General features: G+C 41.1%; 1 protein-coding gene and 1 pseudogene across 4 annotated transcripts; one reads left to right on the plus strand and one right to left on the minus strand.

Moving 5' to 3' along the window:
* Positions 1-57,453: 57,453 nt before the first annotated feature.
* On the minus strand, positions 57,454-192,131 carry NR5A2 (nuclear receptor subfamily 5 group A member 2). Of its 4 annotated transcripts, XM_087857441.1 has the most exons (8): positions 191,823-192,131; positions 180,270-180,407; positions 176,122-176,240; positions 174,440-174,581; positions 171,258-171,904; positions 117,641-117,760; positions 108,141-108,288; positions 57,454-60,799 (listed from the first exon to the last, which is right to left on the minus strand). In XM_087857441.1, the coding sequence occupies exons 1-8, from the start codon at positions 191,884-191,886 to the stop codon at positions 60,552-60,554; spliced, it is 1,626 nt and encodes a 541-aa protein (XP_087713567.1). In that variant the 5' UTR covers positions 191,887-192,131; the 3' UTR covers positions 57,454-60,551. The 4 variants fall into 4 exon arrangements, with proteins under 4 accessions (XP_087713567.1, XP_087713570.1, XP_087713574.1 ...); XM_087857444.1 differs by lacking the exon at positions 180,270-180,407 and having other exon boundaries at positions 191,823-192,130; XM_087857448.1 differs by lacking the exons at positions 180,270-180,407; positions 191,823-192,131 and adding an exon at positions 177,273-177,413.
* Positions 192,132-247,645: 55,514 nt separating this feature from the next.
* LOC123785649 (keratin, type II cytoskeletal 8 pseudogene) lies at positions 247,646-249,192 on the plus strand (annotated as a pseudogene).
* Positions 249,193-288,358: the final 39,166 nt, after the last annotated feature.

Here is a 288,358-nt window from a genome sequence, read left to right on the forward strand (position 1 = left end):
TGTGCCACCCAGGCGCCCCCAGAATTTTAAGTTTTAATGAATGGATGAAGAAGATGTGGTATTTATATATACAATGGAAGACTACTCAGCCATCAAGAGAAGAAATCTTGTCAATTTACAATGATGTGGATAGAACTAGAGGGTATTCGGCGTTATGGGATCGAGCCCCACATCAGGCTCCTCCGCTATGAGCCTGCTTCTTCCTCTCCCACTCCCCTTGCTTGTGTTCCCTCTCTCACTGGCTGTCTCTATCTCTGTCAAATAAATAAATAAAATCTTTAAAAAAAAAAAAAAGAACTAGAGGGTATTATGCTAAGTGAAATAAGCCAGTCAGAGAAAGACAAATATATGATTTCACTCCTCTGTGGAATTTAAGAAACAAAACAGAGGAGCATAGGGGAAGGGAAGTTAAAATAAGACAAAATCAGAGAGGGAGACAAACCATAAGAGACTCAACTACAGGAAACAAACAGGGTTGCTGGAGGGGAAGTGGGTGGAGGGATGCGGTAACTGGGGGATGGGCATTAAGGAGGGCACTTGATGTAATGAGCACTGGGTGTTATATGCAACCGATGAATCCCTAAATTCTACCTCTGAAACTAATAACACACTACATGTTGATTAAATTAAATATAAATTAAAAATTAAAAAAATTAAAGTTAAAAAAACTGGTAACTCGAGTCTGTTATTGAAAAACTTGCAAGTGTGGTTCAGAACAACTTGAGTATATGAATCTACATTTTCATCTTTAAGTTTTATGAAACCTAAATACATACTCATCCTTTCTGATGAAAATTTATAGTTCAAATCAAGACAGGCTGTGAGTGTAAAATACACCATAGACTTTCAAGACTTAGTATAAAAAATCATAAAATATTTCATGAATAATTTTTAATATAAATCCCATGTTGAAATAATATTTTGGATTAAATAAAATACAGTGGAAAATTTCATCTGTTACTTTTGGCCTATTTTTTTTAATGTGACTATAAGAAAATTTAAAATTGTGTGTGGCTGGTGTATTTCTGTTGGACATTGTGACTCCAGAATTCAAGGCACCATGATGGACGAGATGACTTATCTGTTATTTGTACATCTGTCTGTTAGTGAAAGGGACTGAATTACTTATTGGAAATGTGGCTGGAATGTGACCGACATTTTGAAGGGGCCCACTAGCTCTGCTTCTCCTGGGCCATCCAGTCTAAGTCAGACATTGTCTCTACATGGTGAGGAATTTTTTTTTGCTAAATCTATGACATGAATGAGAGACAAAAATATAAGCTGGGAGATACATTTCACAGTGGAGGCAAAGGTGGATATCGATTGATCTGTTTTTGAGGAGAAATTTTGTGGGAGAATTTAGATTTCCATATTCATCACTGTTCAGGACAGTTTGTATTTTGGGCAGTTTTTGTACTCGGGCCTGAGATTGACCAGGCCCCCAGGGAATCTCAAAATTCTGAGTGTAAAAAGCCTTTCTTTGTTGAAAAGAAAAAGAGGCTCAGGACATTTTTATAAATGCTGACATTAAGTAAGCGCAAATTATATGCAAGTAGAATTCCTCCGGGCGTGTAATATTGACTAGAGTTAAAACAGCTTTGGTAATATCGCTACTTTAATTGGTACTTGCGAGGGTCAAACTGAGGTACTTATGAATAAGAACACAGCTGGTGTGAACTTCTAAAACTTTCTGCATTAATCCACAAAAATTCTTTTTTTGTCCCATCTGGCGCAGAACCCTACATGGGGTGGAACCTGAAGGGATGGGGGACGAGGGATGAGGGGTGGGGGTGGCTAGAGTCTGCTGCTGTCTGCTTGAGTTTTTAGTATTGTCGCTGGGATAACAATTGATGGGAAAAGCTCTGTCCTGATGGTCCCAGTGGAAGCGTGATAACTATAAGCCAAAGGAAAAATTTAGAGGAAAGGAAATTACAACACTTAGGAGTCGTCTAGGTGTTCCCTGACATCACTAATCATTCATTTGGCCTCCTTATGGTTCTTCTCATTAAAAGAAACTGTGAAGGAGAGTGAAACAGGACTTGACCATCAGATAAGCGAAGAACCATTTATGATGAATGGTAGCTCTTTGTGGAAAGTGCTTTATGTTACAGTTTTAAACTTACTTCACTGAGGATTTCAAGCTCACAACATACACTTTATCCATGTGCTTCAGCCTTTTTTGCTCCTCAATTCACCTGGCCCCTTGGGGGTAACGGAGGTCACTCTGAGAAATAGATTATTGACTCGTACTAAAATATTACTACCAGAAATGGTCAGGCTGGGTCAGTTCCAGTGAAATAAAACTGGTTGGAAGAGTTTTCACAAACACAAAACTTAAACAATGTTAATGTGTTCCCCAATTACTAATAAGCAAATGTCTTCGGCAAAGAAATGGTTTTCTTCAATTTACCATGCTTCTGTGCAAGTCGTGACCTCCTTTCTTTCTTCCTGGTAATAAGAAAGTCTACCTACAAAGGCACTGGCTTTCCTTAAGGAGGCAGAGGACCGGAAGGGCTGGCTTGAGCCTTGGCTGGTAGCTGTAGACGATGCCAAGTTTTGCATTTTCTGTGGGCAGAGGAAGAAGAACCACGGAACTTGTTCTGTAACCCAGTGCTCTAAAGCTGAGCTCAGAGCGGGTAGTTTGCGTAGTTTTCGACTGTGCGTGTACCCTTGCAGCCTTCCTCAATCAACAACAGTGGGTCTACCAGCATCTCCTGGTCTCCAAAATGAAGTGTGTGCCACTGTGGGCATACAAAAGGAAAATGCGACCTTCCTTTTCTATTTTTATCTCATTTCCCTTGTATCTTTTTTTTTTTTTTTTTTGGCATGTTTTATACTATACCTAACATAGTAGCAAAGGTTCACCATCCCTTATCCACATCCCTGATGTCCAGAAAGCTCTCTAATCCAGAAGTTGTTTTGTAATTCCTTCGGTGACTAGCCTGAACTGACCTGAATTGAGAGATGGCTATTTACAGCTCTTATCCAGCACAACGAGCTCGAGTCATCAGAAAACCAGACATTCTCTGCCGAAGTCTTGATGTGTTCCACCGTGGGGTGCTGCCTTAGACCCTCCATAGGGAATGTTGCATAATGTATGGTGTATGTACTTTCTTACCTTGGCAAAATTAGAAAAATTCAGAAGCGCATTTGGTTCGGAGGATTTTTGGAGGAGGATTTTGGAGGAGGATTTTGGAGGAGGCTGGGAGGCCCCAGCCTGTAGTTGTATATAATTTATAGATGAATAAATATATGTAAGTTGAGGGTTTAGGCTGAAAAGTTTTTTCCTGATAAAAGCTTGTGACCTTGGATCTTGGAAGCCACCGCATCAGGCCATAGTGACTCTGACATTGACCTCGTCAGGATGTGGGCCTCCTAACTCATGGGGCAGGTCAGGACAGGTTTCACATGGGGAGATTTTTACTGAGCAATTCTGATCACCCTGTTGGGTTAAAGACAGGTAGGATGAAGGACAGATGTGATGTACAAAACAAAGACGAAAAGAATAAAAGGTTCTATGTATCTTTGTAAGAAAAGTCTCATGGCCTAGAGCCCGATTAGGCATTTTTTAGGATGGGGAACTCATGGCGGAATTCTAGAAATTAATATTTATTTTTTAGCCATGTAAAATGTCTTTTTTTGATCATTAAAATTTAAAAATCATGTTTTAGGGGTGTCTGGCTGGCTCAATCAGTAGAGTACGTGACTCTTGATCTCAGGGTCCTGAGTTCAAGCCTAAGCTGGGGGGAGAGGTTACTTAAAAAAATTTTTTTAAATAAATAAAAATCATGTTTTAAAAAAATGATTGTTTGACAATGAATGGAAGTGGTTATTCATATATTAAATATGAGAAAGAGGGAGACGGTGGAGAGAACTGTAGGTCTGAAAACTATGAATTAAGTACAGATTTCCAGTCTCTTAACTGACATGATGTCATGATGAAATCACAACAAGAATCCAATGATTGAAAAAAAGCGTGAACAAGGGGTACAGCAAACCCAAAACATTTTAAATGAGCTTCCCTCAGCTTTTTCATAAGTCATCACAATATTTATTTTATACTCAGTGCCCTAAGAAGTAAACTTGGTCCATTCTTAAGGATTTTGCCAGTAAACTTTTGCGTTTGCCATGATGCCAAAGGTGTGAAGGTCTAACATCCTTTCTGCTAAGCGCCTTGGACATCTGTCTTGGTATTTACTCCACAGCAGCAGAACGGCCCATGCAGCATTTGCTCCTGAGTTTTTCGGTCGACTCTGGGGACACCGAGTGTCACTCTGACTCCAGTAAGTAATGCCAGTGGTACAGGTAGATGGATCTGACAGGCCCGAGGACTAACAGCGTCTCAGCCGCCTCTCTCCAATGAAGGCTATACATCAGCGCTCGGAATCTGCCGGAGCCGAAGAGGGTGACAAGGGAATAACATCCCTTTCTCTTCCATCGACAGGGGTAATAACTCCTCACTCCCTAGGGACAGATTGTAAAAGCCAATAGCCAGGAGCTGTGAAGCAGGGAGGGTGGAAGAATTGAAAATTAAAGAGGGAGTGGAAATTTTGCGTAAGGCTTTAGCGAGATGGAATAAACCATCAAACGTCAGTCTTTTAATTGCCTCGTTGTTGACACGGGGGTTTACGGATGTGCGCGTGTGGATTGCTTAATTATTTTAAGGTGATTATTAGAATCATGTACGTTCCATAACTGTGGGTGTATGCTTTATGTATATGTTTTACCAGTGAGGGCTATAACACGCTGATACTTCGTATCTGGCTGTTTTTGAAGTCATTGTTGAAAAGTCTATTGACAGTATATGTTTAAGGGTCTATCGACAATATATTTTAAAATATCTCTATGAAGAAGGACGCCTGGTGCATTAGCGCTCAAAATGTGTGCTCTGATGTCTTTATCGCCTCCTGCATACCTGTGTATTTATCGCAACGGAACATGAGAATATTCAGTTTCTGGGTAGCACGTACGATATTTTTCAACAGCTAATAAGAATTTCCGTTTTCGAGTAGCCTTCAAAAGGACTTAAACGCCGCGTGGGCATAGTCCGCTAATGGCAAGCCATGGTAAGGAGACAGTTCTTAAGGTCCGTAGTTTTAACGAGAGCTTCGCATTCATGGCCCCACACCAACAAATGAGTTCTGGGGGCTCAAATGTGGCTTTGAATGAAACGTAGCACAAAGAAAGATTTAACTTCTTAGAAAATTATGCCACTTGGAAGCAGATGCCTCTGAAAGCCTCCGGCTTTATAGGAAACTCCCGTATTTAGTTTTTAAACTAGGACTGGTGTTTAGTTAAATCTCCTGCAGACTCAGTTCACTGAAGGTGACAGAAGTACTCACTCGAGCTCAATGAGAACTAGAGGCGACAGTAAATTTTTCAGGCAGCGACAGGAGATCTTGTTATAGGAGTCAGAACGGGGGTCAGGGCAGAGCCTGTTGATGATTGAGGAAAAGAGAAGTAAATTCATTCTGCTGCAGGCACTTTGTCAAGTGCCAGTAGCTTACCATTGAGAACTAGTCACCCGTTCTAGTCTTATGGCCCTAGAGGTCACTCATTTGGTATAAATCATAGCACCGCAAAGGCGCAGCAACCCTATTGCCACTCGGGATGAAATAAAAAAGAGGAATGCTGCTTTCGGAATGGAAATGACTGCGAATATCCCACCACATGTTGCTGTTTAATGCAATATGTGGTTAGATATCGATCTGCCGAATCAAGTCATTAAAATGTGCAGTTTTTGTTTATTGGAATGAAGCAATTAAATGGTTCAGTTATGCCAGACCTTACCTTTTCTGATGAAAACTATTGATTTCTTGCCACAGCTTTATAAGCGACAATGTTTTTGATTACTCTTGACAAACCTCCTTGGAGTGTTAATTAAAATCGTACCAGATGAGCAGGTGTGGGAGATCATTAGATCGCCCGGATCACACGTCTACACTTCATATTCTGCAGCCTTGCATAATGAATAGGGCACAAGAGGGGAAAAACAATATCTTCATCAGCAGAATTAGCATCTTCACTTTTTAAAAAACTAGGTGACATTCCATGTTATAGTACAGATGCTTTGGAATTATTGGCTCCCTCTTACCACTACATTTTATCAAAATTTGCTTCTTATGTTTTGCTTTAATTTTTTCAGTATCTAATGAGTTGCTGTTTTTGTTTCCGAGGTAGCAAATACTTAAACACATATTTACACAGAAAATTGAGGAATCAAATAAGGCTCTTGCAGTGCTTATGCAGATGAAGTCATGAATATTAATATGATTCCATTTAACACTTTAGAAATCCCCTCAGTAAGATATCTTCGACATGATTTTAAGAAATATTTTACTACTTGTTTTTGGGACCCACATGAAATATGATTATTTAAGAATGTGCTCTCTTGAAGACTACAGTCTGTTAATTTACAATTGTTGTTATAACATTGTTATATTTTAAAAATTCAAAAAAAAATGATAATTTATAAAACCGAGGCAAATAATATTCACGGTTTTTAGAAACAAATGATCTTTACATTAATGCTATTTGTTACAAAGCTTGATTTAATTATTGTTATTTCATCACTATAGGCATGGAGGTAGAGTTTCATTTTTGTTGTAATGCACAGAATTTAAGTCATTGAAATTAGATTTCAAATACTCTGTGATCTGGCATCTATATATATATAGCAAGGCAGCTTGTATTTCCCAGATTCTTAGGCCCCGAAAAGAACTTTAAAAGGTCATCTAATCCAATCCCTTGCTGCCAAAGTAGCTGTTTAAAAATGCACTATTTTTCATTAGTCTGGAATTTTAAAAAGGATTAATGAATTTATAAATGTATTATTTAAAATGTTCTGATCATGTATAACTAACTGGAGCTAACTGTTAGACTTTGAAATGATGTGGGGTTTTTTTGCCTTTTATTATTTATTTATTTATTTATTTATTTATATATTTTTCCTTTTTAAATCTCAACTCTCATCATAAAATGTTTCAGGGTTTACCAAGTGCTTTTCTGTTTATATTTTTTCATTTCATTAACAACCAAGTTTTATATCTCAGGAAAATGTTTTATAATTTTTTTAATAAACTTCGGCTCAGTTTCCTCAACTGACTTAATAATATTTATATGCTCTGATTCTTTGAAGCTATGTTGTTGTTTCATAGCCTCTGTTATGGATAGCTTCTGGAAAACATAAATAAACCCTAAGCTACTCTTTGTATTTTGTAGAAGAAGGGAAATATGAAGTTCATATAAGAGCTTCAATATAGTTCATTAGGACTAAAAATCAACCCACTATTTCTAACAAGTCCTACAAACAGTAACTATAGTAACCATTTAAGCAAAATATTATCAATAATAAACATAGAATAGCTTTGCAGGATCTTAGCGTTCTAATGTTAGAAAATATATCTGCTTATTTCTGCATAATAAACCACCCCCAAACTTAGTGGACTCAAACAAAGAAATTATTGGTTTTGTTCATGAATCTTCAGTTTGGGAGGGGTGCTTCATCTGCTGGGGCAGCTGTCCCAGGAGCTAGGGGCTCTGCTTTCAAGATGGCTCACTCAGACGGTTTGTGAGTTGGTACTAGTTGTCATGTAAGGAACTCAACTGGGGCTGCGGGCCAGAGGCTTCTCCATGTGGGCCTCCCCGTAGCTGGCCTGGATAACCTTCCAGCATGGTAGCTGGGTTCCGAGAGCAATCATCCTGAGAGAATAAGGCAGAAGTACAAGGCATTTGAAAATTCTAGCCTTAGAAGTCACACAGCATCACTTCTGCCCTACTCTTGGTCGAGGCTGTCATAAAGGTCTGCTTAGGTTCAAGAGAGGTTTGCTTAGGTTCCCTCGAAGGGAAGAGCATCAGCAGTGTCCAAAGAGCTGGTGGATTGAGAGATGTGGCCCTCTGTGGATGATACAGTTTGCCACAGAAACCACTTGTTTGATCTCTTTTTATGACAGATATTACTTTGAATGTGGTTTAATTTGAGAGATAAAAAGTGAATGGAAAATCCAACAAGATTCGAACAATTCATCTGCAGTTATTCTTTAAACTATAAACTTTAAGTTGTGTTTTATTTCAGAGAAAAGGGTATAAAGAAGGATAATTTTTTAAAAAATATTTATTTATTTATTTATTTGTTTATTTATTTATTTATTTATTTTAGAGAGAGAGAGTAGTGGGGGAGGTACAGAGGGAGAGAGAGAGGGATAGAGAGAAGCTCAAGCAGACTCTGTGCTGAGTGTGGAGCCCTACACGGGGCTCAGTGTCATGACCCCAAGATCATGACCTGAACTGAAAGCAAGAGTTTGGATACTCAACCGAAGAAGCCACCCCGGCACTCTTAAGAGGGATACTTTTTAATGAGATGTGAAAGGACTTGAAATCTATAATCTCTAGTGTAAGACACAATGGGAAGTCAAACCCATGGATTAAAAAATAATAATAACAAATAATAACAATTGTTTAGTTATCACCTGCCTCACCATCCTTTGAAAATCAGTTAAGTTCTGATGAAAAGGAGCCTCACTGTTTCAGAAAATTCTAGCCAGTTGGTCAGTTCTCATTGCTGCTGTTGCACATTGTTTCCTTAGGAGCTCATAGTGGCATTTGCTGCGGCAATCACATTAGATGTTTGCTGAAAGCTGAGACTGCTGTGTTGTAGGATTATGTATTTGCGATATTCAAGTTCTCTCCTTCATTCAGTGAATACTTCCTGTGCTTTCAAAACGTGCCAGGCACTGTTCTAGGCACTTCAAGGTTTTTTTTTTTCCCTCAGACTGTTACTTGTGATGTACACCATTATGTAAGTATAAATATTATTTAACCGATGTAATATATTTCTCTGTGATCCTTTCTTTTGAACTATCCAAAAGAGTTTCTTTTTGTTTAATTTGTAATCATGAAAAGAATTAGGAGGTAAAGGCAATTTTTAGAAGCTATTAGAAAGTTTATCTTGCTCTTGGTGCACAATTAAACCATAAGTGGAACTTAAATGTTTGGTATAAATTGTTCAATGAAACATAGGGATCTCTGTCCAAAAAAATAATGTGTTTCGCCATTTATTAATGCATTTTTAAAAACACTGTTGTGGGTCCTTATTTTTCAATATAACAACCTCCTTTTTTTTTTTTTTTTTTAAGATTTTATTTATTTATTTGGCAGAGATAGACACAGCCAGCGAGAGAGGGAACACAAGCAGGGGGAGTGGGAGAGGAAGAAGCAGGCTCATAGCGGAGGAGCCTGATGCGGGGCTCGATCCCAGAACGCCGGGATCATGCCCTGAGCCAAAGGCAGACGCCCAATGACTGAGCCACCCAGGCGCCCCTCCTTTTTTTTTTTTTTAAAGATTTTATTTATTCATTTGACAGAGAGAGAGACAGCCAGGGAGAGAGGGAACACAAGCAGGGGGAGTGGGAGAAGAAGAAGCAGGCTCCCAGTGGAGGAGCCTGATGTGGGGCTCAATCCCATAACTCCAGGATCACTCCCTGAGCCGAAGGCAGACGCTTAACGACTGAGCCACCCAGGCGCCCCAATATAACAACCTCCTATAATCAACTTTTCAGAACAGATTTTCGAATGATCATTTTCCAACCACCGTTTGTTGAAATACATTACCTTGTGGCAGGCATCCTTGCACCTTTAATCCTTAGACGAAACTCAGGCTGGTGTATTATCTCCCCATTTCACAGGTTAGTCTCTCTCTGCTCATCAGCTCTTCCTTTGCCACAGGCTTTTTTCTACCTCTATCACCCCACCGGAGATAAAGAAGGAAGGTGCAACCTCTGTGGAACTTGCTAGAACCACAAGTTACCTAGATCATGTGTCCAGGGTTATACAAATCGTAGATTTCACCTATGCATAAGATTTCCGCCCCTCATTGCTACTGTTCATTGAGATCTGGCAGTACTCCACCCAGGAGAGGGTATCAACGAACAGTCGAAGATCAAGTCACCCCATAGACATTATCTAGTTTCTGTGCCATCTGCGGTGAAGTGAAATTCCATTTATCAAGCCGTTTTTAAACTGACACAGGACAGACAACAACAAGGACAGTATTTTTATCTCTGGCACTCCCGACTCCACTGCCCCCGCACCCTCCACTTTGGCCCAGGCGGCACTGCCAGCCGGGGGTGTGGCTGGCTCCAGGAGGGCAAATTTAGCATCTCACAGATGTTCCAGTAAAGCCAGACTGGCTGGTAAGGGAGCCAGGGCAGATTTCTAAGCCCTTCCTTTGCTCGGCAGGGCACCCGCCATGCTTGTGTCAATTTCATACATTGTCAAGTTGACTTGTTCCGTTCTCTCTTTTTAGAGGGGCACCTGCGACGTCAGGATGGACACGAGCTCTGCACGAGAAGGGAGAGCACCGTGGCCTAGGCAGGTGGAGGAGAACATGCTTTTAAGGGATAATCTCTTCTTTTCAGAACCCTGGCCACCCTGTGTTTATCGGCGAGGTTTTCTTCGGTGTTTTAATGGCTTGTTTGTCTGACATATTGTATATTAAACAAGCAAACCCCGGTTCTCCTAGGATCTGCGGGGCTCTTTATTCTCTCCTCCATATTGAAAATCATTGCTGTCAGCCCGTGCTCTCCAAGCTGCCTGGAAGAACTTTGGCATAGTTTCCCTAACCTTTCAAACAGTAAAAGCAAAACTCTCCTTTGATAAAAAAGCCGGAGGACTTTGGCACGTAGCCATTAAGGATGCAGGCGACCCGGCTGCGATCTGACAGAATATTCCACAAAACACTCCAAAGTTCTCTCTAAGGTCCCCAGAGTGGGACGAGGCACTTTACTTGTACTTAACATATATCAACTGTCACCGGCGGCAGTCAGTGTTGAACCGAACACAATGGAACATCCAGATGGTCTAAACAAAGCGAACAAATGTTCACTGCTATTAAAAGCTGTTTACATCAACTTCCAGGATTTCATGTAGTGAAGTTTATATTGTGTCACCGTGGAGGTGCTCGGCTCGGTCCGCGGCGAAGACCGGCCTTTTAGAAACGCCTGTTGCTCGTGCTGTCTGCACCTAGCGGAAAGTGAAGTTGGAGGCTATGTTAGGAAATTGAATAATGTCAAGCAGTCATGCAATTTCAGACGTTTTCAGTGACTTGCCCCCAATTCTGTTTTATTGATCGTCTAGTGCAGCCTCGGCCCCAGGTCCAATAAACACAAAGCAGACCCTCTTCTCTGGTGGGAGTGTGTCATGGATGGATGGATGGGTGCCCGCTATCTGCCTCTGCAGACAGGGCCTCTGAGCCTTGTTGGCTCCTCGCTGGGGATGTTTATGCAGTGAATGGTCTTGTTTTCTTCCTCTGAGATGCTGTGATATCAGGTCCTGTCTTATTGGGGACTAATATACATGAGTGAGAAACCTACACTTTTCTGTCTTCTTCCTTTGACCTCTTTATGGCATCTCCTCTACAAATTCCAGACACACTGCCCACATTGTTGAACGATTTGTTGTGTTGCCATTAATAGTACTAATATGAAGCGTGTCCAGCTTATTTCTCATTAAAGAAGAATCTAGAAAAACTGTCCCTGTATTTAGGTTTGTTAATTGCTACCAATTTCTCTTGTCATGACATACCTAAAAAATAAGTAAATACTAAAAACATACTATTTATTAATTTGCCTAAAAATTCAAAGTATAGAAAGAACAAAAAAACCCTCCCACGTGCAAGCTCAACAATTAATTGAAGTAATCATTTTTATAGAAGTAGATCATTGTAACATAATTTTATGTCGTGTTTAGGTTCAATTTTATACCTTTAAAAAATAATTATACGTCATTTGTGGTGTCATCTCTAAGTTACTGTGCCTCAAAATTTTTTTTTTAAGATTTTATTTATTTATTTGACAGAGAGAGACAGCCAGCGAGAGAGGGAACACAAGCAGGGGGAGTGGGAGAGGAAGAAGCAGGCTCCTAGCCGAGGAGCCCGATGTGGGACTCGATCCCCAAACACCGGGATCACGCCCTGAGCCGACGGCAGACGCTTAAGGATTGCGCCACCCAGGCGCCCCAATGCCTCAAATTTCCTGATGTATTTTTAAAGATGAGTGAGCTCATAAATGATTACACTCAAGTGTTGAAGAAAATAGGACTTGTTGGCCTATTTCCTTCAGAAATTAAGATCAAGATACGCTTCAAACGATGTCACATGGCATGACACAGAACTGAATTTTACTGACGGCATGCAACGGCCTCAAAGAAAGATTGATATGGGGCCATTATGGACACAGGAAAGCTGGGTTCACCTCTGCTGTATATATATTGGAGTTCGAAGATCATTTTCTCGGCCGTGGGTACGTATGGTATCTTTCGTGGATGTCTGGGAGCGACTGCATAGGATTTTGAAAAATATGGATCATACTGATGTGAAAATAAAATGTGACAAAATCAGAGCTCAGCTTTGCCAAGGGTCAAGCGCTATGCCCACTTTGAACGAGCCATTCCGGGCCTGCCTGTCAGTCCAAAGGCGAGCTGCGCCGTTTCCTGTTTATGCCTGCGCAGAGTTCCACATCCGGGAGCTTGCCTCCAGCCGCAGGTTTTTCCGCACACCCCAGGAGATCTTTTCCTTAAAATGGCTCATTATTTATCATTTAAGTAAGCCATTGGAATTTTGTTAATTCCTGTTTTACTTAGCACATGCAAAATGCTATCATTATGTAGGAGAAGGTAATGTTAACTTATAACTGTTACCCAGAGTACTAATTAAGTGACCTTTGCAAAACAAACCTGGTCAGGGAGTCTATGAAATAGAAAAGATGGGTGCCAAGTGTATTACCTTCCAGGCCAGAGGTTAACAACAATTAAAACCTGCCTAGTTACTTGAAGAAGTTCTGGCACTTCATCGTTACTAACCTGGTCAACATTTAGAGATCTTGTTAGCTTCAGCCAAATACTGAATTAGCTGAAGTTTACTTCGCGTCCTCCTCATTGGTTTTGCTTCCTTCTACTCCACCCCCCACCCCCCACCCCACCCCCACCCCACCCCCACCCCACCCCTATCCCTCATCAGCTCCTCGAGCGTGACGATAAACTGGTTCACACTCCAGTATAAACGACAGTTTGCTTAATAGTCTGCCTTTCCTAGGGCTATTTGTATTTTAAAGTAAAATAAAATTCTAAGCTATGGAATTGTAGGCTTCAGGTCACTTGGTGGGAGAGATATTTCTGGGGGCGCCCAGAAACTTCCCCTGGAATCATGTCAGCTGAAACATTGTTTCTCCACAGTCAGATCTAGGTTGTATTCTCTTGTATTTATTAAATAGTGTGGTATACTTTTTTTAAAAAAACTCAAATTTAGGTACAAAGCTTAGACTTCTGTACTAAGAAGTCTATTTTTTCCTCCATTAATTTGGAGAACTTATTTCTTAATTCTACCACGACAGAAAGGACATCTTATTTTCATTTTCTTAACTTATTCCTCCTAAAACACACTATTCTTTCCAACATTTTTTTAATGTCATAAAACCACTTTTATGAATTTTATATTGTTTTAAATTTTATTGACTTTTGAAGAAGTCTCTGTCTTTCAGCAAAAAAGTTAAATGCCATCGAGTTTCCAAATTTCCCCTGTTGATTTACACCTCTCAACAGGCCGTAGGTGTCCTGGGCATCAAATGTCACTCAGGTATTTGGGGAGTAAAAGCATAAAATGTGTCAAATGAATGGAGGTAGCTCTTATTGAAAAGCTGACAAAAATGAACATTCTGGTTGAAGATTATTTCTTATTAATGCTTTTGATCTTATAACATTTGTAGTAGTTATTTGTAGTTTCCACCTTAATTATACACTAAGAGGAATAAGTTTGTGTTATAGTAATTGATGGAGAAATCTTTCAGCACATTGCACTCTGATTTATAAAAGAGCACAAGATTAAAGCTGGGAAGATTGGATTAATCTGACACTCGGTTTCCCTATAACATACCTGATATATGGTGTGATACCAGTAAACATGTAATAAAAAGTCAAGGGAGTATATCCCGGTGTAATTTAAAAAAAAAAAAAAACCAAAGACTTCGTGGCTTTGGAAAGAATTAAAAATACAGCACTTACTTATCTGATTAGGGCTGAAACACATCCAAATCTAAATGTAAGATTTTACAGGATTGAAAAGCTTGTCGCTGAAATATTATTGCACATTGTCGTGGATTTTACTGGGCCCTGGGAACATAGTAATCAAAATCTTGAGATCTGTAAGGGGTCTTCTGGTTCTAACATTGTCTGATTGGGTTACTTTCTCAAATTTCTTCCGCCTCATCTTTAGATATACAGTCTCTTTCCATGAGTCCTTCTTGGACCAAGTTTTCCCCATTATCAACAGCTTGAAACGATTTTTATTTACAATACTGGACAATCCTGCCTACCTATGCTGCCCTTTTTTTTCTTAATGAAAATTTTCATGAATTGTTTCAGTTCTGTCTCATATGGTCAATTGATGAAAAGGCAGTAAAAATGCAGGATCTAAGCAACTGCTTCACAATCAGCCATATTTATAAACAGAGCTTCATAAAAATAGGGCATGATATTCCGTTGGCCATAGAATGACTAAACACTTAAATCCTTGGAGAATCGTGCTCTCTTTGTGTGACGCATCAGCGCACATGTTTTATCTATCACTGAAAGAACATCCCATTTAAGGCTTTTCCCCATGGTAATCAAGGTTAAAGTCAGAGAAAAATTATATTCCCTTCAGCGGGGACATCACGATGAGCTGAATAGTTTTAGAAGAGCAACTTACTGGGTCAATTCCTTTCTATGATAATATCACTTTAACTAAATTTGACTTTCCTGATTCACCACCAGAATGTTTGTTGACTCTTTTCTTGAGAAAATCTTGACGTCTAATAACTTTTGCATGGAGGCAGGAGTCTACTATTTCTTTTATTATTATACGTTGTCTTTTCTCAGTTGCCTGTTATAAAGATTGTTATAAGGTTCAGTTGGTTCAGTACTCACAGTTTCAACAGACTTTTAGTAATTTACTAAGGTGTTAGAAGCTGTAAAGTAATTTTAGCCTTCAGAGGTCAGTTTTTAAGAATGGTCAGTTCTCCTATTCTTGCTGGTAATATTGGGCACTCTTTGTCCTTTGGATAGCCACAAATGTGATAAATTCATTCAGTCCACAAGTGTTTATTTAGACCCATTCTTTGCCATTCACTAAGGATATGGTGGAGTAAGTCACAGTTTAGGGAGCCCAGTGTTTCATAAGGGATGCAAAAAACATTCACGTTATAGTGTGAAAAGCAAGATGAGCAAGAAAGAAAGGGCTGGCCTTCTGTATCTGGAAAAGTCAGGGAGAAAGTGAAACTTGGCGGTCTCAGGGTATGAATAGGAGTTGGTCATCTGGGTGTGCACAATATGGAACGAAAATTCCTGGTGGAGGGAATAGCCTATAAAATGTATGAAGGTGAGAGGGCAATTTAAGGAGCTAACCACGGTACATGTGGGAGAGGAGGGAGAAAAGGATAAACTCTGACACCGTAAGGATCTACACGCTCCCCCCTCAAAAAAAATTGTGACCACATACTCCTCTCTACTAAAGTCCTTCTGGGACTCCATCAGTCACCTTCAGAATAAGGCCCCGCTACTCTATATGACAGAAGCCCAACTTTCTTGTCAGTCACGGCCTTATTCAGCCGCCATTTTCTGAGCACTATGTATGTGCAAAATGATGGATTTTGGTTTTTTTCCACATAAAATGCTGGTCAAACATATGGATTCACAGACTTCTTACAAAAATATCTACCTCGAGAATTCAAGTGCCTGGGTGGCTCAGTTGGTTAAGTATCTGCCTTCAGTTTGGGTCATGGTCCCAGGGTTCCAGGATCGAGTCCCAGGTCAGGCTCCCTGCTGGGTGGGGTGTCTGCTCCTCCCTCTCACCCTGCCCCTCCCCTGGCTTGTACGCTCTCGCTCACTCTTTCTTTCTCATATAAATAAATAAAATATTTAAAAAAAAAAGAATTCTTGTATCTGGCAAATTGAGTTTGGTTTCTGTTATGATTGAAAATATGATAACAAATGACAAGAGACACTGAAACCCACACACCATCCTTCTTTTGCCAATGGTTTGTCTCTCCCCTTTGACTTTAAGGGCTGTCATGACCTCTCTGAGGAAAGAACAGCTGCACTGAAAAGAAGAATGCCAAACAAGTCCACCAACAGGTAATCATCTTCCTAAGTACTCTAAAGTTGGCTGAAGGCAAAGTCTCCGAAGAAATCAGAGTTAATAAGATGCAAGAGATCCTAAGTAATGGGCCTCTTCCTACCTCAGGAGTGCTGAGGAGTAGTGCTTAGGAACACATATTGGTGGCAGACAGACTTAGGTTCAAGCCCCCTTGGGCCACTGACTAAGCACGAAGCCTTGCTACATACTTAATCTCAGTGAGCCTTAGTCTCCTCACCCGTCAACCATGGTACTCATCGGAGTACGTGACTCACAGGGGGACTGGGAAGTCTGCATGAGAACTTCACAGGGAACGCAGCATGGAGCAAGGGCTCCGCAAATGCTCATTATCATTAGCACATGACCTAACAAGATTTAGATGGCTGTAGAGTGAGAGGATGGTAAGGTCGAGTTTGAACACACTGAGTCAGAAGAACACAGAGGGCAGCCACGTGGAGGTGTCCTGTAAGTGGCTGGATACACAGGTCCGGGGCTCAGGGGAGAGGGCTTCCTGGAGGGTGAAGCAGAGTGGGATGAGGCGATCTCTGACACTAGTTCCTGCTCCGGTCTCGAGTTGGGCTTGAGGTTTTCTTTTAAAAATTTCTGGAACCTTGGGGAGTAAGCAGAAGAAGAGAATGGATGGCATTGCTGGTGGGCAACGTGAGGAGAGACCATCTGGCATTTCTTTAAACATATGAATCCTGATAAAAGGCCTGCATGGGAGGTGGTGGGTGAGGAGGTCCGGAACACCTGTATCTGAACTCCTAAGGGGGGCATGTCGCTCAGACACCAGGACAGCTCTTTTCCCTTCTTGGCACGGCTGTACAGGCCTGTCTCTTTCTCTCGAGCTCCTCAGCTGCTTGGGCATGTCGGCGTCCTGGGTTCTCTGCAGTCCAGACACTGATGTGTCTTTCTGGGGCAAAGCCAATGAGAACAACAGCAGCAACAACAACAACAAGACAAATGATTAAAAACTCACTCTTTTTTGTGTTCCTTCCAGGCTGCTTTTCAAAAGGCTGCAATTCTTGAAATGCCCTATTTTAGAAAAATATGAGAATTTCCTATCTATTGCACCTTAGCTTATAAAATGAGAACTTCTTGCAGTTCAAGTATCTCTCATCAGATTTGGGGATAAATAGACGTCTCCACTCACCACTGACAACTGTGTGAGGAACAGCCCCATGATATGATGGAACTCCATTGATTTTTCATAAAAGTTTAATAAGATGATACAGGTCAAAAGCTTTGCAAAGTTTGCTATAAATTTTAGTGAGGAACTGAGCAAGATGTAATTGGATAAGAAAATGGGAATGAAACTTGTATCGTGCAGCGGAGATAATGGGAGAATAATGAGAACGAATCCCCGCTTCACCATTCGTGTGGCATTTTCCTAAATAGACAGCTGACCCTCTAGTCAACCCCTTAGCACTGAGGGCTGAATATATTCTGTGAGCTGTTAGTTATTTGAATGCCCTTTAAGTTGATCCGATACATTTTAGGAATGCAGGTAAGATAACGAGCAATCAGGACACTTTGCATCTGCCTCCATTTCCAGGTTGCATGTTGGGTTCTGTTGTTTAATAACAAAATACAGGATAGTGTAGATTATCTTTTTTTGAAAATCAGCTGCTCAATTTCCAGTAATTTATGTAATATTGATTTACTTTAAATGTTCTAAATGAATGCAAATTTATTTCATTTTTATGTGAGACGCTATCTCTTTCTTAAATGATGGCTCTGCCTTTTCACTTTCATAATGTATTTTCATTTAAGATTTTCGAAGTCTGTTTTCTTGCAGTAGCTTTGGAAATGATACCAACCCCAGCAGCAGCATCATCACCATCATCATTATTATTAAAAAGTGATGATCTCTTTAAAGACCTTTGGATTGTATCTGCCATTGATTTAAATTTTCTTGCTCAACAGTGCACACTCCATCTAATCAATCTGTTTATAATCAATTGAACATCATGGAATATCACACACAAACTAATGATATTCCTTACCACTGTGTTTCTGAAGAGGCACAGAAAAGATAGACTTTAACATTACAGTTAATTCCATGTGAGTTCATTTGCCTTATTACTTTCTCAATTGCCGCATGAATTTTCTCTTTCCCTTGTTGACGAAATTTAGGATAGAATTAGATGGATGATTTTAGAATCTTTTCTCTGATATGCACAAAGCAGCTAGTTCCCATTCTGGTTGAAGAGACCTAGACCTAAATGAGACCAAGAGGGAAAAATGATGCAGGCAAAAACATTTTCAGAAAGCAGCCTTATAATTTAGGATACCAGTAAATTACTAGGAAGTTGTGCAACCACTATTTAATGGACACGAACTAATTATAGCCCAAGAGTGGTGAGTCTCATCCTGCGGATATACAATATAATTCCTTTTAGAGAAGCAATAACATGTTGTTAAGACCATGCCATATTAGCTTATAGACCCAAAATTTCAAAGAGATTTCTTAAAAGGGGGCATGGCAAAGAACCAGCATGTAGCAATCTGAGCCTTGGACTTTGAACTATTCTTTGGTAACTCTTTTGTAAATGGATCCACATAACAAAAATTCTGAGCCACAATTCTCTACTCTGTGACATTTGTATCTCTGTAACAACCACTTTTATTTATTAATGACAATAACAATGACAATAGCCAACAATTACTGAACCTTCACTTATTGTTTAGTGCTTTGTATACCGTAGCTCATTTAGCCCTGCCAATAATTCTAAGATAATATTAGTCCATTATTTTATAACACATGGAAAAACGGTAGCCCAGAGAGGTTAAGGAACTTGCCCAAGTTCACAGAGTTAATGAGTGGAGGAACCTGGTTTCAAACCTAGGTTGGCCTGTGCAGTATTATTTGTCTTCGTCTGGGATGGCTAATTGTGCCGTTACTAGTTTGGGGGCTCCGTGTGACTACGATTTCCCCTGTACCTTGTCGCTTTCAAGGGTATCGCATGTTCCTGGAAGGACAGAGGCAGATGCCTCCTAAGCTCTACAAGGAATGTGTTTTGTGCCTTGTATCAAAGATTGTCCTGAGAGCAGGGGTTTTATACCAATGAGTCTGCTGAGTGCTGCTCCTGGGGTTTAGAACCCACAGATGATCCTGGGGTTCCTGCTGTCTCCCTAGTGGGAGGCATATTTACTCAGATGTCAGGTTTCTGCCTCATTACATCCAGGAAATGCCTGGGATACCAATATCTGAACTTGCTTGTTGATTCCAGACATTGTGGTTAAAATTCAAGTCCCTTTGGGTCTTCTAAGAACTCAGCATCTTGTCTGTAGCTCTTTTTGCCAAGAACTTCTTGCCTATTCTAGACTCTGATCCTCTTTAGAAGTTGGAATGTCTTCATGCCAACTTGGCACACTCTTGGGTCTTTATGTGCTCGGGTACAGGTACAAGATCCTTTCTCCAAGGAGTGCTCCCCTTTCGCCAGGCCAGCCCCTGAACCATCATCACCTGTACACGTGCTGAGTGTCACCTAGAATTTGTTTCTTCCTTTCAGAGTGTCATGCCCTCGTATACTCCAGGGTGACGCGGCTGCACAAAGAATACGAAGTGAATGATGCTGGTCTCGCTAAGTAGCGTGTGAGCCTAGTGGTTTTTATGGTTGATTTGGAAGCATTTTCTGAATATTTTCATGATGATTTTTGACTTAGATCAAAGAACTTTTAGATCTTTTAAACATTTGCTCATTCACTCATTCATTCATTCATTCATTCATTCATTCATTCATTCAGCATTCACTGCATGCCAGTGAAGTTTTAGGCTCTGAGGATACAGCTACAAATAAGATGGATAAGGTTTCCACTCTCCCTGGGCTTACTTTTTTTTAAAATAATTTTTTATGTTGTTTATTTATTTTTTGAGAGAGAGAGAGAGTGAGCGAGCAGGAGCAGAGAGGCAGAAGGAGAGGAGAGAGAGAACCCTAAGCAAGCTCCACGCTCAGCTCAGTGCCGAGCCCGGAGCCCAATGCAGGGCTTGATCTCATGACCCTGAGATCGTGACCTGAGCTGAAACCAGGAGTCAGATGCTTAACCAACTAGCCATTCAGGCACCCCAATGGGCTTATGCTCTGATGGTGGGAGAGTGGCCAAATAAACAAAAAGAGAATTAAAATATCAGGTTAATAATATGAACTATAGGGTGCCTAGGTGCCTCAGTTGTTAAGTATCTGCCTTTGGCTCAGGTCATGATCGCAGGGTCCTGGGATCGAGCCCCGCATCGGGTTCCCTGCTCAGCGGGAAGCCTGCTTTTCCCTCTCCCACTCCCCCTGCTTGAGTTCCCTCTCTCGCTGGCTGTCTGTCAAATAAATAAATAAAATCTTAAGAAAAAAATAATACGAACTATGAGGAGAAATATAACAGGTAAAATGATTCTAAATGTTAGGTAATTCATTTAGCCTGAGTGACTAGGGGAGGCCACTCTGAAGAGACGACCTTCTGGCTGAGATATGAATGACAAGTAGCATCTAACCACATGATCTGGAGGAGGGAATTTTAGGCAGGAAAGAGCCAAGCCGTGGAGAGACGGCAATGGACTGGAATGTGGTGGACGAGAGGAAGCAACTTTTAATGAACATTCAGCTTTCTGTGCAGGAAGATAGCCTCACCACTCTTCCTTGTACATACTAAAATACGTAGACATGCAGGGTTCATATTCACTTACTCATTCCACAAAGGTGTAGTGAGTACATCTACCGTGTGCCAAGCACTGTTAGGTGCTGGGTGTTTAGTGATGAAAAAGATGGAGCTCCTGTCCTGGTCTTTGGGAGGGAGCTTGAGAAGAAAACAGATATTTACAACACAGTGTGATACGTGGTATGGTAAGGGGAGGTGCAGCCGGCAGTGGGAACATAGAGGAAACGCATCTATCCTAATAAAGGGCTAGGCCATCAGAAGAGGCTTCATGGGGTAAATGAAGCTTAATTTGAGATTCGAGGTACAAGTTGTAATCGGCCAGTCCAGGGATGGAAAGGGAGTCACTTAAGCAAGGGTCAGGAGTCACAGGAGAATGAGGCTTGTTTGGACTTTGCACATTGCATTGTGGATGGAGCAAATAATGAGGAGGGGAGTGGGTTTTGCAAGATGTGCCAAATGTACGTGATAAAGCAATGCATGAATACATTTTTAAAAAGTGAGGTGTAACTGACATATAACATATCAGCTTCAAGTAGGCAACATAATGACTTGACATTTGTATATATTGCAAAATGATCAATGCCAAAAGTCTAGTTAATATCCATCACCGTATGCAAATGCAGGAATACATTTTTAAATTTCAGGAACAATATAATATAATGTTATGAAAGATTAAAGAACATAAAGAGGAAAGAAATTTAAAGTCTGTCGTTTTCGGAACAAAACCTTTATTCTGGGGTAATTCTTGTATCCAAATGATAATTTTATATGTTCAAATTCTCTTTATAGCAGAACTCAGGATTCAGAAAGGAGGGTCTGCTTTCTTTTCTTGCTTGATCCCGGCATTTACTTTTGCAGCACATAGACAGGTAAAGCATGTGTCCCTTGTTTTCAGTAACTGATACAAGCACTTTTATAAACAAGTTATCTTGGTAACAAAGGATATAACACCAGCAGGAAGGAAGGTCAAAAAGAGACTAGCATTACTGGGGGAAACATATAACGCCTGACCACATTTTTTTTTTTCCTGGGGAGAAATGTTTTGCCTCAGAAAAGGGTCACGTGGCTATCACTTTGTTCCATTCAACATATGCGCTGAAGCTGGGATTTCGGAAGTACCGAGTTCTATTGTTTGTATCTGTCCAACACACGATCACTGGAAAGTGAGAAAGGAAAGGAATCTGTTCATTGTATGTGGAGCAAAAATGCTACATCCTGACCCTGACGGGAAGCTTAGCTTCTGTGTTGTTCTTGTTAAGCATTTGAGTGCATTTGAATACTCTGAGGGAAGAAGACACACGTTCAGCGTGCTTAATGGAATTAGATGCAGGGAAACCACTTCGCTGTGTGGTCTTGCTAGACTGGTAAACCATGGTATTTAACCTTCTAGTAATATATGACATACTTTAGTTGAGTGGCTGGCAGAATCTTTTCCCAGATGTCGTCTCATAAGGAATGCTTTACACATTTGAAAGATGAATGCTTTGCATCGAATGTGCCTTTTCTTATATCATAAAAATTCAGTTGATTCTCAAGGGTTCTCTGGATGGTTTGGGGAAAAGTTTGAAGAATTAATGAAGAGTCTCCTTTGGACAAGTGTGAGCAACTTTTGCTTACCTGAAGCAATTATTAATTTGTGTATATATATACAGCAGGCTGTATAATTACGTTTCTTAATACGAATTCTGATAAAGTCATTGATTTCTGTAATTTTTTTTTTTGAAGAATCCAGACAAAAATTACCAAGGATTTTGTAGTTGTTATTTGTGTGTGTTTCAAACTGGGTGCAGATTTGGGGCACCTGGGTGGCTCAGTCGGTTAAGTGTCTGCCTTCAACTTGGGTCGTGATCCCAGGGTCCTGGGATTGAGCCCCACATCGGGCTCTGTGCTCAGCAGAGAAGTCTGCTTTTCCTTCTCCTTCTGCCCCTCTCCTGCTGGTGTTCTCTCTTTCTCTCCCAAATAAATAAATAAAATCTTTTTTAAAAAATCAAATTGTGTGCAGTTTCTCTTTATGGTAAAGAAATTGCATATATCTTTCTCCATATAACTATAAATAAATCTAACTATATAGAAAAAGAAAACTGTTACTGTACCAATTCTACTTAAAACTTTAGAAGAAATGATTACTGTATCATAGTGAAAAGAGAGGCACAAAAGTTTTATTTTGTCCCCTGATTAAAGGACTTGCAGCAGAGCTCCCTTCCTCTTTGCAAATGACCAGTATAGGTTGTCCATAAAGTCAGGAAACAGGCAAATACACATAATGGCATTGAGAATATCTTCAGTCTTTACAAAGGATCGAATAATACTGTATTTTCCACCTTTCTGGAACTCTGCATCAATCAGCTGCTTTGTGGAGGTTTGTGCAAGGCAAGCCCATAATAGCATGTTGCAGGCCTGATCCTCTGCCCCAAGAGCTCTGAGGTCCCACCCTCCCCACCACTCCCAACCCGGCCCAGAGCAGATTCAGATGGCCTCAAAGGGCGTTCTTTCTGAAGCTCCTGAAGTTGAAGTTATTGGACATCTCTTAGAAAGGGCAAGTGATAATACAAAGTAGCAGATGACAAAAGCGAATGGATAGTCAGTATCAGGGGAAAATCACCGCAGCTGCGGGAGGTCAGGAAGGCTTCCTGGAGGAGGTGGGACTTGGGCTTGGCTTTTAAAGGAGCCTCAGGACTTGGACCAACTGCACAAGATGAAGGGGTTGCCATGCTGGGCAGAGGGGGACTTACCACTATCTGAGTGCCACAGGATATAATAATGAACCCCTCCCAGAATGCCCTGGGAATTGCTCAGCACTTTACGTGCCTCATTTGCAAAACCAGGGATCGGGCTCTAACCTCTGAGGTCCCTGGCAGCTTTGTGGTTATTTGTGGTTTATTAGCATCCAGGCTCCCTTTCTCTAGAACAAACTACAGAAACATTTGGTCCAATTTTTGTTCAGCGCAATCTTATCACAAATCTCACATTTCTGAGTGGCGGATCTCTGTCATTCTTCCCTTTTCCGGTGTGAAACTTCTTGTCTCTTCTCCAGGCTTTTTCTTTCTCCATCTGCTGATTGAGACTAAACTGATCATTTAGCACATGGCAGGAAGCGGCGGGTGCTGAGTCATCCTTTCTGGCCTAATCTATTCTCACACAGCTGGCTCCCTCGCAGTCCTTCAACCTAGATGAAGAGAGAAAGGGGGAAAGAGCATTCAGATCCCAAGTAAGGCGCTCGAAATGAGAGAAGGCTTTCCTGCCCGAGAGGTGCTGTGAGGGGTCTGGCGTGACAGATTTCAGCCAATGCTGTGGAAAGGGGACAGCTCTCCTCAGCAGACATCTGCGTGTTGCCGAGTAGGTGACTGGATGCTTCTAGATTTCACAACATGCCAAACACTAAGTGTATAGAAGTGTATTTGAGGAATTTTAAAACTATGTCCCCATGTCTGTCCAGAACTGAGTTACCACCTCTCTACATGACATCGATTCTGGAATTTCTTAAGAACCGAATTTTCTTTTCTTTTCTTTTCTTTTTTTAAAGATTTTATTTATTTATTTGACAGAGATAGAGACAGCCAGCGAGAGAGGGAACACAAGCAGGGGGAGTGGGAGAGGAAGAAGCAGGCTCCCAGCGGAGGAGCCTGACGTGGGGCTCGATCCCTTAACGCCGGGATCACGCCCTGAGCCAAAGGCAGACACTTAACGACTGACCACCCAGGCGCCCCCAGAACTGAATTTCCAATGTTGAATTCCAGGGGCTGTGGTTATCAGAATATCAGGGTCTCCTTAAGAAGGTCTGCTTTGGGGTCAGCTCTTGGGCTCCAGCGTCTTATTCTCCCACTTGGTGTGTGTTCACATAGTAAGTGCATGTTTCCTCTTCAGACCAATCCCAAGTGAGTAGAACTCTTGTTAGATAGTTGAGATTTGCCATGAGGCTCTGGATTACAAGATTTTCCTTGTTAATGATACAGTGATTGTTGCAACTGGCACACTCGCACTCCTCTCATTTCTTTGCCAGTCTCATTGTGCTAAAAATAGTGAAGACTGGCAAGGCTGCCAGGTGGAAGATTTGAGATTTAAATTTCAATCCCTCTGACACGTTGGAACCCTCTCATGGAGAACCTATATCTTATATACAACAACAACAACACACACCCACACCCACCCACCCACCCACACACACACACACACACACACCAAGGAGGAGGAGAAGGCAGAGATGCAGGCAGTTCAGACATCATGTTCAAGAAAGCGAACTTGCCCATCTGTTTACTGAAGGACAACAAAGTGCCCAGGGTTCTAGGATTCTTTGGAAAGTTGGGTGGAAAACGCTTGAATGACCATTAGGAAACAAACAAACAAACAAAAAAACACAAAAAAAACAAAAAACCACTCTACAAGTGTTTAATTGTAACATTAAATTGGAGATCCCTGGAAAACTTACAGAATTGTACATTCAGCAATATTATTTTTTATGAGATTTGGATAAGGCAGTTTAAAATTAACTTAGGAGTAGGGTGTATAGTAAACAGTGGAAGAAGGACACCCAAGGAAACATCTTGAGGCTTATCAGGAGAACTTGCTTCCTCGCATTTCCTTTAAACACATATTTTATTGTGGAAACTTAAAAAAATCGTATTTACTGAGAATAAGTTTAAAAAATACAAAACTTATCTTGATCTTTCTAGCTGTTGCTATGGTTTTGAGTAATACATCATTAAAGCCATGGCACTCCAATGATGTATTAAAGTTATATATCATAACAATGCCACGGCTTTGATGATATATTAATGTAATACATCGTTAAGGCGCCATTGGCCCCATGATGTATGACTCAAAACACTACCAATTGGTTAGATCAACACACAGGGACCTGTGTGTTAGGGACAGGAGAATGGCAAATGATTTTGGACCAAAACACAATTGAACTTCTCAGAGATGTCTCACCCACAAAAGCAGTTCTGTAAGATTGGATAGGCTTCAAAGGCTCACTCAAGAGTGGTGGGGTTGAATTGCAAGTGAAGGGCAACAAAGACATCTGCTCTGACTACATTAGAAACCTGTGCCTGGGGCCAAGTTTTCACATGGGGGAAGAGGAACATGCCTATGTTTTGCCTAGCAACAAGCCATGTGCTTTTGTTGCATAATCTCATTTAATCCCTGCTGAAATGCTATAAGATATTATTAACTTGATTTCAGAGATCAGGAAACTGAGGTTAAAGAAGTAAAACGAGGTCACCTAGCTAGGAGGTGGCTGGGCCACGATGTGGGTCCATGTCTGCCTAACTCTGGAGCTGCGTTGGGTAGGTTCATTCTGGTTTTGTGCTCCCAGTTTAGGGGAATTATTTTTTTCTATTTCTAAAAGGAAATTAGAGAATGAGCTCTCTTTCCGTCTTCACCTTTCACCCTCCTTACCCTCCAGCCCCTGGTCTATACAATTTCGAGAGAAGGCATTTGGAAAACAGATCTGGAAAGGCTTAGGCAAGGCTAGGTATGCATTTGGCAGCTGTCTTTTTTTCTCAGGGTCCTGCCAAATGCCTGATCCATGGTTGAGGGAGGAACGGCCCTGGGAGAGTGGCTCTGCTAGTGACCAAAATCTTGGCTTCACCCCTTCGTTCTACTCAACAGCCTCCTCCCCGGCTTCCATGTTTCCCCTCTTGCTCCTGCCACAAATCCATCCTTTACACAGTAGCCCGAGTGGTTATTTACAAATGTAAATCCTATCATGTCAGCATTTTAACTTTCTTCTCTTCAGAGGCTTCCCTCTGCTTTCAGAATAAAACCTGAACTCATTGCCCTGGCCACCAAAGCCTTGATTCTTGGGGGGCTGCACTGATCTTCTTTCTCTCCTTGGATGGGCTTGGTGCTGTCTTAGGGTTTTTGCCTGAATCGATGATCTTAACCAGCTTGGCATGGCTGATTCTCTCTTGTCAGCTGCCACTTAGATGCCACCTTCTCGGAGAGGCTGTCCCAGATCACTCGGTTACCCTTCACTGCATTTCCCTGCTGTACTTGTCTTATTACACCCCAGTATTTGTTTACCCCAGTATTTGATGGTTTGTTGTCTCCCTCCGGGAACCCCCCAGTGGAGAAAGCCTGGACCTTGTTTCTTGTGTTCCTGACTGTAACCCCAGAGCCTAGGACAGAGCTTGGCATAGAAGAAGTGTTCAATAACAATGACTAAAACCAAAGACTGTATTTTATTGATGGATTGACCAATAGTGAAGACAACTATTGGGTGAGAAGGTTCAAAGATGAAGTGTTAAGAGCTAAAGGAAAAAGAAGTAGATCATAACAACACATAAAGGGCTTGAGAAAGACTGTTGAAACAACCCAGGTAAACTAAGAAATGGGCCATCTCTACAGGAGTTAGGAGAGAAAGCTGGGCTAGTACTCAGTGAATGACAAGGCAGATCTTCCACCAAGTGCAGTGCTTCCTCTGCGCATGGTCCGTCCCATGCTTCCAGGAGGGGAGTGTCACAGTGTCACGTGGGATGACATTTCACTGTGTGCAGTTGGTCATGTACTTGTGCAGAATTTGGAAAAGTGAGAAATTTTAACTGCAACCGCTCTCACACTTCTCATGTTGGGTGATGTTGGAGTAGCTGTAGATATTTCACATTCATAAGACTCAGGGGCATTTTATATTTGTATGTTTACATGTTTTTCTTAAATAACATCCCCTAAATTGTATTCGCTTCAGGCTCCCAAAACTTAGACCCACCTCTGGTTGACAGTATGTGATAGAAAAGTTAGAAGGGGGAAAAAGAGTATGGTTGGATTCTGGTACCTTGATCAGTCCAGATGGTAGAAAAATAATTAATGTCACACAACCCTTTCATTTGACAATGGAAAGGAATTGTTCCTTGTAATTCATTATAACTATTTCTTGTTAGAGAAAGAGCTCAGAGCCTGTGAAAAAATGAGAAGTTTCTGGAACTTTCTTCCCCTTTACGAGTCATTTGTTCCTTGTCCTATTTTCTTGGGGTCTTGTAAAGCAATTGACTTTTAATCTCGGGTACATTAGCTCACATAAGATGTTATTGATATAGTATATTACACTTCCCAGAGGTATTTGTGGTTAGAGCAATCTTCAAGGGATGACATTAGAAGGGGAATGCAAGAAGCAGTCAGACAGCCCTCAAATTAAGGTAGGTCCTGACTGAACTGGCTCTTAATTAATAAATTAACTAATTGAGCCAATATTTGCTGAGTGTCTTCCATGAGATGACACTGCCTTAGAATAAAAAGGTGACTCAGACAACCCCTTTCTCTTCATTTTGTTACATGTCACCATGTTGATGTGTGTCCTGGACTCTTCCATAAACTTGACAGTCAATAAGACCTGAAATAATGAGAACTTCAAGACTGTGTTCTTTCTTTTGGTTAAGTTTTAAAACATTTTCCCCATATTTCAAATAAAGTTCATTTGATTTATCTCACAACAAGACACTCACTTTTCCCTACACAATATCCAATCTTTTAATTTGTACTTACAATAGCCTGGTTTGTCACAGAAATTCTCTGTGTATTGCTGATGTGATGTAAAAATGTCCATGTTAAGAGGGATTAGTTATACATGGTGACACATAACAAATGACCCCAAAACTTGGTAGTTTGAAATAATAGTGAACATTTGTTATCTCATACAGTTTCTGTGGATCAGGAACATGGGGGAGGCTGAGGTCCTGGCTCAAATTCTCTGAAGGAATTGAAGTCAAGATGTCGGTTGGGCTACAGTAGGTGAAGGCTTGACTGGGGCTGGAGGAGCTGCTTCTAAGGGGACACACTCACATGGTTGGCAAGTCAGGGCTGGCTGTTGTCAGGTGGCCTCAGTCCTTGGTCACATGGACCGCTGTAAGGAGGGGTTGGTGTGTCCTTACAACACGACAGCTGGTTTCCCTCAAAGTGAATGGCCCAAAAGAACAAGGGGTAGCTGCAGTGTTTTTACAATTTAGCCTTGGAAGCCATATTTCTTCATTTCTACCAAGTATTTCTACAATAACCTACTGGTTGCACAGTCCAGCCCTATCAATGTGGGAGGAGACCAGAGACTCTCTGGAGCAGGAAGGCCCAGGGGCAAGAATCACTGGGGGCCATCTTGGAAATCGGTAGCTATACAAGGTGGGAGATATAACATGTACACATATACCCATGCATGAAAAGTGTAATTAGACAACTTACATACTTTTCTTTAAAAATTAAGTTTTTAAGGATGCCTGGGTGGCTCAGTCAGTTAAGTGTCTGCCTTCAGCTCAGGTCATGATCCCGGGGTCCTGGGATGGAGTCCCACATTCGACTCTTTGCTCAGCAGGGAGTCTGCTTCTCCCTCTGCCTGCCATTCCCCCTGCTTGTGCTCTCTCTCTCTCTCTGTCAAATAAATAAATTTTAAAAAATTATGTTTTTAGGAGACACTTCAATTTCCAAATTCAGTACTGGTCATGTTTAAATGGTCATGTTTTACATGTCATTCACAATTGTTGCAAGATGTAGGGAAAGAGCTTGACATTATTGTAAAATAAGGCAGGGTTGCAAAATTCTAGTGTGCTTTGAAAAACCTAGCCGGCCTTAATTAACAATGAATAGTAATTGCTTGTAATTAAACAATATATACAAGTAGAATTCAGTTTGGTAAACTAAATGGTTAATCATTTGTGCTTAATGAGGGAACTATTTAGGAGCTCAGAGATTGTGGAGGTAAAGACATTTCATGATTTCTGAAGAGATAAAGCATTAACTCATGGAAATAGAAGCAAGACCACAAGAAAATTGGCAAAAGAATTGTATCTCATGGTTGGTTGCTAAGTGAATTATACAGATAATAGATGCTAGAGGGGTTCATAGAAGGAAAGGATTTCTGTAGGAGAGAAGGCTGGGAGGTTCTATGGAAGTGATGGGTTTTGAATTGTGTCTCACAGGACTGAAGAGGGGTAATCAATTCAAGGAGTTATTAATCACCTACTACTTTATACATTATATGTTTATATTTTATCTAGCATCAAGCTAGAATAATAGAAAATGATTTCTGCCTTCAATCTAATAGTGATATAAATAAAAGTAGAGGAAGGTTTCTAGAAGATGGAATAGTAGAAACTACCATACAAGGGGGCACTGATGGAGCCAGTTTGCTGGGAAGGGGCAATTTTGCGAGTAATAAAGAGTCCAGAAAGTGGACGGCTATGGGGCTTCTAGATTTTTTTTTTTTTTATCCTGCAGACACTAAGGAATCATTCAAATAAGATGAATACATGTGCTCTTTTTCGTGTTCTCACCACCTCCGCCCATCATTCTAAGCCCACATTTTATCTTTGGAGAGAAATTACGTGATGGATTCCAGGTCTGCCTGATTCCAAATCCCATGTGTTCAGGTGAGATTGTTCTGGGAAGAGGCGGTACAGGACGGACTGGAAGAAGGACAAACCGACAACAGAGAGCGAGGGCAACACTGCTAGCTAGGGAAAGAGCAGTGGATTCCGAGCAGATGTGTAGAGAATCCAGGGAAACATAACTTTGAACTCCATAGCACTTTCTAATAACCTGAATCAAGACACAGTTGCCACCAAGACACAATGTTCCTTGCAGGCTGCCCTCGACAGCATTTCATCATTGCCCTGGGTGGCAGAGTTTTTCCAGCAGTTATTGGTCATATACCACCAGAGCCCATGGGGCTGCCACCAAGACCAGGGTTGGCCTTGCATAAACGTCACGGAGCAAGAGGAACCACTGAATATGGTCAGCCAGTGCTATTTTTCTTTTGGGATTTCCAGTTCCTTCATTTTGTACCTGCCTTTGAATTTATTCAGTCCAAAAAGTCTAACACTGAACCACAAAGCCTGCAGCCTCTGCGTCCCCAGGTGCTCTGCACGTCTTGACAGCCAGACACAGTCAGGGGCGCTGCTCTAAGCCATCGCTGCTACGGGTCACAGCCAGCCTGTCACTCTGCGGGTGAAGTGATGGGAAGCGTGTTCAGAGCTCACAGACGCCTCTTTGCCATTCTCTTTGATCCATGCACACTGCCTGCAAGGTGTCTCGTTGTCACTGTCACTTGCTGTTTCGGGCCTTGTTGATGGCTCTGAGTCCGTGGTGGGTGTGGCAAGGGAGACTGGTGTCTCCTCAGGGTGGGTCCCAGGCAGAGCCCTCTAGTTTCCCAAGGCTTGTGAACAGTTGGAGGAGTGGAAGGGCAGAGAGAGAGAGAGCGAGGAGCTGGCCCAGGTGCCCCAGCCGCACTGGCCCTGGTCTCGATGAACGAATGTGCTGAGCAGTGTGTCACGGAGCCGGTCACTGGCCGGTCAGTGTGTCACGGAGCCAGGCATGTGATCTGACGCCTGTAAGGAGACAAATATGGACATCTTCCAACGGTCTCTGACATCTCCTCCTCCAGTCGCATTTCTGGGATGGCTGTGTTTGTAAATGGGTTAGAAATTCCCCTGGAGTGATGAACAGTTCTGAATACCTTGTTTTGGAGGCAATGCGACTGATGCGTGCCCAGCTATAGAATATCCACGTCCTGTACGGCGGATTCCTGTCTAGTAAGAGACCTGTTAGTGAGCAGTGACCATGAAAGGGCATCTGAGTTTGTATCCCTGGACGCATATTTGCTGTGTGTCTAAGAGATGTGGAACAGCTCTTAAAACTAAGAACGGGAAAAGAAACCTTGAGCAGACAAGCCATTTGCACTTGTTTAAATTTCTAGACCCTTGAAGCTACTGAAGTCGTTTAAGAATTTACTAACAAGGGGCGCCTGGGTGGTACAGCGGTTAGGCGTCTGCCTTCGGCTCAGGGCGTGATCCCGGCGTTCTGGGATCGAGCCCCACGTCAGGCTCCTCTGCTGTGAGCCTGCTTCTTCCTCTCCCACTCCCCCTGCTTGTGTTCCCTCCCTCACTGGCTGTCTCTATTTCTGTCAAATAAATAAATAAAAATCTTAAAAAAAAAAAAAAGAATTTACTAACAAATTTTTTAAAATGAAGAACAAGGGAAATAAAAGAAAAAATAAATGGGGCTGAGCACTTAGAAGATTTCTATCATCCTTAGAATGCCTGCCCTATTCTAGTAAATATGAAAAAAAAATCAAGTGTTTGTTTGTTTGGGTTTCTTTTTGTATACATTTCTCTCTCTTTTTTTTTTAAGATTTTATTTATTCATTCGACAGAGAGAGAGACAGCCAGTGAGAGAGGGAACACAAGCAGGGGGAGTGGGAGAGGGAGAAGCAGACTCCCAGGGGAGGAGCCTGACGTGGGGCTCGATCCCAGGACTCCGGGATCACGCCCTGAGCCGCCGAAGGCAGACGCTCAACAGCTGAGCCACCCAGGCGCTCCACATTTCTCTTTTTTTAAGATTTTATTTTATTTATTTGAGAGAGAGACAGAGAGCACGAGCAGGGGGAAGGGCAGAGGGAGAAGCAGACTCCCCACTAAACAGGGAGCCCTACTTGGGGCTCGATCCCAGGACCCCAGGATTATGACCTGAGCTGAAAGCAGATGCTCAACTGACTGAACCTCCCAGGCACCCCAAAAATCAAGTGTTTGAAAAACAGATTTTAGCAAGGGTCTATGTGGTTCTGCTGTAGAGGTCGGACCTTGATCTTTTGGGCTTTTTTTTTTTTTATTTTTTTTTTTTTTTTAAGATTTTATTTATTTATGTGACAGAGAGACAGCCAGCGAGAGAGGGAACACAGCAGGGGGAGTGGGAGAGGAAGAAGCAGGCTCCCAACGGAGGAGCCTGATGTGGGACTCGATCCCGGAACGCCAGGATCACGCCCTGAGCTGAAGGCAGACGCTTTAATGACTGCGCTACCCCGGCGCCCCCCCCCCTTTTTTTTTTTTTAAATTTTTTAAAGATCTCTCCATTTTTTCAAGATGGGGGCAAGACAAATAGAGACAGCGAAAGAGTGAGATTGAGTGAGTGGGGGCTGGGAAGAGGTAGAGGGATGGAGAGAATCCTGAAGGGGACTCCATGCTGAGCACCAAGCACGAGTTCCACCTGGATCCCAGGACCCTGAGACCAGACCTGAGCCAAAATCAAGAGTCAGTCACTCAGCCAACTGAACCATCCAGGCGTCCCAATCTTTTGGGTTTTGCAAAGTTGCCATATGGTGAAGGGTTGGGGCTTGGGAATCTGTGGTTTCAAGTCTTCCATCTCGAAGTCTTACCCACTGAAGAGTCCCAAAATGCAAGAAAAGAATGGGCACAAAAACTTTTTTATATTTTACATAGAACCACGCTGGGGTATTGAAATTAGAGTGATTGCCTCACGCAGCAGAAATGTCACTGAGTTTCTACTCCCAGCAGGCATCCCCGCTGCTGGGCCTAGGCTTGCGAAGGCTGTGTGGGCACGGCCAGCTGTGGGGGAGAGTCCCAAGGTGCTTCTAGCCGCCGGGACTTTGGGTGGAAACTGATAGAAGCCTAACTCAAATCAATACAAGGAAGAATGGGATGTATTAGCTCATGGAAAGTCTAAGATAACAGAAAAGCAATTGAAAAGGCTTCTGCCTGGCTGGGCCAGGTGCTCCGTGTCCACAGGAACCTGTCTTTCATCGCATAGGTTCTGATTTCCTCTGTTTTTGTTTCATTTTCAGGCAAATGTCTACCCAGGAGGTGGCAGCGATGGCCACAGCAGTTAGAGACATTTGTTCCAGTAGCTCTGCATTCAGACAGGGAAGGGGTGCCTCTCCAAGAGTCCTAGCGGAAGTTCTGGGGAATGCTCTCGTGGTGCGTGCTTGGCCCAGGGAAGCAATCAGGACAGCTCTGTGTGCTTTGGCCAGGCCAGGGTCAACGCCTGCACTTGGAACTGGAGGCGAAGGGCCGGTTCCCCAACCTGAAACACATGGACTGAGGGGTGGAAGGAGAGTGGTCCCCTACAGCGCAAAATGAGTCCTGTTACCAAAGAAGGGGAGAGGGATACTGGGCAGGCAAAAATAACAGTTGTGCACCAGAGTCCTCTTGTCCACGAGTCCTATAATCTCTACGCCTGCAGCCAAGGTGCAGACTGGCCTCTGGGCACCATCTTCCAGGCCTCAGTCTACACACTCACTCCGTGACGCTTCTTCCCGACAGTTTCTCAAGGCTGTTTCTTGTTTTAAGTAGTTTGTTTTTTCGTTTAAATTATAAACGTAAATGATCATGATAAAAAAAATTATAAAATGGAAAGAAAGATCTCTCCCTCATCCCCTAACCACCAACCCCTCGTCCCTAAGGTGACCCAAACTGTACAGCGTTCTAGAAAATGTCTAGAAAATAAATATACAAATATCTAATTTTTCTTTTTTTAAAACATTATATGTTATTTATATATAATGCATATGATTTTCTAACTTGCTTTTTCACTTAATAAAATTCTTAACATCTTTCCATTTCAGCACACAGATATTTTTTAGAGGTGCATAATATCCCATAAAATAGATGCACTGAGAATGATCGATTTAACCATCTTCCTGTTAATGTGTCCTTACGTTACATTCATGGTTGTATTTCAAGAAATTCTGTCATGAACAGTCCTGTACACATAGTTGAGTGTACTTTTGCAAGTACATATGTAACCTAAATCCTTAGAAGTGAAATTGTTTGCTCAATGAGTATGTGCATGTAACTTTGGATAGATATTAACAAAGTGACTTCTGAGAAGAAAGCTTTCATTCATACCAACAGCATTAAGGGTGCCAGTTTCCTGACACTCAGTCACCACTGGGTATCAAAATATTTCATCTTTGCTAATCTGACGAGTGAAAAGGTGTACCATTGTTTTTATTTGCATCTTAAAATTAGAAATGAAGTTGAGCATCTTTTAATGTTTAGCCATTTCTATTTAATTTCTGTGAATTTAAAATCCGTTCTTTCTACACTCCTGAAAATATTAGCGGTTTTAGATTACTTCATTGTGTATTTTCTCCTTTTATCGCTCACTTAATCCTGGTCCTGTAATATGATACATGTAGATTCACTATTCATTGAGTTCCAGAATGTTAGAGCTGGCAAAACTCCTGAGATCACTCAATGATACAGTCTCGTTTACAGATGAGGAAACTGAGGTCTAGAGAGGCAAAATTCGATATCCAAAATTAGAGACCGGGTCAACACCAGAACACTTTCTGTCTGACGTATTACTTAGGTGTTTATTCTGCTGCTGACTACGTTGAGAGGTCAGTCATAGAAATTTAAACAGCTCCTTGTAATCTGTTAATATCCTGAAAAGTTTCTTATGACTGTAACCAGCAACCCAATGAGCCAGCTTCTCCATCCAATTTTTCAACTACTGGTGTATTTTGTCACCATTTGGCAGTCTGGAGACTGGCTAGCTGTGGACTGTATTCAACCGCCACTGAAGCTTGGCCCTGAAACTGTGCGTGTCAGTGACTAGCTCAGGGAATGGGAGCTCCTTACGCCCAGTCAACACCAACTCAAGACAAATCAAGTGAGAAAAATCAATAGTCTCACTCCTGCCTTCTCTTATAGTTTTCATGAATCGTTTAATATAATGAAATAGTCACAGAAACAGAACATTCTAAAATTCTGTAATGTGTTCTCCTCTTTGTAGAGCCATCCCAAATTCCTCATGAAACTATACCCACTTAATTTCCAGCTTGGATTTAAAATTTACCTTTTCTTCTATTCCTTTTGAGACTTTTAAATAATTCCTAAAATCTGAGTTTATCATTAGGAGAATTTAAAGATGAGACTTTAACCTAAGAATCCCTGAGTACGTAGATCCCAGCCTTCACTGTTCCCACTATACCACCTTGGGTTTTTTCCCTAAAGAGATAAAACTTTTTATTATCCGTATAATTTAGATACATCTTGGTCTTCTCTTCTTAAACTAACTTTTTTAAATTTAAAGAACTTATAATCTACCAGCTGTAAAGTTATTGATATAATTTTCCAATGGATGGAAGAGACATGATTTTGAAGAAAAGAATGGAACAAGACAAAAACAATTGGCAATTTGATACTTAAGCTACATATTTCCAAGTCGTCCATATTAGGAAGCAAAAAAAAAAAAAAGTGAAATTCAAATATAGAAATAAGAAATAGGGGCGCCTGGGTGGCACAGCGGTTAAGCGTCTGCCATCGGCTCAGGGCGTGATCCCGGCGTTCTGGGATCGAGCCCCACATCAGGCTCCTCCGCTATGAGCCTGCTTCTTCCTCTCCCACTCCCCCTGCTTGTGTTCCCTCTCTCGCTGGCTGTCTCTCTCTCTGTCAAATAAATAAATAAATCTTTAAAAAAAAAAAAAGAAATAAAATGTGTGTATTTTAAATACTATAATTAATAGAAAACCCTTCAATATGTAGTCTCAAAATTTTTTTTTCAGCCAAATGTGCAGCTCAACTGTGGTTCAGCTGGGAATGTGTACCGAGGGGCTTAAGTGCACTATTTCTGTTTTTTGAAAGAGTTGTTTTATTTTTTTCTCCTTTTTTTATTTCCAGGTTATGTTCAGCTAATTATTGAAATGCTGAACATTCTGTCCTAATACTTGAAATTTCTTGACTTCTGTGTAGGCAAAGGGAAGCATAATGGATCCAAGGGAAATTCTCCCGGCCCTCTTTTATTGACCTTCTCTCCAAGTACATTCATAAGAAATTGCATTTAAATAAATTGAATTGTACCTTTGGCTTCAGCTAAATGCAATTGGGAACTAGCTTTTTTAAATACTAATAAAAATGTTCTTGCTTTCAGAAGTTAGCTTTCTATGGAAATAGTGGCAAATATGGGATATTTTTAATACGTATTCAAGAAAACTGGTTTCAGATGAAAAAGCTGAGGCTGAGGCTGGATGAAACAAGGGGTCCAGCACCGCTATCTTACGGACGGAGCGACAAAGACTAAAGAACTGGCCTGGGAATTGTGGTAATGAAGAATGTGTCTGCCTACCAAAATACTTAAGAAAAAGTTGTAGAAATATTCCTTTTAGTTACTCTTCCCTCACCCCAAAAAATTACCCGGTGGCCAGATTTATTAGGACCCTGACAACTGAGACCTATCACTGACTAAAGACATGGGGATACCCTAAATACCAATAACTCTGATTACCAAACAATGAATAAGGGTAAAGCCAGAAGGGAATTAGGTACTGTCCGGTAAGTCAAGGCAAACTAGGTGTTAGGGAGGGGTGCCAGGGGACCCTCACTAAGGGAAATGTTTGCTCTTTTCTCTTTTGCAAGCTTTCTTTTCTTTTTTAAAGATAGGGGTACAGTGGCAGAGTACTATTATTTAACTGGAAGTGTATACAAAAGTTTGTTCTTAAATGATTTTTTGATCAATAATTATCCATTTAAAAAGTATACCATTGTAAAATTAAAAACTGGTGTGTCACGGTGTATATACGGTGATGGTGAGACGAACCAGGCTGAGACTGACCACGGGTGCTGTCGCAGTGGCCCCAGTTAGCATGGTGTGGAATCAAAAGTGACAGTCAACAGCGATTTTGGGGCACCTGGGTGGCTCAGTCGGTTAAGTGGCTGACTCTTGATCTCCGTTCAGGTCTTGACCTCAGGGCTGGGAGTTCAAGCCCTGCCTTGGGCTCCAGGCCGGGCATGGAGACTACTTAACACCTGCCCCCCCCAACACACACACAAAGTGATTTTGCATTTTTTTCTGATCTCAAAGCTTATTCTTAACCACGACTCGTGTGTATGTGTGGGGTGTGTGTGTGTGTGTGTGTGTGCGCAAAACTACTTAGGAAGTTGAAGCAAGGGGTGTTTATACACATCTATAATCATCAAGGAAAGTTTAGTAAAGAGGTTAGATATAAGGAGAGCCTTGAAATATGGACAGGCTTTTTTTTCAATTTGAATTGTAATTATTGTTTTAAAACTTAATATTTTTCTTATAAAAATAATACATGTTCTCTACAGAAAAATTAGAGAGAATTTAATAATAAAAAGAAAAAAAAACCCACCTAGAATTGTGCAGCCAAGAGACATCTCCTTTTAACAACTTGATGTATATCTTTTAAAACCTAATTTCCTGGGGCGCCTGGGTAGCTCAGTCCGTTAAGCATCTGCCTTGGGCCCAGGTCATGATCCCAGGGTCCTGGGATCGAGTCCTGGTATTAAGCCCCACATCGGGCTTCCTGCTCAGTGGGGGAGCCTGCTTCTCCCTCTCCCTCTGCGTGATGCTCTGCCTTCTTGTGCTCTCTCTCTCTCTCTGTGTCAAATAAATAAATAAACAAAAACTTAAAGATAAATAAATAAAACCTAATTTCCTTTTTCTAGCTAGATTGGCGGGTAGATAAATGGAGAGAGAGAGAAGAATGAGCATGACTGTATCAGGCTACTGGTGTGTTCTTTTTGTTTGTTTGCTTAGTCAACATGACATTGTGGAAGTAGTTCACAGATTTTGGTGGGTGGAGAGGGCAGAGGTATTTTCAGCAGAGTCATGGTTTAACAGGATCATGGGTCCAGAAAGGATTGTAAGATCCGACTCATAAGTAGTTGTGCACTTTAGGCTCACATTTAGGGTGAGGAGGGGTGTTGGAGCCAGATTTGCAGGGCCTGAAACTATCAGACTAAAGAGTATGAAATCTATTTGGTAAAAAAGGTAAAACCATTAAGCCATTTTTTGATCATTCTAAAGCTCTGCTTTAGAAAGGTTAATTTGGGGATCATATACTAGGTGGACAGGGAATGAGGAGATTTGAAGGTTAAAGCTTGTTAGAGGACTACTCCAGGGAAGAGGAATTGGGAACAAAGACCTTATGGCGACAGTAGGAAGACAAGAGAAGAGCCACGGAAGAGGAAGAATTAATGGGGTAGCTGGGTAACTGACTCGTGTGTATGGTAAGGAAGGAAAAAAATCAAAGATGGATGAGGGTGAGGGCTGCCAGTGGTGGGGTGTCAGTAATCATGGAGACATGGGAGGAAGAGCTGACCCTAGGAGCAAAATGATTACATGTCAACTTTGGGAGGTCAGTGGGACATCCAAGGTAGAGGTGTCTGTCAGGCAATCACATATGTGAATGTGTGGCAAAATGGCACATGTCTCTCAGTTACCCATAAAAAGCTCCTCAAAGCCAAGGGTGGGCAATGCATTAAAACCATTAGTTTGAGTCTTCCATTTTTGTTGAGCTTCCTAAAAAGTCGTCTCTTGCGAAGCATCACTGCCATCCACACAATCCGTTTAATGCTAGTGACCATGGGTCATATTTAACTGAGCTCTGCAGTCACACATGGTTTTAGACCACAACTGTTAGATTATAATTTCATTCTGAGATTCCTTTCTTAGAATAAGTTGATTAATTTTGTTCTTTTTGAAGATAGCAGAATGACTGCATCTCAATCGTAAACCTACATGAGAAGGAAATGACATCTTTTGAACAGAAAGGGAGTATGAAGAATAACTTAGTCTGGTTTGAGAGCCAGATGGTCCGCATTTGGGAATGATCATGTCCACTTCTCACTCTTCCTATTACAACATACCTCAGCTAACTGTTTATGAAAATGACAAGAATCTTATTCCAAGTCATTAAAAAGATTTCATGCTATGAACCCAATGTTCAATGAACCATTGTAAGATTTAAGAACATATTGGTGTCAACCAGGAAGATTACATTAACTCTTTTAAAGCCTTTGTATTTGAATTAGCTGATGACAAGCTGTAAAATGCTTTCATGATATCTTGGAAAGATGATTCCTCTTACGGTTTTGTTTTCAGGGACATCGGCTGTGTGTACTTCACCTAAAGACTGAACCCCTGCATCTAGAGCCCAGATTTAGACCTTCTGAGGATTCTTAAGACCCAACCTTATATCCCAGAAGTTTCTTGATTCTGTCCATCTTCACATTTTCCCTTTGCTACTGCTCTCTGATTCAATTCAATCTCCTTGACGCTTCTTGACCTAGACTATTGGAATAATTTAACCGGACTCTCTGCCTCTAGTCTCATCTCCAATCCCTCCTCCTTGCTGGCAGCATGATCTTTCTAAAGCACAGCTCTGAATATGACACTTCCCTACTTAAAAACCTTTCAACATTATTTATAATAGCTAAGATATGGAAGCAACCTCAGTGCCCATTGATAGATGAACGGATAAAGAAGATGTAGTGTATATACACAACGGAATATTACTCAGCCATAAAAATGAATAAGATTTTTGTCATTCAAGACAACATGGATGGACATAGAGGGCATTATGCTAAGTGAAAAAGCCATTCAGAGAAAGACAAGTACCATCTGACTTCTTATATGTGGAATCTAGGGGCACCTGGGTGGCTCAGTCAGTTAAGTGTTCGACTCTTGATCTCAGCTCAGGTCTTAATCTCAGCATTGTGAGTTTGGACCCTGTGTTGGGCTCCACACTGGGTGGGAAGCCTACTTAAAAATAAACACACACACACACAAACAGACTAACAACAACAACAAAACGGACTCGTACATACAGAGAACAAACTGGTGGGTGCCAAAAGGGAGAAGGCAGAGGATGGGCAAAATAGGTGAAGGGGATTAAGAGGTACAAACTCCTACTTATAAAATAAATGTGGTACAGATAGGAATGAAAAAGTACAGCATAGGAAACAGAGTAAAAAATATTGCAATAATTTTCTGTGGTGACAGATGATAACTACACTTATTGCGATGAGCATTTTGTAAAGTATAAAATTGTTGAATCACTGTATATACCTGAAACAAATGTAACATGTATGGCAACTGTATTTCAACTAAGAAAAAAAACCCAAAAAACCTCAAAAACCTTTTCAACACTGGCATTGTTTACAGAGGAGAATGCGAGCCCCTTAGCATCCCAGAACAAAACCTGATACACCCCGTCTTTACTGCCTCATCTGCAATCACTCCCTCCGACATTGTCCACACTTGTCATACCTCCATGCCTTTGCACGCACGAGTTCTGTGTTGGTTAATATCTTCTGCTTGGCAAACTCCTATTCATTCCTCAATGCCCAGTTTGTATGTTCTCTCTGTGTCTTCTTTCTCTCTTTATCTTTCCATGCTGGCTGAATAAATTCCTCTCTCATCTTTAGTCACTTCATTAGCATGCACATCATGTGGTATATGGCTTAGTTATTACATGTCTTTTTCTCTGGCTAGAATGGGAACTTCCCAAGGGTAGGAGCTGTATTATACGTATCCCTTCACCTTTTCAGGAAACATAAAATAAGGGTTTGTTTTTTTTTAAGTATTCTGAGTCAATTTCAATCTCTAGTTTGGAGTTTGTTACTTATAAGCCAAATTGAATGGAAAAGAGAGGAGTTCTGTTTAACAGTGAGCACATATATTTATAACTCTCATCTTTCTGTAATAAAACTGATATTTTATAGAATATTTGGAAAATGGAATGTAATAAAATTTTCTTTTTCTCAATTTACTGTTACCTCCAAAGCCTCTCCTCCCTCAACATTCCTTTTAACTTTGTTCTTCAAAATGTTATAAAACATATTGGTACCATTTCATATCTTGTTAAATATAGCATAGTGAGAGTAATTCAGTCTTTCTGCAGTGATTGGGAATGGTGATGAGTCAAGAATCTTTAAAATGTTGCTCTGTCTTGCTCTGGTAATCTCTGGTAATCTAAGGAATCAACTTTAAATACAGGAAAACATCTTTGCTGAGAAATGCACCAAGTTTGCGCTGAGATCTGCAGCTGTCTTGGAGACGCGTCACATAGCTCTCCGTTCAACAGAGAGCTTGTCGAAAGAAGGGTCGTGGGCTGACAGCCTGCAGCTGCTACACCTTGGGGTCCAACATAACGTTCACAGCAGGGCCGCTCTCTCTGCAGACGGCTCAACCTCGTGACCCAGCTGAGACCTTCTCAGAGCAGACGCGACACTGCAGTTTGAGGGCATTCTTATCCAGTTCTTCCTTCCCTCTGTTCTTCCACTGGTGTCAGACCCTTGTTTTGCTCAAAAGGCTTTTCCGGATTATGCCTGCATCTCTCCCCTTGATCCCTCACAGAAGTTCCCCTGGTAAAGCTCCTGCATTTCTGAATCCGTCTTGGCATCTGCCTCCCCAAGGCTCTGAAGCAGCAGGACCTCTAGAAGGGGAATAGAGGTCACCTAAGGCAAGATGGAAGACAGAGACGTTCAGGCCGAGTGGCTAGGACGGCACATTCAAGGGGAGATGCCAGTGTGTTTGGAGGGTAATCATGGTGTGGGATGACCCGGAAGGGGAGGCAGGGGCTTTTCCTTTCAATAAAACCCACTAGAGGGAGCACCTGGGTGGCTCAGCTGTTAAGCGTCTGCTTTCGGCTCAGGTCATGATCCCAGGGTTCTGGGATTGAGCCCCGCATCAGGCTCCCTGCTCCCTGCTCGGCGGGAGGCCTGCTTCTCCCTCTCATGCTCTGCTTGCTTGTGTTCCCTCTCTCGCTATCTCTCTCTGTCAAATCAATAAATAAAATCTTTAAAAAAAAAATAAAACCCGCTAAAGGATTTTAATCAGAGAGGATGATCAGCTTTGCGTTTTGAAAAGATTATTCTGGCATCTTTGTAGCAAAGGACACAATTTGGAAGAGTCTAAATGAGAGTTGGTGGTAGTTCACATTGGGCTGGTGGGGAGACGAAGATGTATAGCCACCTTTGAGAAATAATTATGACAATGTTGGTGATGAATCAGAAATAAGGAGATGAGGGAGAGGAAGCATACATGCTTTATCAAGTTTTGGCTGCTGTGACCAGATGGATGGACGTGCCAGACATTGAGCTTGGGAACTCTTGATGGGAACTGAGTGTAGAGGGAGGACGGTGTCCATTGGATTTGTACACACTGAGTGTGAGATGCCCAAGAGCGAACACCCAAGAAGGGAGGCGAGTAAGCATTCAGAACAAGGCCAGGTGGGTGAGAGACAGGTGCGCGGGTGGCAGGTGCTTACAGCTGTGGCCGTGGTTGCAGAAGCCTGTGATTAGGACCCAGAGTCTGTCTCCGTGAAGGCCGAGGAGTGGTTGAGATGTCAGAAGACGACTGCATCCCCTCCACTAAGGGGGCTGTGGCAGAACTGGAGGACGAGTCTCAGAGGGACGCAGGTTTTGTCCTGGTATCTTCCTTGATGTCTTTGCATGGTTCAGCAATAGCATGGATGAGTAAGATCTGAAAGTGGCAATGAGGAGCAGCAGGGTAACCTTCCTCCCAACACAGGTACACGGAGTGTGGGACATACAAACACGCATGTGCGCCTGCATGCACACGAAAAGATTTATTTTAAGAAATTGCTCCAATTGTAGGGGCTGCAAATCTGAAATTTGTAGAGGGGGCTGGGAGTCTGGGAACTCAGGCAAGCGTTGATACAACGGTCTTGAGGCAGAGTTTCTTCTTTTTCCCGGGAACCTTAGTTTTTGCTGTTAAGGTCTTTCAATGGAGTGAAGGAAGCCCACCGTATTATTAAGGATAATCTCTTTACTTCGAGTCAGCCGATGGTGGATGTTCACCACAGCAACACCTGGATCAGTGTTTAGTTAAGTAACTGGGAGCTACAGCTGAGCCAGGTGGACACGTAAAACTGACCCTCGCAAAGACGGGAAACCACGGGAAGGGCGGAGTCCTGGAGGTTTCAAAGACCAACGAGAGGAAGGAGTGTCCTGCTAAGTCTGAAGACTCAGGGAGTGTGCTGGTTAGGGACTGGCCTTTCTAGAAGGTCTAGAAGAAGGATTTGTGAACTCAGAGAAGACTGTGGGCTGAGAACGAAAAGGACATACTGCAGAGCGTCCTATGACTCTGGAGGAACAAGGGTGACGGAGGCTCCCCTCTTCTTCCTCATACCCACAGGGGGGCGGGAGTCCAGCTTGGCTCCTCTGAGATCTGGTCTGTCTTCACGGACCCCTTCTCTGGATGGAGGGAAGTAGAATACGTTGGGCATGGCGGTGGCATAATGCCCTGTGCTGGGCCACCCTTACCTCCCACTGTTCTAGTAATTTCTACGGGGCTCTGCTCTTATATTTCTGTAATACTTATTTCCTAGCGCAGACGGCTGTGTTTTTATAGTGGCTTTCTAAATTGTTTGTTAACTATTGCCAACTATGCTATGATTCAGAAAGGAAATGGCTTTCGGGAGCCGGGTAGCCAATCAGTGTAAGCAGGAACTGCCACCTGTGGGAAAACATAAGTAAAATTTGCCAATATTTTTGGTGGCATGAATATACTTGTGCTTTGAAAGCACAGACTTGTTCAGGAGTGGATATTTACCCAATAATGTCTCAAGAACTGTCAGAGCCACGAATAGGGAACTAAAAACTACTAGCATTATGTGATTTGATACATGTTTCTTGTCTTTGGACCTCAGTTTTCTTCCCTGTAAACTGGATAGAAGATTTCAGCTTCCTGAGTTATCCCAGATTATGATGAGAAGCAGGTCAAATGAACAGATAACATTAATTTGTTAGGAGTTAAGACACCCGGCTGATGGAGACTGTTGTTATAACCTTGGGATTTTTTATCATTCTCCTTATTTACAGAAAATCTAACTGCAACTTGGAATTTTTTTTTTAAGATTTTTTAAATTTATTCAACAGAGATAGAGACAGCCAGCGAGAGAGGGAACACAAGCAGGGGGAGTGGGAGAGGAAGAAGCAGGCTCACAGAGGAGGAGCCTGATGTGGGGCTCGATCCCGTAACGCCGGGATCACGCCCTGAGCCGAAGGCAGACGCTTAACCGCTGTGCCACCCGGGCGCCCTGCAACTTGGAATTTTAACGTGGCCTCAACACAAGGGAAAACAGTACGCTTGGGGGCAGTGCTTGGGTCTTTACATATTACATTTAATATTAAATATTTAATTAAATATTAAAAATAGCTTATTGTTGACTTGCCTCTGTCTGATTTCTTAATCAGTGTAATGTTTATTTAGACTTTCTCTCCACAGTCTGGGTCTCACCCTGTTGGATGAAAGCCCAGGGTGGCCAGGCTTTTTGACACGAGGGCCACACAGTGGTTTCTGATTGAGCCTCTGGGCCTCCCCCTCCCAAGGCTGCGCCTGCCGGCCGCAGACAAATTGCACCGCCTCGGGATATTGACCGTTTGTCTGCCGGTTCATTTTATTCTCTCCTCGCGAGCAGGGGCCGCATTTGTCTCTCTTTCACTTCCAATTTGGGAGGCAGATTTCAGTCTTGGAAATCGGAATTCTTTGCCCTCACATTCATCGCATTGAAAACTCACAGGAATTCAAATGGTGACAGACGTGTCAATACGGTTTCACTGGCGCACGGTTCGCTGACTTGTTGGCCCCCTTTAGCGGATGTGGCTGCGCTCACACCACAGCGAGCCCCACGGGGCCCTACCTGCCGCGACCTGGTCACCCGCAGGGTCACGTCGTGGCTACACGGCGTTACGAAGAAGGCAGGCTAAAAAGATGCCGTTTTACATCACCTCGAATCTTATTCATCCATTTGGAAGTTGTGGTTTTTAGGGCAGAGATTATTTTGAATTTTACCTTCCCAGTTTTACAGGGCAAATTAATTGTGCTAGCTTAAAAATTTTTGTCTTTGGAGATTAAACTCTTTACAAGCACTAGGTAGACGACTGTTTGCAGATCACCGATATGTTAATTGTGCTTCATAGCCTTTACTGTGTAAACTGTTCAGGCTGTCAAGTTCATAAAACGGAGTGTTTGCTTAAAAATGTGTACATTTCAAGTCCCGAGTTAGAAGGAAGCTGCCAGGGTTTCAGTGGTTCCTAGAGCACCTGCACCACCTCCCCGGCCCTGCGGCCCCCCGCCGTCCCAAGGCTTGAGGCTAGGGCGGTCTCTTCAATATGCAAACCTGATTCTCTTTGAATACCCTTCATCACCTTCAGGCTCCTCCAGCCTTCCGGTCCTCCTTGCTGCCCACCTTCTGTCTCATTTTCCACCCTCCCCCACAGGCACTTGAGTTCCAGTCACGCCGAACAATTTGCAATTACAGAGGGATTTATGAGCTATCAGGGCTGTGTCTGTGCCCTGCACTTCCTTCCATCAGGAACGTCTTTCCCCGCTGTGTCCTCTTCCTTCTGTGAATTTCAAGACGAAACTCACATGTCTCATCCCCCACCCCCTCATGCCCCACCCTTCCTCTGGGTCCTTAGAGGGCCTATGTATCACTGCACCCAAGCCAGCTGTAATTGCTTATTTATCTAGTTTCTCCCTATCAGACCGGAAGATTCCTCTCAAGTGGGACTGGTTTCCCTCTCTGAACCCCAGCATCTAATGCACTGTGTGATCCTTTAGAAGCACTCAATAAATATTTCTTGAATAAGTCATTCCCATCTATTTCCTACACTTGTTCTAAAGAGGACATCTTCTAGTTAATTTACTCTTAGCCTCGTTTCTTAGTTTATAGGTCTCCACTCCCCGAAGTGTGATCCCAGGACAGCAGCAGCTGCACCAGCTGGTGGCTTGTAGAAATGCAGAGTGTCAGCCCCATCCCAGACCTGAGAATTGGAATCTGCATTTTCGGAAGATCTCCAGGTGACTATTTGCACCTTGAGGTTTGAAAAGTACTGCCAGGGACAACTGAAAGTAATGTAACTTTGTTTCTTTTAAAATACCTCTGGCGTTTAGATTTTTAACCCTTTATCTGAAATAACAGTAGACTATTCTAAGCTGTTTTGTAAAAGTCTTTACTAAAACTTATGTGCTAAATTTAGGAGTAATTTTTAATGAAAAATATAAATTATCATTGACATTTGATATTGTTGGAGATACAAGAAATTTCTGTCTGTAAAAAGGACATGAGACCACACGAATGAGTCAAGTATGGCTAATAAATTAAGTTTCCTTGTTAGGAGAGGCATAAGGAAGACCGCTGGTTGGAAAAGGAGGCTAGAAAATTGGTCTTGAAATTTTATCTGTATGACAACATATTCTTTTGCTTAGATTATATTACCAAGTTAACATGTAATTTTTCTAAAGATACATTTATCCACATTTTATAAAAGATTGAGGAAATGCCAGTTGTTCATAACAAGGAATGAGTTAACTTCCTTACTTTTTTTTTTTTTTTTTTTTTTTTTTTGGTAAAACCTCACATCCGATCCACCAGCAAATCCTCTAGGCATTACCTTTGGAAGGTATCCAGGCCCTGACCCCGTCTCACCACTCTTCCCAACATTGATCTTTTTTTTTTTTTTTTAAAGTAACGTGGGGCGTGAACTCATGACCCCACCCCCCAAAACAAGAGTCACGTGCTTTACCGGCTGAACCAGCCAGGCGCCCCTTCCCAGTACTGTGCTAATCCAAGGACCTTCATCTCTTGCCTGAATTATTACAAGAGCATCCTATCGTCTTCCTACTCCACTCTAGCCCCCAATGGTCTGTTCTCCACTCTGTTGTCAGATCATAAAGTAATGGCATGTCTCACAATTTACGTGTGATGAATTGATATTAAATTTGAAGAAATCGGGTATTTCTCACCTGGACTCCCAGGTCAAAGAGCGACCAAAGAACATAGTTACTTACATAAGAACGATGTTGTTTGTGATGTAATAAACACAAGGGCTCACGAAGCTAATGGCATCTGTATCTTAAGTGCGAGGTTATTGCCCGCTTTAACTTTCAAACAATGTGAACATTCATTGTGAATTAGTAGACAATAAGAAATCAAGTAGGTTTTCATGTTTTGAGTGGTAATGGCTTTCCAAATCATTTTCTAAGTCATATTTTCTTTATCCTGGAAAATCAAGAATCTGTTGACACTGAAATTATCAGTGAGAGGACAATTTTTGATTGTTGGATTCTCTCTGAAAGCAGTTATAAGAAAAGTGAAGAGAAAGATTTTCGTACAAATCAGGACATGTATTCTTTTTTCAAGGGGAAAGATAGACCATTAATACTGCTTTTCAAATTGTGTTTTCAAAGATATGTTAATCCTAAGAAAAGCAATTAAATATTTGACTCAATCCAAGAAATGTTTACTGAGCACCTACTGTGAGTAGGTTTCAACTTAAAAGAAGCTAAAGCTGTGAGCAGGCCTGGGTCCCTGGTGGAAAGCTTGGCCACCCAAAGCTTCATGATAGAAGGAACATGGGACATTCAGCAGACTTTTCATTCCTTTTTAATGCATTAGAGCCATGTGATGGCACATTACACTTGGGGGACTGTGTTTTGTTTATGCTGGGAGATTTGTGACCGATCTTTGTAAGCTTTGTTTTCTCTCTGAGAGCACAGCAATTCACTAGAAAGGAAGGAAAGAGGGAGGAAGGAAAGATCACTGCCTTTGGGCATCTGAGCCAGGACCTGGATCACTGCTCTCTTTTAAGCCCCTGTCCAGGGGTGGATAAATCGCCTATGTATTTACTCTCCCCTGCTCGAGAAAGTACATGTCTAGAATTGTCCACGCAAAGATGTAGAACAAGATTCAGCAGCCTGGGGACAAAGTAGTAGCTGGTTTGGGGAGCACGGTAATCTGATTTAAGCGTAGTTGGCAACAGTGGGAAGGGAGGATGGGTAGTGGGGAGAAGGGAGAGCCTTCCTTGCTGCCCTCTCCCTCCCATCACCCTCCGTATCTGGGAGCTGATGGTTTCTCTTAGATGTCCCCAGATATACAAGTGACAGGTGTGCTCCTCACCCCATGTTTGCAAAGCCACTGTCCTTCCCTTCCCCCACATCCACGCTCCTAATGGTGCGGGGGGGGGGGGCTGAAAAAAGCCCTGATACCTGGGCCCGTGAAGTCATAGACGCCTGTGTAGGCACTGGTGGGATGACAGGAGCTCTTTCGCATCCCTGACCCCTCGAAAAATCCCTGACGGAGACAGAAGGGAGACAACGTGCCTTTATTCTGCTTGGAGAGCTCAGAAGCAAACATACAGTATTAATAACGAGTATTTTACTCACTGATTACAAGATAAGCAGGCTTTGAGTTTCCCTATTCCTCTGTAATTATAATGAATTGTGTTCAAACATAAAAACCTCTGTAGCCCCAATTTTTGCCGAAGTCCCCTCCTTAAGATTAAAACAGTGCTTACCCACCGTTGTGCTTTGGATCCTTCTCGTATCTTCACATCTGTTAGGAGGCTTTGTTGCGTATCAGATTATATTTGGGAAAGTTTTCCGCAGTGCTTCAAAAACAGGAAATTGGCATCTTTGTGGATCATAAATCAAAGTTGGATGGAAACCCCCTTCTTTTGACTCGCATAGTGCCAGCTAAGCTCTTGCTGCATCTCGTGAAAATAAACGCAGGAAGTTCTGAGGATGCTTCTGCAGAGCTAAAAAAATTACATATATCTAAAATCACTTGATATCAACTCCCAACACATGGATACCTTATTTGGCCATAATTTTCCACAGAATGAGGTAAGACACCAACAGCTTTAATATTAGGAAAAAGAATGACACTTCTTATTGTTACTTGGTTGATCCTAGATGACATGTTTTTTCTCTATTCAGTGTCATGGCCTCATCCCGCCTCCTTTTTCCCCCCCACCTCTTTTTTCCAAATCCCTCCATGTTTTGAGCTCGTACTTTTTGTCCCTTCCAGGTCGTTGTCTTCTGGTCTCTGATCTGCCCTGTGGATCTCCCTTGGCTGAAGTTCCCACTTCTCATGTGTCCGTAGGCCCCTATTCAGCCTCTTACACCTTTGTAAGTGGCATCCACATTTCAGTGTGGCCCCTTCCATAAAATTCTCCTCTACTAGTAACATTTCAGGCACCGATATGGCTGGATAAGGTGTCTGCACTGTAGTGTTGAAAATAAGCCAGATCCTCCTTTGACTTCCCTTTACGTTAAAATGAAACGAAGCAAAAGGAAACAAAGAGAAAATAAGGATGAGAAGCAGAAACCACTGAGCTACTTTCATTTTTCTGCTTGGTTATGCCAAAGTGATATTATTTTTATTTTATTTTATTTTATTTTATTTTATTTTATTTTATTTTATTTTATTTTATTTTATTTTATTTTATGTAGGACCACACCCAGTGTGGAGCCCAACGTGGGACTTGAACTCACAACCCTGATGTTGAGACCTGAGCTGAGATCAAGAGTCCAATGCTTGAGCCACCCAGCTGCCTCCCAAAGCGATTGTTTTTAAAGATGTGAAATAATCTTATGATAACGGTGTGTTTCCTTGCCTTTTCTTTATATATGCATTTCACCTGAAGTAGAGAAAAGGGAGATGTGTCGCGAAGAGTCAAGCAGCCGGTGATGAAATGAAGAAGTAGACACAAAGTTTGACCATCCCACTCTTCCACGGTCTGTTTCATAGGTTCTGGACGCACTACCTGGCTCTGTGGTGAAATCCCTGGGCTTTGTGTTCAGATGGAGCTGGGTTGGCGTCCCGGCCTGGCCACGACCGGCTGTGTGGCCTCAGGAAATGCTCAGTATTTAACCTACAACACCATGCTCGTGCCCACGTTGTAGGGTTGTGGTATGATTAAAAGGAGACAATTTAACTACTAAGGGCTCAGCCCTTTAAAGGGTGCGATACTCTTTGTCTTCCTTGTCCCTATTTTCACAAATGACCCTGGGTATTGGGTGGGTGGAAGAGTCCCCCATGTTCTGTGTGTCTGGCCCATGTCAAGAGACTCGAGGACTCCCCTTTCTCCTGCAGGGGGTCACACCACTTTCAGGCTCCTTTAAGGGAGGTGGGGGGTGGTGAGCGAGCTCTGGCCAGGCATTGCCCAGGGAGCTGGGCTTGAATCCAGGCCACACAATGGTCATAGGAACATTTGACACTCAAATATACAAGGCCACAAGGCAGGAGCCGAGGGGAAATAAAACCTGTTACAGCAACACTCAGGGGCACCGTAACACGTGTTTCCACACTTATTTATAGAAGCTCGTTCTACCCCCACAGCAGAGAGCTTTGGCTAGTCCTAATTTGTTTCTGAGGCAAATCCTTGGGACAAGTTTTTTGTTTTTTTGTTTTTGTCTTCTTTTTTCTTTCTTTCTTTTTGTGGGGGGAGGGGCAGACGGAGAGGAAGAGAGAGAATCTTAAGAAGGCTCCACGCATTGAACTAGAGAGTATTACACTAAGGGAAATAAGTCAGAGAAAAACAATTATCCTATGATTTCACTCCTATGTGAATTTAAGAAGCAAAACAGAGGAGCATAGGGGGTGGGAGGGAAAAATAAAACAAGATGAAATCAGAGAGGGAGACAAACCATCAGAGACTCTTGATCATAGGAAACAAAGTGAGGGTTGATGGAGGGGAAGGGGTGGGGCGGTGGGGTAACTGGATGATGGACATTAAGGAGGGCAGGTGAAGTGACGAGCACTGGGTGTTATGCGGAACCGATGCATCACTGAACTCTAACTCTGAAACTAATACTACGGTGTATGTTAATTCATTGAAGTTAAATTTAAAAAAAATAATAATTTTTTTAAAAAGTCAGCATGGAGCCTGACACAGGGCTCTGTCTCACGACCCTGAGATCATGAGCTGAGCAGAAACCAAGAGTCAGCCACTTAACTGACTGGGCCACCCAGGCACCCCAAGATTTTTTTTTTCTTTGCAGTTCTTTTTTTTTTTTTTTAATTCAATTTAGTTAACACGATTTTTTTTAAAAATAGTGCGTACTTTTGTAACTGGACCAGTGGCAGTGGGGGGTGAGTAGAAATGACAAGCACAAAATGTTTTCTCTTCATAAACATTACTGCTTTGGATTCACACAGTCCTCCAAAATGAATGCACAGAGGAGGTTTTTCAAATAATTTCGTGATAATACAAATAGGGAAACTACTAGTCAAACCGGGGTATGAGAAAATTAGGGTAGCTCTTAAAGTTACAACATGGTCAGGACTAATATTTGGGCAAGGGTGGTGATTAGGCTGATGTTTTCTGTCAAGATGGTGCACAAATAAATGTTGTCACCCCAAATTCTCATTTATGTGAGACTTGCAGAATTTTGGGGTTGAGGATGTTCCCAGGGCATTGGGTGGTTGACACCTGTGTGAGCTGTCCGTGGTTAGAACCCAGCCTGTTCAGGCTCTTGTTGAGGTAAAGAAAAACGTTTGTGATTTTGGTGCTATAATTTAAAAAAAATGTGTTTGTCACCATTGTTTCTTTTGAATTCTAAAGAGAATGCTCATTGAATGAAATACATGTAGGTCCTGCAGGATGCCTTGGTTCATGCTTTCAGGAAGGCACTGTAGCTAAGTGGTTCAAAGCGTGGGGTTTGCACTCAAACAGAACTGTTTGAACCCTTGCTCTATCACTTCTAGCTTTAGGACTTTGGGCAAGTGATTGAACTTCTGTAAGTTTCAGTTCCTTTAGTCCTAAGAGGGTTGTCTTGACAATTAAATGAAATCTTTTTTTTTTTTTTTATTACAGTCAATGTTAAGCTTTTGAAACAAGAAGACCCCAAATACAGTGGTTTAGACAAGAGCAGTTTGTTTCTCTCTTAGCTAAGTCTGGTCAGTGGACACTACTCACCAGGTCACCAAGGGATTCAGGTACTTCCACCTTTTTGCTCCTCAGTCCCCTGGGCGTCAGCATGGCTGCCACATCTGGGGTTCAGCTGGGGAAGGGGCTAAGAACCAAATTCCAGGTAAAATGGATTGTCTCTAAAATCAGAGAAAACTGAGAAGTTGCTCTTACCATTTCTGCTCACATTCCGTTGTCACTGACACATCTTACTCACATGGTCACACCTAGTTACAAAAAAGGGTGGAAAATCTTCAACTGGTTACCCATGTGTCCAGGGAAAAAAGGAGGCTGGGTTTTGGGGAGACAAGATAGCTATCAAGTCTGTCATACTATGTAGCACATAAACACAGGTTGCTGTTTCCATGAATTATTTCTCATATGTGTTCTTTATTTTTTTTTTAAAGATTTATTTATCTGAGAGGACATGCACCTGCAAGCGAGTGGGGGAAGGGGCAGAGGGAGAGGAAGAGAGAGGGAGAGAAGCAGACTCCCTGCTGAGTGTGGAGCCCGACGTGGGGCTCAGTCTCACCACCCCGAGATCATGACCTGAGCCCAAATCAAGATTCAGACACTTAACTGAATGACCCACCCGGGCCCCCCTAATATGTGTTCTTTAAATGCATTTCCTTAACTAGATCATTGCCTGGAACATAGTAGAGGCTCAGCTAATATTTTTCAGGTAAGAAATACTGGATTAATAAACAAATTGTTGGGGTGCCTGGGTGGCACAGCAGTTAAGCGTCTGCCTTCAGCTCAGGGCGTGATCCCGGCATTATGGGATCGAGCCCCACATCAGGCTCCTCCGCTATGAGCCTGCTTCTTCCTCTCCCACTCCCCCTGCTTGTGTTCCCTCTCTCGCTGGCTGTCTCTATCTCTGTTGAATAAATAAATAAAATCTTTAAAAAAAAAAACAAATTGTTGGGAGGGGGTGGGGGGATGGCATAACTGAGTGATGGACATTGAGGAGGGCATGGGATGTAATGAGCACTGGGTATTATATAAGACTGACGAATCACTGACTTCTACCTCTGAAACTAATAATACATTATATGTTAATTAATTGATTTAAATAAAAATAATTGTTTTCTCCTTCAGTGAAGATATTTTTATGGATCTCCTGGTTTTTTTTAGTGTAACTCTTTAATTTGCTCTCTTTTGTCAGATGGTAGGGAGAGCTGTAAGGATGGGAGGGGACAGCAAGTACCAGCAACTACATGAGGATTACCTCATCTAGCCAAAGGGCATCTTTTTTTAAATTAAATTTTATTTTTGTTAAAAGATTTTATTTATTTATTTGACAGAGACAGCCAGAGAGAGAGGGAACACAAGCAGGCCGAGTGGGAGAGGAAGAAGCAGGCTCCTAGCGGAGGAGCCTGATGTGGGGCTCGATCCTAGGACGCCGGGATCACGCCCTGAGCTGAAGGCAGAGGCTAAACGACTGAGCCAGCCAGGCGCCCCTTAGCCAAAGGGCATCTTGCCTCTCACAGAGGAGGTACACGGAGGGCAACCAGCACCCCCACCGCCATGCTCTGCCTCCCGCTACGCAGCAGATGTGGGAGAAGCAGTTTTGGATGCGTGGCTAGAATTTTTCAAAAAGTGGACACTTTCTTTTTTGGAGCATTAACTACTACCCGATGTAAGGATGAGCTGGTGTAACATGTTTGGCAGGCTGTGATTTCTCTCTTGCATCATCTATAAACACCAAAATGAGCTTTGTAAATTCATCTCTTAGACATTTGGGTCTGTGGAATTGGCGGGATCTTGCCTGTCAGTATCTCATCACGCTAGCAGACTTCAAAGACACAAGCACATTTTTTCCTGGAGGGAAGAAGTGAGGAAAAAGATCCTTCCTGAAGTTTTGGACCCGTCTGTTTGGATGGCCATGCTGGAATGTTGAACTGTCGGTTCTGGAGGGCCACTAACTTTGACTGGCCATCCCCTGGAGAAGAATCAGGTCCCCAGCATTGTTGTCAACTCCAGCTTTAAGTGGAACGGTTTCTGCGAAATCACCAGCCTCTAAGGGAATTGCTTTCATTTCTGGATTTTTGGAAAGCTTTGATCGTAGACATTGTTTTCCTTCACATTGTGCTGGACTCTTTCTCTTGGTGATATCTACCTATTTTACTATCATCAGTTTCTGCTCCCTGGTGCCACAAAGCACCATTCCGCTCCCTTCTGCAGTTCTTTCTTTGGGGGGTGTGCAGAGAGGCTGAGCGCCTTGTATCAGTAAAGCAACGCCATTCTCACTGCCTACTTCTTCGGATTAACCCCATGCTCAGGATGGGAGCTGCGGTGCCATCACACATGTGAGCCCTCCCTGAAGGAAACATGAAACTCGCTTGTGATATTGGGTTTGGAGTGGGTGAGCAAGCTGGCTGAGCACTGGATGATCTAAGTCTTGGCCCCACTAAAATGGCCAAAGTCAAGAAGACTGGGGAGCGATGTCCTTATTCTTCTGTGAAGATCATGCGTTGTGCTTGTTCTATCCGCCAGCACTGGGCCAGTGGCTTAGAGCTGTTCCAGACACTGCCCTTGCCCTACCCTCACAGGGGCAACCCTGGCAGAGAAACACAGTGAGACCAGAATATGATTCACATCAGAGGCTGGGGGCCTAGAAATGGGATCTTTTGACTTTGATGGGGGCTTGTATGGGATGGGGCAGCTAGGAAGATTTCTCCAAGTCTAGTCTCAGCTTGCCGAGCCACTGGGGAACGTGCCTAGAAGCTGAGAGGCAGGAAAGAGCAGGTTATGTTCAGGGTGGCAAGCAGCTCAGTGTGGTTGGTATGTTTGAGGAGTGGAGTCTGGGAAGGCAGGCAGATGCTGTGTCCTAAAAGGTCTGAGGTGTGAGGTCTAGGGGGGAAGGTTGGAACTTTTTCCTGAAGATACTAAGCATCAGAGGACTGGAAGTGAAGGAGTGGCGCGGTCAGCTCTGGGGTAGGAAGACTGCGCAGGCAGCCGTAGTGAGTGAGGCTTGGAGTGGGTTGAGACTGATGGCAGGAGATCAGCCCAGAGGCTACTGAATAATTTTAGGCAAGAAATGCTAAGGGCCTCATCTAAAGCTGTAGGGAAGGAGAGGAGAGGACAATTTGAGAGAATTATGGAAAGTAATGGGCAGGACTTGGATACTGAGGTAATGTGGGGGTTAGTGAGAGGGTGCATGAAGAAAAGCAGAGGTGGCCCAAGGTTGTGGGGAATCTGGAGGGGCTTCGAGTCTTGTGGCTAAAGTGCTGGAAGCTCTGACCCAGTCAGAGCTCACTGGGCTGGGCTTCTTCCTGAGAGGCGGGGCCAACAGAGCTGGCCAAGGAGAAGGGGCTTCTGTGGGATCAGGCGAGACAGGAGTGTTGTGGTCTGTGGCCCATAAAGTTCAAGAATTAGACACAAATCAGGTATTGACACATTGTCTCCTTTTGGCCCTTTCTGACTGACGTGGTCCTCAGCACAGTTTCAGATCTAGTGTCCCAGGGTCTCTGGCCTGGCAGCCGTAATACCTCCTGGGCAGCCTGGGGTCTGAAGGACACTGGTCTCAGCTCAGGAGTGGGGTGTGGACGGCCCAGCACGCTGGGGTCTAGTGCTTTCCTGGTTGGTTAGTGTCAAACTCATATTGGGGACACTCAGTGATTAGTGTAATTACACTTCTTTTTGCCTCTTTTTCTCTTTTCTAGCAACAATTACATATGTGATGTTTCATAGACCGGTTCTTAAGTTTTTCTACGAACAAACCACAATTACTGCCTGATAGCAGTCACCAAATTATTAACTCCTAACCTAACATAAACCAAATGCCTATGTGAAGCAGTTAAAGTATTGCAAGAATATTTATTTTGAGTGACTAAACTATACACTTCCTGTTCAGTGTTAAGGAAAATTGGTCTTTATTATTCCAGGGAAATGTCAAGATCGCTAAGTATCGTAGCATTTTGACCTGTGTTATGTTGAGCAAAGTCTCCACATGTTTCTCATAAAAATATACATCAGAGATGGTTTCAAACTGAACGTCAAACTTGGTTAAAGGTACAAACCTCTTCAAAGTTATTGGGAATATCAGATGTAACAATCAAGCGCACATCAGCGTGAGCCACGTTTTTCTTACGGGCTCTATCATGCTAATGGATTTAGCAACTTTGTGAGCGTCATTCTAGGTGATGGAGTGAGGCCTCTGCTCTCATCAGAATGACCTCTGCTGGCTGCTGGGTTAGGCTTTGGAGAAACTCCGTCTCCACCAAATTTTTAAGAAATGGGTAAAACCACTTATAAAAACATTTGAAAAATTGATGTTCTGTACATTGCTGGACCTATGTGACGACCTGGGTTATACATATGTAAGAATGTATCTAGCTGCACGCTTTTCTGCAAGTTCTAGTTCAATTAAATATGAATACATATTTTCATAGTCCATGGAATGTCAGCAAGAATTTTTTTTCAAATCAAGTTCTTCCTGGTAAGAGGCTGACGGGGGAGCTGTGTTTTGTAGGCCACTGTTCAGTTGCTTAAAAACCTTAGTCCCATCATCTACTGGACCCTAAGTGCAGTGTTTTGAATCTGATTCCTTGGAATCTTTTTGAAGGACGCTAAGAAAAATCAGTGCCTTCTTGGCAAAGAGGTGATGATTCCTGCTTATCTGGGGAAGGCAGAGGCGGGGCGAAAGGAGAGAGTTTTCCCTGGATCACAATGTTTCGTAAGCATATTGTTTTGTGGCTCTTGCGTTATTTTGTAATAGAGGTAATTATTAATTTCCAACATGGATTTTGTGCGCTATTTCCTTGCTTTAAAAATCTCCAAAAGCTCAAGGGTACGGAAAAGGGCAAATTTCTAGGACATAGACATGCTACCTTTAAGGGTTAAACTCCAGAAAACGAAGAGGCTTCTACACTTCTAGGTTACTGATATTTGTATGCTTAGCAGTGATTTGATGCCTCATTTTATCTAATATCTTTTCCTTTTGAAGCAAATTCTAGGTGTCACTCTGGTCTAGAAACACTGTGGAGCCAAACTGCCCTGGGTTCAAATCCCTACTCCTTCATTGTCTTGTCTCTCACTCTGAACAAGAAACTTTACGAGGGACACAGTAATACCAAATGGAGCAGTTCTGGAGATCACTTGAATTACCAAGGCACCTGGTAAAGTTATTAGGGTACAGGGTAGATAAAAAGTTAAAGACAGTTTAAGATTTTTCTGCCAATCAGTTCTAACAGTAAATAAGATAGAATGCTTTATTTCATGTGTAGAGATAGGATGCACAGATCGTTTAATGCTTCGAGTATCCAACCAAGGACAAGACTACACCAGGTAATATCTAGAGAGGGGAAAGTTACCTACTCGTGCGGAAATCTTTTCACTCCGTTCCTAGTCAAGCATCTTAATTATTTAGAAGCTTTACTAGCTAATAGAATGAGGACAGCATAAAAACTTTTAAAAATTATCAGGCTGGGCATATCAATATTTATTGAAATACTGAAAAAAAAATCCATTTTGTCGAGAAATTCCTGGCAAGAACTGACATGACAATATGTATTTCACTGATACAGTAAGAAAACGCCAACAAGTAACCGACTTCACACTCTAAACATTGCATGGATTCAGGTCCAAGGTAGCTGCAGATCTGTAATACAAATGTTCAGACATTACAGATTGTCTGTTTACAAACATAGACCAACCATAATAAACCACGCTAAGCCAAAAACGTTTATATTTGAGTCTGCTTTTACTAATAAATCCTGTAATTGATAAGGCGGTCGCTAAGGAAATGTCTCGTGACAGACTGGTTAACAATGAGCACTCGAGAAATTTCATTTGCCAACTCTGGATGGACCACAGACGTCGGCTGTGGTGCCTTCTTGTTCATCAACTTCTGTTCTCGACGTCCATCACCAGGAGTGTGGATGTAACTCTCCGTGTTGCCCGTCTTTCTAACTGGACTTAGGATGGAATTTGCTAGGTTAACAACGTATCAGTAATTGACATTTCTTAGGTTTAATTTTCAGTGGAGAGTACTATTTAAAATAAGAAAACATGGACTTTCAGAATCAATGTATTTTGGGGTTTCTTTTGCAATGTTAATGACCCTCCAAATAACTACCCCACTAACCTCAGAATTGCTGCCACCCATGTTCCACATACAGGATGCAACCATTTCAGTAACGGCTGACAACGCCCATTCCTCTCCACGTGTCTTCTGGCCAACCTGGTTTTTAAGTGGGGAGAGTAAGGATGCTGCCGGGTCTATTTCATGCTTTGGACATTGACTCTGATCAGCTGTTTTTCATTGTCCTTTGATCCATGATTACAGGTGACTGAGACTTTGGACGAGGAGCTGTGGACACTCGGCTTAGCGAATGTGTACCCTTCATGTGGACGAATATTAGAGGTGATTAAAAAAATAATAAAATAATCCTTTTTGTACACACAGAAGTAGTAACTAATATCTTTGGTATACAACTTACAACGCTTGTAAAGGAAACCAGGGAATACTCCACCCTTGTTAAATTTACTCAGAAACAGAGGAAACTACAAGTCACATAATTTACAATAGATATTAAATAAACTACAGGAAGAATTATGAAGATTTACAGACATTTAATCAAGTGAATGATTTTAATTCATTAGACCCTTCTCTGTTCCTGAACTATGTTCTGCTAACTTGAAGACACGCTACAGTAAACACATATATTTGGTTTCTTCGGTCTTGGCTGTATCTTATACAAAGGTGAAACCAAGGAACAATAAATTAGCATCATAATTGTCTACAGTTGAAACTATGATATACAATATAAATAAACTATTCAAAAGCCTGAAACATTTATGAAAAAATTAAGGGACTAGGAGATACTTTTAGTTTTTACAGTTTTTACAAGTGATTGTGCCGCTGATAATCTCAAAAAAATCAAAGTCTAGATGAGATTCCCATTGTTGATTTTAGTGTCTCACGACATACAATAATTAAGTACTGTTAAAAATAATTACCAATCAGAAAAATAACATTAAGGAAATTACTGCTTTAGCTATTTTGTAATATCGCAGTTTCCCTCCCCGCCCCCCCAGGACCTAAAGAATGTAAACACTATCTTTTATTTGACTTGAAAAGTATTAATACTTTATTTTAAACAAACGTTGATCCACATGTGCACAGCTACCTCTCAGGATTGTGAAATAAGGCAAGATGTCCATACCTGTGGCATTACATGTCAATAACACTGCGATCGTTGTTGGGAGAGTTTGTTTTGCAATTCTTTGTCCTTCAATATTTGTTCTAGAGCAGACTTTGGTCTATGACTCAGAAAGGTCAGTATCACTCTCTTCCTTTCCCTTTTGGGGAAGATTGGAGTTGCTTTAGTATCTTTCCAGTCCCTATGTAAGGATCACTGCTGCCGTTCTAGGCTTAGGGGATGTTCAATTGCAACAAGCAGGAGACTTGGGGCAATTTATTAGCTCACCCTTTTCTTTCTTTTTGCATAGCTTAACATGCTTCGGTTTTATTTTAAACTACTTAGCACTGTGACTATTTGACATCCCAGTAAAATATGTTTCAGGTTTTATTTGTAAATGAACTACAAACTTTGATGGTTCAGAAGATGGATGTACCCTAAACAAGCCTTTTGGTAAGAAGCTGTTATGAAATTCGACAACGCCAAAGCCACATTTCAGTAACAGTAGCAGAAATAAGGTCTAGCTTGCTTTAGCTATGGAGCATTTGCTTTAAGTCTGTAGTCCTTTCCCTTAATATTAATTAATGCTTATATAAGATCAGAAGAGGGATACTGCCTGCTTTTTTTTTTTTAACATGAACACATGACAAAACAAACCAGAACATATTTAAAATGGCAAGCTAACATATTATAGACTGTTCTTATTAGCTGTTTGCAGGTCTAAGACACAGACATTCAAAATTAGGCTTTTCATGATTTGGTGGAGCTACTAGTGGGTGTGGCTGAGCACAAGTCCGTAAGGACAGATTCCGTGATCACAGGACACAAGGTGCTGGGTCCTTGAGAGGAAGAGGGAAGGGCTATTACAGGTGCAGCCGATGGATTCCTTTGAGTTGTTTTAGTTCAGCTTTACCATGGAGGCATTCTGTAAGCTCAAATCCCCTGCTGTATAAGCCTAATTAATAACACAGATCAGTTCCTAAATTTCTTCACAGCAGAGATCAGTTTAAATATACAAGAATTGTTCCATCCGTTTTTACTCCAATATGGTGTTGGTCTCCATCCGTGAGTTCAATCCACTCCGTTACAATGTCTTTTATATGGAATCCTTCGGGGATGTGAAGCCTTTGATTCACAGTTTGCAATACAAATACCCTGATACATCATTTATTTGCTATTAAGTATTTGATTATTATGCCTTTTTAAACTCAATATCTTTAACCCAAGTTTTCAATTAGTGTTGCTTGGAGCAGTTCAGAGTTTTTTTTTTTTTTCTTTCTTTCTTCCTATTGTTTTTTCCGCCCACCAATCTCTTTTTGTTTTGAAAGAAGAGCTTCTAGGGGTTGTAACCTAAGCTCTTTTTGCATGCAACATTTCAATAAGGAGGTTATTATAGGGCACATCCCCGTTCAGGTGCTTATAGTAGAGGTATTCTTCAGCCTGCATGCTGATGGCCCGGATTTCGGGTAGTCGGAGAAGTAGCTGCCCAAACTTCTCTGTTTGCTGTGGGTAGTTGCACATCGTATAGTCCAGCAGGGCGGCATTGACTTGTTCCTGGACACCTTCTACCAGCTGGAAGTTCTCAAGGTTTTTGACATCTGGATTAAAAAAAAAAAAGTCACGCTATTTTAATGGCATTTTAATTCCTGTTTACTACAGCAGTGTGTTCAATTAATGGATGTATTTTCCTCCTGACATAAAGCATACTTTATATACTGCTGAATATTCAGTAAGCCCCACTCACCAAGCTTCCTGGGAAAAGGATCACAAAAGAGCTTTAGAAGAATGTCTTGTTGAAATTCTGCATATACCTCAAATCAATTAGACACCAATGGATTTTGAGCAAGGTCAACTCTTTTCTATCTTACAAAAGGAAAGGTTTGAGGATTCCTAAAGTAGAGGGATCATAATATATTGCCAGCAAATGAGTCCCTAGAGAAAGACCTATCTTAACCCAGTATATTACACAATTCACATAATTCTGTATTAATTTTTCTGACCCAAGGTGAAATCTGTGTCCAGGGTATGATGTAGTTAATTCTAATAAAAAGTGACAGGGTTCTTGTTTCTGTTTGACATTTTCTAAATGATTCTGAAAGCCTTTGACTTGTCTAGCCTATGCTAATGAACCATCTGGTACACTCCAGTGACTGCCAACAGAATATTCGCTACTGGGAACTCTCTAAAATATATATCTCAGTGACTAATGATCTTTATCAAATGAAAGGCTTGTCCTTTAGGCAGAATACGCGCCCGGATGGCCGGTGCCCTTTAACCTGAATGTGGTTTCAAAGTCTGATACTTTCCTTTCCTTTTTTTTCCCCCCTGGTCCTGGGTCACTCATACAGAGAAGATGGACATGGGCAATTCACGCAGCCTAACTCCTGGCGATCATCCCGTTGTTTTAAGGCATCTGCCCTAGAGGTCCTTATAAATATTGAATAAGGGAGAAACATAGAGTAAAAAAGAAAAAAAAAAAGACAGACTGACTGACATACAAATACACACACAGACAATGAACAAGGGAAAATGGTTATGTTGGAATTTCTCTTCTGGAGTTTATTTACGTTAACTACAACTTTTATATAATGTGTATATAGAAGTCTCTGGAAAAAAGAGAGAGATATGTGTGTTTACATACATCCATGCTAAGAAAGTAAACAGATGCAGCACCCCTCCAGCCCTGTTTTATTTTCTAATTGGACAAAAATAAATAAGAATGATTCTGAAGAAAACCACATAATACTATGATTAAAAGGTGAAATGTACTAAACTCAGTTACTGGTTACCATGGTAACTCATACCCAGTACTTCTGGCACTGAACTTGGCTGTTAAACTTAGCATGTACATATGTGCTCGTCCATTCTGGTGTCTCTAAATCCTCTTAAAATAAGGTTACTTACTTGCCTTGGGGGGTGGGAGATGGGCAGAATGGGTGAAGGGTTGTGGGAGATACAGGCTGCCAGTTATGGAATGACTAAGCCACGGAAATAAAGGGCACAGCAGAGGAAATATGGTCAGTGATGATGTACTAGCATTGCGTGGTGAGAGCTGGCAGCTGCACGTGTGGCGTGCTCAGCATAGCATACAGAGAAGTACAATCACTATGTTGCATACCTGAAACCAATGAAACATTGTGTCAACTCTACTCAAATAAAAAAGTAAAAACAAACAAAAACAAAACAAAAAGCAAAAAAAGGTTACTTTACATTTGCTTTTAAAATGTGTCTGGGATGATTTTAGTGTTTATATTCTGAGCCGTAACTTCACCTTAAACATGCTTCCCCCTCCCTGTCCCCCAACTCTCTGCCCCAAATTAAAAACAGTGAGGAATTAGTACTGAAATAGGTACATAGTGTGAGCACTGGATACCACATCTACTTCAAAGTGAGATGGGAGAATAAAAAAATGTGATTATTTATTAGTGAGATGTACCAACAGACAAGAGCTACACTATTAGGACCTGTGGCTTCTGGCGGCAGGCAAGTTGTTGCCATTTTATGTCGGTCCTACTTTACAGCTAATAAAACATTTTCCATCTGATTTAAAATATTTTAAAAATTATCTTAAATTATTTAAAAATACTGATACACTTAGTTACATTTGGTTCAAAATTACAAAATGTCAACAAGTGGAAATACCACTGATATGCTCTAGCTGGGCAGGGGACAGAAGAGTTTGCATTCGTGTTAGCTTTGTCCCCTGCAGCGCACTTTCTCCTTTCAAGGGCTCACATTCCGGTTATGTGTATGGGTCCTTCATAAAGGATAACGGCAGAGAGCAAATATCATTTAAAAAGAGTTCATCTGAATTTTGGCACATTTCTTGGTGCTTTTTCTTTTTACCCTTCATCCAACTTAGAGGACACAGAATTCACCTTTCTCTTTTACATGACTAGAAAGTTCAAAAAGAAAACAAGCCACTTTTAGTGTTATAGTGATCGAAACACAATTATAGAAAAACAACTGAAATGAGCATGATTTTATGCTACAATGAAAGATATTCTCACAGGCAAGAAAAGCTAACAAGAGTCATAGAGATTAATAGGGAGGATGTAGGAATTTGCACAGCATAAAAATGTAAGATAAATGAATAATGGTCTTTTTAGAAAGTTGTTTTTGAAACTTTCTTTTTTTGATAAATGTATTTTTTGAGAACTAGGTTCTACCTTCTGTGATAAATTATGCCACTCTGTTAAGAAAAACAAGATCTATTAAAAAAATAAAACGAAGGCTAGATGATTAGTCTTGGTTTATGTGTTTACTATTATCACAGAATGATCATTTAAAGTCTTCAGATTAGCATGTGCTGGGCAATTTCTATAAATACTGGTCCCAACTGGTACCTTTCTCCCAAAAGTTTAAAAATATATGCCATTTTCCTTCTGAAGGAAAATATACAGGTTTCCCATACTTTGGCCATATACATAATTTTTCTCTAAAGTTCATCAAAATTGAATTCACATGACACTATTAATTTTCCCATTAAGCCATTTCTAAGAATTTCTCATTTAACCTAACAAAAGTTATGCTGCTAATCGCCTCAAAGATACTTACTGAATGTGTATTTTGTTTCTGTGCCTATGGAGACAATTTGGAATTTGGTATCAACGATCCTGATACTTAAGCTATATAAGGTTAAAAAAAGAAAGAACAAGATTTTTATTGAATTACTCTCATCTACTGACCAAGTAGTTCCTGGACCACTGCTCTGCTGCTTGACTCTACTTTCAGCTATAAATTCCTCTCACGGCATTTTGCACTGCGCTGGTAACTGTCCGTTTCCCTAGTAGACTGTAAGCAACTAGGTGTGGGGACTCCGTATTAGTCAAAGCACCCCCACAGAATTCTCCAATTAATGTTTCCTTTATATTATTGATGTATTTGTCCAAGATTGATATCACTGTGACATTACCTATTACATGCAACTATTAGGTATCTTATAAGCCAATTTCCTTTCTTTTTCTAATTTGAAACTGACTTTCAAAAATTGATTTATACAACAGATTTCTCCCTGAAATAAAATATTTAAAATGTGACAGTGTTTTCTATCTAAAGAATCCTCTGTGAATCCTGTGGTCTGAATAGTTAAGTCTTAATTTACATGTTTTGCCAATGAGGATTTTCACTGGTCAGTTTTGCTTTAAGGGAAATGTACCCATGCCCCCATTTGGATCTGGAATAGGGTCCCTGAGCCCCTACATTTCTTGCATCTCTGGCCTGAGAAGCAGACCATAGTTTCTCTGCTATGGTCAAGATGGTTCACAAGGACCTAAAGGCAACAGAAAAGGTAAGCGCCAAAATACAGATGACACCACCTCTCAGAAGACTCAGAATTTTCTCTTTTCTGTAGTTCATTTTATTTACTTTTAAGGAAGAGTCCAGAAACTTAAGTGTGCTCCCACAATACTCATGGAATTTTTTTTTAAAGATTTTATTTATTTATTTATTTATTGAGAGAGAGAGAGAGAGAGAGAGAGAGAGAGAAAGTGGGGGGATGGGCAGAAGGAGAGGGAGGGAGAGAATCTCAAGCAGACTCTGTTCTGAGCACGGGTCCCAACTTGGGAAGGGATCTCACAACTCTGAGATCATGACCTGAACCAAAATCAAGCGTCGGATGCTTAACCGACTCAGTCACCCAGGCGCCCCATGGAATTCATGTCCTTTTGTGAAAATTCACATGTGAAATACATTTAAAATCGTAAGCATTTTCTCTGGGATATTCCTCCTGTAAATCAAGCCCTATTCCACATTAAGTAATGAATGGGAGCTGGCATACTTGGGAGCCTAAACCCATCTAAACAGGAATCTAACATCAAAACTTCATCAATGAACTGATATTAAATTACAGGAGAAAACAAAATCTGGTAAAATTATTGCATATTCTGGAGTCCTCAGAAATAATATGTTTTTGAGATTTGCTGTTCAGTTCCCATATACATACCACTGGACCATATTTGGATTTTAGAAAAAGACTCAGCTGGAAGAGGGAAGATTGACAGGAGACCAAAATTCCCACCAGTTGTTCTGTGGTGTCTTATGATGGATCTCAAAGTCTCCTGCGTTTGGCCCTCTATGTTCCTCTTTGAAATTTATAGAAGCTTCATTTTAATACAATTTAAAAATACAAGTTAATGAACTCTATCATTGCAAATCCAGAGTTAGAAATTGCAGGTAAACAGGCAGAGGCATCCCCAACCCTTTCTCTACAGCCTTTAAATTTTGATGACTGGCGAAAGCATTTTATGCTTCTCCTCTAAGTATCAATCTCTTATCATCTGTTCTACTTTATTCACTCGGGGACTAATTACCAACTTTTTATATGAAGCAGCATTACGATAAGCTCACAGTGGCATGCTCGGATTTTTTCCATCCTTATTGGAAAGTAAACCCTTAGGTCTTCTTGAATATATTACAGTACTGGCTTCTCAGTCATACACAACACCCAGACTCTCTCTGAAGATGAAGATCCTGATTTCTGCCTCTCCGGTACCTGCCACATGGCACACGCCTGTAAACCTTCCCGTTCAGCACTTTCTTCAGTGATGGGTCCTTTGCTGAGCAAGGGGGCTGGGGGCTCAAAATGGAGTGTGCTGTCTTTTGTTGAGAAGATAATTTTATATCTTTGTTAATTTTCCACATGTGGGAAAACAATTGTATCTTGCCCTTTAAGAGAGATGAAAGTGGGAAAAAGAGGTACCATTTTGCACCTAGAGAACACTTCTTTTCCTTGAGGGTTTTGGAAGGGTGGCAATCTGTAAACTGGTGCACAATGAGTCCTCAGAAGACCCTTTCCTTTAATAAACCAGAAACGGAGAAAGAATTTTCTGTAAGGAATTAATTTTTAAAATTATTTTTTAGAGGGCTATCTTTAAATAATTTATATACATAATTTTGTAGGAATTTTCAGAGCAACCTGCTAGTTCTTTTCGTATGAGTTCACTTAATAAAGAGTGAGGGCTGTTTAGTGGTTGGAAATGGGAGGACAGAATATTTTTAGCGCTGATGTCTAAGATTAAATTCTATCTTGTTTCCAGCAAAACTTCAAACTCAAGATTTTACATTCATCGCTGTTAAGACCCCTACAAAAATGTGTTTGTGTGTGTATGCTTATTAACCCAAGAGCTATTTTTAGCAACTAGAATATACAATTTGGTGCCTTCATATGCAAATTACTAACAAGAAAAACGCAACTCTTTGGCAAGAGCTGTGTGTAAAAATGTGGACAAATAGCGTATACATTATTTATGTACATAGAAATAACAAGCCCTTACAACTACTGACGCTTTGTAACTTACAAGGCACTGTAACATGCATTATTTATTATTTTACACTCTTATGTATGTGCAATATGAATTCACTCATTCATTCATTCATTCATTCAATCATCCATCCATTCACTCATTCAGTTGGACAGTCTTATGCCAGGTATTAAAGACACAGGAATAAAACACAGTCTCTGTGTCGTCTATTTAATATTACAGAGATAAGCAGTGGCTGTCTTGGGCACACACAGGATCAGCAGCTTAACTTTCATGCAGAAAGAAAGCAGAGGGGCAAGAGGAGAATAGGCCAGGAAGTTTAAGACTGAAGGACATCACATGTCAGAAAGAGTCTGGATTTTGGTCTGAAAGCAATACAGAAGCACTGAAAGATTTTAAGAAGGAAAGAGTCAGCTCTCTGGTTTAGAAAGAGCCCTGTGCCAGAAGTGAGGAGAAGGGACTGGTAGACGAGGGAGGGGAAGGAGGGAACAGTTTCATGGGAACAGTCTCACCACCCAGTCAGGAGGGTGCTGTAGGAAGAGGTAAGAAGTACAGTGGGCCATGGTGGCGGGGGTGGGGTGGGGTGCGTGTGGACTTGAAAGGCATCAAGATGGCTGGCTCAACAGGGCTTGTTGGCCCTGTGTTAATCGAGAGTGGGAGAGAGTGAAGGTCCTGGATGACTTCTGGGTGTCTGTCAAGGGAGGAAGGTGGTGGCTATCTTTTTGGCAAGAGGCAGAAAAGCGTATTTGAGAGGTCAGGATTCAGTAAGTCTAGGTATAGCCATGTTGGATTTAAGGAGCCTGTGAACACTCAGTAGATACAGAGGAAATGACAGGAAATAAAGGTCCAGACCTCAGCAGAGAGGCCTGGATGGTGGTCTGTATTTGGGACTCATCAGTGGGCCAGTGTTGGGTGAAACCCCTGGGGTCAGTGAGAATGTTTAGAGAGGGAAGGGGCCTAGCGGTGGGATTCTAGAGCATGTCACTATTTGGGGCCTCAAGTTTTCCTCATCTGGGAACTTAAGGTTGGACTTGGTCTCTATCGTCACTCACAGCCCTAACAGTCTGACTGGATGCTTATGAACTCAAGTATGGAAAGGAAGATACTGGACTGTCAACAAACAGGTACCACCAGTACTCTGCAATCACCCCATTAGCCTATCACTGGCTTTTCTGTTTAACTGTCTGGAAAGTAAGTCAATTCTCCAAGATGGTTTTTGGCCTGAATTACAAATCATTTCAAACTTTGTTTAGTATATAGCTATGATTTGATACAATGTGCCCTAGGAGAAGTGGCACTAAATTCATTTACATTAAAGTAGCTCTCTCCTTGACAAGGAAACCATGTAGCTTTGGCACGAACAGACAAAGCTTGCAGAAGTTTCCAAGCTAGCTCCTGCGTCCTCACGTCTGGCAACTTTTCCCTTAGGGCACACAATATGGAATCCAATGCAAATGGCATCACTGAAATACTTCGAACAAAACAATATTCCAAGAGTTTACATATAGTTTCTTCTCAGAAGAAAGGGGAAAACCTTTATCATAGTCTAACTCAGAAACACTATCTGTTGGCCTTACTCCTCTCCAGACACACTGGTCTTCTTGCTGTTCAACACACCAAGCCTTTCCTTCTGCCTTAGGACCTCTGCACTTGAGCTCCCTCATTCTGCATGTTCTTCCCCTATTGTGTAGGACTTCACTTCAGCCTCAGCTCAAATAACACCTACTCAAAGCCTTTGCTCACCACCCTTTCTACAAAAGCTCTGCTTCACTACCAAATCATTCTCTGTGCCCTCACTCTGCCTGATTTTCTTTAAAATATATGTCATGTATCAAACAGATATCTGTATACCCATATCTGCTCCTAGCAGCATTGGTCACAGTAGCCAAAAGGTAGAAGCAATGTCAGGGGCTGCTGACTGATGCATGGATGTCCTCTGGAGCCAGACAGCCTGGTACAACTCAGGGTCTGCGTCTCAGTAGCTGAGCAGGTAGGGTTACGTGACCCCTATAAAGCTGTTTCTTTATCTGGAGAAGGAAGATAATAATACCTTCCCAATAAAAGTCTTCACAGTATTAAATGAGAAAACATGTAAAAAATCCTTTGCACATTGACTAGCGCTTGGAAATGTTAGCTTCTCCCTCCCTGGGTCTGGCTTACTCTGAGATCTTAAGAAAGCTATTCAATTTCTAAGTCTTAATTTCAAAATACCTATAATACCTTCTCAAGAAAGCATCCGTTAAAAGTTAGCCTTCTCTAGAATCCCACCACGAGGCCACGAGGCCCCGACCCCCCGTGAGCAGATCAACAAAATGTGGTCTACACCTCCAATGGAATATTACGCGGTCTTAAAAAGGAGGGAAATTGTGCTAGTGAAATAGGCCAGTTACAAAAAGAAGAAGTCCATGATTCCACTTGTATGAGGTACCCAGAGTAGGAAATTCATAGACAGAAAGAAGGATGGTGATTGCCAGGGCCTGGGGGGAGAAGGAAATGGGGGTCGTCATTGCATGTAAGTATGGAGTTTGAGTTTTGCAAGATGAAAAGAGTTCTGGAGATGGGTTGGACAAGAATGTAAATGTACTGAGCACTCCTGAACTGCGCACTTACAAGTTATTAAGATAATACATTTTATGTCATGTGCATTCTATCTACCACAATTAGAAATGTAAAGATGTAATGTATAGGTAGGTTTTTAGACATGATATAATGAACCCTTGTGAATCCACCACTCTGAAGAAACAAATAGAACACCGAACAGAGCCCTTCAGGCTCCTTGTGTGTTCCTTCTGTGAACTAAATCCTGACGCCTCAGAATGACCACTACCCCCATTTTGTGGCTACTCTTCCCTATATCCCTGAACTACATATTCTTACTGTTGCTTATTGGACATTATGCATTTATTTGTCCAATTTTTGAAATTGCCTGCTACCTTCACCAGAATGAGAGCTGTGAAAGAAGGGACTTGGTCTAATTTGCAGCTGCATCTTAGCACCTAGGTCAGTGCTCAGCACAGAGAAGATCCTTAATATAGTGGCCCCCCCATGCGTGGCTTGGCCTTCCGTGGTTTCAGCTACAGGTAGTCAACCGTGGTCTGGAAGCAGATGACCCTTCTCCTGATGTATCATCAGAAGGTCACAGTGTCTACACCACTCACCTCACTTCACCTCACCACATAGGCTTTTTATCATCTCACATCATCACAACAAGAAGGGTGATTACAGTATGACAAGGTATTTTGAGAGAGAGGAAAACCACATTCACGTAACTTTTATTACAGTATATTCTTATAATTGTTCCATTTTATTATTAGCTATTATTATTTATCTCTTACTGTGCCTAATTTAGAAATGAAACGTTACCATAGGTATGCATTTATAGAAAAAATGTAGCATATATATATATATATAAAGGGTTCTGTACTATCCACAGTTTGAAGCATGACTAGGGGGCTTGGAACATTTCCTCCATGGAGCAGGGGGTGGGGGGACCACTCTAAATATGTGAGGAATGAACAAATAAATTTCTCGATTAAACATTGCTTTGCCCTAAACCAAAACCTTTTCTTTCTTTCTTTTTTTTTTTTTTTTTTGCCTTTGACACACTACTATTCTTCCATATCAAATTCACGGCAGACTTTATTTTTGTTTCGTGCAGAACTATTTCATAACAGTAAGCAAAAAGCACGAAGTCCATTATGTATTGTGTTTTCTTGGGAAAGGTTCAAAAGGGAATTTTGGCTGGGTGCTCTGACTGTAGTGCCAAGCCTGCCTGTTTTTCCTGAATCATGTGGACCTTTCTATGTGCAGAACATTCTCCTTTGCCATGTTCTACACATTTACCAGCTCACTCATGACCCATGAGCAGCTACAGCTGCTTAATGGACATCTCTTCCCCAATGGCTAGTGGGTATCTCAAACTCACAGTGTCTAAAACTGAGCTCAGTCTCTCCATGTTTCTGAGCCTACGCCTTCTCCTGCTTTCCCTATACCAATTATTGGAGCAGGATCTGTCAGGACTCCATACAGACATCACTGCCTCCAGGAAGCCTCCCCTGAGCAGTCTCTGTGGATCGTACAGCATATCCCATTTGCCCATCACATAGGTCATGGGGTATTACATGGTTATCTGACTGTCAATTCTGAGAACAGGGATAAATCTACCTGTTAACGGTTACCCTTCCTTCCCCAGGCCTAGCACAGCGCCTGGACAAAGCAGGAGACGATTTCACACTGGACGAGTGAAAGAATGTACTTTCACACTAATTCATACATCGATCTTCCCCTTGCTTGTACCTGAAAGATCTTCCAAATATTTCCAATCCTATCTTTCCTGTCAAGCTTTTCTTGATCTTCCAGTCACCAGTCTGTACCCTGTCTCCCCTACTAGGTTATGTTCCCTCGAAAGGCAATGATCTTGTCTTATGTTTACTTCCCACACAGTGCAAATACAGCACCACATACACACAAGACACCCAATACGTGTACTATTAAACTTGCTCATCTGAATTAAGCGCCCATGAATATAAAGCATATGCAAATCAATTCCCTAAGAATATACTGAGCATCTTTTATGTGCCAATAGTCCCAGCTATTAAACTCCTTTTTTTTTTTTAAAGATTTTATTTATTTATTTGACAGAGATAGAGACAGCCAGCGAGAGAGGGAACACAAGCAGGGGGAGTGGGAGAGGAAGAAGCAGGCTCATAGCGGAGGAGCCTGATGTGGGGCTCGATCCCAGAACGCTGGGATCACGCCCTGAGCCGAAGGCAGACGCTTAACCGCTGTGCCACCCAGGCGCCCCCCCAGCTATTAAACTCCTAAGTAGTTTTAAAGTTCCTCACCTTGTTAAATTCATAACCAATTTCAAACATCACAGTAGAACACATTTTCCATAATTTATCTCTAGAAAAAGTATAATTTGATTCAAAATGGAAGAAAGGGAGTTCAGTGAATTAGCAGAAGGGAAAACACTTGGTTTGTCTGATGTTATGAAGCGGTAATCTGTGTACATGGAGGAAAAATCTATTTTGAGGCTGTCCTGTGTTAAGGGGCCTGACACAGAGGCCGCACATTTTCCTTCGATGTATAAATTTGCGGTTTGTTTTCCAAAAGTCTTGGGGATAAAAGTGAGGAAGGAAGGCTCTGCTAAAGAATTATTTTAAAAACATGAATTAAAATAGATCCTATGTTTCATCTACCTCTCCACACCCGATGATAGCAAAACCCACATTCAAATGCTTGGAGAATGAAAGGCAAAAATGAGGTCTCCGGCTGGGAACTGGCTGAGTATTTTGAGGCAGGAAGACAAAATTTAAAGGGGCCTGCAAGGAGGCCATTTTCTGGTTTCCCCCTCAATTTCAAATAAAGCTGTGTGTCAAAACAGACCCAATACTAAGGACAAATACAAACAGTGTTTGATAACAGGTAGCTTTTCAAGTGCACGTGACACTCAAAATTGCAGCTGCCCCCGTCGGCCAGCCTTGGAAGTCAGAGTCCTTATCTTGTTTTAAGACCATCTGTCCCCTCAGAATATGAAATGTCCACATTCATAAAAAGCAGCCCTTCCTGAGAGAAAAAGCTCCTCACTCCATTCTTGTAGTCACATCCTAAAACAGTTTTGGATTCATAAGTTTGCATTTGATTTCCATTCAGGAACTTTTGCGGTTTTTGCAAAGTTTTCGTCTTCTCTTAGAATAAGATATGGGGTTCAGTTTGTTCAGGTGGTAAGTCAAGACTATGAATAAACCAACGTTATCATATGAAAGAGAATTAAACAGGCAGATCCAAGTGGGGATATATTAAGCCAAATTTAAGCTCCAGTTGTTGAATTTAGCCTGTACTAGATGTCTGGTTTGCCTCGGGATAAATTCAGCTTTCCAGCTAATCGAATGAGGAAAACCGCCTCAGGTATGATAAAATTTACAAGAGAACGCTGTCGAACAGTTCTTGTTAAAAATATTAGCTTAAAGGCATTCTTATCGTCTTTGGGATGAAGACTGTATTTGCATTTAATTATTTGATTTCAAACTTTTATGAACTTGGATCAAATATTAGCTTAGCCAATTAAAATATTATTCTGTGGGAGTGTGGCTAAGAGCCCAATTCAGTTCGACGTACCTAGCTTTGGTAGTAATCTACAACTTTCTTACTGACTTCCGGAGAGATTATTTCTAAGAGGTAAAAAAGGTAACATTTAAGAATTTACATGCACATTTAGTGAACAAGGTACTATATTCAAAATAAATAGTTGAAGCCTTTCTCTGCATTATAGCATTAGTCCAGAAGAAAAAAGATATAATCGTCTAGGTATTTCCACTCATACAATCAATACTCCTTCATAATTCAGCATTTGAAATAAATCCTTTTCTTTAAAACCACTCCTGGTAGTCCACGGGCCACAGTGCAGTTGCATTGCCAGAAGCAGCTTTGTGTTCGGCTTTGTTCCCCACAGAAGGCTGGGTAGAGCCTGCTGTTTCTATCCTCCAGGTCTTAGAGGGTAGCAAGGGATATACCGCTCATGCAGAAAAGGGACAGGAATGAGAAGGGAAGAGAGCGCCATGGGGGAAAGGTTTACATGAAATGAAAAAGCAGCAGAACACTCTTTAAAAATCTTTTCTAAGTGGAATTGTTGAGAAAAGGCATTCAAAAATCTCTATACCAAATAATCAGTTTGTTTCATTTAGCTTGTATTACTCATACCTCAATGTCCATTGGGCATTGGGCAGGACACTTCATATCTTTTGACGAACTTAGTCTTCTGGCCCTAAGGCTATGACATAGTAGGACTGTCTAGTGCCAGAAAGACACAGATGTGGTCATCTCTGTCCTGCTGTGCTCCCTATCCCCAATCCCCCGGGTACTGTGACCCTTTGCGGGGGTGGGGTGGGGGGAGACACATCTTTGCAATGAGTTGCCTCCAATTCCTCCTATAGACTCGCGCCAGGTATGATTAGATATGAATGAAGTCAAACAATCGGAGAACCACTGCCTCCCTGGGTCTAATCCCACTCATTTCAACAGAACTTTGAAACCAGGATGTGAATATAATACACTTGTCATTTTAAAGAGTAAGTATTGATTATTTTAAAAGAATGAAACACGTTATGGTCAAGTCAATACAAGGATGTATGCAGGGTATGAAGTTCTGCCTCCCAGGCAGCAAGAAATACAGAATCTGGAAAACATTGCCACACTGTTCTGCGGTGTTCACTGTTGTTCACTAATTCAGACTCAGCAACTTGAACTCTGACGCAAATTCACACACTGCAGTTAGGCTTTATTTTTGATAGGGAGTTTACAGATGCCTTTCTGTTTCATGCTCTGAGTATCTAACTCAAGAGAAATTCTGTCTAAAACCAGCAGCAGAAGCAGAAATTCAGGAAATTAAGATTATTACTGATGTGTTGTTTATTTTAAAATCCAAGTTTTTAACGTTTAAGACCTTCTATAAGGTCTATATAAATGTAGGCTTATTGTATATTACAACTTCTGAGAATAAAATATGTGCTCAGTCCTTTGAACTTTTATCAAAACCCTGTCATCTATTTTACGTAATTTCTTCCAACACTCTGGCAGGTCTGGCATTAGCCTTCCTGAGAGAGACACACAATGAATTAGTGATAAAATTCGGAGCAAGACTAGGTATTTTAATGTTACATCTGACGTTCCCACCCTCCTTTTATTGCAGCACACTGTATCAACTACACTACTTTGGAGAAACCATTGGGTTGAGGTCATTAAAATTGCATTTCTTTAAGTACATGTTAAATTCTGCTTTTTTTTTTTTTTTGCCAAGTTGAATGATTCTGAATTAGTGAGGTTTACTGTGTTCTGTTTCCACTTGTACTAAACTGTAATATCACAATCATTACAATCCTTGTAGCATTCTGCCCATATGAGAACCGTTGTTTATATACCCCTGTTCTACATATCCAAGACTACTCTTCAAGACCTAGATACACTTGTTACTTATTACATCATTTCCCTTGGCTTATTAATATCCTGCTTAGTAAAATCAGAAGTTGAAGGGGGGAAAATCATTCAGATGACCAATACTTATTCTGAATTATTGGGACTATAAAAAGAAAAGAGAGGTCTTTGGGGTGAAGAACTAAGACTGAAGGGAAACTGACGACCTAACAAGCTCATTAAAACCATATATATATATCAATTTGGGGGACATATATTAATAATTCATCCAATTGCTCAGGGATATGTATTTGTATGTGAAAGACAGAAAATCCATAATACCCATTTGTTTTGTATTTGTTTAACCATGTGGCAGAGAAAATAACCGGAAAGATTAATCTAAGAACTTTCAAGAGCTTCAAACATTTTGCAAAGGAAGCTATCTTTTTTTTTTTTTTTTGAAGTGCTAAGACAGGTGGTAATGATACTAAACTATCTGATATCTGATCATACTTGTTTAGAAAATGCTATGCTCAATGCTAAGCCCTGTATAGGAAAGGAATGATGCTCTCACAGCTGCATTATAGCCAACTCTTGATTATTGAGGGGAATTATTGATCCTTGCATTTCCACAGCTGGGAAAAATGAAAAGAAGTGATTTTAGATCTGTGAATACTGTGCTAGCCAACTGACCTTGGAAAGAGGAAACTGCTCTAAGTCTCAGTTTCCTCATCTTTTAAAATGTATTGGGGGTGCGGTGGGGTTGGGGACATGTCTCCAAAGGCAAGGGAAACAAAAGCAAAAATGAACTACTAGGACTTCATCAGGATGAAAAGCTTTTGCACAAAGGAAACAGTCAACATACCTAAAAGGGAACTATGGAAGAAGATATTTGTAAGTGACTTACCAGATAAAGGGTGAGTATCCAAAATCTATAAAGAACTTATCAGATTCAACACCCAGGAAACAAAAAATCCAGTCAAGAAATGGGCAGAAGACATGAACAGAAATTTCTCACAGAAGACATACAAATGGCCAAAAGGCAAATGAAAAAATTCTCAACATCACTCGGCATCAGGGAAGTACAAATCAAAACCACAATGAGATTCCACCTCACACTAGTGAGAATGGCAACAGATGTTGGCGAGGATGCAGAGAAAGGGGACCCCTCTTACACTGTTGGTGGGAACGCAAGCTGGTGCAGCCACTCTGGAAAACACTATGGAGGTTCCTCAAAAGGTTAAAAATAGAACTACACTACGACCCAATAATTGCACTACTAGGTATTTATCCAAAGGATACAAACATAGTCATTCAAAGGGGCACTTGCACCCCAATGTTTCTAGCAGCAATGTCCTCAATAGCCAAAATATCAAAAGAGCCCAGAATTCCATCAACAGATGAATGGGTAAAGAAGATACGGTGTGTATGTATGTGTGTGTGTGTGTGTTATCTATAATGGAATATTACTCAGCCATCATAAAGAATGAAATCTTCCCATTTGCAATGACGTGGATGGAACTAGAGGGTATTATGCTAAGCGAAATAAGTCAGAGAAAGACAAATACCAAATGATTTCACTGATCTGTGGAATTTAAGAAACAAAACTGATGATCATAGGGGAAGGAAAAATAAAATAAGATGAAAACAGGAAGGCAAACCAATAAGAGGCTCTTAACTCTAGGAAACAAACTGGGGGCTGCTGGAGGGGAGGGGGGTGGGAGGATGGGGTCACTGGCAGATGGGCATTAAGGAGGACGGACACTTGATGTAATAAGCCCTGGGTGTTATATGCAACTGATGAATCACTAAATTCTACCCCTGAAACTAACCATACACTGTACGTTAACTAAATTGAATTTAAATAAAAAATTAAAAAAAAAGAAAAGAGGTTTTAAGCTAAAAAAAAAAAAAAAAAAAGCATTTTACCAGTAATTGCCATGAAGTAGGGCAGTGTGCCTGGCTCATAAAATACCGTAAGTTATTTCATCTTCCTACAGTGATGACTTTGCTGAACATGAAGTGTTTCCGCCCACCCAGTGCTGTTCTAAAGGAAAGCTCAGATATGGTTGTTCCTGAGCCCAAGGCCTCTGCCAGCTTATGCAGACAGTGGCTCTGGTCTAAGACATCAGGAACAGTGTTAATACTCGAAGCTGTTCTGAGGAATTCCGTGTGCTTCCCCAGAGGGAGCGCTCAGGTCCACTGACGTTCCTCCGGCTCAGGGAGCCACTCCCACGCCTCCTAAGGTGCTCTCTGTAGAATTTGCCCTGGAGGACCATTACTGTCTCCTGGGGATTTTCAAATTTAAGTATCTTCGCGTGAGCCTCAGGATGGCTCAGTGAGCAGACCCACATCAGGTTCCAGGACAGCCCCGAACCACTCATACATTTCCAAATTGCAATTGGTATTTAATTAAACAGCTGTCATCTTGTGAAGTAGAGGATTTTTAAAAAATGTTGAAAACTTGATTTTTGGATTATCTGTGGATTCAGTGTTGTCCTTAAGCCTCCATTAACAGAGAAAACCGGGGATAATGTTTTAAGTTTCAACACAGTGAAATAAGCAAATTGGCAATGCCCAGTCAGTGATGACTTTTGAACCATTTCTATGGGAGGTTCTCCCACAAGCAAACCATGGTGTAGTTCCTTTTTGGTTGTGAAGAAACAAAGGGGCTTCCATTTCCCAAATTTTAAAATAAATATTTCTGCAAAGCATTAAACACAACTTTAAAAAAATGATTCTTGACATGCTTGATTGTCTTTCTCCTGGTCTATTGCATAATTAATAATAAGTGAAAATAATATCTTGAGGTTCATTTTAAACTCTATGAATGTCATCTGGATATAGAAATACTTCTTTTAAAGATGCATAAATCTCAGACTGCGTGAGGTGAAACAACTGTTTATCTTTTCTAACACTCCTTCAAAGCAAACAAATCCCTCACCATCCACCTGATACGTAATCAAGAACAGTCCTTACTTTTCTGATTAAATCCAAAGTCATGGTGGAAAGCCAGTTAGTTGGACATGCAAAAATATGCATTCTCATTCAACAGCTGTCTAAGCATTTTTAGTTTGTGAATTATAGGACTTTTATTATTTATTATTGATGGCTAAACTAACTAATAATAATAATAATGTCAGCAATGAACTTTGGGTTTTTTTGGTGGGTTTTTTTGTTTTTTGGTTTTTGTTTTTTTTTAAAGTAAACTCTATGCCCATTGTGGGGTTTGAACTCATGACCTGGAAATCAAGAGTGTCAGGTCTACTGGCTGAGCCAGCCAGGTGCCCCAGCAATTAACATTTTTTAAGCATCTATCTGCGTTAGTGCCATCTCATTTACTACCTAAGATAACCCAGTGGGGTTGATACTGCTCTTATCATTATTCCCAGTTCTGTGCTGGTTGGTGGCAGAATTGGAGACTGGATTAGAATCCAGTCAGATCCACTGGATTCTAAAGTTGTGCCCTCCACGCCTGTTAGTTACAATGGGCTTTTTGACTACATTTTTGGTGGGAGTGGAGGTGAGGGAGAAAGCTCACAAGCTGCATTTCCATCCTGAGTCTTGGCTCCAGAGTTGTGAACACAGATATTTTTCTCAAGCCCTATCTACGAAGAAGGTCCCTCTGAGACGCACACGGATGTGGAGAAACACGGATGGGCCAGCAGAATGAAACATCTTTTTAAACTTCTGAAAAAGCTTCTAATGACTCAGACAGATGCCAAAAATGTGAGGGTACGGGTAAGATTAGAGAACAACCCAAGCTGGGCAACAGTGTATGAACAAAGCAGCTTCCCAATGACATGTCCACGACTATGTCTACGACCCTTCCTAAATGTTTTGCTGGAATTCCTGTGATGTCTTTAATGATCAACTTATCTATTTCCAAGTGGTAGACAGACCCCTCCAGCTCTTCAGTGTCACCCATTGCTTTGTGGTGACACATGGGGGCCAATGTTTATTACTATTAGTTAAAGCAATGCAAGGCCAGGAAGTTCCCTCTGACTCCACAAGGCTTTCCTTGTTGAGGACTGGAGGCAGTTAAGAGAGGGCCTCTGCCTGAATACAGACCTGTCCCTTTCCTGAATATGTCCAGTAAGCAGACCAGCCACCAGTGAGTGGGAAGTCTGGCCCAGGAAATACCACCACCTGGGAGGCTGGTCACAGAACACTGGGTCCCACACGTACAGCTTCAGGACTGCTGAGACCAATCTGAAGGGAACATATGCTGGGGAGCTGAAGGAGGCAAGAGCAGACAGGGAACCCCTGTGAATGCAAAGATATTTCTAGAATAATGTAGTGGAAGGTATAAATACACTTGTGAAACATATAAAAGTATCCAAAATTATTTTTTCTTTGATAATTTGCATAAATAATGTGCAAGAATTCAACTGGATCCTAGGATGATACTTACGCCAGTGCAATTCTAGAATAGTTTGACTCCTGAACTTCTTTTATTTTTTCTTAATTAGGAAGCTTATATGAATATCATTATAGAATGAAATAACTCTAATCACAGTTGCCTTTTGCTTAGTGTGTATTTGATTTTCTACTACTAATCAACCTTTCCCTCTTTCCTTTCTTCCTCCCTCCTTCCCTCCCTTCATTTTTCTTTTTTTCTACTCTATCCTTTTCTTTTATTTCTTCCTACATCACTACCTCTTTCTTACTACCTTCTCAATTCCTGATTAAAAGGTATTCATTCCCCATATCTCTTTAGAGAACATACTAACATGCAGGACATGTGTAGCTAAGTCTGACCAGCAACCTCTTTGGTGGGGAGCCGTATGAGATGATGGCAAATTTGCTGTCATTCTGGATTTCCCCATTCATTTGACCCTACAGGGCTTAGGATGGCTGGGTTGGAAAGCCCCCTACTGTGCGTAATATCCTGCTCTGGGTTTTCCTGCTGGAGTTCCCACTCTCTGTCTGTGGAGCAGCAGGGCAGCCCTGGGCCGCTGCAATATTCACAGAGCGAACATTCTCCTCGGCAGCTCAGGGAAAGCACCAGGTCATTTGTATTAAGGTTCAATATGTCATGAAAGGATTTCTTTTTAACTATGCAAGACAAAGTATGTGGAAAGAATGCACTTTTGCTGCCAGATGATAGAATTATTAAAAAGAACATGAGTGAGACATGCAGGGAAGTGTTAGCGTGGTTCACAGAGATTCTGTAATCATGCCTGGCTGAAAACCATCCAAGTGATATTCCATTATTCTTAGACCTCCAATTATAGTTAGGACAACCACATCTAGGTTTAAAAAAAGAAGAAAAGAAAAGAAAAACTGCATGTAAATAATACGTAAAACATCAACCCGGAAAGTGGCAAAAGAAATAAATGAAAGCAAGAATATAATTAGAGATTGGCATGATATGAATTATCTTTACAGTTGTAAGCATCGGGGACATTGGCAACTAAAAAGGCTAACCTCGTGGATGTAACTGGTATCTGATTAACTGGAGAAAGGCGGACCTCTCTCTGAGGCAGTGGTACAGAAGGAGAGAGCGAGCCTGCTGCTAGTTTTGCAGTGTCCTCTGGCTAACTAATCTTTTCACAATCCTTATGGAGCAAAGCTTTCTGAACATCAAACACTGAATGGAGTGCCCATAGCCGAATGACAGTCATTCTTTTGTCGGAATGTCAAAGAAAAATTAAAAATCCTTACATCATTTCTGGTTGCATGAAAACACGGAAGGAAAAACATTTTTTAAATTGGGAAAAATAGGAAAGAAAATGGGATATTTGAGAAGTTCATCATTGAAATATTCCTCCCTTTCTCTCCTCAAAACAAATAAACCCAAGGAAATCAAACCACTTGCTCTGATTCGTCAGTATTTTTAAATGGTTTGGGGAGGTATGTCTGCTGTTCGGGGTTTTTGTTTCTTTGTTTAATACTGCTGTGATATTTCCAAAAATATTTTGTAGTTCGTTAAGACTCTTGTATGAATGCAAAAATTATCAAGGCCCAAGTTTCTACTTTTTTGCTAAATATATCATGTCTGAAGATAATTTTTTTTAAGATTTTATTTTTTTTTTATTTATTCAACAGAGATAGAGACAGCCAGCGAGAGAGGGAACACAAGCAGGGGGAGTGGGAGAGGAAGAAGCAGGCCCATAGCGGAAGAGCCTGATGTGGGTCTCGATCCTAGAACGCCGGGATCACGCCCTGAGCCGAAGCAGATGCTTAACCGCTGTGCCACCCAGGTGCCCCTGAAGTTAATTTTTGTAACTGGGGTTTGGAATTGGATTGTAATAGTGGGCTATGAGAAACCTCTACGCAGATCATCACTGTCAGTAAGTAATGGATGCGTTACACATGTGCCCGGATACATGTCTCTGCACATATACCTCAAGACTGGGAATTCAACGGGATTTACGATCTCACAAGGTTCGGATTCAGACTTGTTAGGATCTGCGTTGGCAATCTCCTCTTGGTGTCGCCCAAATTGATGCTGAAATGCTAGACAAGTCCTGAGGCCTTGACAGCCCCCAGACTACCAGCTCAAAGTTGTTTTTCAGCGTTCTTGATTTACATGCACTAATTGGTAGCTAATGTGCTCCCAAAGGCAGGTAAGTATTTGTTGCTTTAAAATCTGGTTTTTTTCCTTCAACGTGTGCTTTGAAAGAGAATTAAATTTTGGAAACCCGTGTGTCTAGGACTCCTGACTCTGATTAAGACTTTGGCAATATTACTGTACCTTCACGTGGCTTCTAGCATCCTCCTTGCCTGGCCGGGTGGGGAGCGCAGGACGACTGCGCCGTTCCCTTCGGCAGTGCTGACTTTCTGCGTGCAGAGTCAATCTAGTAAATATTAAGCCGGAACTTACTCCCGCTTCCAGATGACCTTAAGAAGGCAATTGTAAGACAGAACACATGCAAACTGCACCTATATGGTGGGCTTTCGGCAATGCTGCTTTCATTCTGAAACATGACTGTGCCCCTTGTCCGTGCTCGGTGACGGCTGCCCTAGGCTCTGTGCTCTTCTGTTTTGCATATAGTCATATTTTTTAAATTCCCTACAGTTGATCTGTCGAATTCTACACTTTTTTATTTAGTCTGGAAAGAGCCAGTCACGTGCTGTGCACCTTCCACGGCGAGCATCTAACAAGGTGTGCTCTTGCAGCCCGGGCTCTTTACTTGATGTACACAGTAATGAAAGCTCCCTATTGATTTTTCTGTAGCTGCTTGTAACTATTATAGTTGATACATCAATAGAAAAGGAAAGCACAATGTTTCATGGGAGGCAGAAAATCAGAGAATACATGATGCTCTGACAGTAAATCATGGTATAATCTTAGGAGTTGATAGATGGTTACTGCTAACTTGAAACCCATGGCTTTCCTTAAAAAGACTGTCCTATAATCGCCCGATATGTCCTAACAGACTGACTGCCCAGAATAGTGCTAACAGACACAAGACAATGTTTCATCTTCTAAAGAAGCCTCTTTTTTTTTTTTTTTTCTGGTGGTGGGGTGGGGATGAGTGGGGACACTCAGCTAGGTGGTTTGCAGTCAGGAAGACCATTTTCCCTTTTCCCTCTTTCTAGAGCTGAAATGTCACAGACTCTAAGAAAGCTCAGAGCGTAGCTCATTTCTGAGAACAGCAAACAACAGGGGGAAAAACAAGCTACCATTAATTCTTAACTCCCAAGGGCCTGGAATGAAAGAGAGAACTCTAGTGGAACGTGGGCGTTGGTAGTAAGAGTATTTTAGTTATGGGGTCAGAAAAGCAAAGTAGGCTGGGAGGACTCGCACCCCAGCCGTGTCTGCCTCCTACAAAGTTACCAGGAGTCTAGGACTCATGTGTGATGCTCTTATGTGATTGAAGGCATGCTTGAAAAATGTTTCAGGCACCAGGAATGCTTGCATTCTGCCTTTACAAAGCCTTTTAAAAAATCTTAAATCAATAATTAAAATTGGTGTGATGTCCTGTGATCTCTCTCTCCCTCTCCTCCCACCCTCCGCCATCTTTACTGAACATTTCCCCACATTTATATACACAGGGTTAACTCTGAAACAAGTATACCCATGCCATACTTTTAGTGTTTAAGCCATTTTACGAGCATCTTATAATCTGTCCATTAATTACTGGAGTTTTGAGCATTGTTGGAGGCTCCCCTCCCCCATTAGATGTATTAATTATTTAACAAGGAGCCATATTTTTAAGTGGTACTGATAATCATTTAGAGTTTTACTGCTATAAACATAGAGGCATTAAATATAAATGATACTTACTAGTGTCCAGGATTGTTTTTGTCTTTACACCAGACTGATGCTATGAGAACAAGCTAATGATGGATAAATTGATTTATCTATTAACTCTTTGTATGAATAACACAACTTCATATATTTCCTCCACTAAGTATCTACCAAGGATGACAAAATATGGGTTAGGTTCTCAGTTTTCCAATTGATTTTGGTTCCCTTTTAGGTATCATTCCGGGGACTGAATGAATTGGGGTAACAAAATGTATGTGAGAGAGTTGTTCTTCAAATTGCTCAACATCACTTCTAATCAATGAATATTCCATCCATCCATCCATCCATCCATCCATCTGACCATCCTGTGCTGCCTGAACACCTCTTGTGAGCCAAGTTTTGGGGTTATGGATTTTAAACAAATGGTGCAAACCCCGGTATCAATAATCACAACAAGGCAATTGCTACATGGAGGTAAGTATGAAAATGGCAGACAGAAGTCAAGCAGGCATCTTCAAAGAGGCAACATTTAGACAGGCCCCAAGTGCTCAATTAGAGTCCCCAGGTAGAAAAAGGACAAGTTACATAGGCAGGGATAACTATCGTACAGTTAGCGTCACACTAAGTATAGCTGCGATGTAAAAGCAACACCCAACGGGCTTCCCATCAACGAGGGGCTCATGGTAGGGGCACACACACGCCAGCACATGTGATTTTCTCAATCTGCACCATTACCTTGCTGTAACTGGCCTCGGGTGCTACTCATGACAGCTGCCAGGGGCCTCTGAGCATGGGCCTTTCCCTAGTAGAAAGGTCCTTCCCCCCTAGACTTATACCCTCCATGGCACTTGCCGGTGTGCCGAGGGAGGGGATGCCCAGATGTGAACACATAGCTAAGGGTTGCTGCAGAATGCCAGTGACTCAGGACTGACAGACTAACTTAAGGGGTCATAATCAGAAAGGAGGAGGCTCTTAGCTTCAGCACCGCTTATGTAATTCCAAGAGCCTGGAAGGGCAAGCCTAGCCACGCAGGAGCCAGTGCTGAAGACACACAGTTAAATCAGAGTCCTCACGGGCAGCCAGAGTGGGAATCACCCACACTAGTTACTACAACCCACTCTCATCCGCCATGGTTGCTTTTTTGAATGAGTGCAGATGTTCAGCACCTAGAAGTGCCAGGCAGACTGTCTATACGCATGCTACGTACCAAGATTTGGGCCAGAAGCTAGAGACGAACACATGAGGGAGAATCGTCTCCAACCTTTGAGTATAGAAGATGCACAAAGGATCCCTTTCACTTTTTCTTGTACCTGAAGATAAACTTTTATTCCATTTCTGTAGATTATTTATTGAGGTAATAAAATGTATTAAAAAGGGGGACAATTACTCATACAGAAACAGTGATTTTAATAAATGTTATTAGGTTTTTATTTTTTAAAATCATTGGAGTTTTTGGCTCAACTTTACAGCTCGTGTGTTTTCTCTATTTTTGATTCAGACCCTTCCCCTTATTGATCAGCGCTTCCCTGGTTTTTTTCCAACTCCACAGTACTGCTTTCTCTTCCCATTTTTGAAAGTTTTTTTTTAACTAGTGTGATTAATAACTAGTAATTAACCAACTTTCCATTTTTTATATCCAATCAAAACATATAACAGCCAATCAGACTTCGATTCAGCACGAGACAACTACTGATAGGTATACTGACTTGTTACAGTCAAGTAAAAACTAAAGAAAGTTTGGGTTCTTTAGCATCTGCAGCCTTACTGTAGACATATGTGCAATTTTAAATGAATTTTTGCAAGTATTAATAATATTTTGGGTAGGTTGGTCACTAATTTTTGAGTTCCAGCCCCAATTTGAGAACCATGATTCTCAGAGATCTACCAGCAATTTGCATCTAGTAGCAATTTAATAAATATTCCCAACTTAATTTTATTTGATATGTCAAAGCCATAAAGATCTTTTTTAATGATTAAAACATTACATCTTAAATATATCATAAGTTGCCTCAGAAGAGCTCTCGTACTCACTAGGCCGGAGATAAAGAATGGCAGGTGGTTTCAAATGATACCTACTGATGGCCATTTATACAGACTATTAAAATCACAGCTGTATCATGTTAAAGGAAACAAACATACAACATGGTCCCATGCTTGCCTTCAGAGAATATTTCCTCAAGTAGTCTCAATTAAGCAATCCAGAGCAACAGCACACACTGTGGAGGGATTTCAGAAAGCCAAACTATTCTTTTTCCTTATTTATATGTGGAGTGCTGTAGATAGCTCATACTGACTTTGAAGAATTCTCTGTATACCAGTGCAAACCTCACAGATGTATTTCTGTAAGTAAATTAAGAATCAAGAAATTTATTGTTAATATTCAACAACCTTGCTATGCCTGAGTGACTCAATCAGGTAAGCATCTGACTCTTGATTTCAACTCTTGATGTCAGCTCATATCATTATCTCAGGGTTGTGAGATCGAGCCCTGAGCTGGGCTCTGTGCTGGATGTGGAGCCTGCTTAAGATTCTCTCTCTGCCCTCCCCATCCTCTCTCTCAAAAAGAAAAAAAAAATCAGAAACCTTATTAATATTCAGTAATCTAAGATCTTAAATTGAGTAAATTTACAATTTTATTTCATTTATATTTTTATTGTGTTTATTTCAGTGAGAGGTTATGTGTGTGTGGTTACATATAGTATACTCAATAAATTATTGAAAAATAAAATTATATTTGATAATGATCTTTAGTAAAACTTACAGTCATTTATGCAGTATATTTATCTCATAAATCAATGTGTTTTGAAAGTTCAAATTTCTGAAAGCAGGGTAGACATCCATGTATGTATGATAAACTGTGTTCTCTTAGTACATGAATTTTTCCTTTATGTTAAGGCCCTTCTTGCAGTCACTTCAATTACTTGGGGCATCAAGTCACCCAGAAACCTGTAATGGGAGGACCTAATGTGATAAGATCTAAGTTTTTAGAGGGAACTGAAATTCACATTTTATACTGCTTCTCTTAAATTAAAAGTTAGATCATCTTCTTAAAAAAAAAAAGTCCAAATTTTATGAATTGGTCACCAGTTTAAGACATTTACCTAGGTTAGTATTTTTCAAAGTTTCTTAGAATACCTGTTTCAGACTCACCTGAGAAGTTGTTAAAATAGTGCCATTACTCAGTAAATTCTCCCTCCCTCCAACACGCACACACCCCAGATGACTTTAATGCGCAATCTAAGTTTAGGAATTACTTTTAAAACCTAACATGCTTGAGAATCACCTAAAGAGATGGTTAAAATGCAGATTCTTGGGCCCCATTGGTAGATATTCCTATTTAGTAGGTCTGAAAGAGGTCCCTGGAATCTGCTCTTTTCGTAAGGACCCAGAGGATGCCACTGCAGGTGGTCCACGAACAGTGGCCAAAAGGGCTCGCGTTATAGTAACAGAAACAGCATTTACACAAGTCCTAGGTATGGGAAATGTGTGTCACAAAGCGGGATAGTGGCTAGAACCTGGGCTATGGAGGGAACCAGCCTGGACAGTCCCTTCTACCATACCCTAGGTGACCCTATGGAACCTACTCCAGTTCAATTTCCTCAGCTTTAAAGTGAGCCGATGTTCCCTCCTACCGTAATTACTGAAGGAATCACATGTGACAGCAATGTAACTCAAGTGTGCATTGGGCAGCATCTGACACACAGTAGTTTCTGAAGACATATTACTTTAACACAACTTTACGTCTTTGAGACTGGGTAAGATATTTTATAATGGTATTTTAGATTTATGGCGAATGCTCAGTAGACCTTGAAAAACACAAAGGGGTAATAGGAGAGAAAAATTCTTTCCCAAATAGGGAGTTGGGAAAGTCTCCCAGGGAGAAAAGAAAGGGTGTGTCAGAGCTTCAAAGGTTGGGGAAAGCTCTGAATGACATTTCTAGAAAAGGGGAAGAGTAAGATAGTAAGATGCAACACAGCTTCTAGGAACATCCAAGTGTCCAGCTTGCTGGGGAAAACAGCGTGCTGAGGAGAGAGGAGAAGACAGTGGGACATGACCTGGAAAGGCAGGCCGGAGTCTCACTGTCTAGGGCTTCAATATGAGATCTTGGCTGGTATGTCCTTTGTATGTGTGTGGGCATGCGTGTGCGCTCGTGTGTGCAGTGGAGGTGGTAGGAGGAGGATTGTGGGCTTGCCAGGATCTTTGGAAAGAGAAGAGATCTGTTGGACTTCAGTCAAGATGTCTCAGCGAGTTCACATTTTGGTGTACCCTCTCTGTTTCAAAAATATCAGTGAGAAAATGATCACAGTCAGGCCCCTAAAGAGTATCAACATCTGTGTCAGAAACAGAAGAGAAATGGAGAGCAGTGGCCAGGGCTGAAAGTGTGAGCAGGAGCTGGAGTCAGCTTCTGGAGGGTGATGGGGAAAAAAGGGTGTGCCTCAGGCAACCAGAAGTAGGACCGGCTTGAAGTCAGGCCATGGGGCAGGGTCACTGCAGGCATTCTGTTCTTCTGCTGCTCTTGTAAAGGGAGGCTACAAAAGAGAGAGAGAGAGGGAGGGAGAGGGAGAGAAACTATTCCTAATCTACTGCCTGAGCTATGGATTTTGGCAAGCTATAGAACTAGGGAGGGGGCTGGGCAAAAATATATCCCTGCACTGGAACTGAGGCAGGTCACCTGCTGTCGCTCTGATCTATCTGCAGAATCACCACAGGGAAGAGCCATAAATGCCGTTATAAAGGCCTGGCTTTGAACTTGGAACCTGGTAGTGTTAGATGGGAGCAAATACAGAAACGCTGAACAAAGAGAAGTGAGAGCAAAAGCAAGAAAAGAGAAAGACACAGAAACAATAACAGCCACCAAAAATTTCACTCAAAGCAAGTCTGCAAATCATTACATGAAAAACCATCAAAATGTATTTTGCTAAGGAGGAAGGCAACAGAACAATTAAAACATCCATTTACTCCAAAAGAAATCGTGTCTATGGAAGATCAGATGCAAACTTCAAAATTAGTCTGCTCGGAATGTTCAAGAGATAAATAGGGGCATCTGGCTGGCTCAGTTAGTAGAGTGTGGGACTCTAAATCTCTGGGTTGTAAGTTCAAGCCCCATGTTGGGTGTACAGATTATTTAAAAATAAAATCTTAAAAAAAATAATTTCAAAGGACAAATAAAAGGACACTATTCATTAAAAAAGAAAAATAAATTATGTGACAACATATGCAAAAATTAAACAGTAATACGTACATATGGAAAATAACCCATTAGAAATCTTTAAAACAAAACAATACTTATTCATATAAAAAACTTAATTGATGGGATATATGCTAGGCTAGGTATTGAAGAGTGAATTGGAAGATTTTTTTTTTTCTTTTTAAGGTAGGCCGCACACCCAACGTGGGGTTTGAACTCACAACCCTGAGATCAAGAGTCACATGTTATACCAACTGAGTCAGCAAAATGCCCCCAGAAGATGTTATTAACACAAAGAGCAACACAATAAGATGAGGGTGATAGGGTGGGAGGCATAAAAAAGGGCATCACAGAAGACAAACTGAGAGGCTCCAACATGTCTAATAGGAGTTAGCAGAGTGGTTTACACAGAATATATGAAAAGAGAATAACATAATTTTCCAGTATCCTCCAATAAGATGTGCACTTCTGGAATAAATCTATACTTAGACGGCTTGTAGTGAAAGTATAAGATATCAGCAATGAAGAGAAAAGCCTCAAAGTCATAGGGAAGATAGACATCCACAGACCTCTCAAGGGTTAAGATACTGTCAACCTGAAGTTTTATATCCAACTAAACTACCATTCAAGATGAGGCAAAATTGTAATAATTTTCATACAAATAAACAATGGTTTAGCAGTGAACAGATCAAACTCACCTCTTAAAAAACTGATTATTAACATGCACTTGTCATACTGCTGAACAAATGCATTCTTGGGCACTGACCCCAGAGAAATGAAAACTTACATTCACACAAAAACCTGTACACCATCTTCATAGAACACATTCACACAAAAACCTGTACACCATCTTCATAGAACCTTTATTTGTAATAGCCCCAAACTAGAAACAACCCAAAAATCCTTCAACAGATGAAGAGTTAAACAAACTGTAGGACATCTGTACCATGGAATACAATACAGCCATAAAAAGTAGTGGACTATTGATATACCCATGGATGGATCTCAAGGGAATATTGTTGAGTGAAAAGCACCAGTTCCAAAAGGTTACAAGCTGTATAATTATATTTATACAATGTTCTTGAAATATCAAAATTCCAGGGATGGAGAACAAATTAGAGATTGCCAGGGGTTTAGAAAGGAGAAGAAGCCTGGTGTGGCTATGAAGATATAGTGCCAAGGAGTCTTCTGGTGATAGAAAAATTCTGTATCCTAACTGTGTTGGTAGCTATACGAATCTATTCATGTGATAAAATTGCAAGAACCACACACAAACATAAACACACAAATGAGTGCATATAAACCTGGTGTTATAAGCAAACTGAGTAATGAGTAAGCTCTATGGACGTTGGTTATCATTTTCCTGATTTCTATATTAACTATAGTTATACAAGACATTACCACTGGGGAAACTGGATGAAAGCAATGTGGGACCTCCTTGTACAACTTTTCTTTTTTTGCAACTTGCTTTAAGTCTACAATGATGTCAAAATTAGAAATTAAAAAGAAATTACAGGGGCGCCTGGGTGGCACAGCGGTTAAGCGTCTGCCTTCGGCTCAGGGCATGATCCCGGCGTTCTGGGATCGAGCCCCACATCAGGCTCCTCCGCTATGAGCCTGCTTCTTCCTCTCCCACTCCCCCTGCTTGTGTTCCCTCTCTCGCTGGCTGTCTCTATCTCTGTTAAATAAATAAATAAAATCTTTAAAAAAAAAAAAAAGAAAGAAATTACAGACTGGATAAAAAAAAAAAACAACCCAAAGTCTAGTCATATGCTGCTTATAGGAAACCCACAACAAACACAAAAAACTCTACTGAATCAAGTGAACAACTGAAAATAAAAGAGATCAGGAAAAAAAATGCCAATATTAATTTCAAAAATCTGTTAACTCTTAATTTCAAAGCAGATTTTAAGATAAGAGAATTAAAAGGAAAAAAAAGAGACACTATAGTAATGTAAGAAATAATCTACCAAGAAGATATTCCATAATCAAGAATAATGTAAGTAAATAAAACTTGGAACCTAACAGAGATTGTATCTTTTAGTACATATGCCACATTTATGAAAATTAACTAAAGATAACATCACAAAGGAAGCTCTAACATGATTATTTCAAAGAAACAATAATATGCACAGCCTTATAATGCAATTAATATAGAATCCAAAAAAGAAGATAGTTAACTGCCCATTTGTTTAGAAAATTTAAAACCCACTTAAAAAAACATCACAACAGAGATCATAGAATATTTAGAATTGAATATAGGGTCACCAGATAGGGTTGTTCACCTTGTGAACCACACACTTCTAAGGGATGACTGACAAGAGACTATGATGTTCGTGGTGTTCCCTAGAGTTTTGTAGAGTGATACGCATAACCCTGCAGCAGCACTGCCATGTCACAGAAAGCTTCCCACATAAAAACTTCTGCAGATACTGTTATGGCGGTGCCACGTGGCAACTGTTGAACACTAAATGCTTTCATGAAAAATAACTGAAATGTGTGACTGAAAATAGACTCACAGAATCTTCAACTCAAGAAGCTAGAATAAGAACAGCAAAGTGATAACACCATTTACTGAAATCAAAGACAAAGAAAAAAGCTAAGGATCACTGAGGTTAAAAGCTTTTTATTTAAAAAGAAGGCTAATAAAACAGACAAAACTTTCATAGTAAGTTGTGAGAATTTAGAAGAATTCACATTAAAAATTGGAGTAAGGCAAGAGTGCTTGTTATCACTGCTTCAAGTCAATACTGTCTAGTCAATAAAATAAGACAGGGAAAGGAAATGAGAAAGAAAAAAGATAAATCTGTATTTGCAGACTGTGATTATCTATATAGAAGGCCCAAGGTAAACTGGTTCAAATGAGAGACTTCAGCAGGTGTGTTAAACACAAGTTCAATATACATATTTAGGGATGCCTGGGTGGCTCAGTCGGTAAAGCACCTGCCTTCGGCTCAGGTCATGAACCCAGGGTCTTGGGTTCCTCACTGGGCTCCCTGCTCAGCGGGGAGCCTGCTTCTCCCTCTCCCTCTGCCTGCCACTCCCCACTGCTTGTGGCCTCTTACTCATGCTCACCCCCCAAATAAATAAAATCTTTTAAAAATATATATTAAAATAATCAGTTATATGTGTATTAACCAAGTAGAAACTGTAATCGAAAAAGTTTGCACTCACAGTAACAAATTCTATAGAGTAACAAGAATAAATCAATAACAAACGATACCTCTGGGAGAAAATGACAAGGTACTATTGAAGAAGCTATACCAAAGTACACATGACTAAAGAAAGACAAACTATGGGGCGCCTGGGTGGCACAGCGGTTAAGCGTCTGCCTTCGGCTCAGGGCGTGATCCCGGCGTTACGGGATCGAGCCCCACATCAGGCTCCTCTGCTAGGGGCCTGCTTCTTCCTCTCCCACTCCCCCTGCTTGTGTTCCCTCTCTCGCTGGCTGTCTCTATCTCTGTCAAATAAATAGATAAAATCTTAAACAAACAAAAAAAGACAAACTATGTTCATGGATAGGAAGAACTCAATTCTATGAAGATAATAATGCTCCCCAAACTAATCTCTAAATATGATGTAATTCTAATGAAATCTCATTTAGGTTCTTTCTAGAATTATAGCAAGCCTAAAGTTCATACGGAAAAGCAAAAGCACAAAAATTTTAAGACTCTTTTGAAATACAAAGTGGAGCTACTCCTCAACCCAGAAATCAAGATTTATAATAAGAATACTTAAAACAAGTGGAATTAGCACTGTGATAATCAAATAGACAAATGGAACAAAACAAACAGTCCAAGAAGAGACCCACACATATACAGATCTTGAGTATATAAGAAATGTGGCATTACAAGTTGGTACAGCCACTCTGGAAAACAGTGTGGAGGTCCCTTAAAAAGTTAAAATTTGAGCTACCCTATGATCCAGCCATTGCACTACTGGGTGTTTACCCCAAAGATACAGACGTAGTAAAGAGAAGGGCCATATGCACCCCAATGTTCATAGCAGCAATGTCCACAATAGCTAAATCTTGGAAGGAGCCGAGATGCCCTTCAACAGATGACTGGATTAAGAAGTTGTGGTCCATATATACAATGGAATATTACTCAGCTATCAGAAAGAACGAGTTCTCAACATTTGCTACAACATGGACGGCACTGGAGGAGATAATGCTAAGTGAAATAAGTCAAGCAGAGAAAGACAACTACCATATGATTTCTCTCACCTATGGAACATAAGAACCAGGATGATCGGTAGGGGAAGAAAGGGATAAAGAAAGGGGGGGGTAATCAGAAGGGGGAATGAAACATGAGAGACTATGGACTATGAGAAACAAACTGAGGGCCTCGGGGTGGTGGGGGAATGGGATAGGCCGGTGATGGGTAGTAAGGAGGGCATGTATTGCATGGTGCACTGGGTGTTATACGCAACTAATGAATCATCGAGCCTTACATCGGAAACCGGGGATGTACTGTATGGTGACTAACATAATATAATAAAAAATCATTATAAATAAAAAAATATATATATATATACAAAAATGAAAAAAAAAAGAAATGTGGCATTAAAAATAGTGGGAAAGACAAGCTAGTCAATAAACTGTGTTGGGACAAGTGACTACCTGTGAGGAAAATAAGACAAAATAAAATAAAGACCAGATCTCTACCTCATATTATACACAGAAATAAATTCTGGGCACATTAAACATCTAAATTTGAAAAGCAAGGTTTTAATATATTTGAAAAAAAAGCTACAGGAGGATGTATTTTATGATCTCAAAGATAAGGAAGGATTCCTTAAAGAAGCTATAAATGTAGAACAAGTAAGTCCCAGGATACAACATACAGAGTGATAACTATAGTTAATAATGCTGTATTGTATATTTGAAAACTGCTAAGAGAGTAGATCTTGAAAGTTCTCATTATAAGAAAAAAATTGTAACTATGTATGGTGATGGATGTTGAGGGGACTTACTGTGGTGATCGTTTTGCAATATATACAGATATCAAACCATTATGTTGTGCACCTGAAACTAACACAATTATCTCAATTTAAAAAGGCCGCAAAAGGCAACAAATGAACAGGAAAATATTGATAAATGTGGCTACTTCTGTGATAGAAAAGATACATAAGTAAAATGTTAAGCGTTAAGCATCTGTCTTCAGCTTAGGTAATGATCCCAGCGTCCTAGGATCAAGCCTCACATTGGGCTCTCTGCTCAGAAAGGGGTCTGCTTCTCCATCTGCCCCTCCTCCCCTTGTGTGTGCACGCACGCGCACACACTCACTCTCTCTCCCTCTCAAATAAATAAATAAAATATTTAAAAATAAATAAATAAATGAAATGAAAAGCATGTTATCTTTTCTATCTAGCTACTTATCTATTGAAGAGGTCCCTTCAAATCAAGAAGGAAAGACATACATCCCCATGGGCAAAGGACATGAATAGGTACTTCGGAGAAACAAGAAAAATCCTAATTTCACTGGTAATTGGAAGGCAAATTAAGACAGAATAATGACAAATTTAATTATAGTTTCGGTGATGATATTGGGAGCTCTCAGTTACTGGGAACAGGAATGTAATTTGGTACAGCCACTTTGGAGAACAATTTGGCTATTTCTAGAATTGAAAAGAATTGCCCAGAAATGTATGTACACGAAGACATGTAGAAAAATGTTCCCTCATCGTTGTTTATAATAAATATCCATCCACTGGAGAATGAATCAATAAACTGTGGGGTTCATCATCTAACAAAATACTATGGATCAGTGAAAATGATGATGGTCCGGGCTCTGGATTTCTTAAGGATTTCAGAGCTACATGAATCAAAATAGAAATCTGGCAAACATAACATGGAGCAAAAAAGGTAAATTAAGATGTCTTTCAATCCTAAAAAGCCTTATTCTTATGTAAGGTAAGTTTCTGCAGCTACCTCTTTGAAAGAGGAAGTCCCTTGAAGTTATAATTAGAAATGATACTGTTACAGTATTCATGGACCTCAATCCCTTTTGATATGGGTCATCCTGGAGAAATGCCAGCACATGTGGTTATGCCATTTGTGCTACAATTTCTTGTGGCAAGGACTAACAATAACTTCTTAAATAATTTGAAAAGAAATTGCTAATACTAAAACTCTATCTTGACCATTGAGTATCAAGAACATACTGAAGATTACATGCTGAAACTTTTATTTTGGTATTCTTATAATACTTAAAAACATGCACAAATTCATTTTTCAATTTGTTCTGTTTCCTGTTCTTTCACTGTACTAAGCCTAGTCCTTTGAGTTTGAAGCTAGCAGTATTAAAAAATGGAGAATCTGTTAATAATCCAGGCTAAGAATCTCTGATAAATTATCAGATTCTGTTCACAATAAAGATTTGTAAGAAGATAGGAATTTAGATACCAGATGCTTATTCACATTGAAAAGAAAATCTGCACAGAGTCAGCATGAAAGATAAGTACACTATAATTTCAACAGTGCGTCTGACTTTGCAGTGATAAAGCTTGCAATCCCATTCCTAAAACTGGGAAATAGAAAGCGGCCCTGGGTGGAACCACACTTGGCAGTCTCGAGTGGGATGCTGGGGAGGGGGCACTGCTAACCATTAAGAGACTTTCAAGAAAGATCGAGAAGGATCAGATTTCCTCCCGATTTCTAACAGGTCTACTTAGAATGGGTTGTCCTCACCATAAATGACAAGCATTTGTACAGGGCTTTATGGTTTACAGACTTAGTCATTTCATCGAAAAAGCAGCAGTGATTAGTGGAGAATATCTGGACTTTGGAGTCTGAAGTATGTGAGTCTCTGTTCTACTACTTTCTAGCTGAGGGATTTCGTGTAGGTGTTTGACTTCTCTGTTCTCAGAGAAGGCGAGTAAAATAGAACGGCTAACTGCTTGCCTGAGGTTTGTGCTGTGAAGATAAGAAACAACACGTATAAGATGCTTTGCTCATAGAAGACAGTGAGAGGTAGGTAGCTATTAAAATGGAACACACTAATTAAGCGAGTATTACACTGATTTGTTTTTAAGTATTGCTTTTCATATAAACTATATTCCAGGCTTGGTGCTCAGTGCTGGGAATACAGAATGAAAACAGACTGGCATTCTGGTCGTGGGGCATACAAAACAATTAACGAAATAACCTAAGGGGAGATCTGTGTTAAGAAGCGACAGGAATTTAGAGGAAGAAGAGTGAGTCTGTCTGTGAAGACTTCTCAGAGAAGGTTATCTTCAACTGAGACTTGAAATACGCACCTCACACAAACAGTCTGCAAGACAGATACAGGTGTCCACATTTTATGGCCAAAGCAGCTGAAGCACGTAGTAGGACTTGTACGTGATTATGAACCAGGGATGCTGCCGACATAGGCCAAGCCCTGCCCACGCCTCTTATTCTGCTTCTAGGTGGCAGAGCCCAGAACTCTGCATCGAACTGTAAGCATGATTTAAAACACACAAAGTTCACATTTCAGTCTTTACTTCTTCTCCTATCTCCTTAGTCCCTTGAGTTTGAAGCTAGTAATATGAAGGAGCAGAGAATCTGCTATTATAATTATTATTATATAATTACTATTGCTAATTATTATTAATAAGGCATCTTATTATTTTGCTAAAAGTGTGTTAAATAGAGTAGGAATTTAATTTCTCTCAAAGTTTTCAGTTCTCAAATTCCAACAATTTCCTTGGAAAGATTAAGTTACCCAGGACTTTAGTTGCAAAAGAAGTAGTTAGCTCCTCTATGTGAAATCTTCCGTTTTGTATGTTTGAAGTCATAATTTCTATTTAACCATTAGATTTAGACACTATGTTTTAGTCTGAAATAAAAATTTCAGTCTTTTAAGGTTAAGTTAACTATAGAACATTTACAATTCCAGAAAATTAGAGGGAAAAAGTTGAGGAATTTCCTGGCGTAATCATTTTCCAGGGAGCAGGTGCCCACCTGGACACTCCACTTTGTCAGTCACCATTATCTAGGGCCGCACCAGCCTAGAAAGAGGACTAATTACTTATTTGACTTTGGTTTGATCACGGATTTATGGTAGATGAAATAAAAGGAAGTGGCTCGAGTTTGCTTCCTCTGACATATTTCAAGATATCAAAGGTAATAATGGCTCCTTTGGTTAGTAGATCAAAGATTTTCAACAATGGCTTGGTACTGAATTAATACAGCAGTTACTGCTGACATGAGGAAGCTCTTTTTCACATAATCTCTACACAGAAGATTATAACTGAGAAGAGGCATTTTCTAATACAGGACCCTCACTTACAGGACTTTAGATGATGTAAATACAGATGCTCTGAATAATAATAATAATTTATTGGGGCACCTGGGTGGCACAGCGGTTAAGCGTATGCCTTTGGCTCAGGGCGTGATCCTGGTGTTGTGGGATCGAGCCCCACATCAGGCTCCTCCGCTATGAGCCTGCTTCTTCCTCTCCCACTCCCCCTGCTTGTGTTCCCTCTCTCGCTGGCTGTCTCTATCTCTGTTGAATAAATAAATAAAATCTTAAAAAAATAATAATAATAATTTATTGATACCGTGTGTCCTATGTGGTGCTAAGTTTTACACAGTGATTACTGCATCTAACCTCTCCCAACAACCTTTAGGTAGACCATTATTTCAAGGTTACCAATGGGAACACTGAGGTGATTTAAGCTGCCTAAGGATGCAAATGGAAAAAGGAAAGCTAAGTTCAAGCCCGAGGTCTTTACCACTAAGCCATACCACCTCAGTAGTAGGAACCTAGTTCTGAATGCCTCCCCTTTTCCTCCCTTGCTACTTTATGTATTATTCTTCCAGACCCAAACCCTAAGCCTTTCTTTCCTGTGTGGTACGGAGTGACAAGTCCGGAATTAGAAAATCTGGCTTGAAGCACGGGCTCAGACTCCTACCTACTCCTTGGGCATGTGAGCCAAGTTCTGAATCTAATCATGTTCCATAAAATCACTATAACTTTTAATATTATATGTCAAAACTGCTTTCTAAATAAAACAATTCGCTCATAAATCAGAGAATGGCGGTTGCAGGGGGAGAGGGATGGAAAGTCATTGTTTAGTGCATGCAGTTTCAATGCTGGAGACGGATGACGGTGATGGCTGCAAAACAATGCGAATGTACTTCATGCCACTGAATCGTACACTTAAAAATGGCTGAAATGGTGTGTTTTGGGTTACATATATTTAAAAATTAATGAAAAAAATCTGTACCTTATAAAAAGAAGTCCTACATAGCTAATAATACTGGTACAATAGTCATTTTTCTCTTAGGACAAATAGTAGAGAGAAAGGATTATTTCAGGTTCACTATAGATTCTTATTTCTTATTCCTATTTATTCCAAGACAGGAATACACAACTAGAATGTGGCCGCGCCCCACAGGGATTAGGCAGAGCTGTCCAGGTTGGGGTCAGCTTTGTCACCCAAGTCACAACACTGACCTTTATGGATGGCACAGAGCTCCACACCCCCCAGTGAAGCTGGGAGAATCAAAAGTGTGAGCAACTGTGGACCAGACGTCTGGCGCTCAGTTCAAGTTCAAGGCGTTCAGACACAGCACACACAACAGAGCCCTGATGCAATGAAAGGTAATGCGCATGCTTTGCTCTTCTGGGAAATGATTTTTATGCATCACAAATGATAACATGTTTAAGATTTAGTTAAAAAGGATGCCCCCCAAACGATATCTAATTTTGAAAATAATGCAAAAGTGGTATTTCAGTATTAATATTTCGGTATTAAAATCCACGTCTGTGCTCCTTTCCTGTGTGGAGTCTAAAATGTTCAGCATTAAGCCCCGACTCTGCGTGACCGTACACGAGTTACTCAATGTCTGTTTAGTCTCAATTTCCTCATCAGAAGTGAGATGTGGTTAGACACATGGCAGCTTCTTTTCTATGGTACAATTCTAGGATGTGGTGTCCGTTCAGGGCTGACGCCAAAGTTTCTGTCAAAAACCTGTGTAGTCCAGGGTGTGGGGGTTCGGTACGGTATCCCTACTGTGGCTCCCGGTGACCCCATGCACAGTGTCCCAACTCTTCTCCTGCCCCCATCACTGTCAGATTTGTGTAACATGAGGATTGAGAAGGGTTTTGTTTTTTTCTAAGTGTTTTCTTTATGTCTACAGTCAACATGGGGCTTGAACTTAAATCCCCGAGGTCAAGTGTCCCACGCTGTACTGACTGAGCCACCCATGTGCCGTAAGAAAGGCTTTTTCATTGACAAAATGGGAGGGATGAGACTAATGCGTGTGTGGAGCATTGGTTCAATGGAAAGAGGGAGCAGAACAGAAAGGAAGAGAAGCAGTGGCCAGGGCATCACTCAGCGGTACAATGGTGCGTTGTGTTTTAGACTCTCCACTTGATGCACTACACCTTTCTCACAAGTGTCCCCTGGGTCTGAAGTGTGGTTCTGTACCATATCGAGGAGTTGCCTTCTCTTTGGAAAGACTGTATGTTGCCCATTCATATACTGGCTCGTACGCTGGCTTTGCCCATAGTAGACACTCAATATATATATTGTAGAATTCACTATTTCCAACTGACAAAAGACCTTTAAACTTCCTACGTGTTCATGGTTCCTGGTCTGAACTGGTCTGCTTGGAATTTAACCCTCTTAACCAAACATGGCCAGAACTTAAGATTGGACTCATTGGATTGTAGCCGTAAGCTAGAAAGAAGGTTTAACGGATTCCTTACAAGTGAGCCACTGAGGGACTGCATTCTAGAAAAACACCCTGAGGCCCTGGGGTGTCCAGTTCACTAGCATGTAGCATCTGAGCGGACCGCATTAAACAGCTAGCCTCTTCTCAGTGTGGACAAGTATAGACACTTCATTCTGCAATTTTAACGGAGCGGTTGGCATTGCAGAAGCAGGGACAGGAGTCCACCACAGCAGTCAGCACTCACACCATTCTCCCCGTTGGCTAGTCCCCGTTTGCCAGGCCAATACATCTCTGAAAAATTATCTCACTAAACAGCAGTAGTTAGCAAAATGACAACATTATTAGTATTAACAACTAAAAAATAATAAATATTTTTAAGCATAAGCTATCCAGAAATATGCCTAAATAAATGCTATTTAGGCAATTATATTCTTGTGCCAGCACATAACAAATGATAATCACTTCTTCCATGGCTGTAAATACGTATTGATTAAGTTCAAACTTAGAACTCCAAAATGAATTATATCTGGTCATTGCTAAACTGCTTTGCTCACTGAAAGAAAAAAAAAATCCACACAACACCTATTATACTGCATTTAATTAAGACAAGCATCAACTTTATGTGCCATTATTTGCTTCTGCCAAATCTCTATGGTGTAGATATTGAACGGTGGCATCCCTTGAATGCTAATCAATCTTCTCTGAATTTCAAATGATTACATAAATTTTAGGAAATGCTTATTTGCCGGCATCACCCTCAGCTGCTTATGTATCAGCGAGGCATGAGTATGAAGATATGCAGTTATCTGACAAGTGTGTAGTGAGTGTTTTTCTAAATTAGAATATCACATATGAAGGGTAAAAGCCGAGGCTGAATGCTAATTTGAAGAACAACCCTGGGATACCTCTTTTGCCTCCCTGGCTTCACGAGGAACAATTCCACCAATGCACTGGGGTGAAGATGCAAGAGGAATGCGCTTCCTCGCTAGGCGGGCCCGTCAGCGAGCGTGCGTGTAAGCGCATGTGTGAGCGTGCCCACACGCACGTGTGTAGGAACAGGGGTCTGAAGCACGCGAGGTGGGTGTTTGATCATATTTACAGGAAGGCTATCAGAGAGCAAATACCGTGACCACTCTAGCAAGGACATTTACCACCGAACGGGAAGACTGGTTGTTGCTGTCTGAAGACCATCTCTCGCGCAGACACCATGTGAACAGAATCTTAGGGTATGCGTACTGTTGCCATTTGTTTCAAAACAGAATTAATATTCAGACGTACATTGTGATACACACTAATATACATGGGTACGAGTTTTCCACCCTTCAGAAGTTTTTCTGATACTTCTGGAGGGAGGCAGTCAACGAAGGAATGGGAACAGGCACTCCTATTTCACTTTTCTAGGTTAGCGGTAGGTCTGCGTTACAGCAAACCACACCTGTGCCCTCGTTCTCTATTTATCCAGTGAATAGTCCATTTTGCTTTAGGCGCTGCAAACACAGAGTTTAATCAATGTGATCAAATTTCTCTGCTGGATTTGGAAACCTCTTTTATTAACTGGATTTAATGTTGCTAAAAAGCAAAAGGCAAATTCATTTTTCCCTCTGCTTCTGTTGCTTTGCTTAGAATTGTGCTTTCTTCTGCCACCCCCACCCCCTACACAAACAGGGACACTTAGTCTGATGGGAAAAACCTCAGATCCAACAAGCTCTTGGGCCCGTGGAGAACTGGGCAAAAAAATGTACCCTTTTTCTTTTTGCAACACCTTACATTCCCCTCTCCCACAGTGTGTTCTAGGACGTCTCCAGACTACTCTGGAAGCACTGAGGGGAGGGAGCACCTGGACGCCAACCGTGCCCCCATGCACAGTCCCTCTAGGGCTTTGCAGCTCAGGAAGGGTGGGTGCAGGAGTCCAGAGCACAGCCCAAGCCAGGACAACTTTTCTTTCACAGGTGATCCTGCAAACTATTTCTTCTGCATGGGAGGTGGGATTTTGTAAAATCTCATCGTGATTTATGCTGCAAAGCCACACTAACATCTGGACTTGGGTTTGAGGGTGGAACTGCAGTTCAAGCAACCGGTTTTCACTCCCCTCTGCATGACTAGGATAGCCTTCCCAGGGGCAGCAAAGAACCAAGCAGATGGGATGAGGAGGGTACGCGTGGGGCAGGCTTTTCTCAGCACAGGACTGGACACACCAGCCTTGGTGGCAGCTTCATAATAGTCTTTCTCACTGAGCAAAAAAGCAAGGAATCTTCCCTCCAGGGGTCCTGACTGAACTGCCATGCTTTCTGGGCCATGCTAACACAGAAACTTCTCTATGCCACACATCATAACTGCATGCTAAATATTCCTACAGGTCCTGGTTGTCTCTTATTAAGTGAGATGTAAGATCAATAGTTGCTCTGCAATGCTTTGCCCATGTAGAAAGCCTTCATTTTTCCCACGAAGTATATACGCATGCCAGTCCTCACAGTGATGAGAGTTCCCACGGGACTGCTTGTGATCAAGTCGTAAGCTCTGCACAGAGGTGCTGACTTGGGCTTGGGTCACATGAAGGCGATCTCCCTGTTGGCATTTTGCTTTACCAACTGCTCTGCAGGGGGCTTTTCAATTTTTTAAAAAAGGTTTATTTCTTTATTTGAGAGTTGGGGGGAGGGGAGAGGGAGAGAGACTCTTAAGCAGACTCCGCGCTGAGCACAGAGCCCCACACTGGCTTGACCTCATGACACCAAGATCACGACTTGGCCAGGTTGACACTGAAAGCCAAAAGGAGTAATGATATTCTTAGGAAAGGGAAAGCAAGGGATAGATCTTTATTTAAATAGCAAAGCAGAATTACTAGTAAAAGTTAAAATAAAGCAAAGAATACTTATTATATGAAAAAACTAAGCCTACTGGAAAGCTAATCGCTGAAAATAAATTTCCTCACCTAGAGACTAAGCATTTTCCAGCTAGTAAACATGGTGCGGTTTTTATTTACTATTAACAATGTCAACATCATAAAGCACGAGCAGAGTTATGGTGGGGCCCTTCGGCAGAGTGGAAAGTTCTACCTGAAGACAGAATTTCCTAATTCTCTCCACCAAGGAGCTTTATCTCCTGAACCTGATAGACCCTTTTGGTTCCTCTACTCTACTCTACTCTAGAGAATGACCACCAACGGGGAAGAGGGTGATCATCAAGATACTTTCATTCATTTTCTCCTTTTAACGTTACCAGGAGCTCAAATAAATGATACAATAGACGAATAAGTAATAAAGGCTTATGATCATTTAACTTTCCTAAAGTCCTGCAAATAATACAAAGAAAATGCCGAACCTCTAGGCAACAATAAACTATAAGGAGGAATTCTTTGGAGAGGGAGGTACCAAGGTTATGAGGCAAACCTATAAGGTATGTAGAAATGCTTTCTACAAACTTCCCGAAGCCCTGAAACCCAGAGTTCACATTGTCATGAGACAAACAGAGAAAAAAAAAACCAGCTTATGATATATTTAGAAGCCAAGCGAAGGAAAGTTTTATAATTAGTTAGTATATTCAATGCAGATTGGAAATTCCTATAAAGCAGTTCCCTGCTTGGTTTTCTTTTTCTTCCATATTCCTCAGGTAATTGTCCTAATTCCCTACATCATTTTGTCCATATAGAAAGTGACTTAGTATGCATGTATTTTAAAAATATTGGTTGATGAGTTCCAATGTCTCTGAAGAAGACAATGTGCTGTAGCAGAGAAAACACAGCCTAGCATTTGGGATGTTAGTTCTAGACCTGGCTCTGGCCTAAAACGTTGGATAAATTACCTAGTTTTTGTAACTACCAAATGAGAGAGAGACGATCTCTTGGGTCCTTGTTTCTGTAAGTGATTTACCCACCTGAAGACGTTTTATTAACACTACTGGAGAAAAGCATTCCTGCCACTTCCTTTTATGGTATCAGACACTCTGAGTGTCTCAATTCAAACAGAACCTAAATACCGATCATCAGTACTTAATTCCATTCATTATTTCATTCACAAAGGAAGACTCTATTTAGTCTCTATTTTTCTTACAAGAATCCCTTTCATAATGTGAAGATACAGCCTTACTTTCTAAAGTAAAGATGACACATTCTCTAATATGTATCCATAGGATCTATTTGCTAGCCTCTGTTTCAAATTTTGTGCCTGTATTTTTGTTATTGTTGTTGTTACTTATTTTTCCAGTTCCCATTATTTTTTTTTTAACTTAGAAGTTGGAAGGAAAAGCCTTCTTTCATTCATGAATGCAATAAATATTTCTTAAAAACTTATATATGTCAGGTGGTATGCTAGGAGCAAAACAGATAGACTTCCTGTGTTCATGGACATTCTAGTTTATTAATCTGATAGATAAAAAGCCTTTGCTTCGCTGAAAGTACTAGAACAACCGTAGAGCACTCTGTTTTTTTTTATTGTAAGCCTTAGATATTTAAAGTAGCCACGACAGACACAGGGAAAAATTGCTTTCTTCATTTTCTCCTTCCAAATCATGATTTCAAAGGTCTTTTTAGGACTGAAAACATTATTCATCCATTTTCAAAACCCTTTCCAATTTGCGGGTCAAGTCACAAACACACTGTTTCATCCTAAGACATTTCACCAATTGCTTGTATGGTAATTTACACTAGAGATAATGTGTAACTCTTTTAAAGTAAAGGAGTTGTGGTCTGACATTAACGAATGCCTGAACCAAACCCGGAGAGGATCCAACTCTGCAGTCAGCTTTGCTCTTGACCTACGCCCACTGCACAGTCAGTGCTTCTCTACCGAGAAGGCTCAGGTGGCAGTTCGGGGGAGGGCATCCAATGAGCAGTAACTCCACCAGGTGAGCCATACCCCAAGGCAACCACAACCCATCTTCCCTCCGCCTGCCTCCTTGAGGATGACTCTTGCCTGGGATGTGTGTCATTCAAAATTTAGAAATTTGGTGTGAAGCAAAGAGCTACCATGATGAACAAAGATATGATGTTGTCCAGCCGTTTTAGCGTAGACAGGATTGCGTCAATATCAAGGAGGAGTTGTACAACGTTCCTCAACTACTGTTAATTAACATGGGCTGAAAGCCTCCAGCCTTGCATTTGCTTGGAACAGACATGCATTTATCACCTAGTGTTAGCCACGAATATTCTTTCTAGTCTTTCTGCAAGTTAGCTTTCCCAAAGAGCTAATACATGAACATCTCCCCTTCTACACTGGGAGAATGCAAACTGATAACAGAAATAATTTAACTTTGAGGAGGTACCAGTTAGACATCTCTGAAGAAACTAGTCTCAGAAAACTAATCTGTACATCGGAATCCGGGGATGTACTGTATGGTGACTAACACAATATAATAAAAAATCATTAAAAAAAAAAAAAAGAAAAGAAAACTAATCTGAACTTGAGATACGACAATCTCCTATTCCACGTCACAAACCACTTTGGTAAAGGCTTCGTTTTGAATTTAAAATTAAGTAAATCCATGTATGTCTCTTTTTCACCAGTAATATTTTGTTAAGTCTGTACTGTGTACCAGGCAACGTCCTGGAGACCTGGGATACAGAGAAAAGTGAAGGACAATTTCTCACCCCAACTGAAACCCAGTCTAGAGCACTGTCTGCACAGAAGCAGTGCAAAGCAGAGCAGAATCTTCCACGCTTTCCAGTGCACCTAGAGAGCCCACACCTGGAGCAAATATTAGCTACTTTTTAGGCTGGGAAAATCCCCCTCAAAGAGAGTAACAATCTCTTTAACTCAACTGAACAGTGCTTTGAGAAACACTGACTGGGCAAAGAAGAGAATAATTTACAACAAATCAAGGGAATTCATTAGGGGAAATAAGATGCAATATGCCTCTAGTACTTTCTCTTCCACCTGGGATGTATCAGGAGTCCAGCAGCATCTAGCCACTGAGTCTTGAGGCTAAGAAAATTCAAAGGCCAGAGTAACATCTTAGTTGGCACATTCTGATTACTCGTTGCTTTGAGCACTTAAGCCACACGAATATTCCAGATGGGCCTGAACACGTAAAAACACTATTCTGGATTCTGGAGTCAGAAACCAGGTGACTGCTTCCCAGCATCTGTCTTCAAGTTTGTGGGAATTCTGCTCATCCTTGGAACACATGCAATAATGACATTATTTGAGGGCCATGATTCCACATACTTCTGCTATGACATTTCTTTCTGCATTGCTGGTGACAGAGAGCAATTTCCTTTCATCAGTCACTTTGATTCCTTTTTAGAAGGTGGGAGTACAAACCAATAGAGAAATATCAAAAATTTTATTTTATCTTCTCTTGGGTCATCAGTTTTAAAGAGCCAATGTAGAGTATCCTGTTCTGCCTAGTTATCAATGGGCTCAAATTATGTTACCTCATAGTTTGGAAAATTTTTTAAAAATTATTTTTATATATATATATATATATAAATTTAACAGGATTTTAAGACAACAGTACTAGCAGACTGGGCCCCCAGAACCCACTATATTATATACAGAAATATTCTGAGAGAGGAGACATTTTTTATCCTTACTTCTTTTTTCAACAAGCTTAACTAATTGATGTCTGTTCCTGGATACAATTTGAGGGAGAAAAAAAAAAATCAAGCAGTGGAATGGGAAATTTTTAGTCAACCATACATTTAAATTAGTCCTGTCATTAGCTTTTCATAGAAGTCAGGAATCAGCTTTAGTGAAGAATGACTTTTAGGAAGAGGAGGATTTCTACCAGAATTTGATTCGGCTCAACTAATCAGCTACTGCTCCTCTAGAATTTCCTATTCTGGTTCAAGCACCCAGAAACCTGAGACTCAGGCGGGCCTTCATCCTCCTAACTCTGTCACATGGTTTCATCCTATACCTTGTTCATGTCAGCACATTCCTATCTCCATGGAGTGTTAGAACCACCTCTGAACATGAAGTTTCCAGCCTTGATTGTCTCCAGCCCACTTTCCACATCACTACCAGAAAATCATATCAACTTCCATTAACCACACCTCACCCCCTTTTTAAAAAGAATCCAGCTACACTTCCTAATTGCCTACAGAATGAAGATCCCAGCGCCTACTTGTGTTTACCACCGTATCCCCAGTGCCTACCTCAGCACCTGACATGGAGAAGTGCTCCGTAAGCACTTGTTGAATGCCTTAAGACCCTCTATGACCAGCCTCTTGTGCACCCCTCCGGCCATAACTGAGGCTTTCCTCAAGCCACATGGATCTCCCACCAGCTCTTGAACTCGTCTTGCTCTTTCTTGCCTTCACGCTTTTGCACCGGCCATTCCTCTGGCTCAGAATGCTGTACCTGCCAGGGCTCTCATCCTCCTCTCTCACCAGCTCCATGTGGTAAACACAGTTTCATCTCCCACCAAGAGAACACTGCTGCAGTCCTCTCTCAACGCAGCCCCTGACCTATGAACAGTCCACAAAGTCTTCATTTTCCTCCAGGATCAGAGAGGCTGAAGGCTGGGCTGGGATCAGAACATACTGTTTTTCAGACTTGGAAGGGGAGGGGTGTGCAACGCTTGCGAGGGTTTGAGACAGGAAAGAAGGTACCACCGATTCTTTACTTGGGCTCAGCTTTCAAGGGTGGCTCTGCTATGATTTCATTCCCACCACAGGCAAACAGGTGTTCGGTGACTGGCTTGGGTCGCTAAAAGTTAACTATCCACATACCTCAATAAAGCTGCCCCCCAAAATATTATTTATGGTTTCTCCGGGGAAATATTTTCTGTATGCAAATTGGAAACTACCTGAATGTTATGCCAATTACCTACCGTCTTCTTGCTTCTTTAAAAATAAGCTATTAAAAAATTCTAACTAACTAGTAGTAGTACTAGTACTAGTACTCTTGCCGAAAACGTATTTACCCCTGATGTTCTGAGAATCATCCTTTTTTTTTTCCCTTAAACAACAAACAGATTTAGTGGAGTTTTAAGGGCCACTGAGTTAGTTATTCAGTGGCCCCCAGGCTCCTGACACGGTCAACACACTCAAGTAAGAGAGTGTGTGGTTGAGGTTCTGGGAAATACACGGCCCAATGGTCCAGGATGATCATTTGTGAGGTTCAAAGATTGAAAGCACTTCAGAACCACCACCCCAGCCCCTACTTCCCTAGGATTGGCAGAGAACATAATAATTTTGAAAAATGATGAAGGGAAGGTAAAAGTGAGGAAAACGAAACATGGCCCATGGTTAATGTCTACATCTTCAAATGTAATGCAGCTATTCAACTAATTTAAAATACCATTGAAGTGAGATGACTCTCTTTAAATATTTTATCACTAAGATGCTGGAAGATTCCTTACACATACATTACCACTTTTTCCATTTAATTACTGATCAAATGTGCTAGTTGAAAAGACTTAAGATCTTGCCATACACCAGAATGATTTGTGAGATTCGAGCAAGCAGGCCTGTGTTATCTTCCTCTTGATTTTCTAAAAGCTGCTCATGGGTAAAAGATGCCGACTTACTTGAATAGAAGTTTCCTATTTATAGTGGTTAATACAGAAACCACACAGGATCCAGTCCTGGCATTGTAAACCTTTGAACACTACATCTATGAAATTCTGTTGTCTTTTTAAATTTTCAGTAACATTTCTCTTTGCTATATTTATCACATTTTCCAAAATATGAAAACATTCTTTTTATTTTAAATGTTGACTACATGTGAAAAATTAACTCTGGTTCTATTACTTCAAACTATCCCTTTATTAGCAACAGTTGTGCGTCGCTGTCAAGAGGAATTTTAAAGCGAAAGTACCAGATTTGGAGAGTAGACACATCTGTTTTACTTTGCAGTTTGTTTTATTGTTTTATTTCTTAGGCTATGAATTCACAACTATCTTATAACTGAAGACTAAAGAAAAAACATATGTTGGTAAATCTGATTTCTGCATTTTTTTTGTTCAGGGGAAGTTGCCTCCCTCAGCTATCTGCCAATAAGTAATAAATGGACTTGGCAAAAAGTTTATTTAAGTTGGCTTTATTAAGCCAACAAAATACAGAAATCAAGTACGGGACAGGCAGAAAAATCTGTTCCTTTGAAGTCAATAAAAATCCATCTCCTTAATCCTTTTTTTATTCCAAGCAGTGGTGATTTTTCTCAACTGACTCACTGAGAACCTTGATTTAGCCAATCTGTCTTGCTTAGTTATCTTTCTTCTCCAAAGCTTTCCTAAAGAAGCATCCTTTCCCCTTGACAACCATCATCTTTTATACTTGCATAGTGATGCCTCTGGTTATAAACATTCTCTGGTTAATCCTGATCGAGATTTAAGAAACAGGTTTTTAATTACTATCCATATTTTACACTAAAAACAGCAGTAGCTTGCAAGCCCTAACAAAAGACACACAGAAATGATCAACGGCAGAAGGATGGCTACAATTTGATACCATACATCTTTCCTGAGCGATCTCCATTCAGCCTTCTGACACAGCCTTATCTGGCTGCTGCCTACTATTACGTCCATTATGGGAGAAACTTCAGGACTCTAGTCTAATAACTCCTTTTCCATGCCCCAACCCATCTACTCACAGGCGAAGAGTCATGCAGAAATATATTCGTAAGAATATATTCACGTTTGACGATGTCGTGATTTGAGAAGGAGGGCATTATCTTGGTAGAACAAAAGCAATGTACTGACCTCGAGACACTCAAGAGTTTGGCATCCTCTAATAACATCTGGTTACACAGAGTATGAGAAAAGCATTCCTTACCTAAACTAAAGAGCACCAAGAATTTCAGACACACAAACTCTCGTTGATCAAACTGTAGAGAGCGAAGCTTTGCCACTAACTCTTGTGCATGACTCATGAGATTGTTGAGGGTGGCCCCGGCTTGGGATGCTATTACGGAATAGTCCACCTGCAACACAGAATCAGTTTTAATGACTGTCAGAATCAGAAACAAACAAACAAAAAGAATCAGAAATAAATATTTTATTTGAAACTTTTAGAAATTGTGGGTAAAATCAGACGGCATTACAGATTTGTAACAGAAGGGACAGTCCCCACGAAAATAGTCTGAGATGTGCTATGATTCTGAGATGCAATTATTCCGATAAATCTAATCATGTCGATAAGCTTTGTACGAAACAGATTTTGGCTACCCAAATTTCACCTTCATCTTTTCTCTATTGGGAAGTTACATTATCACATAGGGTTAAAATTTTTAACTGTCACAAATAAATTTAAAGGAAACTATCCTATCCATAAAACGGGAATCCAGAACAGCACGCTATGTGCACGATGGCGTTAACTACTGCATGAGGAAAGTGAAGGCAGAGAAATGTTTCCATTTTTATTTTCTTAAGAGACTATAGTTTAAAGCAGTCATTGTCCAAGAATGCAGGCTTGTAGGTGAAGAAAAAAATCGCACTGAGATTATTCTTTAGGAGGTTGCTTCCTAAAAAGCAACAGCTACTATTTTCATTCATATGATTATTAATACATTTCTCTCTAAAGACAGCAATGATCTTATTAAGAAGAATGATTTCTTGATATACAAAACATAACCAAAAAGGCTTATTTTCTTCTTCATTAAAAAAAAAAGGTGCTGTGATGCACGGATCTTAGATTATTCGTGGGGACATAAAAAGTTCAGCTTCTAATAATAAGTTAAGATGTTGGGATGGCTGTCAATGATGGTACTGGCTTTGCTGCTGCAATTACAGCATAATGGGAAAGCCCAGTTGGTACCTGAAGCTCCCATCCTTTTTGTACTGGAGAGCTCTCAGGCAACCAGATACTCTTTTAGGTGCATTTAATATTTGCTGCAGCAGCAAATTTGTCTGGGAGGCAAGTCCTCATCTGCCACTCACCCGGAGCAGACTGTATTAAATTTTTATATTTATTGACATTTCATTACCATAATTGACTGCACTTGCTTCTCTAGGAGAAGGCACAGGGCTGCCTCCGAAGCAGGAGAACTAGTCCCTCGAGTAGAATTTGCAATTAAAAACAAGGCAGAATGGATTTTTTTTTTATTGTGTAAATATGATGAGTTGAATTTTCAGCTTTAACTAGAGAATACTGGGTGTACAGAAACCTTTTTTCGAGAGTGAGAAAAATTAGGAGTCAGTGGAAAGACGACCCCCAAAGGTGTCAATCAGTTTCTATAGAGTCAACTATGCATGAAAAAGGCACAGTTAATGTGTGTTCTAGGTCTGCTCTTGTATCAAGCACAGCACTGTCCTCCCTGCTTTGTCCATGTGCTGGCATCTGTCCACTAAATTTAAACATCAAGCGTTCTAAGAACTCCTTTGGTTTCTGTTTCCGAATGTGTGAAAGAAAGGGCCAGGATCCAGGCAACCTGAACCCTGAGCCGGAAGCAGAGAGGACAGACAGATGAACACTGTGGAATGCATTATGATGGTCTGCGACGCCCCCAAAGGGATGTCTCCACTACCATTTTGCCAGTCCTCTTACTCCAGGGAAGTTCTTCTTCCTTAGAAGTGGTGCCTGAGCTCTCAATTCTTTAGCAACTATACATGGTCTCACTACTCCCAGATAACAACAGAAATCCTACGGAGACAAACAGGATAGGTGAGTGAATGACAGCAGGAAGGCCCTGTGGGGTCACAGAGGTGGAAGAAAACTGGGACAAGATAGGAGATCTGGGTCAGACACGGCCACTTACAAGGGAAGCATCTTGGGCAAGTCACATGGAGTCTCCATCCCTTGGTGCCCTGATCTTTAAATAAAGCAGTTAAACTAGAGGATAACAAGGTGCCTCCCATTTCTGTGATTATCAGGAAATGAGAGTACTTGGGATAATACCACCGATTTAAGCTTGGAATCAGTTGCTGAATGCACTGCAGCTGGAGGTTAGTATGTACGCAGCACATTTTAATCAAAATCACGAGTGAAGCCTTCAACCAGGAAAGTGCACTAAAATAAACCACATATATGTTGGTATTAATTAATTTTTCTAGTACAAAGTTAACTGAGTTGTGATATGTGTACAGTTCTACCAAGTCTGCAAGAAGTTCCAACATTAGACTCATGCTTGAAAATGTAGTACCTTATTAACCAGAACCTCCTTTTTTATTTTTTATTTATTTTTACTTATTTTTTATTTATTTATTTAATTTTTAAGATTTTATTTATTTATTTGAGAGAGAGAGAGAGAGACAGGCAGCGAGAGAGGGAACACAAGCAGGGGGAGTGGGAGAGGAAGAAGCAGGCTCCCAGCAGAGGAGCCTGATGTGGGGCTCGATCCCATGACGCCGGGATCACGCCCTGAGCTGAAGGCAGATGCTTAACAACTGCGCAGTTCTAACAGGTGTGTAATACTAAGTTCAAGTCCTAGAACTTTAAACTTGAAAGTATAGTACACTATGCCTGAAAGGAACTGAAATTGTTTCGGAAGATTCTATTTAGCGAGAGACCTCTAGTGCGATGAACTCCAGGAAATCAATTGGCATACCAACAACTTTATAGCTATACATTTATTTACATGCTAATTTGAAAGCTCAAACATGCTTATTAAATGGGAGCTCCGATAACGTTTCGTTCAAGGATAATTTATCAAATGGCACGGCTCTGAAGGAGGATCGGTGATTTATTCCTGCAACAGCACACAGATCCGCAACTTCCGTACATTTTATTACAAACATAATTATATTTTCATTGTCGAATGCGGAGTTTGTGCTCATTTCAGGAGCAGCTGGCCTTGTCTTTTATGTACTTAGTAAAATTAATTTATTGCTCTCTTACATGTAATCTTTGTGCCATTAAATTCAAGGCAGATATTGAAGAAATACTATAAGCTGATGTCCCCTTTGGATAAATTTCACTCATCATGAAGGTAGAAACAGTTTTAGCTAAATTGCTTTTAGTTCTAATAACTGAAATTTTTGATGACTTGTACATTGTAAGATGCCTGTCATTTTAATATGATACACAATAATAGAAGATAATGAATAAGTTGCCAGTAGACCTTTCCCTTAGGATGATGTTACAGTGGCTGTTAATTAGCACAGTATGCAAATACTAACAGCGGTCCCACTTCGAAGTATTCTATTGTTATTTTATAGATTATATAAGTATATATACACACAGATGTTTTATGTGCATGTATTTTTAAAATACTGGATAGAAACGGATTTTGTCGTAATTCTACGATGTTAAAAATATAGAATTGATTTGATAATCCTGATGTTACTGATAATATTAATTATTAATAATATTACTGATAATCAATTATTTTTTGCTTAGCAAGATTATTTAACAGACGCTCATACAGATGTCTGATTAAAAGACATAATGAATGCATGATAGCTGACCTTAGGTTTAAGTAAGAAATTTGGTGTGAATCACCAAATCCTCATTTCAATACTAGGTAGTAGTGCCCAGGGCTTTCTTTGCAGTGGGATTGTTTCAATTACTCTAGTTCTCAATGAACTTTAAAGGGACTCAATTCTGCAAATAACTATTTAGCAAACATAAATGTGCTAGGCACCATGCTAGCCATGGGACTTTTGAGAAAAGTTGTGCTATTTTATCTAACTTTCTTCTCTCTCTTCAAGCTCCAAGTAGCAGTTCCCTGGAGATTCCCGTCATTTAAAAAAATTCAGTGTAGTCTTTTTCTTCCTTCTCTGTTGTAATTAATGCATCACATTATTTACCATGAGCTGCGTTCAGGAGGAAAATGCCAGAATACTGGGCCAAGGAGTACCTGGGGCCTTGCATTCCTTAGCTTGTCTAGCAGAGTTGCTAGAAAGCATAGTGTAAACCCTACATGCATGCTCAAGTTGACACAAAATTGCTGCCTGGGTCGCCTTCGTGTCAGGACTATAGTCCCGATATTATAGACTGAGGCATATTTAATATTACTATTTATTAATCTTACAATACTCACAATAAACATTTTCATTTATTCTAGAAAAAATCATCACGGGGCAGTTGAGAAAATTCTATAAGCAAATCTGGAATTTTTTTTTTTAAGATTTAATTTATTTATTTGACAGAGAGAGCACGTGAGAGAGCGCACAAGCAGGGGGAGTGGCAGGCAGAGAGGGAGGGAGAAGCAGGCTCCCCACTGAGTAAAGAGCCTGGATGATGCAGGGGCTCAATCCCAGGGTCCTGGGATCATGACCTGAACTGAAGGCAGATGCTTAACCAACTTAGCCACTCAGATGCCCCAAACCTGGAAATTTCTAACGAATGATCTGGGAGTACCGTATTTCTTCTGGTTGAGGCTGAAAAGGTGATGGACTTAAGTTAGTTGAAGTTTAGTTAGTTTAGTTAAAGTTTTATCCAGAAATTCTTTGTCACTGCTCCGCTAACCCTGGGAGGATTTGCAGGTGTCTGTCTCAACCTACAAAGGAGTTTGGTCAAACACTGTCACTTTAGAAATAAGGCACTTCCTTCTAGACGCTTCAAATGCCCATCTGACTCCCTTTGCACTTCCTCCTCTGAACCTTCCTCCCATCTGTGTCACGCGGCTTACCTGTGAAAGTGCACAGTGCAAAGCACTATGCAAGGCTCAGTCGTCACCGTCATTAGACGATCACACCTCGAATCACCACTGAGTGCAGGACTGTGTCTAATGGCTCTGCCCCTCCCCCCACATCTTTGATTTTCCTTCAATTATTAGGCTTTCAGAAATGTTTTTAAATTAAGTGAATCAAGCTGTTTTTCCTGTAGGCGAGTGATACGCATTTACACGCTTCTTTGAAAGAATGCGGTTTTTTTCACCATGATAGCAACATCATGACTCGAGGCTTCTATCATTGTTTCAAAGTTCACATTCTGCACAAATCTGTGGTAGTAGGTCAATGTGTTTTGGTGTCAGAGGAATTATTTCCTTTAAGAAAGTAACAAAACCCTGCATTTAGGAAGAAAACTCAACAGAAACTGTTGATTTAGGGTGGTGGCATTATGGACGACCATTTTACTTCTTTCTAGCATTTTCTTAATGCTGAAATAATTTTGTAAGGGTAAGTAATAATCACGTTAAAATACTTCTGATGATTTGAATTTATTTTTTACAATGTGTTTACAATGCCACACCAAAAAAATTATGAATAAATAAAACAAAACCATTTATGTATTTGGGCTCAACAGAGAAGAAATGAATGCCTTGCTTGGAAGTCCCACGGCAGCTGTCACGCACAGAAATTATACACGAAGACCCAACTGAAAGCCTGTGGTGACTGCAAGCTCTGAAGCATCTGTGAGGCATTCAGAAAAGCAGTACAGTATGTTGGTTAAGAACACAAACTTCGGGATGCCTGGGTGGCTCGGCTCATTATCGGACTTTGGATTTCGGCTCAGGTCATGATCTCAGGGTCATGAGATCGAGCCCTGTGTCAGGCTCTGTGCTCAGCATGGAGTCTGCTTGTCCCTCTCCTTCTGCTCTTTCCCTCACTCACTCTCTTCTCTAAAATAAATAAATAAAATGTTAAAAGAAAATTTAAAAAAAGAACACAAACATTGGCACCAGCCTGCCTAGATGGGAACATTTTACTGCTTTTATTAGTTGTGTTTTGACCTTGCATCAACTACTTTCTCTCTGTCTCAGTTCCTCATCTGTAAAATGGGGGTGATATTAATAATAAGTACTTTCTTCATAGGGCTGTTGAATTCATGTCGGCTTCACCTTAGCTTAGTTTTGATAGATTCTGATTTTCATGTCCGCACTTTACAGAACTATTTCTTGTAACTCCTCCTGCAATTCTCTGAGGTAGATTCCCCTACAATCCCCACGGGATAGGCAAGGACACTGAAACCTGAACAGTAAGGGGAGCTGCCCAAGATGGCATAGCTAGTAAGTTTTGGAAAAGGAACTGGAACACAGGTCAGTTCGATTCTAAACTAAGACTAATGTGTGTAACATACGCACACACACACACCATTTTCATACCAGAGAGCAAGCAGCCTGTACTAGTAATAAAAATATACTCTACCCGTAGTTTGTTGTTAGACTATATACTAAAAAAGAGGAAGTTCCCTCTCTCTCTTTTTGCTTTCTTCAACTACCTCCATACACTTTCCTTTTAAAAATCATGTTCTCCCTGGGGGCGCCTGGGTGACACAGCGGGTTGGGCATCCGATTCTTGGTTTCAGCTCAGATCATGATCTTGGAGTCCTGAGACCCATCCCCGAGTCCAGCTCCACGCTCAGTACAGAGTCTGCTTGTCTCTCTCCCTTTGCTCCTCTCCCTACTCTCTCTCTCGAATAAATAAATAAAATGTTAAAAAAAAAAAAAATGATTTCCCCTTCCAGAATATTGCTCTACTCTTACACTTCATATAGTCCCTCCTTTCAGCATTGCTTTAACAATCTTCCTAAAATTAGCATACTCCAAATAATTTATTATTGTTATTGTTTTAACAAAAAAATCTAAGTTTCCCCACACTTGCAGTCAGGGAGGTATTTATACTTCACATTTTCACTTATCTTCCTGCATCTCAGGGTGGGAAGCAGTCCATGCCTACTGCAGTGAAAAGCAACTTATTAACGTTGGACCAGTGTTGGTGTCTCAGCCCCACGACAGAAGACTGGATGGTGTAAGAAGGTATAGGTGAGCTATGGGAAACATGGTGGGGGTGCACACTCGGGGTGCTGAGTCCAAGTTAACTTGGTTAGGTCACGACAGGGCGCTTCTACTCTGGTACCACAGCTAATATTTACCATGCACCTAACATGCTCAGCACTACATAGGTGCCGTGGAGATGTAAAAATATGTCTATGACTCCACATTAAAATATCTTTCTCATTCTGTTGGCGAGGTCACATGCTTTGCAAAGGGCTTCCTTCGTAGCACTTCTTCTGCTTTTATTTAAGAAATTGCAGGATGGGGCACCTGGGTGGCTCAGGGGGTTAAGCTTTCAACTCTTGATTCAGGCTCAGGTCATGATCCCAGGATCGGGAGATCAAGCCTGCTTAAGATTGTCTCCCTCCCTCCCCCTTCCCAAAAAGAAAGAAAGAAAAGAAAAAAGAAAGAAATCGCAGGAGCATCTCTCTACTTGCTAGATGGAATGCTACCCAATTCATGAATCACTTAATAAAGCCAATTAGATCCCTAAAAAATAATAATAATAAAATAAGAAATTGCAGGAAGCCCAGAGATAGATTCAGAATGTTTTGTCTAGCCTATTCCACAACAGAAAATACAAGGTTTGTTCCACAATTTTCATAAATAAGAATATCTGGTTATAATGAATCATTACTAGGTTTTTCATTGGATTGGATGCAAAGGGGTAGGGGAGGGGTTTGACAGAAAGGTGACTCACTTGACAGGGGCGGAGGAGGGAGCTAGAAGATCTGGGCAGCAGAAGAGGTGAGAGGGGAGAGCTAGCTCTCTCCACCAGGGAGTTCTATATTCTGTTGTGATGGCAAAACATGAAGTAGCAGTAATTGATACTAAAGATGATAAATACCATCTATTTCTGACTGTTCTTGGTTTTGAAAATCAGAGAGACAAGAAATGCACTTTCTCTACTTTTTAAATGGTAATTACCTTTACCCGGGGACAGCACTTAAGGCAAAATGAAATGTGAAATAAGGAGTATTTCTAAAGAGCAAGAATGGAAGTGCTCTGAGAAAGAATGGCACAAGCCATTTGATTTCTGAAACTCAGAAGGAAATGAAATCAAATTAATTTGTGGGCTGAGGCTCCTTCTAATGCAGTTCCTAGTTAGGTAGGGCTAGGGGGGAGGGGGGGAGTGGGGGGGGAGCCGGGGGGGGGGGGAGCGAGGCTTGGGACGCATACCCAGTGATTAGACTCTGGAAATGGGTACATTTCCTCCAAAGACTTGGGTCACTGGACAAAAATGCTGAACAAAAATTTGAAAGTATAGGAAGTTAAGCCCATGAGACTTTATTTTCTCGTCTGGAAGGCTTTTCTCATGAGATGTACAGAAAGCAGGGACCAGATAGTGATGGAGATGGTTGAATTGATCCAATTTGCAAAAACTCTGAAATAGAGCTTGCCTTTAATTTGACTGGGAAAATGTGATTTATTAATAATACAGCAAATGGTGTGGAGACAGCCTTTCATTTTCAAATATGCACTGCTGTGGTTTCACAGCACATAAACATTTATGGCTGGATGTAAAAGATCACGGGGCCCGAGTACTGAAGTATGGAAGCATTGCTGAACGCTGCCGCGATGCCTGAATAGGAATGACCCAGTGGACTTAGGGAATCATTATGTTCCATGCATTTATTTTAATAACACATCAGTTATTGAATGAAGGCTAAGAACAGGGAGGGACATGCCAAAATCCTATAAAGTTGGACTTAGGTCCATTGAGTACTTTCGCTTCCCCAGATATCCGTGAAGCCAACACCGATCTCTCCTCCTTCAAGTCTTTGCTAAAACATCACCTTCTCCTTAAGACCAAACCAACTACTCTTACTGAACACAGCCATCCTTGGGTCAGGATGCAACCTACCCCCGTAGATGTGTGCAGGTCCCCCCTTTGCACAGCACGTTCTTTTTTTTCTTTTCATCTTTTATTCACCAGCACTTTGACCTCTAATACATTATACATTTCTTATATCTAGGTTTGTTATAAGATGATTCTTTATGGTCAGCTTCTCCCTGCTACAATGGTAAGCGTCACGAGGACAGGGTCTCTGTGTTGTGCACTAACGCACGCCAAGGCCCTAGAATACTGGCTGGCACAGTGTTGGACGTTCCATAAATATCTACTGACTAACCAAATATCTATTCAGAAAGGAGTAAGAACTAACAGTCATTTTTTCTATTTTCCTTTTGAATGATGGCTGGCTCTTGAAAACTGGAACTTCTGTCCCTTATGCCAAATATTTAGTTTACATATGATATTTGAATCAGTCTCTTCCACCACCATGATGCACAACAGTAAGGATTCCACAATGTACAAGCTTCTTTTTTAATAGCTGACAAAACAAGTGTGGTTAGATTGATGCAGAAACTCGAGGAAAAGCTGCTGGGTGTTCATCATTAATTCTGATTTAGCAGCTGTTTTGACCCTTCAAAGCACAACTTTCAATCCCAGCAGAGTAAAAGCAGCAGAATGTTTGTGATTATGTTTTGCTTTTACAAGTTTAACCGTAATCATCGGTGTAGGAACAGAGTGCACCAAGTCAGCTTTTCTAAATTATTTGCAGCCCATCTTTCCCTTTCAAAGCACCAGAGTGCTTCTGACCTAGTTAAATTCCTGCCATTCTGAACATGCTTAATAAAAAGACGTTTTTGGGGGGCGGGGGGTCTCTATACTCACTTGTTGCCCAGTAACCAGGAAGATGGATCCTTCCTTTCCGTGTACCACTTGTCGGTAAATGTGGTCGAGAATTAAGAGCTCACTCCAGCAATTCTGAAGCAGCTTCATTTGGTCATCAACCTACAAAAGAAATAGAGAAAAAATATGACATTGTTATTCACTACATTTTTTGTTTTACCATAATTTTCTACGTAAGAGGACTCGCTATAAGCTAGAAGTCTCCGCCAATGGTCGCCATGGTGCAAATGCTCCGAATTTACATCGCTGCTCCTGAAAATCATTACCTTCATTTGGACAAATACTTTTTAGGCCACATATGAATACTTAAGAGGAGTATTCATAATCAGTGAGCTGCTAGGAAAAGGCCCTCCATTAGATCGCTCTGTCTAGTGTTAACAGAGCTACTACATTTGCTTGTGGGAGGTCCAGGCGCCTCACACTGTCCTCAGCAGACCCCATCAGAATGACCCCAAATAGCCTGTGCTTATGTATCTAGAGTTTAATGCATTGACCCAAAGCTACTAGTACACAGATGTGAGCAAGCTGCCAAACTGAGAAGATTTATAGAGGGGGCGCCTGGGTGGCACAGCGGTTAAGCGTCTGCCTTCGGCTCAGGGCGTGATCCCGGCGTTCTGGGATCGAGCCCCACATCAGGCTCCTCTGCTATGAGCCTGCTTCTTCCTCTCCCACTCCCCCTGCTTGTGTTCCCTCTCTCGCTGGCTGGCTATCTCTGCCAAATAAATAAATAAAATCTTTAAAAAAAAAAGAAGATTTATAGAAAAGACAATTAGCGTGCCAGCACAAACGACTTTGGAAGATAGGGACACACCGCCATTATCTGTCATCAGTGTTAACTCCAAGTCCAAACTGTGCTAGACTTGGAACAGAGCGATGGTCCCGAGGCTAATCCACATTTGCTTTTTGATTTGGACGATTTTCCCACCAACTCTCTAAACCACAGTCTCCATAACTGGAAAATGAACCAAGAACATTACCTCCCTCACAGGACTGCCGTGAGGGTTAAAATGAAATGCGCTGTGTCACAGTGGGCATTTTATTCTTATATCGTCTTGTCCTCCGGGGACTACACTCTTCAGTGACAAAGCCATACTTATTTCACGTACAGTTCACATACCCACGGTCTGAGTGTGGAGAGCGTACTGATCCATGGCTGTGGCTACTTGTAACAGCGTGCTCTTCATTTTGTAATGGATACCAGCCAAAGACCCCGGTTTTTCCAAATGCGGTGGCCATATTTAGACATGTAACACCTTGAAGTGAGCCAAACTGGCATCATTATATTCAATTTACAGATGAGAAAATAGGACTCCGAGAAGTAAAGTGGTATGCCTAAAACATTCTCTTTCTCTCTCTCAAGCTCTAGGCTGTCTCCAAATTACATCAGGAGGTGCGAGAATTTTCCAAATGAAATCAATTTGACTTACTTTGAACAAATTCGTTTTTAAGTGGCCATTCAATGGAATTGTGAATAGCTGGCTGATTCTTAGGAAGTTTCCACTCATACATTCATTAGTACTGATAGGAGCTTAGGACTAACTTTATTTTCATGAGGCCAGGACATAGTGAATGTAGTCAAGGGAGCACTGAACTCAGAAGGATTCAAGACTCAGTTCTATACTTTCCAGTGGTGAGAGCTGAGTCAAACCACTTAATTCTCTAAGACTTATTTTCTCACCTAAAAATACATGAGACAGTTTTTGTGAGGATGAAATAAGATAGTGGATGAGAAATCCCCTTCGTAAAGTGTAAAACAATACACAAATGAAGAAACAACAGAGGGCCCACCCTTGATGGACCGCACTGATTCTGTGGAGAAGGAGAAAAGCAGTAGTATTGAAACCACACAAAACTACAATCAGGCTCCGTGATCAGGAACACACACCCCCAAACATCTGGACCAGAAATACTTTGAACTAGTTAGTCTATTCTGACCAAAAGAATTTCATTCATGGGTGCCTCAGTTGGTGATCTCATGGGTTGTGGGATGGAGCCCCGAGTCAGACTGCATGCTCCGTGGGAGTCTGCTTGAAGATTCTCTCCCTCAGTCCCTTCCCCAACTCTCTCTCTGTCTCTCTAAAATAAACGAAGGGGGCCTCGGTGGCTCAGCTCATTTAAGCGTCTGCCTTTGGCTCACGTCATGATCCCCGGGTCCTGGGATCGAGCCCCGTGTCGGGCTCCCTGCTCAGCAGGGAGTCTGCTTCTCCTACTCCCTCTGCCTCTGCCTCTACCCCACGCTTGTGCTCTCTCTCTAAATAAATACATAAAATCTTTAAAAATTAATTAATTAATCTTTAAAAAAAAAAGAATTTCATTCATAAAGTAAACAGGTACTTTTAAGAGCTGATTATTTGGCAGCAATGAGTACGAGACCTGGGATATAATGGTGAGCATGACAAATGCAGCCCCCACCTTGTGAAAATGACTCTCATGGGGGACAATGTTCACCCAAACCCGACCTAGTGGTTTAGTGACAGGAGGAGGTCATGTCTTCCCTAAGGAGAATCCCTGTGTTGTGCGGTTTTGTGAGTCAGGCTTTGGGCGGCTGCTGATGTATGTTCACCTGAATGCTCTCCACAAACTGCTGTCACAAGAAGCTGTGGCCAAATGTCCCCAAAACCTACATGTTGTAGCATGCAGGGCACATTCCAGGAACTGCCTCTCCAGATGCTGGGGTGATTTCAAAACAAAGCATACTTTGCTCTCCTGGGTTCTATTATGTTCTTATTTCAGCAAAAACACGACCAGCATCTTATTTCAAATTTATCAGACTGTGATGACAATTTGATTCCACTGTACGTTTTTTGGGTTTGGGGGAGGGTGTGTGTCAGAGAAACAGAGCTAGGAAGCTTCAGTTATTTATCACTCTTTTCATGGAAACCTAAAATACTCCGCTCTGAGACTGTCTCCCCAGAAACAATTATTATACATGGTCATGCTGCAAATAATTTCAAAATGGGTGGGGAAATACAGACTCCTCAAAGTACCCTTATCTTCGCATTTTGGAAAGATGAAAGAGCCGAGAGATTATGTGCTGGCCACACAGAAGGAGAAAAGGAGAGTGAAAATTAAAAGCAGCGTAAGTTTGGGAGCTATGTCATTAAGGGTTTCTCCTCTTCATTTGCATATGATGGTCCCTTATTTTCATCTATTAACAGGACAGAAATACTACGGTAACAGTTTTCCAGCATCAAGCCATGTTCTAATCGTAAGACAGGATCTGACTTCTCCTGGCCTTCTTTTCTTTTGGGACGTTGAGACACACTTCCAAACAAAGACGTATTTTTGTCTCATGTTCAGAAAAAGAATGGGGTGTATCCTTTTCAGATTTTACGCCTAACTGTATATGGCAGGAGGGAGTGCCGGCCGATTACCAAGGAAGAAATGAAGGTTTTGCTTTCACGCATCCTCTGGAAGTTTCTTACTAAGGGGCTGGATATTTTTTTTTTTTTTAAGATTTTTTTTATTTATTTATTTGACAGAGATAGAGACAGCCAGCGAGAGAGGGAACACAAGCAGGGGGAGTGGGAGAGGAAGAAGCAGGCTCATAGCAGAGGAGCCTGATGTGGGGCTCGATCCCATAACACTGGGATCACGCCCTGAGCCGAAGGCAGATGCTTAACCGCTATGCCACCCAGGCACCCCAAGGGGCTGGATATTTTTTCATCCCCACTTCTGCCCACTGCTGCCTATGTCCAGAGGCAGTTAAGAAGATAGACAGGTTTTTAAAATCTGCGTATTTCCTGGTTTCTCTTCTGCCTCAGAAATTACAAGAATAGGTGAACATGTCTATTTCCCATAATTAGCACTTCACTTTTGGTTTTATATTTTGTACTGTGCATGTCATCATTTCTTCCTTTGTGTCTGACATAGGATCTTTGTTGTCGTCTCCCTGTTTTTGCAAAGTACTGCAATTGCTTGTTCATCTGTCTGCCCTCCTTGAGGACTGGGGTGCACCCTTCAGCAGTAGCTCCCACAGTGAAAACCACAGCACCCGGCAAAAAAAAAAAAAAGAAAGAAAGAAAAAGAAAAGAAAAGAAAAGAAAAGAAAAGAAAAGAAAAGAAAAGAAAAGAAAAAAAGATGCATTTTATAAATGCTTGTTAAGAGAAAAAACAAATGACTGAATTGCCTTCCCCTCTGCAAGGTTTCTGCTTTTTCACCTGTGTATCTTTTGTACCTAGCCCAAAAGATAAGCAAACAAGTCCTTCCATGTTTGTGGAATAAAGCATCATCTTTACCCACAATGAGCACCCCAGGAACACACATCTGACCCTTCCCACGTGTGCTGGCACGTCTGGACCCACGGCTGGCCCTTCATAGTAAAGGCTTCTTGACGGATTGTAATTTTAACACTCCTCCGGAGCAACTGATTCTTGTTTTAACACTCTCTGAGGGGGCTTTCCATGCCAACATTCCATTTCATTATTTTCCATAATTGATTATGTAATATTTCATGTTATCTTGAAATTGGTGAGTAAGCAGCTTCACGGTGCTTTGGGTGACAAAGTTCTTATGCAGCTCTATGAATAAAAGCACGGGGTAAATTCGATGACCGACTTGTTCCTTATCTCCAGATAAGAAAAACTGGCAATTTTGAAGATTATGTTTTCTTTGGAAAACGGAGTTATAGATGACACAGGGTGGAGGGCGGGGGGAAGAGGAGAAAAATAATCCACTGCTTTTGAGTCAGTTCTCCAGGTATTAATGCTGTCAATAAACAATTTGGGGTGCCATCTGGGGAGCCCAGAAGGGGGACTGAATGAGTGCAATTTCCATTGCATATCAAAACCTCTCGCTAGTTAGCCATACCACCTCATATAATCCTGTGTTATCAGCTGTACTAAAAGGAAGGACTTATCTCAGAAACCTAGTTACTCATCACAGAAACTATTTATACTGACGTTACGCGAGTGTGTAAAGGAATACAAGCCACATATTGTTAATGAAGCACACTTCCCACACCCCAGAATGTTAATCATTAGAGACGCGTGCTTTCTCATAAGAACAGTGAATTTGGGCAAACAATTAGAAAAAGAAAAATGTGTAGAACTTTCTCAAGCCTGCACTTCACTTATCAAAACCTTTCTGTTGCCCTCTCCCCTTTACCTTTTAAGAGTCTGGCAACTACACTGTGATTTCACTTTCCCTCTTGCAGGTGGATCTGAAAACTGACATCACGAATGACTGTGGTTAAACTTTAAGATAGTTTAAGGAACACATTCTACTGACATGGACTGGTCATTTAGAAGTAGACGTGAACCCATTTCTTATTTCTGATCATTAAGTCTGGTGTTCTAGGCCTTTGTTAGAAACTTGGCAGGGGGGGAACAGAGGTGACTAGGACAGGATCCCTCCCTCTGAGAAACTCACAGTCCAAGGAAAGGAGACAGAAGTATAAACCTGCTGTTATAATCCCATGAGTAGAGGAAGGTGAGGAGCACTTTACCCTACTTCACCTCCCAGGGGGTCAGGGAAGCTTCCGAGAAGAGGGCCCTTAAATACAGGACTTAATCTTGTAGAATCACTCACTGAACTCAGTAGCTCCTGGTAAAACAGCTCTTGGAACAAAGTATTTAAAAACGATGTGAGGATTCTTTGCAATCATTACAAATAAAGACCAGCTATTATTTCATTCTTTTTTTCTTTCTGGCAAAAAAAAAAAAAAATCCCTCAAAACGGACGTCCGTTTTTTTTAGTCTTCCTTTTGTGACTTTGGTGGCATTTATAAAAGCGTATTCCGAAGCAGGGAGAGAAAAATCAAAACCAAGTCAAATCAAAAGCAACTCTGCACATCTGAGTGAGAACACACTCTGGGCAAGCCAGACACACAACTACTTTAATCCTTCACTGTTTTTATAAAGAACGCTGCTGAGTATCTGCAGCCTCTGTCATAAACTGCTACAAAGTCCAAGAAAAAATGATTTCACATTAACCATGATTAAACAAGCACTAAAAACAATACTGTACGAGAGAACTAACAGCCAGTAAAACTCCCCTGTCAATGGTGGCAATACCCCAGAGATTTATGACCAGGAGTTCTCCCCTGCTCGGAGATCGCTGCGGTCCCTCCAGGGCACTTTCTCGTTGGGCCGCTGCTGCTTCGTAACAGGAAGACAGCCTGTCAACATGGCCCCAGGGAACTGAACTCTCCTGGCCCCTTTCTGTGTTTCTCTAGGGAGCAACGAAGGATTGTTTTCTCCCCCTGCGAGCTAACTGCTCAGGTGATGGAAGCAGGAGGCAGAGGGGTTTCACTGTATGGTATCTGCCCCTTCTTTCCATTCCACCAACCCCTTCCCGTTATACCCATTTCACCTTCCATCTGGGTCATGCCCAACAGCCCACAGAATCTAGGATCTCAGTAAGTCTACCTGCTTCTCCCTTTTGTTCTAATTCAACATATACACAGTCACCAGGAATATTTCTTTCAAAAAGGGAGGAACACATAGACACAAACCTCTGGACATGAACCTCTTCCAAATTCTCTAGATTTCCCTTCTGAGATGTCTACCGAAGCAGACCTCCCTAACTAGTGTACGCTGGGAACAGTCACTGACCAACGTGCCTGCTGATCCTCCAGCCTAGGGAGGCCTGGGGTCACCAGAAAATGAGGAAGTAAAGAGAGGTAAAGGGCTGCCACACAGCTCATAGCCTTCATCTCCAGGGAAGTGGGGCCACCTCAGCCCTACCCCACCTCCTCATAATTAGGTGCCAAGTGAAGAGTGGAGTGTGGCTGGGAAACGAGTAAGATAGCTGTCAGCACAGGGAGAAGACAGAAAATAAAACAGACTGGCCTCTACTTCTTGAACACTTAATCCAGAGTCACTCAGCGGGGCAGCCAGAGGCCCCAAACCAAGGAACCTCAAAGAGAACCACTCTGTAAGCCAGGGTCCAACAGCAGCCACTCACAGCCATGATGAGTCATCAGGAACAGACTCAACAAATCTGCTATTTAAGAGGTCGGAGAATGGTGTGATTTGTGTTAGAGGTCTTCTGTCAAAGATCATTAAATTTCTTGGGGCACCTGGGTGGCTCAGTCAGTTAAGCGTCCACCTTTGGCTTAGGTCATGATCCCAGGGTCCTGGGATCAAGTTCCTCATGGGCTCCTTGCTCAGCAGGGAGCCTGCTTCTCCCTCTACTACTCCCCCTGCTTGTGCTCTCTCTCCTCTGACAAATAAATAAAATCGTAAAAAAATTTTTAAATTTCTCTCGAAGTCTAACATGTCCAAAGGTAAGTTTCATTTGTCCAGAACATTCATATGCCTGGTGCATCTGCAGGGATGTCACATGAAGCATTATTTTTTTAAAGATTTTATTTATTTATTTGAGAGAGACAGAGAGGTTGGGGGGGAGGGCGCCTGGGTGCCTCAGTCAGTTAAGCATCTGCATTCGGCTCAGGTGATGATCCCAGGTCCTAGAAGTCCTACATCAGGCTCCCTGCTCAGCAGGGAGTCTGCTTCTCCCTCTCCCTCTGCTCCTACCCCCGCTCATTCTCTCTGTCTCAAATAAATAAATAAAATCTTTAAAAATTAAAGAGAGAGAGAGGGACGCCTGGGTGGCTCTGGCTGAGCGTCTGCCTTTGACTCGGGTCAGGATCTCAGGGTCCTGGGATCGAGTTCCATGTTGGGCTCTCTGCTCAGTGGGGAGTCTGCTTCTCCCTCTCCCTCTGCCGCTCCCCCTGCTTTTGCTCTCTGTTGAACAAATAAATAAAATCTTTAAAAAATAAAATAAAAATAAGAGAGAGAGAGAGGGAGGGAGAGGCTGAAAGAGAGCACGAGCCAGGGGAAAGGCAGAGGGAAACGGACCAGCAGACTCCCTACTGAGCAGGAAGCTGGACTGGGGCTCAATCCCAGGACCCTGAGATCATGCCCCGAGCTGAAGTCAGATGCTTCACAGACTGAGCCACTCTCACACCCACATGTAGTATTATTTTCTACAAAGATGTGCTAATATCGATGTGAGTTTTTTTCATTTATATAAATGCGAGGTAATTACATACATGGGAGACATCTTTGAGGTTTGGAGATAATACTGCACAGAGTATGTACGTTATAAATATCACTTGAATTATGTTGTATCATGACAACATAATGGAATTCAGCCAATTTCTTTCGCACAGAATAGTAGCTATAGTCTCAGAATTTGTCAAACCAAAGGACAAAATTTTCCCAGCTTTTATCCCTCCTGATTTTTAAGATTTTATTTATTTATTTATTTATTTATTTATTTATTTATTTATTTATTTAATTTGTTTGTTTGAGAGACAGAGACAGCATGAGCAGGGAGAGGGGAAGAGGGGGAGGGAGCGGGACAGAATTCCAAGCAGACTCCCCACTGACCATGGAGCCCCACTTGGGGCTCAAGTCCACAACCCAGAGATCAGGACCTGAGCTGAAACCAAGAGTCAGATGTTCAACAGACTAAGCCACCCAGGGACCCCTTTCACCCCACACTTCAAAAAGCTTCTTGTTGAAATATCAATTACTTACAAGCTAACAGTAAGTTCATCATATTTGGGGGGCAAAGAGGAATGTGCACACAGCAATGCCAGTAGTCTTTCCTGTTCCAGTTCTCAAATACATCCACATATAATTTATGTGATCTGATTAAGGCGGACACAAAACGGTAATGAGACAATTTTTCCTTTTGGCTTACGGAATACAATCACATTCCACTGCTTTGAAGTCAAAGCATGTCCATATGTAAAGAGATGGGGGAAAGGGAGTTTCTGCCACTCACAGAAAGTTACCTCCGTCGATACTTCCCCTAAGAGTTGCTTTGACATGACGACTCAGCATGATGGAGTGGTTCCTCCGTGCAGTTGTGGACTTGTGCAAAGTAAAGAAGACAGGCATTAGAACAGCTATGCACTCCATGGCCAGCTCAGCCCCAGGTTTTGTGTGACGGGTATTACAAAGGATGGTATGCATGAGGGCAGGATTACCCCAGGAGTCACTTCTCTTGTCAGACTATGGACATATCCCAGTCAACAATAAATAAAACAACATATAGCTGGGTGTTACTGAGACCTGAATGAATTTAAGACCTTATCCTTAAGGAACTTACAAACGGAATGAACAAACAAGACAAATTAGCCAAGTAATTAGCATATAAGGTAGCGAATAAAGTGGAACCAATAATTTGAAAATGAATACATATATATTTATATATATAAATACTATGTGTGTGTCTGAGATAGATATAGAAGTTATATGTATAACTCAACTTATTATATTTATTTATTATAGAGTTATTTTATAGACATGTATAAAATGCCATATCCTTAAAATATCTGAAGCACTTTATATGTACACATAATAAAAGATGAATGGAATAAATGAGAAAATGGAGATCCAAGGAAAATAAAAGTAGGATAACAAGCTGAAGAAAAGACTAGGCTCAGTCCCGAAAATCAGCTTCATAAAGTTTGTTTCAGTTACTGGAAATGGGCCACACCTTGGTTCCTTGCAGGCAGAACACCATTACTAACATGATTTGTAGTACGCATGAAATAACATCAGTTACTTGCAAAACAGCCTATCTTGGTATTGGACTCCTGAGAGAAATTTCTCCGGGAGTTTTCCAAGGAGGATTCAAGACAATGCAGTAAGCGAGGCTCCAACCACATGCTCAAGTACACACAGTATTTAGCTTCACAGAGGTTGTTCCTTTTAAAGCCAATGGCAATGGTAAGAGGCCACAAGATAATCTGGTCCTGGAGCACAAATTTCTGATGGTCTGTTTTCCAAAGATAAACTGAGACAATCCAGAAATGGAGAGAATGTATATATTTTAGGCCCCTTCATTAATAGCAGAATTCAGAACCATGAGACACTGTAAAGGAAATATATGGGCTTTGCAGCTCGGAAACATGGGTCCCTATCTTGGCGCTCTCGCCATGTAACTTTGGGCAAAGAATTCGAACTCCTTAAACGTCAGCGGCTCTCACAGCCGTTATTTTTGTTAAATGATATAAATGTAAATGTGCCTAGCTCAGCGACTGGCACATGGCAGACACCCAAATAATGCTAGTTAAACCTCACGCTAAATGCAAAAAAGACGGCAAAATACAGGAGACGCAAACTCAAGTACAAAGGAACAAATTTCAGGTGATGGAAAAGGCTGATGAAAGAGAAAAGAAAAATATTTTAAGGCAGACTGATGTGAAATATTTTCCAGTGCTTTCTCTTGCTGGGTATTGTTCCATTTATGATCACTATCTGTTTCCTGTTCTCTTAGTTTAGAAATCTCTTCTGTATAATTAAGGCAATGTTACTCACATGTCCGACCAGGCAGATATTATTCAAGCAATGAAGACAAAACCCTTGAAGGATGAATATATTTTCTGTTAGCTGGGCTGGAATGTCCAGAAAGCATTTGTGAATATGATTATCATTTTCAGAATATTTGTATTCTTGGGGCGCCTGGGTAGCGCAGTCGTTAAGCGTCTGCCTTCGGCTCAGGGCGTGATCCCGGCGTTGTGGGATCAAGCCCCACATCAGGCTCCTCCGCTATGAGCCTGCTTCTTCCTCTCCCACTCCCCCTGCTTGTGTTCCCTCTCTCGCTGGCTGTCTCTGTCAAATAAATAAATAAAATCTTAAAAAAAAAAAAAAGATATTCGTAGTCTTCATCTTCTAGACCCTGCCTTGAAGGCAACAATACCAGCAGCCACAGGACTCCAGGTGTGCAGTAGGTCCATTATCTGGACATCAGTGACTAAGACATAAATTAAGGAATGTTCTGGCTGCCGTACAACTTGTGAAATGGGCACACAGCTGAAGTCCTTGGAATACCAGTGTGGAGAAGAAAGGGAGAAGCTGAGGGTATTCTAGTGAGCATGCTCTGTGACCCTTAAGGTCTTAATGGAACTTCGTCCTTCGCAGACTGCATTTCAAAGCCAGAAAGAGAGTTGTCAGAGACTACAATGTCCTTGGGTCCTTTTTGGCTGGCTGTTTCAATCAGGCAGTTGGCCAAAGAAAGGAGAAAAGAACCCAAGTGGCCTAAATATCACTCACCAAAAATACAACTGAAATTAGGGCAGAGGCAAAGCAGAGGTCCCTAAGGACCACCCAGTGATGGCAATTCACCGGGCACAAAGTCTCCTGGGAGAACTCCTCTACCCAGCTCCCCAGAGACACGTGGACAACCTACTCTCATCCTATACACTTTATATTCTCTCATCAGGTCACAGAGCTAAGTGTAAGGTCAATCCATGCCTTCAGAGATACTCAGAAAGAGATTCACAGAAAGTGGTAGCAATTGAGGAAAGAGCTCCCGGAGTCAAGGGGTCAGCCCCAAGTGTGGGATGGTTATTTCTAGGTAACCCAAACAATTTCTGCTTTGTGAAAAACCTCTCAATAGTGTATACTGGAGATATTCATTCCAGTGCTCCAAACTCAGCCTGTTAATAAGAACGCTAATAGGCTTTTTTTTTTTTTTTTTTTTTTTTAGAGAGAGGGAGTGAGAGCGTGCAAGCACACAAGCGGAAAGGGCAGAAGGAGAGGGGGAGAGAGAATTATTTATTTGACAGAGATAGAGACAGCCAGAGAGAGAGGGAACACAAGCAGGGGGAGTGGGAGAGGAAGAAACATTCCTATCTAATTTCCTGTCTGGGGCACTATGAATGGCACCCCCTTGCACTGTCTGAATTGAGGGTACCCCCATACTGGTACATCCTGAATCACACGCTGGTCCTGGGAAGACAGTGAGTGCTCAGTTAATATTTGCTTGATCAGGGCTAAAAGCACCTAGCAAACACTTTTAGTTCAACTACTTCATTTTATAGAACAGAAAACCCAGGCCAGGTGGACTGTGATTTACGTAAGGTTACAGGTGCCAGACATAGAATGGGAATCCAGGTATTCCGAATCCTAGCCCAGGGCCCGGTGACTACGCTTTCTTCCATGGGAATAAAGAACAATCTTATTTCTTCTCTGGAAGTTTATTTTTTTTAATAGAACACTGTCTCAGTTTCTTTCTTGCAAGGAAAGAAATTAATCGTGATTTAATTTACTTCAAATGTAAAGAAGTTTGTGTTTTGTAAAATAAAGGCTTTTGGAAATACGAAAAACACAGATAACAAATGATAGAACCTTGGAATTATCTGGACATAAAATCGAGACAGAGGATCTTTCCTATTTTGGGGGAAAGACTATGAAGGTGACTTGGATGGAAGATGAACTAAGAGCGGGCATTGATTTAATCCAAGGGGGTCTGTTTTATGCCCCAACTTAGATAGGAACAAGGTTCTTCTGGGTAAACCAGAGTCAAGATGGAGAAGGAACCTAGAGAAACAAGATTACACGCTCTTCTGATTTTGGAAAATTTGCAAAGTATTACATGATACGATAGACTAGATTTTTCTCTCAAGGTATTTAGTCAAATATTAACTTAATTTGATCCTGAGGCCTTTTTCCCAGTAGCCCCCACGTAACTTTATCAGGATGTGTCCATTTGGTCACAACAGAATGAGTGGCGATCTGCCAGCTGTCCATGGAAACCACCTTCGCCCAGCCGTGGCTGCTGGAGCAGCTTTTGGGACCAGCTCCTCTCAAAACCTTTGGCCCTGTCCCTCCACACAGTGGTACACCTGGCTTCTTGGTGCCCCTATATGTCATCAGTGAAAAGGCTGGGTGGCCCCTTTCTGGCCCAGCCCCAGTCCCAGAAGACCCGAAGGTCATCACATAGCCCCTGGTTGCTTGTGCCCTTTTCTACACCTGCCTACAGCTGGGCAGGGTGGAGTGCAGGATTTCTGAGCCTCACTGAAGGGCCCAAACCTAAAACCGAGGAACATTATTATCATGGGAACACTATTCACCAATACACTGATTTTGACCAACTTTTTAGTTCCCCAGATCTGGCCATTTAAAAGAGGTAAACATCCGGGGGACCTGGGTGGCTCAGATGGTTGAGTACCTGACTCTTGGTCATGGTTTCATGGGTCGTGGGATCGATTCTCACCTGGGGCTCCAGGCACTCAATGGGCAGTCTGCTTGGGCATTCTCAACCTCTGCCTCTTCCCCAACTCTCTCGCACCCGTGCACATCTCTCTCTCTCAAATAAACGGACAGATCTTTAAAAAATAAATAAAACACACAACCTACACAACCTGCAAGGAAATGATTCTGGAATCAAAATCACATAGCCTAGATTTTCAGCAATACCATACCTATAGCTCTATTGCATCTGTGTGTGAGGTGGGTGTGCCTTACAATATATTTCCCATTACTGCTACTTTCAGATTCTTTCTATTCCAGATTCAGGGAGAAAACAATGTGGGTTATGATGCTGCACTGCCCTCTTCTCACCCACCCAACACACACCCTTATACACTCCCTAAGACAGATGGATTGCCCTTTTGAATCTGTCCCCATGAGGTCAGGACTCTGTAGGTCAGTCCCAAGCCAATCTCTTTATGTCTTCAATATTTCTGGGCAGTGTTCCTTCATTCACTCTTCGTAAACTCTCTAACTCTGGGATTTCTATCTGAATATGATGATGAAAGATAGCGAACTGAGATCTGAGGGAATTTATGCCTAGCACAGCTATTCCAACACACAGATTAGAAGTTCCTGACAAGAGGACTGAGATGTGAAATGCAAGCTGTTGAATTCCATGGTCCTCATTCTTCTCGTTGTAAAATGGGAGAAAAACCTTTTGGATTGAAGAACTGCTTCTCTAATGGAGGTAAGTGAGGGCGGGGAAGTAAGCACCCTCAAAAAAGAGAGAATGAGGGAACCCTATTCATCTCCCTGACCCCTGGGATTCACACACTAGAAGTTAAACTAAAACACAAGCAAAATTACTTACTTAAATTGAGTACTAAGTATGGATCACACCACAAGGGGACGTAATATTTATTCGTATCTATAGGAAGAAATGATTTACGTTTTCCACATACAACACTGTTGAGAGAGTATTCTTCGGAGAAAGAAGAACTGTGTCTGCTCATATAGACTGCACTCTTGAGGGGTCAAGGACATGCTGTGTCTACGCAATGAGCTCGTTGACTATTTTGTTGTACTAAGCTGGTTGATTCATATCAAAGTATCTCTGCGAACTCATGAAGTTGATCAATTTTTTAATTGAACAGGCCAACAGTTTCCAGATTGTATAGACAGATACATGCCTAGCGATGGGTTATTACAACACATTAATCATACAACAGGTCTGTTTTCACACAGCTGGTCATAAAATTAGTGCCGTATTGTATTTAGTATTAAGAAAGCAGTATTATAGTGTGGGTGGAGTCCTGATAATGGGAATAATAAAAATGCAGCAACATGAGCATAAGTTTTCTCAATTAGTCTGTCACGTGTCCTTCTCTTAATGATGTTGGCCATAACACACAAGTGAGAAAGCGAAGGGTTTCCAGGTCCAACATGCACTGTTTTCCTATTATTTCTTTATGACCAATTAGGACTCTTCCCTGCCAAAAAATATTTTAAAAATCTTTCTTGACTATAATTCAGAACCCGGCAGATAAGAAATCATAATCATAACTCACTCATAGGACATTCCTAAAATATTCTACCAATGCAGGATCTAGCCAGGTGCTCAAGGTTAGCTGGGTTTGTGCAGCACTGTCCTCTCCCAGTTCCCCGAGGCCCCGTTCAACTTTGTCTGAACTGCCTGCTCATTTCTCACTAGCAGCCCGAACGTGGCAGATCAGTCTGAGGCCCCTGGATGTCTCACTGCTATTTTAATTGCTCAAAAGGAGATTGTACAGAGGCTGCCTGGGGGGGGGGGGGGGCGGACGACTCATCCTCTTCCTTATTGTGACCACCTGCCTTCAGAAAGGTGGGGGACACAGAGGTACATACAAAGATCTAAAGAGGCTATTTTTCATGTAAAAAACTTATATTTTCACATGCGAAGTGGTACTTCATTGATGTAAATTTCAGAAATATCCATCCAAAGAATGAAGCATAATCCCATTTTGTAGAAGTCTGGCGTAAGTGTTCTTGCCTCAAACTCAAAGCTTTGCTCTTTCAAGGCAAAATGTGGTTTGAAAATAAGGAAAATGAAGTCTAGGGGAAGTCTATAGAGTGCAAAGCCAACTTTCATCGCTGTGCTTAAGCACTGTGCTGGGGCTGGAAGGGATTCAAGGATGAAAAGGAAACACTTCTCAAGGAGCTTAAAACCAACTGCAATGAAAATAATGAGCTTGAGAGCCATGGGGGCTGCGGTTTTCCCAATACCCCCAGTTTGTCTTGGAAACCATGGCTGGGAGTTGGAGGGCTCTGAACGTGCTTCTGTCCAATCTCGATCTGGAATCTACATGCTTTTTTGAACAGTGCGAATGTTGCTCTGTTGGCGTATTTCTACCTCGCTTCGACCATTCACACGGCCCATTACATGAGGAAGTACCCAAAGGTCACATAAACGTTTTACGAGCTGGATTCACCAAGTCACTACTTCCTCAGTGCTTCTGCAATTAAGAGATCACGTACATAAAGGAATGGCAGCGAGTTTGACAAGAAGGAACACACGGTGACTCCCAGGTCCTGAAGACCACACTGAGCAGGTGCCTTTTAATTCCGAAATGAACTTGGTAACATCACTGTTACACTTTAGAGCAAGCCATCTGCCTACGTTCACGAACACTGAATTCCTACATTGATCACACATGATTTATAAAAACTACAGAAGGAAACCACCACTCCTCATAGTAGAAAAGCAATCCATTTCTTTTAAAACCCTTTTCTCGCAGTAACTGATAAACAAGGAGATGACCCTAACACGAGGAACCAACAGGACTGCCTCAGTGAGGATGCTCAAGCCTGCACCTTTTGCCATGGGTGGAGGCCCTGCTAGACTCCTCTGGCTCAGAAAGCTATCCATCTCCATTCACACACGAGCTAATCAGTTCAAGGAGGGAAGCGCCAATGAGATCTCGGATCAATAAGATGAAGTATGGAGACTGATCTCCTCCCAGAGTGAGTGCATTAACGAGCACCTCTGTATGACCTTTGCCCACTGGTACAAATTAGACTCCACCACAAACCACATTCTTGAATGGGGACCTTCCGTCTTGGCTTGCTTTTAATAAAGCACACTGTAGGCAGACCTCAAGGACGACTATCAGAAATGATAGTGCATTTTGTGTCCAGAGTAGGTCTTACAGAATTAGTATCTTACGTTCGAAATGATGCAGTGAGACAGCATAAATGCATGCTTGTAAAACAAAGCATATACTTTTTAAGAGCATGTTTCCCTTTTATTTAGTCATTTATTTTTAACAGACAGTGCTGGATATCTTTCCAAGCAGGACTCCTACTAATGGCTTCACCTCATGCTCTCTGAAGAATTGAGGGAGATAGCACCGTGCTGAAGATCTATGCTTCTCCAAGTTGAAGACGCCGACAATTCACGGGGGAATCTTGTTAAATGAAGGTTCTGATGAAGGTTCTGATTCAGCAGGTCTGGGACTGGGATTCTACACTTCTAACAAGCTGAGCAGTGAGGCCAATGCTGATTGAATATACCACCCTTTGAATAAAAAGCTCTAGAAAATTCCAGCAAATTGATATCCCCCCTCTTCCCCACCACATGTCTATGTGTGTGCACACACATTATCTCACTCACACACCAATACTTTAGGCATAGGGATTTGGTATGAGAATAATCACTCTAATGGTGAAGAGTAAGAGCTTTGGAATCAGACAGACTTTATGCAAACCCAGGCCCCACCAGTGGCCAACAGATTGAATGCAACTTTGAGCAAATGACTTACATCCTTGAGCCTTAATTTATTCCAGCTTCAATCAAATTCTTTTTTTTTTTTTAAGATTTTATTTATTTATTTGACAGAGATAGAGACAGCCAGCGAGAGAGGGAACACAAGCAGGGGGAGTGGGAGAGGAAGAAGCAGGCTCATAGAGGAGGAGCCTGATGTGGGGCTCGATCCCGGAACGCCGGGATCACGCCCTGAGCCGAAGGCAGACGCTTTAACCGCTGTGCCACCCAGGCGCCCCCCAGCTTCAATCAAATTCTAATTAATATTGGGGCATCTGGGTGACTCAGTTAAGCATCTGACTCTTGATTTTAGCTCAGGGCTTGATCTCAGGGTCATGGGATGGAGCCCCATGTAGGGCTCCGCACTGGGCTCTGCACTCAGCAGGGAGTAGGCTTAAGATTCTCTCTCCCTCTGCCCCTACCCCTGGCTCTGGCTCTCTCTCTAAAATAAATAAATAAATCTTTTCTTTTTAATTCTAATTAATATTGACACCTCCTCTTCTCGCACCTTGTTGTAAGGGTTAATTGAGCTAATGCACACACGGAACTTAAACCAAGGCTTGAGTTCAATAAATAATAGCTATTACTAGAGTACATCACTGTTCTTCCATAAAAAGTCAGATTAAGTGTTACAAAACAAGTAAGAGTTCAACACCAAGGGGAACCTGAGTGGCTCGGTCAGCTGAGCATCTGCCCTCCGGTCAGGTCATGTCCCCGGAGTCAGGGGTTTGAGCCCCACATCAGGTTCCCTGTTCAGCTGGGAGTCTGCTTCTCCCTCTCCCTCTGTCCCTCCCTCCGCTTGGGTGTGCTCTCTCTCAAATAAATAAAAATCTTTTGGGGGAAAAAAAAGAGTTCAACAACAAATGAAAATCAGAGCAACAGCTCTAGGCTTTTGTTTGGACATGGTCTCCCTGCCAATTTTCTTACCTGTCTTGGGGACTAACCAGACAGAAACTGTAGCTGCTAGAGGCCCAGAGGGATCTTGACCTCAGAAAGATGAGCGCAAGGATACAGCAGCTTTTTCGTGGTCAAGGCCGAGTATGGCACCAGTGTGAATGTGAATGTATGTCGGTGAGGAGGCAATGGTCGCACACGGGGCAAATGTGTGCCTTTCTGTCACTGACCTATAGACACATCCATCTGTGCTGCCCGCAGCCTTGCTGATTCCCCAGCCCTGCCCAGGTGAGCAACCTCACAACCACTGGTCGTCAGAGAAGGGGTCCTGTCCTGTGCATCTGTCTTGACACCCCACTTACTTGCTGGTCTGAAAATTCCAGTTGGGGAACTGCATTCGGTTGGCATTCAAGGTTTAATCCCTATGAACGAGTAAATACCCACAAAGGTATCAATATTTAAATCAGTGGTTTTACAAGTGTCAGAGGATCCAAAGGGTTAACACGATTTTCCCAATTATCCTAGGCTGCTATGTGCCTTTCTGACCCACCACCTCTCAAAATGTACAGACACTACAGGATGTAGCGACATCATCAGTGTGGTGGCAATGAATCGTGTGCTTGTGAACTCTTGTTTTCTACCCATTTCTCCTTTTTAACTCCTATTACAGTAATATCAGTAGCTGAAATGCACGCGAACTAAAGGTCTTCAGAATCCTCAATCACTGAGAGTGCAGAGTCCTGAGATCAGAGTTTGAGAACCACTGCTTTAAAATCAGTATCAGTTATCTCATATTGACATAAATGAATTTCTGACAAGTTAGCAATTTTATGGAGTGATTACTGAGTTCACAACTCTGTGCTAGGGTTTATGGAAGAAACAGTGATAAGTAAGAGGCAGGGGTGACGAATTGGGGAGACAGGCATATAAACAAGTATCACTGGGGGAAAGGGGATAAAATGGATCAGCCTATGTCCCGGATTTTGTCAGACAGTCCGAATTTCAAGTCATGCCATGACTATATTCAGACTTGCCGAATCAAGGACTTTGAGTTTGGTGGTGGTGGAATGGATCTCTCTCTATATATATAATAAATTATATATAATAAATAAATATATATATGCTAAAATAGAATAATGAACAAAATACTATAGTAATATAAGAAAGAGAGTGATTAATTCCTGCTCAAGCAACCGAGGAAAGTTCTTAGAATTGGTATTTGAGCTCAGCCACGTATGATAAACGTTGTGAGGGTACCTAAGCAAAGAGAACAAGGTGAACCAAAGCACAGAGGTGTAAAGATTGCCAAAGAAATGAGGACAAAGATGAGTAGTTTGGTGTGTCTGTAGTCAAGGAGTGGGAGATGAAAAGGTAATGGTGATGGGATACAGTCTGAAGTTTTAACTTCTTCTGTAGATGCAGTGAAAAGCTGAGTGCCTTGATCAAATCAGAATGCCTAGGATAACAGCTGGAAGGAGTGTGCTCTAGGAGAATACAGGAAAGGAAAGGAGGCCTCCTGGAGGTGATGTTGGTAATGTCGGTGATGGACATTCGTGTGTTCAGCAAGCAATTCAGAATGCTACTGCGGAGTCTGGGGAGAAGGTAGGGCATAAGGGTGTGCGTGGGTGAAATCACGAAGAAGAATGTGTAGCAAGAGGAGAGAAGGAAACCAACAGCAGTCAAATTCAAGAAAAATACCATTTAAAAGTTGGGTAGAGGGCGCCTTTGTGGCTCAGTCAGTTAAGCGTCCGACTCTTGATTTTGGCTCATTTGGCTCAGGTCATGATCTCAGTGTCACGAGAATGAGCGCACTGTTGGGCTCTGCATTGGGCCCAGAGGCTGCTTGGGATTCTCCCTCTCCCTCTCTCTCTGCCCCTCCTCTCTCTCTGCAAAAAATACAAAATAAAAGTTGGGTAGAGGGAGAGGAGCCAGTGAGGAGCTCTGCATGGAAAAATCAGAAACAGTAGTGACCAAAAGTCTATTTCAGAAGGAGTATCAGGGATGCAGAATGGAGAGAGAAAGGGTGGCTGAGGTCACTGATAATATCTGAGATTCGAGAGGGTTGTTTCCCATGGAGAGTGGCAATGCAGCCTCCCTGCTGGCCCAGCTTGACAGCCCCCCACACACACTCCCACATCCCTCCCCCTCCTCCTTCCCACAGACAAGGTTGGCTGCAGAGACACCAGGCAGAGGATGTGGAGCAGAGGCCATGGGCACCATGCTGGAAAAAGCAGTATGGCGACGATGGGGAGACCCGGTTACAGAGGTGGTTTGTTTCGAGCCTTTTAGGAGGGGAGCCTTGCACATCTGCGACTGGGACCCAGCGGAAAGGGAAGATTAAAATGCAGCATGGCACGCACTGACAGAACTGAGAGGAAGTGAGAGGAGCAGCTCAAGTGGGAAAGTTAGGAGAGAAGGAAAGCCTCAGACTCCATAAGAAGAAGGGACACTGTTTTTTAAAAGTAGGCTCCACGCCCAACATAGGGCTTGAACTCAATGTCCCTGAGACCAACAGCTGCATGCTCTCTGGACCAAGCCAGGCAGGCACGTCAGAAGGGGCACCGAACTCAGCACAAATCTGAAGCTTTCTCGAGAATAGGTCTTGAGAGGTTGTGTGCCTCTGTGTTGCTGCAGGAGGGAGTATGTGATGTTGGAGGAGGGGTGCGTGTGTGAGTGTGTGTACGTGTGCACGTATGTGATGGTGCAAGAGGGTGCACGCGTTGAGGGAGGAGAGGTGTGTGTGTGTGCTGGTGCAGGAGGGAGCACGTCAACGGAGGCGGAACGTGTGTGTATGCCTTGGTGCAGGAGGGAGCGCGTGTTGATGGATACGGACGGGTGTGTGTGTTGGTAGAGGAAGGGTATGCACGTGACGAAACAGGGTAGACAAAAGTCAGAGCTCAAAGGCAGAAATCACCTGACTAACGCCCCTTCAGAAACTAAAGTTCGCCTAAAATTTGTTTCTTTGTCCCCAGTTTTAACCCAGGTCAGGGTTATGGAGAGAAAAGGGGACTCACATTGCTGAGATTTTACTCTCCTTTGGGGACCTCTCTTATTGCAGTCACCACACTGTGATGTAATTATCTGAGTTTTCTTTATTTCTGAAAAAGTTTCCGGAACTCATTCTCTCTCCACCCTCATACCTTCCCATAATAACAGATGTAATTATATGGCATAAATAAGCCTTGGTCGACATATTAATAGAAGACAGAAAGTCACTGCACAACAGTGAATGAATCGTACTGGACTCATAGTTCTGTTCTCTCCACCCTGACTCCAACCAGCATTTCAGTACCCCTACCACAGAGTCAGATCAGAGAGGCTGATAACCTCACAAACTACTCTCTCTTTCCTCCATCTTTCAGCGGTGACAAGGGACTAAGGAGGCCTTACACCAGACCCAAGAGAAATGGAAGAGTTAGAGAGACTTAAGGAAACTGTCTCATAGGGGCGCCTGGCTGGCTCAGTTGGTGGAGCACAGGACTCTAGATCTCTTGAGTTGTGAGTTCGAGCCCCATGCTGGGTATGGAGATGACAAAAATAAAATCCTTAAAAAAAAAGAAAGAAAACTGTGTTATAAAATCCTATTTAACTATAAGGCAAATATCAAGTGCACATGAATAAACCTATTTGTTGGTTTGAACAATAAATTCTCTTGGTCTTAGGCAGGTGTTTCTTTACCATAGAATTTCCAAAATATAATTCTTACTTTGGTAACGATGAGATCCAAGTTCAGGAACAGCATTTTAGCTCTTCCCCCCCAAAAACAGTATTATTCACACATTTTTTCACACACATGTATCCTCCTCTTTGAGAACAGAGACCACTTCCGCCTCCTCCTTTTTTTTTTTTTTTTTTTTTGAGAGACAGAGAGTGCAACATTGGGGGGATGGGGCAGAGGGAGAAGGAGAGGGAGAATCCCAAGCAGCCTCCATGTCCAGTGCAGAGCCCCATGTGGGACTCATCTCACAACCCTGAGAGATCATGACCTGAGCCAAAATCAAGAGTCAGACGCTCAAGTGACTGAGCTACCCAGGCGCCCCAGGTAGAAACCATTTCTAATTCATCTCTGACTAGGTCCTAGGACCATGCACTATGCAAATATTACTTAATTTTAAAAATAACATGGAAGTTGTACATTATCCCTATTTTATAGATAAGGACACTACAGTTAAGTCACTTTCCTAAGAGCACATGGCCAGCAAGTGGCAAAGCTAGGATATGAGGCTAAGTTGGTTTAACTCCGAACCCCATCTAATTTCTGTATGGGGGTCCTCTGTTTTATTTTAAAGATTTATTTATTTGAGAGAGAGAGACAGAGCATGGGAAGGAGAGGGAGACGGAGAGGGAATCTCAAGCAGACACCACGCTGAGCGCAGAGCCCAACAAGGGGCTCGATCTCATGACCCCAAGATCAGGACCCGAGCTGAAGCCAAGAGTCAGCAGCTTAATAGATCTGCGCCACCCAGGCGCCCCAGGAGGACTCTGGGTTGATAAGGGGGAAGTAGCTATTCTGTGCCGTGCACTACGCCAAAGTATTTGCCAAATGAATCTAATTTAGCATCAGAGACTTTCAAGCGTCAATCAAGAAAAGAGGAGATAGGTATTTCCTGAACATATACTCCCAGAAACTTGATTTGTGTTAAATCCTTTAATCTTCCATAAAACCTCTGAAAGAAATAACGCTGTATTTTACAGATGAGGAGACCGAGGCTTAAAGAAGCTAAGTAAATAACCTACAACTGAGACGAGGGACCTGTGGCTCTGGCCCTCCTTCTCCCATCCCCGAAAGGCAGGAGTGTTACCACCAGATCAGCAATAACCCAGAAGAGGCAGGCGTACGGGACGCCTCGGCGGCTTGGTGGGTTAAGCGTCTGCTTCAGCTCAAATCATGATCCCAGGGTCCAGGGACTGAGTCCTGATGCCAGACTCCTGGCTCAGTGGGGAGCCTGCTTCTCCCTCTGTCTCTTCTGCTCCCCCTGCTTGTGTGCTCACACGCCCTCTCTCTCTGATAAATAAATAAAATTGTTTAAAAAAAAAAAAAAAGCAAGAGCATTAACTCACAATGGAGCCTCCTGTGGGGCAGAACCTGGATCCTTCCTCCTACTCATCTTCAAGTCATTTGACCTGGTGTAAAACTGCTCACTACGTGGCCCTGTGACAGAATTCTTAGTTTACTAGATTTTAGCCGTGTTAACCTACAGCATTATTTTGTGGGTAGAAAACTGGATCCTCTTTTAGTAATTTGTTTTCCTGTTACATTCAGCATTTAGGGGTATAGTACACTATGATACTTCATTGTGTTATGCCAAAAATGTTTGCTATTATTGCATTATCAAATCAATGAATGAGTTACCAGAAGAAGATTAATGCATTTTTTAATGAAATTGCACAATGTAACTCATTATTCTCTAAGATTAATGGCGGATCTATGAAATTTAAATGGCAGATCTATGAAATTTACACAAATAGGAGCTTTTTGAGTTTAACTGAAAATCTACTAATGGGTAAATATTCCTAGAGATTCTATCGAGCTTTTTTTTTTTTCCTTTTCTTTAGTCAGAGAAATGAGAGAGAACACAAGGTGGGGGGGCAGCAGGCTCTCCACTGAGCAAGAAGCCTGATGTGGGACTCGATCCCAGGACCCTGGGATCATGACCTGAGCTGAAGGCAGATGCTTAACTGAGGCAACCAGGCATCCCATCTATCAAGCTTTAAAATCACTGTTTATTCATGTGATTTCCACCTCTTCTCCATGATTAGTCTCCACCTCTTCTCCGTGATTACTATACTTTATGAAAAAATTATTATTCTCTTTAATCACTTTTGTTCTTTTTTTCTTTGACTCCGAGCCTCAGAAAGGAACACTAACTATTAAAGTAATCCTTGAATATACCCAGGGGATATCCTGGATCCCATGATATATATGGGGTCAGAGACCTGGTGAAGTCCCCTGGAGGCTCCAACAGAGGAGAAGAAACATTCCATTACCTGCATCCTTGATTAGGCTAGTTTGCTAAACTACAAGTATCTTTTAGATGTTAGCGTAATTATTCTAAAAACATTCATAATCACTAAAATATATCTAACGAAGTATGTTCCTTGAGAGAAGGGATTTCGTCTATCCCCTTTGCGTGCAATCTCCAAGTCCTAAAATGTTAACTGGCACAAAATTGACACTTGGTAAGTATTTATTGAATAAAAGAAGTCATCTTAAAAATACCTGACCGGGGGTGCCTGGGTGGCTCTCTGTCAGTTAATAGTCCGACTCTTGATTTTGGCTCAGGTCATGATCTCGGGGTTGTGAGATCAAGACCCGTGTCGGGCTCTGTACTTGGCAAGGAATCTGCTTGAGATTCTCTCTCCCTCTGCCTCTCCGGCTCGTGCCCTCTCTCTCTAATAAATACATCTTAAAAAAAAAAAAATCTGGGACGCCTGGGTGGCACAGCGGTTAAGCGTCTGCCTTCGGCTCAGGGCGTGATCCTGGCGTTATGGGATCGAGTCTCACATCAGGCTCCTCTGCTGTGAGCCTGCTTCTTCCTCTCCCACTCCCCCTGCTTGTGTTCCCTCTCTCGCTGGCTGTCTCTATCTCTGTCAAATAAATAAATAAAATCTTTATAAAAAAAAATCTGACCAATCCTATGGTAATTAAACTGTACATTTATCACTCCAATTGTATAAATGTAAGGAAATCTAGAGGTCATGTGCTTCAGTGGGTACTCTAGTTTTTCATTACCCAGGGACCATTCAGAGACTGTACAGGAATCCATAGAATGTATAAAAATCCTTATCACCTCGTCATTTGAATCCATTTAAAAACCGCGTATACTCACATATTTAAATTTTAAATTCTCAAAAGTGATAAGAAAACTTAAAAGAAATGTCAAATGAGAATCACACTGAGAATTACTTGGCTAACAAACGAGAGTATCTGTTACTTAAGAGACAGCTGGTGGGGTGCCTGGGTGGCTGTCAGTTAGTAGTCCGACTCTTCATTTCGGCTCAGGGCATGATCTCAGGGTTGTGAGATCAAGCCCCAGTCGGGCTCTGTGCTGGGCATGGAGTCTGCTTGGGATTCTCCCTCTCCCTCTCTCTCTGTCTCTCTCACTCCTCTCCCTCTCTTTAAAAAAAAAGAGAGAGAGCTGGAATTAATGCTTTAGAAGGAAATGAATTGATTTGTATTTCAGAAATACACTAAGTTGTTGGGGCGCGTGGGTGGCACAGTGGTTGGGTGTCTGCCTTTGGCTCAGGGCATGATCCCGGCATTAAGGGATCGAGCCCCACATCAGGCTCCTCTGCTATGAGCCTGCTTCTTCCTCTCCCACTCCCCCTGCTTGTGTTCCCTCTCTCGCTGGCTGTCTCTATCTCTGTCGAATAAATACATAAAATCTTAAAAAAAAAAAAAAGAAATACACTAAGTTGAACTATTGTATACATTTCTTTTAAAATTCCTTCTGACTCTGGCCTACTATATTTGCAGGTAAACCAGTAAAAAAAAATTTGTTCATGTAATGACAAAATATAATGACAATAAGGTCACAATACTATTATGTGTTACTGATATTCTGGCATCTGTAATCTATTGTCTCATTTCAAGTTACCATTAAAAATCTGTTTTGAAAAACATCTTAACTGGTAGAAAAAGTGTGACTTTTTATCTTTAAATGAAAGTAAGTTATTATTTTTCAAATCAGGATTTCACATTCAAAAACTTGCTGGACTGAAAAACTCAGAGACATGTAGTCTGTGTCGAGTTTCTTAGGGCTTATGTTAGAAGGGCCATCCTAATTCCAGAAAAAAATATAAATGCTTTTCAGGTAGCTTGAATACATTTTTAGATTAAAAACTGATTAATAAATGTGAGAGTTTTGTAGATTCACAGCAGGTGTTTTGAGGGCTTATGTGGAAAAGCTGACAACTAATTATAAAAGCCTTACTGGACTAATCAATTACTCAGATCAACATTAGGTGCCTATTATGTACATGAACATGGGAATTATATCTCCCCTAAGTAAAGGCTAAAATCATGAGTCTAAAACATTCTAATGTGAAATGTGAGGGTACAGTAGTCTTAATATATTATTACAACTCCTTCCAAATAATGAATTGACGTCCTGTGTTCATTAGACACATAAAAGACATTTTTTTGTTTCAGCTTGATTCCTATTTTTGTAATTTGTTTTATATTTTTACAGTGACAAATGTGAACCAAATCATTAACTAATACAAGGTACCCTGGTACAAAACATTTTATGTTATAGTCTCATAACAAAACTACCATTTTTTGTTCTTTAAGAAACATTTAGAATTACATAACATAAATATGAGCATAATTTCTAGAAGTGTAAACATGTTGATTTTTTTTTAAAGTACATCTGTTGTACCCAAATCTGTTTTCAACATCTTTCCCCTAATCCAGAGATTTTCCTAGACTCATAACGAAAATGTTCTCTTACAAACAAGCTTTTGAGGAGCAGTTGCTTGTCAAATATCTGCTATTCCTATCCTCCAATGAGAACTCTCCTTCTCGGGCATTTAGGAAAAAAGCAAGCTCTTAAATAGATTCAAACCATAGGAAAACCAGAAATAGATGCAACCAGACACCTGCTGACGAACAGTGACAAATCCCACTGACACTGCAGTGACCCCCAGTTAGTCAAGATTTAATTAAGGGCATAATTAAGTCAGTGGCACAGAACACTAATGAGTGTTTTTTTTAATACGGGTAATTACACGTAAAAATACAAAGTGTGACGGAGACCTAAATATATCATTAAAATGAACGGTATAGAATAGCAAACAGGGAAGTATGCCTTCTCTATTGCTGTTTAAAAAAAAAAAAGTTGAATAAGTCTCAGGTTGAATAATACTCAGGCAAGTTTATGTTGGCTTCATGCTGGGAACATTTGTTATTCTAATTTTGCAACAATAAGCGACTATGTGTATTGAGATCCTGTTTTCAATGCAGATTCCATTGGCTTTGAAGTCTTTCTGCATTTAGCATTTTGTCCAACTGCAAATGAGCAATTAAGAGACTGTTTGCAAGTATTTGGCTTCCTATGGATCAGCTTATGGAGGTGTCCATCTGAGCTGGGGGACTCTGACAGATGTAGAAGACTGCCGTTATTTACTAATTCAGAAAGAGCTTCCATTATGTCAGATCCTTTGATTTGATCTTTGCTTTAGGCACTGACATCACCCACAGGATTGTGGTCTACTGATTGGGAAATACCACAGAAGGGTAAATATGACTGAAATAAAGTTGGTAACTTTTCAAACATGAAAAACGAGGTATTTAGGTCACAAGCAAAAGGACTAAAACAACCACATTGCATTCTGTGATTGAAAAGCATGGCTGTGTGGTTTGGGACCTGCCCTTCTGCCAGGATTATTTTATCTATGATACCCCCAACTGGGGGCTTGGAGTCCTTGGCAGCCTTTTATTCATTTATCCAAGCAACAAGTGGAAAAGCAGATTCTCTTGACTGCTAACACTCATCATTCAACTCTAAATAATTAGTGATTCTGAAGCCTTCCTTTAAAAAGAAGCTATTACGTGTCCTTCTTGCAGGTACTAAATACATCTCTCTCCAGTCTCCCCACTTCTGGTCTAACTTGTGCTTTACAATATTCCAGAGAAAAAGAAATGAAACCCCATTTTAACAGAGCCAACGGTCAGATATGACATCTCTGTACACCATTCTACTAAGGGCTAGGCTTTCTGTCTGAAAAGAATTGTGATAAAGGTGTCTTTAAAATATATGTGAAAGTATCTATAATTGGTTGCAATCAGTGTCCTGCATTCAAAAAGCAAATTCTGATTGGTATTCATATATTATCAGACTGGTTGCCCAGTATTAACTTCCTATAAATACCAATGTATCTATAATGACAACGTAAAGTTTCTCCAAAGGGAGGATTTGCTTTCGACAAAGCTATTCAGGTTAAAAATGTCCACAAAGAGAATTTTGACACTTAATATGGTGGTGTGAGTATTCACCAAACACAAGGGCAGTGGAACACAAAAGAACTGGAAAGAAAACCCACCTTTTGTTCAGATAGTGAATGATAGAGCTCATTTTTACTTAATGCTTATCAAAAAAATATCCATTCGCTTTCTGACAGGGCTAGTACAACAACTACCAGAAATTATAAAGTCAAAGATTTCACAAAAACACACCCCAAACCACAGTTAATAACTGGTTTTAGAACACTTATAAATTAAGGCATATAATTCCTAATATTTTAATGAGGGTTAAATCTATGAACATTTGGAGGCAGGGGCTAAGTGACTAGCAGTCTTAGATTCCGTAGGACAACTTTTTAAAGGCCACACAAGGTTCATTCAAGAGACTGGTTCCATTAATCTGGTGACCAATTCAATTCATTTGTAACATTTGAGCCATTAGACAGATTTTTGGTAGCGCTGCCTAGCGGTCCTTGCAGGGCAAATCAATCACCAGCCTCTGTGAAGCATCTTTTTCCAGCTCTCGGTTCACCCCCTTACCCCAAATCACCTCAAACTTTCTGAACACAGTAACAAAACAGAGTAAGCCATTTATTAAAAGCTTAAAGAGAGTGCAAAACAGTTACAAAGTCAAGAGCTGTTTGGTGGTATCTATCTTCTATGGAAGCCACTTTTGAAACTCAAATGACTGAATACTGCACTGAGCTCATCTTACCAGACCGACACACGTCTGATGCCCAACAAACCTTTCACATCCCCCCCTTTTTTTTGGGCAAGGCCACTCTTATCACGTTATGTATGAATGAACAGAAGTGTCTTTTATCCCCCACTTGCCTCATGGTTCAAAAGGAACTACTAAAATAGCAGCAACAAAAATCCAACAGCCTGCCAACGGGCTTGCACACGTCCCATTCTTAAAGGCATGTGAAAGGTTGGAGAGCTCAGCAAAATTTTTATGTACGGGAGCAGGCCCAAGGAAAACTCACACGCCATAACCAATTGTGGACAGAGGGTCATCTATCAGCAGACAAATGCAGGAACTCCAGAATGTCTCTCCTCAAATGAAATAATATATCTTTGAAAGCCAATGCCCGTTTTAGGCCCGAGGCCCATATATCAAGCCTGAGAGGCTTGTGGAATCGCTCCAGGGCCATTAACCTTCCACCTGTTTCCCCTTGTCCTTCAGGATGAGACCCTGCCCTTGATTTTACTCCCTTCCCCTGTTCATCTTCCGACAGAGTGTAAATGTAAAGCAGCGGGCCTGTGAAATAATTCAAAGGCAATGGACCAGGGGCATGGTTACAAATCTCTGCCACTGGCACTGTGACTTATGCAGGCAGTTTGTCACATATGAGCCAGGTGACCTCTGTGACATAACAGAGAAAAATATCGCCAGAGATCAAAGATGGGATTCGGAGCACTCTAAGTAACTCTGTTCCACGGTGAGCAGGTTCTCCGGGATCCAAGGATTTCCCCTTATACCAATAACATTTGTTCTAGTGAAACAGAAAAGGTAGGCCAGGGACTCCCTAACTGAAATCATTTCTGTCAAGTGGAATTGGGGGCTTTCCTTTAACAGCGGGATTAGAATTTCTGTTTTCTTGCTAATGCCTGATAGGTGCTGTGAAGGCCAAAGACAGGCGACAGAAATCTATCGAATTTGACCTTAATACAGAGAAATTAAGAGAAATTGAATAATGTAAAAAGAGCCCATGAAGAATTTTCAGTTTGAGAATCTAAAAGCTCTGGTTATGAAGGCAAAAAGAAATTTTATGAAAGCGTCTACATTTTCTAGGTGAAGTAAGTGGTTTGGTAAATGTTTGAGCCTTAACACTAGTCATTAAAATGAATCACACATGTTTAGTTATGTATTATGCATTAAAAAAATGATAGTAACTAAAGGATCAAATGAGATCCCGTGTATAGCAGTACTTTCAAGAGTCCAAAGCTTGGGGCACCTGGTGGCTCAGTCGGTTAAGCGGTTGCCTTTGGCTCAGGTCATGATCCCGGAGTCCTGGGATCAAGTCCCACATCAGGCTCTGCTCAGTTGCTCAGTGGGGAGCCTGCTTCTCTCCCTCTCCTTCTGCCTCCCTCTCCTTCTGCCTCCTGCTCTGCCTACTTTTTCTCTCTCTCTCTCTGTGTCAAACAGATAAATAGAATCTTAAAAAAAAAAAAAAAAAGTCCAAAGCTTTCTCCAAATGATAATTTACAAAAATGTAGAATTGCCCATGAATGGTTTAAAAAAACAGAGATGTGCACTGGAAGGAAATTAGCAGTTTACACGTTCCTAAATCTGAATCAGAACTACTTTCTGGTTTGTTTTTATTACTTAAATGATGACTTTCTCCAGTCACTTTGAGTATTCCAGTATTCCCCAGGCCCCTCATCTCTTTGGTAGGAGTATTTAATTTTGAATTTTTCACCCATTAAAAACAACAACAATCACAACAATAACCAGTTTGGGTTTGCTGATGGAGAGATGCAGCATACCTTCGTTCGTTCATTTCCTGTTCTAAAGCAAAGACTCCAGCTGGGATATAGTGGCATCCTTTGTAACCCTATGCTTTAGTTGCACGCACACAGTATTTCTTTCAAGTACTATGCAGGTCTTTAGTTGGCCAACTAACATGTGTTTTTGTTCTTCAAGCATGATGATACCAATGTCAAGTTTCTAACTTAGAAATGTTGGAAGGTAAAAACCATCGCCCTTAAAAAAATAACTGGAAAGTTAAGATGTTGAAGTTTGACACAATTTTAAAATACCTCTTAAATCTTCACAGAAACATGATACCAACCTTCTTTAGAGAGCCACCGTGTTCTTAACCTGGGACCACCCCTAGGCTCCAAGGGCTCCATGAAGCTCTAGGATTGCATGCAAAACTTTCTGTTTATGCATTTTCCCGGGAAGATTAATAATAGCTTTCATCAGACACTCAAAGGTGTTTGTGGTCCAAAGAAATCACCAACAGTGACTGCTAGAAAGTAAAATCTGAGATCTTGAAAGGTTTTATAACCAAACTAGAATCAAAAACTTTGAGAGCCTGAAAGAATCCTAGAGGTCAGTCAGGCTGACCCATCACCTTGCAGGTGAGACAAAGAAGCCAAGCAAGAGAGGGGCGCACGATCATAATTTATTAAAGTGATGGTTAGAGGAACTAGAACTCCAGACTCTCGCTTCCTAGTCTAGGACCCTTCCAGGACATGTGACACCAATCTGTCCTTTGGCTGTTGTTTAAAAGTCAGATTTCGTTTCATGTCTCTTAAAATAATTTTTCTGTGATGTAGAAACCTAATTAGAAGAGATACCTATTATTTAAAAGAACATAAAACATTTTATAATTATGGCCTTAGGCATCTGTTGTTATGAATAAACATGAAAAGACTTTCATTTGTGGATTAAAATTTGTTTTTATCAAAACGTTACTAGAATGAGAGATACTATGCTTTGAATTCTTGGTAGGTTTTCTTCCTGAATAAGATGGCTTTATGTATATGTCATATGACATGGTGGGCCGAATGTTTAAGTAGCTTTGTTGTGCCTATTTCATTGTGAGCACATTTTAAGTTTCTCTATAAATTACTATTTAATTGGCACAGATAAATCCATTGTCTCGTATTGTAACTACGAGTTAGTGGATACTCCTTTGTAATATTCATGAAAATTTCAAACCAAGGTCATGCAATGCCTACCATCAAAATAAATGTTTTTTTAAACCCATAAACGTTTCTACTTAATGTTTGATGATTTTGAATTCTCTATGCTTCTAAATTATGAATAAAAATACTAATCAAGGCACGTCATTCATTTATCTGAACTCTCAGATAAAAGTAAGGCATTTAACATTTTCAGTAAAGCACCTAAATTAGTCACACCTTTTAAAAAGAAATGCTGGACCAAAAAAATGGAAAAGACAGTCTGATAGTAAGTTATCCTAAAACTTTTAATCCACTAATGTTCTATGATTTAAAGCAAATAAAATACGGTTAGCCTGCAGCCAAAAAAAAAAAAAAAAATTCCTGGGCATGAATCACTGCTTACATTCTTTTCCATCCACAAACAATTTCGTTTGGGAAAGTTGCCACATAGTATCGACAGTGACAACAAATGGCATTGTCCCGTGAACATCTGTTTCCGACTCCCACACTGATACTGCAGGCTGAGTACTTAGGACTTAGTTGGTCTTCACAAGTTGCTGAACCACAAAGGAACTGGAAATCACTGGTACGTTGAGGTTTTATTATTGGAACACAGGAAAACTTTATCATCATGCTGGGAAGTTCTGTATCTTTTGAAATATTGGAACCGGGGTTATGTTAGCACATTAAACCATGCGGAAGACTACTTCTGAAGAAAAGGGAGAAAAAAAATTGTTTCTTGTCTATTATGTCCTTGGGTTGAGGTTCCCACTCAATCTTCATATAACTTCCTCACCCACCCTCAACTGAAAACTACTTTGTTTCTTAAAGATGTTATTGAGTTTAGTTTCTTTTTAAAATTAAAAGAACTGAATACCAAAGAAATTCTAAGCCAAACATGATAAATAAACACTATTGTTTCTTAACAAAAAAAAAAAAAATCAAATGAAACCAGAAGAGCTTTTATATACACTTGTATTTGTTCTAAATTCAAACTAGCGTGCTTATGTTTTCCGAAAACTTAGCTAGAGGGCTCAAAAAGACTCCTCCTGACTAGTATATCCTCACCTTAGTCCAAAATGTTAAAAGGAAGACGGCAAAGAGCAGCCAGAGAAAAGCTAGTATGAATGGGATAAATGGAGAGGTGGACACAGAACACAGACATGGGACTTTTGCTTTTGCAGTTGAACGTGTAAGGGTGATGGTTTGTGCTAACCCACTAATAACCACTCAAGTGCATAGGACAGATTTCTGCTCTTATTTTACACCTTTTCTCTAATTGGCATTTAGTTTTAACAAAAGCAATCATGGAAGTGGAAATTATTCACAACAGTATTTCTAAATCAGTGTCTGCTCAAATTATTTGCATACTCAAAATTAATTTACATATTGCTGAAGCAAAGAGGCTTCCCTCTTTTTCGTGGTTAAAAATGGGGTCACATAATAAGGAAGTGCCAGGTGGGACACGCAATCAATATCTGACTTGCATGTACTTTTTAAACGTTTCATTCTAAAAAGACATTGGAACATATTCCATAAGATACTGTTTATCTCGTTTGACATTGCACATAGCAGGCCCACAAAACTATCTGCTGGATAAATTGCTAAATGAAATAATCACAGAGCTCTCTTACTGATCATAGGAAAACAATAAATTTCTACTGGAGAGAGGCAATTCTAATACTTAGTTTACCTAGAAGATGATCTCTTTCAACAGAATATACCTATAGTTTGTGATTGAGTAACTGGTGTTTTAAAAAACTAATATTACTCAATACCACTTCTTTGTATTTCATATCCTGCAAATCACAAAAACCATGGCTATTTAAAAAATAATTGCTATCATTACTACTTACGGGAAAACATATTCAAATCTGGAGAAGTTAATCTTTATTTAATTCTGGTCTATACCGATTAAAAACAAAACAGAAGTACTTGAAATTTGTGTTTCTCTCACTTTCAACTACAGTTTTATAATTGGTTCTCAAATAATTGTACTCATAATTTAATAATCAAAAAGAAACAAGTTAATAAGCAGACAATCAGAAATTAGAAGTAGATCTGTCATATTCACGTATATGAGTCCTTTTGTTATAAAAAATAAGATAAAACAGAAATGTTTCCCCAGTGCCCCTTACATAGACAGAGTTCTTCTGCCCTGCGTTCTCACACGTATCAACTCTGTGATACATTCTTTGTAAATTCTGATTATGTGTTCACAGGTCTGTCCCTTCTGCCACGGGTAGCTTGTGAGCAGGGACAAGGTATTTTTATTTACCTTGTATCCCTACTGCTTAGCACATGCCTGGAATATTGGAGATCAATATATGTTTGCTACATTAATCAATCAGGAAACTGTGGTGCAGAGTTATTTATAAATTGCTTTGACCAAAGCCATAGAGCTCACTGGTGGCCCTGGTGAAACTGAGACCAGGCTTCTTTCCAAAGCTGCCTACTATCTGTACTGCCCCCCCCCCCACCTTCCAACTTCCACTGCATTGACTGATCGTCCATAGATGTAATCTGATAATAACCAAATAAGTTAACAAAAAAGCAAGCAATCAGTGCTGATTTTAGTAAGGAAGTAAAGATAAAATTCTTCATCACACCTTGTGTCACCCAGAGGAAACATCAGCCTGCCAATTTTACAAACATGCCAGTAAAAGAATTTCCTTGGCAAACAGACAGCATGGAAATGTCCTTTTTAAAAATCAATTAACCCCCTAAATTCATGAGCTTGCTAGAAACATTTCCTATGCCATGGAATACAAGGCTCACCAAGATGCTCTTCCCCTTTCTATTTCTAGCATCTTCTTTTGTTCATACATGCTAATAATAGTGGCAGAGTTGGGGGGTTATTTATAGTCCAGAAAGCAGCATGACTCTGTGAACACTTTATTCATTTATATTTCCTGTGTTTATTGTTACCTTACCTTTTTGGTAATTTAAAGTGTTCCTCCAAGATTTTATTTAGTAACAAATTACCTGTAAATAGCTTTTCTTTTAATATATGAAAGCCTATATTTAGACTCAATAAAATATTTTACTCCCATTTCCGTATTAACTAAAAACAGATTTCGATGGGGGCAGGGGTATAAAATATTTTTCCCCAAAATTTTACATGGAAACTTATTATTTGACATTTCGGTGTTTTCATGAAAAGATTTTCACATATATTATAGATCACACATTCTCAAATCACTCAAATTTTGTCTTGCTATTGAAGCAAAATTGCTATGATAGCTAACCGGCCATTAATTTATTAATCAACAGACTATAATTTAAAAGATATCCGTTCACTACATAACATGGTTAGAAAAAATAATGCTAAAAAATGCTTCCTTCCTTTCCCCTCATCCCCAAGTTGCTTTCTGGGATACAGGGTCTCTGTAAGTGGTCACACCTAGGAATATGCTTTGAAGCCAGTGGGTTTTCTGGTATAAGAAGCATCCGAAAGTGGAAAGATTAATTCTGTCAGATTTACTTCTGCTACTCCTTCACCTTGATTTTTGATAAGTGAGTTACATCCTATCGCTTTGTAAGTACTTCCTTATCAAGACAGTTACATCAGACGTGGACCAAATCTTTCCCACATCTAAGACAACAAAAAGTACATTCTGTCACCGTCAACCAGCATCCCACATCCACAGAGCCTTTATCACACCGCATAGACTGTTTTAATCACAAATTCAAACTGGAGATGGTTTGTGTACATCTATTTTTAAAGTGATCAACTTTTAAGATCTTCGGGGAAAAAATGTATTAAATATTATAACTGGCTCTATCTCCGAGCAGTGAGATGCTGAGTAACACAGGTGGTACAGGCTCTCGTGGTCTCACTGACTATCAGCTCTGCTTTTCATCACAACCTTAAAATCCACTAGAACGGAGATAATTAGGGTTTTTTTAAATCCGAAATAGTCTATTTAGAAAAACAATCAGCATTTAATTATAGCATTCAATCTCAAAAGCTCTCTTTGAATAAAAATATTTTTTTAGTCCTCTGCTCTAGAACTGATCGAACTAAGAGGGTCAGGGAAAGTGAGGGCAATTATGTGGACGTTTATTCTCCAATTCTCAATATGGGATAATTTAACAACTGGATCTGCCTTACACTCAAATGTAACAGAACAATGGAGTTTGCTCACCACTGTTGGTTTAAGTGCCCTTCGATGTGTTTTTACCTAACGTTTTGTTTTGGTAAAGTTAAAGCTAAATAAATACTCCTTACTTCAGAAACCTTTGTAAAACATTACGTCTGTGCCGCAAAGTGCTTTCAGGTCTAAGAGAATTACTGGTATATTAAGGTTTGTTTCTCCCTCCTCAGGTGAAGCAGAATAGAAAACCAAACTGTAGAAAAACCAAAACTTCAAAAGCAGTTGAAATAGTATTTTGTGGACAGGAGTTTCTCTCTCTGAAAGTGTTGTGTATGGTATACTTAATTTAGAAATCAAAGAACCTTAGTCAAAGTGGTTCTACATATGAGGTAACTGATCCCTAAATTCTCTCACCAGTTGGCCACCTGGGGAAGTAATTCCTAACCAAAGAAAATGACTCAAAAAGTCCACCTCTTAAAAGGATACCTATTTAGGGAAAGTTGGTCGTTTTGTTCTTATTTCAAAAGATAAATTTATTTTCACTCTCTCTTACAAACTATGCCAACATGTTTCAATTATTCCCTACTAATTCTTCCAGATTCTCCAATTTACTTGATGGCCAACACACAAAGACTGACACTCTGTTAACATCATTTCTGCTCATGTTGATACGTAATCGGGTGTGGTACATTCTCAGAGCAAAAACCAGAAACTTACACCAGCTCTAATTCAGACTTATTTATATATCCAATTTTTAGAACAGACTTACTACTAAATGTTATTATGCAGAAACAGTCCATGAAATCTCCTGATGAATCATTTTATTGAAAGGATATTCTTGCCTTGTGGACTATTTAGACATAGAAACCATAAGACACTCAAAGATACATCTTGGTTCATAGAAGTCATTAGACTGCCTTCTTGCTCTCATTGCTTTTCAAACCAAAAGTCCATAAAGGGGTTCTGCTGCCCATTCACTTAATTAACATATACTCCTTTGGTTCCAGCTACTACTTATTTATTGCTTTACGGACATGTGGCTGACATTGAATTATAAAACATTTAAAGTTGTATATTGGGTGAGCTGACATACACCTATGATATGACAGAAGCACATGTATATATACACATGTGCAAATCAGAAGACTTTCACCTGCACCGAAGAACTTAAGCTTCAGAAACCTTCCCACGTGCAGGCACTTTCTTGGCTCTCCACAGATCCAAGCAATTGTACACACAAGGTCTGTGTTTATAAAATGTGCAAAAGAGAAGATACGTATACATTCTCTTTCATCAAGAGCTTCCTAAACTGTGTCAGCTCCAGGAGGCACAAGGCTGGGCTCTAACCTCTGCTGCAAGTGATCACTGACCTGGGTTAGCAAGCAAACTTGTAAGAAGTTTTTGCAACTGCAAAGGTATCAGACAAAATAATGCCACTTTTTTTCTCAAGGCCTAAAAGTAAAGTAAAGTAAGGTGCTAAGGAGTGGGAAACCACGACCTTTTGGAATATCAGGAGACTGGAGAATTCTAACAGATAAAACACTCATTGCTATGAGCAGGGTTATTAATTCTGCTATGACATATTCATGCTCATCTAGACTTTCATAGATAAATCCCTGGATTTGTTTTATAATTCAAACCCTGCCCACTGCTCTGCATCAGGCAGAGAGAAGCAGTAGAAAGATCATAGCTTGGATATTTTGTTGTTACTACAGAAAAAAAGTTGAAAACATTTTTAGAAGAACAGCAAAGATAACTGAAGGATTGGAGCTAATGCTTAGAAAGAATTTTATCCTCATTAAAAAGGACTATGGAGGAAAACAAACCAGGCCTATGTCCAGGCACTCATTCAAACTTTGGGTCAAATTCTTCTATAGAATCCATACCGAAGTATGAAAAAAGTCATGTGGGTCAAGCACTGAATGTTCTCATTCATTAATTTCCCTGTATGCCACTCAGACTGAATTTGCAACCTGGTTGGTTTGGTCAGCATAGGGATCCATTTTTTTTTTAAGATTTTATTTATTTATATGAGAGAGAGAGAGCATGAGCAGGAGGAGGGGCAGAAGGAGAGCAAGAAGCGGACTCTGTGCGGAGCAGGGAGCTCGACGGCGGTGGGGGGGGGGGGCCTCAATCCCAGGTCTCTGGGATCATGACCGAGTAGAAGGCAGACATTTAACCAACGGAACCAACCAGGTGGCCCTAGTGATCCAGTCTTAAGACTCTTCTATCTTGGGGCCCCCTGGGTGGCTCAGTTGGCTAAGTGTCCGACTCTTGGTTTTGGCTCAGGTCATGATCTCAGGGTTGTTGAGATATGGCCCCGCACTGGGCTCTGCACTGGGCATGGAGCCTGCTTCAGATTCTCTCTCCCTCTCTCTCTGCCCTCCCCTTCCCCCAGCTCCTGCGCTCGCTCGCTCTCTCTAAAACAAAACAGAACAGGGCAAGACTCCTCTGTCTAAATTATGAAAAAAGTTTGGATCTCTTAATGACAATATTTTTAGGTTTTCATGAGGCAGCTACTCAACAAGTAATTAAATAAAAAGTTAGGATCAAGTGGAGAGTAACCTCATGCTCTGACTATACGGACAGACCCAGAGGGAGTGACAATACTGCACAAGAAAGGGTTAAGTTGTATGTAAGACAATGTCTTGACTGCTGTTAAACTCTGAAATAGACTGGAGAGGATGGTAGAGAATCCCTCCCTTTCAGAAGAGCTCGAATTCTTAAGTGCATAGGGTGGTTTAGCTGTGTGCTCGTGAATAAAAAGAGGGATCAGAATAAACCAGTAATTCCCAAAGAGGACATCGAAGGACCAACTCTGGCTTCTGAAACTATGTCTTCAGGGACCTTTCTAGAAAATTTGCAGTCCTTGCTATTAGAGATTATGGTTCCCCTTCTCAATAAATGGCTCTCAACAGCTTAAGCCAAAAACTTGTCTTGTCTCATCCTTTTCTCTCAAAGCCCTTTTTGGCACCTTCTGTCAGCTTTACTTCAACATATATCCTGAATCTGTCCACTTCTCCCTATCTCCACTATCATGCCCTGATCTAAGCCACCACACTAGCCCTCCTCACTTGCTGGATCTCCTGCCTCCTTTCAACCCATTTTCCACCTGTAGCCAGAGCAAGATTTTTATAATGAGGATTTGATGCAGTCACTCCATTGCTTAAAATCCTACTATAGTTTCCTGTTCCAAACAGAATAAAATCTAAGCCCTACATGAGCTGGACCATGCAAAATCTTTCTACTTACCAAGACCCACTTTCCCCCCCTCAATCATGAATTTCTATGCTCACTGGCTTTCCTCAGGTTTCTTGAAAACACCAAGCTAGTTTCTACCTCAGGGCTGTTGCACTTGCTGTTCCTGTACCTGGATTTCTGTATCTCCAGATTTAGCAAGACTACTTCTTTACTGCCATTGAGATTTTAGCTCAAGTATCAGCTCTTCATGTCACTTCTCTGATACCAAGAGCTCCCTCCCTCCCTATACCCTACTTACTCTTTTATGCTATCAGTTCTCATTATTTTTATTGGCTTGTTTATCACCTGCTTCCTTTCCATGAGAGTGTGAGCACTAATAAAAGCAGTACCCTTGTTGATCCTGCTCAGTACAGTATCCCCTGGTCTAGAACACGACTTGGCACAGAGTGGGTATTTAATGAACGTATGCTGAATGAAGGAAGGAATCATTCATCAGGTTGGAGCTAGAACCTAGAACAAGTGTTTCAAAAGCTCATGTGTAATCACTTTGGGTACACTGGGCTAGACACCCCCCTTCAATATATATAATAAACTGGAAGGCTGATTTGATGCCATTAAATCAATGATGAAGACATAAAGAGCAATAGATCAGTTTGAGGTTAACTTTCTGTTTTAAAAACATCCTGGTCAAAAAATATGTGCTACTGAAGAAATATTAAAATGTCATGTTTATTTAAACATGAAACAAGGGGGCGCCTGGGTGGCTCAGTTGTTGGGCATCTGCCTTCAGCTCAGGGCGTGATCCCAGGGTCCTGGGATCGAGCCCCACATCAGGCTCCTCTGCTATGAGCCTGCTTCTTCCTCTCCCACTCCCCCTGCTTGTGTTCCCTCTCTCGCTGGCTGTCTCTCTCTCCATCAAATAAATAAATAAAATCTTTAAAAAAAAAAAAAAAACCCATGAAACAAGGACCAAGACTTCAAATACATACATGTCACCAATAACGGAAATTTACGTAGAGGCAAAAGGCCTACTTGAAAGAAAAACAAACATAATTAAGTATGTAAAAGATATTAACCATATACCTTCTTTGCAACAAGGACAAAATTCAAAGAATACCTTTTAGACAATACTGGAATGGACTACCAGCTAAATGCTGGGAAACTAAGGAAAATCTGTACCGAAACTGGAATCATGAAATAACACAGTACACATATGGCCCGCAGTCACTATGCCTATTTCCAATCCCTCTGGGGCTCCTGTACTTAACCTCCCATGATGGCTTCCCTTGCCTTGAATAAAATCCATACATAAGGACCTTGTGTAAGGGCCCCTGCTCACCTAGCTATAGGTGGTCTAGCTGCACCTGTCACTTCCCTACACACTCAATCCTCAGCTATAGGAATTATCCGCAGCTCCCCAGAAGCATAATGCCAATGTCTCTGATGTTGCGTAAGCTGTTCTCTGCTGGTAACGCCTCCCTGAAGCTCTCCCTCCCACTTACTCCTCTGGTTCACAGCTCCTGCTCAACCCTCCAGACTCCCCTTAGATGGTACCTCCCCCTCCTCAGACCATACCCCACCCCTGCCCCACGCTGGATTAGGTGCCCTCCAAAGAGCTTGCACTACATTCTGGGCAAAGCTCTCTCCATTTCAGTCATTACTGGACTAAGGCCATGTTTCTCAAGGATCGGCTTGTCATCTGTGAGAATTAACTTCTATTTTTCAGTTCAAATAGAATCTTAAACATGGGTGTGAGCACAGTCAGGATCCTTGGCGTGCCCATCACAAGTACCTGCACAAGATTTCCAGGGCAGGGCTGGCCACTGTATTTTACTGCTGCATTCATGCCAGTGAGTTCTACTTCAATGGAGGCAAGTGCCCAGAGTGCTTAATATGTAACAAGTGAGGACTGCTTTTGTTTTTATCTCTAGCAATTCAGCAGAGACTGACACACAGTAGGGGCTCACTAAATGTTTGATGAATGAGCTAGTGAACAAATGAATTAATGAATGTAAAAAAACCGAATCTAACCTAATCCTAAATCACAACAAATGATTCGTGCCAGAGGTGTTTTAGGGGCAGCTGGAATGTGATTCAACCCTAAAGAGAAATGCTACATCCTGATGAAATGCAGACATAGTGTGTTTAGATGCTTTTCAAAAGCTACAACCTCAGTTGCATCCATCCAAATACATGACTGCAATGAAGTTATGTTTTCAAGATTGCGACATTTCATTGATAAAACCATAAAAGTAATTCTCAATGGTCAAATAAGACTCCTTCAAAAACACTCATAACCATGAATCCCAATACATGAGTGCAAAATATGAATGCTTTTAAAGCAAGTTATTCCCCACAAAAATGAACCAGAGCTATGGTTTTCACTCTAAGTATCTGACATGATTTGAACCTAATTGTAAATAGCAATGTTATTGTGCCCAAGGATCCAGAATGGTTTTTTCTCCAAAGCTGGAGCAAGAATCAATTAAAATATATAATAACGTGTTAACTAGCTAATACAGCAGTTAACATTAAGGGGCATTTCGGGCTTCTGAGTTCTTAGCAGCAGACCTGTTCTTTCATTCACTCTGTAAGATCTATAATTGAAAGAATACCATGAGAGACGCCTTTCATCAGCTCCCTGAGTTACATTTTGCACTTTGATAACTGTACAAGGAAAATCTAAGGCACTTCAAGCTACCCAATTACATCTGATTAGCTAGTGAAAACAATGTAACAGCTTTTCATCACCCAAAGGAAAACTTTTGAAGAATTCTATTGCCAACGCTTTTGCACAAACACTAAATCTATATCATTATTTTACAAGGGGAAATGTAGTATTTAGTTGGTTTTTTTTTTTTAATTAGGCAACAAGCAAAGAAAGCCTCTTATTCATCACCATCTTAGATCAAAAACGCACTACTGTGATGATCGGATGTGTGGTAAAGAAGCATTTGTAGTGATTTCAGAGTAGGCAGGATACAGTGGTCAAAATAGAACAACGGGTCTTAGAATGAGCCAACATTTCAGAGAACACGTCTAAAAACAGGATATGCCCTCAAAATTCTGTGATATACACACAAGTGCCAGGGAGAACCACTTGGGTGTGTGTAATTATTTTCTAGCAAACGAATGTGGGTCTGTCTGTATAAAATCAGTAACACGAATTAAAAATCATTTAAAACATCATTACGAGGATTGTCATAGTACCAAAAATATATATTTAGTGTTGCTTAAATGTATATGTGTTGCCTTTCCGACTGAGGAGTCTGTCTCCCTCTCAGTCTTGAGCGCATTAATGCAACATGTACCCTGTGCTTTTACTGCTTCTCATTCCCATAAAAATATGCTTTTAGTTTAAATGAAATAATTATCCTGCTCTCCCAGGTATAAAATCTTCTGTAAACAGGGTATTTAGAAATGTGATAGTCAATTCACAGGAGGTGGTCTTGCTGTAGACTTGAAAAACCAATACTATGAACCATTGATGAAAGGCCAGTTACACGGACGCTCCCAAAATGAAAGACAGAGGCTAATGCCTTTAAAGGCACTGGCGTGAGGTTACGTTCTGCCTTTGCAATGCCCTTATTGCACAATAAAGGACAGACTTTGGACCTATTGGCCAATTATTCTACCTGTCATGTAGTAAAGAACAAGCATTCTTACAGAATTAGAAGCTGGATCAAGTTTGGTTGTAAAGTTAATCCTGAATGTTGTGTAATCCTAGTGATGTTTCTAAATATTCAAGATAATGTGGTTTTCTTTCAGTTTTCTGAGAGAAATGAACAGCAGCAGGACCCCGTCGTCCTATCGACTTCAGATCGCACATCGTTTTTGGCTATTCCTTTAGAGTACAGCACATATGAAGAATTCACAGACTTGGCATGGCAGGTCAAAAGCATTGCCTTTGAGGCTGATTTCCAAGGAGGAAGTGAAAAGTGAGGAAAACATTGGTAACCAGCTGCGGGATGGTGTGGAGATTTGGCTCAAACAACTGAAGTAGAACTGCCTTGCCAGGCACAGAAACCCTCACTACTACTTGACAAGGAGAATTTTCAAGATGTCTTTGACAGTTACAGGGGATTCATACATACTCCCTTTGCTGAGCCTACAGCCATAGTGTTCTCTTTGTTGTTGTTGTTGTTGTTGTTTTAAGACTTTATTTGACAAAGAGAGAGAGACAGCCAGCGAGAGAGGGAACACAAGCAGGGGGAGTGAGAGAGGAAGCAGCAGGCTCCCAGTGGAGGAGCCCGATGTGGGGCTCGATCCCAGAACACCAGGATGACACCCTGAGCCGAAGGCAGACGCGTAACGACTGAGCCACCCAGGTGCCCGCATAGTGTTCTCTTTGGACTGTGAAAGCTGACCTGCTACCCCCAACAGCAAACGCCACTGTGTGGAAGTCACCTTGCACCATGGAAGGACCAGACAGACGTTCTACCTACTATCATTGAATACACCCCATTCCTAGAGCCTATCTACCCAACTACTACTCTTGCTCTCTCTATCCATCCTTGGACCTCCGGAGTTCAGACTGCCCTCCCTGCTCCACAATTCACTTGAAGGGAAAAGGGAGATACAGCCCAGAACAGGGGGTTAGCAACCATGTGGTCCCCGAACCACAGTGTTGTACAAAGTACAGTAGTCCCCCCTTAACCATGGTTTTGCCTTCCCCAGTGTGAACCACGTCAGGATGCCTATGCCATTCCCCTCACTGCATTTCATCACGTAGGCATCTTATCATCTCACATCATCACCATAAGAATGGTGACTACAGTACGATAAGAGATCATGAGAGACCACAGTCACATAACTTTTATTACAGTATATTGTTATAGTTGTTCTTTTACTATTAGTTGTTGTTAATCTCTTACTGTGCCTAATTTATAAATTAAACTTTATCATAGGGATGGATGTGTATGTAGGAAAAGAATAGTATATTTAGGGCTCAGTACTATCTGCAGTTTCAGGCATCCACCGGGGGTCTCAAAACGTATCCCCTGTGGATAAGGCGGGGGTGGGGGGGTGGGGGGGCCACTACCATAATGTCTACAGGCACCTTTGAAGAGCCAGGGCCTAAGAGAAGGAAGAAAAATAAATTGGGTAAGAAAAGAGAAAGGGAGGGGCACCTGGGTGGCACAGCGGTTAAAGCGTCTGCCTTCGGCTCAGGGCGTGATCCCGGTGTTCCGGGATCGAGCCCCACATCAGGCTCCTCCGCTGGGAGCCTGCTTCTTCCTCTCCCACTCCCCCTGCTTGTGTTCCCTCTCTCGCTGGCTGTCTCTATCTCTGTCAAATAAATAAATAAAATCTTTAAAAAAAAAAAAAAAAGAAAGAAAAGAGAAAGGGAGGGCGCCTGGGCGGCTCAGTCAGTTTAACGTCTACCTTTGGCTCAGATCATGAACCCGGAATTCCCAGGATCAAGCCCCATGTGGGACTCCCTGCTCAGCGGAGAATCTTCTCCCTCTCCCTCTGCCCTTCCCCCTGTTTGTGCTCTCTCTTGCTCACTCTCCCTCTCAAATAAATGTGTAAGATCTTTAAAAAAAGAGAAAGGGAGTCTGGGAAGAAAGAACAGGAGAGGTTGAAGTGGAGGGGAATGGAGAACAAAGAAATGGACACAGAAGGTAAGAGTGTCTCCAGAGAGGCCGGCCAGAGCCACTGGCAGCCAGGGCTTAGTCCGGTGTCCGGAGAACACAGAAGTGCAGACGGAATTAGGTTTTCAGTATCAGTCACTCAAGAAAGACCCAGCTGCTGGAATGGCTGAGGCACCGTGCGTCATTGTTCCTGAGTGTGGGTGGTGTTCTTGGGTTAGAGATTAATGTCTTTAAAGTGAAGAATAGCTTAAATGCCCAATTTCTATGCAGCCATTCTGCAAATGGATGTTGAGCCCTCCAAGATTTGTATGATCTACTTCCCAAGCCGGAGAAGAATAAGTCAGAGCTCAGTCATTCTTCACTTATCTTGGAAAATAAAAAGACCTATTTTACCTCATGGGTTCAGAGGGCAAAGTCCTTCAAAAGTGTGTTAAGGGGTGTCACACATGAGTCATGTTTTCGGAGCTTTTTTACCCATTACCTGACTGTGTCTGACAGTGGCTACCGCACATGCAGAGAGGGACCTGGGGGGCTCGGGGACTGAGGGGGCTTCACCTCCCCAACAATGAGGAACTAACACTGGCAGACTCTCCTTAAGACCTGTGGGCAGTGTGTGTGCCCTGCCGGGCAAGTCCAAGTAACGCAGTAAGCAGGGACCCCTCAGGGGTCTCCGCAAACAGGTATGGAGCTGCTTCCAAGAAGACAGACTAACGAAACTGCTTCTAGTAATGACGCAGGAGGAGCTGGGGCTGGACACTGGAGGGGTGAGGGTGGGGTGGGGAAGGCCTACCCAGGTATTCCCCAGTTGGCAGCACCACACTGCTGTGGCCTGCCTCATTCTACACCCCCTCCAGTCACAGTCAGGTCTCACAAACGAAGGCTCAGAGGCTCTGGAAGAGGTCTCTGCAGGCAATGGCACCCCTGACCCCCTTCTGATACTGAGGTACTGAACTGTTCAGTACTTTCATTCCTACAATGTCCTCCTCTGATTAAAAAAAAGGGGGGGAGGAAGGAAGGAAGGAAGGAAGGAAGGAAGGAAGGAAGGAAGGAAGGAAGGAAGGAAGGAAGGAAGGGAGGGAGAGAGGGAGGGAGAGAGGGAGGGAAGGAAGTGAGGGAGTGCCTGGATGGGTCCGTTGGTGGATCATGTGACTCTTGATCTTGGGATTGTGAGTTCGAGCCCCACGTCAGGTGTAGAGATTACTTTAAAAATAAAATCTTAAAAAAAGAGAGAGAGAGAAAGAAAAAGAATTTACATATCTTCTGGCCAATTTAAGATTCTGTTCTGTGCAGTTTAAGGGTAACAGAGGTCCTTTAAGAGCTATTGTAATGTAGGATACAAATATGGGCACAGCGATAATGGCAACAATCGTAAGATACTTTATAGTTTACCAAAGACTTCCATTAAACATTTTTAGGTTTTTTTACTTTTTTTTTAGAGAAAGAGAGCATGCAAGTCGGGGGGGTTGGTGGGCAGAGGGAGTGGGTGGGAGAGAATCTTAAACAGGCTCCTGGCCCAGCACAGAGCCCAATGTGGGACTCGATATCACAACCCTGAGGTCATGACATGAGCTGAAATCAAGAGTCAGACGTTTAACGGACTGAGCTACCCAGGCACCCCTTCATTTTCTGCTTTAATGATAGCATTACTACTACTAACTATGTGACTTGGGGCAGGTCAGATGTATCCTCATCTGCACACAGGGAATAATCATGCCTACTGCACAGGGATTAGTTAAATGAGAGAACACATGTAAAGCACTTAACAATTGTCTGAGTCATAATAACGCTCAATAAATGGCAGCTATTATTATCCTCCATTGTCCAAACCCTGTAGTCAAGGAAAAATGGAAGTGTTTTCTGTGACCTTGAGTCTTCCCTAAACTCTCACCTGTTAATGCTACCCCAAGTTCTGGATGTAAATTAACCTCCCCAGAATTTTTAGATGTCTTTGTTTTTTCCTATCTTTCTCATCGCTGCTCCTTGGAAACCAAACCGATTCAAGTACCTTCATTAATTTTGCTGGTACTAACAGATTAACTGACTGCAGAAATTGGTTGGTTAAAAAAGGAGGTGGTGGGTGCGTGGGTGGCTCCCCTGGTTAAGCATCTGACTCTTGATTTCGACTCAGGTCATGGTATCTGGGCTGTGAGATCAAGCCCCACATCAGACTCCGTGTGGGGTGTGGAACCTGCTTATGATTCTCTTTTTCCCTCTCCCTCTGCCCCTCTCCCCCCAAAATAAAAAAAAGAAAAAGAAAAAGGCGGCAGTAAATATTTACTAACTAATCAAGTAACTCAGTGTTTCTGTGGGCCACTGAGACCCCAAGCATGACACAGGTTGGACAGACATATCCTCCGTAAAAAACATATTGTGTGATACAACAGTCCGAGTCTTTACCTAAACTCTCTCACCCAAGGGAGACCTTATACTATGCTCAGTTCATAGGGTTATCCTAAGGATCAAACCAGAAAATGGCCCAGAAGCACCCAGTCCTATAGCCGGCAAATAGCGAACACCCAGTAAAAGGGACTTCTCCCCTTCACCATCTGACCTGGAGCACAGCAAAGAAGTGTCCATTTTCTTCCTATTCTCATTGTTCACATTGAAACACCTGATGATGGCCAAGCCAGTTAAACATGGATTTCTTGGGTGTGGCTGGCTATTCTCATGCTCTCCCCGTGATTGTAGGAGATAACGAATAGATTAATAGGAACAGGAAGCTTATCGGTGTGTGAACAGGCCAAAGCCAGTATGAAGCTACGATCATCACTACTAACACCCCAACCGAATATCCTGGCTTCCCATGGAGGGTATGTTTGCATGGAAACTACCAGCACACCACCACACTGAAACCAAGCTTCAGGAAGTCAGCGTCTACACTGAGTCTGCAGTTTATAAATGTATACTCACAGAATAAAGCAAAGTTAATACTTTTAAAAAGTAACTACAAACTGGGGCGCCTGGCTGCTTCAGTCAATAGAGCATGTGACTCTTGATCTCAGGGTCGTAAGTTCGAGCCCCATGTTGGGTGTAGAGCTTACTTTAAAAAAAAAAAAAAAAAAAAGGAACCACAAACTATAAGGACAGAAACAAGGATTGGTGGGCACCGGGTAGAGAGAGGCCTTGACTGTGAAAGAGCACAGGAGAATCTGGGGAGGTGATAGTTTATTTTATATTTGTACACTAAAGAGTGAGTTTAGGGGATAGAAATTATGCCGTTATAAAAAGAACTAGCACAGAGCACTTTCAAGGTGCCTGGTGTACTTTCAGGACATCCCTGTAAAGAAAGGAGGGTAAAGAATGTATGTCTCTGTGGTCAGGTGGGCGTTCTCAGCTGCCCACTGAAGAGCTAGCCATAGCAGTAACAGGTGTCGACTGAGAAGAGCGGATTCATCCAGTGGATAGTGAACAAGAAGGTTAAAATAACGGATTCCTTAACTGAAAACAGACATGCATGCAGTCGCACATGTATGAACAAGTCAGGCCAGGATAACAGAAATCTCAACAGCATCAACCAGACCGGGTCTGCCTGGAAGAAATGATGGAAGCAGATGTCTGCACCTGAAGAGACCTGAGAGGCCACCAAGTCAAACCTGCCAACTCTCTCCAAATTCACAAGGTCGGAAGAAAAGTTCCATGCCCACCTCTGGTGGAAGGAAGAGAAGCTGGTTTTCTCATGTCCTTGCAAACCTATGTGGGACAGATTTATTTTATCCTGGTATCTTGTGATGAGTAACTGATACAGTGATAAATGTTTTAATTCACCTTCATATAGAAAAAAAACCTCTCTCTTCTGGAGTGGAAATCACTCTGAAGTTTGTTTCCTGCTATCATCTCCTTCCAGAGTAACCATTTTGCATCCAGAGCACTGAAAACATGGGTATATAACGTTGCTGACTGTAACTCTGGGAAACCATGTGAGCATGTGGGGGGATGCTGGGACTGGACAGCAGGTGAATGTGGGGAGACACCATGCAGGCGCTTCCTCTACCCTCTGCCCCTCCCCTAACACACACACACACACACACACACACACACACACACACACACACACAAGGGCTAAGTAAGCTTCCTAAAGAATATAGCTTAAAACTGGGGTGGAACCAATTAAATCTCAGACTATAAACCTGTATTGGTTAGGAGAGGTGAACAAAGGCTTGGGAAAAAAAGATCTAGAATGTTCGAAATAAATAAAAAGAAACTCTGCTCAGAAAACTGCTATGATGGACCAGAGAAAAAGGAAGGTTTAATCCTACCCCAGCCTCCACACTTTAGTCAAAACCGCGCTTAGAAACTGGCTTCGGCATGGATAAATTCCTTTGGCACAAACTCCCTGAGTCTCTGAGACCTATTTTCCACAGAAATGCTAGTTACGTGTTTCAGTCAGGATTAATTTAGATTTTTTTTATTCCTACATGTATCAGAATCATTCATCGAGGGGAAGTTCTTCTATATCCATTCCCAGAATCCTCTTAAGACATCTGGTCTCATTAGAAGATCAAACAGATCTTCCAGATTCATTAGTTGTTCAACAAAGTGGGAATTAGTTTCTCACTGTCTTGTGTTTGTGAGATGTTTAAGACACAGGTGAGAGAAAAATAACAAAGAAAACGTACAATCTTCTTGACTCACAAAGACAGGTCTTTCAGCAGTGTGAGGAGGTCTTGAATTTGCTCTTAATTTCGAAGAACACAAGGAAAAAAGTCAAGAATATCATAAGACAGATTTGGTTTAAAGATCAGAAGGTGCATGGGATTTACGGTATGACCTCAGAAAACACTTCTAATACTTCTATGATTAGTGTCTCATCTATCACCTGATTGCAATCTTGTGTTCTCTTCCTGTGTCTTTTCACAAACATACATAAAAAGGAACCCACGCTGAATATGCCCTGCAAGAAGTAGAACACAAGATGCAATTGTGTTCAGCCATTTTTACTGCTGAGCACAACCCGTATATTGCTGCTGGACCAGACTCTCCCAGAGAGCACACCCTATGTAGAGGGGAAGGTACGAAGGAATGTTCCGGACACGCTTTCAAGGCTCAGAAGTGCTAGCTGGTAGATCCACTCTACTGAATGATACCCCGGTGGCCTGAAAGAATTATTGTAGCTTTCTAAAGTGACTCATTCACTCCCAGGGGGTCGTCTGGGCTCAGAGAAAATCTGTCTCACTGATTATTAGTGATTTAGTAATTGGATGGTAGTGATGGACTTCTGATAACCTAGAGATTTGCTTTAGCTTCCCCGGCAGAGACCTGTGTTTTCAGAGTCAAAGGTTACACTGCCTATTTGTGTGTGTGTCTTGGGGGTGGGGACAGGGGCTGGACAAAGTACTGCTTTTCTGAACCTGTATCTGCCAGTCCCAATTCTGACATTTAGTAGCTGTTATCATCTCGAGCAAATCCCAATTTCACTCCTGCCTCAGTTTCTTCCTATGTAAAAGCAAGAGGTGGGTCAAATGATCTCTACCATGTCTTCAAATTCTGGACAATCTGGTTTCTAGGCATGGAATATCTTCTGGTGCATAGGTGCTGTTTTGAAAGCTACTGGTTTCACAGTATTAATTTCATCGTTCTCATGCCAGTATTTTGGATTGGAATTAGCACTGTCCCTTTCAGGCGTGCAGAAAAACAAAACAGCTCATGTATGTGTCCTGCATCCCTTCTTCCCTAATCATCTTCCAGCTCTGAAACTGCACGGTTTCTACGAGTATACTGTCTTTTGTTTGTTTGCTGTTTATGCTGTTACATGAACTGTGAGGTTGGGAGTTGTAAGTCCCTCTTTCTCATTACAATATTTTGAATAGGAACCAGAGTCTCTTTTTTGCACCTTGTAGCCATGTAGAAAAGCAAAACAACCCACCAAATTCCCTCTGGCCTTTCTGTTCCCTTAAACAGTAAACGAATGAAATCTGTATTCTCTCCTTTTATACATGGTAGAGAGTGTAACTTGTCCTGGGATAGTGAGCAAGGGGTCATTTGCAAAACTGCCTTATTATCCTATTACTCTCCGGGAACAAATATGTGACTTTTCATCTTGGGGTCACAGAGGCATAAGCAATCTGCCCGGTATCACTTGTTGGGTAATTTGCCGTGAAGTTAACAAGAAAAAAAACAAAGGCTTAAAGGGGAGCACTGATCTTCCCAAATGACTATTTATTTATTTTTAAAGATTTTATTTATTTATTTGAGAGAGAGAGGGAGGGAGAGAGAGCACGAGGCAGGGGAGGGTCAGAGGGAGAAGCAGACTCCCTGCATAGCAGGGAACCCCCAAGGCAGGACCGATCCAGGGACTCAGGGATCATGAGCTGAGCTGAAGGCAGTCGCTTAACCAACTGAGCCACCCAGGCATCCCCAAATGACTATTTAAAAATCACAACTTCTGCAGGAAGATAAGGTGAGGACTAGGCCGTAGGTTTCGGGGATGTGTTGGAGGCCACGCCAGAGGAAAGAGGCCTTTTCAGGACTTGCACTTAGCAATGCCAGGTAGGCAACGCCCCATGGATGGCCTACAAAACCTTCCCTAGAGAAATGTTTCTTGAACTGCAGGTCATGTTATCATTAGTGGGTCATGTAATCAGTGGATAATGTCCGGAAATTTTTAAAAACATTAAGTAAATTAAACTAAAGCAGAATAGAGTAGAAAATATCAGACTGTACGGCATGGAGAAGGTCGTGTAATGCCTAGTCAACTGTGGTTCGTTGTGTGTGTGTGTGTGTGTGTGTGTGCGTGTGTGTGTGTGTGTGTGTGTGTGTGTGTCTGTGGCAGAGACAGAGAGATCTGTTTTGGTACACCAGGTTCCAGTGTAAAATATATTCTTAGTGCAGGTCGTAGTTTAAAACCTTGAAAGCCACTGCTCTGGAGAAATACATGACAATGCACATGTCTCAATGTTGGCTTCCAACAACTCGCTCTATTTTGTGACAAATTTATAAACAAAAGGAAAAGGAATTCTTCCAAATGTGAACAGTTATCTTCTAACTCTACATGTAAACTGCCCCTAAGTTATTCTAAATTCTACTTTGTCTTTCTTCCTGGGGGCACTTCCTACTCCTTATAAGCGCCCCCACCAATGTTTGTACTTTCTTTCCCTTTCCTTTTTTCAAAGCGTCTTCTCATGAAAGACTGCTAAATGCATTAAACAACAGTATAAATGACTGATAATGCTTTAATATGCCCCATTCCCAAAGGATTATATTTTAGCCAAATATGAAATCTCACACCCTATAAAAGAATCTTGTAGAATTTAGCTGCAGGGGGAGGAAAAGAGAAATTTGGAGAGGAAGCGCGCTTTCCTAGCCCTCTTAAAATCCTACCTGTGGCTGTGCATAGTCCCTTCATAATGTTTCTTTTTTGACATGTAAATGATATGCATGATTTCTTCCCCTGTGGGTTTGTGAAATACAACTTCAGCTGTTTTTTTAAAATAGATATTTATGAAACTGTCTTATCATAAAATCTTTGAAAGGAAATACTTTTTGTCTTATTCAACTTTGTATTCATCTTACACCCAACTTTCTATCTGGCCAATTTTACGTCCTCAATTAGTAGTAGTTATGACTGCTTATTATAGAATTGCACTGCTCTATAACGTATGTGGTAATATTGTTTCCCAATGTCAAACTAGGAAGAAAGCACAACCGCTTGCTTTTATGCTGAATATCAGATAGCATTATGTAAAGCCTCCACACACTTGTTATAAAACTACAATAATAGCAATTTTAAAAGAACACTAATTTATTGAGTATAAAATGTATGCCAGACTCCCAGTCCTAGATGTTTTGCCCACATACTCTCATTTCTTCCTTGCAAAACCTCTTCAATGAAAGTATTATTATGCTCTCCATACCCCCCCACAGATGGGAAAACTAAGCCTAGAGATTCACATCCCGCCTACGAAGACACAGTCCTTAAGTCATAGCAAAGCTCAAACTCAAAGTGAGCCCATCTCCCTGCAAAGGTCAGCCATGCCTTCCTGGCTTTTACATTTCTTAACGTTGTATCTAAAACTATCGTTTTCATTTTCATTTCAAATACCTTACGGGGTCTGAAGGACAAAGCTGTGAGTGTAAGAACACCAGGAAGCTTGCTTTGTTTTTGTTTTCCATGAAAAATGCTGTGATTATCACAGAGTGGTTACATACCTAGAAAATATCTGGCCTGACTGTGCTAACTCATCGCATTCTGCTTGTCCTCTGCATTTAGTATCTATCTCCACTTTCAGCCTCTTTAATGGAGACAGAAAGCACAAGAGAGTGAAGAGCTGGATACGTCAACAGTCTTAACACCCTGGTAGTAGCATTCTATCAACTTCTTTGGATCCGTTCAGACAACTTTTTTGTTTCCCTGTACAAATCGCAGTGCTTCATAGAGACTGCTACGAAAAGCACTATCTTCCATGTGCACACAGCCTTCACATTCCCTGGTCTATCTACACAGATCGTTTTCAACAGCCACCCTTTACATTAAAAGTCTGCTTTGTACTGTCCTTCTCTCAAAGAGTTGTAAATCTCCTCTGGAAGTCCTAGGTGTTCAGAAGCCACGGATCTTTAGCTGCCATGTCTACCCCCATGACAGTAAAAGAAGAAATTGATTTTGCAACAGATATACTGAGAAATCAAATCCAGGATTCACCTTTGCTCTTAAAACAGAGAATGAAACTGACTACCAAACGCACTTCGGTAGCTACTCTTGGATTCCAAACTTCAGTATCACTTTCCGGTATTAATTCAGTCTTAAGTTTCAGGAAATAAAATAATTATGTAGTTAAACAGAGATCCTTATACAAACAGGTACTGTGTTTACAATGTACCAATCCATTAAAATCAACGACAGACATAGATGATGAGAACTAAAACCCGAGCCAAGTAGACCAGCACTCACCATCTGCCCAATCCCCATCCAATGACAGTAAACATCCTATTGGAATCTGCTCCAAAAACAAAGGCTTTACCAACCTAATGTCAAAGTAAACAGGTAGTAAATACCTATCTGACACTACTAGCCAGTGGTATCATTTTCATTCTTTAGGATCTAAACACAACTAAACGTTGGCATTTTTTTCTTTTAAATTGGCACCATAATAATAGTTTTTTACTTGGTAATTTTTTAAAAGTTCATGAGGTGCTGGTTCACACTGACTTATATTTTCTTGCCATAAACCATCCGAGTTAAAGGGAGTTAAATAGACATTCTACTATTCAGAAAACAAAAAAACCAAACAACAAAAAAAAACAAATTTCCTATACTTTACATGAAATGCATCCCCCCACCAAACTAAGAGCTACGCAGAATAAAAGCCCCATCAAATTAAGCTGCGATAGTCCTGAAGTCAAAGTCATGAAATTCTTCTATTCTGTAAATCATACAAAGAAGATAAGTAAGGAAAACATATTCTCAACACCAAGAATGTATTAATTAGGAACAGAGTTAGGTCTCTCTTGAAAGGGGGATTGTAAGTTGTAATAGCTAATGACATACCTTAAGTTCTCTGAAGAAGATACTACTCCTGGCCCACTCAACAATGGAGAAGAGGGTCTGATCAGCCATTTTGCACATAAGCCCAAACGTGCTCAGCTTTTCGTGCTTGCTTCGGTTAGCTTGCTCTTGCTGCAAATAGGCCATGATTTTGGCCTGGACTTGAGGCTCATCTGGCTCACACTTCAGAAGTTCCAGAATCAGATGTGGGATGCTTGCTGGGGAGCTCGTCTGGTAACTATCCATGTAGGAATAGCCCATGATCGACTCTGGTGAGCTGGTGTAGGGGTCGGGGTACTCGGACTTGATGGCCCGGCTGGGAAAGTGACTGTATGTTTGGTAACCTTGCAGGCTGCCGTGAGGTGGCATTGTCATGCTAATGGGGGATGTTACAAAGGGACTTCTGTCATAGTCTGTAGGAGGCAAGGCAGCGTGGTTCAGAGGTAGGCCTTTGGAGGCAGAATGGATGTTCTGAATTGCAGAAGAGATGGTAAGCTCAGAGGGCATTGCTTGGATCACCTGAGACATGGCTTCTAGCTTAAGTCCATTGGCTCGGATGAGGGCTTTTTTCTGCTGCTTTAGAGCCCTGTCTCTCTTGTACATTGGCCCAAATTTATTCCTTCCCCCGCGCATTCGGTCAGCCCTTACCGCTGTGGGGAAATAAAAAAAAAAAAAAAGGAGTAAGGGTATAAATAAGATGCAAATGATTAGCATTCTCTGTATCTCCAGGTCTCTAGAAATGTCGAAAGTTGACCAGAAGTGTTAGGTGTGTGGTTGCTTTCATTACAACAGCCCACAAAGATAGCCCCTCCCCCCAAAAGCCATTTTTGAATTCTTTCCTCTTTTAAGTGTTTGTCATTAAAAAAATATTTTGGATGCATAGGGACATATTAACCCTTTGGTAGACAGTGAGGATTTCATAATTTTTGCTACACACAGGGGATACTACAGATTGCTAGGAAATAGTACCAGTTTCTATTACGCCAGTTATGTCAGAACGCTCTTTATGGTAACCCAAACTGCTAAGAGGAAAAATAAAAAATCAACCCGTTTCTGGATTAAATTGTGAATATTTTCCCTTAGACTATCTTCCTCCCTCAAATCCATTTTGATTAATTTGCTGCAAAAGGGCTGGGTACATGCTCTTCCTGGAGAATCATTTTCACCGGGACCTGAGAAGCACACATCACATAACCACCAGTTACTGTTGTGAATTTAAGCAGAACTGGACATAATTAAAGCAAATTCATTTCAGAAGCTGTCAAGACAGTCCACCATCACAGTGCTGTGTGGACTCTGGGACCATGTCTAATAAGTGAGTTAGCAGTTGTCTCCAAGCCCATAGTGGCCAATGGCAATTAGACAGAAACCAGCGACCTCTGACAGCTTCTGACATGTTGAAATTGCTGGAGGTTAAGTTTTTGAGCTTTTTATCTTAGGATTAGTATAGCATTAAACATTTATTATGAATGCTAGGTATCTAGAATATTGCACAAGTTTTTCATCTGGATGATAATTTATTGACTATTCCACTTTTTCATATCACTGTTTGTTATGCCCCACAAGTGACTTACAGTTAACAATACTTTTTAAGGTAAAGAAATGCAACCTTTTCCTTTCACTAAAAAAAAAAGAAGAAATCAAATGACGTCATATGGAACCACAACATTTACTTGTGTGTGTGTGCTTTGTTTTTTTAAGTGGGCTCCATGCCCAACATGGGACTTGAGCTCAAGACCCCCGAGATCAAGCAGGGCATGCTCTACCGACTGAGCCAGCCGGACGTCCCACCACATTTACTCTTTGACATTTTATCTTTTGAGTCTCATACTATAGTATGCATCTCCCACAATATTTTGCTGTTTGGAAAATAATAAAGTGATTGTAATAAATTAGTGAGCATTTTTTTTCTTGATCTCTTTCTCAATCTCTTAAGAGCAATACAGAGAGGCAGCCGGGTGGCTCAGTCTGTTAAGCGTCTGCCTTCAAGTCCTGGGACTGAGCTCCAGGGCCATTCTCTGCTCAGCAGGGAGACTGCTTCTCCCTCTCTCCCTACCCCCACTCATGCTGGCAGGCTCTCTCTCTCTCTGAATACATAAAACCTTAAAAAATAAATAAAATAAAAGCAATACAGAGTTAACAGTTCTAATGATAACCCAAGTGGTACTTCTACTGGGAAAGAGTCTATTAACAATTCACTGCTTTATCTGAAATCTTTTGAGTATTTCTATGAAGTCTGAGTGCCACATCACAGGAAAGCTTCACATACAACTAGCCTGTGCTTCACTGATCAACTAAAATGCACTCGTATTTCGCACATAACAGTCATGTATCCCTTATTACTTTATTTGCACTATAGTTAATCTGTGGAAAGTCAGTAGGCTTGAAGCTAAGTAACAGCAACACACCATAATAGTCCATGAACTACAGACTCTTTCCAGCAGTCACATAGAACTTTCCTCCCTGCCAATCTGTACATTGTAAGTAGCAGTTCCACTCTCACAACCTAAAGTTTTAACATGGCTTTTGGGGAACCACTATCTTATTCCTGTCAAACCAATGCCACTGATTTAATAGTTCAGTACTTTTCACATTTCCTACTTTTCAAGTTCATTTCGTAGCCTTTGTCATTATCTTAAAAAAAAGAAACGTGCTTTCCCACACTATCAAAAATGATACTCTACACGAGAAATGCCACTGCACAATTACAGGCTTTAACTCTTCCTCAGGAGTCATGAACTTAATAGTAACAATTGTGACAAGTAAACAGTTTAGAAGATTAAAATCAGACTTTGGCTAGAGCATCCTGATTTCAAAACTTAAAAGTATTTTTTTTTAATTTTTGCAAATTTTTAAAACTTTTTCTCAGTTGAATCACTTTAGTCTTGTTTCATCTAACCTGGCCTTTTTAGCGTCAAATCCATCTGCTCCCAAACTAAAAAAAAAAAAAAAAAAAAAGGTGGGGGGAGGGAAACTCTGATATTTAAATTTTTTCGTAGATTTCACCAGTGTTTAAATGATACTCAGACTTCTCTGCTGACAAAACATAATAAAAGATCTTACATTATTGTCCATGTTGTTAAAAGACTAGGAAAATAATGTTACCATACTGTAAGTACAATATTGTTTTAAATCTTTTGTCCTTGGAGAGTTCTAACAGGCAGTAGTCTTTGGAAGAAACTTACCTTCTAGCTTCATTCCAACACTTAGACATTTTTGAAATCGACAGTAAGGACAACGCTTTCTCTGTGTTTTATCAATTTGGCAGTTCTGGTTTTCTATACATGTGTACCTTTTATTATTTTGGACTGTTCGCTTAAAAAATCCCTACAAGACAGAGAAAATGGTGAGGCATATTAAAAATCTAACACCCGTATCTTCCATTGTTTCATTTTAAGGAAATCACCAATAAATCTTTTCATTGAACCAATGAGCCCTTCCGTGGTTCTGTGGTTTGTTTCACATTTTAACAAGATCAACCCTCCAAACAGCACTGGGCCAAAGTGGAGCTTTTTCTAGTACTTGAGTTATATTCCTAGAATTACATCAAATCTCGAGGAGATTTGGATACACACCATTTCATCGTAAGAGTCAGAGAAAAATACGTTCTATATTGACCAGTATTAAAAAAAAAAAAAAAGTCTGTTTTCTTATTAACCTCATATTCCAGCTAAAGTACTCATGGAGATCTGCACTATTTGCAAGCAGTCTGACAGAATTTTGGTGGCAAACTATGGTAAAATAACAGTGGAAAAACTGAACAGCAAAACACCCCAGATTTTTTACAAATGTCAGCACTAGATAGTTATGAGCAAAAGGATTTAAAGAGTAAAATGGGGAAGTGTTCATAAGTCCATTGGAATACATTCAAGCTGGGGAACTCTGTTTAAAAAAAAAAAAAGGTGAAACTTCTGGAAAAGAAAAGCATGTATAGCAGAGAGCTGAAATTTAGCACAGGGTGTTCTTCTTATATTGCACCCAAAAGAATTCATTAAAAACAAATTTCGTAGCTTCATAATACAATAACAGCTTTACCAGGATGGTATATTCTTTATGTTTACTCTACTAACCATAAAGTGAAACAATCTTACTTTGTTACAGAGAATGAAAGGATTTTTCTGGCAGTGGTTTAAGTATTTGTAACTGAGCTTTCTACTTTAAAAAATGTTGAAAAATAGCGAGTATCAAGTTGACTGGGAATATATTAAAAAGGTCTGAGATAAATTCTTTATGTATGGTTGAGATCATTGGTAACAATATAGTACATTTTACATATTAAAACTTCTTGCATTTAAATAGGTCATGTAATTTATTTATGAAAGCCACACTTACTATAAACTGAGATGTGGTTTCTTATTCTTTATGTTATAAATTTCAAAAAATCTTAAACATTGTTTTTGAAATAAATCAGGATAAAATCACGCAGTTGAGAATTTAGACTTTTATCTGTGGATAAAAAATGTTTAGACTTGCAGCCCAGAATACTCCAAAGTTAAAATATATTTGGGAAATACTTTGTCATGCTCCCTCTCAAGAACAACGATGCTTTAAATATATGTAAGTCAAGCAAAATCAATATTTAGGACTGTTAGAAACAGAAGTCTTTCTACAGATACATCACTTTACTACAATAAAATATTTTAAAGCCATGAGACTGGCAAAGTTTTCTAAACAGCATAAATTTTTTTTTGCCTTTGGAATTAAATCGAACACATATTTCAAAAGAATCATCTCCCTAAGACTAACTCTTTCTCTCATTTTTAATTGAGTCCAAAAAAGACAGTCTAAACTTAGCTTTAAAAAGTAATCCAATGGTTTATTTTGGTTTTGAACCTTATATTAGTCAGGTAGCAATGTGGAAGCAAACCTTGCAGCTTTCACAGGTGAGGAGCCCATAATGGTATCCAGACACTTTATCTCCACACACCGGACAGAGCTCTTCAAGATCTTCATCATAAGAGTAATTCACCATTTTAAACTGAGACACTGAAACAAAAGAAATGTATTTACATAGCTAATTAATTCACTAGGTCGGTTTTAATCCTGCAGTGAAAAGCATTTTGGTAATTGGTGGGCAAATATCACAGGTAAGATAGATATATATTTTTTATCCAGGTGTACTGAAGAACTATTTTTATACAATGAAAGTAAAAGATCTTTTGGACTCAACGAGCACGCGCTTCCTATTTTTTAACTTAAGAAGAATTCCAACTTCTTTTGTTAAGAATTTTAAACCCACCACTGTTGAACACATATCTCATAACTGCAAGGCAGCAAATCAGAAGAGAAACATGAATGGCAGAAAGTAACAATTTAGAACTTCTTTTAAACCTCCTAAAGTTAAGATCCAAAAAACCGTCCCCTTTTGCCTAGGAGCAAACACATTCTCCCACTCTTGAACTAAGTTTGCTGCAAGTCCACCTCGCTCAGCGGGAGAGCAACACCGATTTGCAAACACTTGACGGAAAACCTGAAGCCCCAGAACCCTGCTTCTCAGGAGCAGCCCCACTTGAACAACAGCCTGCTTGCTCCCTGCGTTCAAAACTGGTCGGTTAATTGAAACGTTCAGCTCCATATCGACGGGACTCCTGTTCTGGATACTTTCATCTCTTCACATTTGAAAATCCCCTGTAAAAATAGAGAAGGAAGAGAGGAAGGACGCCGGGAAGAGAGAGAGAAAAAGGAAAAGATACACACGAGGGTTTGGTTTCGTCGCAAAGTATTAAAGTCCTGTGATAAACTTCACATGTTTCCGATAATCAGTACAAAATATAAACACCTCGAGATCGCTCTGTTAAAGTTAAACAGAAATCAGGCCGTGGCTCCGCGCGGCTCACTGCGGGGATCGAGTAACTGCCTTCCGCCGGACGCAGCCCCGCGAAGGCGCCTTTGCAGCTAAAAGATGGATAAACTATGCACAGGAAGGACAGTGGCCAGGAGACCCCAGATAATACCTGATCTAGTCCCTTCCTGAGACTCACGCGGGGTCAGGTCTCGGAGGGCGAACGCAACGCGTACCTGCGGTAAGGGGCAGGTCCGCGCAGCCCGGCCACCAACCGTAGCCCTCCCGGGCACCTTCCTGTGAAACCCCGGGGTGCACTACTCGCCTCTCGCCCCTTGCTCGGCTACGCACAGGCGGCTACACACAGGCGAACTAACGCAGAGTCGAGTTTAAGTTAATCAGTGGCATTTGCAGGGGGCGGGGCGGGGGGGGGATGGGGAAACGGTGGCCGGACAGAAGTTTCCTCTGATTTGTTTACCAAAAAGGAAAGAGAGAAATAGCCCCCACAGCATCCCCAAAGTTCCCGCCACTCCATCACCATAATGTGGCCTCTCCACCAATGACTCGTTCTTTTTCTTTATTCTTTTTAAAATAAAGTTTTGTGTTTTTGTTTTTTCTTTATGGAATCTGCAGGCCTCCGGAAAGGGCCGTGGGGAGGTGAGGTCACTTGCACCACTTCGAGGCTGAGGACGGAGAACCGACCCACAGAGTTTGACACCCCTCTTCTCGAGGCTTAAACCCGGTCTGGGGCTTAAACCCCAGTGAGTTAGCCAGAGTTTGGGGATAGGGGGTGGGGTCCTGGTGAAAGATGTTCCGGTAGAGGCAGGCGCTTGGGCTCGGTAAAATAGAAGGAAAGGAGATGCTGAGCGCAGTCCTCCAGCGGTGCCAACCTTAGAAGTCCGCGCTTGGGTTTTGGGAAGCTGAGGGTTTGGGGGAACTGAGGATTCGAGAAGTTCGTTTATAGCCCCATCTCTCCCCAAACTAGTAGTATTGCTTTGTGGAGTGTTTCAGGGACGGGAAACACTGTACTTTATTGTTTTTACTCTCCCAACAAGTCAAGTCTAAACTTCGCACCTAAGAAGCACAGCGAGGCAAACGTTTGCAGGAGGATTCGGTGCCCACCTCGGGGATACAATCCCAAAAGGACCGGGCTGGGGGTGGGGACCCTCTTGGACAAAGACAGTCCGTGTAGGTAGAGTTGCCGCTGTGCAAGACCCGGGCATCTTTCAGTTTCCCAGGTGCTGTACCCAAGTAGGCGTTTGAAGAACGGAATCCGTTAGGGCAAAGAAGTCCCTGTCTTAAGGAAGTAAAGAGGACGGTGGGGCCTTGTAAAGCTAGGCCAGCAGAGAGGCACGCGGATAAACTCCCCCTAAAGTTGAACGCGCTGTGCTGTCCCGAAAGCCGAAGGCGGGTCCCCTTTCTGATCGGACTAGGGTGACTAGGGCGCGTCCCCGGCTGAGACCAGAGCAAGCACGGTAATGGGGTCTCTGATCCCAGCGACTCCCCTCGAGGTGTAGGCCGCGTGGCCTAGGGGAAGTCGTCCCCTGGCCGTTCCCAGGCTGTTTTCGAACCCGGAGCTGAGCGAGCGGCCGGCGAATTCTCCTGAGCCCTGGGCACAACGGAGGGCTAACTTTCTGCTTTGGGGCAGTAGGTCGTGTCAAGAACGTCCCTCCCCAACAGTAGAAGGAAAATATTACAGTGCCATTTCCCTCCCATTTCCCCCGCCCCCTGAACCCTTATTTTGCCTCCCCTACTTCTTGATCCAGCGTTTCTCTGAGCGTCTTTTCCCGAGTCTCAGAAACGCACGCGCCGGAACGAGCAGCAGAAACTTTCCTTTCGGAACCAAGATCACACTGGCCTTAGGGGCGCCCAAAGGGTAGTCCCTCTACGCAGCTGGAGGCGGATGGTTCCGAGATCCGGCTCCCGGCGCCCGGGTCCCCCACGTCCCCACTTCGCGGGAATGCAAGGTGCGGGCGAGAATCCCTCTTTGGGCCAACCGGGTTCCTCCAGCAGCCAACTCTCAAGTTAGTCTCAGGGGCCGTCGCCCCCAGGGGACTTACACAGCCCTTCCTGGAGGCTTGGAGAGACCCCAGGATCACAGAGAAGTAAGCGACCCCACAGGCGTAACACACTTCTTGCCGCCACCCCCTTTCCGACCCCAGCCCAGCTGGGCGACGTCAGGGCCCTCGGGGCCGAGCGCTGCAGGCGCGCCGCCTATCCCGCACCGCGGCGTGCACCAACCCCAAACTCTGCTCGGACTCTGCTCTCAACACCTCCCCGGCCCTTTCAAGTTCGCTCAAGGGGATGGCAGGAAGCGTTCCGGGATCACAGGCCCGCCTGCCCGCACATCCTGCGCGCTGGAAGGGGCGAGGATGGAAGAGCACCGGTGACTTTTCCTAGCATTGTTCCCTCCCCGGCCCAGGGCAACTGCGATAAACTTCTGAAGGGTTCATACATAGTCGCTGTTTTGAAATGCGGCAAAAAAAACAGCCAGCAGAGTTTGCTTTTTTTGTTGTCAGCAATCAAGAGGTGGGAAAACAAATAGGACTTCCATACTCCCAGCTCTCGGACTGAAGTAGAGGCATTAAACTAAGCCGCTGCCCCCCTCCCTCGGCAATACCCGTGCAGAGGATGGGGTTGGGGTAACTTTGGATCTCCAGTTCTGCCTGCAGTTCTGAAGTTATCCAAATTACAACCGGCTCCCAGTGTCCGCATGGGCTTTTGGGGGTGCCCACATGCATTCTAACGCCGCTAAGACAAGCTTTTCCGGAGTCATCTTCTCTTTCTGTAGTTGACTTTGCTAGGCAGGGTGTTTTCCCTCCACACAGGAGCACTGATTAAAGTTCCCACCGATTCAATGACTGAGGACCTGCTCCGGTTTCCAGTGATGCACTCCATTTCTTAGAATGATCTTTTTATTCTGAAGTATCTTTAGCCTGAAACTGCCCCCCCTCGGGTTGCCATAGAGCTGGAAGCCTCTCTTCTTAATTAGAAGCGGCCAATTAGGCATTGCTTGGAAAACCTCCGCCCCGCATTGTTCAAGAGCCATAAACTTTTATGCCTGTCCCCGGGGTGGGGGCCTGCCGCCCGAGCGCTGCCCCAACAGCCCAGCGGCCGCGAGAGCCCAGCCCGGCAGCTCCAGTGCCCGCGCGGGGTGGGCGGCTGAAGCCGGCAGGGCGAGCCCCGGGGTAGTGTGGCCGCGGGAGCCCGAGCGCCGCGCAGCGCCTCCTTACCTTGCATGTTTTCCGGCATCTGCCCCTGTTCCCCATGCGATCGAGCCAGTCCCAGGGCTTCCGTCTCCACTTTGGGCAGCATGACAAGGCGGCCGCGGGCGGGGATAGGGGGTCCGTGTCCGTCCGGAAGCCCAGCACCTGGACACGGGCAGCACAGATTCAACTCCGGCGGAAAAAAGGGAGGGGCGACTGGGGTGCTGGCTCACCCACCCGCTCGCAGGAGCGTGCCTCCGCCTCCTCCCGGGGCCGCCGGTCAGGACCCCTGAGCCCCGTCCAGTCTCGCAACTCCGGAGCCGCCCCCCAAGCCGCTGGGAGGAGATGGCGGGCTACGAGATGCGGTGAAGACTGCGTCCCGGCGCCTCGGTTTGGCTCGGCGAGGGCGGAGGCGGCGGCGGTGGCGAGGGCGCAGCTGCCCGGGGCGCGGATCCGTCTGCGGCCGAGCTCCGGGCGGGCAGCGGAGGCGGCCGCGGAGCTGCTGCTGCCGCCACGGCGGTGCCGCTGCCGCTGCTCCCGGACAGCTCGGACTTCTACCCCTCCCTCCACGCGCCCTCTGGCTCAGGATCGCCAGGGGTCTCTCTCTCTCGCCTCACTTCTCTCTCTCCTCTCCGCCCCTTCCCCCGTCTCAGCTTCCCTCTCGCTCACTATCACAAGTGTGGAGTTGTGAAGTTCCAACCTCCCTCTCCTGCCTCTCGTTTAGTCCTCCCGCGTGTCCGAGAGCAGTCCTTCCAGCCCCGAGGGTGACGGTGCTGGCAAGGTAAAGGGGAAGATGAGGAGGAGAGGGGAGGTAAGTAAGACGGGGGTAAGGGGAAGGCTGGGATGAGGGGTGCTGACAGTGAATGGGGACGCGGGTTCCGGACTCGGTCGGACACCACCCGCCAGCCAATGAGGATGAGGCGCATGCTCCAGTCCCCTCGCCTGCCCCAACCTCACCACCCCGCCTTAACCCCCTCCCACGCCACCCTGACCTGGGGCGGGGGATGTGAATGCTGCTGGGTCTTCCAGCTAGTGAGAGGCGACCTCTGTCTGAGCGCGGCGGCGGAGGACGGGAGTCTAGGGCGGCGATTTATTTCTGCGAGCTTGGGGGGAAGCCAGAAGGGATGCGGGAGTGTGTGGGTGTGCGTGTGTGTGTGGGTGTGCGTGCGTGTCTCTGCGCGTGTGTCGGGTCAGGGGCTAGAGGGGGGAGTTAAACACCCATTTAAACAACCTAAAGGAGAAAAGAGATCTTGAATTCAGTTGACCCCTCTTCTCCAAAGAGCTGGCCTGCTCTCAAGGGGGCTCCCTGTTACATTACCCCCTCGGCATTCAGTCCGGAAAGGCCCCACCGTGGGCCCCGGGAGTCCTGGAGTGGCCGAGCGTCCCGGCCCACGGAGCAGACAGCCATATCGCCGCAAGTTCACTCACTCGCTGGAAATCTGAGAAAAAGCTATCCCTGTTTCCCCACTCTACCAGTTCCTTCACTCAATTATAAACACCCCACCCCCTCCAGCCCAAGATTATACTGGCGGCAGACTTCCTAAATTTTAGAGAACTGCGTTTCCCAGTAGAATGCAAAGACCGGACTAGGCTTTCCTTTTTTATTCTGGTGTCTCTGGTGGGACAATCCACATGAGGCCCAGAGGCCCAGCACTTTAGTAAAGTTTTAAAGAACCATCTGTTATGTAAGCTCTTCGGCCATCAGCCCAGCCACATCTTCAAAGTTTTCAGATCTCATCCCAACAAGATGAAAAACATTTTTTCCAGCCTCATGACTGCATATGAAATGCCTCATAGTCAGTGTCTGCTGTGAGACCGGGTAATTATCAGAGTCCACCCACAAGGGGGTGAATTTGAATCTCAAAAGATCTGAATTTATTCTATTTGAATGGCATGGAGATCACACATTCAAACTGCCCAGTCCAGTATTTGATGAATTGAAAAACACTCCAATCACCGCCATGATTAATCTACACTTTTACATGAAACGGGATGTTCATCACCCACCCATGTCTGCAATTCAGAGGCTGTTGGTTCTCTAAATTGTTCTTTTTGTCATTCTGTTCTTCAATATACATTCAGAATCTAAGTTATTTAAATCTCAGTTTTGTAGCATCATCAAATTTCATAAATGTTTAAACTTGGGGGGAGGGAGGCTGTCCATTAGTTTGGAAAGAGCAGTGGGCTGTGGTTGCCAAAATTAGTGACCCTTAAGATACTGAGATTTCTGTGATAGTATCAAGTAACACTGTCAATCCATTTTCAATATTACTAGTTGTTTTAAATACCATGGTGAATTAAGTGCATATATATATATATATATATATATATTTTTTTTTTTTTACTTAAGTAGTTCAGAAAAGGAAAGGAATTACATCTCAAGGCTCAAATTAGTTCTTGCAGTGCTTTGTGGATTTAGATTAACTTTGAAAATCAATTTATTACAAAGTCTTAATTTAGGAGTGTCCTTCCACTACAAAGAGCTTGGGGGGACACTTATGCAGCACCTTCACAAACGTCAGGCTGGCAGCTATGGAGAACTCCAGACTCTTGGTCCTCAGAGGGAGCTCCCAGCTCTCAGAGCCAGAGAGAAGGTCCTCTGGTTGGTAGAGCTGAAGGAAGAAGTTAGGGGAGTTGAAAGAAGTAGAAAGAGGGTCTGACAGGATCATATATTTGTAGCATGGTGAAATCTTTGCCTGGACTTGAGGCAGAGCCTCACCTAGCCAAGGCAAACTTTCTGATTACATTCATAAGCCAGCTTCAGCCCCAGAAGGGGCTTGTTTAGACCATATTAGCATCTTTTCAGTCCAAGCCAGTCAGCCTTCACCTCACACACCCCAAACCAGAAGTGATGGTGACAGAGGGCCAGCTGACATTCATTTATCTCCTCCCCAAATCAGAGGAGTTTGGGGGGGAGATGGGGGCTAAAGACAAGGTTTCAAAAAGTCACCCTTAAAAAAAAAAATCCATGGTTGTATCACTGAGGAAAGGTCCAAGGCGTTTTGCCTTGCCTTGAGGCTCTTTTCCAGGCTGACCGCAGTGAACACAAGGGGCACCACAAACGCAGGAGGTCTCAAGGAGAGAGAAAACTTCGGTGCTCCAGGCCTCCTGCTCCAGGGAGAGAAGAGTGCCCCAGGATCAACCCTATCCCAGATTCCCTCGTGGATTTCAAAACCACCGCCTGCAGTGGACATGGTGGGAAATCTTCCACTGGAATTGGTTCTGCTCAGCGACCGGAAGGCACGCTCACCTTTTCCCGGTTTTCAGCTCAAGGAGTTTAGGGGAGCAGTGGAGTCCCCAACCCTGGGGCAGTCGCAGAGGGAGGGGCGGCGGCACCAAGGCTTCCGACACTACACTCATTCCCACCCTGCAAGTGCATCCATTCCCCACCCTCTGAGTCTCCTCCATACGAATGTTCTCGTCCCTTGACCCTTCAGTTCTGCTGGGCCAGGACCCGCTTGCCCTGTGACCTGGGGTCGGCCTGGGCGTCTCCCAGAACACCCTCTCCGAAGGAGAGTTGGGGGAGGAGGAGCCTGAGCCGCCCACGGTGCCTTGGCTCGGTTCCCTGAGGATGGTTCTAGGGTGCAGAGGCATCTGTGAAGAAGGAGAGCCAAGAGGACCCGGGAAGGGGGAGGCGGTTGAGATGGGAGTAGGGGAACAAGGCCTGTGTGGTCTAAACGTTGATGCCAGTTGTAGTCTGGACTGACCGACAGACACACCGATCGGCTTGGAATAATAAAGCCCCGGCGGGCGGACGGGCGGGCAGACGCAACCCATCTTCCGCCAGGGACATCTTAACCTACTGCCACTCTGCCTTTTAGTGGATGCACACTTAGGAATCCACCCCGTCTGCAGGAAACTTAACTGGTGGCAGAGACCACAGACCAGAAGACGGGAGGCAGGGGGAGGCTGTTCCGGCTTTAGCTACCGTGCGCATTCTCAATTTCTTCCTTGCATTCCTCTGCCAACTTCTGGCAAACTTCTCTCCCCTTTCCCCTCACTTCCCCCACGCCTCCACCTTCCTTCCGACGAGACTGGTCTCCAGGGCTCGTCCTTCCCGGTTCTGACTTTGTCTTAAAGCATTGATTGACGGTTGCAATTATAAAGGATGATGGCTCGGGGAGGCTCCCGCAGCCTTGATGAGCCCGAGGAGCGCAGTCCTGGCATATTTTATCCAGGCTCAGCGTTACGGGGCCGTGCGCCCCATTCACCCGGCGGGCAGCAGCTGAGGAGGTCTCGCACTCCCCACCCGCGAGGATGTAACTGCCTCGCTCTCCTCCCCCGCCTCCACTTCTCCGCTGTTCCACGCCGCATTTCAGACCGCACGCCGGGAACAGCCTGCCCTTGACCTGACCTGAGAATTGTTGGCCAGCCCCTCGCGCTAAATGCATGCAGGCTGCAAAGGGAGTGAAAAATGTCAAGATTTTTAGGACTGGTTCAAGTTTCCTGGGCTCGGAAAACACAGGTCCCAAGTACCAGACCCACCCCTCCCGCGCGCCTGGGTGGGAGAAGCCTTGCCTGACCCACCCAACCCCGCACGAAACTTGCAAATCTACATTCTTGGAAACAATTTCTAACGTCTCCTCCATTTCTACTTTTGGTGTTTTTAAGAAACCAAAATCATTACTTTTCTCGTAGCACGTGTCTAGTTTCCAGCCTCAGAAGAAACCTAGATTTTTTTTTTTCCCGGAAAGTCTCCACCAAGTGGCCGGGATAGCCCGAGGGGAAAGAGAAGCAAGTTTATCAGCAACAGAAAACTCAGGCTCTGCCTAATTTCTCAGCCCCTCCCACTCAAAAAGCCCATCAGAAGCGCCTTTTGCCTTTCTCGGAAAATTAAGTTTAGCAGGAATTCCAGAGTTCCGCTCCTGAGCTCTGGGGGCTGGCCTATCCGCCCCCGCTTCCAGGCTCCACCAGCCGGCGTCCAGAGCACTTTAAGATGAGAGGGGTTAAATTTCAGTAGACATACAAATTACCAAGGAGCACCGTATTGGCCGAAGCTTTGAAAAAATAAACTTGAATAGGTGAGAAGTCGTGCCTCGTTCAAAAAAAAAAAAATCTCTTTCTGGTACATGTGTAAATAACTACTTAAGACATCATCTACCACAGCTAGTAGAGCAGGAGGAAAAACTGCTATTAATTTAGACATTCTACTCCTGGAAAGACTTGTGTGTCAGGGGTAGCCGCCAAGTGGGGATTGATTCACAATCACCATGAGACTATCATAATATATCACGGCCCCGTCTTTACCGAGCAGGAAAATACAAGGTGAAGTAATTATCCAGGTAATCCAGCCTCCTCCAGCCCCTCCCCCAACCAACCTCCCACCCTTGCCCTAAAGGAAAGGTGAGGTTTTCCGAGAGTTTGGCCTGGATTATCGGAATCTGCATCTCTGTAAAAAGGCTTCTCGGTAGAACTTTTTGGCTTCATTTTCTTTGGAGACTGTTGCCCCAACCCAGGGGTCCAGGCGCGTCCCGCTTTGGTATACCCGGTGCCCTTCTCCAAGTGGGCGGGGAGATCCGGTCTTGAGAAAAGAGCTGGCTGGGGAAATAATCTTGGGTAGGTGGTCCAATCTAATCTATCTCTTCCTCTGTAATTGAAATGGAGATGTGAGTCAGCTCCAACTCAAAACAGTGAGACTCCAGTCTCGGAACCACCCCTGCCCATCCTCGGGACAAACCCGAACAGTGAGTGGCGTTCTCGAGGACGATCCTGGCGCCAGCAGGCCACCAATCTCTTAGTGAAACCAGCTGAGCCCTTGCGTTGCAATTCCACTCTCCATATCCCCTCCCCCCTCCTCAACCCGGACTAGGAACGAAAACCCTAGCACCAGACTTTTCAGGGCTACCATTCAAGTGAGTCCGGCCAGAGTGGAAGTGTCCTGAGGGAAGAAGGGAATCCGCGCCGCCTCGCTTGGGAATTCCTCCGTTCTTGGTGCGCGGGGATGGGTGGTCGGGAGACTCTTGCCTTAGGAAGGCCCCCGCCCTAGGGGTTTCTGTTCTTAAGATCAAAGGGTGCCGGGCCGCGTAGAGCTGTGTTTGTCAACCAATCTGGGCCCCTTCGGGACAGAAAAAGGGCGGGGGGGCTGGAAAGGCGGGACTTTGCGGTGATATCTTCACCCTTCGGCTTGCGGTTCGAAAGGATGGAAAGTCTTAGGGTCTGGGAGGTTACGCAGTTCGCTAGTTGGGCAGCGCGTCGACTCCTCCGAGCTAAAGACAACTTTCAGGATTCAGAGGTGGTGGCCAGTCAGCGCAAAGGCGTGGGGCAAATTCTTCCGCTTTCTCCCCAGGGTTTCTTGTTTGGAGATGCTTCGGGGACGTAGTGGCGTGTTCCGACCGATTTTTCAATCCAATATAGACCGCTGGTGGAACAGGTGGAGCTTGGTGGGGCTGAGGCTGCGGACGTCCAGATCATGAAGGAATCAGCATTTACTGTGAAAAATGTTAGCGCTGGGCGTGGGACGAGCATCTCACTAGAAATAAACCGGGGTTTGTCAAAAGTGCTTTTACAAAAGGGTGCGTGTGCTTAAACCATCTCTTTCTCTATCTCCTCACCTTATGAGACAACAGATGTTTGTTCCTCAGGTAAAAAGGGTCCTTTTCTCTCAACTCAGTCACTCAGGGACGCCTGGGTGCCTCAGTCGGTTAAGCGTCTGCTTTTGGCTGGGGTCCTGATCCCAGGGTCCTGGGATGGAGCCCCACATTGAGCTCCCTCCTCAGTGGGGAGCCTGCTTCTCCCTCTCCCTCTGCCTGCTGCTCCCCCTGCTTGTGCTCTCTCTCTGTCAAATAAATAAAAATCTAAAAAAAAACAAAACTCAGTCACTCATTTTGAGTGATTTCTCTGCCCTCCTCATACCCACCAACTCTATACATGCTCTGAATTTTCTCTCAATTCCCTTGTCTGTCAGTAGTCCCGCAAGTTGCCAGCCTACACCCCATCACTGCAAGAGAAACTCCCTCCAAACTCCAGAGATCCTTTCAAGGAAACCAGAACAGAAGACCCAAAGTGCTTTCCTACCTGCTTTGCTCTGCCAAAGCTCCCAGATGCTGCCCCCACCTGGCCCCCTACACCTCTCCCCATCCCACTCTGCTGAATTCTCCGGGGATCTAAATCTGATTTCCACTGTAGAATGAAAAGGAAGATAAAGAGCCATTTACAAGTATCTTCTTCATCCCAAAATGCCTTTCGGAAGAATGTCTGAGTAGATCAACGTTGGTTTTAATCATCATTCCTTTCTATCAACAAAGGCAAATAATCACTACTTTAAAGAAAGATGATGGATTTCAGAATCACCTCCATGGGTTCTGATTACAGTTCACTCTCTTGACAAGGTGAGTGATCTTGGGAAAATCACTTGACCTTTCTGATTCAATTTTGTCATCAGTAAAATAAGGTTAACGAAGTAAACTTTATAGGTGTATGAGAGTACCAGTAAAGCAACATATGCTATTAATAAACATCAGTTCTCCTTTGTATTTCTCTCTTTTCCCCTAACTTCACCCACACTTGCCTTTCTGTAAGGAAAGTAACTAGGAAGGGAATCACTAACCATTCTAGAACCATGAAAAATAAGATCCTTCCAGTGGGAGGCACTTGCTAACTTGACTATCTTGCAGTGCTTGACACAGTCCTCAGGGACTTAACTACACCTCCGATAAAACTGCTCACCAAACTGCTATGTTCCATCTGTATGCAGATTATTTGGAGTTTAAAAGTTAAGTGTGTCTTTTCTTACTTATTACACAAAAACACACATATCAGAGCTCCCAAAAGACTACAAAAGAGGCAGCCTTTAATTTGTCCGGTCAAGTTCAGTCCACATGGTTCTTCCCAGGCTTACCCTCTCAAATTCACACTGGTTATATTTCAACTCTTCCCCAGGGCCTCCACAGACCTCAAGGCCCCCAGACTCCTAAAGTTCCTTGAAGCCAACTGGATTTCCCAGAGAAATTTTTGTTCCAATAAGGTGAAGACTGAGGAAGTACAACCCAAAGAAATAGCTTTATCCTGAGGTAGGTTCTCGTCTTGGGGAGCAAGATGTCTGACTCTTGCCCTTCATAAAACATCCCCCAGTGCTTGGGTGAAGCCAGGCCTCCAGGGGGGAGTCTGTCCCAGAGCCCTTCTCTAGCTCATCTCAAGTTCAAGGCTGAACCTAAGAGAACCCTAGACCTTATGTCTGGGTGGAGGCATGAAGTAAAGGGAAAAAAGCACTACCAAGCCTCTGTTGTCCCTTCCTCCATAAATCTCTTTTGGTTTAGTAAAAGAGGTGTTAAAGAAATCCTTTAGTCCCAGTGAGAACTTGTAGATCAAGGCCAGTAAAGGGAGTATGGGAAGCACTCTTCTGGAGTTGGGCCGAGGCAGGGAAGATGAAGAGGCACCAGACTTCAGCTTCCTGGAGGGAACTGGCCGCCTAAGCCCAGCAGTCAAGAATCAGAACATGGATTTGGGTGACTGACATTCTAAACAGCACTGCAAATAAAGCTGGCCAGAGTTTAGGGTGACAATGGGCTATGTCATTTTCCACTGCATGTCTACTTTCAGAGATCCTTATGGGCACAGAGCTTACTGGAGGTGACTGCTGGAATAAAATCAGACTCCAAGAGTGCTAAGGGGACTAGATAACAAACTATATACAGTGTCTCAAGAATGTTTGCATTGTGTATTATGTACCCCTAACTATGCAGACATAACTTCCTGTGGATAATAGTAATATATTGAATGTGTATAATGTTTTCCATAAATGCACTTAATTTGAAGAAGTACATAAATATCATAGAAATCAAAGCAGTAATATTGAGCACATGGCAGAAGAGTCAATGAATACTTGTTACAGGACATGCTTCCCATCATACAGATTTGGCTCTTTTGTTGATACAGACAAATACTGTATTCTTTTTCTATTTCTCTTTCTCTCTTACATTACTACTGTATAGCATCAGTAAAATTGCCCCATTTGGGAGAAAGAAAGAAAAAAAAAAAAACCTAAGCCAGAAACCAAGAATTTGGACAGTGTCCCAGAGCTAGTTAACTTTAAGGGAACAATCTGGTTATAACCCCAAGTCTGCTGCTCTTACACCGCACTCTGATTATCTTGCAGGTAGGCAGAAGGAACAATGTTATTTCCACTTTTCTACATGAGTACAGATATTTATATACAATTTTCATGTAACCACCAGTATGCATAGAAGGAAAATGTCACGCCCACCTAGGACCCATAGAGACAGCTTTTGAAATAAACAAAGGCACATTTCTTAAGTACAACACAACTGAATTAATGTAAAGTTGGAAACCCTGACAGATCTCTACATGCCTTGGCCTCAGTTTTGTGAACCACTCCCCATCACTATCCTAACTTGCCATTTGCCCCCTCAAAGCCACCCCGGGACCTGACGCTCTCTACTCCACCAGTGGGTTCCTCCCAATGGGCCTACCCTGGGCAGTCAGAATCCAATCCAAGAGGAAACTCACCTTCAGGGTTGGGGTCAGCCCTAGCTGTTCAGACTGATGGCTCACAATGTCCCCCTTTCCTCTGTCAGCCCTCTGGGTGACTTGTCTAGCCAAGAAATCCCCAGGAATGACCGTCCGCGCTCGTTGGAGGCTACCCCATGAATAGATGAAATTCTCAGTGCCAGCAGCCGCCTTTGCGTGCCTAAGACCTTGCAAACAGGGACATCTCACAGCCACCTGGGAATACCAGGGAACGGAGGAGGGAGAGTGAGAGGACTGGGAAAGGGCGGGAGGCCGAACGAGATCCGGAAAGAAGTTTCTTTTACCGGAAAGTTGACTGGAATTTTGTCATCCCGGGATCTGACGCCCGGAAGTGCCTGGAGAGGTTTAGGGTGTTGGGGTAGACTCGCTAAGCACCTCCTTCCGTACTTTTTTTTTTTTTTTTTTTTTTTTTAGGCTCAGTCTTTAGCAGTCCTCCCGGGGCCAGGCAGACGTTCCGCAGGTTCTGGCTCTCTGGAACCTGGCTGATCCCAGACTTGAGGGTGTTAGATCTCTATTTACGCTCAGGCCGGACCCGCCTCGGTTCTACAGCATAGCCCGCGCCTTCTGAGTCCCAGGGCGGTGGGTAAAACGTAGCAGAGAGAAATGCAAAGGTGTCTCCTTCTACCGCCTTACCCTCTTTAATTCATGCCAGGGGTCTGAGGGACGCCGTGGAGCGGGCGTCCGCGCGTGAGTTCTGAGGACCCCACGCCCTCTTAATTCGCTCTTAATTCCCCGCTGCGCGCGACCCGAGGTGAGGCGGGAGCGCGGGCCGCACCGCGCGCGCGCGCCGCTCCTGTTCCCGGCTGAGCGCGCTCCCACCGTGAGCCCCCCGCGCCGAGCCCAGGGGACGCCCGGTCGGTCGCTGCCTGGAAGGACTCCCTAGTGCGCCGCTGCGGTTTTGCCAGGCGAAAAAAGATTAGAAATCGTTTGTGTTTCTCTTTCACCTCCTTTCTTGTGCTCAAATTTTCTTTGTATCTGCAGAGCAGTTGATTCTCTGTTGCACTCTGATGGCCTTCCTCCTGCTTTCCTAAGTACAGATTTTGGTAGCGGGGGGAGGGGGGTGGTAACCATTTCCTCAATTGATATACCTTAGGGTGTAGTTGTCCCAATAAAAAAGCAATCACGGCACTCGGTGGAGTCAGCTGGTTATCAAAGGAGAAAGAGGAAAAGCCCAAGCCTTGATTTTCCTTCTTGTTACAGCAGAGCTGGAACTCAGAGCTCATGACAGGCCTCTGCGAATTCGCAGGGAAATTCCAGTTCGAAAGCCTAAGTGCTCCAAGAAAAGGCACAGGTCCTTCAAAAACTAAGGGAAAGGGAAAAGGGCATGACTGCCAACAGGCTAATAATTAGAGACCACTGGAAATCACTTCCTTTTAGTCCTTTACTTTTAGGACTAATTGCATGTATTCTTGCTGTAACACTAACATTTTTTGTTCTTTTTAGAAGTGAAAATTAGCTTTATTTACTCCTGTTTATAAAAATAAGCCATGCTCATTATTTTGGAAAACAGTAACCCTCAAATTGTAATCCTTAACTAATGATGAGGTGTGTGTGTATATATACATATATTTATTAAAAACATATATTAAAAATACATGTGTTTTTTGCATGGCTTTTATTCATCAGAGAAACAAAAGATTCTGTATAGTATCTGCAATGAATGAGACACCATACTGTGGTGTGGCTTGAAACTTTACAAATATTTGAAAGCTATTTGCTCAAGTTTGATCAATGATGACTCCATCTGGTTAACTTGTTTCAAGTTGTTCAAATGTTAGCTTATTATCTCTGATTAGAATTATCAGAAAATATTAGTGATAAAATATATATATTATACATTTTTTATTCTGTTTTAGACTAATGGATGGGCATCCAAAAACAGTGGATATAATGAATAATACTGAAATATCCATTTGCTTTTTTTTAACTTCAAGAAAGATAAATGTGTGGTACAAACATGGGCTTATGTGCTTTTAATAGACAATAGGAGAAGCAATGACTTACAATACTAAAGACATCAATAAGATTAAATTACACGAATTAATGTAGTAGCAGAATAATAAATGGATGATAAATAGAGCAACTCCTACTTACCAATAGGTGTAAGTCCGTGCTTTAGAGAATCTTGTAAATTTCCGGTATCCGAATTAGAAGACATGCTTAGTAAAATTATAGGAGGTCCTTTGGTTTAAAGCAGAAATCATTGAGCATAAGAAAAAGTACAGCTTGTCAAATTTTGTAGCCCTTGGGAGGACTCATCAGACTAGAGTAACCCTTAGTGAAAGTTAAGAAAATAGCAAAAAAAAAAAAAAAAAAAAAAAAATCCAAGAATTCAGAAAGTTACAAGTAAGTCTTTCCCTGGACTCTGTACTTTTTCCAGCATTAGTGGCCTGCTGTAAACCATGTATCCAGTTACATGATGGTTTCTAATCAGAAGAATGGAAACTTTTCATAGGCTTAGACGGGTCACATGACTCTATGCAAGTTGATAAGAGGACTCTGTTATAAAGTGACAGCAAAAGAGATAAGAACTCCTGGCAGATAATGGCAAAGAAATGATTAACTCAGAAGTGGAGAGGTGCTATGCAGCACAGAGAGTGGAAAGTTGTAAAACTGAGGGGTCAGAAGATCATACTTGATGGATAAAACTCCAAACCAACTTAAATCTACTAACTAAACTTAGGCTTGTGACATACCCTCTTGATGTCATCACCTCTTTGCATAGAGGAGGACAGACATAGCTCTTCTGACCTCTGTAAACATATTTTAGATGATAACATTAGCACACATTAATTCTTTAAATGATGACTAGAGATATGATTGACACTTTAAAATACTACAGGTAGCATTTCCAAGCTATGGCCATTTATTTATTCATGTGTTTAATCACGCCTATTCATTAGCTGCGAAGTTAATCTTAGCTTGTTTGTTCATTAGTCAGTTGATTAAAAGCGCACCCTATCTCTTTACCCCCAATAAAGTAAAACTCATGCTTTGAGGTTAGTGCTGGCAAAATGATTAATGTATAATACATTTTCCGTAATTTTAAGTTATTATTCTTTGCTTGAATCCATGGGGAAAATCCGGATCACTCTTTGCCATGAAAGAACTATTACTAAAATGACAAACAGTAGTTTTAGGTTCTTGTTAAATAACCCTGTTGTTCTTCAAAGTAATAAACTATGGATTCTTATAATAATGCATATCTTTTCCCATGTTGTAAAAGAGTTAGTTGTTGTTTGTTTTGAGTTCTTTAATGGAGCAAACTTCTTTCCCCCCTGAGATTCTATTTAGAAAACTCGAAATGTTTATGTACAGCCTTTTTCCCATAAAAATCATATTTTCTTGGGTTAGATTTCACTGCGCATAATAGAAAAGTCAGGAAAACAGTGGTTTAAATAAAACCTTTATTTTTCTCTTAGAAGTTCAGATGTAGGGGCACCTGGGTGGCACAGCAGTTAAGCGTCTGCCTTCGGCTCAGGGCGTGATCCCGGCGTGATGGGATCGAGCCCCACATCAGGCTCCTCTGCTGTGAGCCTGCTTCTTCCTCTCCCACTCCCCCTGCTTGTGTTCCCTCTCTCGCTGGCTGTCTCTATCTCTGTCAAATAAATAAATAAAATCTTTAAAAAAAAAAAAAAGAAGTTCAGATGTAGACAATCCAGGGATGGTACAATAGCTCTACCAAGTTGTTCAGAACCTGGTTCCTTCCATTTTACTATCCTTTATCTCTTGTCCTCAGGTTTCAGAATGGCTGCTAGAATTCCAGCCATCATTCCATAAGGGGAAGCAGTATGGAGGAAGGGCAGAGAACACATACTTCTTTTTAAGGACGTTTCCTGAAAGTACCACATAAACACTTTGCATACATCTCACTATGCAGAAATTAGATACATACTTACCCTTAGCTGTAAGGGAGGCTGGGAAGTGAAGTGTTTTAGATGGGCAAGTATTTCAAACTAAAAAGGATTTGGTGATTATAATCATCCATGTCAGTTCTTTGCAGTTATTTCTTTTTATTTTTTTAAAGATTTTATTTAGGGGTGCCTCAGTGGCTTAGTTGGTTAAGCGTCTGCCTTCAGCTCAGGTCATGATTCCAGGGTCCCGGGATTGAGTCCCGCATCGGGCTCCCTGCTTAGCAGGGAGCCTGCTTCTCCCTCTTCCTCTGCCTGGTGCTCCCCCTGCTTGTGCTCGCTCTCTCTCTCTGTCAAATAAATAAATAAAATCTTAAAGAAATAAATAATAAAGATTTTATTTATTTGACAGGGAGAGAGAGAGTAAGCAGGGGGAGGGGGAGAAGGAGAGGGAGAGACTCTCAAGCAGACCCCACTTTAAGTGCAGAGCCAGATTCCGACTTGGAGGCTTAATCACACGACCCTGAGATCACGACCTGAATGGAAACCAAGAGTTTGCCACTTAACAGACTGAGCCACCCTGGCACCCCTGCTATTATTTCTTTAAATAATCAAACAATTGGAGTACCTGGATTGCTTAATCAGTAGAGCATGTGACTCTTGATATTAGGTGTAGAGCTTACTTTTAAAAAAATAGTAAAATAAAATAAAAAATACTTTATAGGGGCGCCTGGGTGGCACAGCAGTTAAGCGTCTGCCTTCGACTCAGGGCGTGATCCTGGCGTTGTGGGATCAAGCCCCACATCAGGCTCCTCTGCTATGAGCCTGCTTCTTCCTCTCCCACTCCCCCTGCTTGTGTCCCCTCTCTCGCTGGCTGTCTCTATCTCTGTCAAATAAATAAATAAAATCTTTAAAAAAAATACTTTATAAAAAATAATGAATAATCAAACAACAATATGCCACAATACTAAAAATGTATCAGTGTAGGTGTTAAAGGACATATGACTCTGCAAAGCAGTTGTTCTCTTAAAAATTAGGACCCCAAAATATTTTTGCTTCTGTGAATTATATCTATGAGTATTTATTGTATTCAAAATTAAAATTGAGAAAGTAAAAAATTATTATTTATTTATAAATGTACTAATTTATTTTTATTAAAATATGTTAATATACATATTAAAATAGCTATTTTCCAAAACAAAGTAATTCATAAAAAGCAGAATTTTCAGTAGTCTTTTTAATGTCTACCTTTTTTTTTTTTTTAGATTTTATTTATTTAGTTGACAGAGAGAGAGCACAAGTAGGGGGTAGTGGCAAAGGCAAAGGGAGAAGCAGACTCCCTGCTGAGCAGGGAGCCAGACACGGGGCTCTAGGCCCCTAATGTCTGCTTTAATAGAAAGCTATTATCTGCTTCTGCATTCAGTCTGTAGCAATATATTGTTTTGGTAGAAGTAGATGTAAGTAAATATGGTCTTTAAGATATGAAGTTAGAAAAAGGAGGAATATTGTAATAAGTTTTTCAAATAATTATGGATTTTTTCTTTGACACTACACCAACACTCCACAAGTAATATCTTCTTAAAGATTAGTTGAGGGGCGCCTGGGTGGCTCAGTTGGTTAAGCATCTGCCTTCAGCTCAGGTCGTGATCCCAGAGGCCTGGGATCCAGTCCCTCATTGGGCTCCTTGCTCAGCCGGGAGCCTGCTTCTTCTGCCTGTCGCTCCGCTGCTTGTGCTCTCTCTCTCTAGCAAATAAATAAATAAAATATTAAAAAAAAAAAAAAAGATTAGTTGAAATGTGGAATCTGAAACCATATCTGTGAATATTTTGTACCCTATTACACAAAAATTCATTGGCTTATTTTATACTTCAAATACACCTTTTACCTATGCATGATTTTGTTGCATCTTACATTGGTAATTTAGAAAATGTAGGTTCATAAAATTTGGCAAATTTTCCAAATGTTGGAAACATTTTTTATATAGTATCAAAAATTCAATTTATGAATAATACTACTAATCTCATCTGAAGCTTTTGAATACTGGGAAGCTGTCAAACTCACAGTGGAATATACAAATTTTCTTAAATCCAAATTTTCACTTGCAAGCCTGAATTTATCAATGGAAAAAAATACCATCCGTTTTTTCCTATGAAGTAACAGGTTCACTTCATATTTGAGAATTTTCTCCGAAGTACCCATGTCTACATAACAACAGTTTGTCCGTCATTCTTAAAACGTAAAATTAACATTCCATTTTAAAAAAGCAGCTAGATCAACTCCCCATTTGAACAATCACAGCAGTGCTTTTTTTACAATCATTCATCATGTTTTGACTTAAGCCTTTACTGATACTTGAAGAACTTAAAGAACTGTGGGCAGTACATTAAGGGGGAAATTGAAGTCTTATGGCTCAGCTTGATTAGAGATGTGTTTTGCTTTATGAAGTAGCTGTGTTCTTAAGAGTTACATGTTAATTACTTTTTACAACCCACTTCACATAGTCAATACGGTAGTTGTTCTATGGTCAGAATACAACATTTGGAAATTTTTATAAAACAAATGGTCTGTTAATTTCATCTGTTTTAAAAACATACTTTCAGGGATCCCTTGGTGGCTCAGTCGGTTAACTGCCTACCTCTGGCTCAGGTCATATCCCAGGGTCCTGAGATCGAGTCCCACATCAGAATCCTTGTTCCGCAGGCATCCTGCTTTTCCCTCTGCTTGCTGCTGCCCCTGCAGCTCCCCCTGCTTGCGTGCTCTCTCTCTCTGATAAATAAATATATAAAATCTTTAAAAAAAAAAGAACTTTCATATTTATATTTCTGTGAAATTGGGGGTATGGAAGAAATCCAAATTGAATTAAAATAGATAATTTCTTCTTTTGTCAAATACTATGAGCCATTTTCCCCCCAGGATGTTGAAATGGAGGCATGTTGAGATTTCATCTGTGAACAGAAACTTTTCCTGGTCTCACAGATCTCCATATCCTAACCTGGGGCTGCCTGTCCCCAGTGTATTGTGAGGGATTTTCAGAACCTGGGGGGACTGGATACTTATCACAGAAACCTACGATTTTACTGTTCTTATGGCTTTTCATCTCTTTGAAACAAATGTCAAGATTATTTAAAAATATACCTCTCTGTACCTTGGGGATACATTGTCAGTTGGTTAGAAGGTGGGTTTCTGGATAAATAATTTTATTCATTGTCTTTATGCCCCCAAAGTTAGGAAACTCAAGGATGTTTCCCCAAGCCTTTGAAGCTCTTTGGATAGAAAGACTTGGTGATTGTGAGGGGCAGTGCCCAAGTAATTGTACCTCTGGCCCAGGACCTAAGAAGAAAAGATAAGTGAATAAAAAGGTGCCTATATATATATATATATATGTATGTTCCCTTAATGAGCACAGATTTAATCTAATCAGATCAGTTGTTTAAATCAGTGTTAATGAGGCTAAAGTCCAAATTTTGATTCCTACGGAAGAAAAGGTTTCATAAAGGGAAAAACCATTTGCAAGATCATATGGACATCTATTATCACCCGCTAACACTGAGAGAGTAGCGCCTCGATTAGGAAACAATGGGAAGGGTACGCTCATTGTGCAGTTAGTAAAGACCTAAGGGGCCTTTTCTGAACTCTCAGTTGGATAAGGATACTGGGTCAATTAGAATATAAGTTTATGCCTCTAGTTAGTTTCACTGTTAAATTTTAAATTTTATTTTATTCTTTTAGGTTTCTGGTAGAGAATCTGCTGCTATCAGTAATTAAAGCCCACGCATATACATTTTCAAGGCTTCATGTGGTTTTTAACATTAACATGGACGTTTCTTTTGAACTAAGTAAATGGAGTGTATATGTATTCAGCAGGTAATTTATAACTTCATATATGGACATTTGTTGTAACATAATTTCACACATCATGGAATAGATTTAGCAGTCATTGTCTGAAGGTTCACATTACAGAACTTATGATCCTTTTTTTCTCTTTGTTGTTTATTCTGATTACTGTTACGTTTTCATTTCTCCCTCTTGCCTTACTTTATTTCAGTTGAAATGTTGGAATATAGCCTCAGAATGATAAACATGCTTTATAGAGAGAGACCAGATAGAAGGGAAATAAGAATAAAGAAAGGCTTTATCCTCTCTCCCCGTCCCTTGCCTTGAAGCTGTGCTGTTGGCTCTGAACCCTGCCTGATGCAGACTCACCTCTGTATGGGATGGGGTGACTTGAGGTCTGGGTGACTCCTGGAAGTCAGGGTGAGATGTGGCCAAGGCCATGACTGTGGTCCTCATGGGTGTTGGAAATGTCCCCAGTTAAATATTCACATAACCTCATCAGGTGAGATTTTGTTGAGGAGACCTGCTCATGGAATGTAGGTAGTTTAAAACTGGTGCTCGTTCACACGAAGTGAGGAAACTGGTCATTCTGGCTGCCAGTGGGGAGGGCATTTGATAAACATGCTGTTTTTCCTCTGAGCCTTAAGTTCTTTTGTACGCCTAACCAACCCAGTCTACTTTGTATTAACACTGTGGTAGGTAGTATTTAATTTTTTCTTTTAAATATATAATGGATTTCAAAATATGATTTTTATTGAAACCAATGACTATTAATTTTGTTTTTCATATATATATATATATATATATATATATATATATATATATATAATTTTAAGTAATTTCTACACCCAACGTGGGGCTCAAACTCACAACCCTGAGATGAAGAGTCACATGCTCCACCAACTGAGCCAGCAAGAGCCCCAACCAATGACTACTGATTTTAGATGAAAATTCAGAAGGGACATATATTTTTGTAGGCATATTTTATACCTATAACTACTTTGATATATATGGGTCTTCTCTTTTTACATGCCAAGATGTGGGATACATATTTGTTAAGGTTTTACATATTGTTCAGTCCATAAAATAGCATTGCCCATCTACTCCTCAACACTCTGGCTGTAGATGTAATTGGGTTTTCCTGTTAAACCATGCAGTTGTGCTTGGGGGATCAACCTACCTGAGCAGGAGAACACACTATGAGATCATAATACAAATGAAGGTAGTAGTTAAGAGCCTGAGATTTGGGACCAGAAAGTTCACAATTCCTTTCCCTGCTTTGTCCTTTACTCACGGGCAAAGTAATGCTTGACTTCCTTAAGCCTTATGAATTCTTCAGACGTAAAAATGACAATGGAATCCAATAATGCTGTTGTGAGAAGTAAAATGAGATAATAGAGAAATGCTCAGTATTGGGATGCCTGGGTGGCTCGGTTAAGCATCTGCCTTTTTTCAGGTCATGATCCCAGGGTCCTGGGATTAAATCCCACGTTGGGCTCCTTGCTCAGCGAGAAGCCTGCTTCTTCCTCTGCCTGCTGCCTCCCCTGCTTGTTTTCTCTCTCTCTCTCTTTGGCAAATAAATAAGTAAAACCTTTAAAAAAAATGCTCAGTGTCATGAGTAGGAGAGAGAAAGTGTTTGATACATATTTAAATGCCATTAAAAACCAGTATGGACCATTTGACTTGGGGTCTTAGGCGAAAGACATATTTTTCAGTATGGAATTTTAAAAGACATCTACAAATTTCTTTTTCATGTTTTGTCGTTGACATCAGTGCTGTCACAGACACTATTTGACACCCTATAGGAGATCTCATATGATTCTTCTCATTTAAAAACATTTTATAGGGATTTGCTTTGATTCTCTTCCTTTTTATATGGGGCTCATAAAACATGTAACAACAAAAAGATTGAATTTTATGCTTTGTTTAATGCCTCTGATTAGGCAGAATTATTTTACAAAATGGACCCAAAAGGGACACCTGGGTGGCTCAGTTTTGGTTAGCGTCTGCCTTCAGCTCAGGTCATGATCCTGGGGTCCTGGGATTGAGTCCCACATTGGGTTTCTTGCTTGGTGGGGAGCCTGCTTCTCCCTCTGCCTGCCGCTCCCCCTGCTTGTGCTCTCGCTCGCTCTACGACACATAAATAATAAAATCTTTTTAAAAAATGTACCCAAAAATTTGAAGGGGGATTGCATTACTAGGTTCCTGATAACTCCTGCAAGAACGTTTAAAAAAAAATACTATTTTCTATTTGTCACTCTCTTACTTTTCTGTAGAACTTACTGGCATGCAGAGGAAACATTACATTAATGAGTTACTTTGGTCTTTTGAAGCTTATCTATCTGGTTAATTTAATAGAAATAAATACTCAGTACTTTGTGAGAAATGAACATATTTTTGTGAAAGAGGGAGTGGAGTAACATTCACATGTGATACAAATAACAGGTGCTCAGAACTCAGCCTCAGAGACAGTTAATAAGCAATTTACATTCCAGCTATGCTGGGGAAAAACACAAAACAAATGAAAACCTCAGTTTGGGGTAATTATTTTTCTCAATCAAGTCACGGTCTAACCATTTCCTTTTGGCAAATGTGGGCATTTTCCATTATGGCATTCTGTTTTAAACTCACTGTCCCACTGAACTCAGGAGATACACCCCCACATGGCATACTTATAAGGAGTCACATCTACAAAGATACATGTTTATAATGATAAAACATTATTTGCTAACTGATTTCAGAGAGGATTTGTAAATGATTGACAGATAACTAATGACTCCCAAGGCATCTTTGCCAAAATGCAAAAGGCATTCAACAATGTCATCTGAACCCATATTGCATGATGATGTTAAAGTTCAGTTAATGAGTTACGGTGTCTGTAAACTTCCTGAATATACTCTTCCAAGACATTATGACACGTCTGTGAGGAACCAGTATTCTTGTAAACTTGGATTTCTGGTGAGCCCTGTACATGAACATATACCAGAAAAGCTCTTTACGGTTGTTTACAATTTGGATTTATGAAGAACTGGCACTCATCATTCAAATTGATAGAGGCACTGGGTGTTGGGGAGTTTACAGAAGACAGAAATCCCAAACAGGGCAGTTCCTGTGAAACCATTGCTTACTGGAACATTGTTGCTTGAACTCTTCACTAATAATGGCATTTGTCACTGATTGCATTTAGGACCCGGGCTTGGGTTGGCACTTTTTTTTTTTTTTTTTCAAATCAGCTTCCTTAGCAACCCTCTAACCCCTAAATTATATAAGATGGTGGGATGGCAGATTTTGAAGTGACTAAAGATTTCTTCTCATTATTTTTAATAACTGTGAGAAATGTGGCACCTGGCAGGAAAGATAAGTGACTTTTATGCAGCACTATTATGGCCAGGTAAATATTACTCACTTTTTATAGCACTAATAATTAAACAGAGACTCAGTCAATCTTTTGGCAATTGAAATGTTTAAGACTTTACTCTTCTGGAGGCTTATGTTGAGTTCCCCACGCTTATCACAATCTGTGATCTACGTCTGAGGACCTATGGTTCATATCTTTATTTAGAGTAAAGAAATAAACGCAGTACCATTTTGTTTCCATTTAAAAGCTTTTAAAACTTTTGAGCAAATAACTCAATTATCTAAACTGTTTTTAAAAGAGGGATCTGTAGAGCATTCAAAGTGACTTCCCTAGGAATCACATAATAATTCTTTTTAAAATATGGAGCCACAAAATAGATCTTAATTCATGAAACCGAATGTTGAATGTCACCTCACATTGTCTGGTAGATCATGTGAATAAAGTAGTTTCTTCCAACAATGGATGTTCCTCTAGAATGGAATTTTTAAAAATATTTTATTTTTTTAAGTAATCTCTGCATCCAATGTGTGACTCAAACTCAGAACCCTGAGGTCCAGAGTTGCACGCTGTACTGAGCCAGCCAGGTGCCCCTAGAATGAAATATTTTATATGGCTAAATCTTTTATGTGGCTATAGAAACCTAGCTTGATTGTGTTTTAGTTATTTTAATGGACATTGTTTTTGGCCCTCTCAATCCTTTTGTGAAAAAAGAAAATGTCTAATCAAAAATAATAGAGTAGGGGGCACCTGTATGGCTCAGGGTTGTGAATTTGAGCCCAACGTTGGACATAGAGATTACCTTAAAAAAATTTTTTTTAAAATGATAAAGTGGAACGAGTACATAAATGGACATATGTTATATTTTTCATTATGCTTTGAGAAAGAAACGATAAAGCCTAAAAAAGAAAGGACTACTCAAAAAAAGCTGAAGGCTCTTAGGTCATCTTATACTATAGGAAATTGAAAAGCAAAAATGAGTTTCAAAGGTAAGCTTACTTTCTATATGTTATTTCATTGCCATGAATCTAACAAGTTATTCCCTCAAGCGTTATTTTTTTACATACTAATACATTTTTAGATTTTTTGAGTTCTTTTTGATTTCATCATGTCCCAAATGGAACTCTTTATCTTTCATTTCAAACACCATCCTTTTTTTATTTTGATGAATGACACCACTAAATCAGAAATGTGGGTATCATTCTAAAATCTCCCTCTGATTTACTTGCTGTGTTTATCCAGTTGACAAGCTTAGTCCATTCTGTTTCCTTATCGTCTTTTTTTTTTAAGGTTTTTATTTATTTATTTGAGAGAGAGAGCTTGAGAGAGCACCAGCAAGGGAAAGGGGCAGAGGAAGACGGAGGGACAGAAAGAGAGGGAGAAGCAAACTCCCCGCTAAGCAGGGAGCCCGATATGGGGCTTGATCCCAGGACCCCAAGATCATAACCTGAGCCAAAGGCAGATGCTTAATTGACTGAGCCATCCAGGTGCCCCATCCTTAATGTCTTTTTTTTTTTTAAGATTTTATTTATTTATTTGACAGAGAGAGAGAGGCAGTGAAAGAGGGAACACAAGCAGGGGGAGAGGGAGAGGGAGAAGCAGGCTTCCTGCTGAATAGGGAACCTGATGTGGGGCTCGATCCCAGAACGCTGGGATTATGACCTGAGCCGAAGGCAGACACTTAACGACTGAGCCACCCAGCCCCCCCCCCCCCCATTCTTATTGCCTTAATTGGCATCCCCTCTTCTGTAGTAGGGCCAGTGCCTTTGCTTTGCAATGTCCACATGGAGTTTACTGGCTTTGAGCCAGAGGAACTTGAGGTCCAGTCAGGGCACATCATTGATTAACAGTGTGACCCTTGGTGAGCTCTTCCCTTTAACATTGTTTCCTTAGCATGGGACTAGCATGAACCATGACTCTTGGGATGATGGGAAAATTAAATGAAAACACCTGTGACATGTCTAGCCCAACAACTGACACATAGCCCTCACCATTTCTCACTCTGTTGTCTTCTAATGGTTCCTGGTCTTTCTTCTGGCTTAATCTAGGCCATCTTCCACACTTTGCTTAAAGAATTTTTTAAAAATTCATGATATTTTGCTGCTTGAAATTCTTCAATAGTTTCTCATGTTCTTTAGGATAAAGCTCATACTCTTTAAATTTGATACACAAAACGTTTTATGATCTGACCTTTAAAAAAAAAAAAGCAAAAACTCTCCGATCTATCTTCTATACCTTCACATTCATTCTATGCTCTAGCTACAAAAACTACCCGTAGTTCCTCAGCACATCGTTAACGTGTCATGCCGCTGTTTATTTGCTGTCTCTTCATGTGTTCATTCATCCCCCATCCATTTGTTCTATCAACTAAAATCTGCTGGGGCCTATGGTTGGGCCTGGGAATATAGAGTCAATCTCATGCACATTCAGTTTGAGGAAAGAGACAAATGATGACAGTTGTTTATCAGAGCTAAACTTGGGGTGCTGGGGACCACCCGGGGGTCATTAATCCATCTTGTGAAAGGTGAGAGGAAACACCTCAGAGGAAATGGTGTATGACCGTACTTGAGGGCAAATTACAGTTTGTCAAGTACCAAAGGTATTCCTGAGAGGAAGCAGCACATATACAAAGCCGTGGAAGCATGAGGGGCCAAGGCATGTGCAGAGACCTAAACACATTCATTCCGCTGGAGCTGAGTCAGGACTGTGTTTAAAAACATACCCTTGAGGGGCACCTGGGTGGTTCAGTCGGTTAAGCATCTGCCTTCTCCTTGTGTCATGATCCAGGAGTTCCAGGACTGAGCCCCATGTTGGGCTCCCTGCTCAGCAGGGAGTCTGCTTCTCCCTCTCCCTCTACTCCTCTCTCATTCGTGCTTGCTCTATCTCACTCACTCTCTCTCTCAAATAAATAAATAAATAAATAAAATCTTAAAAAAACATATATCCTTGAAGCATTTCTTCAATAGTGGCAACTGAATGGAAACAAGGGAAAATAGAGGGAATGGCCAACAATTGGGGAATGACTGAATAAATTATAATATCTCCACTTCATAGGCTATGATGCAGCCATTAAAACTGGCTAAGGAGAGCCTTACTGGACGGCTTGGAGGGATTCGTATGAAGCATTCACTGTTGCATGAGCAAAGCAAGGTAATTATGTGCATGGGAGAACCAAGCAAAAAAGAAGAAAACGAGTATGGGAATATAATCATATTATGCATTTATGTAAAAGTCTGTGTACATGAAGATATGTATACAAATAAGCTGAAGAGATTAAAACAACTTAGAAAATGCAAATATAAAGGAAAGATACATGAATCACCTGAAATCCTGACATCCTGAGACCTTAACATTTTGAAGTGTTCTTTTGTCTTTTCATGTGTATTGGAGTACTTAAATATAGATAAAGGCAAAGCTGGTATGTTGTATATATAGTTTCATATTCTGTCCTTGTAGACATTTACCATTATTGCTTAAAATTTTTCCATCTCATTATATCTTTTCCTAAAACACGCTTTTTAATTTTTGGTCACTGTCCTTCAGATGTCTCCTTCATAACTTATTCTCTTGTTGTGGGATATTTAGCATGTATGTATTTTCTTAATTTAAATAATCTCACCTACTGGCTTTGTTAATCTTTGCGTCTCAGTAAAATGGACTTAGCAGAGGGTAGTTCTGATGAGTTAAATGACTGAACCATATTTACTTATAACTAAGCCTGGTGTGTAGTAAGTACTCAGTAAACACTCCTGGGAAGCTCTCTTAAGCAGCATATGAGAATTTCTTCTCTTCTAAAATTAAGAAATGAAAATGACAATGCTTACCTCATGTTGCTGTTGTTGAGTATTAACAAATGCGCTCCAAGTGGCTAATGTGATATGTGATGCATAGGAGACCCTCAGTCCATTTTCCTGGGTCTCAGCAAGTCTCCAGTCTCAGTAAAATGTTCTTCCTCCATGTTCACCCAGCACCCAGCATCTAACTCTATTATAGGACTTACCTCTCTGTCTTGTGATGTTTTATTGTCTCCTCTAGTTGTTTGCTAAGATGTGAGTCCTGTATTTGTCTGTCCCCAGTACCCAGTGCAAAGGCTCACACATTGGGCACTCAATTAATGTCTGGCAAAGGAATAGTAGCAAGAAGGAGAACCTACGAGGAAAGTAATTTGAGGCAACAGAGAAGAAAAAGACAAACGAAAAATGATCTTGGGGAATGGGATTCAACTGCCAGGGAAATAGAGAAGGTGAAGAAAGGGAAGATAATGTGAAGATAATGGGAGCAGTGAAATTGGTGAGAGTCTCTGTGGTGTGAACTGGGACTGAGTATTTGGGGAAGGGGGGGACAGAAGGAAGAGGAAATACCTAGCTAGCAAGGTGTAAGGTGGGGCAGCTCTGCATAGCAAATGGCAGCTAACTTCTGAGTCCCCACTACATGGCAGGCACTGGACTAAGTTCTGATAATGATTTTCATTTGATCGTTTCAAGCACCCTGTGTTAGGTAAATGTATTAATTCCTCCACGGAGGAAATATCTCCCAGAACTATTTTAAGGATGAGAAAACTGGAGATTTGTGAAGTTAAGGTATCTGCCCAGGGTCAATCGGCTAGCTCTGATTCATGGGCCTGTCTGGTTCGAGGGCCTGGGCACTCATCACTCTGCTTTCCCCAATCCTTTATGGAGCTTGGACCAGACCTGGTTCCAGTGTTTGTCAAATAAGGTCAAGTGTGTCCTGTCAGTCACTATGGTAAATTGCACAGCCAGTCTGGCTTTCAGTATTCTTCTCCTGTAATGGTTTGGCATACGGTTATTGACATTCTTACAGGGCTATCCAGTGATCTGTAAAGAGACAAAGTCCTGCAGTAGTAAACCAAATTGAGAAGGTCAGAATGTCCTCTGAGAGATGGCAGAAAGAACCTGGTTTCAGCGGACCAAGCTAAAGGTATGCAGTGGTCATGCCCTTTTTCTTCCATAGTCTTGAGGCTTAGACTGTCTGCAGTCACATCTTTTATCTCATTGCTTAGGAGTCATCAGTGAAAAGAAAGGAAAATTGAGGGCAATGAGTAGACACGGGATGAGAAGTAGGATTTTCCTATGCTACATGGTGGAAGGGTAGCACAGCATTGGTGAAATAGGCAGGGAGACATTAACAAGGTAAAGAGCAAAACCAAAATCTCTTTTATTTTTAAACAGAGATATGAATCTGGACATCCTCAACAGTTGAGAAGCTAAAGGTTAAAACACTTGAGAATCTATTTTTAAAATCCCAAATATGTGAGCTTTGCGAAAGCCATAGTCTAGAGTGCCAGGAATGAAAAGACTGCTTTAAAATAAAGATTTGAGCCTTCAGTTTATTTTTAAATATTTACTTATTTATTTTAGGGAGAGAGAGAGAACATGAGTGGAAGGGGCAGAGGGAGAAGGAGGGAGAATCCCAAGCAGACTCTGCACTGAGCGGGGAGCCCGAGGCAGGGCTTGATCTTACAACCCTGCGATCATGACCTGAGCCAAAACCAAGAGTCGGCTGCTTAACCAACTGCTTAACCAACTGAAACCCAAGATTTGAGCTTTGAGGTTGAGGGCACCAAGCATTCTAATTGCATGCTAGTGTAATGTCCAGGGGCAGATCATTTGATCAGCTAATTGCAGCAGGAAGGACAAATGCCTACATGTTCTTGCGTTCTTGCTGGCCCTGACTCTGCATCTCTTAGTTTGAATTCTGAGTCAAACATATAATTTTTAGGGATTTATCATAGCTTTGGAGCCCTCCCATTTCTGATATGATTGGACTTTAGATCCTTGCAAAGAGCCTACCCAACTAGAGAAATGTTTGAGGAATGTTTTCTCTTTCATTCATCAGAAGCAAAAACAAGTTTACATTCTCTTCCAAATTCAGTCTCGTAGGGAGTTACTGTGGTTGGTTTGGGTTGTCTGCAGCCAATCATTGTGTCAGAGATTTGAAGTGTCAATTAATGGGAACTAATGGTTTCAACAATTAACATTGATTTTTCTTTTCACGATAATGCCTAAGGTAAGCTCTATGCTTTGTAATGTGGGATAGATGCCAGATTTGACTTCCAATTTGACTATCCAGTAAACTTGAGGCATTTAACAAAAAAAAAAAAAAAAAAAATGGAAGCGATTTTGGTCTTCACTGTGGATAAAGGCCACAGTTCTGTATTCTACACAGCACTAAATGTGTTTTTTCATACAATGTTGATCAGCTTTTATGCAAGTAAAGGGTAGGCTATTCTTACAATTAAAAAAATAGATTAAAATATATCTTGAATCCATCATTAAGCAACTCATGTTCTCCCCTCCCTCTCCCTCCTTCTTCTACTCCCTTCTCTCCAGGCATATCTTTAAGTTATTTTCCTTTTGAGGACAGTGATTTCCCCTTGTTTTAGTTAAACTGCAAACAATAGAAAGCCCAGACTGAACTGGCTTCAATGATGAGGAAAATATAATCTCTCTTACGTCATAAGAGAGTCAGAGGTGGGGCCACTCTAGGGCTGGTTAACTCATGGTTTGGTGACATCGTCAGACCTTAGTGTTTTCTGTCGCCATCATTGCCAATATGTTGACTTGTCCTCTGATAGCTTTCTTTGGTGTCAGGTGTCTGCAGAAAGTCTAGATATCACATTGGACAACAAAATAATGTCCAGTGTAAGAAATGAAGGTGTCCTATTTTCTATTTTTTTATCAGAAAAGAAACCGTCCCAATAATACCCTGGCAAATTCCTCTTTATGTCACTGATGAGATCCTGGTCACATGCCTGTCCCTAAATCAGTCACTGGGAAGGAAAATGAAATAGCCATAATTAGTTAGAATACTCAGGATTTAGGCTCAAGCTCAGGTCACAATAGGATCACCTGTCCAGTGGGAAAAAATCGGGTTCTGTTGGTAGGAAGAAGGAGAGAATGGTTTGGGACAAGCAATCAATAATGTCTGCCATGTTCCTTATTTTGTTCTCTTCTGCACCCCTATGTCATCTTAAAGATTTACTTATTTACTTTGGGGGGAGAGCATAAACAAGTGTGGTGGGTAAGGGCAAAGGGAGAGAGGGGGAGAGACAGAGAATCAAGCAAACTCCCTGCTGAGTGCAGAGCCCAATGTATGGCTCCATCTCACAACCCTGAGATCATGACCTAGGCCGAAATCAAGAGTTGGATGCTTAACCAACTGCACCTCCCAGGAGCCCCAATACCTATGTCATCTTAGCAATCATTAATTTCACATAGATAGACAAGACAGAGTTTGCAAATTTAGAATGGAACAGTCTTTGTTGGGGGTGGGGGTGGGGATTTAACAGCCTGAGGCAGAAAGGAGACCCACAGGCAAGGAGGTGAGACAAGCGTACACAGGTCAGAGAGAGGGTTAGCCATAGGTCACATCTGTCAATGAGCCCCTATTTCTACCCAACTGTATTAAGATAAAATGTACAAGAGGTAAAAGTCCTGAGAACCAAAAAACAAGTCTGAAGAGATACAGGTTTGGCAACTTCCTCTTCCCTCTGAGATTTTGTATTAGCGACTTCTACCAATTCATTGATCTGGGCAGTCATTATCATGTTGTACAGAGATTCCGTGCAGTGAGAAAACAAAATTGGGCTCGTCAGAATATCCATGGGGAAAGTGGCAGAAAGTAGAACCAAAACATATGTGGCGCTTTTATATGTAGGATCTCATTTGAATATTCTTGTCCTATCTTCTGTCTCACGAATCATAGCAAACATTTAAGTACAGATCGCTATGTCCAGACATTGTGAATTCACTCATTTGTTCAACAGTCCTGCGAGGTATGATTATCATTCCCATTTCGAAGATCAAGAACTGACACGCAATGAGGCTGTGTAACTTACACAAGGTTGAAGACGTTGTAAATGGAAGAGACTGTGATGTCATTGTGTTTGCACTTGGCCACTACACCCTCCTGCTGCTTTCAAAGGCTTGAACCTGCCACAGATGCCGCTTTGATACGTTTTTGCCTTATCAAGTGGTTTCACTTAACCTTCCTACAGGGGAATGTCAAAAAATTATTGGACCATTAGTTTTCTCACTAGTGGTTTTCTGTTTGTTTTGTTTGGATAGTGGTTTCGCATCTCACAACAGCCCCTTAGTTTAAATTGGAAATCCAAGAGAGACTGGTTAACACCTCAGACAAATACAGAGCTAGAAATCATACATCATACATTGTACATTGTGTGTGCATGTGTGTGTGCGTGTGTGTACTCTCTGATAATGAATAACAGAGACAATGATGATTATATTTGAGTACTTAAGTCACTGTTTTCCTAGAATACTCTTAAACACACGAATTGGCCCTTTATTCTTGCATTCTGAAGATATTTAATTAGAAAAGGTCAATCTTAATATCTAAATGACCTAGCAATAAAACTAAGCCACAGCATGGAACTTGGGGTAGCTATTCCAAAAACTTTGGAAATAATGCAGATCTAAATTTGCAATTGTAATTAAGTATTGAATTACCTTGCTTCATTTGATAGATTTGTTTAAAAAAATTTAGGGGCACCCAGGTGGCTCGGTCAGTTGAGCATCCAACTCTTGATTTCAGCTCAGGTCATAATCTCATGAGATCTTGTGAGATGGAGCGCATTTGGCTCCACATTCAGAGGGGAGTCTGCTTGAAGATTCCCTACCTCTGCCCCTCCCTGGGTGTGCACCTGCACACTCGCTCTCTTGTGCTCAAATAAATAAATCAATCTTTAAAAAAAATTTGGATGTAAATCAAATTTAGCAAAACAAAAGCACCATACTTGCTGTTCAGTGCAAACTTATTATATTCCTTTTGTAAAACAGGAAGTCTTTTTGCAGTGTTGATACCCATTCTCCAATTGATCCATTTTGAAGTTTGCCGTTTTGGATATCTAGGCTGTGGTCTAGACCCTTTCTCCTCTTTCTCTTCTCCCATTTGCCATCCTTTCCAACTTATTTTTTCCATGCTCAGTCACACACGTATTCACACAAAGTACTTATCTGAGTAACTCCCGTTAAGACTGACAGCCATAAATCTGACCACTGGACAATATTCTAAAATGTTTTAACTGCAGTGAGGTGTCTGGCTGGCTCAGTTGGAAGAGCATGGGACTCTTGATCCTGGGGTCATGAGTCTGAGCCCCATATTGGGTGTAGAGATTACTTACATAAATAAATAAATAAGAAAAAAAATTTAAAGTCTTAAGAAATAAATAATAAAAAAATAAAAATTTTCAACTCCAACAAAAGTAACCCTGCAGTCACATCCTACTTCCTTGCTCCCAGGTTATCCTGGGATTATCCACACTGTGACTGTTATCTGGACTATCTGGCTGGACTCGTAGCAGCCACAAAAGTTTCAGCAGTTGGGCTTTTTTTTGAAAGGTCCATCACCCATTCTTCAGTATTATTAAAATCAAAGTAGTAGGCAGTACTGAGAATCAGAATAATAGAGCAGTGGACTTTGGACCTGAAGGGTCATCATAGTTTTAGTTCCTTACTTTTTTTTTTCTTTTTAACGATTTTATTTATTTATTTGATAGAGAGAGGACAAGTAGGCAGAGCTGCAGGGAGAGAGAAAAGCAGGCTTCCCACTGAGCAGGGAGCCCCATGAGGGACTCATTCCCTGGACTCTGAGATCATGACCTGAGCTGAAGGCAGACGCTTAACCGACTGAGCCACCCAGGAGCCCCAGTTTAGTTCCTTGCTTGTGTTTGGTGTGTTATTATATCACATTGTTCCCTGCATGTCCACTAAGAACGTACATTCCTAGTACCAAATGGGAGAGAAGATGCATATTTGGACTTACAGAAATATTTGTGTGTGTATGTGAGTGTGAGTGTGTGTGTGTCTGTGTATGTGTCTGTGCGTCTGTGTGTATGTAGGCAGTACTGTGCTGGGGTTCAGTGTGCAGGCTCCAAAGGCCAGCTACATTGATTTAAGCTCAGCTGACTTTGGACAAGTTCCTTAACCCCTCTATGCCTCAATTTCTTCATCTACGGAATAAGGATACTAGTCATACCTATGTCCTAGCGTTATTGTGAGGATTAAATGAATTAATTACACTGAAAGCCTGGTACATAGTAACAATATATCTTAGTTATTACTTTCTTCCCATTGTTTGCTCACCACTCAAGTCTTCCAAGGTGAAAGTTTTTGACTAGAGCTAGAAAATGATCAAATATTGATTCTAACAATCATTTATTCATCTTAAACCTACATATATATTGAGGCCTGGGTGGCTCAGTCGGTTGGGCTTCTGACTCTCGATTTCAGGTCAGGTCATGATCTCAGGGTTGTGGGATTGAGCCCCATGTTGGGCTCTGTGCTCAGCAGGGAGTCTGCTTGGGGGATTCTCTCTCTCCTTCTCACTCTGCCCCTCTCCCCTCTCATTTGTGCACTCTCTCTCTTTCTCTCTCAAATAAATCTTTTAAAAAAAAATCCTACACATATATTAATAGGAAAAAAACCCCTAATATCTCCTTGGCAAGAATGCTGGGAATTACCAGTTTGGTAAAAGCTGATTTGTGGCCCATCTTTTGACATTAAAGTTGATATGGCATAAGATAAAGTATGGAGAGCGGTCTCGTGAAGAGGGGCAATGTATACTAGACATTTCTTTTTTCTCTTTCTTTCTTTCTTTCTTTCTTTCTTTCTTTCTTTCTTCTTTCTTTCTTTCTTTCTTTCTTTCTTTCTTTCTTTCTTTCTTTCTTTATGGGAGGGTGGGGTCATTGATTTTGCTGACCTTCAGCTTCAGAGAACTGGGTGAGATTGGTAAAGCATAGAAGACATCCTAAGGTGCTGTGGGCTAGGCATCTATTTCACATCTATATATACTGATGTTGTATTTCCCATAGAAAGTACCCATTCTTAATTATTTGATCAATGAAGGCATGTGAGATTTACCTAAGTTTAAACGTAGAAGGCAAAAGGCAGAAAACTCTTGAGAAATGCTTGCACATGTGAAATGACTTAGGGGATTAAAAATATTTTCTTGAAGAATGGGTTTCAAAGCAACTTGATAACAAATTAGACATTCCTGTTTTTATCTTATTTGATATCAGTAAAAGCATCATCAAAAGATTCATCCCCCCCCCAAAAAAAAACACGTTGGCCCAATTTAGGGATCCACAATACTTTTACCTCATCTTAAGCCTCAGCTGAACAACTCATTGTTCTAGAAGGTGGTTGGACAATTTGGAATTACTAGAAGTATCTGCCTTAGTCCTAAAGTCACTAAGAGGTACAAAAGACCTATTGTGTTGACAACTTTTGAAGTTTTATGGGAATTGCTATTATGTTGACACTTTCTAAATGTTTTATTAGATAATTTCAAATGTACTTTTCACATGCAGCCTCTTAAAGAAATACAGTTTTCTAAAACCTTTCTGAGCCCTGATCTAAACATCTAAAGGCCTATAACTGAATTTGCAATAAACTTGTCAATTTGAAAACAAATTCTTGTGTTATGCCCAAATGCTGGGGAATAGAATTTCAAGAGCTTACATTTGAACTTTTTTGTAAAGATGGGTTTTTTTTCTTTTATTCAACTTCAGTTCCCTCATCTGTAAAAACTGGTTGCAATTATAAACCTGCCTTATCAGATCACCGGAAGGGATGAGAGAGAAAAATTATTCCAGAGCTCTTCAGGGAATATTCCATTATCTTTCTGCATTCAACATAAAAGTTATACTTTATAACTTCAGGGAATTTTTCTTTCTAGCTCTTGTAATCTACATTAAATATTTCACTCTTTTTGGTTAGCTTAAAAGTCATTCCATAGCTACAGCCTCACACACGTGTGTGTGTGTGTGTGTGTGTGTGTGTGTGTGTGTGTTGAAAACACTTAAAAAACTATCTTGGCATTTTACATTTTTATCACTTTGAAAACTAGCTTGTGTCGAATTTTTATCATTGCTTTTTTTTCCCTATTTTTAATTTTGGAATAAAAACCTCACCTAATGTTACTCAGGATGGCTTGTTGATTTAGTTACTATATATTGTATGTACTTTCTTATTGAGATGTGTTCTAGGAAGCCTGAAGAATATGGCCAAGGTTTCAACTTCAGATGGCCAAGATTTCAACACTTCCCTTCCATTCACTTACACTGCCATTGTACCATAGGTAAAGACAAATATTATTACTATTATTACTTAATGAGGTGGAAAAACTCAGGCCTGAGTGGTTGTGTTGTGAAAGTCAGAGTAACAAATCAATAGCAGGTCTGACATTGCGTAAGTGATGACCCCAAACGGGAATGGGCACATTCAGCCACCTCTCTGAACGGGGTAGCCTACCCGCGGGTTGATAGGTTGATGGCCTTCCAGAGAAGCCTGCTTTGCCGCATGGAAAGCTCACAGCCTGAAACCGATTTGATCCATGTCGACACAGGCTTAATGTTAAGAACCTGGTTATTCTCTTTTCTTGCTTTACATCTGAAAACCGGTGAATACAGGTCCTCTCCTACCATCTTTCAAAGAGCAAACAACTCCCATGAAATCTGCTATTCCAGAACCATCCCATAAAGACAAAATCCCTTGGCACTGCTAACACATTTAAGCAATGTCCCCTCTTAGTAAAAACATCACTTTTATGGCTGTGATTTGAATCCTTGTTCAAGATATCAAGGGTTAGGCTTTCAGGAAAGACCCGTCTGATTTGTTAAAGGTGTCTCCATAGTCCCAAAGTCCTCAAATCATTTTAGCAAGAGATTAGCATTGAAGATTTCTCCTTTTCCTTTTTCTATTATGAAAAGAAACCGAAACAAGAGGAGACCACTGTGCCTACTCTTGTTCTTCAGGACCCAACTGAGTCTTTTGGCATCTGAGACTGGCTAACAGCAGGGCCTATTTTCCCTCTGAGGTAAGGCCAAGCTGGAGGGAGGTGGCCCGTGCTCATGTTTGTTGCCCGTCCAGAAGACAAAGCTCAGCACAGTAGCATATCCAGAGCCCCGTGTCTCAATCTTTTTTTTTTTTTAATTTAAGATTTATTTATTCATTTTAGGGGTGCCTGGGTGACTCAATAGTTTAAGCATCTGCCTTCCGTTCAGGTCACGATCCCAGGGTCCTGGGATGGAGTCCTGAGTCTGACTCCTTGCTCAGCGGGGAGCCTACTTCTCCCTCTGCCTGCCACTCCCCTGCTTGTGCTCTCTCTCTCTCTGACAAATAAACAAAATCTTAAAAAAAAAAAAAAAAGATTTATTTATTCATTTTAGAGAGAGAGAAGGGGGAGGGGCAGAGGGAGAGGGAAAGAGAGGATCTCACGCAGACTCCCCACTGAGCACGGAGCCCTATGCGGGCCTCCATCTCAGGACCCTGAGATCATGACCTGAGCCGAAATCAAGAACAGGACACATAATCGACTGAGCCACCCAGGCACCCCCCTGCGTCTCAATCTTTACAGTAAATATCTTGATTTTGACCTGATTAGTCAAAAGGCAGGCATAGATAAAATATCCAGAATTTTTAAGCTATTGAGGAAAAAGCTATTTTGGGATATAAAAAGAAAAAAGCCTACTGCTGCAGATAAATGAGCACAATTATAACTATATTTAGAATATTTTAAGATTAAAGCCTTCTTGCAACTTTAGAAATAGACAAATGTATTTGGCATAATTAAATTTACTCATAAAATGATCATTTCCGATTTATTTTAAAATGAAAGTCTTCAAAAACAAATTAAAATAAAAATGAAAGTCTTTAAAAATAATCCAGGACGAAAAAAATGCTCCATTTCTTCTATCTTTCTACCACTCTTTTTTATATTTTGACAAAATACAAGAAGCTCCCTGCATTCTGCTTGAAATGTTTCTAGGTTCTTTTTTTTTTTTTAAGATTTTATTTATTTATTTGAGAGAGAGAGAGTGAGTGAGCACGAGTGGGGGAGGAGTAGAGGGACAGGGAGAAGCAGACTCCCCGCTGAGCAGGTGGCTTGATGCGGGACTTCATCCTGGGACTCCGGGATCACGACCTGAGCTGAAGGTAGATGCTTAACCTACTGAGTCACCCAGGTGGCCCGTAGGTTCTTTTCTCCTAGGCTTTCACATCACTAATCACATTCTATCTCAGTTTTCTCAAGTTACAGAGGATTGTTTTTTAAATGATGAATTTGGTAACCTTGGGATATTTTAGTACCAAAAGTAAGCAAAAAGAGAGGTTGATATCCTGTAATGAAAAGTTTTCAATTTATAAGAATTAATGATCAAGTTGCTGATATTTAGGTATTTACTCTTTGGTATTAATTCATGTTTATTGAGTAGCTCCTTTGTGCCAGGCATAATGCAAGGTGTCATGAGCAAAACGGAAACCACGATGCACCAGGGCCCCTGTGACGGCACTACCCTGGCCACCGATTGTCATCACTGACCACCTCCCAAAGCATCACAGCAAAAGTCTCCGTATTTTAGAAGAGATTAAATCCTCTCCAATTGGCTCTTTTTTTTTAAAAAGTTATTTATTTGTTTATTTATTTGAGAGAGAGAGAGCACAAGCAGGGGGAGCGGCAGGCAGAGGAAGAGGGAGAAGCAGGCTCCCCGCTGAGCAGGGAGCCCGATGCGGGGCTCAATCTCGGGACTCTGGGACCATGACCAAGTCCAAGTCAGACGCTTAACTGACTGAGCCACCCAGATGTCCCTCCAATTGGCTTCTTTTATTCATATTCAAGGAAACCCCAAAATTTAGATAGTGGTATGTGGTTACAGAAGTGACTGTGACTTATATTTCCAAATATAATATGATCATTTAAGTTATATTATCGAACTGGTATTTAGCATTCTGTAGCACATTGGTAGGTTCTATGGAAAATAAAGTAATGGCCTAAGACATTGTCCTTGCCCTGCAGGAAATTATAGCATTTGAAGATAGTCTTCATGTGTGTGTGGGTGGGTAGGGGGGAACTTCATTTGGTATTTAGGTAAACTCGTTAATTCTTTTTGCATTCGGTCAGGACTCAGTATAAAAAATAAAATTTAAGTATACCTCAATATACCATTTGCTTATTCTTCTATCTCTGGTTTATCATCTTTTGGTTCTAAAAGTATAGTAAGATAATTCTTCATATAAATAAGCATGAACGCAGACCTCTCTTATACCACATAGACATATATGGTATATTTGTAAAATATATTTATAAAAATATATTTATAAAAACATATACAATTCCCACATTCACTTTTTCTGAGTATAGTTGACCCACAATGTTATGTTAGTTGTAGGTGTACATGTAGTGATTCAACAAGTTTATACATCGTGCTCTGCTCACCACAAGTGTAGCCACCACCGGTCACCAGACAACACTAGTACATTATCATTGACTAGATTCCCTGTGCTGTACCTTTTATCCCTGTGACTTATTCATTCTGTCACTGGAAGCCTGTACTTCCCATTCCCCTTCTCCCATTTTGCCCTTCCCTACAATCCTCCCCTCTGGCAACCATCAGTCTGTTCTTTGTATTTATAAGTCTGAAGGTGTTTTTTTGTTTGTTTCTTTATTCTATTTTTTTTGTTTTTTAGATCCTACTTGTGAATAAAATCATATGGTATTTTTCTTTTTCCGTCTTTTCTTTCACTTAGCATAAAACCCTCTAGGTCCTTGCACATTCTCACAAGTGGCAAGATTTCACTCTTTTTTATGGCTAAGTAGCATTCTATTCTACACACACACACACCCACACACACACCCCACATCTTTATCCATTCATCCATGGATAGACTCCTTTTGGGTTGCTTCCATACCTTGGTTATGGAAGGTCTATATCTTCTCAAATTTGTGTTTTCACTTTTTTTTTAATTTGTGTTTTCATTTTCTTTGGATAAATACCCAGTGGTAGAAACATGGGATCATATGGTACTTCTATTTTTAATTTTTTGAGGAGCCTCCATGCCGTTTTCTACAGTGACTCCACCAATTTACATTCCTACCAACAGTGCACAAGGGTACCTTGCTTTCCAAATCCTCGCCAACATCTGTTATTTCTTATCTTTTTGATGCTAGCCATTCTGACAGGTGTAAGGTGATATCTCGTTGTGGCTTTGATTTGCATTTCCTGGATTCCACACCCAATTTTTGTGATTCAGTCACATGGGCTTTATAAATCTTAAATGTGATTGCTAGAATTGTCCTATATAGTCTTTTAATTAAGCTTTCATAGTTTCCAGTTGTGTTCCCTTCATTTTTTTGGATCTAAAATACTCTTTTACAATCTGCTATGTACTTTGTATCTTCAATCTGAAATCTTTGACTAGCTGTGTTGAAACCAGTGTAGCCTTCCGCGCTTTTATGGAACACCTCCCGAATGACACACACTGGATGAGGCACTGGTAATAAGAAGAGCAAAGAACACTTCATGGTCACATGGGGGACAGGGAGGTCATGTGCTAAGAGCCACCATCATATTACCTGTGGGCTTCAAAGAGTCCAAATAACGGGTAATGAGAGACTTTAGATGTGATAGTAATTTAAGAAATAAAAATGACCATTCAGACATTATATTCCTGTTCCTAAACTATTCTCAGAAGTCATGCCTATTGTTCATTTGCAGTGTTAGTATTTGTCCTTTCCCATGAGACAGGAGACAAGCTAGAACAGAAGTGTGAAAAGTGAAAGGCAGCTTTTATGTTGTGTGCTGTTGGGGGCGGGGTGGGTGGGTCCCATTTTGTTCTCCATAGATCTTTCCATCCTTGGGATCATTATTTACACATGGACATTTCTGGGTCACCGGCAGCTGAACTTGTGAGGGGAAAGATGAGAATCTTGACTATAACTGGAAGTTTTTGCCCTAAAGGGAGCTGGTCCTGGGGAGTGGAGTCAGGAAAGCTTTTGCTTCAACTTCCAGTTTTAATTTGAGGCAAGGTTTGGGGCTAATGGCACAATGAGCGCGGTCTGCCAGACTTTTTTTTCTTTTTTTTTTCTTTTTTTTTTTTTAAATCAATCAGGCACATTGTTTGTTCCTCTGGGTTTGACAGACATGTTGTAATAAGGTCCTGAACTGCTCACTGCCTCTTTATGTACCTTCTGTCTAAAGGCTTGTTACTATTGTGACCTATATTCATGGAACCACAAACAATGGGTTTAACCATTAACTTTCAAACCACCTTTAAATGAATTCTTTTATAAGATGACAATTATATAGGCTCCCAATGTTGCTTAGAGTGTCAAAGAAAAGGATTCAGGTTGAACTAGGTTTTTAAGGAACTGGGACTTGATGGTCAAGATGCCCCTAGACTGAGCGGATAATTTGCCTTGACCTGACCATGTCAGATAACACTGTTTAGCTGACATTCCTGTGTCCCTGAAAAACATAAGGCTTTTTAAAGTTAGTTTGGTTGAGCATTAAGTTAAATTGTGGCAATATTTTATATTCATTGAGTAAAACCCCCTAATCTATGCCTATACTTAGTGTCCATTAAGGCATGATTTGATGTTAGGTATCTCTTTTCTGGGCCTTTCCTTGTGGGCCTTGGGAAGTTATAAACTACGAAGGATACATTGTTTTCTCATGTGATCTAAAAGACTGAAGATGGTGACCAAAATCTTGCCCACTCCAATTCATAATTATCTTTATGAATTTTTTCTTCGATTTTTAATTGAGCAATAATCCAAAAAAAATGGGTAGCTTTCCAGAAAACTATACAATCTGGTAATGTGGGAGTACATAATTAATTTTAATAATATTTCGTGCAAAGTAGAGGGACTGTCTCATTGGAGTTGTGGAACTGACATTAGTGGGATTGCACTTACACTGTTACTAACATAGGACTTCATTTAGGGTTTTCTGTAGTTTCTACTTTTTGCTTTTTTATTGGGGTTAAATTTCCACATGCTCTTTTGAATCATTTTAACTCATTCTATAGAGTAAATTTTTTTTTCTGTAACATTAGAAAAGCCTTTTTCTATCCTTCTGGTAGCTTAATTATTTTTTAGAATCTATCTGTAGGTTGGTTTAACCTACTGGCCTCAATTTTCAGATCAAGAAATAGAAACACAGTGAGATGAAGTGATAGGTTCAGCACGATCCAGGAGTCAGCAAAACAGTCTCTTGGTTCCAGTCCTGACTTCACTTTCTGAGCCATTAGGTAGTTCCTGAGTAATTACTTTTAAAGTGAATTCTCTGATTCACAAATAAACATGCTTAGATTTTTATTAAATTAATCTGCTTCATTGATGTTTTTACAAATTTATTGTATATGTGACTTTCCTCTAACAATTAATTATATAATGTGCCAGGGTTGCTTTTTTGTTTTTGTTTTTTGTTTTTTTGCTGGTATCTTGTATTGTTATTTATTCTTATTTTTCCTTCAACTTCATTGAGTTGTTAGTTATTCTTGTATATTTGAAATTGAATTTATGTATGTATGTATGTATGTATGTATGTATGTAAGTAATCTCTACACCTAATGTGGGGCTCCAGCTCATGACCCTGAGATCAAGAGTTGCATGCTCTTCTGACTGAGCTAGCCAGGCACCCCTAAAATTGAATTCCTTAAGAATGCCTGTGCCGTTTGTGAACGTCTCAAGGAAAAGGACTGTGATCTATAATTCTTTGTAGTCTCTGTAATGCATAGAGCCTTCCACAGCCTTGACGTGGGGCTCGATTCCATGACCCTGAGATCGTGACCTGAGCCAAATTAAGAGTAGAACGCTTAACTGACTGAGCCACCCAGGCACCCTCTACCACTATTACTATTATTGATAACTATGAGAGTAGAAACTTCTCAATCATCACTATATGCCAGACATCGGTCACAACTGTTAACTCCATCCTTGTACCACAGCATCCCTATGAGGTAAGGACGGTTATTACTCTGTATTACCTGAGAGGGAACTAAAGCTCAGATATCTTAAGCAACCTACCTAAGGTCATGTAGCTAATAAATGACAAAACTAATAATCAGGTGATTCTAGTTCTAGGACCTGAGCTTTACCTCCTGGGAAGAAAACTATTTGGGAGAGAATAGGGGATGGAGGATGCTGATAGTGGAGATAAGACTTTTCTTGAGGGCAAAACCTTTATGTATGACATACTCCCTCAGTGTCAGCCTTAATACACATGAAGCCATGTGGTGACAAGAAATCAGATCTTTCCAGAATATATTTTTTATTAGCAACAAAGTTCTTGCTGCTTGGAAGTAGCAGTAAATGACCCAAGGAGAAGATTCTGGTTCCCTTTCTGATCCCATGCCCAGAGATGGCAGGGAAGACAGCAAGAGCTAAATGACTAAGTAGCAAGACCATTTCAGCTGGGTGTGAAAGTTCCAGCCATGGGCATCTGGTCTGTGGCCGAGGGGCAGGAATCCTCTCAAAGCACTCTCCTTCTCACTACTGTTGTTATTCAACCTTAGCAAATAAAAAATAGAACTGGCCTCTCCAATCAGGTTTTGGGTTTGTTGTTGTTTCCATTCTCTTTATTTCATTTTTGTTTTCTACTCCTATAGATAAGAGTCCATCCTGAAGTGTTTGGGACAATTAGGTGAATTCACTTATCTGCTCTAATTTTTCACTTAAAATTCAATTTTGATTAAAACGTCCAAACCTATTTGATCTGAACACAACATTGGGGACAGGCTTTATCTATTCCTCTTTTTATGTAGGAAGAAACAAAGCACAGAATAATAACATGATCCACAAGCAACGGACACCCAGGTAGTATGTCAACTGGACTAAAACCAAACCAGCTATCTCTCATTTCAGTGCCTTTTTCACCCCAAAAGTAGTAAAGGGTGTCCACTGTAGTGTGTTTGCTCTACCTCTGTCTTTGTAGAAAGTCCCATTTCATTTTATTTTATTTTTTAAAGATTTTTATTTATTTATTTATTTGAGAGAGAGAAAGAGAGACAGTGAGAGAATACACATGCAAGGGGGAGCGGCAGAGGGAGAGGGAGAAGCAGGCTCCCCACTGAGCAGGGAGCCCAGCAAGGGACCCTGGGATCATGACCTGAGCCAAAGGCAGACGCTTAACTGACTGAGCCACCCATGTCCCCAAAAGTCCCATTTTAATACCTCTTTCAGCACGAAATAACTTCCCAGCCAGTATGGTACAGCAGCTGCTCACCACTGTTCCATGCCTACAGGAAGATTGTATTTCCCTGCCTTCTAGAAATTGGGCATGGCCCTGTGAATTTCTTTGACCAACAAAATACAAGCAGAAATGACAATTACGTGATAATTCTGAGACAAAACATTGATTTAGTTGTCGGTATGAGACTTTCTAGAGCTCTTTTCCCTTTCCACATTAACCAGAGGCTGTGTTTTCCAGACGATATGAGATGGTGATGCTGACTTCAGCATGGACGGCTGAGTTGCTGCATTGAAAACAGTTGTCCCTGCAAAGTCACCCAGACCCTGAGATACGAACCAGGTATTTCAGTGAGTGAGAAACAAATCACCATTGTGTTACCTCACCAAGATTACAACCTCATTTGGTACTGCGGCATCATCTAGCCTAGCCTGATTAGTACAAATGGGCTTTAGGAATCCATATTAATTATACTAGGGAGTACCTGTTAGGTGTTAGGCACCACAATACGTATTTGGGATTATGTTCCCATTTCATAATTTAACTTTTGCAATGACCCAAGTAAGGCATGTGTCTACATCATTTACAAATGAAGACACCGAGTCTCAGAGAATGTAAGTAAATTCCCAAGTTTACTCAACCAGTAAGAACCAGAGTCAGTCCCAGGCATGTCTAGCTCCAAGGCTTCTGTATGTTTGTTTGTTTTCCCACTACACAGCACTGCCTGACTTAGAGCGCTGTTACTCACTCTGAGTGCTTAAAAGTAGTAATTGAGGGGCATCTGGGTGGCTCAGCCAGTTAAGCATCTGCCTTCAGCTTCGGTCATGATCCCAGGGTCCTGCGATTGAGCGCCTCATCGGGCTCCTTGCTCAGCGGGGAACCTGCTTATCCCTCTCCCTCTGCCTGCCACTCCCTCTGCTCATGCTCTCTGTCAAATAAATAAATAAAACCTTTTTCAAAAAGGTAGTAATCGAGGGGCACCTGATTGGCTCAGTTGGTAGAGCATGCAACTCTTGATCTTAGGATTCTGAGTTCGAGCCCCATGTTGGCTGTAGAGCCTACTTTTAAAAAATTAATTAATTAAAAAAAATAAAAATAGCAAGTGATCTCATAAGCATTCTGTGGAGTGCCTACTCTGTGTTTATCTCTACACCAAGTGTTCTGGGTGAGAGATGCACCCTGTCCTTAAGGAATTCATAGTAAGCACATGAAACAATAATGAACAATATGAAATGTGAGTCTGGTGTTAACAGCCTCTAAGCCTTGAATTGGGACTTGAAGGTTAGTTAGGATGTAGACGGATGAGAAACACTGGGGAGACGTGTCTACACTGTCCACACTGTCCACCACTGTGGGGAAGAGTATGGACTTAAATGGCAGCCCTACCACTTATGCTTCTCTCAGTCCCTGTTCCTTCATTCATGAAATGGGTCAATGATAGTACTCATATCATGGGGTTGTGGTGAGAATTACATTGGACAATGAGTATCACTTAGCAAAGTGATGGCACACCGTGGGTGCTCAATAAATGTTAGCTATCTTCTTGGGGCACCTGGCTGCCTCAGCCATTGGAGCATCTGACTCTTGATCTCAGGGTGGTGAGTTTGAGCCCCACTTTGGGTGTAGAGATTACTTTTTAAAAATATATATTAGCTGTCTTCCAATGCCTGGAAATAATAGACATTGGTATGAAAACCAGCAAGTGAGTGATGATATTTGTGGTAATATCCATGGGCTTGGAGAGTTCCATTTATGTCTGATTCTTTCTTTGAGATGCTTAGAAGATAAAACAGCCCCTAATGAATGCCGTGAGTTTATCTCTACATTAAGTGCTACAGGGGTACAAAGATGAACTAGACATGACCTCTCTTGATTTCAAGAGCTTGAATATCCACAGGGAGATGGCTCAAGGGAATCACCACAGGAATGACAGGAGAGAGAGGAGGGGTGAAAGTGCAGAGGAAGGGATGACGATGGTACCTCCAGGCCCAGGGTGATGAAACAGAACACAGGTTTATGTAACAGATGCTAACGGGAAGCGTGGCTGCTGACGTTATTCTTATCATTTTTACAAACCTACTCCCCCGCTGTGTGGATGCTAGCTGCTACTGGTGCATAGGTAACTTTTCTTTTATGCAGTAAAGCTGAGCAAAGAGCATGGGTTTTTGAGTCACACGGATGTGGGTTCAAATCCTAATCAGTCACTTACTTGTCTCATCTTGGGAAAATTTCTTAACCCACTTAAACTTCAGTCTTCTCATCTGTAAAGTAGGAATAATAATACCCAGCTTGCAGGATTCAAAATGGATTAGCAAGAATATATTTAAAACACCCAGCACAGTGATTCTTTCCAGAACTGTTGCTGTTATTAACCGTGGATCTTCAAGATTCTGGCAAGCAGTTTTTGCTAAGACTGTGATTTGTCAATTTTTACACTGCAGAGAGCAACTTGGAAGGACCAAGAATGTTACATGGAAATCCTCGTCTACTAACGCCTTCACTCAATGATTCCCTCTCCCTTTATCTTTTGATTTCTGAGAAAAAAAATATAATCTTGAAATTTGTAATGAGTACCAACCCATGTGGAAAATGAGTATTGTAACTTTACTCAGATTAATTTTGAGTCAAAGATTATACACAATTTGTTCCTTAAAAAGGAATTTTCCAGATGTTCGCATCTTCTTTGATATACATGAAAATGAACCAGTGTAGTTACTATTTTCACCTCTCTCTTCTTGTTTTAGTCTAAACTCACCTAACAATGAAATATATGTTAAGCGAAATCAAGTGATAAAAATCTCACTCTTCATTCTGATGGCTGGATTGGTGTCTGTGGGAGGAAGACTCACTTCTCTGCTATCTTGAAGATACTTACATTTTGGCTGTAAAGCTGGGGGACGTTTATACCTCCAGGGCAGAGCAAGCCTGCTTTAAATTGAACTTTTGGATTAGTTGGCTGTCACAGAGGGACACTCAGAGGTATATTTTCTTGCTATTCAGCTCTTTCTGAAATATTTTTTTCATAAATAGTCCTTACTGATTTTGCTTTGTTCTTGTTAAACTGAAGTTTGTGTTCACTATGGAATTTTCTTTTTCTTTTTTTTTTTAAGATTTTATTTATTTGAGAGAGAGACAGAGAGCACGAGCAGTGGGGAGAGGGAGAAGCAGACTCTCCACTGAGCAGGGAGCCTGATGTGGGGCTGGATCACAGGACCCTGGGATCATGACCTGCGCTGAAGGCAGACACTTAACCGACTGAGCCACCTAGGCGCCCCTCCTTATGGAATTTTCTAACTTAAACCGGCTTTAATGATCCTGTTTGGTCTTTGTTCTGGGGAGGAACGGACTATTCATGAAAAAGAGGGAAAAGACGATAAAAAGTTTCTGTTGCCTTGCAATTCATTCATTTATTTATTTAACAAATATTTATTGAGTGCTTCTTCTAAATCACTGTGCTGGTTTTTGAGATTCTATGGGAGATAAAACATACACCCTGATTTTCCAGGAATGTTTCTAGTTCACTATAAGATTCGGGCAAGTTAGCAGGCAGTTAATCAGAAACAAGAGGTCACTGGAAGTGGAATGCCGTAGAAGACACTCAACAGCCCTAGCTGGAAGTAAATCCTCTGTGCTCTTTCAAAGCACGTGTCAGCTGCTGCCCTGTAGAAGGTCTCTGTGTACATGTCTCCCCCCTCCCCCCACCCCTACTCCAATACTAGCTCTTCGAGGGCAATGACTTTTTGTCTTATTTATCCCTGTGTCCTCCATTACACTCAATTCAGTTCCTAGTAACAGCCACTCAATAAATGCTTCTAGGATAAAAATGTGATCTCTTCCTCATAGTATTTGCTTTATCCAGAAAAATACTACCCAAGGGAATCCCAGCTTCCAATCTTAATACTGTAAGAACAGTATAACATCATAAAAGAAGAAAGGTTTTAACACACATAATCTAACCACCATATCTCATTCATTAATGAGTTAAATTCATGAGTAAATGAGTAAAATTCCCAAAAGTGTTTATGAGCAGACACAGTTTAGACGTGGGAATGCTTCAGTAAAGAACCCACCTGTAGTCCCTTTTGCAATGGAGCTTAAAGCCCAGGGCAGGGGCCAGGAAACAAATGCTATTTCAAATTCCAGTTATGCTCAGTGACCTCTTTTCTCCCGCTGGCCCATGACTACTAACCTAAAGCTCCAGGAGCCATCGGTTCCTCTGATCTGGAGGGAGGGGCAGAAGTAGGCAGGAGGGAAGTTCAGTGGAATCCACAGGGGTAGCAGCAAGCTGGGAGGCAGGCTCTGAGTCATTGGGCCACCTGTTTCCCTCTCTGTGGGGTTTGCCTGGATTGGTCCTAGCGCCTTAAGAATATTTACAAATCAAAGGCTGCTCCAGGAGCAAAGTCCTAATATTGCATTCAACAAGATTTGGAAGAGAATTGCCGTCCCATAAACCAGAAAACAGCTTTGTTTTGCATTCCATCTCTTAGATTCCCATTTTATGGACTTCCAGAGAAACTTTAGAAAGGCAGAAGCAGCCTTCCCGATTTCATTAATCTCAGTTTTATTAGCTTTCTCTGGAGAACTGTCAAGTCTATGCCAGTCTTAGGCAAACCACTGTCTTGACTTAAGTATGGTGTGTGGCCAGTAGTGAAGTGGTGGCTTCGACAGTGAGGTAGAGATAGGCAAGTTGGCAGTACTAATTTAACCCTGAAGTTAGTTCTTCGTATATTCCATTGATCATTTTAAGGTTTTCTAAGCTTTAAATTTGATGCTACCCTCAAAATTAAAAGGCTTCCAGAAGAATGAACAAATCAACCAAAAACCAAACTGCAGTCAATATAATATCATTAATTTAATCTGGGGACCTTGGTTCAAGCAGTTGCTGCTGTGTTGTTGAAATGGGGACTGAGGTTGTCCTAACATGAGTTTGTTTGATACTGAAGATGACTTTTCTGGTTCCAGAGATAAGAAGCTCAAGTTTGAAAAGATAACAACCAATCTAACGATAGATAAGGATTCTCTAGAATTGTACTGTCCAATACAGTAGGCACTAGCTATTTCAATTTAAATTCTTTAAAACGAGGGGGCACCTGGTTGGCTTAGTCGGTTAAGTGGCTGCCTTTGGCTCAGGTCACGATGCCAGTGTCCTGGGATCAGAGCCCCACATCAGGCTCCCTGCTCAGCGGGGAGCCTGCTTCTCCCTCTCCCTATGCCCCTCTCCCGGCTCGTGTTCTCTCTCACTCCCTCTATCTCAAATAAATAAATAAAATCTTAAAAAAAAAACCAAAAAACTTAAAAAAATAAAATAAAATAAATTATTTAAAACTAGATTTATTTCCTGAGTTGCACTAGCCACATTTCAAGTGCTTCATAGCCTATCATGGCTAGTGGCTACAGTAATTGTCAATGCAGATGGAACGTTTCCATTATCGCAGAAAGTTCAATTTGAGTGAGAATCAAGCTAAAATAGTCAGATAATGTATTGCATCTGCTGGGACACTTAATATTATTGCCAAAATATTATATTAAAGGATTAGATACACTCTGTTGATGAAGATGAACCATGATACCAGAATAAGAGATTCTGAGGTCCAGATACTATACCAGAATGTGAGCAAGGGAGTATATTATGACTCAACATGTTAGATAGACATAGATATATACTATGCTCAGGTTATGTAACTAAAACCGGAATCAAATCTGATAAGAATTGTTCCTCGAGTATAAGGAGATCTAACATATGAAGGCTTTGATTGGATTGTTGAATCCTGTTGTCCTAGAAATTCATGGAGTAATTTTGGAGGCTGTTTGAATATATTGTGCAAAAAAAAAAAAAAAAGAAAGAAAAAGAAAAGAAAATATTATGTTTATACTGTTGCTGCCATTTTTCCTTTCATGGATTCTAGAGGTCAATTATCTATCAAGTGATAAAAAAATGATCTATCAGGTGATGTTAGATACTGTATGTCATCTCTTACAGTAAATTCAAAGACAAGATTTCTCCATAAAAGGCAGTAGAAGAATCATATGCTAGTTCTTTGCAAATATCTTATGCTTGGAAGAGTGGACTAGAATGTCCTCCAGCAATTTGTTCTTAAAACTAGCATTGCTTTAGCTGTTAATAGAGGTTTTGCTTAAATTTAAGGCATTTTGTGGGACCTTCAAATTCTATTCCAGTTAGTTTTTAAATGCATTGGCTCAAATGGAACAAGAATGATTAGGATCTAAGATAATACGTATTTGTGTTTCTATGCAAACTTTTAACATATTTCTTAATGTAGATTTTTCTTTTATTTTACAAAATTTGGATAAAGATTATAAATTCAACTTGGACACATTTGCTTTGAGATTATTGTGAAACAACCAAATCCAGATGTTTGCATTTTTTCCGTATTCCCTTTCAATCTTCATTTGCATTTTAGATTATTATAATCATGATTAAAGATAAAATTAACACTTATTTAGCTTTAAGTGTTATAACTTTTTTCTATCTTGTTCTGTGTTGTTATTTTGTATTTATAAAGATGTTTTAAAATTTGCTTGATGGTCCACTAAGTTTTTATTTGTTATTTTCTATCTTTCTGAGTATAGTACTTTTTGATTATTTGCTATTTTGAATTAATATGCAATAGACATTTTATGACATCTTTTTTCTTCTTTTTAAAATATTTATTTATTTATTTGAGGTGGGAAGGGGCAGAGTGAGAGGGCAAGAGAGACTCTCAAGCAGACTCCCCAGTGAGTGCAGACCCCACACAGGGGCTCGATCTGACAACCCACAACCGTGAGATCATGATCTGAGCCCAAATCAAGAGTCAGACACTCAACCGACTGACCCACCTAGGTGCCCCTCTACTTTTCTTCTTTTGAGTTATTTTCTTGTGATGAATTCCTAAGAAAGGAGATTATCAGTACAAATGGTATGAACATCATAATGGCTCAATACATGTTGCCATTTCTTTCACAAGAGTTGTTGTTTGTACCCATCAACATATAAGCTGACTGGTTTCACCACCATCTGTCCATATTACAGATACTTAGTAGTAAACAGGTATCCTGAATATATGAAGATCTGAAACCAAACTGCTTTGGACTCACATTCCTGTGTAACCAAATACTAGTTATGTCACCTTGAAAATGTTACTAATAGCTCTAAGCCTCAATTTCATTATATATAAAATGGGGTTGAGAATGTACACTGCTACGTTTATTATTAAGATTAAAGAAGATAATATCTACAGTTTAGCCCAGTGCCTACCACATAATGTTAATTATTATTACTGTTGTTATTAGTATTTATTTTAAATTCCTTAACTGCTAACAAGTTGAATATTTTTTCATGTGCTATTTTATAATTTTCATTTTCTTTTGTGTGACTTAGGTGTTTGTCTTCTTGTTTTGGGGGGTTTTGTTATTCTTTTTTTTTTTTTTTTAAGATTTTATTTATTTATTTGACAGAGAGAGACAGCCAGCGAGAGAGGGAAAACAAGCAGGGGGAGTGGGAGAGGAAGAAGCAGGCTCCTAGCAGAGAAGCCTGATGTGGGGCTCGATCCCAGGACCCTGGGATCATGCCCTGAGCCGAAGGCAGACGCTTAACGACTGTGCCACCCAGGCACCCTGGTTTTGTTATTCTTAAACTGTAAGATGAGATATTTATAACACAACTTGTTTCATATTTATATTGATTCTCCTTTCTAAATTTTTTATTATATAGAAATACAAATATTTTATTTTATATTATCTTTTTGCTTATATTTTCTTCTATTGTGTCAAATCTTAGGAACATATTATCACTCTTCCAAAGACCTATTTGCTAATTTTGAATGATTTTAAAACTATTTAATGTACTCCATTTTGGTGTTTGATTTCATACATTAATATAAGTCATCTGGCTTCTTTTTCCTGTCTGTAGAGTTATCTAGTTATCCCAATGTCACGTAAAAATAATCTTCCTTTTTCCGTTGTCTTATGGTAACTTATTTTCCCCACATTACCTTCTGTTTTGTGACTGTTCTAATCAGTTATGAGCTGTGATTTGACCATTTCTTTGAGGTTAGTGGGGCAAGTGGTGTCCAGGAATTTTCACTGTCTTGGGAGAGTCCAACATTTACAAAGAAACTGGTGACCATATTCTCTGTCACAAGGTAATTGTGGGTAGTGCACAAGAGTTTAGTCTTACTTGAAAGCTATAAATCTTATCTTAGTAAATAAAATAAAACTGGCTAATGATCACCAATCATATTTTCTTCTCTCCTGAGGGATGGGCTTGAAAAAGAAAAGGGTGTGTTGGGGGTTCTTATAACAGCACTAAAAGAGCTTTTAAGCAGAAAATAACCTTATGTCAACCAAGACAGGTTATTCTCATTATACAAGCACACCTTTCTCAATTTAGTCCTTTTGTGTTATAATTGTTTCCACATCTATAGAACTCCATCAGAAATTATGCTGAAAATATATATTTGTTTGTACAAAAATATTTTAAGGTACTTTATTTTCCAGAAGGACCAAAAGCTGGCTTTCATCAAGGCACATCAGGGCAGGATGGTTTCAGAGGAAATACACGCTAGTGCTACTAATTTGTTTTTCACATAAATTTCAATTATCTGTGAAGAAACATGGTGAACCAGCTGGGTGTGAAGTTTGGGGGAAGGGTAGCCTGGTTAGCTGTAAGCCATTCGATCACCTAGGGAAAGTGGAATCCGTGTACTTATTTCTTGATTGGAAAGCTTTGCTTGGAGATAAATCTGGGTAAGCCATAGTGAATCGAACTGAACCAGGTTTATGGTTTTGTTCTAGTTCAACTGAAGTATAAAGAGATAGTCTTTATGCTCTTCTGATTGGACCTACTTTTCTTACAATGGAAACACCATGGATTTGGTTTGATGCCATTTAGTAAAAAATGCAGAGTTTAGTGAACTGCATCTCTATTCATGAAACTGTTTTCTTTTAAGGGGAAAACAGAGCTCTTATGTTTTAACTGTTTACAATTCAGTTTTGGAGACAAGACCTACATATATGAAAACTTAACTAGCAGTAAAAACCAGTTATATAAATCAGAGTCAAATGATGGAAAAGGGGGGCGCCTGGGTGGCACAGCGGTTAAGCGTCTGCCTTCGGCTCAGGGCGTGATCCCGGCTTTATGGGATCGAGCCCCACATCAGGCTCCTCTGCTATGAGCCTGCTTCTTCCTCTCCCACTCCCCCTGCTTGTGTTCCCTCTCTCGCTGGCTGTCTCTATCTCTGTCAAATAAATAAATAAAATCTTAAAAAAAAAATGATGGAAAAGGGACTGAGTGAGCATTCTGAAGGGAGAAAATCATTGCTGGTAGGAGCAATCAGTAGCAGCTTCCTAGGCAGGTAGGAGGGCATAACTGGGTCCTGAAGGAATGGATGGGTGATGAGTGAAAAATAGAGAGCATTCAGGTCAGAGGTGCCTAAAGAAAGATGTAGGGACTTAAATTGATCAAAATGTGCTGAGGAAACATTGATTGAACAAGACAGGCTGGTAGAGAAGAGATCAGAGGGAGGAACTTTGAGTCTGATTATGGACAGCCTTGAATGCCAAACTAAATATCTAAAAGAAATGTAGGTTTATTCACTTATCAATTATTATTCAAGAGCTCTTTAAATCTGAATGCCAGATATCATTGTGAAACATTTGGAATTTTGCCCTTATATTTTTCTGGACTAGAGCGAAGGGCTCATTTGGATTTTGAAGAACATGAGAAAGTTAAAAAAAAAAAAAAGAGCACAAGAGAGGCAAAGCACAGAGGATTTGGGGGGCAATGAAACTATTCTGTATGAATATTATCATGTGGATACATGATGTATTCGTCCCAACCCATAGAATGTACGACACCAAGAGCGAATTCCAATGTAAGCTACAAATTCTGGATGATAATGATGTGTCAGTGAAGGTTCATCAATTGTAACAAATACCACTCTGGTGGGGAATGTTGATAATACGGGAAGCTATAGCATGTGTGAAGGTGGGAAGTGTATGGGGAATCTCTGTACCTTCCACTCAATTTTGCTGTGAACCTAAAACTGCTTTTAAAAAGTTTATTAAAAGAAAGATTTTAAAAAGTTAATAGACCTACGTAGGCTTCTTTCTTCTAAAACTCGAAATCAAGATAACCAAGATAACATTTTAAAAATGCTCACTTCATAGGAGAAAGGTGTAAAGGATTTGATTTTTCATCTATGATTTAAAATCTCCTCTCTGCTTCTTTTTTTCCCCCTGCTTCTTTAATACCACACTCTTAGAAATAATTTGACTAGTTGTATGCAAAAAATTACATTTCTATTATTAGTCAAATGGGCTGTCACCCTTCAAATGTGCCTTAAAATATAACCCCTCAGTCTCCAAGCCCTATTTGTCAACCAGTCATACACGTCGATGTCGGTATACTCTACGAAGCAGCGTACAGGGAATAGTTCCTGCTAGCTGGGCAGCTGCAGTCGTGCCCTTGGCAAGATGGTGCAGAAGGAAGAGCCTGGGCACCCAGCAGTGGGATGTGCAGGACCAGAAGAAGGCAATAGGTCCTACGTCATTCAGGACAAGGTTTTCCTTACATTTTCTGTGTATGATTTTGGATAGACCTTAACTCTCCCACTGGCTGAAGAAATTCAGGCACACCGTTCAGGGAGTTAAAAGATTTGTAATGAGACCTAAGAGGTGGCAAAGGACTAAATTCGTTTATTTTGTCTACCTGTTCTGTATCACAAAATTCTCTCATCTCGTATTTCTTATAAACATCTTGACATTCTGTTGAATTGTCTCAAATCTCTTCCATCTGGAGAAGCAGAGCATTTATCAGACAACTGCAGCCATCTTGTCTGTCTTCAAACTTGAACTTTCAATCACTGACCACAGAAAAAAAGTATAACATATACTTGTTGAGTTGGGTCATGCTGATTTTCCATTTTGCAAGAACATTAAAAAGAGAGAGAGAGAGAGCAGGAATTGATACTAATGAACTACAAGGAGGAATGATTATTTCTATCATCAGCTGTCAAAATTATTTTTGTTGTTTAGAAAGCCCCGATCCTCCAGAGAGCTTTCTATAATCTCACAATGTGTTCAGTGGAAAAGCCAGCCGGGATCGCACATGTGTTGCCAGCCAGCGGTCTCACTGGGGCCTCCGATCTGGGAAGGCTGTTCAGGCTAGATTACATCACCTGTGGCTCAACTTGACTCTATTCTCCTGCACGGGCTTGACACATCGTTTTCAGATGGCAGCCCCTAAGGCATTTGAGCCTGGCGTCTGAAATGCTTTTTGTTTGGTGAAATGCCAGGACTCCTAAAATGCTAGGACTTGATAAAGGGAGGAGTCCTTTCCAAATTTGCGGGCTCTGAGTGATTTCTCTCCTCCTGAGTGATTTCTCACATCTCTTTAGGATAGTAGCACTTTGAGGGAAACTCAACTAAATGGATTCAAATAGAATTGATCGTGTCATTTGTGATTCTGTCTTTCTTGCTCTTTTTGTTTTCTGTCCTCAATGGTTAGATTATATTCTGTCTCATTGTAACATTACTGTATGAATACTGTTAAAAATATAGAAAATGTTTTTTAAAGTCTACAAAAAAATTTAAAAAATTATAATTCCACCATAAAAGGAAATCTGTATATAATTTAAGAATGTTTTTAATTCAGGCTTGTTGGGGACATAAATATATTTTTGAAAAACGAAATCTTTCGGTTTCCATTTGTTTTTACTTGATATTTTACCAGGGATATCTTCTCGTGTCATGGAACATTCTTTGTAAATATGGTTTGTGACAGCCACTTAATATTCCATCTTAGCGATTTGGCACTACCATTTGAAAAACATTTCTATTGTTAGAAATGTGTTTTTAGTGATTTTTTGGGCTATTACAAATAAGGCTAAGATGAGTAATCCTGTAGAAGAGCTTTTTGAGTTGTTGCATTAAAAGTATTAAATATTTTTTTTAAAAAGTATTACATTTTTTAAATTAAAAACTTTTTCTTGAAAATATTTTTATATGAAAACATTCAAACACAGAAGTTGAGTGCAATACAATGAACCCCCACATTCCTGTCACTGAGTTCAAAAATCATCAAGGTTTTCACAATTAGCGATATTTTCCCACATTCATGAATGATTACTTTTATTTTTCCAGGTAGTCCCTGAAAAAAAATATCAAGAAAGGTGTGCCAATTTGTATTACCATGAGTTGCTTTAGTAAAAATATTAGTACTGAAAAGCATAAATTTTATAGGCGAAAAATTATTTTGTTTTATTGTTTTTTGTATTTATTTGATAGCCAAGAGTTTGAAGATACTTTCAGATTTTGTTTTCAGTCAGTATTAGCCTGTCTGTCATAAATGTTGCGAGTATTTTCCCAAGATATTATTTGGCTTTTAAATTAATATGTATGCTGTTTTCTGACATGTAGCCATTTTCATTTGTAAGTAGAAGAAGCCACATATCAAGCATTTGTTAACTTTCTTATTTTTATTTTTTATTTTTTTAAGACTTGCATTATCTTTCCCCATTTGGGATTTGGAAAATCCTGTACTCAGAAGTGGTATAATGTGGTGACGAAGTGTGTTGAGTTCTGGAGCCATGCGCACAGCTCAAATCTTCCCTTGGCATTTACAAGCTGTGTGACTGGAAGCAAGATCATTAACCCCTTTGTGCCCCAGTTTCTTCATCTGTACAATGACTATATTATTATCTACTTTATAAAGCTGATGTAGGAATTAAGATACTTTGAAACACATAGGACATGCTATGCAAATCAATATTAGCTATTGTTATTATATATTTAACTCTTTAATTCAATTGAAGCATTTTGGTTTGTAAATAATAATTACAAAATCCTCTGTTAAGTCATTGCTTACACAAATCTTCAATACCTTGTGGTGAACAAAATTCAACAGATGAGTAAATGTACTGAAGAAATGATTTTAAAAGAGCTGTTCTCCCCCCTGCTCCCCAAGAGATAGAATCTTTCTCATAAATCATTTAAGCGTTATAGAAAAATATGCAATTTTTAGAATTTTCAAAATTTAGAATACATATTAAAGCTTTTTAGTCAAAAAATTGGAGACTGAGGTGTAAGAAAGTCAGGATCTCACAACTGAGAATCAACTGAGTCGAGTCTAGAACCAAGGTTTCTCTGGTCTAATTCTTTTCTAAGTAAAGAGTAAAAAGTGAAAACAAAACCCAAAACCGTCTGTACACACATCCATAATTCATTAGAACTTCACTAACTTGAAATTTCCCGATTGTTGAGGAAGGAGAAAAGCCTGTTCCCCACTGTCAGTGGAAAAGAAGCCGCTTATAGCCCGATTTACACATACAAAGTCAAGTCAAGAACCGAAGAACTGGAAAGATCCACTTTCTCTTGAAATGGATATTTGAGGTCAAAGTGGTTTTTTGCACCTGAATTATCTGGATATTTGCTACAATTCTTACTTTTGACTTGCTTATGAGGGCTTTAACCCATTGAAATGGAGCAATTGAAAAAGGATCTTCAGGCTTCAGGCACTGTAGACCCCCACCCAGATAATCCAGGTCAAGCATTTGCTCATGGGATAATATTTCTTGGGCACTGTTCTGGGCCCCAGCCGGGCAGTGGAGAGTCAGGCAGACTGGCGCGCTCACCCTCATGGAGCCTCTATTCAACTGAGATGGAAAGAACACGAAAAAAATGAATAATCAAGATCACTTCAGAGTGACAAATGCAGTTACATCAGAAGGGCGGCTACGTGACTGTGGACTCTTGGGAGGCTGGGGGGTGTCCGATCCTGCTTTAGACGACATAATCAGGGAAGGCCTTTCTGAGGCGAAGAGTTCAGGAGCTTTGGTGAGAAGCAGCCAGCTAAGTAAATATCTAGGGGAATTGGGGTATCAGGTGGAGGGAACACCAAGTACTTAGGACCTGAGATCCAGAAAGGCTGTCTGTGTCATCTACTGGGTTTCCTGTTGTTACTCAATCTTCTGTTTGTTAATCCAGGCAGACGTGATATACAATTATTTGGGGAGGTTATTCTATAGACCACTTTAGCCATAGTTCTTGTAGATGAAAAAGGGCTTGCCTTCTCTCCATTACTCTGCAGATGTCAATCTCGTCCCAGAGACGGTGGGAGGGGGTAGGCTTTTAAGAGGGTCTGACAACCGTAAACAGCACATTTTGATTTTCCTTGAGTGTGCTAATGTTAGCACAAATACTGGCTGTGCTGCCAGGAGATTTCCACACATGTGGCCACAGGGAGGATAGAGGTAGTCATGTATTGATTTGATTAGTTGCAACATTTTTTTCCTTTTAACTAGAAAACTCACGTTCTGGCAATTTCTTCCAGGGAGCTGCCTAGAAAGGGCGGTTGGGTAACAATTATGCTCCATCTTGATTTCTCACATGTTGATGCTCTAGGAAGTAGGCACACTGACTACCTGGTTCACGTCCTCCATGGGATGGTTAACAAACAAACAGAATACCACAAAACCCTTTGTCCCAGCTCCCTGATTTGTTTTTATTCCAGGACTAACCCTTCGGAAGGCCCAGATTTTTCGCTCTCCCTTTGGACGGATCATTCTGCAGAATCGTGGAGTCGGAGAAGATGAAACATGTCTGGTGACGTGAGGGCAGAGTTTTGTTTTGTTTTCTTCTTTGCATTTGTATCAGCACCTTCAGGACTGCCTGACACACACAAGACCCTCAACAAAATAAACACCAGCTGAGTAAATTAAAGGTAGAAGAATCTTAAAGACTTCTTTTTTCCAACTCTTCCATGTGATTTTTTTCGGATTGACTCACCTAGAGGAGGGCCCAAATGCCTGTGTTCCAAAATGCCTACTCGGCTTCTCTTCTTGAAGGTCCAGCTTAGCGTAACCCACACTGAATTCTGGACGTTCCTTATATCCCCAGTACTGCCACTCACAGCCTCCACCTTGCTTGACAACAAACTCATCCTTTCGGTTACTTACACCAAAAGCTTTGAAGACATCATTGACTCTCTTTCTCTCCTTTTTAAAAAAAATGTTTATTTATTTTATTATTTTATTTTAACTTTTTTTGGAGAGGGGGAGGGGCAGAGGAAGAGGGAGAGAGAATCTTAACCAGGCTCACAACCCTGAGATCATGACCTGAGGTGGAATCAAGAAATCAAGAGCTGGGGGCGCCTGGGTGGCACAGCGGTTAAGCGTCTGCCTTCGGCTCAGGGCGTGATCCTGGCGTTACGGGATCGAGCCCCACATCAGGCTCCTCCACTATGAGCCTGCTTCTTCCTCTCCCACTCCCCCTGCTTGTGTTCCCTCTCTCGCTGGCTGTCTCTGTCTCTGTCAAATAAATAAATAAAATCTTTAAAAAGAAAGAAATCAAGAGCTGGACACCACCCAGGCAGCTCTCTCTTTCTCTCCTTGTACATCGGTCTGTCAGGAGATCCCGATCTGTAAAATGCACCTAGAATCTTATCACTTACTACCATCTCTGCCAAGCACCGTCAATGTCTTATCTGGCTTATTTTAACAGCTGCCTAATTGGTCTCCTTCCCTCATCCAACATATTCTGAAGGAAACAACCAGATTGATTCTTTTTTAAAGATTCTATTTATTTATTTGATGGGTGCCTGGGTGACTCAGTCGTTAAGTGTCTGCGTTCAGCTCAGGGCGTGATCCCAGGGTGCTGGTATCCAGCCCCGCATCGGGCTCCCTGCTCTGCTGGGAGCCTGCTTCTTCCTCTCCCACTCCCCCTGCTTGTGTTCCCTCTCTCGCTGGCTGTCTCTCTCTCTGTCAAATAAATAAATAAAATCTTTAAAGAAAAAAAAGATTTTATTTATTTATTTATTTATTTATTTGAGAGAGAGAGCACAAGCAGGGGGAGGGACAGAGGGAGAGGGAGGAGCAGGCTCCCTACCCAGCAGGGAGCCTGATTTTGGACTGGATCCTAGTGCACTGGGATCCTGACCTGAGCCACCCAGGTGCCCTGACCAGATTGATTCTTAAATATATATCTACACCAGTGTCTGGCAGATCACGTCATTCTGTTCAACACTGGCTCCTATCTCACTCAGTAAAAGCCCAAGTTCTGACAGTGGTCTACAGAGTCCTATATGATCTATGCCCCCTCCCATCCTACCATCAACTCTTGGACCTCATCTGCTATGCTTCTCCCCCTTATTCACTCTGCTCCAATCCCACTGGCCCCTTTGCTGTTCCTTGGCCAGGCATGTTCCTGCCTCAGGTCTATGCCTTGCATGGGCTATGCCTTGCCTTGATAATTGCATGGCTTATTTTTTCAACTCCTTTAAATCTTTGCTCAAATGGTAACTTTTCAAGGAGGGTTACCCTGGCTACCCTGTTTTTATACATGCAACCCATTTCTCTGCACTCCCCATCTCCCTTCTGTTCTATTTTGTCCTCTAGCACTTGTCACCTTTAAACATAGTATAGCATTTCTACATGCATTATGTTTTTGATAAGCATTCTTCCATTATATTATAAGTTTCACAAGAACAGGGATTTTTTTTACTTTTCTATTGATTGCTGTATCGTCACTGCCTGGCACATAGTAGGCGCTCAAATTTTTGTTGAATGAATTAAAGAATTCAACTGTGCTTTCAGTACCTGCTCTGTGTTCTACTAATGGGACCAAAATGAACTAATTTATTTTATTGAGCACCAGTGGATATCAGACACGAGGAATGAACTGGATAGCAAAGGAGAAATGACTCCTGCCCTAGAAATATGTAACATTTATCAAGCATTTCTATGTAGCAGGTACTATACTAAGGGTTTTATGGACCTTATTTTGTTTAATATTCACAACAGCCCTACAAGGTAGGTATTTTTCAGATAATGAAACTCAGATGCAGAGAGGTTGAGTAATTTGTCCAAGGTCACACAGCAAGTAAGCGGCACAGCAAGGATTTGAACCCAGGCAGGGTGACTTCACAGTCCTGTATGTTAGCCAATATATTATATTGCCTCAAGGAAGTTATAGTGTAATGCAGAAGCCAGACTTCAAATAGATAATCATACAAGCACATATTTAATTGCAGACTGGGCTTTGTGCTCTCGAGGAAAAGATGAACTCCTTGAGAGTTACATGATTTTTTTTTTCTTGGAAGCCTGACGTCTAGCAGTCTCTCAGTAAGTGCTGACTGCATAAATACTAGACTCCTGACACACAAACCAACGCTCTGAGAGGAAGTTAACCATTATGTGGAGAACTATTTAGAGTGTGTTAATCTAGAGTAAGAGTTTAGGGACCTGAAAGAGGTGATACGACTCCTGAGGCAATATGATTTCTGCAGGTGTGAACATCCCAGGGAATCTCACAGAATAATCATGGGCTGATAGCAGCACAGCGATCATTTTTTTGATGATGATGATGATGAGATCCATTTTTCAACTGCAAATTCAAAAGGCAATTTTATATCCTTTGTGTTTCAGGGCCAGTACAACACTGTGTCTATAGATAACACTGTGCTGCACGCTGTCAACAGGGTCGATCTCATGGTAAGTGTTCTTACCACATACATACACAAAATAAACCCATTTTCTTAAGAGCTCCTCTTATTTATTTATTTTTTTTTATGTTTGTCTCTTTCCTGAATTTTTTTTTTTAATGATTTTTTATTATATTATGTTAGTCACCATACAGTACATCCCCGGTTTCCGATGTAAGGCTCGATGATTCATTAGTTGTGTATAACACCCAGTGCACCATGCAATACGTGCCCTCCTTACTACCCATCACCGGTCTATCCCATTCCCCCACCCCCCTCCCCTCTGAAGTCCTCAGTTTGTTTCTCATAGTCCATAGTCTCTCATGTTTCATTCCCCCTTCTGATTACCCCCCCTTTCTTTATCCCTTTCTTCCCCTACCGATCATCCTAGTTATGTTCCATAGATGAGAGAAATCATATGATAGTTGTCTTTCTCTGCTTGACTTATTTCACTTAGCATTATCTCCTCCAGTGCTGTCCATGTTGTAGCAAATGTTGAGAACTCGTTCTTTCTGATAGCTGAGTAATATTCCATCGTATATATGGACCACAACTTCTTAATCCAGTCATCTGTTGAAGGGCATCTTGGCTCCTTCCACAATTTAGCTATTGTGGACATTGCTGCTATGAACATTGGGGTGCATATGGCCCTTCTCTTCACTACGTCTGTATCTTTGGGGTAAATACCCAGTAGTGCAATGGCTGGGTCATAGGGTAGCTCAATTTTTAACTTTTTAAGGGACCTCCACACTGTTTTCCAGAGTGGCTGTACCAACTTGCATTCCCACCAACAATGTAGGAGGGATCCCCTTTCTCCACATCCTCTCCAACAATTGTTGTTTCTTGCCTTGTCTATTTTTGCCATTCTAACTGGCGTAAGGTGGTATCTCAGTGTGGTTTTGATTTGAATTTCCTTGATGGCTAATGATTTTGAACATTTTTTCATGTGTCTGTTAGCCATTTGTATGTCTTCATTGGAAAAGTGTCTGTTCATATCTTCTGCCCATTTTTTGATTTGTTTATTTGTTTCTCGTGAAGAGCTCCTCTTATTTTTAACAGGTCATGCTCACACCACATTCATTCTTCACTGTTCTATGCTTCTCTCTCAGTAAAGTTTCTGTATGTCCTTTTCTTCAGTAAAATGTAGACTATCAGAGGAAAGATTCTAGTTTGTACACCCTGATATCTCAAACACTTTGCACAGAGTTCTGTATGCAGTCAGTCATCGTTCAGCACTTGCCTGTAAGATGAATCAATTTGACCACACCCCCACCAATAATTTTCTTGTCAATAATTTTTGTCCTCTAAATATTACTGGTAACGCACAGAACCCTTCCCTTGTGAGGGAGGCTATGGACTTTATTCTTTTAGAAGCGAAGTTTGAGTATGTGTACAGAATACAGAAGAGCCAAATTTCAAAAAATGAGTAAGTTACAAAGATGATCTAGGAAGGGGACCACGAAACATTTAATATTGGGAAAAAAGTTCTGGGGATGGTTGAACTGTTTGGCTCCATACATTAGGAAGTCTAGTGAAATTGCATGTGTATGGTCACATGTTTCTGCACGAGATACATAAAATGGAATTTTCTAATCTAGGCTTCTTGAAACAACTTGCCTCACATATAGACTATTTTCCTGAAAATTTGTGCTTGTTTCTACTAGTCTGGTTTCTGAAAATTTAGCAAAACTTGCTTTTAGATTTTATCAAATCTCATTTTGAACTATATAGTTAGCAAGTTGAATATACACATGAAATGCTAAAAGCAAAAATTCAAGCATTTTCTTCGCATTATATGTACTGGAATTCATTCATTTTACTCAGTTTGTCAAAGTGCCATGAAATGATGGACATTTTGCAGAATCTGGGTTGCACGAGTTCCAATTAGATTATATTAGCATATTAGAACAATGATTTGCCTTTTACTATTCCTATACAATTTATTAAAAGACAAATATTGGGTCAAAAGTAGTCCATTTAGAAATCCTAAAAATTTATGTTAATGAAATGAAAAAAGAAATCAATATCCTGTATATGTAGGAGTAATGATTCCAAAGTCATATGATTAAGTTTTTAAAAACCAAATAGGCCAGAACTGATGTATTCAAATAATGAATGCCCTTTCCTCAAAAATAGTTACCTTGGGAGAAATATACTTAATATATGATGTTATTGATAAATATTGGTAATATATATTGTTGATAGTATGTTAATACATATTGTCTTAATATATACTGTTATTGATGTTGTTAAACCTTCAACTATTTTTAGAACCCATTTTTTAAAAGATTTTTATTTATTTATTTGAGAGAAAGAGCGGGAGAGAGCAAGAGAGCATGAGCTGGGGGAGGGGCAGAGAGAGAGGGAGAGGCAGACTCCCTGCTGGGCAGAAAGCCTGATGTGGGGCTCCATCCCCAGGACCCCAGGACCCTGAGCTGAAAGTAGACACTTAACCGACTAAGCCACGCAGGTGCCCCTAGAACTTATTTTTTGATATTGTTTTCAAAGCCAAGGAACACACTTTTGAATACCTTCATTGGTATTCAAGCTGGGGAGATATGCTGCTCGGATTCCCCTTCAGGAAAGGACTCGTTGGTCACCTGCCTGCCAGGGGTGTGCTCCCCTGACAGCTCCACTTGTTGGGTTGTTCAGAGTCGGCTTCAGCTTTCAAGCTGAGGTCGTACTCTTCTTGGAGGGGTCTCCGCCAATGTCTAAGCAAGGCATACAAGGTCCAGCGATTTTGCCCAATATGGGAAGTCTCTGCACTCTACTCCCTTCTGAGCTGGCAGGGACATTGTCAGGTGTCCATCTCAGCCTAACATTTAGCTCTGCCCCTCTGGCTTGTTCTCACATTCTTCCTATACAGGTGTTGCTCACCGTACATCTCTCGAACTCCTAACCTCTTACTATTAACCTTCCAGAGAAAACAACCTGTGACGACTGGTAACAAATTCAGGTATTATGTTTTAAAAAAAATGTAGTGCTTCATATTTACTAATCACCTTCTAAATACTAGAGATACACTGAAGAACAAGACATGGTCCCTATCTTAAAGGGCTTATTATAGTGTGATGGACATACAAGTATATGGGCATTGATAACAGAACATAATGAACAGTTCGGTGGAGTAAGGACAACATAATGGAACTAGTGAAGGCTTTGGCAAGTCAGGGAAGATTTCTTAAAGACATGATTTCTAGAGTGATATCAAAGAAAGCCTGTGGGGAGGACATAATATTCCAGGAAAATGAAGCTGCCTGCCTGAAGGCTTCGTGGTAGGTGGGAGAGCATGTGGGGTGAATAAAAAGTAGTTCTGAAAGGCTGGAGCCAAGAAACAAGGAGAAAATTTTTGAATAATTCAGACGAAGCCCCAAGAGGGAGATTTCTGGATTTTCTTCTACTCTGTGTTGAAGATCAGATAGAGACAGGAGCAAGAGATGAAATCAGAGAGATAAATAGGGCCTAGATTAGGAATGTCATTGTAAGCTACGTTAAGGAGTTTGATCTTTACCCTGGGGATAACAGGGAATTAGGAAGGTGATTTGAAAAAAAATCAGACCAGATCTAAGATTTAGAAAAACCAATCTGGATGCAATGAGGAGACTCCATGACAAGGAGGTGGGGCTGCAAGGAGAATAGTTAAGGGACTATTGGAAAATACCAGGTGGCAGATGATGGCAGCTTGGACTAGAATAGGGACAGTTGGGAGGAGGCTAAGTGGATAAATTTGATACATATTACGGAGATAGAATTGCACAGACAGAGTTAAGAAAGATCATCAAATTTTTGGCTTAGGCAAACTGTGGCTGATTGCCACTTACCAATCACAGGAAACCTAAGAAGGATTTGCTGCACTCTTGTTGGCTTGACAAAGGAGAGGGCTACCTGACAAGGCAAGTATGTGACCTCTAGTAGCCAAGAGTGGCTGAGAACCAGCACGAACATGGGGTCCTCAGTCCCACTACCGCAAGGCATTGAAATCTGCCGACAGAAAGGATGAGCCTAGAAGTGGGGGAGGGGGGAGGCTCTGGAGGTGAAAAATTGATAATGAGACAAGAAAGCATTACTTCCAAAGGGTAAACAGGTAAGTGGAGCTACTTGAGAGCCAACTTAATGCAATTGCCAAGCAAAAAGTACTTAGGTTTTGGGATATAGGAATAAAGGAATCTTGTGGAATAAATGAGTGTGTGTGGGGTGGGGGGGGGGCTTAGGGGATGAGGAGAGGAAGTGGGTAGCAGGATAGTAAATGGTTTCTTTGAGTTTTCAGGTCTGAGCTTCCCAGAAGTGATCAACCAAGATTTTCTGAGCAAGGGAAGGAGGGGGGAAAGATCCCATATATCTATAGTTGGAAAGATAGTTCTGATCTTTGGAAGGAAAAATGAGACAGTGATTTTGATCCATGAAGGTGAATTACAGAACCGATCTTACTATAGTGCTGTTGAGCTGGCTGGCACCTGGGGTGGGCTGAGTGTGAGACACGTGTAATTAAGAACTGAGAGCTGGAGAGGCAGATAAGACATCAGAGTAGCCCTTCCTACTCTGGAGTGGGCATCTCCCTGACTGCTCACCCCTCATTCACCCTGCATCAGACGCTGGAATTCCGGAGTATTTAGGAGAAGCCCCAAGAGAGAGATTCTGGAGTTTCTTCTGGAATGTAGATTAGAACCAGAGTAATATCTTATCGTAGAGCTATTTGTTATAATTTGTACTTAAGAAGCAAAAGTAGAGGCGCCTGGGTGGCGCAGTCCTTAAGCGTCTGCCTTCGGCTCAGGGCGTGATCCCGGCATTATGGGATCGAGCCCCACATCAGGCTCCTCCGCTAGGAGCCTGCATCTTCCTCTCCTACTCCCCCTGCTTGTGTTCCCTCTCTCACTGGCTGTCTCTCCCTGTCAAATAAATAAATAAAATCTTAAAAAAAAGAGAAAAGAAGCAAAAGTAAAAGAAGCCTGGTTGCATTCAGACTAATGCTATTCCAGCAAAAAAGCCTTTAAGATACCTTTTCTTACTCTGTGGGTCGCCCAAACCCAGACTTGAGAAAACCACTTGAGAATAATGTGTTTCTCTGATCCTCTTGTCATCCTAAAGTTAAATCCCCTGATTTAGGTCAGACTTCAGACTGTGTCATAATTGCCAACGTGAAATGCTCATTTATTTATTTAGTTATTTTTGGTAGAGTGTGCCTACCAAAGGTGGACCATTCTTGTAATGTGGAGCTGGAAAAAACATCCTGAAAACAGGGCTGCCTTTATTCTGGTTATATGCCTGATAGATGCCACGCTTTTAAAAGTGGCAGTTGTTATATCATAATAGTAAATAATATTTGTTTATGCATTCAACAAATAAATGTTGAGTGCTTACTATCCATCCATCCATCCAGTGCTAGGTACTGTTGTAGATGTTACAAATACAGCAATGAATAAAAGAGACAAAACTCTGCTTTCACAGAGGAAGAGAATCGATTAAGTAAATAAAATATATCTTATGTTAGATGATGATAAGTACTAAAAAAGAAACTAAAGTCGGGGTGAAGATAGAGCCTCCAAGGGTGTGTTTCTGGATAGGGTGGCTGGGGAGGGCCCCACCTGGAAAGGAAGCTGAGAATCGATGGGAAGGAGAGGCACAGGCTGTCTTGCATTAGGCATCTTTATCTGGTACCTTTTCAACACATTTTACTTTTAAGTATTTGAATGACTCAATAATACAGTAACAGGATTTTTTTTTAAAGATTAAAAAAAAATTTTTTTAAGTAATATTATACCCAATGTGGGGCCCGAACCTACAACCCTGAGATCAAGCATTGCATGGTGTACTGACTGAACCAGCTAGGCACCCCAATATAGGAACAAGATTGGCCAAAAAGCTTTAAATGTAACTTTAAAATTTTTTATGCTTTTGATTTGAGTTTATCATGGAGGGAGTCAGTTTGCTTCTATCAAATTGAGAGGTAGTGCTTGCTTTATCCTAGTTCACAGAGAGACTCAATAATCTTTAACAACAATTTTGATCGGAAGTCTAACTTCTGTCACTTTTAAGAATTCCTTCCTTTGTATATAGGGAAACTAACTTGAGGGATAGTGTGGGAGAACCTGCTTGCCTAGAATGGAGAGCAATCCAGTCAGAAAATGTTAAAACTATGGGGAATCTCAGAGAACAATTAGTTTACTCCCCACCCTTTTACAGCAGCAGAAACCGAAGGATTGCCTTATGTGAGGACTAATGATAATTCAACGGCAGATTAGATCTCCATCTTTCTGCTTGAAGTTCACTGATCTCTCCATTAGACTCCTTGGTCTCCTGAAGTGATGATGAGGAAATAATATTTTCATTACAGACCTGTAATGAGCCCACCATTAAGGCTCAGCTGTGGTTTTATTTCCCTCTAAGTCCATCATATCCAGAAGAGGAGGAGTTGGGAATGGAGTTAGAGGAAATTATGACACAAGGCTCGTGAATTCACTCCCCAACCTCGGAAATTTCTTGCTGGAGGTTGGCTTCTTTAACCAAGCCAAGGAGTAGCAAAGTCCATTCCAATTAGCTTCCTGTGCATGATATTTTCTGAGTTATCTCATTGGTAGCTTCTGATGGCCACAAAAAGAAAACAAACACAGTGACTGACAGAAGAAAAGGAATTCTGTTATTCAGATTATGAATGTGTACAGAGTGGTTTGGATGGGACCTTGGAAAATTCTGCTGATTCCCGGGGAAGGTTTTTTGTTTTTTTTTTTGTTTTGTTTTTTGATGGCATGTCATTACAGATCATCTTACAAAATGTAAATTGAAAAAATATGGGTGGGTTGAAGTCAGGGGTATCATTAAGTGCCCAAGCTACTTCCCCCAAATGGCTTGCGTGTTCACAACTACTGCCGAATACAATCCCATATTTTTTGCTATCTGTATTTTTATGACATAGTTTCAGTGTAATGACATACCTTTAAATCTCCATACATTTCCTTATCTAGGATAATACTTTGAAAAGCTTAAAGAGCTATATGGATATGATCTGTTCTGTCCTAACAGATCTTTCCAGGGGGTGTGGTACAGGCTGAGGTTAGAATGGGCCATGACCACAAACCAATTCATGAGCAGGTGATACCACCAACAAGCAGGACTGAAACAACGTCAGAGTCGAAAAGAGCATATGCACAGGGCAATGGAAATTAGAACACTTGTGTGGGGTGGGGATGAAGTTGTGTGGGCAGTGTTTTTCTGCTGTGGTGCCTCTGCTTAAGGCCCGTGGGACAGCCCCTGTGGTTTGTGTGCAGAGGGCAGGAGGGCTTTTTGGGTTTTCAGGCGGTAATGTGCTAACATTTGCTCATGAAACCTTTCCAGATTCCTTTAGAGATACGCTCACTCCTGTCTTTGAGCTACCAAAGCAATTGTGTTTCTTCTATGATACCTAATAGGTCTATACTATCTTGTAATAATCACTTGTGTTGCAATCTTTATAGACTCCCAAATGCCTAGGACAGTGCTTTGCACATACCAAGTACCCAAGAAGCATTTATTGGCTTGGATAGATAAGCCCTAATTCAGAGCTTTGTGCAAGGCCTGGCACATAGACACTTATTTACTATGAACTATTATTATTGCCAGAAATATTTATTGAATTAAAACAATAAATCAAAATTTAAATACTTGTTTTGCCAACTGGTCATTTGGCTTGTAACAGTTATTATAAGAATTTAGGAATAAATTTTGATGGTTAAAGTATGATATATATTTTTAAAGATTTAATTAATTAATTTATTTGAGAGAGAGAGAGCATGAGAGCAAGCAGGGAGAAGGAGAAGGACAAGCAGACTCCCCACTGAGTGTGGAGCCTGATGTGGGGCTTGATCTCAGGACCTCAAGATCATGACCTGAGCTGAAATCAAGAGTCAGACACTTAACTGACTGAGCCACCCAGGCACCCCTAAAATATATTTTTAATATCCAGAGAAAACTTTTAAAATATTTATTGTTCTCTGATGACTGATATTAAGCTAAGGACCAAAGTTGGATTAATTTGAAACAAACACCTTAGACTTAAAATATTTTGAGTCTACAGAGGCCATATTTGGATCACAAAATGATTAAGAATAATTAAAACTAGCTTGAATTTATCACTCGAGACTTATATGAAAAGATCCTTGAAAAACTCAAGAATGTTTACAGAAATGAGATGATGAGATTTTTTTAAAGGCTAAAAGTTGCCCGATATGCATGATATGTTTGAAACCATACACATAAATGGCAGACAGTGAGGATAAGAGAAAGAGAACAGGGATTTATTGTAGACTGCTCGTCCTCTTGGACACTGAGTCTATGACAATATTCCTATCCATGGACTAATTCTAATAATAAAAACCTGTTCTTCCATGGTTTGGACACCATACACTCTGACTTTTCAAGGATTCCCATCAATAAGGAAGGAAATGAGTTTTTGCCATTTTGTTGTCTTTGTTGGTGTGACTTATAAAATGAGTTTCCTGAATATAGGAATGAATTATAATGATATATACGGCAACGTGTACTACCTGAAATTAATATTACCTTATAATTAAATTTTTTTTAAAAAGACTTATTTATTTATTTTAGAGAGAGAGAGAGGTGGGTGAGCAGGGGGAGGGGCAGAGGGAGAGGGAGAAAAAGAATCTCAAGCAGACTCCAGGCTGAGCAGGGAGACAAGGTGGGACTCATCCCCTGACCATGAGATCATGACCTGAGCTGAAATCAAGAGCCCCACCCGCTTAAGTGACTGAGCCACCCAGGCACCCCTTAAATATTTTTAATGTGTTTATTCTTTCATCATAGCTAGATGTTAAACCTGATAAAGGTAGGAATTGTGCTTATTATTCTGTGTACCCTGAGTATGTTATTATTGATGATTATTAATTTTAAGTTTAGTTTTTGTTGTTTTTTAAAGATTTATTTATTTATTTGAGGGAGGGAGGGGCACAGGGAGAGAAAGAATCTCAAGCAGACTCTCCACAGAGTACAGAGTCCGGGGAGGGGCTCATCTCAGCACAGGGAAATCATGACCTGAGCAGAAATCAGGAGTGGTAGCTTAATGGAGGCTTAACTGACTGAGCCACTCAGGTACCCCTATAAATTTATTTTGATTTAAGAATCTGATGTAACATTTAGGCCAGTTTGACTTAATAAAAAGCAAGGGAAAGATTTGGCAATTGTCTTAGGAAGGCAAGCAGTCAATTTGTAATACTTCAAAATCATTAGGGCATTGACTTTCAAGTATTTGGGGGATCTAGTTTGAAATTTGAAAATTCTTATTTTCCTGAGATTAAAATCTATACTGTACATATAAGAAAGAGTGAATGCCCTACCTAGAAGCAGCTTCTCAGCTTCTTCTCCAATCTCTGGTTCAGCCTACTTGCCTCTACTCCAGCCTTCACCATGTCCATCAGGGTGACCCAGAAGCCCTCCCAGGTGTCCACCGCTGGGCCCCGGGGCCCTCAGCAGCAGCTCGTACCTGAGCGCAGCTGGCACCCGCATCACCTCCTGGGTCTTTTCCCAGGTGGGCAGCAGCAGCTTCCGCGGTGGCCTGGGCACCATGAATGTGGTTGGAGGCTACACCAGGGTAGGGGGTACAAGGGCATGGCAGCCGTCTCAGTGAACCAGAGCCTGCTGAGCCCCCTTAAGCTGGAGGTGGACCCCAACATCCAGGCTGTGTGCACCCTGGAGAAGGAGCAGTTCACGACCCGCAACAGCAAGTTTGCCTCCTTTATCGACAAGGCGCGGAACGTGGAGCAGCAGAACGAGATTCTGGAGACCAAATGGTGCCTCCTGCAGCAGCGGAAAACGGCTCGCAGTAACGTCGGCAACATGTTCGACGGCTACATCATCAGCTTTGTGTGGCAGCTGAAAGTCATGGCCCGAGAGAAGCTGAAGCCAGAGGTGGAGCTCGTCCACAGGCAGGGGCTGGTGGAGGACTTCAAGAATAAGTAGGAGGAAGAGATCAGAGAGCGTGCGGAGAGGGAGAACGCATTCGTCCTGGTCAAGAAGGCTGTAGGTGAAGCTTACTCGAACGAGGCCGAGCTGCAGTCCGCCTGGAGGGGCTGGCGGGCGAGATGGGCTTCCGCAGGCCGCCCTGGGAACAGGGGAGCCGGAAGCTGCCCCCGCAGACCTCCTACACCTCCGCGCTCCTCTCCGTGGACAGCAGCTGCTCCCTGGACCAGATGGCATCACGCCGAGGTCAAGGTCCAGTAGAAGGAGATCGCTAACCGCAGCGAGGCCAAGGCCGAGACCATGTTCGGACCAAGTATGAGAGCTGCTGGCGCTGGCTAGGAAGCACGGGGATGACCTCCCTCGCATGAAGACGAAGATCTGTGAGATAAACTGGAACACTGGCCCACTCCAGGCTGAGCTCGATGGCCTCGACGGCCAGGGGGCTTCCCTGGTGGCTGCGGTCGCTGTTACTGGGCAGCGTAGGGAGCTGCTATTAAGGACGCTGACGCCAAGCTGACTGGGCTGGAGGTTGCGGTGCGTCGAGCCGAGCGGGTTGTGGCGCGACAGCTGCGTGAGTCGCAGGAGCGCATGAACTTCAGGCTGGCCCTGGACATGGAGATCGCCACCTACTGTAAACTCCTGGAGGGCGAGGAGAGCCGGCTGAAGTCTGGGATGCAGAACAGGAGTCTCCATACCAAGACTGCCAGTGGCTACTCAGGGCGGCCAAGCTCCGCCCATTGGGGGACCTCAGGAGCCCTGGCCTCACCGACAGCCTGAGCTCTTTCCAGGCCGGCTTCTGGGGGCGAGCCTCCAGTTCCTTCAGCCGAGTCAGCTTCTCCAAGGCTGCGGTTGCGAAGAGGATGGAGACCCACGATGGGAAGCTGGTGTTGGAGTCGTTTGTGGTTGCTCTCAGCCTCCCCACTCCTGCGATTGCCATAGAGCCTTTGCGGGAAGGAGCTGTGCAAGGCAGCGTCAGAAACAGGAGACCCACCTGAGGCTCAGCTCCATTCCTCAGTCCACCCTTGGAGGGTGGTGCCCCCAACTAAAAGCTGATTCAAGTGTCTATTCCCAAATAAAGCCTCAGCTGGCTCTGCCAATCACTCCCCCATCCCCATAAAAAGAATAGCTGTATTTGCAACACATAGAAATAATATGTTTAGCCCAGAATATATAGAGAATTTCAATGAATGAATAAGAGAAAGATTAACAACCAGAGTAGAAAAATGGGAAAAGATGTGAGCAGTCATCTCCGGAAATGAAAACCACAAGGAAGATAACACTTAATTTTCACCAGACTAAATTTATAAAAATGATCTAATACTTGCAGAGGAAGGCCTTGTTTTTACATGCTTTATAAGCAGTAGCTTATTTAAAGTCTCTCAATAGCCCTGGAAAGTATGTTTTATAATTATTTCTCTTTAATGGATGAGGAAATGGAGGCACAGAGTGGTTAAGTAATATTTGTAAGGTCACACAGCACTTAGAAGTATACAGTGTGGGAGCTGGGCCAGATGCGGGGTTGGAGATTTGCAGTATATCCAGATGGCAGGTTGGGGAAGGAGGCATGGAAGACTGAGTGTGGGTTTTTTTATGAACAAGCCTGGCAGTGTTGTTCATCTCTTTAGTCCACATTCCACCGTGAGAGGTCTGCGACATGATCTTGCCTAACATCACGGCTTCATTCTCAGGTTTTAAGGAAATTTTATGGGGGACTTGGGCTTTTATGATGGCCAAAGAAAATGCCATTGGTGAAAAGGCTTGCTTTGGAGGTCAGAAGTAGCTGTTTGCTCTGCTTTTTGTGCTTCCTAAAGAAGAAATGCTCCCCCAAGACTATGCCAACAAGTACTTGCTTATCACTTGCCTAAAACTGGCAGTTTGGCTTAAACCTAACTACCATTCTCCAGCCCAGATTTGGAGAAATGGGGAAATGCTCTCTCTCCGTACCCTATTCAAAGAAGAATATAAATGCTGGGTGTTACTCCCATTGGGAAATATCCAAAGTTACTGTGACAGTACTGTATTTTGAGCAATGTTGGCTATTTGTTTTTTGGAGCACAAAGCAAGCAATAAATCTGTCACCCTGAAAAATCAGGTTGTGACCTAGAGGAAAGAGCAAATTGTGACTTTAGGTAAAAAAGAGTGACCTACCAGGGAGGATAATTTATCATGATAACAAAATTGCTGGTGCTCTCCTGACCGACCAGGAAGAAGGGCTGCAGTAAGCAAATTCAGGAGATGCAAGCGTCCGAATATTTTTAACTGATCAATATTTCCAGAGTTCACAAGCAGCCAAAAAACTGTCATTGTTCAGAGTAAGTACATTGCCCACCTGATTTGTAAAAGGAAAAACCGAGAGCTTTAATTATTCTCTTTACCACTCAACAACTGGCATTATTTGTAAAATGAAAATAAATATTCTCCTGGGGACTTGGGTGAGAAATCTTGATTTTTGTGGGGAGGTAGGAGATAATGTTACCTGGAAATGCTTAAGGAAATTGACTACAGGGGATTAATGTCCTTCACCCACTCTTATGTTAGAACTGTTCATGCTGGAGAGGAGAGCAAGTGAATAATATCATCTAGGAAATTACCGATAAAATAAAGACTCAGGCAAAACTAGAGGTTACTTAATAATGCTGTCTTCCCACTTACGCTGGATATCTTCCATTTGCCCCTTCAGATCACTCTACCTGCTACTCCACCCTGCACTATGCCCCAGAGACAGTTTCAAAGGGCTCTCTGCCCCGGTTGTTCATTGGGTTCAGTCAATGGGCGGCACCTGCTGGAGAGCAGAGGGAAGAGGAGGCTGGGGTATTACTTCTGCATCCCCCACCCTGCACGATGACTTCAGGCTGGCTATGTCCCTCTTCTGAAAGTCACAGCTTCTGTAGGTGACATATCCTGCATGGCCTTTTCTGTCTCTAGATTCCAGTAACCTCTTCCTTCCCTTGACATTTCTGTTTCAGGGGTGATAAATGCACCCCACCAATACAATCTCAGGGTAGGTACTGCACTATCTTTGTGGTTTCCATGCACCCTGCTCACACCTTTGTATATTAAGCTTTCCTAAATTAGAGTGCGCTGTTTCCTGCTTGGTCTTTGATTGAGATAGCACTTGAGTAGCACTTTGCATAGACCTCAACATCACCATGGCTTTCCAGGAGCTCTGGATAACTAAGGCACTTCCACAGGCCTTCAGGAGGGATGGCAAATGATATCAGTCATTGGATGAAGAATGTTAAGTTTACATTATGTGGCTCAATATTGGAAGCAACATGATATGCTCAAGCTTGGTATACTATAAAAGTGTGATTTTTTTCCTCTAGATTTTGCTGACAAGTACAGATATGATAAATCCAGCTTTATGTCATCATCACTCCTCGATGAATTTGAAGGCTAGATAAAGCACTCGGTTCCTGAGCATTAACACCCATTATCTTCAGCCCCTGTTGCCACATGGCACAACTTATTTTCACTTCACCAGCTTACAAATTCAGCTGTCCTTCCAACAAACTTGGCAGGCTCATCCCATTTCTCAGAAGAGATTTAATAGCAGTGAGTTCATGTAGTACAAAGACTTCATTACTTTTATTAGCTTCCCATGCTCCCTGCTTACTGGTGCACTGAGAGGTATTACTGAATAATCCATAGTTGTCAGAAATATAAATGTGGCCTAGCGTAGTGCAGCTTTAATTCTACTATTTTATTTTCTTACTTAGGACATTTTGGAAGAGATTAGACAGAGTGCCTTCTGTAGGGGAACTTGCTGCAGAGTCGTGTTGGTTTATGTCCAACATATGAGTAAAGCGGGAATATCCAATTTTCATGGGCCTACCGCACCTGATAAAATGCATCCATAAGGCCAAGTGCTGATTCCTGTTGCTTGTCAGGCTCAGGCAAAATTTTTGGTAAAAAAGAATTTATTCACTACTTCATGTAATCAAATATTCTTGATCTGAAACAAGTTAAATATGTTTGTGTACCTTTCTTTAATTATAACATGTATATAAGCATAAATTGTGCCCTAAATATCTTATTTTTTATTTTTAAGTTTTTCGAATTCTATTTTATTTTTTAAAAAAGATTGTATTTATTTATTTATTTTAGAGAGAGGCCATGCGTGTGACTGCCTGTGGGAGGAGGAGCAGAGGGGGAGGGAGAGGGACAAGCAGACTCCACGCTGAGCATGAGCCCGCCTTGGGGCTTGATCTCACAATCCCGAGATCATGACCTGTGCCCAAACCAAAAGTCGGGCACTCAACCGAGGGAGCCACCAAGGGATCCTTATATATCTTTTAAAAAAACACCACAACCAAAACAATTAGAGAGTATTTTGTAAAATATTTGGTTGTTTATTAAATCTATATTAATGTAATCATAATTAGTTATAACATAAGCATATATGTACTAACAGAATAAGGGGAGAAATAAATAAAATTTGTCCAATGAAGATTAATATTGATAAAACAGAATACCCAACATCAATTGCACAAAATCTTTCAATTGTCTCAGATTTTAGTATTATTTACATAAAAGAAAAAAGAGGGTGCCTGAGTGGCTCAGTTTATTAAGTGGCTGAGTCTTGATTTTGGCTCAGGTCATGATCTCAGGGTCATGAGATCAAGCCTCACATCGGGCTACATGCTGGACGTGGAGCTTGCTTAAGATTCTCTCGCTCCCTGCCATGAAATAAAGGCTAGAAATTGGACTGACTTCAGGACTAAGATAGCAAGTATAAAGTATGTGATAATTTATGGAATATCTTTCTTACTTAATCTATGTGTCTCTGGGATTTCTCTTATAAGATAAAGGAGAATTATGTGGAAGCAGACATTTTTTGAATGAAAAATACAGAATCTCTTTATAAAATTCTGTCACATAAAAAAAGAATAAAATGTATATTTGCTCTGGCCACTGAAGTAAGAACTTTACACACATTATTTAATTTCATTTTGATATTTAAATTACTTTTGCTGCTTGTTTTTATTTCTTACACACCATAATATTATATGGACTATATTAGAGAACTAATATAGACCGCTTGCCACATAAATCACCTATATATTTTAAACCATTATGTATTTTATACTTACTGACAAAGATTTTGGAGTACTGAATTTGACAATATTAATAACCTTTTAAAATTTAGCAAACCCAAAAGGAAAGAAAGCAGGGAAAGATTATTCACCTCCCTCGATAATCCTTCTTCTGTTTCACAACCTCATTTCCTACAAGAATTGCCTAGGTAGTAGTTTCCTCTTCTCCGCAGTTTCGCTCTCTGTGGTTTTGTTTTCCCTCCGGCGCACCGTGGTCCGGAAGCAGAGGATGCTCCTGACGAATCAGGCGAAGGTCGATCTTAGCCTAGCTACGGCGCGGGCCCTGCCTCATTCACCTCGCTTCATCCCATTACATGGGCATTTCGTCATCTCACATCGTCACAAGAAGGGTGAGTATGGTGTAATATTTTGAGACAAAAGGAGAGTGGTCACATTCACATAACTTTTATTACAATATATTGGTATAATTGTTCTAATTTGTTATTAGTTATAGATATGTATTTATCGAAAACGCATAGGCTATATAAGGTTCAGGACTCTCCTTGGTTTCAAGCATCCATGAGGGGGGGGGTCCTGGAAGGTATCCCCCGTGGATAAGGGTGGGGAGGACTGTCCTCAATGTCTTCATTTCCTCTCGTCTCAACACCTTTAGCAGCTCTTGCTCAGGTCCTTGTTGTACTTGATTTCTCCACAGAGTTGGATGAGCTGACCACTACTTCTGGAAGTTCTCTCTTCTGCGGGCCTTGGTGACTTTAGTCCCTCTGTGCTTTTCTCCTTCCACAGTCCTCATTCTTCCACAAATCTTTGTTCTTTTCCAGGTGGCCATCAATCTTGGGAGGTTTTTTGTTTTTTGTTTTTTTTTTCGGTTTTTGTTGTTGTTTTGAGAGGGAGAGTGTGGGTGCCCCTGGGGGAGCGGGGGTGGAGGTGATGGGGGTAGGTGGGAGGTAGGGGTGTGGGGAGGTGTGGGGGAGGGATGGGAGGGAGAGAGAGAGAATCTTAGACAGGCTCCCTGCCCAGTGCAATGCCCACACTGGGGCTCGATATCAGGACCCTGAGATCATGACCCGAGCTGAAATCAAGAGTCGGGTGTATAACCAACTGAGCCACCCAGGGGCCCCAATCTTGGGAGCTTCTAAAGGCTAAGTCTTCTTAGGGACACTTATTTACTTCTCTGTTGTCTTACTTCTCTGTTCTGAGGGCCTTTCCCACAACTTAAATGCCACGTCCGCAGCTTCAGTTATCTGTTAAATGCTGATGAGATCCACGTTTCTCTCTCTAGCTCACACCTCTACTCCATATTTAACCGCTTACTCACTTCCTTTTTTTTTTTTAATTTTTGTTTTTTATTTGTCAGAATGAGAGAGAGAGGGAGAAGGAGAAAAAGCACAAGCAGAGGGAGCGGCAAGCAGAGGGAGAAACAGGCCCCCTGCTGAGCAAGGATCCTGATAAGGGACTTGATCCCAAGATCCTGGGATCACGACTTGAGCTGAAGGTAGACTGAACTGTTTGAGCCACCCAGGCGCCCCTTGCTTACTTCACTTCTATATGAATGTCTCAAAGGCAATTCAGTCTTAATGTTTAATGTTTAAGATAAACCTCATAGGGGCGCCTGGGTAGCGCAGTCGTTAGGCGGCTGCCTTCGGCTCAGGGCATGATCCTGGCGTTCTGGGATCGAGTCCCACATCGGTCTCCTCCGCTGGGAGCCTGCTTCTTCCTTTCCCACTCCCCCTGCTTGTGTTCCCTCTCTCGCTGGCTGTCTCTCTGTCATCTTTAAAAAACAAAAACAAAAGATAAAACTCATAATCCATGTCTTCCCCACCGGGTTCTCTGCTGATTTTTCCTCTTCTAGTGAATGCCATTATTACATTCTGGCATAATAGATAATTATCTTTCCTTTACTTCCTTAATCCTACCCATCATCAAGCTTCAGAATGTGTGTGTGTGTGTGTGTGTGTGTGTGTGTGTGTGTTTAATCATTAAAGTATCTTTGAATCCATTTGCTTGTCAATATCTTCATTACCAACACTCTGGACCAAATTCCTAGTGCTTTTTGCCTGTGTCAATACAGTAACTCACTAACTTCAAATGTTTGAATCAGTTATCTAATCTATATTCAGAAGGTTTTTACAAAACACAAATAGGATCATGTCACCCACCAGATTAAAACCCTTCACTTCAAGTAACTTTCTCTATTCTTAGGATAAACATCAAATGTCTTCCTCAGGGTTTATAACGCCTTGAAGCTTCTGACCCCTGTTTTCCTTTTCAGTTCATTTTGAGCCGCTCTCTCATTTGTTTGCTGTGTTTTTGCTGCTTTGGCCTTATTTCAGTCTTTCAAATTCACCAAATTTTCTCCTTTGCACATGAAGCTTCCTTGCACATGAATGCTCTCCTGTACTTACTTACTTACTTATATACTGACTCCTTCACTAAACTTTAAGTGCTATGAGAATAGGGGTTGGGTTCATTTCTACTTTCTTTTTTCCTGCTTTCTAGTTAATCTGCAGATATGCAGTTCTGGCATACAGAAGAAGCTCAATAAATATTTGCTACAAAAACATATATGTAGGTAATAGCTATTACCAAATTTAATTTTTTGTTTATCTTTTAACTATGTATCAAAATATAAAAATTTTGTGCCAAAGTTAATATTTTTGCTTTTTAAACATATCCTGATGTTTACAAATTTTACATAGATCAATCATTCTGTTATGGCTTCTTTTATTGATAATCATGCTTGAAAAGGCTTTTCTCAATAGAAGATAATATGAATTGTTATCTATTTTTTAAGAATATATCTCTTTCTTTAAAAGGGGAGGTGATCAGAAGGGGGAATGAAGCATGAGAGACTATGGACTCTGAGAAACAAACTGAGGGCCTCAGAGGGGAGGGGGTGGGGGAATGGGATAGACTGGTGATGGGTAGTAAGGAGGGCACGTATTGCATGGTGCACTGGGTGTTATACGCAACTAATGAATCATCGAACTTTACATCGGAAACTGGGGATGTACTGTATGGTGACTAACATAATAAAAAAAATTAAAATAAAAAAAAGAAAAGAAAAATCTGCATAATTTCGGAAAAAAAAAAGAATATAGCTCTTTCTTTAAACAAAATGTTAAGTTTTTAACCATATGGAGTATATTTGAGGGCAAGATGTCAGGTAGTGAGGTTTTTGTGTTCCATATAGTAGCCACTTGTCCCAGCAGACTACAATGAATGCTCCATTTCTTCCTTAAAACTTTGTATCTTATATATATTCCAGACTTTTTTTATATTCAATTTTCATCCATTGATTTGTCACTTTGGTGACACATTATTTTAAGAATGATGACTTTAGGGGCACCTGAGTGGCTCAGTCAGTTAAGCAACTGTCTTCCGCTCAGGTCATGATCCCAGGGTCCTGAGATTGAGCCCCACTTTGGGCTCCTTGCTCAGCAGGGCAGTCTGCTTCTCCCTCTCTCTCTGTTCATGCTCTCTCACTCACTCTCTCTTTCAAATAAATAAATAAAATCTTAAAAAAAAAGGAATGATGACTTTGTAAAGCATTTTAATATGTGGGTGCATTAGTTATCTGTTGTTGCTATCCAACAACGATCCACAATGTAATGGCTTGAAACATCCCTTCGTAGTAGGCCTCCAGAAGATAATTAAACCTTAATGCCCCAAGGCATTTATTAATGAATTAACTATGTACCATTTGGGAGAATTGAGAAAACAGTCACTCAGATGTTTTTTCTATAGGGCTTAATTTTCTTATGGAAACCCCAATGACAAAATACAGCTTAAAAACAATAAATGTTTATTTAGCTCATGCATCTACAGCTTGTAATTTAGGGTGCGCTAAGCTGGGCAGTTTTTCTGGTTTTAGATGGGCTCATTCTTAAGTCTGATGGTATGTTGGCTATGGACTAAGGAGATGCATGCAATTGGGCCACATATCCTTTGACCACCAGCAGGCTAGCCCAGACAGGTTCCATGCTGAGGTGTAGAGGGCAGATAAGAAGCAAATGCAAAAGCACTTTTTCTAATCTCTGCTTCAGGCAAGTTTGCTAACATGTCATTGGCCAAAACGTCACACAACTGATCTCACACCTGAGGTGGAGGGAGATACACTCCCCTTTCCTAGAAGGAACTGCAGAGTCACATTGCAAAAAAGGTCACGCAGAGGATAGAGAAATGGAGTCCATTAATGTAGTTCATGTACCACCATGATAGTCTTCCATTATTCTTCTTTAATACTTTTGACTGGCTCTTCCTGCAGACTTGTGATATTTTATTTTATTTTATTTTTTTATTTTTTTTTATTTTTTTTATTTTTTTAGACTTGTGATATTTTAGAACCATTTTGTCAAGATAAAAAATATCTTTGGGATATGCATGGAGAGAAGGCATAAGTTGGAAACTGAGGTAGATATTTTTATGTATTCATGTCATTTAATCTTTTCAGCACATAAAAGTAGCTATCATCACGCATATTTTGCAGGCAATGACACTGAGGTTCAAATAGCTTCAGTAACTATCAGACAGTTAAGTTGAGAATCTGGACTCAGACTCAAGTGTCCTGCCTCGGGGTACACTTCTCCTGCAGCATGGCTGCTTCCTTTGGTAATTTTCTGTGAGGAACATGCATGAAAATGTCCATGAATGGATTTGGAAAACTGTAAAGTGAGCTAAAGACCCAATGTTTCTGAAGTTCCCCGAATACCTGTGTTTCTGTAAATACAACTCTTGAAGTTTTTAATTTGTAGAAGAATCTGTTATATTTCCTTCCTGTTTCTGTTACTTAGTTTAAGTAACATCATTTACACAATTGACTGAAGGAGATGAAATAATCATGAGAAGAGTGGCTGGCATTTATTATGGAGGCACTAAATTTTTAGCTCAATTGTGATATGATCCATTCAATTTTCTGGCAATTTAGAAAAATAACTATTTCTTTTCTTTTCTTTTCTTTTCTTTTCTTTTCTTTTCTTTTCTTTTCTTTTCTTTCCTTTCTTTCTTTCTTTTCTTTTCTTTTCTTTTTTTTTTTTACTTAAGTAATCTCTACACCCAACATGGGGCTCAAAATCATGACCCTGAGATTAAGACCCATGTTCTTCTCACTGAGCCAGTCAGGCACCCCCTGAAAAACAACTATTTTTCTATGCTTCCAAAACTTTCCCTTGGGAGGCTTTGATTGTGGTTCAGAAATGATGGAAGGGAGCTGAGGGCCAGTGGCACAAAGTGGTGGCAGTGTTGCCAGGGCTATTGTCAGATGCTATCTTATGTCATTTTATCCAAAACTGCTCAACAGGTAAATTCTCTATAGAATGTCAGACAGTCATTTGAAAAGTGGAACATTTATGTGGATTTTGATTAAAGTCAAAATGCTTGTTGCTAGAAATTCTGGAAATAAGCAGCAGTAGAAACATCAGCAACAAAATTTCTGGGAGTTAAACTTGTTTCATTGTGGATATTGTTAATAAAAGCCAAATCATTTTGTGTATGAAAACCTAGTCATGTAGCCAAGGGTCTTAATGCCCTGGGTGGGCCCATCAATCCGAATCATATGTTGGTCCAACATGGTAATGGTTGGAGGTGGGAAGGAATTGAAATCCGGGAGTTTTGGTCCTGGAAGTGCCTGGTGATCAAGCACGATGGATTTGCATTGGGTAATTTATGCTCGCATGTGAATCGTGAAGATATTAATTTCCTAAGAGTTCTTTAATTTCCCTGATCATTATTGGCTTTGACATGCCACAACCCTGAGGACAATATAGTGTATACCTTAAAGGTCCTCGGTCCCTGAGAACCTGCTGTTGATGAAAAGTGCCATTCAATCACTTTATCTTCTTTGTTCAAGATGACAGGACTTTCTGAAGCACCGCATGCCCATCAAAAGCATGTGAAAAGATAAACTGCATGAGAATGGTGCAGAACATCTAGAGACAAGGGACCATAGAAAGTTGTTTACTCACAGAATGAATTTAAGAGTAGTTGCAGGGATTAGAGGGAAGATATGTTAAAGGGGTCACATATTAGCCATGATTATTACAACTGAGGCATTGTCTGCAGTTACGTTATTCTAAATGGAATAAGGGGGATGGGCTGGATCACTGGTGTCCAAAGGTGACTGATCATCAGAATTTCCTGAGGTGCTTCCCAAGATCCTAGATTTCCAGTTTCCAGTACTAGACATTTTTATTTAATAGGTCTTTCCTGTAAAGCTCTGCAACTGATTCTGATGGCTAGCTAAATTTAGAGACCACTAGATTAGGAGATTTCTAAATTCCCTCTCTGCTGCATATTCCAGAATTTAAATTTGGAATATTGAGAAGGTTCTGGTTTTGATACTTACTTCTCAAGCACATGCAAATTGGCACTAACCAAGGTCAACTGATGTTATCAAGGTGCCTGTGATATTGCTAGAGCTGGTTATTCTCAGTGCAAATTGGCTTTAATGGGCCTCAGTTATTCTCTCAAAGCCATTCCAATGCTTCAGGGAATCCAAGACCTGTGATGCCTGTGGATATACCTCAGCCCTTAGCCCACCGTCCAAATTCTCAGGTCTTCATTACCGAGTTTATCCTATGGTATGAACAGAATGCCAAAAGGGAATGCCAAAGTACCTGCTGTCACGTTTTTCTGCTGCCATGTAAAATTTATGCCCAAATAAGGGAGACACTCCCAGATGTGCACTCCCTGTAGCCCCATGCATTGTTCTCCTAGACAAAAAAGCATATCAGAATGCATGTGACTGAGAATAATTCATTAATGCATACATATATACATATAATCAATGTATGAATGCACATGTCTGCATATTAATATATCCATTTGAAAAAAGTTAAACAATTATTAGCAAATGATGACTTGCCACATGTCTCCTAACTAAAGGAGCTACACATTTATGTCCACATATCCTGGTTAGGAGTTGCCAACATAAAGATATCTAATATCCAAGAAAACCACACATTTTAGTTCAGTTAGCATCCTCAGCTCTAAGTAGAATCAGAGGGGTCCTCTTTGCTCTCAGACTAGGTGTTGCCTGCCTTCTGCTCTGCTTTGGATTGGTGTTCTGGGCAAGCTCTTGCTAGCACATTTTTTATCTTACCAGAGTAAGAGAGTTTGTGGTTTGTGGGGGACTTGTGGTGTTTGAGGAAGTTGGGATATTTAGCACGTGATAATTTAGGAATCATACAGTTTTCTGAGTACACATTTGCCAGGAACTTGAACTGAATTGAACCAGGAACCCAAACCCGGGGCTGGCTAACCAACTTCAATTTCTGAAGCAATAAATTAATCGGTTAACCACAAACCAATGGAGAAATGTTTTAGTTTTAACCTAGTCAACCTATTCAAACCAGAACCAGTCATGAGTATTTTTTCTAAAACCACAGTACCATAGCACCAGAATGTTTCCAAATCAAACTTAAATTAAATTTGGTTGGAGCTCCTGACTTCAACGTTTGTAACTGCAATGCTTTTTTGTAACATTCTACATGCTTTAAGTATTGGTGGTAATTTGATGTATGGCAGTGTCTTGTGTTTGAAGATGCTACAAATGTCGCCAGTTTAGAAATGTCACTTTAAATATATTACCATTGTAGTATAAAGTGGAAAATCCTGTCATAGACTAGATTCACTGATGGTTTGTTGAAGGCGAAGTGATGAGTCAGAGGAAGAGGTGTATAGTGTCTAGGAAACCTATTTATTTATTTATTTTTGTTTATTAATTTTTTTAAAAAAAGGTTTTTATTTATTTATTTGACAGAGAGAGAGACAGCCAGCAAGAGAGGGAACACAGGCAGGGGGAGTGGGAGAGGAAGAAGCAGGCTCCTAGCGGAGGAGCCTGATGTGGGGCTTGATCCCAGGATGCTGGGATCATGCCCTGAGCCAAAGGCAGATGCTTAACAACTGAGCCACCCAGGCGCCCCTAGGAAACCTATTTAGATGTTTGTTGCATTGGTCATTGAGCCAAGTTGCCAACAGTTATAAAGTTTCTTCTGTAGCATTCATTAAAGAAGAAAATAATAGATCCAACTTCTTCACATACCACTAGTTGTCTTGTACTACTGAGGAGTGAGTGTTAAGGTAATTTAAATTTATTGATGAATATCATTATTTTGGAGCTTAGTTAAAAGCTTCATTATTCTTACAGGCAGAGAGACCTTAAGGCTCTGAGAGGGTAAGTCACACAACTATAAATGGAAGAGCTGGGTTTTAAGCCCAGCTCCCTTTTGATTCCAAAGTATTAACTGCCATGCTGTATGCCCTCTTGAGGCTTGAGACTTTGTCCAGTTGTCGCCTGTTTATTCCCATATTTCCTTTCATTTTGACGGAATTAGCTAAAGACCAAGCTGATTGCTTTTATGCTACAGCAGTACCGTACTGAATTAAGTTTCCACTTGCTCTTTGGGGAGCAAGAGCCTTTTGTTAATAACAGAGAGAGAGAGAACCAGGGAATGACCTGGTCCATCCCTTCCTTCTCAGGGTGTTGCTGCACATTAAGGGAGTTCGAGAATCACAAAGCCCTGGACAACTTTTTGCTCTGAGTGCTGTCTCAGGTCGCTCTTCTAAACTCAAGTAAGACTGATGCAGCAGAAAGCTAACTAGTGAACAAAAACTACAAAACTGACCCAGCTCCATTTTGCTCTGAAATGAACCTCTGCTCTGCAATGAACCTCTTAAGTCCCTTATTCCCATTAGAAGATTGTTTTAAAACATATTCCCAAGGAGATGAATTTGATTCTTTATTTCTTCAGGTTTCTTTGGCCTTCTATTACTCTAACTGCATCCTTACATTTTCTGAAGTATGTCTGCAGGGAAGCCAGGCAGAGCACATTAACAGACCTAGCATGCCACGGCTAAGTAATCCAGTAAAAGTATTCTTGTTGTGCAGTGCATGCATTCATAGGACCATTTTAGTTATTGCTATAATTAGTTCTGATTCAAGTATTCCACAGAGAATGAGGTTTCTAGATTGAAAGTGGTCAGATGCAGGTTAGCAGTGAGGATGTAGGATGCAGATGGCAGACAGAGCCTGAAGGAGAGATGAGAAATGTTTCTATATGCCTCAATTTGTAGCATTTCTGATTTTTATATGGACATTAAACTTGGTCAAGCTGAAGTGCCATTTGCTTTAAGAGAGGATAATGTACACTTATCCCTATGAATTCTAAAAAATAGACTGAAGCTGGAAGTGACAGCCTGTGGGACAGCTTATAGTGACATGTACATTACAAAATGCCTATAATATAAGGCTTACAAATAGAAAAAGAATAATCATATTTTGGCTGTATAGTTTTAGGTAAAATTATTTTCACCCTTGACTAATGATATAAGATCATAGATCTTGTATCTGGAAGAGACCCAAGAGATCATGTAGTCTTTCCTAAATTGCAAGTATGACCATTTTTATTGATGAGTCAGCAGAATATTTACTAGGGGCCAGGGACTATGCTAGGAATTAGGAGTGGCAACATAAATAATACACAGTGCCCCCTTCCCTCAAGGAATTGATGGTATGGTGGAGGAGACAGAGTTTAAATAGTTTTTCAAAACCATGTGCTAAGTGACATTTGACATCATGTACCCTGGGAGTTCAGAGGGGCGCTCATGATGGGGCACTCATGATGGCTGGGGCAGGGTTCTGAAAGGTTAGGGAAGGTGTCTAAGAGAACATGCTTCTTGAACTGACATGGATGACAAAGATGCCACAAAATCTCTAGGCCAAGGCAGCTTGATTCTCATGTGCAAAGTTTTGTCAGTGTCAAGGAGCACATTGCACTTAGGGAAGTAAAACGTTCAATAAAGCTAGAGCTTCTTAGGGAGCTAACAGGAGTTGACACTGAAAGAAATAAGAAGCTAGGTCATGAAAGGATGTGACATTAAATTAGGGAATGTGGGCTTCCTTACATATCCAGTGGGAATAGTTTTGGATTATTCGAATTATTTTCCAGATGCATGATAACATCATTGCTATGATGGCTAAAGGGTTGTGTGCTTGTGAATTCTTGTGTTGTTAATATTTCAGTGTCAAATTCTAATATGACAAATACTGATAGATATAGGCCACATAAACAAAAGTTCCTCGGGTCCTCAGTAATTTTTAAGAGTGTCAAGGTGTCCTGATTACAGAGACTTTGAAAATCTTAGAGAAATTCTCACGTGCATCAAGAAAAAGGAATCCTTACTGCAGTATTATTTGCAGTTGTAAAAAGTGGGGAACAGCCTGAATGACCACTAGTAGGAGAAAAGAGAAATTGTTTTAGGTCTCTAAAAATAAGGTTGAAAATTTGAACGAAAAGAACAAGCTGTAGAAAGATAAAATTGTAGAAAGATGTACAGCTTACACTATAAAGTTTTTTTTAGACTTTAATTCCTGTTGCCCCCACACATGCACAGCCTCCCCCAATTCTCAACATCATCCACAGAATAGTACATTTGTTACAACTGAACTTACACTGACACATTATAATCCCTCAAAGTCTATTGTTGACATTAAAGCTCACTCTTGGTGTTGTATATTTTATGGATTTGGACAAATATATAATGACATGTATCCACCATTATATAATCATACAGAATATTTTTATTGTCCTAAAAATCCTCTGTGCTCCACCCGTTCCTCTCTCTCTACCCCCAACCCTGATAACCACTGATTATTATTAGTTTTACCTTTCCCAGAATTTCACATAGTTAGAATCAAACAGTATGTAGTCTTTCCAGATTGGTTTCATTCACTTAGTAATATTTATTTAAAGATCCTCCATGTCTTTTCAGGACTTTATTGCTCATTTTTTGCACTGATACCATAAAATTTTAAAACCTGCAAAATTATTATATTTGTATGTAAATAGTTAAAAATTGTCACGCATTGTAAGAATAAGCATGAACATGATGAATACCAAAATCAGGAGTGTGGTTCCCTTTAGAAGTGAGATATGAGAATGGTATTGACGAGGGACACCCAGGGTGATTCTACTGTATTTGTAATTTGTTTCTTTAAAAAAAAATCTGACAAATCTGAGCAATACTTTTTTTGTTATTTGTCATATTACACTTTATACTTTTCTGTGCTCTTAAAATATGTCATAATAAAAGTTATTTAAAATTATAAAACAACCAGTGAGAAAACCCGTGGAAACCAATATCAAAAGGTTGGGCAGAAAAGCCAATACAGATTCTTAGAAAGAGGTCAGGAAATACAGAAACCAGGAAATCCCAACCCCAAGCACTATAAGGTGAGGACTAACATCCCAGTTAGATGCTGCTGAATGTTTAAGTAACGTGAGGACTATATATAGGAGGGGAAAGGCATGTGATTAAAATGGATCATGATGAGAAATTTGGGAACCAGTAAGTCTGGAGAACAGGGGGTTAGCTTGTTGAAGGTGCAGGTTAGATGGTTATTAATGGTCTACAAAGTATGAGTAAGGGAGATCACCAGGGGGTGAATAGAAGGCCTGAAATCTCCATGGGGTAGAGGAACACATGGGAGGGAGTAAGCAATCAGGTGAGGTGAAGGGAGAAGGTGTAATGCAGCTTGGCAGATTTCATATGGGAGCAGTTTCCAGTGTCCACAGACTCCTGGTTTTCCACTGGAGTTTGTTGTTATGAAGGGAGAAGCCACCACATTTGGGAAATCAAGGAGCTGTGGTTTTTCCATTAATTTAGGGACAGTCGAGGGTAGTGGTTTAACGTGCAGCTCAGTGGTCAGGCTGCCTGAGTTTTCATCTCAGTTCTGCTATTTACTACCTGTGTGATCTTGGCCAAGAGTCAGTAAGAGTGTTTAAGCTTCCATTTTCTCGTCTATAAAACGGGCTTAATTGTAGCACATGCCCCATGGGATCAGTGGGAGAACTAGACAAGATAATTCATGAAAGCACTTACACAGCGCTTAGCACATAGAAGATGCTTAAAAATATAGGTAGTATTGTTACTATTTTTAAACACTTCCACATAATTGTTGAAGTTGCCTGTAATAGTGTAAAACATGAAAGGAAACATGTGAATTGGGTGCCACAGTCATCAATGACTTTTGGGTAATGGTCTTGAAACAGGTGATTGAAATTGACAAGGAGATGGAGAAGCTGGTAATAAATAAGGTAGCATGAACTTCCGGGGAAGAGGGTTTTGCAGATAAAAGTGCTAGAAGAATGGTCTGAAAATAGCAATAAGCAGCTAAGAGAATACAGATTTCTCATTTTCTCCTAATGTAGAGATACAAATTCTGGTGAGAGAGAAAAAGAGAGAGAAAGAGTGGGGTGAGAGTGAGAGAGATTGGGATATGGGCACAAATATGAGAGTGCAAAATAAATACAGAATTGTTTAAGAATGAGTCCAAAACAGGATGGGTGAGTGGAAGGGCTTGCATTTGGAGTGTTGTCTGCAGAGAATATGATGGATAACCTGGATGGTGTTAAGGAACTGCTTGAGATGTCATTACAGTTATTTAATTTAATTTATTTCTTTTTAAATATTTTATTAATTTATTTGAGAGAGAGAGAGAGCACAAACAGGTGGAGAGACAGGCAGAGGGAGAGGGAGAAGCAGACTCCTCACGGAGCAGGAAGCTCAGTGTGGGACACAATCCCAGGACCCTGGGATCATGACCAGAGCCAAAGGCAGACACTTAATCAACGGAGCCACCCAGGCACCCCTTGTTACAGTTATTTTAGCGCCTACCAGTATTCTAGTGACTTTTAAAATCCTGCATTTATTGAGATTAGTTTCAAGAACGATGCTCAGTGCTAGGGATACAAAGAGGTCTAGAGGCAGAGGTAGGTGTATATCTATATAATGGCATGTGAGGAGGTGGGGGGATTAATTTATTAACTGAAGTTTGGGAAGGCTTCACTGAGGAGGTGGCATTTTAAACTGGGTTTTGACAGATAATGAGAAGATATGCACAAGAAAATATATTATGAATGATAAGGTAGACTAAAGAATCTAAACAAGAGAGGAGAGTAAAAGTCAGAACATGTAAAAATAGCACATAATCATTGACAAATTTTTTAAAACTAGTAATAAAATGATCACTTTGATAAAAAATTGATACACAGCAAGATAAATTTGAGCTTGGAATTCTCAATAGATCCTCTTTTGGCCCTTACTGAATGCCAGTTTAAGAAATCTGCCTTTAAAATTGTATACCAGGCACTTTCTTCTCAGGAATCATGCAGGCATCTTGCCCATCTCCCATGTTACTTTGGCTACTTGGATACTACTACCTAACAATTACTTTTATTCCAGATTGTAAATATGTTTAAGATGAGTAATTAAAAATTCTACACCACTAATGCATTGACTTTGAAAAAGAAAATGTTCCTCTATTTTTAGAACCAAACCTGCTTTCAGTGTACAATCTGGATTGGCACTTAGATGAGTTTGGGATAAGCAGATAATCAATCACAGCCAGATAATAGACATCAGTGATATTGCTTTGCAAGGTATATGCTCTGATTTATGTTAGTGGATTGTTGTTTATGATACCTTTAAAATATTTGTGATGGAATAAGGCTTTTATAACCAAGCAGCAAAGACAAAGCCATTCTTTTATTTATTTATTTATTTATTTATTTATTTATTTATTTATTTATTAACAGTCCATTTATCCGTATACTGATTAAATTGGAATGTTTGGTGTGGTCGTCAGTAACTGTAGTTTATATAATTTATATAAATGAATGGTTCTCATGATGAGCATATTAACCAATTGGCAATACAGACTTCAGTTGTTGGTTTCAAGACTCATTTTCAGTTTGTCATTTAAAACTTGTGTTTCTGTAGTCTAAAGCTGGAGGGTTAAGAGCACTATTTTACTTGCAATTTCCGTAACCTATTTTCAAGAGTGAGAGAGACATTTTTAAGTATCCACAGATATCTTTCTTCCATTTAGCTGCTTTCATGGGTATGCGAAATCAATGTGCAAATAAATACTTATATTTAAAATTAACCTATAGTGGTACTTGCAGCAGCTTATTTCTGTCCTTCAACTTTATTTCTCCCTTTTATCTCTTGTCCACCTTGGTCCCTGATTTCATATCACTCGTATACCTCCTACTATAGACAGCAAATATCCATTGTCCAAGAATGCTCTCTTTTCTTTTCTTTTTTTTTTTTTAAAGATTTTATTTATTTATTTGACAGAGATAGAGACAGCCAGCAAGAGAGGGAACACAAGCAGGGGGAGTGGGAGAGGAAGAAGCCGGCTCATAGCAGAGGAGCCTGATGTGGGGCTTGATCCCATAACGCCAGGATCACGCCCTGAGCTGAAGGCAGACGCTTAACCGCTGTGCCACCCAGGCGCCCCAAGAATGCTCTCTTTTCTTGATACCAAACATGCTTTTTATTTCCTCTTCCTCTGCACCACTTTGTCATCCCCATCCTGTGGAAGGGCTTGCCCACCTATACTCTGGAGCACATCACCTCCCACCTTCCAGGAACCTCACACTGCTTGTTATTTCTATTTTCTTTTTATTTGTGTATTTTTTAAAAAAGTGTTCTGCTGTTTGATTTCATTGATTGGATTTGGGAAAATTTGAGAACCTCCTAGATTGGTCAGCGATACTTCTGCAATCTACGATGGTTAGCATATAGGATCTAAAGTATTAGTTCTGTTTTCTCAAGCATCTTCATCCTTCTCTCAGATTCTTCCCATCAATATTTAATCATGCTTAAGTACATCCAATTAAAAACAAACAAACCCTCACTTGATCCCTCATTTCCCTGTGTCCCTGCCTTATCAGTCATCTTTCTTTTACAGCTAAATTCCCTTAAAGACTTGAAAAAATTGACTTTTCTAGCAGTCTCAATTTCCACACCTTCTTCTTGCCGGCCCACTCCAACTTCTTTTGCCATCTTTCCTCTGACTCCTTTATGGGTTGCCTTCTCCCATGCGGTTATTTAATGCCGGGATATACTGAGGCTCTGTCCTAGACCCTTTTTCTTCCTACTTTACACTGTCTTTAGCCCTACTGGAACACCAACTGACTGTTTTCTAAAGAAAAAATCCAATACGGTTGCCAGAATAAGGAAAATGGATACTGGAAGCAGATATTGGGTAAGCAAAAAATAAACATCAAAACAAAACAAAAAACCAGACTAGAAGTCTATCATAATGGACACTCTGTTATAATCTATCCTCAGACTTATCATTCCTGTTCTTTCTCAGCCATCCTATCCCCAACCATTTTGTGACCCTGTCCCACCATCTATTACTTCTATGCTTTTGAACTGATGCAACTTTGGAATTGTTATTTTCCCCCCAAACCTGCTAAATGAAATCCTACCCACTACCTAAGACTCAGAAGCTATTTTTCTGGAAACCCTAAATTAAACTTTTCCATTTATATGTTCCCATAGCTATTTACTTCTCTCCTTGGGCACTTAACACATTCTAATTTGTAGTATAGTTATTTCTTTTTTGTAGTTTGGTTCTCTGCTAGAGTGTAAGCTTAAGCTCTGCCAGGACAAGGATTATATTTTATCTTTTTGTCCCTCATAGAATCTAATTTGTTGCCAGGTTCATGGTAAGTGCTAGTAATTTTTTGTTGGTTTGATGATCATTGTCTTTCCTAGTAAGTCATAAGCAGGCATATTGGAACTTCAAAGAATTAAAAAGAGACAATTAAAGAAGGAAAAGATTAAGTTTTATTTTTTACACTCAGTTATTTAAATAACTAAGTCAATCAGAAATAGCCATAGATTTTAGATTCCCAAGAGCTACTATGTTACAACAAGAGCCCCTTATGTTTCATATTGTTACGTAGAGAAGATATCTTATACTAAATATTGTGAGTTTTTCCCCTAGTCTGGTTTTATCTCTAATAAATGACCTGCCCTTTGGTTGTTTGTGTTGGTCAGACATGATCCTCATGTCCTAAACAGATGCAAACAATTTTGGAATAACCTCTTTAAACAACCAAGTTCTAGGAAAATAGAATCACCGCTGCGATAATTTGGAAAGAATACTGATGACCTTCAGCTTCAAAACAATGCAATTGCAGCATCTTCCATGTATTATTTATGAGAACACTCATTCTATAAGTCACATGGGGAGGGGAATGGCCCATGTTTATACACTAGAGGCGGTTGCACTTTTCCAAGGATGGGTTGGGAGAACATCATTGCTCATATCTTTTTCTAAACACTGTGTAGGTCTGAGGTGAATGTGACCTCAGTTTTTCCTTCTTAAGACAGTTCTGCTTATAGGATTCTAGAATAATAATTTCAGCAGAAGTAACTTCTAATCTGAATATAAGACCCTGACAAACACTGGTGCTTCAAACTGGGCTTACTCAGCATTACGTCACACAGAACACTATTCTCTGACAATAGCAATGGGGAAGGAATTGATGAAGATAGATGTCAGGGATTCTTTAAGATAAACAAAATGGACTCTGTTAGTGGTCCCTCAACTCTTTGTGTGGAGTATTTAAATTTCCACAGAGCTCTGGATTTCTTCTTAAGACCAATCCTGTCTAGGTCATCTGCCCAGAAATACGGCATTGTCATTTCGAATCACCTAGCTCCTACAATCCTTAAGCTTATTTCCTATAAACGTTATACCTTCTGCCAAGAATAGAGTAAGAGTTTAATATATCATATTTAAGAAACAGAATACCATGGAGTCGCTTATATTCTGGTTGGTTAAAATGATGTCTGGGAAAGGCAGTTTTTCGTCTTCATTTGTTTTAATGTTTGTTGTCTTTAGGGTAAGTGACATTCATCATTTTCTTTGCTGCCTATGTCTTTTTTGTCAACATGTGTTTCTGTGTTGTTTGAGCCAGAAACAGACTTAAATGGGAATGATTCTTCCTATTTTAAAATTATACTTTTAAAGGTGTAGAATACTTTGAGAAGTGTATTGCACAAAAATACAAATGTGCAAAAATAACACTTTAGGGCACAGTTGTTTTACAGAGAGAATCTTCGCTTTACTAAATTACCCTGACTTAATTTAAAAAGAGGCCTCCTAGGGTGGTCTACTCAAATAATTACTTATTAGAAAGCCTGGCTAGAAGAGGATTTTCAGGTTATTCTTTACCAATAGGGTTACCAGGTAAAATATAGAATGCCCAGTTAAATTTAAATTTCAGATAAACAACGCATACATTTTTAGTGTAATATGTCCCAAATATCGCATGGACATATTTATACTAAACAAGTATTACTTGTTTGTCTGAAATTCAAACTTAAGTGGGTGTCTTGTATTTTTATTTGCTAAGTCTAGCAAACTTACCAGGGTAGCAGAAAACCTTGAAGGATTGATTAAATATTTTATCACAAAATTTCAACTTGTAAAAACCGTTCTTTGGGTAACATTTCTCTTTTTTGCATTACAGGTGATTTGTGTTAGATAATATATGCAAAAGTTCTTTGTGAACTGAAAATATGGGTATGAAGATATTGTTTATATGAATTAGGAACACAGCATCACTCAAGAGTCTAACAGGGCATGACAACAAAGGCTTGTGTGGAGAGAGGAAGATGGGAGGTTTTTGTTTTTTTTTGTTTTTGTTTTTCTTTTCTTCAGCATCATTTCAACCTTCCTCATCTGCAATGACTTTTTTGCGGACTCTCTTAGAGGAACATCTATATAAAGTAAGTGGAGCTGAGTTGAAAGCAATGAAAAGAAAAAGAGAAGCAGCAGAGAGGCTGAGGCACTGGGTTCAAGAAGCAGAGAGGGCTGAAATGACCTGGGTTCAAATTCTACCTGCACAACTCAGAAGCTAATGGCATTGATCACGTTATCTAACTTCTACTTGTCATTGTTTACATTAGCCCTTTAGATACATGGCTTTTTGCAGGAAGCAACTGTATTGTAACAGGATTTGCTATATGACAACTGTTGTAATTATTGGTAGGGAGGTAAGATAGCAATGATGAGAAAACAAGGATGGAAAAGGAAAGGAAGGAAGAAAAGAGAGGATAAAATTTAGACGTCTTTTTTTTTTTTTTAAGATTTTATTTATTTATTTGTCAGAGAAAGAGAGAGAGCACAAGCAGTGGGAGTGGCAGGCAGAGGGAGAAGCAGGCTCCCCATTGAGCAAGGAGCCCGATGCAGGACTCAATCCCAGGATTCAGGGATCATGACCTGAACCAAAGGCAGATGCTTAACCGACCCAGGCATCTCCAAATTTAGAAGTCTTAAAAAATCTCTTAAAGAGTAAAAGGAAATGCAAACAAACAACCATCCGCACCTCCCAAACTATAACAAAATCCGAGGGTGTTGCTTCACCTTCAAATTCTTTCCCCCAAGTCCTGCTGTGATTAATGCAACACAGTTGCAACTGGTTAAACAATTACTTGAATTTTTCTAATGAACGGAAATACTCAAAACAACTAAAAGGAGGCTATCCAGCTCCCACATTTCCAGATGAGAAGTGAAAAATTAATATTTTGAAATCTCTAGCTAAGTAACATTGCTTTAGTCAATTTTCTAAATCACTGATAGATTTTTTTTTCACTTTTTAATTTTCCACCACAGATAAGGTCCACTATCTTTTAGACCACTTGCTTTGTGAAACATACAACTGATGTTAAAGAAAGCAGTAATACATTGTAACAATGTTACGCTCACCACTCCCTATGTTGTATACCTGGAACAATATAACATTGTATGTCAACTATACTTCAAAGAAAGCATCAGCAGAAGGCAAGCTCCATTCCTGTGATTAATAAACATACACCTCAAGACCCTAAGATTTAGAGAAAATTAAAAGGATCCTGTTTAAAGAGTATTAAGAAGGGGCGCCTGGGTGGCACAGTCGTTAAGCGTCTGCCTTCGGCTCAGGGCGTGATCCCAACGTTCTGGGATCGAGCCCCACATCAGGCTCTTCTGCTATGAGCCTGCTTCTTCCTCTCCCACTCCCCCTGCTTGTGTTCCCTCTCTCGCTGGCTGTTTCTCTGTCAAACAAATAAATAAAATCTTAAAAAAAAAAGAGTATTAAGAATATCACTGTCTTTGTATAGAGAGTAGAGGTGGTTTTTCCTAATAATAGGAAAACTAGATTTGAATCAAGGTGCCCTAGACGCATATATTTTGGTAGAGCCTCATAAATCAGTGGAGATCTAATCGTGATTAAATAGTATTCCACCCAAATAAATGTTGTCAGTGTTTGGGAACATGTACGTAGATTAACAAACTCTGGCATAGAAAAGTTTCGGAGAGTTATGAAAATAAGACCCAGGGTAGCTTGTCTACCGTTAGGAATTTGCCCCAAGTTATGAAGCATTCCCCAACTTTTCTAACATACTTGAGGACTTGCGAAACCGCTGTGCATAGGTGGAGAGAATCCTCCCTCAGCCCCTCAGGTCATCAGCTTATAGCCTGAGGCATAGGTTTCATTAGAGCACATCATTACCACAGCGTGCACAGCTACAGATGCAAATGACAGTAATTAATCCATTCGTATTTTCAAAGAAATGGTTTAGGAGGAGCCTTCAGCCTTTCAGTATGGCTCAGGACGGAGTGACCACCTTGCTGTTATGACCCCTGACAGACTTATTCGAGGCCTTGTTCGCATGCACAGTGGAAACAGATAGATGAAGCGCACGGCTAATGAATTTAACAGCCTCATTAGGTAACTCTGCCCACCCTTAATAGTTCATAGATATGCTCTCGGCATTTTAAAACAGGCACTAATGGAGAAAGCTTTGGGGATTTCAGGCAACTGCTTCCACGCATTCGCCTTTCTCTTTCCCAGATGCCTTCCTACCAGCAGCGGAGCTCTTGGGCCAGCTCGTAACTGCCTGCTTGTCAGGTCCTATCTGTGTTTGGGGCGCTCTACAGGACTGTTGAAGGAGGCAGTCATTTTAAATGGCTCCAAACGACGTCAGTTATTGCCTATTATTTATTTACTTGATCTTGGAGTCACAAGAAATTATATAAGCTGAGATCTGAGGCTTCTCTGTTCGCTTTGGCCTGGGCTTTCATTCTCTGAGTTGAGGTGGAGATGTTTCATTTGCTGTGAGCTGCATCTTAAGTTGCTCTCTTGAAGCAGGTCCGTTCATTCTGGGGCCGCGTTCCCCTCATCCTTTGTGCAAAGCTGCTTCCAATATGGTCAGACGTCTTTCTACAGAACATTTTTCCATTTTGGGCCACTCTGAACCTGGCTCTGGGATATCTGAACCCTTGTGGTTGGTACAATGTATATGTTGTCTGCATATTCTCATTCTTCCTGGGATACATATTAGATACTGTGTATTCGATAAGCAGATGCTACAGTAATTTAGGCAATACCTAAAAGACCAAAAAGAATTAAATGAGAATGCATTGTTTAGGAATTAGAAGGAAGAAGTCACTCCATAAATCTCAGGACTTGTCATTTCCAAATAGCTTTGAGAGAAGGGTGTGTCTTTCTCTGGAATGTTCTGATGAAAACATTCATATTCTATCAAATGTGCCTTGTGTATTTTCTGCCGATCTTATATTCAGTTGGTATCAGTGTACATCAGTGCCTCCCAACCTTTTTCACTGCTGTGGCTCACACAGAAAAAATGATATTTGTACTGCACACCAGGATGAACTGAAGGGGATTTGAGGTGTCTGTATGAATCCTGGGGGGAAATTCATTATTGCTTGTATTTAATGATTATGAGAAGAGAAGAACTCACCAAGCACTTAGGGAGGTATCAAATATATATATATATTTGATACAATATATATATATATATACACACACACACAATAAATTGTATATATATATACAATAAATAAAGTATTTTCAAAATTTTTTATGATAACCTTAAATTTGCTTTCATGCCCATAAAATTTTTACATCAGATGTTATAGTTGAAATGCAATTTCTGATTAAGACTTTTTATTAATAGTCTCTTCAATATATTTATGGTCAAATTTGACAATAGACTCTTCCTTTAATTATATGATAAAAATTTTAAACTATTAAAAAGTGTATAACACTTGAATTACATTGGAAACAACAATTTTTCCTTCTATTTACAGATGTAATTAATGTTGATTTCTTAGGATAATCTGATTTCTGTAAAACTTTTTCCTATCAGATATTTCAACATAAAAAAAGTTACATATTGCAGAATGCACTTGCATTGTTAGAGCAGTCAGTAGCAAATGGGCAGATGTATCTGACATATATAATAACAGATTTAAGCTGGTAAACCCAGTGCTTGCCAAGAGCCCCCATCCAAGCTCCTAAAACCAGGGACTCATGGAACTACTGGAGGAGTTTGTATAAAAGGTTCCTAAGGTGCATTCCTGCCCATGGTATTAGGGTAGAAGGTGGTGCTGAGACTGACAGGGCTTCCGGAAGGCACTGGGAAGGAAGCAGCTTGAGTCTTCATCACCATGCACATTGGACACATCTGTCCATTGGTACTGATGTGCTCTAAGTGACCACTCTAAAAAGTCAAACATTCTGCAAAATAGCTTTATTATTATTTTGAAATAATCTAGAGAGCTGGCTCCTTAAATATTAATATCCAGGCAGGAGAACACCCTTTTGGCCATGCTTAGTGAGTGGTAAAGCAGCAAATGCCAGATAGCAACCATTTTGCTTGTCCCCTGCAGGCACTTCTGAGATGTGTTGGACTCTGCTCACCACACTCCTTCAACCCTCTGAGGATCCTCAGAGGAGGCTGCTTACGGATGGAGGTGACTGGCCTGGGGACAAGTCAGTCTAGTTGCCCTGAGTGTTGAGGGGATTTGTATCACTCAGTATAGCCATAATCCAGTCGCCGTGTAAGAGTATGTTTTGGCACCTTGATTAGCAAGCTGTAGTGTGAATAATGTTTTAAAAGGACATCTCTGTGTCCCGTTTCCTATGTCATGTATGTGCCTGACAAGATGCTCTAAAAACCCTGAAATTCTGTACTTACAGCAAAGTTCTGCGGAAGAGATCTTCCTCAGCTGCCTCACACAAAGCCATAGGTGGTTATAGCTAGGAGATACCCAATATGGTGCTCCACCATGACCAGCTGACTAGTGAAAAATGGCATTTCTTCAGGCAGGCAGATGTCTTCAGGGTGTATGGGTCCACAGATGCTGCTCCTGTGGGTGGAAAGAGAAGGCAGAGATGAAAGAATCTGCTTTGAGGACATAGGTACACACTTCCTGACACTTGAGGTACAGAATTGTCTGTGGCGATACGGATCTCCACTTCCTACTTGCTCAGAAGCTGGGATGTGTCTGTGCTTGCTTCGGCAGCACATATACTAAAAAAAGAAGTTGAAACATTTCTTCTCTCATTTAGGGATGAACTTCCCACCTATGCTTTTTACCCCTTTCCTTTTAATTTTTTATGGGATCTCATTTATCTCTTCTCCATCCTCACCTTTTGAGCAGTTCCTCCTTCCCTGATTTCTTCTTTTCAACCTATCAGTGTTTTGTTTTTAATTTGTTTTTCTTTCCTAAAACAACTCTCGTGTCCTTCTTCTGGCTGCAGTTCAATTTTCCCTTTCTCTTCTGTGAATGCCTCTGAAGTATAATAAATTTCAGTTCATTTCTCAAACACTTGAATTCGTCTTCTGCTTTATCCAATGTGCTGAACTGATCTCATTACGGTTCCCGTTGACCTTGATATTATTAAATGCAATATACATTTTCCAGCTCTCAGTGATCTCTTTGCTGCGTAAGCTACTGTTCATCATTCCTTCTTTGAGAGATTAAAGATGTTCAAGAATTCTTTCACACTCCTCCCCATCAAGAGATGTTTAATTGCCATTAAAACTGGTGGTACTTATTAACTGTGGACCACAATACAGGCAAAGTAGATGGCAGTTTATGTTTATTCCCTACAGAATGATCTCTCACTATAACTTTTCATCTCTAACTCAGAGAAAAATAATAGATGATGCCTGGGAATGATAATGATAATGTATTGGGGCGCCTGGGTGGCTCAGTCGTTAAGCGTCTGCCTTCGGCTCAGGTCATGATCCCAGGGTTCTGGGATTGGGGCCCCGCATCAGGCTCCCTGCTCAGTGGGAAGCCTGCTTCTCCCTCTCCCACTCCCCCTGCTTGTGTTTCCTCTCTTGCTGTGTCTCTCTCTGTCAAATAAATAAAATCTTTAAAAAAAATAATGATAATGTATTGATAGGGGAATTTTGAATCTATAGTAATTTTATATCTAAAATATTATTCACAAATGTTAGGAGTTCATTATTTGTAACAAGTTATTTGCAGTCCACCACTCAGGTGGTTCGAGTGCAGGGGTCATCACACCATGGTTGAGAACAGATGCTCTAATCTAACACTGTAATGAACTATAACCTGTAGAGCCACTGTGAAGAGATTTTAACCCTCTGACAGTGAAGTCAATGATTACGAACCTTGAAATAGTACTTGAATGTCCAATACATTTTGCTACCTAGTTTCCAATATAAATCACTTTTGTTTCTCCTGGGAATCCTCTGGCTGAAGTTCAAGGCCTTTTTCCAATGCCAAAATCTAAAACCTTCATTTCATCAGCTCTGAATGTATTTTTAAAATGTCAGAATGCATTATGACAACTTTATTATGGGATAAAGCCAGAAACATCCTTCTATTGTCTTCAAATACTCAGAAGACATAACATGAGAAAGAATATCAGAGATGCTTCTCTGGAAACCTTGGTGTCATACTTGGACCTGCCAAAAATTGGAACTATAGTCTCACAGTCTAGACTGGGGGGGAGGGGATATGAATAGGTGATAATATAATGCAAAAAATCCTATAATCGAAGTACCATGCAACAGGTTACCAACTCCGTTTGAGGAAGTCTTCCCAGAAAGGAGAAACTTTGGGGTGGGCCTTGAAGAATGAGCTGGAGTTTGTGAAGGGAAGAAGAAGCTTAAGGGTCTTTCAGTCAGAGGGAACAACATGTGAAAGGGCTTTTGGGACTAAGAAGGTTTGAGAGAAATACGAATTGTTCTGTACAACTAAATTAAAAGGAGTATGTGACTGTTTTGACTGGAGTCCCACTTACATTCTATTTCTGAGGACACACTGTGGTACCTCCTTCTGTCTACTGCTTTCTGAAGAGTTAAATAATCAGTGATTCAAGACAGGCTGTGTGTCTAGTAGCTTTCCATACTATTATAGAGTGGGTTAAGATGATTTCTAGGGTATTTATAGACAATACCTTTAAAGCACTCACAGTATATTGACCGAGACAAACTAGAAGCATTCTGTATCTATTTACTTGTGGTGGGAGTGGGGAGGGAACTAAAGCATACAGAGCAGTGAGAGATTTGTTCGGGAGGGTTTAGATTATTAACTCAGGACCCCTGACTTCCAGGGAAGGCCTTGCTTCATACCTGCACACCACCCAAGATCTCCAGATAATTGTTTTCCATAGTATCCAGGTTCATCATCATCTTAAGGGGAGGTACATAAAGAGGGCAGCTATCTCTGCCAAACTGAGATCATTTTTACTCTGAAAAGAGTGACCACTTGTATCACCTACCAAAAAAGGAAGTACTTCATAGTTCAGTCTTGGATATCTACTGAGCCTTATGCCACACTCAGCACAATCTAACAGGAATTAGAGATTAAGGGTTCTGCATCCAATTCCAATGTATGGGGTTTTTCCCCCACACCAAGCAATTCTCCGACACCAGCCGGGCATCCTACAATTCGACTCCATTTTCACTACCTGAAGATAGTGTCAGATTTCACAGATGAAGGGTCCAGTTCTATAAATTGCATCCCTTACCCATCCCACACTCCAGATGCCACCTGGGCTTCTGACCTACCAGCTTAGCTCTGAGGTTTCAATGACCCCTTCCTTGGGTTTGATTAATTTGCTAGAGTGGCTCATAGAACTCAGAGAAACAATGAACTTACAAGTTTTTGTTTACTTACCAGTTTGTGATAAAAGGATATAACTCAGGAACAGTCAAACGGAAGAGAGGCGTAAGGTAAGGTATGAGGGAAGACAGCACAGCTTTCATGCCTTCTCCCACCACCCGCATGTATTCACCAACCTGGAAGCTCTCTGAACCCAGCCCTTGTGGTTTTTTTATGGAGGTTTTATTACCTAGGGACGATTGATTAAATCATTGGCCATAGGTGATTGAACTCGATCTTCAGCCCCTCTCCCTTCCCTGGAGGTCTAATCACATGATTGGCTCCAAGAGAAACCAGGCTTCATCCTTTGTTTAGCTAGGGGCTTGCCAAGGGTCACGTCGTTAACATAATAAAAGACCTTTGTGCTCTTATCACTTAGGGAAATCCAAGTGTTTTAGAAGCTCTGTGCGGGAAAGGAGGACGAAGACCAACTCGGTATATCTTATTATAAATCACAACACCACAGATATCTTTAAGACTCTTTTTGGAATTCACAATCAAGGTGACGGTATAGTCCAATTGGAGCTTAATTACATAGAGTTGGCTCTAAGAGCACGGGAATTCTAGTCTGTTTTCCTGAATAATCTCAACCATTTCCATTAGCATTAGCTCAGATTTTTTGTGCACCTTGAAGACTCCCAGAACTTTTTTTCTGAATCAGAATTTCCAGCTGCCTCCAGGACATTTTAACTAAGGTGTCCCAGAGGCCCTTCAAATTCAACAGATTCAAAATCAGATTATGTTGTTTTTTTTTTTCCTATGAGCCCATTCTAGGTGTTCTTCTCATATTTATATATTAGCTAATGGTATTATCTCCCACCAAGCAACCAAGGCAGATATCTGGGCATCATATTTGATTTCTCCTTTCCCTCATACCTTAATATCCAACCTGTCACTAAGTCATGTTCATTTAATCTTCAAAATAATAGTCCATTTTCTTTTGTAGTTCAGTGAAAATGGAGCATTCTACAATTCATACTGTGCCAAAAATTTATACTTGGTATACTTGGGTAGCAAAGGGGGGTGGTCGTGGAACATCTATTTGACAATATATATTGGCTCAGTTTCATCCAGGTTCTATTTTAGGTTAACTTAGCTTTTTAAGATTTCTTTCCTCCCCTGATTTCTTCTTAAGAGGGCATCTGGGTGGAGGAAAGCTGACTTATCTTACACAATGTGAGAAGTGTGTGTGTGTGTGTGTGTGTGTGAGAGAGAGAGAGAGAGAGAGAGAGAGAGAGAGAGAGAGTCTGGGGGTAGTGGGGTATGTGTGTGCAGGAGGTGAGATCCGCATGCTATCATTTGATATCTTGCTGGTCTCCAGCTGAGATGTCCTTCTGCTTCTCCCTGGGCATTAACCTCTGTCTTCACTAAACCATCAGTGGCTAACAAGTCTTAGCTGGTCTTTGATGGTATTAGCATTCACTGTAGCTAACCATGGGCCCCACCATTATCCCCAGTCCCGACGTACCTGCTCTTTGTGGCTTCTGTATTCTGACTCCAGGTCTCTGCCATTTCAGGGGTCCTCTCAGCATGCCCTTGCCTCCATGGCAGGTGGGAACTTCTGGATCTTTTGTATGCTAAGCTATGTGTTGACTAAGTGTATCTTGCTGATCACCTCTTCAATGCCATTTCTGTATCTACCATTAGCTCTAGTGTTCTCAGATCTCACATTTATCTGAATTTTCTATGCATCCCTTTGAGTTCTGACCTTTTTGTTCCACCCCTGGAAAATGAAGGACCTTCTGTTTTTACCTCTTTCTGATCAGATTATGTCTTTCTCCATATGGAGGTAGCATTTGACATCCTTTCCTTGAGGCCATAGGGTGATAGAACTATGGGGGAATATGATTATTCTAGAGATAATAAAGACTACATTCACTATTTTCAGAATAGTATTATTATGCAAAGATTCATTCATGCATACATTCTTATTAAAACAAAATTATCTACACATATTTTTTTGAAACTTCTCTTTTATTTTTTGAGTTTTATTTATTTAAGAAATCTCTACACCCAACATGGGGCTTGAACGCATGACCCTGAGATCAAGAGTTGCATGCTCTTCCGACTGAGCCAGCCAGGCACCCTGAAACTTCTCTTTTAACCTAATAATATATTTTGGAACATTATCTATGTTTAGATATTCAGATATACCTCATTCTTTTTAATGGGTACATAGCATTCTATTTTATGACTGTCATAATTTGTCTTTTAAAGGATATTTAGTTTGTATTCTATTTTTTATTATTATGGATGTTTCTGTAATAGGTATCCTTGTATATCGTGCAATGAAATTTTTAGTTTCTGTACTTCCTTTATAAATTTGGTGTTTTCTGTCCTGCTTAAAAAATTGTTTTTTCTACTCCAAAACCAAATATGTATTTTTTTTTCTGTTTTCTTTTAGGCCTTTACATGTTTAATGCATTTGAATTTTATTTTTTTACATGTTCTGTGATGTAGGCAGCATTGCTATTTTCCATATATTTTAGAATTGTGTACTTTTAAAAGAAAACCATTTTCCTTTCCACAGAAAATTTTTCTGGTTGAATTGGTTCCACGAGGAAAAATTTAGGTTGAGGGATGTTCTTTTTTTTTTTTTTTTTTTAAAGATTTTATTTCTTTGACAGAGATAGAGGCAGCCAGTGAGAGAGGGAACACAAGCAGGGGGAGTGGGAGAGGAAGAAGCAGGCTCATAGCAGAAGAGCCTGATGTGGGGCTCAATCCCAGATCGCCGGGATCACACCCCGAGCTGAAGGCAGACGCTTAACCACTGTGCCACCGAGGCGCCCCTAGGTTGAGGGATGTTCTAATTGACCTCAATTTCACACTCAACATTTCAGTTCTGATTCTTTTCTCTCAGGCTACAATTGCCGAATGTCCTAAACCTGTCTCTGAAATAAGATGGATATAAATTTCTAGCTTCTCTGTTTGCAGTTGTCAGGTTGTCAATTATCCAAACAGTCAGTCTCAGTTCACAGATCCTCACTGCAAACATAATGATGTACAAGAAAAGTTAGGTCTATTTAAAATCCGTGTAGAACCCCAAGGTGAACTCCAAGAGTTAGAATTTATGTAGCTCTGTCATCATGTTAAAAATATTTTCAATGATACGTCTGTAATAAAATATAAAAAACAGGATTATCAAAGTCTGTATTTTAATGACATTTGTATATACATACAACTATTTTTGCAAAAAGAGCACTTGTTTCTTTTTTTCCTAAGTACCAACAGATAATTTTTGAAGAAGTTGGGAAACAGGAGACGTGTACAAAGAAGAAAATAATTCACTGGCACCTAGAGAAAGTCATGCTTAATGTGTTGGCCTATTTTTTTTCTCATGTTGTACCTATATAATGTACCCATGGTTTCTTTACATGGAGAATGAAGGAACATCAACTTCATTTTGGCCAAATGTGGAGAGATTGACTATTAAGATCAATATTCCGTGGAACCAAGACCAAAGGCAAATGTAACCATCAAAAATGAATTTACCAGAGTAAATTCAAAAAAATGAGGTCAATAAACTTAACTATTACTACAGTTCCATATTAAATTTTTCATAATATAAATTTGAAAGTTTGGTATTTTGGTACAGGACCATTGCTGTGTACCTAGACATCGTAGCTGCTGGCTTGCTCATGGGCCTCAGACTCCATGTTTGGCTCTAAAGAGATGCTCATTTTCAGCTAAGTTCTGTGGGGGACATGGTGTTTGTTGCTAATGGCCATGTTGCCACTAAGTGATTGAATGTTTGCTTCTTTGGAATTGTAACCAACTAAGGTAAAAATTTATCTACTGTTCATATTCTGCCTTTGAAAATTTGGTCATTGGTAATTATGCAGTTTTATTGAAGCAATTCCACAAATTTAAGCTTTTTGTTCAGTTAGAGAAAAAAATACTTAATGAATAATATACCTTTTTAATTAAAAAAATTTTTATACACATGATTTTTAAAAAAATATTTATTTATTTGAGAAAGAGAAAATGTGTGTGAGTGGGGTGAGGGGTGGAGGGAGAGAATCTTCAAGCGGACTCCCTACCAAGTGCTCAGCCTGGTGTGGGGCTTGGTCTCATGACCCATGAGACCATGACCTAAGCCAAAATTAAGAGTTGGACGCCCAACCAACGGAGCCACCCGGGTGTCCCTACACATGATGTTTTATAGAATCACTTGGGCAATTGTTTTCTTAAGTCTTAGATCTAGAAATGTAGCAGTGGAGCAATGTAATTGGCTTTCAGTTTAGCAAAATTTTCTTTGACTTTCAATCTGCATCTCGGCTTTCACCGCATCTTTGGTGGAACAGCAGGACCTGAAGCTCTTCACAGCAGGTATCATCACGTAATACCTATCCTTCCAAGCTTCACCTGACAAACCACTTTCTCTGCAAGGAGCTACTAGTTGTTAGGGCATTCTGTGTATCCGCGTGTCTGTAAATACTCATCTCTACAAAGGACAGTGTTAAGGCTTTCTTTTGGAAAGCCGTTTAATTTTTTCATTTTGTTTTTTTGAAAACATTGAGTAGCTATTATCCTTGTTTGACCATCTTATATGAGTACATGATCAGGCAGTCCCCAAACTTCTTGTATGTCACGTTGTTGTCTTTGGCTGCAGAAGAATTATGAATGTGGCCACAGTCTTGCTGCCTATAGCCAGCATTTTTGTTGTGTTACACTCTGCTAGAATTACTTGCAGAGAATTATGACTGGAGGATGTGAACAGAACATATGACGGGTTCCTAAACCACTCAGAGGCTTGTTTGTTCTCTTGTCAACGACAACAGCATGATTTCCCATTCTATAAAGATTCCTTTAATAACACTGATGTGAAAGATCGGTGTTCAAGATGGAGAAATTTCTTGACATGAAAATAAAACTAAACATGGTTAAATTTACCATTAATATGTGGTGCAGACATGGGGGTGCCTGGGTGGCTCAGTCGTTAAGCATCTGCCTTTGGCTCAGGTCATGATCCCAGAGTCCTGGGATCGAGTCCCGCATTGGGCTCCCTGCTCAGCGGGAAGCCTGCTTCTCCCTTTCCCACTCCCCGTGCTTATGCTCCCTCTCTCGCTGTTTCTGTCAAGTAAATAAATAAAATCTTAAAGAAAAAAAAAGATTTCTTCTAAAAAAAAAATACATGGTACAGACACGTAGACAAAATACTCCTGGCTGTTTCTAAGAGTTTGCATATCTAATATAAAACATTTAATGTATTTAACAATATCATTAACCATTTGTACCAAATAGACTATAATTCAGGAAAGTATTTTTCAGTAACATGAGTTTTAGAATTCATACCTTGGGCAAATTTCAAAAATCCATTGTTCTTTGTGTCTGAAAATCATTGACAATCTATGGCAAACATTTCAGTGAGGCTTTTGTTTAAAACCATAACTTCCGTAGACTGTGAACTATGAGGAGCTCTTATTTCTCAACTCTGCTGTATAAAAATTTACTCATAAAATATGTTTGGGAGCCTCATTTTTTTCTCTAACACTTTCACTCTTCCTTGTTTTTTTTAAATACTCATCATCTAGATTGCTTAAGTACTTAAAAATAAATATTTTGATATTAACCCATGAGTCTGATGACAGGCTTCACTTTAAATTCATGATTATGAGCCACAGATTGGACATACTACACTTTCTTGGTCTATTTACTTTCTTGGTCACTTACGCCTCTTTCATACCTTTCATCCATAGTATTCTTACCATACTCCCAATATCTTCTCATCTCCATTCTTTGCTGATAATTCTCCTGTTTCACCAGAAAAAATTAAAGCAATCAGAAGAAAACTTCCCTAGGCACCCATGCTCACTTCCACCCACCTACTAGCATCTGCTTCTACTTATTCTCACTTCCTGCTGGTTCCCATAGTGGATGAACGCTCCATGCCATCTGTTGGCATGTACATTGAACCTTACTCCTCTTGTCTACAAAGAACCCAGTCTTTCCTTCCATTTGTTACAAAATCATTTTTTCGCTCTCTACTGGATTATTTCCTCAGCAGACTAACACTCTGTTACCTATCCCACTTTTAAAAAAGTTCTTCATGGCACACTTCCTCACATTTCCATAACTTTGTTCCCCGTTTTAGTAAAACTCTTTAAAAAGAATTTTATGTATTTACTGTCTCCAATTGGTTTACTCCTAAAATATCTATAACTTTTGTTTAAAAGTTAATGTATACTCATGAAAACTGAAATACAGAAAATGAAAATTGTTACCTCTTTTTAAAATTTTTCAATTCTTTGTCTAATAACTACTGGCTTTGTGCAAACTTGTTGGTGGCATTGCATACTTCCTGTGTGTTACCTTGGATCCTCTGGGCTTCACCTGTCCACTTGAAGCAGACTCAGGGTAGACTGCACGGTTCTGGTTCTATAGCCTGATGTTCTGCCAGTTTCTCTGGTTCCTCCCAACCAAGCAGAGCAGGGCTTGAGATCTGGCTCACTCAGAATTCTGCTGAAAGGGTCAAGTCAATGAAATCCAGCAGAGTAATTAAATTCACTCTCCATTCCTGTCCCACTCATGGACTGTTCTAAGGTACTGCAGATCTGTATCATCTGACCCACTGGGCCCCGCAATGGGCTACATGTTTAGTTATGCTAGGCCATCTTAATTTATTTCTTATCCTTCATCCTCCCTTCCTTTTCCCTCACTTTACCTCCCTGGGATTGTATCTCCCCCATAAAGCATTCATGCTTAAGTCTTGCTGCAGGCTCTGTTTTCTAGAGAACCTTGGTTAACACATGGGCTATTTACATTTTTCCCCTCTTTTTTTGAGACTTGCCTACATGGAGCCTTTGTCCATTTTCCTTTTGGCATATTTATATTTTGTTGAATGATTTGCAAAACTCTTTGTTAGATGAAGAGCTAATATTTTTGTCACTATTTTAAATTTTGTTTTATTATATTTTTAAATTAAAAAGTACTTTTAATTTTTATTTTTCTGAATTTCAGGGTACATTTTTGTTTTTATTATTTCTTTATGTTTTAATTGTGAACTGTATCACATATGTAGAAGAATGTTTAAAACATATCTCTTTTAGGGGCTCCTGGGTGGCTCAGTCGTTAAGCGTCTGCCTTCAGCTCAGGGCGTGATCCCGGGGTCCTGGGATCAAGCCCTGCATCGGGCTCCTCTGCTGGGAGCCTGCTTCTTCTTTCCCACTCCCCCCTGCTTGTGTTCCCTCTCTTGCTGGCTGTCTCTCTCTCTCTGTCAAATAAATAAATAAAGTCTTTAAAAAATATATATCTTTTAGGTAATACAACAAATAATGTAATAAAATAAACTGTAGTTACTTCTCTTAAGAAATAGGTCATTCATTGCCAGTACTGCAGAAGTCCCCCACTGTGACCTACTTTAATCACATACTTTCTCTTTTTTTAAAAAGATTTATTTATTTGAGAGAGAGAGAGAGAGAGAGAGAGAGAGAGCATATGCACATGCTCCTGAGCTAGTCGGGGGAGGGGCAGAGGGAGACAATCTTGAGCAGACTCCCTGCTGAGTGTGGATCCCACGTGGGGCTTGATCTTAACGTTCCTGAGTTCATGAACTGAGCCAAAATGAAGAGTCGGACACTCAGCCAACTGAGCCACCTAGGTGCCCCAAATCACATACTTTTTCTTCTTGTAATCATTCTTGCAATTTCTGTTTTTTTGTACCGTGTGTGCATGTATGTGCATATGTTTCTATGTGTACATATGTCTCTCTGTGTGTATCACTATTTTCAACTACTTACCTCTCATCTTTTCAGTTTTTGCTCCCACTCCTTTCTCATCCACAAGAGAATTCCATCTAATGTAAAATAAGGAAATATAAAGTAGACACAGGGAGACCAGATGATAGATGATGACTTCATTAACACAGAATTTGAGCCAAGAGGAGAAAGGAGCAAGACTGATCAAAGTCATAAAAGTTGAAGACAACAACCACTGATACTCCTAAAATACTGTAAGATCAGTTGTGACTATGGATACTTACTTAAGTAGGGAAAGAAGCATTGAATGAATCTCCTAAGCACAACACAATATTTTGTGGACTGAGAAATACAGAGGTAAAATAATGAAAGAAAAATTACCCAAAGACTTTCAAATATACATCAAATATATATGTAGATATATAATCTTCTGTTGCGTGCCATCTTTTTAATAGAGTCTAACCCCTTCCCTAGTACAGGTAAACACTGATAGCGAGACTAGAAGTTAAACATGAAGTCATAAAACCAAGCTTATGTGTTTGGAAGTGATTTTAGTCCACTCCTGGGCCTAAAAACTTTGGGGCAATATCAACTCTATTGTCAAGGGCCATCATCGATCTTGAACTTCAGGGTATCTTCTTTGTTCTTGACTGCCCTTTAAGTGATTTTATTGTCACTTAGAATATAAAACTCTCAGAGAGAGCTTGTATGTCAGTTTTAGAGTAGGAACTTAAATGAGTTTTGGTTAGTCTAGCTAAAAGTTTGTCAATTTTATTGATACTTTCAAAGAACCAATTTTGTTTTCATTGCCTTTTCTCTATTGTTTTTCTGTTTCCAATTTCATTTATCTCTATCCTAATCTCTGTTGTTTCCTTCCTTCTACTTGCTTTGAGTTTAGTTTGATTTTCTGTTTCTAGTTTCTTAAGGTGGAGGTTTAGATATTGATTTCAGGTGTTTTTTTCTATCCTAATTTTGGTGTTACAGCTAAAAATTTCCCTCTAAGCACTGCTTTACCTCTATCGAATAAATTTTGATTTGTTTAAAAATGGACCTGGATAGAACATTTCATTATAGAATGCCATTGTCATCTAACTTCCAGTATTGTTGAGAAGTTCAAAATCATCTATGTGGATCCCCTTTCTCCCCTTTTCCTTTTCTTTCTTGCAAGTCTTTTTTTTTTTTTTTTTTAAGTAGGCTTCACATGGGGAGCCTCTCTCCAATGTGGGGCTTGAACTCACCACTCTGAGATCAAGACCTGAGCTGAGATTAAGAGCTGAACACTTACCAACTGAACCACCCAAGTGCCCTCCTTGCAAATCTTTTAATTGTCCCCAGTGTTCTGAAGTTGCACACTCATGTGCCATGTGGTCTATTTTCTTTTTTCTTTTTTTTTTTTTAAGATTTTATTTATTCATTTGACAGAGAGAGAGAGATAGCCAGTGAGAGAGGAAACACAAGCAGGGGGAGTGGGAGAGGAAGAAGCAGGCTCCCAGCGGAGGAGCCTGACTTGGGGCTCGATCCCAGAACGCCAGGATCACGCCCTGGGCCAAAGGCAGATGCTTAACAACTGAGCCACCCAGGCGCCCCCATAATATGGTCTATTTTCATCCATTGTCCTGGGCAATTGATGGCTCCTTTTTTTCTTTCTTTTTCTTTTTTTTAAGTTTTTATTTTAATTCCAGTTAGTTAGCATACAATGTTATATTAGTTTCAGGTGTACAGTACTTCCATACATCACCCTGTGCTCATCTTGAAAAGTGCACTTCTTAATCCCCATCACCTATTTAGCCGTTCTCCCCACCCACCTCCCCTGTGGTAACCATCAGTTTGTTCTCTATAAATAAGAGTCTGTTTCTTGCTTTGTCTCTCTCTTCCCCACCCCCTTTGCTCATTAGTTTTTTTCTTAAATTCTACATATGAGTGAAATCACATGATATTTGTCTTTCTCTGACTGACTTATTTCACTTAGCATTATAACTCTCTAGCTCCATCCATGTCATTGCAAATGGTGAAATTTCATTCTCTTTTATGGCTGAATAATATTCCAGTGTATGTGTGTGTGTATGAATGCTTTATCCATTCATCAAACAATGGACACTTAGGCTGCTTTCATAGTTTGGCTATTGTAAATAATGTTGCAATATACAAAGGGGTGCATATATCTCTTTGAATTAGTGTTCTTGTATTCTTTGTAAATACCCAGCAGAGCAATTGCTGGATCATAAGGTAGTTCTATTTTTAAATTTTTTTTTTTTTTTTTAGAGAGGAAGAGGCAGGGGAGGGGCAGAGGGAGAGGGAGAGAGAGAGATTCCTAAGCAGACTCCACACTCAGAGTGGATCCCAACATGGGGCTCCATCCCACAACTCTGAGATCACAACCTGAGCTTAAATCAAGACTTGGATGACTGACTGAGCCATCCAGGTGCTCCTCTATTTTTAACTTTCTGAGGATCCTCCCTACCATTTTCCACAGTGGCTGCATCAGTTTGCATTCTCACCAACTGTTCATGAGAGTTCCTTTTTTCCCACATCCTCGCCAACACCTGTTGTTTTGGGTTTTTGTTGTTGATTTTAGCCATTCTGACAGGTGTGATGTGATATCTCATTGTAGTTT

The sequence above is a fragment of the Ursus americanus genome, chromosome 2, assembly GCF_024610735.1.
Source record: "Ursus americanus isolate L20-20 chromosome 2, mUrsAme1.1.p, whole genome shotgun sequence".
Classification (NCBI taxonomy): domain Eukaryota; kingdom Metazoa; phylum Chordata; class Mammalia; order Carnivora; family Ursidae; genus Ursus; species Ursus americanus.

What these genes read in the sequence shown, in the direction of transcription:
- NR5A2 (XM_087857441.1), bottom strand. Translation starts at nt 191,886, where the DNA reads ATGTCTTCTAATTCGGATACCGGAAATTTACAAGATTCTCTAAAGCAC. An exon ending in GCACGGACTTACACCTATTG is followed by an intron (nt 180,408 to 191,822) that starts GTAAGTAGGAGT and finishes GCCCGTGTCCAG; the next exon opens with GTGCTGGGCTTCCGGACGGA. An exon ending in CTTGGTGCTCTTTAGTTTAG is followed by an intron (nt 60,800 to 108,140) that starts GTAAGGAATGCT and finishes TTTTTAATCCAG; the next exon opens with ATGTCAAAAACCTTGAGAAC.